At 50.2% G+C, this 283,196-nt stretch overlaps 6 protein-coding genes and 1 long non-coding RNA gene across 13 annotated transcripts; 2 read left to right on the top strand and 5 right to left on the bottom strand.

The window, feature by feature from the left end:
• The first annotated feature begins 24,494 nt into the window (after positions 1-24,494).
• Positions 24,495-28,594, top strand: NXPH3 (neurexophilin 3). Of its 2 annotated transcripts, none has more exons than XM_042966212.1 (2): positions 24,495-24,680; positions 27,178-28,594. In XM_042966212.1, the coding sequence occupies exons 1-2, from the start codon at positions 24,627-24,629 to the stop codon at positions 27,880-27,882; spliced, it is 759 nt and encodes a 252-aa protein (XP_042822146.1). In that variant the 5' UTR covers positions 24,495-24,626; the 3' UTR covers positions 27,883-28,594. The 2 variants fall into 2 exon arrangements, with proteins under 2 accessions (XP_042822146.1, XP_042822147.1); XM_042966213.1 differs by lacking the exon at positions 24,495-24,680 and adding an exon at positions 25,705-25,920.
• Positions 28,595-44,855: 16,261 nt separating this feature from the next.
• Positions 44,856-112,384, bottom strand: LOC102964824 (speckle type BTB/POZ protein). Of its 4 annotated transcripts, XM_007085707.2 has the most exons (11): positions 92,077-92,512; positions 65,168-65,312; positions 64,786-64,871; positions 64,380-64,501; positions 62,303-62,454; positions 62,047-62,174; positions 55,295-55,472; positions 52,232-52,287; positions 51,627-51,749; positions 47,444-47,586; positions 44,856-46,123 (listed from the first exon to the last, which is right to left on the bottom strand). In XM_007085707.2, the coding sequence occupies exons 4-11, from the start codon at positions 64,475-64,477 to the stop codon at positions 45,979-45,981; spliced, it is 1,023 nt and encodes a 340-aa protein (XP_007085769.1). In that variant the 5' UTR covers positions 64,478-64,501; positions 64,786-64,871; positions 65,168-65,312; positions 92,077-92,512; the 3' UTR covers positions 44,856-45,978. The 4 variants fall into 4 exon arrangements, with proteins under 4 accessions (XP_007085769.1, XP_042821420.1, XP_042821421.1 ...); XM_042965486.1 differs by lacking the exons at positions 64,786-64,871; positions 92,077-92,512 and adding an exon at positions 112,178-112,384; XM_042965487.1 differs by lacking the exon at positions 64,786-64,871.
• A 17,173-nt stretch (positions 112,385-129,557) lies between these two features.
• On the bottom strand, positions 129,558-135,898 carry SLC35B1 (solute carrier family 35 member B1). Of its 2 annotated transcripts, XM_007085836.3 has the most exons (9): positions 135,550-135,898; positions 134,783-134,886; positions 134,093-134,223; positions 133,793-133,823; positions 132,643-132,800; positions 131,531-131,657; positions 130,717-130,823; positions 130,400-130,553; positions 129,558-129,821 (listed from the first exon to the last, which is right to left on the bottom strand). In XM_007085836.3, the coding sequence occupies exons 1-9, from the start codon at positions 135,759-135,761 to the stop codon at positions 129,769-129,771; spliced, it is 1,077 nt and encodes a 358-aa protein (XP_007085898.2). In that variant the 5' UTR covers positions 135,762-135,898; the 3' UTR covers positions 129,558-129,768. The 2 variants fall into 2 exon arrangements, with proteins under 2 accessions (XP_007085898.2, XP_042823775.1); XM_042967841.1 differs by lacking the exon at positions 132,643-132,800.
• Positions 135,899-138,158: 2,260 nt separating this feature from the next.
• FAM117A (family with sequence similarity 117 member A) lies at positions 138,159-181,831 on the bottom strand. The gene is made up of 8 exons (XM_042967840.1): positions 181,621-181,831; positions 156,498-156,667; positions 148,047-148,142; positions 146,008-146,118; positions 145,379-145,513; positions 144,052-144,253; positions 142,457-142,607; positions 138,159-139,381 (listed from the first exon to the last, which is right to left on the bottom strand). The coding sequence occupies exons 1-8, from the start codon at positions 181,814-181,816 to the stop codon at positions 139,081-139,083; spliced, it is 1,362 nt and encodes a 453-aa protein (XP_042823774.1). The 5' UTR covers positions 181,817-181,831; the 3' UTR covers positions 138,159-139,080.
• Positions 181,832-200,082: 18,251 nt separating this feature from the next.
• On the bottom strand, positions 200,083-202,240 carry LOC122233491. Its single transcript, XR_006211032.1, has 3 exons — positions 201,569-202,240; positions 201,022-201,291; positions 200,083-200,700 (listed from the first exon to the last, which is right to left on the bottom strand). It is a non-coding gene; the product is annotated as an uncharacterized LOC122233491 (long non-coding RNA).
• Positions 202,241-202,242: 2 nt separating this feature from the next.
• KAT7 (lysine acetyltransferase 7) lies at positions 202,243-232,687 on the top strand. Of its 2 annotated transcripts, XM_007085704.3 has the most exons (15): positions 202,244-202,405; positions 204,846-204,993; positions 207,342-207,518; positions 209,128-209,367; positions 214,424-214,506; positions 217,553-217,642; positions 219,097-219,195; positions 221,876-221,986; positions 223,502-223,693; positions 226,529-226,618; positions 226,854-226,994; positions 228,080-228,173; positions 230,351-230,497; positions 231,112-231,218; positions 232,115-232,687. In XM_007085704.3, the coding sequence occupies exons 1-15, from the start codon at positions 202,391-202,393 to the stop codon at positions 232,214-232,216; spliced, it is 1,836 nt and encodes a 611-aa protein (XP_007085766.1). In that variant the 5' UTR covers positions 202,244-202,390; the 3' UTR covers positions 232,217-232,687. The 2 variants fall into 2 exon arrangements, with proteins under 2 accessions (XP_007085767.1, XP_007085766.1); XM_007085705.3 differs by lacking the exon at positions 217,553-217,642 and having other exon boundaries at positions 202,243-202,405.
• A 10,502-nt stretch (positions 232,688-243,189) lies between these two features.
• Positions 243,190-245,274, bottom strand: TAC4 (tachykinin precursor 4). Its single transcript, XM_007085703.3, has 3 exons — positions 244,885-245,274; positions 244,224-244,256; positions 243,190-243,260 (listed from the first exon to the last, which is right to left on the bottom strand). Exons 1-3 carry the CDS (start codon positions 245,177-245,179, stop codon positions 243,190-243,192), a joined length of 399 nt encoding a protein of 132 aa, XP_007085765.2. The 5' UTR covers positions 245,180-245,274.
• Positions 245,275-283,196: the final 37,922 nt, after the last annotated feature.

The raw sequence follows: 283,196 nt of genomic DNA, 5'->3' as shown, positions 1-283,196 counted from the left end.
CTTAGGCTGTAGCATTTTCTCAGACCTTCCTTGCATTGATGACCTTGACATTTTTGAGGAGTGCTGGTCAAGTATTTTGTAGAACGTCCCTCCATTGGGATTTCCCTGATTTTTTTTTTTTTTTTTTTTTTTATGATTAGACTAGGGCTATGGATTTGGAGGAAGAAGGGTCAGTTTTATCATATCATATCAAGGGTACATACTAATGACATTACTTATCACTGTTTATGTGAGCCTCGATCACTCAGCTGAGATCATATCGGTCAGATACTTCCCCTGTAGAAGTGCCTCTTTCCCTTCACCCCCACTTTCCATACCGGACTCTCTGGAAAGAGCCCACACTTAGAGAATGAGAAACAATTCTCCATCTTGAGTGGGCCATGTATATAAAGTATCTGGATTTCTTCTGCCTGGGATATTTGTCTCTTTTCCCCCATTTATGTACTTACTCAGTAATTTATTTCTCTCCGCGTGGACTCACGGACGTTTGCTTTATGCTTTGAGTTACAATTCAACCCCACTTTACTTACTTTGTTGCTCAAATTCTTCCAGCCTTGGCCACCGTAAGCGCTTTCAGTTAGGTGCTGATTTTCCTTTGACACACCGCAATCGTGAGGGTTTTTTTGTGTCTCTGTTTCTGTCCGTCTTGTTTGAGCACTTTCTTACCTGTGGCGGTACAAGATTCTCTAGGCCCATCTTGTGTCTTTCTTGCCCGGGTGCGAAACTCAGCCGTTGCCCCGGCCCCAGGAACCGCTGGTTCCTTTTGTTGGGAGAATGGGGTTAGAAAGTAACCTCTGGGCACCAAGCGTGCTCATTTCTAAGTTGGTGTGGTTACTTCCAGGGGGTTCCCCGTGGACAGAGTAGGCAAGTATATATGCACACTAACCCTTTATTTATATATATAGAAAATAAATATATATAACATATATATATTTATATATATATGTTATATATATTTATTTTATGTATTTATATATATTATATATAATATATTATATATATTATATATAATATATATAATATATTATATATATTATTATAATATATAATATTATATATATTTATATAAATGTATATATTTATATAAATGTATATATTTATATATATTTTATATATTTATATATATTTATTTATATATATTTATATATATAAATAAATATATATTATACATATAAATAAATATATACATATTTATAGACATATAGATATGTCTATAAATAGTTCTAGATGTGACCATTCTGTATCTCTGTGAACCTAAACGAAGAGCAATGTCTCCAACTCTAATGCATAAATCATTCTATCATTCTAACTTCCTCCCCTTGCTTACTGACACCACTACACAGGGGGAACCCTGGATCTTGCAATCTGCCACCCATTGACCTTGTTCAATTCCAACACACCGGCATCAGAATTGTTAACCTGTACCTCTGCAAGAAAGAAGCATCCACTAGAGTGCGGTGCTCACGTACGGTTTCTGTTGACTTTAGTCTCGCAGACGCTACTCATTTCCAGAGCCACTCAGAACAGCACCTTTCCTTCCCGTCTCCTTTTGGGGCGTTGCTTCCCACGTTTGTAACAGATTGTTTTGTTACGTGCTGCACTCTTTCCTCCCAGCCTCCTAAATGATTTTTCTTTTTTTTTTTTTAAATTTTTTTTTAACGTTTATTTATTTTTGAGACAGAGAGAGACAGAGCATGAACAGGGGAGGGGCAGAGAGAGAGGGAGACACAGAATCTGAAACAGGCTCCAGGCTCTGAGCTGTCAGCACAGAGCCCCACACGGGGCTCGAACTCACGGACCGCGAGATCGTGACCTGAGCCGAAGTTGACTGCTTAACTGACTGAGCCACCCAGGCGCCCCTCCTAAATGATTTTTGAAGCCTGCCACACGACGGTCCCCTCTCCGCGCTGTAAAGTTCTAGGCGGTTGACAAAACGCACACTGTCCTGGGTCCGCCCTCGCAGTGTCATACAGAATAGTTTCACCATCCTGAAACAAAATTCCCCGAGCATCAACCATTCAACCCTTCCTCCTTCCCCCAAACTCCTTGCAAACATTGACATTTTTCCCGTCACTGTAATTTTGCCTTTTCCAGAAACATATCATTGCCATCACATGTAGCCTTTTTAGACTGGTCTGTTCGACTTAGAAATATACATTTAAGACTCATCCATATCTTTTCTTTTCTCACTGAATAATATTCCTCCAGATAGATATATCCCGCTCGTTTACCCATTCACCCTTTGAAACATCTTGATCGTTTCCAGTTCGGGGCAGTTATAAAGCTGCGAAAACATGGGTGTGGACATAAAGTTTTCAAGTCAGTTGGGTGAATGCTTCGGAGTGCGACTGCTGGAGCACATATTTAGCTTTGTAGGAAACCGCCAAATTGTCTTCCGAAGTGGCTGTACCATTTTCATTCCCACCAGCCACGAGTGAGAGTTCCTGTTGCTCCCCGTCCTCCCCAGCAATTGCTGTTGTCGGTTTTTTAAGCTGGAGCCATTCTAATAGGCTGCCTTGTTTTTGCTTTAATTTGCAATTCCCTGATGACATATGAGGTCGAGTATCTTTTCGTATGTTTATTTGCCATCTGTGTATTTTCTTTGAGGGGGGGGGGGAGGCGTCTGTCCAGATTTTTCTGCCCATTTTTTAATTGGTTTGTTTGTTTTCTTATTGTTGAGCTTTAAGACTTCGTTTGTATACTTTGGATACAAGTCGTTTTTCAGAAACGTGTTTTGCAAATATTTTCTCCCAGTCTGTGGCCTGTCTTTTCATTCTCTTAACAGTGTCTTCAAAAAGAAGATTTTTATTTTGATGAAGCCCAATTTAGCCACTTGCTTTTTCGTGGATCCTGGGTTTGGGGTCATAGCTGAGAAATCTTTGCCTAACCCAAGGTTATGAAATAAATAAGATTTCAGGGCTCCTGGGTGGCTCAGTCGGTTAAGCGTCTGACTTCAGCTCGGGTCGTGATCTCGCAGTCTGTGAGTTTGAGTCCCGCATCGGGCTCTCTGGTGTCAGAACAGAGCCCGATTCAGATCCTCTGTCTCCCTCTCTCGCTGTCCCTCCCCTACTCACGCACACTCCCTCTCTCAAAAATAAACAAACATTACAAAAATAAAATAAACAATATGCTATTGATATTAACCCTTCACATTTTGTTAATAAAATTAAAAACACTTTCTCTTCTGTTTTCTCCTAGAAGTTGTGTCATTTTAAGTTTTACCTTAGGCCTATGACAAATTTGACTTTATTTTTGCATATGAAGTGATACATGGGCCAAAGTTTTTTTATTTTTCCTTTTTGTTTTTGTTTTTGTTTTACATACGATGTCTGCTTGTTCTGGCACCGTTTGTTGAAAAGACTGTCCTTTCCCCACTCAGTCACCTGGGTACCTTTGTCAAGAATCAGTGGCCCATGCATGTGTGGGTTATTTCTGGACTCTATTCTTTTTTTTTTTTTACTATTTAAAAAAAATTTTTTTTAATGTTTTATTTATTTTTGAGACAGAGAGAGACAGAGCATGAACAGGGGAGGGTCAGAGAGAGAGGGAGACACAGAATCTGAAGCAGGCTCCAGGCTCTGAGCTGTCAGCACAGAGCCCGACGCGGGGCTCGAGCTCATGGACTGTGAGATCATGACCTGAGCCGAAGTTGGACGCTTAACCGACTGAGCCACCCAGGCGCCCCTCTGGACTCTATTCTGTTCCATTGGTCTATTTGTCTATCTTTACACCAATACCATATTGCTTGGATTATGGTTTCCTCGCCCATGCGCGCTGATCGGTACTCAGCCTAACACTCAAGGGGTCCCCTCTGCAGGTCTGGGGATGCCCTCTGTGCAGACCTCTCCTCCTGTCAACTCTAGACGCCATGGACCTTCATTTCTGCCCCCAACTCTCACCTTTACCCCTCCTCTCTGGGAGAACCCCCCCCCTAAACACACACACATACACAATGCTGGGGTCCTGCCTCAGTCTCTCTCCCTGGGCCACAGTCCAGAAACCCTCTCTGGGCAGGAAGCTGGGGGTCTTAGGGCCCGGCTCCTTGTTGCCTATCCCTCGGGGATCACTGTCCTTCTTTGCCTGACCTTGTTTCACACATTCTGTCTGGCCATTTTGGTTGTTTTGAGAGGAAGGGCTAACACAGTCCCTGCGACTCCAACCCGGGCAGAAGCCAAGGGATTTTAAAGTCTCTTCCAGCTTTAAATCTTGTAGTTAACTAAGACTCCCGGCTGATCTCCCTGTGCCACATAGGTCTCCTTGCTAAGTCCAAGGCGACCCTCCCAGGGCGCAGGAGGGCAAGGTGGCTCGGACAGGGTGTTTGCGGGGACAGCAAGTAGGAAGTAGGAGAGGAGAGAACTCAGGGGAGAGAAAGTCATGTGCCTGGAGAAAGAAAAGAACAGATGATTGGGAGGTGGGACCCAGGGAGGGGCTGAGGCATGAGACCCGGGGTGGGGGGTGTCAGGGAGTCAGCCGGAGGCACAAGCAGGTGCAGGGTGAGGTCACGGCCGAACCTGCTTCTGTCTGACCCAGGAATTCAAACTCTGAACTGCTCGCAACCCTGCCTGCTCTGAGAGCCTACAAGAAAGATAGAGAAGGAAGAGAGGGTCTTTTATGGTGCCCAGGCCAAGCGACCCGGCCTGAGGCTCGCAGCCCTCCCGGAAGGAGCAGAAAGGGGGGTGGAACCAGGTTTTCCTGAGCCCAGAGATGCTGCTTCCCTCCAGGAGGCGGAGGGGAGCCCCCCGTTGTCTGAGACCTCACAGGAGTCCAGAGCGCCCACCCAGTGCCCCACGTGGTGCCGAGGGCTGGGGGACAGGGGGTGGCCCATGGTAGATACTTCTTTGTGCCCCTGAAGATTCTGAGGGTGGGGAGTGGTGTGGCCCCATAGCGTCAGCCTGGCAACTGGCCGACTGTGTACCCCACGGAGATTCAGATTCAGGGGGGCCGGACCTCTGAGCCCCAGGTGATTCCGTTGCAGCCGGTGGTCAGGGGTTCCATCTGGGGAAGCGCTGTTCCCTGCAGCGGGTATCTTCCACCCAAAAAAGTTGCGGAAAAGATGGCAGTCCTCATAATCTCAGTCCTCTGGGAGTCTCCCAGGCAGGGGTCCAACGGGGAGTTGAGGTCTGGGGAGAGCCCTGGCAGAGGTGGAGGGAAGGAGCCCAGGCAGGCAGAGGTAAGCCTGCCCGCATCCCTTTCAAGTCCCTTGAACCCTGGACTCCCTCCCATCCCAGATCTTATCTCTGGGTGCCTGTCCCTGGGTAGAGCTTTCTCTGGGGCACCTCGGGGATCCCCCGGGGCAGGAGAAGAAGGCAGATCAAAGGGCAGGCGCCCTGACAAGGGAATCTGAGAGGCTTTCTTTGTCTGTATCCTGGAGAGGCCCGGCCAGAGACAGGATGGGTGGGAGCCCCGGGCCAGGGGCTGGGGAGGGGGCTGCGAGTGGAGAAACCAAATCCTGGTGTATTCACTGTGGACAAAAGGAAGGGCTTGGAGAGGGGGTCAGGCTCCTCTCACCAGCTGCTCTGGCTGGAGGCTTCCGGCAACGTCTTGGGACATGTGGGTCGGGTTCTCCTCAGGGGCAGAAAAGACCCAAAGTGGGTGGCATTTGCATCCCTACTGGTTGGGGACCCAGGTTACTCACGGCCCGGAGGAGGCCTGGGAGCAGACCTGGGGAGGGGGCCGTGAAGTAGGGAAGAGACCCCTCCCAAACTCTCCAATCCCAGACGCCCCCCGACATCCCTGTCCCTCCTGGGAGAGCAGAACAGCCACTTGGGTGTAACCCTATCCCCGGGCTCTGGTCTCCCCCACATCTGGAGCCCCAGCTGCTGACCCACCATGGAGGCTGTGAACTCTCCAACCCCACCCCCACCCCCGAAGCCTGCCTGGTCCCAACGACGGCAGAATTGCTGAGGGGCGCAGCAGCTGTCTGGGCTGGGCTGTCTGGGTCACAGGCGGGCGCCGAGGCTCTGTGGGGGGGTGAGGGGGTGCTGGGGGGGGGGACGATCCGTGTTTCACCCGCCTCTATGGGAATTCGGGGCCTTCAGTTGGTGTTAGGGTGGGGGGCTGTGTTTGGGAACAGTCAACCTTACCCCAACTTTGAATTTATTCAAGGAAACCCAGAGACGAGGACCCTTAAACCACGTACCCCTCCCCCCCAAATCCTCCACTAAGCACTATTGGACTCCACGCAGGCTCACTGGACCACGTCCCGATAGTGCCAGGCTAGGTCTGGAGGTGGAAATGGGTGGGGGCGGGGTCATGGGTTCCCTCATACCCCATGAGCCCCCCCCCCTCACCCCCCCTTGGCCATCGCTCCCTGAGGTCGGTTATTCTCAAGCGCCCTGGGTTAGCTGCTGAGTAACACGGGACCACGAAATTAGCAGCCTATAAAAAAACACACATTTATCATTTCCTGGTTTCCACGGGTCACGGGTCCAGCTTCACTGGGCGCTCTGCTCAGGGTCTCCCAGTCAGGGTGATGGCCGGGCTGCATTGCTTCCTGAGTTCAGGATCCTCTTTCGAGATCCCGCTTTTCTTGGAAGAACTCAGTCCTGGGGCTCTGGGATTGGCTGCCTTCCGGAGGCTGCCCTCAGCTCCCTGCCACCAGGCCCTCTCTCCCAGGCCCTCTCACTACAGGGCAGGTTGCTTCCTTAAGGCCAACGAGAGGATCTCTCCCACCACCCCCCACTTTTAAGAGCTTTCACCTGCTTAAGCCAGACCCACCCAGAACCAGCTCCCTTCTGATAAGGCAGAAGTCATTTAGAACCTTAATTACATCTGCAAAACCCCTTCACCTTTGTCGTATTTCATCAGCTAGGGGCAAGTCACAGGTCTGTCCACACTCAAGGGAGGGGATTATATGGAGGCAGGACTCATTGGGCATCACCTTAGCCTTGCCTCTGCCACACCGTCCACTGAGTTCCTTTTCTTTTTTCCCCTGTAGAAGTAGGCCTCACGTCCAGCGCAGAGCCCGTCTTGGGGCTTGAACTCACGCCCCTGAGATCAAGGCCTGATGAGATCACCAGTCGGACGCTTAACCAACTGAGCCACTCAGGTACCTCTTCATCTCCCTCTCCTTCCACAGACCCCTCTGCCATTTCTGGGCCATGGGACGGGGACCGTGCCGGTAGCCTGGGCAGGTGGCCAGGTGTGGACCCTTTCTCTTTTTTTACTTCCATTCAGCAAAGGGCAGTTGAACGTGCACAAGGCGTGCGGCTTGGTGAGGCCATGACCCTGACCGCTGAGACCCCCATCCTCCAGGGGGAGGCCAACCCCACATAAAGAAGTCACCTTATACCTTTAGGGAAGTCCAGGAGAGCTTCTGAAAGGACAGATACCCTGGGCTGGCTCCGGTGGGATTTTGGAGGCGACCGAGGTTGGGAGTGAGCGAGGGAAGGGCTGTTCTGGCTCAGCGTCGGCTTGACAGAAGGCAATCTGGGGGGTAATGTGGCTGCTGGCCACAGGGCTTCGGATTGAAAGATCAGACTAGAAAGCCGAGAGGGAGGGCTGAGAATGGGCCAGCTGGGGAGGCAGCAGGGAGCCGTGACCATGAACTTCTGTGAGCAGGGGAAGGACATAATGATATCTTGTCATGCACACCCTCCCTCAGCGGCTGTGCTGCCCCTCCCGCACGGGCACAGAGACCACCCCCGGGCCAGAGGGGAGCACAGCTGTGCGTCCCCAGCTTCTGGGAGCCCCTCTGTGCCGCCACAGCAGCCCCAGGGGCCCTGCCTCACAGCCTCACAGCTCTGCACACCCAGCCCCAGATGTTCTCACGCCCCGTCGTCCCAGACACGGGCCCCAGACAGTTGCACAGCTGGCCGGCCGGCCTGGGGGACAGTGGGCCTGCCAATCGCCCCGGGGAAGGAGGGCAAAGAGGGGACACCTCAGACAAACAGAGCCGACTCCCTGAGCCAAAGCACACACCGGTCAAGGCCTGAGCAAGCAGGCTGGGGAGGGGGGCTGGGGAGGGTTGGGGGGCAGTTAACCCCATCTCTCCCAGCACGGCCCCCAAGGAGTCCCCCACAAACTCATTTCCGCCATTCCCCTGTCCCCACTCCTTAACCATCCCAGCCAGCTCGTCTGACTTCTCCAGCAAACAAATTCATTCATTCCCTCCTTTTTACAGAAGCAAGACACAGGTCTTGGCCCCAAGGAGGCCAGGGTCTGGAAGTTCCTTCCGTTGTCTGACCTTGCTCCCACGCTCTGACTTGGTCACAGCTGTCCCGGACTGCCTCCCCTGTCTCCAAGTGGAGAATCAGGAACCGGGGCTAGGGACAGAAGGAGACGGAGAGCCGGCAGTGTGGCGAGGGCCGGAGGAGGCCTCCGGGGCCTCCGCAACCCGAGGGCGTTGCCTTGCTCTGGAGGCAGCTCAGCACAGGACCGCGAGGCCTGGGCCCCCGTTACAGCCCTCCTGACCCGCTAGCAGCACGTCCCCAGACGGGTTGCTGAGGTCTCTGCTAAGGTGCCTCTCAGGTGGCATCCGCGCAGAGCCCCTAGACCCACGTCGCGCACGGTAACTGCTCAGGCAGCGTCACCGGCTGCCATTCCGACCACAGCAGGGCCCGCGGAGACAAAGTCGGAACCGTCTCGAATTCACGCTCTAGTGGCGGAGGCAGACGCTGACCATGGAAGCAATCAGGCAGCGAGGTCATCCCAGACTGTGACAGGTGAAAGGAAGGCATGAAGAGGACGGTGAGCAGAGCCCTGGATGGGGGGGGGGGGGGGGGGGGAGGGCGGGGGGCGCGGGGGGAGGGCTGGGCGTTTCCAGGGAGGCCATTCCCCTATCTCTCCAACTCTGTGTCCTGGCGTGTGGACAGAGAGTCACAGGGGACCAGGCACCGGGCCCTGTGCCCAAGACTTCCGGGTCCCGAAGCGTGCACTGCTCAACGAGCACCTGCAAGGGGGCCAGGTGCTGTGCTGTGCCCGAGACAGCCGTGAACGTGAACGAGCTGAGGGGGGATCTCTCAGAGAGCCCAGCCGGCAGTGGGGGGGGCGGGGGGGGGGGGGGAGACAGACGTTAAACAAACCGCACCGGGAAGGATGATGGAATAATTATTAAAGGAAAGTGGGGCGGGCCGTCTGCTCTTGACCTGGGCTCCCTGAGGGCAGGGGCTGTGTTTCCCCCTCACACTAGAGATGCCTGAGGTCAGGACGGTGATTTCCCCGTGAGACCCACCTACCTCAGGCACACCTCAGGGGTGTGGCCAGTCCTAGGGCCAGTCAGCTCCCCACAGTCCCCACTGGGGCTCAGCCCTGCGGCTCCCTGCCCTCCCCGCCGCTGTAAGGTCCCTCAGCTGCTCACGGCAGGGGTGAGTGCCAAACAGGGCACTGGGCTGACGCCATGGGTCCACAGTCACCTTTAGGAGGGGCCTGAGGGCAGGACCGGGCCTGGAAGAAGACCCAGGAGAAGTTGCTAGAACAAGGAGGGCCTAGGAACAACCTCTGGGAGACACGGCCTCCAGCCCCTGCCCGGAGTTCCTGTAGGCCCTGGGCAAGCCCTTTCTGTCCTGCTGGCCTGTTTTCCCGTGAGGTGATGGGCCTAGGATGGTCCTTGCGGGCCCTTCCGGTCTTCGCTTCTCCCCTTTTTTATGACAAAATGGACAATACATCTTGGGAAACCGCGAGGGCCGGGGACTTCACGTGAGCCCTCCATGAGGGGACACGCTACGGCATGAGAGGCTTGAGGCGGAGACTAAAAAGAACTTCCTGGAAGTGAGTCCCTGGATAGGTCCTGTGTTACCGCTTCCTAGGGCCCCGCCTGGCTGACTAGCAGGAGGGACCTTGGCCAAGGCAGCATCGGGGCGATACCTCCTGCCCTTCGCAGCCAGGATGGCAGGGTTTTGTCCTGGTCAGGCTGGGTCGCCCTTCCCGGCACTCTGAGGTTTGACCTTTGGCCTTTGGCTGAGTCACGCAGCAAGGCTGTTTGTCCCCTCACCCGCCCCATTAGGACTGTGCAGAGCTCAGTGCTGTTTCTGGGAGAGGCAGACAAACACCAAAGCTCCCCCCACCCCAGCTCTAGAGGCAGCTGGACCCCCAACTGTGTAGGAGTCTAAAACCGGATCGGGGAAGCCGAGACGGCAGCGTGCCCAGCAGTGAGTGCTGGGGGGCTGGTGGGGGCCAGGCAACCGTGCGCCCCTCTGCCCCCCGCCCGTCTGCAGACATGTGCATGGGCGGAAGGGAAGAGGGTGGGCAGGTGAAGGCCCTGCCTGGAGGCCGTGTGCACGTCTGTGAGCAGCTGTCCTGGGCTCAGGCCTGGGGGCTGGGTGTGCCCAGGCGAAGGGTTCCAGATGCTGGTCAGGAGGCCGCACACAGCGCCAGGTGGAGGGTCTGGGGTGCAGGTGCATGGGTCAGGATGTGAGCCCCGGTGACGTGGGGAGCCCGGGCCAGTCTGGGCCCCGTGAAGTCATGCTGGGTGTTCTGCACGCCCTCTCCAGGCCTGGGGCCCCCTGCGCACAGAGAGTGGGTCAGAGGGCTGTGTGAGGCTTCCCCAGCTCCAACTATCTGTGCTTAAGCTGCAGAGAAAGCCCCAGGGGCCCTGCACACCTCCCTCTAGGCCCTCTGTCTGCCCTTGATCCCTGTCCTGGTGCCCAGCAACTGCGCCTGACCATCGAATGCAGGCCGGGCCAGCTGTCACTGTGACATCCATTCTCCTCGGAGGTCCCCGGAGCGCCCACCCAGCTCCCAACCCCCCTCCCTCCCACCTTTCTCCCTTCCCCCTGCGCTCCCACAGCTGGGAATTAGGCTGCTGGTACCTGGAGGCCTCCCTTGGCCACGAAGGCTCTTGGGGTTCTGAGCCTTAATCCACGAGTTGGGAGGGACCCAGGTGACAAAGAGCTCTGCTCCCAGCACCCCCAGAGCCCCCCCTTTCCACTGCCCCTGCCCCCGAGGACTCCTGGGGCCTCAGCCCAGCCCGGGAAGAAGTCCGCTCATTTGCATATCACATACATCTGATTTACATGTGCCTCCCGGTTAGTCATTTCCAAGCGACTCCGGAATTCTGATCTCACAGGAAGCTGAGCCTTCTCTAGAGCCTTGCTTCGCTCCACTCCCTCCCCCCATCCAGATGCCTCCTAAGACACGCGCGTGCGCGCACACACACACACACACACACACACACACACAGTATACACCTGCCCCTGTACACATGCATCAGAATATACCAGCCCCCACTCACATGCAAATAAGCAGAGTCCTGGGTCCCATACCTGTGCACTCTTATCCACGCCTGGCGGGATTAGTGCTTGAACATTTAAGGCCCGAATTCTCATTTCATCAAACAGTACAGACTAATTTGGCTCCAAGGATTTCTGCTTACCCCTCTGTCTCCCCTAGAAGTTCCTTCAGAGCAAGGGCTATGTCTCTAGCTTCAAAACTGGGGATTATCGGGGTGCCTGGGTGGCTCAGTCGGTTAAGCGGCCGACTTCGGCTCAGGCCATGATCTCACGGTTTGTGGGTTCGAGCCCTGCGTCGGGCTCTGGGCTGCCGGCTCGGAGCCTGGAGCCTGCTTTGGATTCTGTGCCTTCCCCTCTCTCTGCCCCTCCCAGACTCATGCTCTGTGTCTCTCTCAAAAATAAACATTAAAGGGGCGCCTGGGTGGCGCAGTCAGCTAAGCGTCCGACTTCAGCCAGGTCACGATCTTGCGGTCCGTGAGTTCGAGCCCTGCGTCAGGCTCTGGGCTGATGGCTCAGAGCCTGGAGCCTGTTTCCGATTCTGTGTCTCCCTCTCTCTCTGCCCCTCCCCCGTTCATGCTCTGTCTCTCTCTGTGCCAAAAATAAATAAAAAACGTTGAAAAAAAAATAAACATTAAAGAAAAACTCTTTAAAAAAATGGGGATAATAATAGGACCAACCTCAGGTGTTTATAGCAAGGATTAAGTGAGTTAATTTGTGTAATGAGTATAGAAGAACTCCCGTTACGACTCAGAGTCTGCTAGGATGGTTATTATTACACACTCTACCATTTACTTCTAAAATTTTTTTTTAACGTTTTATTTATTTTTGAGACAGGGAGAGACAGAGCATGAACAGGGGAGGGTCAGAGAGAGGGAGGCACAGAATCCGAAACAGGCTCCAGGCTCTGAGCTGTCAGCACAGAGCCCGACGCGGGGCTCGAACTCACGGACCACGAGATCACGACCTGAGCCGAAGTCGGCCGCTTAACCGACTGAGCCACCCAGGTGCCCCTACCATTTACTTCTTACAGCAACCTGGTGTTGCTGAAATATTGTTAATCCTACTATCCCTACCTTACAGGTGGGGAAAGCGAGGCTAAGTATTTAGGGCTGTCCTTGCCCAGATTTGAACCTGGATTTGGCAAAGTCTTAACCACCGTGCCCTCCCGCCGCCCCATCGTGGCTCAGGACGTGACAGTTCCGGGCAAGCTGATCCAATGGCCAGCCCAGGACTTCCTGGTCCGGCTTATCTGCACACGTCCACATCCTTCACCGTGTCTCTCCAGCACGTAGCTGTGCACTCCATCTGGACTCGGGGACCGACGACAGCGTAGGAGTAGGACGATCCTGAAAAAGAGCTGCCCATTGGCCCGATCCCCGCAGCTAACTGAGGTTCATGAGTAGCATCCTGAGAAAAGAGTCCACGTGGAGAAGGGGACACAGGGGATGGGCTTGGGGTGTGGGGTCTTGGTCCACACCCTGGTCCAGGGTGCTGATCATTCAGTTTCTCCCCACACATTCATTCCACATCCCAGCCCCGAACTCCTGGAGAGACCCTGTCCACCGCCCATGTCATATGGTGAAGCTTGCCCTGGAATCTGTTTTCCTGCAGCCCCATCGGCCAGGCCTCGCTCACATCACCAGCCCGCCACAGACCCTGGACTGTCGGTTAACAGGGGCCTGGCTGTAACCGACAAGTCCTGCTGGGGAGCGATCCTGGGGGCCACAGACGGCTAGGGAGGCAAGGCCACATGGGTTTCCCTCCCTTCTGGTGGCTGGGCAACAGCCAAGCCAGAGAGCGATCCCTGTACCTCACACAGCAAGTCTGGGCCTGCCAGCCCCCCCCTTTTCTCTGGCTCTGCTGGGGACCTGGTCCACCTGTGTGTCCAGTCAGCTCCAGGGACAGTAGCCCGGATGGCCAGAATCCCAGGAGGGACAAATGAGGCATCTGAGCGGCTGCGGCACGTCTTCTGATCCTGCGACAACGCCCGCCCCAAAGCCTGCCAGGCCAGGGACGGGAGAGCCCATGAGGCATGAAATAGGGAAGGAGGAACTTTCTTGGGATGAGATGAATCGAGACACAGGAGGGCGAGCCTGCAGCCCGGGGCTGATCCTGCCCACAGATGTCAGCGCTGGGGTCCAGCCAGCTCTGGATTTGGGGCTGGCTGCAAGGAGGGAGGGGGAGGCAGGGGTATAGAAGGAATGACTTCTTGAGCCACTTCAGGCTCCGGATCCAGCCTGCCCTCTTCGGCCCAGGCCCAGAGAACCGGACACCCGAGCCCTGTGGACATTGGGGTGACCGGGGCAGCAGAGAGAAGGATCCGTGGACGGGGAGGCAGTGGACGCAGGGGCGCACCCAGGACCTCAGCCGGCAGCTATGGGCTCCGGGACCCGCGGAGCCGGGCAGGTGCGGTGGCGCCGCAGCGCCCTCTGCTGGCCGGAGGCGGAGGCGGCCCGTTGAGAGCTCTGTTGACGGGGGTGGGGGCGGCCAGGGCCGCTGCCGGCTCTGGCCCAGCGACGCCAAGTTCCCTGGGTCCCAGGAGTCAGCGCCCACCAAGGCGGCCATCCAAGCTGGGAGAACCTTGGTGACTCCTATGTCAATCCCTATGCCATCATTGGAAAAACTGAAGCCAAGAGAGGGGAGATGACTAGTCCCCAAAAGGGGCTTGGGTCAGGGGCCGGATCTGGGACAGGCAACGTCCCAGGGGCAGCACCAAGGGACGGCCGCGGATTCCCGAGTCACCCCCACCCCACCAACCATCCCAAATCCGCCCACATCCGAATGACTCTAGACAGGGCTCCCAGCCCCCAGCCCCCACCTCGGCCTCCCACTGCTCTACCCAGACCCTTTCTATAACAGTTCTAGAATCTCCTTGTCTCCCCACTAACCCCTCCTGCCACCCCACCTTCAGCTCACCCCCACCCCCAGCCTCAGGAGACTACCTGTGCTCCCCGACGCACCAGACCATCCCCCACAAGAAGCCTTCTGCTTTTTTCTCGCTTTGTCCCCCAGGAAATGAAAGTTTTAACTTCTTTTCTTTTTTGTTTTTATTAACTTTATTGGATTTTCTTTTTAATTATGAGCCATAGTACTACACGTTCTTTGTAACACCTTACACAAACCAGAGGGATCGAGACAGAACTTTTGAGAATCTCCTCTCTCCTTTCGCAGCCGCGCCTCTGAAGTCACCGACAGGGTTGAAGAAGTGTCGTCTTTCTTTGCTTCTCCAGGGCCATTTGCCCAACAAGTTGGAAGCAGTAAGACCCACTACGTGTCCACTGCCTACCCCTGTGAGAAGCCTGGGCTCCCCGGGCGAGTCGGACAGCAGCCGTGGTGCCCACTACGCTCACGGGGTTTCCATCCCAGTCGGGGAGGGGAGGCCATAGAGAGGAGATGAGAACATTTCAGATGGTGACACATTCTCTGGGGGTAATGGTGGGGGTGCTGGGCTGGGAGTGCTGGGCTCTGAGGCAGGAACCAGGCTGCTGGAGGGGACGCTTGCCCGCCAAGGGATCCTTAAGGAGGGGCATTACCAGTGGATCTCCACTGGAGGGCACTGGAGGCCACTGGGAGGGGGTTGAAAGCCACTGTCCGCAGGGCAGCATTGCACAAGGCTCAGAGAAAGCTTCCCTGTCTTCTGGGGAGTGGACGGAGGGGGGGATAACAAAGTGCAGAGTGCAAAGTCGGTGGGGACAGGTGACGCTGGGGGAACAGGGGCAGGAGAGGCGGCAATTCCATTTCAGGAAAGCTTCAAGAAGGAAATGATGCCTGAGCCAGGACGGCCGCACGGGTCAGAGGCGTTTGCAGGTGTTTGGGAGGTGGGGCCGAGGGAACAGTGTGCATAAAGGCACCAAGGCCAAATGGGGCACCCGGGTGGCTCAGTCGCTTAAGCGTCCAGCTCTGGATTGTGGCTCAGGTCATGGTCTCGAGGTTCATGAGATCCCGCCCCGTCTGGAGCCTGCTTGGGATTCTCTCCCTCTCTCTCTCTCTCTCTCTCTCTCTCTCTCTCTCTCACACACACACACACACACACACACACTAAATAAATAAACAAAAAAAGCCCAAACAAAGCCTGGTGTATCTGGGGAGCTGCATATGCAGTCCGAGGCCCCAGCAAGGGGCTGAGGGTAGGGAAGGGAAAGGGAGAGGCCAGCTGGCGAGGTAAGCAAGGGCCAGAGGACCCGGAAGCGAGCTGAAGAGACTGCACTGTCTCCTGAGCAGTAAGTAGAACGTTCTAGTGAGTACGCTGACACCCACTTTCTGTTTGTTTGAAATTTTTTTAACATTTATTTCAATTTTATTTTTGAGAGACAGACACAGAGTGTGAGCAGGGGGAGGGGCAGAGAGAGAGGAAGACACAGAATCCGAAACAGGCTCCAGGCTCTGAGCTGTCAGCCCAGAGCCCGACGCGGGGCTCGAACTCACGGACCGCGAGATCATGACCTGAGCCGAAGTCGGAAGCTCAACCGACTGAGCCACCCAGGCGCCCCGACACCCACTTTCCGTGTCCACATTCTGCCTGTGCTATTACACACTTAGTACCTTTCAACTGGCTACTTTTTTCCCCCTAAAATTAAATTCATTTTCAAGGGACATGTTGTTTGACCCCCACAAATGGGAAACCAGTAGCCCTTGCTATAAATAAAGGAAAATATAGAAGAAAAGCCTTAAAAAGAAACATTTCTGGGGCGCCTGGGTGGCTCAGTCGGTTGAGTGTCCGACTTCAGCTCAGGTCATGATCTCCGAGTTCGTGAGTTCTAGCCCCGCGTCGGGCTCTGTGCTGACAGCTCAGAGCCTGGAGCCTGCTTCACATTCTGTGTCTCCCTCTCTCTCTGCCCCTTCCCTGCTCATGCTCTGTCTCTCTCTGTCTCAAAAATAAATAGACATTAAAAAAAATTTTTTTTAAAGAATCTTAATTAAAGAACTATGGAATAAAGAGAAACCTTTAAAAAAAAAAAAGGAAACATTTCTATGAAAATCAAAATCGTTCATCGGCACTATTAAAAGAAAAAAAGGAATCTCCCACCCAACACAACAAATACCTCACCTCAGGACGCTCTGGTGCGGTGGGTAAAAGCATGGGCTCTAAAAGCCAGACCGCCTGGGTTCAAATCCCAGCTCTGAAGAGTATGAGTATGATCCGTGGGGGAAAGTCACCTCATCTCTAGCCGCTTTTGTGCTCTCGTCTGTAAAATGTGGCAATCATAGAAACTGGGTTAATCGCTGGGTAGTGCGATTAAGTGAGAGAGTTTGGGTAATGCTTAGAAAGTGGCTTGGCTAGTTTGGGGTTGTGGCAAAACTTGCAAGGATTTGAAACGGGAGAGGGACGCGATCCTGTTAGCATCTCAGAAACCGGTCTCCCTCTGGCTGGGCGGGGAGATGAGGAGTGGGGGCGGGGTGGGGGGGTGGAGAGACCATTCTGGGCCTGCTGTGGTCCAGTGAGTAATGGTGGAGTCACGAAGCCTGCATCGGGATGGAAAAGGATGCGATTGGGTATTGGGGAGAGAGGCCCAAGGCGAGGCGGGCACCGAGATTCCAAGGAATTGGAGGGTGGGGCCCTTCGTGGAGGGGTGGGGGGGGGGGAAACCCAGGAGGCCACGTGTCTGTGGGTCAGAATGTGATGAGCACGACTTTGCACACCCTGAGCTGGCATCGTTTGTGAAATCCCGGAGGTGGCTGACCTCAGGCCTGGCGTTCAGCAGTGAGTAGGCTATGCCTTTGGGCTGAGGTCGGCCCCGCCCACCTCGGGGGAGGGGGTGTGGGGCGGGCAGGAGAAGGCTGGTGCTGAGTTGGCCGGAAGTGGGTGCGGGCAGCCACACTCCCCTGGTGGTCCACGACACAACGGGGGTCAGGAAAGCATTTCCAGGTGGCATCCTTCCTGCTGCCTCTCCCGGTCGTCAGGCCTCCCGCGCTGCAGACGGAGGCCCCTTGCAGGCTGCGGCCATTCCCAGGCTTAGTCCCCACCCCGCCCCCGTGTCCTGCCCTGCACCGCTCCCATTGAAATCTTGGGGCACTGAGGCACCAGAGGGGCACGATGATGACCCCGAGTGGGGTGGACGGAGGAAGCTAGGGGAGTCTTCCTCTGGACTCTCCGGTGTCTCATCTGGCTACGAACCCCAGTCCCCCTCAGTGCCCCCACCACTCCCCCTGCCCCACAGCGGATCTGATTTGGACGAAAGACGCGAGATCCCATCTCCCTAACAGAAGCGCAGGCCCAGGCTGCCCTGGGAAGCTCTTCTAGCTCCTGGATCCCCCTGACGGCGCCTGCTCCCCAACCCCACCCCCCCAACTCCTACCCAGCGGTCCCCAGAAGAGCTTCTCAGTAGGGATTCCTCTGCGGAGCGGAGGTCGTGGTTGTCCCTCCCTCCGCCACCAGGCGTCACCACCGGCCTGGAAATGGAAGGCGCAGCCTGGTGCGTCCGGACGCCCTGGCGACAGATGGCGGGTGAGGGTGAGGGGCAGAAGCGCCCGGCCAGCCCTTTGCGGGTGGGCGGGGATGCTCCCGGACCTCCGGGGATGGCGCTCCGGAGATGGGGCCACGCGGTGCTCTGGCCCCAGTGTCTATTGGGCGGGGGGTGGTGGGGTGGGGGGTGGGGGAGGACGGGGTCCAGAGGGGCGATGTGGCCGGGATTCAGGAGGCCGACCCGAGGAGCAGGGGTGCGGGAGAACCTGCGGATGCCGGGGGTGCCCCGCCTCTTCGCCCACCCCGCGCCCCTGGCGTGAAAAGGAAGCAGGAACTTCCCACTGCCAATGCTATATTGACCCATTTCATAAATTAAAAGCCCGAGGCTCATTTCCGGGTACCAAGTTGTACGAACCCCCCTCCCAGCCCCAGCCCCTCCCTGCATTTGGAATTCTGGTTAAACGAGGCACCGAAGGCGAATGTAACAATAGCCAGCATTTATGGGGCACCTACTGTGTACACGCTGTTCTCAACAACCTTATAACGTGGATACTCTTATTGCCCCCACGAGGAAACTGGAGCACAGACAGGTGAAGTCATTTGCCCGAGACACGGCGGCCCCAGGACTGAGACCCAGGCGATCTGCCTCCAGGACTGGGGCGCGGAACGACGCCTCTGGGTAGCACAGGCCACAGGCCGTTTGAAGGGTCTCTAGGAGACCCCCGGGCGCAGGGCACCGGCGCGCGGAGGGGTGGGCGCACCAGCCGGAGCGCGGGGGTGGGGACGCTGCGGGCGGAGGGCAATCCGCAAAGCGCCTACAGGAGGCGCCCCCAAGCGCCCACCAGGTGGCGCGCTGACCCCACTCGCCTCGGACGCGACACGCCCGCGCAGTCTCTCCGTCGCCCCCTGCGGGAGTTGGTGTTGACCACAGCGACCCGGGTGCAGCCGACAGGTGGCGGACAGGTGACCTGGTGCCAGGTGTCGGCTCCGGGCCAGGTGGCCTGCAGTTTAGCGGCCCCGCTCAGGCCTTGTTTTCTCCCCGCCTGGTTCCTCGCCTTTGAAGATACTGAGAGGTAGCAGCGAGGAGTCGGGCCCAGAATCCCTTTCTTCAGCGCTTCTGTGTTTACAAAGCACTTGCCACAGGTTCGGTTCCGACAAAAGACCAGGGGTGGTACTAGGTGCCCAGCAGAGGGCCAGATGCTCTCACACCCGTCAGTCCCCCCACTCCCCATGAGGTGGGCACTATGATCCCCGCTGAGGCCCAAAGAAGAGAGGTTCACCCAAGATCGCCCAGACAGCAGATCTCAGAGATGCTCTCTCATCCGGGCCTGCCACGGGCTGGACTGTCCACGCTGCGAGAGCCCCCGTGGGAGCCTTGCCAGCCAGGAGAAGGTCCTTGTCCGCTGGTGAGATCCCGCGAGGGGCAGGGGCATGGACAAAATGACTTGGGATGTTCGTGGGCGGCTTCCCTCAGGGCCTTCGGGGCCAGAGGTCTCCCACCTGCCTCCCTGGCTCCCTTGTCCCTCGCCCTACGGGTTCCCTCCTCCCCCCTCCCTCCTGACTCCACCCCTGGCTCTGGTAGACCCCCCCCCCCCCCTTGCCATGCTCTGTTCTCTGCAAGCTCCTCGCGATCTCCCCTCCGATGATCCTCCGGGCTCCTGCACCTCCCAGTCTCGTCCCTCTAGTGGGTCCTGCACGCTGCCCCCCGCTACTCCCTGCCCCTGAGCACCCACCCCATGGCACCTTACACTCCTCCTGTTGAGGAGGGGGTGGGGGGCGCTGCATCTCTCCCCCCCACAAACCAGCTCTTTGCCCTGTCCTCCGGGCCAGAAAGCTGGGAGTCACCTTTGACTCCTCAACCGCGTGTCCGGCAGTCGAACTTCTCTCCGTTGCACCCCTTGAACGTCGCATCCTTCTCCCCGTGGCGTCTGTCCTCAGCCCACGGGCACCTCCCAGCCTCCACTTTTACCCCCTCCCCTCTCCACCCTCCGCACTGCTGTCCGAGTGACCTTTCTAGTGATCGTGGCGAGGGCAGCTCTGACCCCTGTTTAAAACTTGTAATAGACCCGAAACACCTTAATCACGGGATGAAACCCCAAATCTTTAACCAGACCCACAAAGCCCTGGGCCACCCGGCCCCGCCCACCTTGCCGGCACGCCCTCTCCCCGCTCTGTGGCCACACTCACTTCCTTCAAGTCTGTCCGAGGTGCTAACGCTTCCTCGTCCCAAGGTCCTAGCGTGTACTGTTCCCTCTGCCTGGAAGCCCCCTCCCCAGCTCTGCGGCGGGGCCAAGGCCTCCAGGTCATTACATCCCAGCTGAAATGTCCCATCTCGCAGAGTTTCCCCCCCGCCCCCGGGCCCCCGGCCCCTCCTAGTCTCCCCTCTCACTGGGGACTTGCTGGGTTCCACCTTTACACCACTGCCCACCATCTGGGAGCTTGTGTTGCCCTGTCTCGGCTGGCTAATCTCCATCTCTCTCTCGGAGCCCAAACCCCAAACTCTCTGTGCGCCCGAGAACTGCCCATCACAGCGGTGCCTCCACACCCAGCCCGGGACATGAAAGTCGGGGCCCGGCGACTCTGTGTGGGACAAGGCACCCTTTCATGTCGCCTTCATCAGAAACCCACCTCCACTGCTTTCATCTCCGGCCTTTTCAGGAGTTGCTTCCTCTTCCGGAAGGGTTCTTTCCTTCCCCTTCCACCGTCCGCCCCCCCCCCCCACCGGGGCCAGGCCGATCCTCATATCACAGGATCACAGGACTGAGTTCTCTGTGATTAGTCCTTGGCCCCCTCATTTGAATCAGGGCTTGTCTCGGGGCTCCCCCCAGTCCCCTGGATGTAGCATCCGTCGTAACACTTGATGCTGGAATTACTGCAAAGTGCAAACTGCCTGGTAAACATGAGAGATTATCGACAATCATGATGGGTGGCTGCCTCCACGCCCCCTCCTGCTACCCCAACCCCCCCTCCAGACCTCTTGGCTTTGGCTGGCTCAAGGGCATCCACTCTCTGCCTTTCAAAGCATCAGGAACCCCATTTCCCATTCATTCAATAAGCACCGACCTAACCTACCGGGCACCTACTGGGCTGTTTGCTTTCCCCGCAGCACTGCCCGCCCCACCCCTGCCCAGGAGGGGAGGATCCTTCCCAGGGGGAGGCAGAAGCCGGTGGGAGCAGAGGCGCTATAAGCAAATGCCAACTGCACCTGGCGGCGGGTGCACTGAGGAGGCTGGGGGCCGAGGGGTGGGCCCCCTGCACCGGGTGCTGCCCCCTTCCTGAGCTGCTGCTGTACGCAGGGCAGGGTGTGGGAGGGTTAGCCTGAATGGCAGACCTGGGTGGGGGGGGGTGGTGCTGCCTCCAGCACGGGGCCGTGCACCCAGCTCACAGAATCTGTGGTCTGTCTTCCCACCCGGGGGAGCAGCTAGAAGGACCAAGGTGGGGTGCGGTTGCCAGAACAATCAGCCAACCCCAGCGGTCGCTTTTCTGGCCACCCCTCCCCCTTCCCCGGCCACCGTGTTCCTTTGAGCCGCTGTTCGTTTCCCTCTTTCCTGACCCTCCTGACAGAGTTTATCAAAGTGAAGTCCAGAGGCAGCCCCCGTTGGCGTCACGTGGGACGGGGGCAGGGGCTTATAAGAATACATGGTGGGGGGCTCCTATCTCCTGAAAGGCTCCCGGGGGGGAGGCCCTCTTAGAATCTGCATGTGTTGCAAGAACCCCCACGCTGCGGGGCACACGACTGTGACAGCCCCACGGCGCCCCACTGCTTCCAGGACCAGCCTGCCTCCGTCCTTGCCCCTGCCTGCCAGCTCCTTACTGGGGTCCTTTGGGTGCCGCTCTTCCTCTGCCCATCCAAGCCCCTTGTTCCCCTTGTCATCCACACCTCCTGCACCCCGGGCTAGACTTTATTCCGCCCTCGGGGGGCCCGCAGCACCCAGGCTTGACATGACCAAAGCTGACCCCGCCATCCTTTCTCCAGAACCCACCTTCCTCCCCCACGCCTTTGGTGCTCACCTCAGCAAGCCCCTTTCCGCCTTCCTCTCTCATCTCAGCAAGAAACACATCCTGATTATTTTGCCTCCTACAAGATGTCCTCAGCATCCCCCTCTCCCCAGACCCTTGCCTTTATCACCTAACGGGTTCCCCCCGCCCCCCCCCCCCCCGCCCACCGCCCTCCCTCGCTCTAGTCTCTCTTCCTTCCAGGGAGTTCTCCAAAAGCTCTCCAAAATGCAAGCTGACTACAATCACCAGCGCCCCCCCCCCCGAAAACCCTTCAGAGGTCTTAACCCATGACCTGACGCGTGACAGCCTCCTGTTCCAGCCTCTCCTCCCCTCCCCTCTGCGCTCCAGTAACAGCACACCGCCTCTGCGCCCAGCCTCCTCCCTGTGACCAGTCAGTGCCCTCTGCCAGGAATGGCCCTTGCTGGCTGACCCCCTCCTCAAGGCCTCGGCATCCCCTCCTCCAGGAGGCCCTCCCCGAGCCTCCTGGACCCTGCCCGCACCATAGTCGGTGCATCCGTGATGCCTGTCACAGGGATCCCTTATCATCCATTCACCACACCGAATTAGAATCATCAGTTTCCACGTCTCGGTTGCACATTCGCCAGTGAGACCCTTGAGGGCAGGGACGTCCCGTTCGTCTCTGAATCCCAGACCCCGGCCCGGCACCTGGCACGGAGGACAGGCCCGACTAAGGGCTGGCGGACGAATGCAGAAGGGAAACTTGAAGGAAGTGAGAGCCAGAAATGGCCGAGAGGGCAGGGAGGGCAAGCCTGGCAGGAGGCGCCGCCAGAGCAAATGTGTGGGAAGTAGAAAAGCGAGAACTTCCCTTGATTGCACTCCCACGACTGCCCGCCAGCCATTGTGCATGAGCTTTGTTTGCACATTTTGTCTCTTTCAGTTCTTGCAACAACAGATCGGGGAAACGCATCAGAGAACCAAAGCAACCTGCCCAAGGTCACACAGCCGGGCCTGGAGTGGAATCCAGGATTGTCTGGCCTGAAAACCTGTGCCCTCTCTGCCGAGCCACACGGTTCTCCTGGGGATAGGACCTTCTGGGGACGGACCGGGAGTGGGCCCCACCACGCCTCTGCCTAGCTGAGCTCCAGAACCAGCTGCCCACGCTCAGGCCAACAGCTTCTTCCTCCCAGCCGGACCCGAGGCTCGGAGGCCAGACAAGGATCTGTCTGTTCCTTCTTCCCCGGACTTTGGGGGTCTCTGATAGACGTGCCCACACCCCCCCCCCCGCCACCACCACCAGGGAGGGGCTCCTATGCATCCTGGTACTGCCTAGGGCGCCTGGGGGAATGCAGGGGGCTCTGCGATGCTGTCTGGGTTCTGCAGAATCTGTCTCCCTCATCGCACTTGGCCCAGGCTGATATTAAGATTCATCTGCATTCCCCGCGCACCCGCCTGGCAGATGGTGGGGGAGGAGGCTGGGTGCGTGCTGGGGGCTGCAGCCAGAGACCAAGCTAGGCTCGGAGGGCCACAGAGCAGAGTGCCCACCCACCGTGCTCCCTCGGCCCAGCCCGGACTGGGACCACTCCAACCGCCGGGGTACCTCCTCACCCTCACAACCTCCAAGGGGTGCTAAGGACTTGACCTTTGCTTTTTCTAAGGACTGAAGGGGTCCTGGAGTTCCGGGAAGGAAACACAGATGTGCGTGGGACCACGGAGGATGGGCCCCACTTTGGGGAATTCCAAATAAGGGTCCTCCTTGCCCTGGGGGTTTGCAGAGGTCGGAGAAAAGCAAGGACCCCATGGGATAGGAGCACCCTGTCCTGGTGGCTCCCTGGGTCACAGGGAGGGGAAGTAGTGAAGAACGCAGGCACAGCTTTCAAGGAAACCTTGCCCGCCTCGCCCCTCAGCTTCTCAGGAGGCTGACGCCTGACCCCAGCCCCAGAATTCAGTCTGGCCCCCGGTGACCTTTTCAGCCCAGGGCTCTGGCCAAAGTTTCCCATCACATTAATTGGACGGCGCGGGGGGGTGGGGTGGGGTGGTGGTGATCCCAACCCCCCCCTCCCCCCCCCAAGTAAAGTAGAAGAGGAAAGAAACTGACGTTATAACACAAGGAGTACGGGCTAGACACCCAGAAGAACTTCCCTCGGCACAGAAGCAAGTCTGGCAGAGAGAAAGTCACTTTCAGCTTCGGGATAGGCTACTCATTACTGACGTTCTCTCTGGCTGTTGGCATGGGTTTGGAAAAAATAACCTTTCCAAAGTCCAGGTCTCCTGGGGTTCAGGACAGGGCAGCAGATTCCCAGTGCCCGCTGCGGGGGTGGGGGGGGGGTGGGGGGGGGGAACGGGCGCCCTGCCAGAGGGAGGGATGGAAAGGGTAGTGTCCCTATCCCCGGGCCACCACCCTCTCCCCTCCTCGCCCAGACTTCCTCCGCCCCCGCGTCCGGCCGCCTTCGTCCTAGGTCCCCCCGCTGCGGGCCGGCAGGGGAGGAGTTAACTCCGGAGGTACCGGCTGGGCTCACCGTACCTGCCGCCGCCGCCGCCGCCGCCGCCGCCGGTGGGAGGGACGAGGAAGCGCGAGCCGCCTGGGCGCCAGGAGCGCTCCAGTCTGGCGGGGTGCTGCGCGGGGAGCGGGCGGCGGGGCCCGGCGCGGCCAGGGGCGTCCGCCAGGGGGCGCGCCGCGACGGGGCGGGAGGGGCCGTCTGGTCTGGGGAATTAGCGCCAGGGACGGGCGCGCGCGCGGGTCCCCAGCACATCTGGGCGAGAGCGGCGCCGCTGGACCGCGGGGGGCGCCGAGCGCAGATCTGGAGCGGCAGAGGCACCGCGCGGCTGGGGCCCTTCGAGGCGCGCGGGGCGCCCATCTGGGACCTCGAGAGGGGGCCGCGCCGCGCGCAGCCGGGCCGGGGGAGGGGGCCGGCGGCGGCCGCACAGCTGGACCGGAGGGGGCGGGGTCGGTCCCGGGCGGCCGGCAGAGGGGAGGGCCGCGAGCCGCCGGGGACTGGAGCATGGGACGGCGCGCCTGAAGGAGCAGGGGCGAGGCAGGGGCCTGGGCGCCCGGCAGGAAAAGAGGAGAGACAGGGACCCGAGAGCAGAGGAGGAAGATGCAACTGACTCGCTGCTGCTTCGTGTTCCTAGTGCAGGGCAGCCTCTATCTGGTGAGTGGCCCGCGGGGAGCTGCGCGGAGGGGCGGGGGCCCGGAGGACGGGGGAGAGCCCGGAAACTTTCTCCCTTCCCCACCCCCCGACATCGCCGGGATGGAGGGGAAGCCCGGAGGCCGGGGGTGGGGGGTGGAGGGGGAGAGGGCGGGTCCGAGGACGGAGACTGGACCGCAAGGGTTAATAGGGGCGGGGAGAGGGTGCTCGGCTGGCCCACCCACTCGGCCGCTGGTGGCGGGAGGTGCGACCAGCACGAGGGAAAAGGCCAGCAGCGGGGCGCCGAGGGTTACTCGACCCCGTCCCGGCGCCCCGGGACGCGCGGAAGGGGAGTGGGGGTGGGTGGCGGAGCTGACGACCTGCCAGGTCTGGGGGCGTGGGCTCTCCTCCGACCTCGGGGACCCAGAAGGCCTGGGACCTGGGTCCCGCCAGCGCGCGGAGGCTGTCCAGGCGGGGGGGGGGGGCGCGGGGGGTGGCCCCCGCGGACCCCGCTCGCGCCTTCCCTCCCGCTCCCTCCCTCCCCGCCTGTTGTTTTCTTCTCCTCTCCCGGCTGCGCGCAGCCGGAGCCCCACAGGACCTGGGCAGGCGGCTCCCGCCCCGGGCGCCCGCGGCAGCTGAGCGGAGCGCCCAGAGCCCGCTCCGCGTGCACTCGCTCGCCGCGTCCCTGCGGCCCGGGACGCCCGGGACTCCCCCCCCACCCCCCGCTTCCCCCCTCCCCCCCTCCAGGGGCTTAACTCCTCTCCGACCGCCCCCACCCCAGTCCTGTCGTAGAGAAGCCTGGCCCCACATCTGGACCTGCCGGTTTCTTCAAAACAACCCCCCCCCCCCGCGCGCGCGTGCCACCTCCCCTTTGCCACTATGTACAAGCACCCTCCCCTTCTCGCATCCCCACCTGCGGCCCTTCTCCCCACCCTCCAGCCATTCAGCTTCGACCCCCAGGACCAAGTAAACACAGGTCTGCAGAACCGAGTCCAGCCCCCCCCCCCCCCCCCCCGCCCCGGAGCCTCCCCTCCTGGCTGTCCCTTCCCACTACCTTTGGGGCCTAGCAGGCAGGGCCACCCAAGCACACCTCTGCAGGCATGGCCGGGATCAGAACAGGGGGCGTGAAGACCCCAGGCCCCTTGGGAGCCCTCCAGAGCCCAGCCCTCTGGGGTCCCCCGTCCTCACCCCAGGGGTCACCAGCAACCCAAATGCTGCCCCACTCTGAGCTGGTGTCCCTAGGACTGGTAAGAAGACACAGAGGGTGAGTACTCTGTCCCGAAGCTGAGTAAGCACACACCGGGCGGTTGCCCTCAGGAAACCTTGCCTACTCCCTGCTGCCCTCCGGAGCTGTCCCGAGTCTGAGCTGGGTCACTCCGTCCTGCTGGCCCTCCCCCACAGCTCCTCCAGGAGGCCTTCCCAGGTGGTGCCTGTTGCCATAGCCCAGCCCGTCCAGCAGAGGCTGGCCGAGCCTTGGCTGTTTGGCAGAAGATTCCTGGTGGGGATGGGGCTTGGATTCAATCTCCATAAACGGACCTACCTGGTCCGAGGGGCTGGGAGTGTGTGGTAGAATGGGAGGGCCGACCCCGTGCGACCTGGCCTTGGAGGGACGTAACCTGGTGGCCTCATCTGTAGAAGGGGAATAAGAAAAACTGCCTCATAGAGCGATAGTGTCCTGCCATGGCACCCTCGGTGGTCCCCAGAGGTTTTGACTGGCCGCGGCTGGGCCATCCTGGGTGTGGAACTCACTCCAGGGCTCCCCCCTCCCCATTCCTCGTGCCCAATCCTGAGCTGCCTTTGTACCGGAGAGAGAAGGTCACTGGGCCCAGCTTTCTTATCCCATTGTCTGCTGGTTCTCTTAGTCTCAGAGGACAAAACTACCCCAGGGGAAGGGTGGTGGGGGTCTCATCTAAACAGCCTAGGAAGTGGCAAAAAGCAGGGGCCGCACCTGTCCTGTCAAACGGGGGGTGGGGCTCTCCCAGCGGAGGGATGGCGCATTTTGAGGGCCGTGACTGTGCCTCCATATCACCCTGGGACTTTTACAGAGGCGGGGGGATTTTCCTCTGTGAAATTGTAACCTCATAACCTCTCCTGTAAGACCGGGGGCTCTGTCAGCACGAGGTTATGCTTCTGACATCGGATGAGGACTCTCCCCAGATCGGGAGCTGGGCCTCCCCCGTCAGAATGGGGCCTCCTCAGGGGCAGGGGCTGTGTCCCTCTGGTGCCATGGCTCACTGGAGAGAATTCTCGACCATCCTTCCAGATGCTGAGCGGTAGCCAGAGACGGGACAGTGGGGTGAGGAGATGGGGGCGGCCCGAGTGTCAGAGGGCGAGATGGGACCACGACACAAGCTGGAGTATGCATCCAACCCCTAGAGTAGGACGGTTGAGACATCACTCGGCCTCAAGTCAGCGGAAGGGACAGGCAGGGAGTTGAGGCTGCTGGTGGGGGACACAGTGACCAGAACTCCTGGGTCCTCTGGGGACGGGGCTGTCAATGTCCTCCCAACTCCCTCCACAGGTCATCTACGGCCAGGATGACGGTCCTCCCGGCTCCGAGGACCCTGAGCGTGATGACCACGAGAGCCAGCCCCGGCCCCGGATGCCTCGGAAACGAGGCCACCTCTCACCCAAGTCCCGCCTCGTGGCCAACTCCACTCTCCTAGGGCTGCTGGCTCCCCCCGGGGAGGCATGGGGCGTCCTTGGCCAGCCCCCCAACCGCCCGAACCACAGCCCCCCACCGTCGGCCAAGGTGAAGAAAATCTTCGGCTGGGGTGACTTCTACTCCAACATCAAGACGGTGGCCCTGAACCTGCTCGTCACGGGGAAGATCGTGGACCACGGCAACGGGACCTTCAGCATCCACTTCCGACACAACGCCACCGGCCAGGGCAACATCTCCATCAGCCTCGTACCGCCCAGTAAAGCTGTAGAGTTCCACCAGGAGCGGCAGATCTTCATCGAAGCCAAGGCCTCCAAGATCTTCAACTGCCGAATGGAGTGGGAGAAGGTGGAACGGGGCCGCCGGACCTCGCTCTGCACCCACGACCCGGCCAAGACCTGCTCCCGAGACCACGCTCAGAGCTCAGCCACCTGGAGCTGCTCCCAGCCCTTCAAGGTCGTCTGCGTCTACATCGCCTTCTACAGCACGGACTACAGGCTGGTCCAGAAGGTGTGCCCAGATTACAACTACCACAGTGATACCCCCTACTACCCCTCCGGGTGACCCTGGGCAGGCCACAGAGGCCGGGCCGGGGCTGGAAGGACGGGCCCGCCCGCGGAGGAGGCCATCTGGCTGGATACTGGGCAGGGACACGGGGAGGGACCTCAGGCAGGGAAGGGGGGAGGGGTGGAGAGAAGGAGATGCCAGGTGGGGCCGGGGCCAAGTCTCACGTGGCGGTGGGGAAGGGGTCCCAAGTGCGGGGCCCCAGCCTGGGGTTGTGGAGCGGCCGGGGCATAGGAGCACTGGAGGAGGAGTGGGGTCTCTGGGCAGCCCCACGGGGCTCCCCTGCTGAGCGACAGGAAGGTGCTGGGCCCAGGAGACCGCTGGGGAAGGCAGACCAGTGTGGCCAGATGAGGTCACGGAGAAGAGCCCGAAGCCTCGGCTCCCTCCTGGCCATGCTGAGAAAGAAAAGCAACAAGGAGAGGGGTCTCTCATCAGCAAGGGCACTGAAGGATGGCAGAGACGAGACGGGGCTGCCCGGGAGCCAGCCCTGGGTGGGGGGAGGGGCGGGGCCGGAGGAACTCTTGAGCCCCGCTGAGTCAGACCCCCCCCCCCCACCAAGCCCATTGTCCTGGACTGTGGACTGAACTTGGCTTCAGGCTGAAGTGGTGACCCTTGGAGTCGTTTTGACGTCTTGACGAATAGACCGTCTGCTCCCCGCCAGGCCGTAACCTTTCCAAAGTTCCCTCTCCTGCCATTGCTGCTCCTCCCCTCCCCGCCCCCCCCCCCCCCCCCCCGTCCACCCTTGTGCCGATGGGTCACCCATCCTTCAGCTGCAACAGAGGGTGACTGTGGTTCTCCCACCTCCAAGGCCACAGATGGGAGCCCACCCTTGCGCTGTGTCCCCTCGCCACCCCACCCCCCTGCTGGCTCCTCTGGGAGCGTCCTCGTCCAGCCAGCAAGCCTTGCCAGTCAGCCTGGGACTCACCCGGATGGATACAGGGCCTTCAGCAGCTCGGGGCCGCGTGACGCCAGACTGACAAGGGCGCTGGACCTGTTCCGTGGTGTCTGTCTGTGGGTGGGGGAGGGGAGGGCGGGGTGTGCGATCCCCTGATTGTCAGCTTGTGTGCAGAGTCTTGTTCTGGAGCCGGGAATAAAGCTTTCCCAGGGCACTGCTTTCTGAACTGTCCAGGGAGGGAAAGGGCCCAGGGTGCCCCGCCGTCCAGCCAGCGCTGCTCAGCTAGATGGCGGCAAGATGTTCCCTGGAGACCAGAGCTGCGGGGCGACAACAGCTGTTGGGGCTGGTGCTCACGGAGGGCCTCAGGGCTTCCCTCCCCAGCCTCCTTTTCGGGACCTGTTGGGAAAGCTGGGCAGACACTGCTCGGTGGTCCCAGGGGGTGGGAGTGGCCCCTGCAAAGCAGCTTGGGGAGGAAGAGCTGGTGGGGGGGGGGGGAATGGGCCATTGTGTTCCTTGTCGTCTCCCTGGGTTGCCATCCGGGTGGGCCCCCGCGTGGGGTGGGGGGGGGCCCTCGCTCTGTCAGGGTTTGGCCCCGTGGCCTTGGACAAGTCCATTCTCCTCTCTGGGTCTCTTTCCGCTTCTTTGTAAAATGAAGAGTATGCCCAACCCAGAGCTTCTCCCGTGCGAGTGGGCATCGGACCCACCGGGAGCGTCGGTTAAAACATGGAGTTCTGGGTTCCAGACGATTTGCCCTTCTAGCGAGGAGCCAGGGAGATGCCGACGCTCCTGAGGGGACACCCTCTGAGGACCGCTCACGTGACCTCTCTGTTCCTTTCTGGCTCTGGCCCCCTAAGATGAAGAGACGCCTCTGAGGCTCCCTCCCGACTACCTTCCAGCTGCTTCTCCTAGGAAAATCTCCTGGAAGGGTCCTCTCAGAGAGGCAGGGTGTCGGGCTTTCCGTCTGATCATGTGTCAGTGCAGGAACAGGCTGGGTTGGGGGGGAGCGGGGACAGAAGGAGGCTTGAAAGCAGCCATCCTCCCCCCCGCCCCCCCCCCCCCAGCCGACAGGAGGGCCTTGGGATGGATTGTCAGCCGGTGACGCCTTGCCTGGGAGGGCCAGCCGGGCCCTTTGGGGCTCGGTGAGCGGGATGCTGAGCCCCGAGGACCAAGATCACAGGGCCCTCTCTAAGGTCATCCTAGAGCTGCTCGCTTGGGAGGGCAGCACTCAGGTCCCCTGGGTCCCTCTCGGCCATGCAGCCACAGTGAGGAAAGTCCTAGCATGAGAGGGGAAGACAACGGTCCTGCCGCCCGCAGCCTGTCTCCCCTGCCCGCCAGCACTCAGCACGGCCCAGTGCTCCTCTCGCTGCAGAGCAGAGCTGGACGAGGCCTTAGAAGCCACCTTGCTGTATGAAGTGACCCAGAAAGGGCACATGACTCAGGCTCACACTCCTATGCCAGCGTTCCCCTGCACCGTGCCTCCCGGGGCCACCTCTCCTGAGCAGAGATCTGAGACACGCACCCCTTCTTCCCCGCCCCCCCCCCCGCCCCTCCACCATATTTACACTCTCTCTTCCCACCCTGACAGGTGGGTGGGAAGGTGGCACAGGTCCTTAGAATTCAGACAGGCCCTGCCCTGGGGGGCTTGCCTCGGAGATCTGGTGGGTTCTCTCACCTGCGGATGCCTCCCAGAAGCAAGCACCGCCCACGGCCCTGTGGGCACTGGAGGGAGAGACGGAGGGGGGTGGTCCTGGGTCCCCCTCACCTGGCCCTGGCTGGACGATCAGCAGGACCGGGGGACACTCTGACCCACCCCCCTCCAGCTCCTCTTTTGTGGAGAGCCAGATGCTGCTGACAGCTGGAGGGCTGGCCCGCTTGGCACGCATACGGCCTGAGCAGGGGGGGGGGCGGGGGGGTTCATCTTAATAACTTCATTTCACCCACGCGCACACTCCGCTGCCTCATCCCTCCTTTTCTGCCCTTCCCCAGTAACCTGGCTGCTCTCCTCGGCTAGGATCTTGCTAATAGATTTTTCTCCCGGATTGTGATTCTTTTGCAATAGACCTCTGGGCCCTGATAGTCTTGCCACCACCAGGTATTTTCTACGCCCCCTTGGTCCTCGCGAAGGTAAGGGGTCTGTCCCACTGCCTCTGGTGACGAAGGTACCAACCTCTGCGCCCTTGGCGAGCCATGTCTGTGACCTCCCCCAAGGACTACAATAAGGGCTCGCCTGATCTTGCCGTTCGAGCACTCACGGGAGAGCAGATCCCTCTAGAAGGAGCCTGTCTCCTCTCCCAGAGAGAAGCTCCAGGTCCTACCCCCACCCCACCCCTTTGGCTCCCCCACCGCTGCCCGTTCGGTCCTGTGGCCCAGCTCCCCATCCGCTCAGCCTAGCTGGGGAGCTGCCCCAGGGCAGAGGCCTCGTCTCCTTCATCCGAGGGGAGCTTCTGGAACAAGCCTCCCAGACTGGATGCCCTTTGAGGTCACAGCCCGTATCTCCCTATGAGACTGAGGAAGCAGGGTCTGTCCCTCCACAACTGACTGAAGGGCCCTGTGAGGACAGCATCCGCCTCCCTCATCTGCCCGGAGTCCCCCTGAAGGCAGGAACCGCGATATGGACGCGGGGAAAGCCGGCCCTCAGGTCTGCCCTTCGGCTTTGTGCACCGTACTGCCTCGGCCTCGGTGTCCCCACCTCTGAAGGGGTGAACCTTCCCAGCAGTCTGTGGGGCTCATGAGGGGCTACATGTTGGGTCGAGTGGCAAGGGTCTAGGTCCCTCCTCTGTCCTCCTTCCCCCTCATGTTTCCTCCCTGGGATGAGTAAGCGGGGACTGAGTCACCCCCCCTTCCCCATCCTTGGCAGGGATGCTGGTGACCTTGCATGTGGCACTCTCCTGAGGCGAGGCCCATTGCTCAGAGATGCAGGAGGCAATGGGTGGGTAGGGAGGTGGGGGAAGGGTGTGTATGGGGGTGGAGGCGGCTGAAGGTCAGGGGGTGACCAGGGACCTGGATTATCCAGTCGAGTAGGTGTAGGGGGCTGTGTCTCTGTGTTGGGAAGCGATCCAATGCCACGGCTGGGAGTGGGAGAGAGAAATGTTACTTCCACAGACTCTGAGTCCTGCGGTCCTGCAAGGAGAACCGGGGGCTGGGGTGACAGGCGCAGAGAGGCGCCACCAGCCCCCCCCCCCCCGGGAGGAGGCAAGATCGGGCGGGGGTGGCACCTGCCAGTTATGCCAAAGCCCCGGAGCGGCAGCTGCCACCATCCTTGAGCACAAATGACAGAAGAGACCTGGTGCTCAGCCGTCGGGGGCTGGGCTCCCGTTACACGGGGGGACCCGGTTTCCGGTTGGCCCGGCGAGCTCAAAAGCCGACCGGAAAATCCAAGCGACGGAGGGCCACTTCGAAGCTTTCCGGTTCGTCCTCTCGGGGCCACCTGGCTAGATGGTCCCAAAGGGCGAGCTGGCACCTCCTGAACTTGCCACTGCACCGGCAACATGTGTGGTACAGGAGTTTGGATCTGCGCCGGTCCCGGGTCTGTCGTTCATTAGCTGGGTGGCTTCGGACAAAGAGCATCAATCATCTCCCAGATGCCCTTGGGTGAACACCTAGGGATCTACCCACCCTGGAGCATCGTTAGGAACAGTTAAACGATTCACTCGACAATATTCCTTCCTCCTTCCTGGGTTTTGGGGCGTGGGGTTTACGTTAGCTTCAGCCTTTCCCTGGGGGAGCTGGGCAAAATGGCCCTGGGCTGGAGCTGGGAGACCCGGGTTCCTGGCCTGGTTCTGTCCCGTAACACACGAGGCAGAGCCCGCTAACTGTCCTGTGATATACATTGCACCTTTGCCCATAGTAACGGAATCCTCCGTTTTTAGCTGGGCCGAGGGCTGCCTGAGATTAAACACTACATCTCTCTCTGCCTCTCTTGTGCCTAGATGTGGCCATGTGAGTGAGATCAGGCCAGGGAGGTGTAAGCCAAAGGTTATCTGGCAACTTCTAGAAAGACAGTTAAGACAGCTCTGGCGGCCATCTTAGACAATGGGCGTCAGAGTCACATCCTGGAAGGGTCAGAGCAGCGAGTGGCGGCGGGGAAGGCTTGGGTCCCAAACACCTGGTGCAAGAGCGTATTTTGTGCACCGGAAATACCATACGGGCTCCAGGCTGCCCACCTTCAGACTTTTACGTGAGAGAAAAATCAAACTTCTGCCTCATTTAAGCCGCTGTGCTTTGGCTCTCTAGCTCTTACAGGTAAATCTATCACCACCCGACTCAATGGATGTGTCTGAGCAGTTCCCGTCTGTGGACCCGTTTCCTCATCTGTAGCAATGAGAGAATGCGCACAGACCTTGCCGCGCACCGGAGACGTTTTAGGGGCTTGCAGGCGACAATGAACTTGGGAAAAGTTCTGGTCCCCCCCTCCCCCGACTGCCTGCCAGGCACGGAGACACGCAGTCTCCACTTGGGGAGGTGGAGCGTGTCGCTTTTGCATGGCGGGGAGCCCCTGGAGGGCTCAGAAGGATTCTCTACTCCCTCTGAAAGGCCTCCCGTCCCAAATCCAACCCCCGCACGTCTTGAGTCCCCATCCACATTCTGATGTTGGTGACACACAATCCTCGTTAAGGGCCTGGCTGATCCCAGCCAGATGGGATCCTAATTTAATTAAAACCCTTTAATTACCTGCAACAACACAGCTTTGGAAGTCCAGGGCAGGAGGGGCCCGGGGACGGGAGGGGAGAGGGCACGGCAGGGTGGTGGCTGCCCTCCCACCACTCAGTGAACCCCGGGCTTTCGGGATGCTTCTTCCACCCGGTGGACACAAACCGCACGGAACAGCCGGTGCGGCCTCTGCCTCTGGCTCGGTCTGCAGCCAAGCCGGGGAGCCGGGCCAACCAGGCCCCGGGTGGTGGTGGTGGCGGGGGAGAGGCGGGGACGGGCGGGCAGAGTGGCAGGCTCTTGAAACCCACGCTCTCAGTGCTGGTTTTGTGCTTGCACTGGGACCGGCACAGGCTGCCTGAGCCCAGGCCTGAGCTGCCGGAGACCCTGGCCCTGCCCAGGACGCTCTGGGTAAGAGCAGGCGTGGTTCTGTTACCTCCCCAAACGGCCCGGCTTCAGAAACAGGGGTACCTCCACGTCCACCAAAGGAGAGCCCATGCCCCTGAGAACAAGGGTCTTCCCTCGAGGTGTCATCCACCCCGGGGAGGGGAACGCGAGCGAGTGGCTCAGGTGGGCCGCAGAGGGCCACGTCGTTTCCCGGGCCCCAGAAAGGACCCCCGGGGCGCTGGGCCTCCACCGGGTCCTCCCTGGGAAGGCAGAAGGAAGGGGCCCAGGCCAGACCGGAGCCCGCCGAGCCTTGGCAGGGGCAGATTCTGAAACCCAGGCTCTGGGAGCCGCACGGTTCTTAAGCCTTGTGGACCTCATCCCCTAATACCCGTCTGTTCTCCCTTGGTACTCATTCATTCAACAAATATTGTTTGATAAAACCTCTGACGCCGAGCTGGGGAGGCTCTACCGGTAGTCGAACACGCTCCCCGGGATCCAGGCCTTTCTGCTCCCACCCTTCCCATCCTTTTCGCTTCCTTCCCGTGCTTGGCCTCGCTCTGTGCTCTGCCTCATGTCCTCTGCCATCCCGACACCCACCGCTTCCTCTGAGGCCCCTGCTCCTACCTCTGACTCAGGTTGAATCTGGAGTGCTGTGTCCCCGCCAACCTGGGGGCTGTGACAGTAGGAAATGTGGATGTCCCCCGTCCCAGACTAATGAGAGACTGGACAGGAGCTGTTGCTGCCGCAGAGTGGAGACTCCTTGAGGGGCACGGGCTGCGTGCCCCTGGCCTGGAGGCTCCCCAGAGGCAGAGGCCCTTCCTCCGAGGCCCGTCTAATGAACCGTCGGCACCCCAGCGTCCTGCACAGCAAACGCCCCACGCCGAGGCAGGACCGCAGCCTGGGAGAGGAAGTGATGACAGGAGGGCAAGCCGCTGTCCCCACCTGGCACGCCTGACCTCCTGGCTGGGAGAGAGGCACACCCCTCCTCCCACCTGTCCCCAGTATTGATTGTTGTCTTCTCTAGAAAGGTCTTCAGAGACCCAGGTTAGCTCCCGGGGCACAGGGTCTTGCCTTGAATCACCGAGCGTCACGGGAAAGGCCAGGGCCTTCTGGATCCTAACCTAGTACCTGTTCTTTCCATCAAAACAAGCTTCCCCAGAGCCCCTCCATGGCTTACGGGGTAGCCCCCACCCGGGGACAATGGTCTGCTCAGTCCCAGGGAGCCTGGGCTCCCCCATCTTGGGGCCAAAGCAAGGCCGTGTCCCAGTTATAATGTGTTTGAAGAGGGCTGGGTTTAGGTCTTAGTTGCCAGGTGATCATTACCCAGGCTCCCCTGGTTTCTCCGGGCCTTGGATGGCAGTTCTTTCCCCCACCCGCTCCTCTGGTTACTGTAAGGAACAAACTGTCCCTGTAAATGGTGTCGCCATGTCAGGGTACTGCCATCTAGCTCTGCCTGGCCCTCCCACCCACCTACTGGGGCCCACGGGCATCTCAGAGCCTCACAGGCGGGGGAAGAAAGCTGGCTTGTCTTGCTTTTGGGGAGGAGGCTGTGTAGCCCAGGGGTTGACAGCACAGATTCCGAAGCCGGGCTGCCAGTTCCTAACTGCGGACCTTGGGCAAATTACCGAACACCTTTGTGTCTTAACGTCCCCATCTGTAAAATGGGGATACTCTTCACCTGTCAGAGGGCTTTTGTGAGCTGCTCTGAGTCGAGTCCCACATTACAGCCCTCCCGATCTTGGCCAAGCCGGGCAGGGAGGGAGGGGGCGAGGGAGAAGAATGGCCTGCGGGCACACTCATTTCTCGCCGCAGAGAGAAGGTGCAGGAGAAAACCCCATAGGAGAGGTCAGAAGTCTGTCACCGTCTACAAGAGATGATGCCTACAAAGGAATCTACTTTTGTGTTCCTTGACTCTGGCTAAGAAACGCGGCCCTTGGTTGCATGACTACTGCTCCTTGGGCCCAGAATCCCACTTCTGCACTCCAGAAGCCCCTGTGGTTGCACTATGGAGGCTCATCTGTGTATTCCCCGCCCGGGCCCTCTGTTGGTAAACGTAACACGAGGCTCAGAGAATGCAGGTGGCCACAGGGTCTTTATTTAGAAGCACAGAATTATAGAGCAGCCAGCCAAGCGCACCGAGGCCGCCTGCCCAGGGCCCCTCCTGCCTTACCTCGTCCCTACCCCCGACCTTGCCTGTCTTCGTCACCTCCACCCGTCACCTCCATCTGTCACCCCCGCCCTACGGATCCGTTTCTCATCAGCCTGGATGGCCCGTGGTCCCTTGCTGGTACCCCTGGGACCTGGGCGTGTGAAACATGCCCACCTGGGACTGTACCCGTGAGGGCGGGTCCCCGAGGACCGGGCCTTGAGTGACCCACTTCTACACTTGGAGAAGCGCCAAGGGCCTGGGATAGGAGGGGCCCTGCCGCCGCTTACTCAGGCTCTGCCATCTGCCTCATTTCAGCAGAGATCAGCACTGGAGGGCTCGTTGTAGGCAGGGCTTTTTATTTTTTTTAATGCGGCAGGATCAGGCTCAAGATGTCACTCCAGCGAGCGGGACTGGAGACGGGGCGGGGGGGGGTGGGGGGAGAGAGAGAAATGTCTAGGAAAACGGGGGAAATAAATGGAAGCTTCCTTGCTCCGGGAGGAGGGAAGGGCACGGAGGAGAGAGGGAAGGAAAAAAGGAGAGAAGCCCGCGAAGCAAAAATGGTGTAGAGGAGACGGGCTGGGTTTAGCAGCTACGCATCGTCCATCTCCCCCCCTCCCCCGGCCCCCCAGAAGCCGGCGACAGCCCAAGAAACGGGGCTTCTGGGTCCCCGAGTTACGGCCACCCGCTCCCCAAGCCCCCTGCCCACATCTGCAGGCCCAAGGGCTTCTGCCCTGCCTCCTACCTCCTTCTCTGGAATGCCTAATGTCAAGCACTGCTCACTTTCGGAGACTGTGATAGTGGTGACAGGGGTGGTCATACCTGCGCTATCCCAGGTGACTGGAAGATCTGGCGCAGGCTGACTCCTTCCCAAGACCCCTGTGGACTCCCCGTCCTCCACACATGACAGCAGGGTAAGAGCTCAGAGCTCACAGGACGCCAGGCGAGCCGCCGTCTGCAGGTTCTCGCTCCACAGGTAACTCTGCTTCAGAAGATCCCCCGTGCGCCCAAAGGTGCCCGTTTCAGTGTCTCATCATAGATTTCTATTCCAAAGGGTATATACATATATATATAGCTTCGGCTGGAACCAACACGATACGTAGCGATCACATTAACATTAGCCTCAGTTTACCTCTCTGGAGCCCTCGTTCAACAGGCAGTCACTGTATTAAGGACTTAACATGTGTTGTCTCATTAAGTTCCCAAGAGAACCCTATGTGGTATACCCATTTTACAGAGGAGAAAGCTGAGGTTTACACCGGCAAGTACTTCGGCCAGGACCGTGAGTGGTGGTGGGAGGGCAGGGCCAGGCTCCCGAACTCCAGATGCTGTGCCACCAAACACGGGCCCCAGCTGGACCCTCGGTGCTGCCCTCTTACCAACTCTCTCCCCAGCCGCCAGTCCAGATCACTCCTCCACCCTGCCCCCCTCCCAGGAATTCCCAGCCATTGAGCTCATTCCCTACCTCACCCTGGAAGACATACAAGTCACCAGGTGCACAGTCATTTCAACTTCCCACCTTCCCACAAATGCACCTGTTTCTGCAGGACTCTCCTCACACCCAGGGAGGGCGTCCCTAAGCCCCCCAACCGCCTGCGTGCTCAGAACCTCAGGGCACGGATCATCCCCTCTCTCCTGGAGCTTTCCCATCAGCTTTAACCAAACAGGCTCCATCTTTCGGTAAACCCACCTCCCTCTACTCCTTTCCTGCCAGGAGCCCCTGCCAGGACCTTCTCTTTACAGCCATGCCTGAAACACGAGCCTGCTCTCGAGGCTCACTGCTCACCTCCCACCCGCTCCCCACCGCACCCCTCCTGGTCCCTTCCCTGAGTGTTCCTGCCTAAGGCCACCAATGACTTCCATGTTGCTACCTCCAGTGGGCGTTTAAAATTGAAAAAAGAATTTTTTTTAATGTTTGTTTATTTTTGAGAGAGAGAGAGAGAGAGAGACAGAGCATGAGTGGGGAAGGAGCAGAGAGGGAGGGAGACACAGAATCAGTAGCAGACTCCAGGCTACGAGCTGTCAGCACAGAGCCTGACAAGGGGCTCAAACTCATGAACTGTGAGATCATGGCTTGATCTGAAGCCAGGCGCCCCCCCCACCCCAGGGGGCATTTTAAAATTCTTTCTTATTCGACAGCATTTGACACTTTTAACTCTTTCGTGTTGGTACTCTTGACTTTGATTTTCTTCTTCCTCTCTCTCGCCACGTCTCCTGCGTGACTTACCCTCCTTTACCGGCGGCCTCCGTCCCCAGCCCCCTTCTTTCCTCACTCTGTACTCTTCCTTGGATCCAGCACACCCAGGGCTTCAGTTCCACCCATAGACCAGTATCTCCAGAACCTTCTCTCCGGTCCCCTTCTCCCCTCTGGGTGCTGGGTTCATACATTCAACAGCCTCCACGTGGATTTCTCAAGGCATCTCATGATCAACAAGGAAGAGGAAATCAATGATCCTATTTCCCTCGAGCCTGTTTATCTTCCCATCCGCCTCTATCTTGGCGAATCCAGCCTGCTCACCTCTTCATCTCTACTCTGTCCGACGCCATCATCGGGTTCTGCCAAACCTGCCCTCTAAATCTCGGATCGTCTAAGTCCGCCGCCTCCCTGTGCACGTTCTGTCAGCTCTTGCCTCCCACCGTCCCCACTGCCAGCATTAACTTTTCTGTACTCTCGCCAGGCATCTTATTAAAATGAAATCTTGTCACCCCCTTCCGCTTAAGACTCTCCCACGATTGCCCACCGTTCTCAATTAAGGGCCTAAATCCTAAATGTGACCTGGGGAAGGTCCTCCCTGCTCTGGCATCTTAACTCACTGCCACACTTGTCCACGCTCCGGCCCCCCAGCCTTCCGTGCTCCCGGAGCACATCGAGCTCCCTCCCGACTCAGGGCTTGATGTGTGCCGCTTCTTCGTGCCTTCGGTGCGGAATGTTGCCTCTCCCACCTCACCAGGCTCCAGCGCTCCATCCTTTGGCTTTCGCTTCAAAAGCTGCTTTGGGAAGCCTTCTGGATCTCTCAGATTAATTCCCCACTCACAGGCTCGCACGGTGCCCCACACGTTTCTTTCACAGCGCTCGGCATAGTTTGACAGCACGTTATCTGTGAGACTAGTAAGGACACTCTTTCCTCAGAGACTCTAAGCTCCACGGAGGGCAGGGAGCAGTTTGTGTAACCCACTGTCCACCCCTAGAAACCAGCGCAGTCCCTGGCACATCGTATGCGGAATGTATAAATGAATTACTGGCAAAGAAAACAGAAGAAAATTCATCCTTAAAGGCCAAACCAAGGCAAGGTTCTTAAACTTAGGTCACTGTGGGAAATCCTGGGGATCACCCATTGGTATGCTGACCGCTCTCAAAGGCCTTTTTCTCTCTTTAGCTTTGTTTGTTCAGACGTAATGGGGACAGGAAGGATCTTCAGTGGAGATCGCATCCCCTTGAATGATGGAAGATTATAAGAGATAATGTTGTCAGGGGACATGCCTATTTTTCATTAGTGTTTCAGTAAAATACTTACAATACTGACAAGAGGTAGAAAAAAAATGTTTATTTACCCAGAGAAATTCAAATGTGGCATATGACTATGGGTCCATGTATTAATGTCAATCTATCTATAGATTTTTTTTTTAAGTTTATTTATTCTGAGAGAGAGAGACAGACAGACAGACAGACAGCATGAGCAGGGGAGGGGCGGAGAGAAAGAACCGCAAGCAGGCTCCGTGCTGCCAGCGTAGAGCTCAACGAGGGGCTCAAACCCACGAACCAGAGGTCATGACCTGAGTTGAAGTCGAATGTTTAACCGACTGAGCCACCCAGGCGCCCCCTACCTATAGATTTCTTAACGACATGGGTTGGAACTGCGTGGGTCCCCTCATATGCAGATCTTTTTTTGATACAGTGCATTATATTTTCTCTTCCTTTAAAAAAAATTTTTAGTGTTTATTTTTGAAGGAGAGAGAGACAAGAGTGTGAGCGGGGGAGGGGCAGAGAGAGAGGGAGACACGGAATCGGAAGCAGGCTCCAGGCTCTGAGCTGTCAGCACAGAGCCCCACGCGGGGCTCAAACTCACAAACCGCGAGATCATGACCGGGGCTGAAGTCGGACGCTCAACTGACTGAGCCACCCAGGCGCCCCTATATTTTCTCTTATGATTTTCCTAATAATATTCTTTGCCCAAGCTTACTTTATTGTAAGAATACAGTATATAATACACATAGAAAACATGCTAATCAACTGTTGATGTTATTGGTAAGGCTTCTAGGCAACAGTAGGATATTAATCATTAAGTTTTGGGGGAGTCAAAAGTTATATGCAAGATTCTGACTACTACACAGGGTGCCTCTACATCCCTTGTTGTTCAAGGGTCAACCGCACTTCATTTTGCCATGAAGCGAAATGCCATTAAAGCATTTTCCAGTGCTATGGGGTACCAGGAAATGACGGGCCACACTGGAAACCACACCAGTGGTGTGCTGGAGCTGGTTCACACTGGCTCTCTAGGGCCAACCGTTGCATGTTCAGGAATTTTGAGACCTGGTTGTAAAAGAGCCAATTAACAATTAAGTTATACTAACGTGCAGTTAACAGCAAAGGTGACACTCAAAATTCATCTCTTCCTAGCTCTTTCGTGCTTTACCATGGCCTACGCTCTTGAGGTTCTAGACGTCCACCATATCTACATGGCGGAAATACGAGGCAGCGGTGAACTGCGTGCTTTCCAGCTCCGCGTCCGGTAACGTCACCTCAGACGTTTGAAATGGGCCACGGTGGGAGTCTTTAGGCCATGGAAACTGGCAAAGCTACCACGACATTTTGGGGAACCGAATGTTGTAACTTTGGGAAGCTCACCACTGAACCAAACTACTGGCTCCTTAAAACATCTGAAAGGTCTAGGGCGTGTGAAGCAAACTTTTACTTGCAAGACGGATACGTGGAAAAAGCATCGCAACGTATGTGTGTCTAAATTTAGGAAACCATCCTCAAAATTGCGTAAGGGCTGAAGGTGATTGTTTTCTTCTTCAACTTAAAACTGCAGTTATTCTGCATACATCTTATTACAAATATCAGTTACTAAAGTGTCATTTTATGGAACAACCTGTACACCGTGACTTCAAGACAAAAATAAACGTGTTGACTAAATTGAGACGGAAGTTCTTAAGAGTGGGTGGGAGAGATTCCTCTTCTCTCTCCCTGCCAAACTTCTGCAAAGAGGAGCTTATACTCATTCTATATTTGCTTACCTTCGCATCAGTCTTGGCTTCTGCCTCCTGCTTCCACCATTTGACAGAAGCTGCTCTAAGGTGACCAAAGGACTTCCTTACCGCCCAATTCTAGTCTGCTGTTCAGTCCTCAATGTCATGACCTCTCTGCGTTGTTTCTGAGGGCCCCTCCCCTGCCTCCTCCAGTAGACGGAGCATCCTCCACCCCAACCCTAGCCCAGCACAAGGCTTGGCACTTTCCAGGTGCCCGGCCCTTGTTTGCTGAATCACTGGCCTGAGTGTTCATCCCTGGGACCTTGGACGTGACTGTTCTTTACTTGGCTGGATGCCTGTTTGCTCAGACATCAAGAGAGGAAACCACGTGGGGGGCCCTTTTTTCCCTTTGGTTTGTCAAGAGCTCACCTGTAAGGGTTTAAGAAAGCTCTCCCCGTTTCCACTGGGCCTTATGAGCAGGTGTGTGTGCCCTTCACTGCCAGGCAGACTCTTGGATTTCCATTTCCTCTTTGGGCCCTGGGCCTAAGCCCCAAAGCTACTCCTTTGCCTTCTGTTGTTTCTTGGCTCAGAGTCAGGTTGAGTGACCTTGAGGAAGTCACAGTATCACCTCTGCAAGCTATACGATTGGGATGAAGGGGAACCGTGCAAGACAAGCTGGCAAGTGCTCAAAACTCCTGCGAGATCTGTAAACCGTGGGTCCCGATGCCACGTTGCCGTACTTGAGTTGTGCATATTTTATCTTCATAACGTGTTCCCCCTAGAGTTGATCCCCTTCAACTCCTTAATCATTTCTGTTGCTCGTGCTGAATTCCCTCAAGTCTAAAATTCTTTTCTCCTAGAGCTGCAGGAGTCGGAACCAAACAGCATTCCAGATGCCACTTTCCACTCCCAACATTACGGGATTTACAGAGGGGGAGTGATCATCTTGCTAATGGCTTAGCGGCATAAAGATCCCATCAGTCAACAACATTCAAGTTTCCGCTCTCATCTGGAGGTCAAAGCTTCTGGTTCTCCCAGCTCATTATCCCGAACACTGATCTTCCTCCATTGGCTTTCTCGCTCACTGCCTCCGTGAGGTGTCCCCCTGTTGGGTCAAAGGCCCCCACGTGGTGCGGTCACCTCTGAAATTAAAAGGGGGAACACACCTCCACCTTATGCAAACGCGTACACGGAGAGCAGCCCAACGATCCTCACCTGAATGTTAGATTAGTCAGCAGGCCATTAGAAATGAATCTAAATGATGTAGGGCAGAGTTCGGCGAGAAGTCATGAGATAAAGGAAACACACGGGGCCCAGGCTGATTAAAAAGATAATTGGTTGTGGAAAATAAGGTTGGGTTCCAGCCAAGACTTTGTCTTTGACGAAGATAAACCGACGGATCCAGTACAGTCGTGTTGGGGGATTCAGCTGCTGTGCTTTTGGAGGAGTCGAGGAGCTGGAACAAAGCAACAGTTTCAAAGTGCGGCCCCGACTCCCCCTCTGTTTGTTTTTCTGCTCATAAACATACAAGCTGTTTCCTTTCATCTGTACAGGCTCACACAAGACGGAGAACCCACAATAGGTTTCAATCAGATTTACAAATGGATGTGCAGGATGGGGAAGCCAGAGAGATCTTTTGGCCTAAGAAAGGGTCCCCATGTCCCCGGCTAGAATTAACAAAACAAACAACAACAACAACAAAGAGGAGTCTCTCTACGGACCTGAAAGGCCAGCCGACTTACCAGTGACAAAGAAAAGAGAGGCCTCTCTTACCTGAATTGTTAAAACCCATAAAGGTGTTGGAGAGGCCCCACGGCAACACACAGAGGTTTCATCTCCGCAGAGGGAATGGGAAAATTTTCCACGGATGGCGAGATACGGGGGGGCTGACAACAGGGAGGAGGAGGGGAGGTGGGGGGCGATGCCAGATACTCGATTTGGGCCTGAAACCATAACTCCAAAGGTTCTGTGAAACTATTTGCCTGAAATATTGTTTTGATAAATAAGCCTATACCCTTGTGGAATTGAAATCTCCAACTGTTCCACTGGCACGGACATCTCTGCGGTGACAGCACATGCCCCAGATTGTGGAGTTAACTTGAATTAAATTTCAGATGTGGGGGAGCTAAGGGAGGGGGGTGGCGGCAGTGGGAGGTTTATGAACAGTATGCTGGGGCTCTGATGTTGTCATAACCAGATGGCTTCAACTGTATCAGTTAAACAAAAACAAACACGTCCAGAAATAATATCATAAGGACAGAAGCGCTGAGCAGCCTCACCTGTACCCGAAATCCTAACAGCTGTGTACCCACAGTAAAGCCCACATTGGAAATTCCAAGGATATTGGGAAATCCCAAAGAGACCTTTGTCCTGACAGAAGCTCGGTGCCGGGACTGCCTCCTCCCCGAGGACATATTCCCTGAACCACTGGCCCCCAGCCCCCCGGCTTTCTACGAACCAGGAGGAAAGCAAATCTGAAACCGGGCCGGTCCTCCTGGACTCTCTGAAGAACAGGCCGGCAGAGGCCTCTTTCTAGAGCTTTGCTCTCGCTTTTCCCTAAGAAGGAAGCTTTCACTCAGATCTCGTACCTAAACTTTTCAGAAATGGAACTTCCTCCGGTTACTTACATAAGCTCTTGAGGGCACTACATCAGAAGAATTGTCGCTCATGCCAAGACACGCTCTGAGGCATGTCACTTGACTTCCCTGGGGGTCCACTCCTCTTTGCTATAGAACGGGGAGGTGCTATCATCACGTGGCGGTTGGGAAGTGAAATGCTGTACGTGAAGGTTCAGCGAGAACAGGAGAGCTGAGCGAGTGCAGTGGCCCGAGAGGCCATGTGGGTAGAGGTGTGCCGGACCCCTGGGCCCGTGCGCCGACCCGGAAAGTGAGGATGAGGCGGCACAGGGCAGTGGCCACAACACGGAGAACTGGGCACTGCCTCACGTGACGCTCAGGAGGAAGCTGAGTCGTACAACGGAGTGGCTTCTAACAAGCAGATCCTGTGCTCGGTTATACCGATACCAGAGCAAAGCCAGTCCACTCTCGGACTGGCAAGGTCAGTGGAGACTGGGACACCTGCAAGGGCCAAAGTCACTGGAGGGAAAGGGAGGGTGGGATATGTTGAGTCTCCCGTCTAAGGTCAAACAGCACACACCTCGGCCACATGGCCAATGCATTTTCCAGAGAATCCCACCGTCCTGGCCTGTCCGACACTGCTGTCAGAAAGGCAGAGGAGCCCCGGAGCGTTCTTGTGAGCGCACTGGGAATTCAGGCATTAACTCTTCTGGAAACACATCAAGGCAGTGACAGAACCAGTCAGCGATAATAACTTCCCTTTATTTCATCTCCACGTTCGTGTCCCCTTGATCTTTTTAGAATCACCCAGGAGAAGGGAGACTGGGACTCAGGTGTTAGAACACGTAGGGCGTAGCCCCCTCCCATTACTTGCCTCTGCAGAGGTGGGAGCCTGATCCCTGATTAGGAGGTGGACTGTGGGACAGATACTCAAGACGGACAAGACACCAGGAGATGCCGGGAGCTCAGAGAGGAAGCTCGAGATCAGGGAGACGCGACAAATCCCCATTGACGGACATTTCAAATATCTCTGCAAGTTAAGGATCAAACGAGGCCTTCGAAATCCCTTATGGAACTCAGACCCACGAAACCAGCCAGGTGAGTGGAACAAAAGACCAGAGATACCACACAGTACAAAATAGTAATTATTTATATTTTCAAAAAGAAAAAAATTAACATTTGGAAGTTGTCCCCTGTAGGAAAGGGGTGAAGTGGAAGGGACGGGACTGGCTCCTCTGCAGGTGGCAAGTCAGGTGCAAACAGCTGAGCAATCTGGGCTGGGATTCTTGTCACACGGCATTAATAATAAAATCTCCTTTTCTCTTCTTTTTGTTCTGTTTTTGTTTTGTGTTTTGTTTTTTTAGAAAAGGGGGGGAGGAGGGAGGAGAAATAAAATCAGAGAAAAAGGCCAAAAAACATTTTCCACAATATCTAAAAACCGAGAACCACGGTTCTTGTCAAGACAGTAGGAATTCTGGATGAATTGTTTTTTCCAGTTTTCAACACCAATAAAGGTTTTTTGCAAAAGCCACCACATCAGACACTCATCTTCCAGCTCAGATAACCTCCTTCCCCTTTCGCCTTCACTTGTTTTTCATGAAAGGATAAAAGGATGTATTCCGTTCTTGCAAACAGTAAGTGCTAACAACAAGAGGGCTCTGCTGATACTCGCACGGTGGTGAAGAGCTTTCACAAACATCCGAGTTTCCGCACAGTTGGATGGACTACGATTTCTCTCAACATAAATACTACTTGGGATCCACAAACTGATTTTTGAGAAATTCTGCAAAGATCCTTTCTTCTTGCCTTTTCTTTTCCCTTCTCTTAAAACTAAATGTCTTTTTTTTTTTTCTTTTTTTTTGTTTTTTTCCTTTTTGCTCCAGGCACCTGACGATTTGTTCTGCTCAGTCAGATGCAGACAGGTTTCTCCGAAGTGCCACCGCCGGGACGTCCTCAGGGTCGGCGCCTAAACTGAATCCCCACAGTGTCAAACTCGGCCGGGCCAAAGGGAACACAGTGACGCAGCAACAGGGTTTTCATTAGGTTGGACAGCCCCAGGCCCCGGGCCCTTCCCTCCCCCCGTTTCCCCCAAGGTTACTTAGTGCTGTTTTAAAAGTCTGGGGGCCACGATGCAGTCTTTCGCCCCCGCAACAGAGTAAAAGCTCCACAGATCGCGCTGTCTACCTGGTGGCCACCGGCAGCAACAGCGGCTGCTGCTTCAGGAAAATAAACGGAGTCTCACAACAGGCAGGATCTTAGGACTGCTTCAGGCGCTTGCGTGGGGGTCCCAGAAAAGGGCACTGTGCCGAAGCCAGAGAGCGGTACGCCTCAGCCACCAAGTGGGGATGTGACACCACCATCGACTTCCACCCAGAGGTCTCCAGGACATCCGAAGCGTGACTAGGAGGAACGTGGAGAGACGGGTTACCAAAGGCACGAGAGCAAGAGGAAGCAAACAGCCACCTGGGCGGTCTAACTTCCCGGCGGCCACCGCAAAGGCTGTCTCTGCCGAACGTTTAGGCAGAACCCTTAACGTACGCTGAGTTCGTCAGACAGCGGGCCGACGGGTGACCGGGCTGTGGCTGCTGCGACTCTGAAATCCTGGGTTTTGAGCCCCTCTGCTCTCAGATACAAAAGGTGAGATGTTCCTCAGGCTCTTCTCTGCTTTATCAATGCTCTTGAGACTGACTGGTGACGCTGCTAATACAGAGAAAGAGCAAGGACTCTCTCCGTCAGGCAGCTCTGAGCTTCTGAGCTTCCGTGTGGCTCTGCCGTTTTCTAGTCCCTGACCACAGAGCAGATCACGGCCTGGGGCCTGATGGCTCAAAAAGGAGGGGATCATAACCACACTCTACGGACTGGTTAACATCTAAAAAGCACCACGCCACGTGTCCAGCACAGAGCGAGCGGTCCCTAGAAGGAACATTTAAGGGTCTCTTCTCTCCCACTTTTGCCACGATTGGTCAACTCCTTTGAAACAATCTTATAAACAGACTTAGTGGAAGCGGATTCCTGTTTTGGGGCATTTTCTGTGCCGAGTAACGTTCACTCGTCTACCCGGCAACCTCTTAGACCCGCCAGAGCCCAGAACTGCTGCTTGTGAGGGTTTTTTAAGGCCTGCTTCCCCTCTTTGGGTTTTCCCTAACTTTTGTTCTCCAACGGGGAGAGAGCCAGGACATGCCCCACTGAGAATTACTGCAGAAAGTAATACGGCCAGGTCACTTATCGTTCGGGTGAAGGAACAGATGTACTGGAGCGAACACTTCTTTCTCCAAACGGTATTTAACAACCTCAACTACTGATTCCCCCTTCCCGTTTGTCCCCATTCCACAGTCAACTGTTGGATGCATTTTACTAACTCCTACAAAACATACTTGGGTTCTCCCAGAGATCTACATGCCCTCTATTCAAGCCTTGAGTGTGCAGCGAGGACACTGCTGTTTGGGGGACACAGCTTTTCCAGGCCAGCAACCTATCGTTTTCATCATTTCCCATCACCGCGAGGAAGTAAGATGCCTCAGTCACCGATCGCATTAGCCCCGGGAGAGCAAAACCATCTTCCAAACTGTCAAGCTGAAGGGAAAGATGAAAACCCTCTACTTACTACTAAAAGGGGTTAATGAAGCTACTTGCCCGTTTTCCTCACTAATTCAAAGTCTTTCTCGTCTCTCTAGCTACCCCAACTATCTTGAAAGAACATCTTTGAAGATGCCAACTCACTAGTTGATGAAATCCACTGCCTGAGTTTTCAACTGATCCGCGCTGTGGAGGTCAGCCAGGATGAGAATTTCTGCGGCGTTCTCCACGGAGAGGTTACTGCAGAGGGCATCCTCACACATGACCTTCAAACGCTCCAGGGCATACTGTAAAACACAAGCGCCGCGGCCGTCAGAGCGGGAACGGCTCCGGCGGCCGCTACTGAAGCCGTTTTCTTCAGCTGTACCGTCATGGATTCCTGAACAAAACCGCACGGCCCGTGAGAAGGCTACTACTGCAATTAGAAAACATAACCATGCCCCCAAGGCTGGAATGAAGACAGCTGAAATAATGTGCCTGGCTGCCATTCAAGTCCTCAAGTCTGCCTATTAGAAAGATGGCAATTACAGAGCAGACCCCCAACCTCAAGTTCACCCTGCCCCAAGTAGGATGCAAGTGTTCCTTAGACCACCACCACCCCACCCTCCCTTACCACGAGGCATAAAACTCTGCTTCAGGCCAACAGGACATCACATTTGGCATTTCTGCCATCCTTTATTCGGAGCCAAACTAGGGCGAGGCACAGCCCTTTCTAGGCGGGCACTGTCACCAGCCCGGCAGGGAAGCCCAACGGGCCCATGAGGCTGTGAAAAGGAGCCCTGCGGTGACTTTCAGCAGCATCGGCACCACTAGTTGGGCCTCGATGAGGGTCAACCCAAGGCCTCCTTTGAAAGAGAAAGGGATAAATGGGTCCTCTTCACTGGGGCTGAAGTTAAGATTCTCAGGGCAGAAGGACAAAGTAACAGAGACCCTGGATCCTGTTCCGATCTAAAAGCTTCCTATTTTCCAGAGTAAAGGGTATAAATGTCCCGGAAGTGAAGGTCTAGGTTAACACTGGGCACATCTGACCTAGCTGATCTGTTCTGATGCCGCTGGACTACGTGCTCTCAAATAGGAGATTATGAACATAACTAAGGAACTTCAGCAGCGAGGAGGAAGGGATAAAAGGAGGCACAAAATAAAGTGTAGTTAATCAGTTCACAGGAGAACGGTTTGCTTTACGGGCAGCCACAGTCTCCGTATAGGTCCCACCTTGAGGACCTCAGAACGCAATGACACAACACTCCTTGAGGCCGAGTCATGGCAGTCAGACCAAGACAATTTCATTTTTACGAATCCTGGGTGAGGAGGCATATCTGTTGGCACTGTGATCTCCTGCAGCCAAAAGAGAGTTTTATTGGTTTTGGTGCAGCTTTAATTTTTTACATTTGAGTAACTGGAAAACAGTTTCCATGGAAAACAGGAATGACACCAGACAAGCAAGAAATGAGGTGGCCGTTTTTGTTTTAAAAGGCTGCAAAAGGTTGAGTAGATGGTTCAGTCTTTATACAGTGCCGCACAGAACATTCCTCTCACCCTTTCTCGATGCCTTCTTTTAAAAAGGACTTTTACCGTGAACAATTCTGATCCCTGCTGCATAATTAGACAAAAGTAGCCATTCTTGTCCCTTAAGGGACAAAGTTTTTTTTTTTTTTTTTTCTTAATTATGCTTCTGAAAAACCTGCCTAATGGTTGTACTTACCCAAGAGATCGAAATTGTGTCTCCCAGGCCTGGCCGACGTGTTTTGTTTTGTTTTTGGTCTAATTACACATGTCCCCAGGAGACTGGAAAGGCTCAGAAGAAGCTGTTTCAGCCTCTTGGGTAAATTCTAGATGTTTAGATCCTTCCATGAAGGATTTCTTATTCTGTTTTCCTGAAGCTCACAACAAGGTGTAAAGGTAAAAATATTTTAAAATAAGCTTGGAGCAGAGACTGTCTAATGGGAAATTCTGAATGGAATTTGAAAATGCACCTTCGCTTACTTCTCATTCACAAATTTAAAGCACTGTTGCGATTCAATTACTTTATCTTTTAAAACTGTAAGTTAACGGCACTGTACTGAAAATACCGTCCACAGAAGGTCAATTCAGGCTGATCCCCGCGCTCCGTGCGCTCACAGGGGCTTCCCCGGTCGGCTCTCTGGCCGAGGAGCAGGAATGGACACCCCAGGAATGCCGCAGATGTCAAACCCTGGCTCTGAGAATATCCACCGCTGAGCCTTGGTATTTCCGTCTAAAAAGTGGGCCTTTTGATACTACTCGTCCTTAGGGGAGCTAGAAGACGAGAGGAATAAACAACCTGGTGCGTGTAAACTTCACCGAAAATCAGAGGGCGGGTGAGGCGCAATCATTATAAACTCATGTTTATAAAAAGCTGTGTCTTCTGCTTCCCCAGAGTTCACAGTGTGTATTTATTGCCTCCACTGAAAGCAAGATTCCTGTGGTCAGAGCTGAGCTGGCTAGACTGGGAGGGCATGGCATGTTCACAGTGCTTAACTGTATTAATAAAATCTCGAAAAGGTGATAAGAAGGATACAGCTATTATTCAATCGTTTTCATCAGTAGCACCGATGGGGTTTACATGCCTCATCCTCTACAAACACTCCGAAGAGCTGATCAATAAAGATAAAGCTTCCGGTGTAAAAACAAGTACTTCCTCTGTTCCCAAGGTGCAAAGCAAGGTGGAAGGAGACTATTCCTGTGGGCCAATCCCGGGAAGGCTCTAGTGCCCTTCGGTCTGAGCCAGCTTTGCCCTCGGATGGGTGCTGCAGCATTGTGGCAGGAAGCGGCAGCACTTCCGGCAGGGAACCGTCCTTCTCACAGGGTGTACTGCTGGCCAGGTTTAAGGCCTTCTAAGGAAAACTTTCACGGGATGAATAGCCACCCAACCCCCCAGCTTGTATTTCCTCAGACCACAGGGCCTTGGAGGACAGGTTACCGAGCTCTTTCTGATGTATCTACACAACGAAAGTCAGTCTCCCAAAGTGTGTTTTGGGGACCACTAATCCCCACCGGTCCCTGAAGGAAAGGATTCCAGGGTTAACTAAATTAGAGAAATGCTATCATATTCTTTTAGATAACTCACAGCGCACATTAACATAGTAAAGATTCTGAGAAATCCTGCAGTGAGACAGCAACACACAAAAACCTCAATTTGACTTGTTTAAACTCAGTGCTTCATTAACATTTCCCCCCAACCTTATTTTGAGAATCACTGGCCTGTTTTGGTCATCACCTTATTTCCTTGATTCGAAGATCCATATTTTAATTTTCACACTTTAATAATTCTCAAATTGAAGTGTATCTTACAATCGACACACACGTTTATTACAGTAGTATTTCTTTTTTCCCAAGGAGCGACCCATCATCTCGTAATTCTGAATATGGTATATTTCAATAAATACCTAGGTAAAAGTTGAAAATGCCAACCACGACCCTGAGCAAAAGATTATTCTCTTGTTGGCAAAGTTGCAAAGAAAGTTAAGGAACTCAGGGGAGGTAGGTGGGTGGAAGGATGAAACCGGTGACAGAGGTGAAAGAGTGTGCTTGTCATGATGGGCGCAGGATGACTTACGGGAGTGTTCAGTTATGGGACTGTACACACGAAACTAATATAACACTGTATGTTAACTAACTGGAATTAAAAGGAAAATAAAATCACTCACTGTTTAGAAAAAAAAAAGTTAACAAACTCCAGAACACTTCATAAATTATAAGGCCGAATCATAAATCCAAATGTTAGCGTTACCTAAAACTTCAGTATCACTGTGCTTATATGTAATCACAACAGTGAAGGCAAGAGAGGTAGACATCAGACTTATCCTTTTTTATAATCAGGGTGACCATGTAATTTCCTTCATTCAAAGCAGGACACTTTGAAAGATAAAAAGGGTTCTACCCATAATTGTGTTGGCACCCACGTGTAACGCAGGACTGTCCTGGCCACACTCAGACACAAGTTCATCTGATGTACTATGTAACGCAGCCGCCCAGTGATGAAACTCAAAAGGTCACAAAAAACTCCTCCTCTTGTGGTTATTTTTCTTGTCCTTTCCTTTCCTTTCTTTTGAGAGAGAGAGAGAGAGAGAGCGAGAGAGAGAGAGAGAGCATGCGCGCACATGTGTGCATGTGCTGGGGAGGGGCAGAGGGAAAGAGAGAATCTTAAGCAGGCTCCGTCCAGGCCCAGAGCGGAGCCTGACGAACGGCTCAATCCCATGACCATGGCTCAGTCTCATGGCCATGAGATCGTGACCTAAGCCAAAATCAAAAGTCGGACCCTTAAGCGACTGAGCTACCAGGCGCCCCTATTTTTCTATTCTTATCTCACCTTGTCAGCAGCTGCCAGCAAATCATCAGCCATTTTGTCGAGGTTCGGAGCCTTCCCCGTGTAAATGAAGCACATCATTTCCTTAAAAACTTCAGGCTCCACATCATTGATTTCAACCCGATTCTATGCCAGAAAAACTAAAAATGAGAAACATTCCAACAGAACAAAACCCCCAAACAATTTTCATGACTTTAAGCTCCGGTGGGAGTAAGGCGTGTATCATCTGAAACCTAACACGAATGGGCAATCTCTCTCTGCCCTACTTCATGAGAACAGCTTTTCCTCCTATCCTATGCACCACCTTTACCCTCTCAAATACAAGAGTTGTTTTTTGTTTTTTTTTTGTTTTTTTTTTTTTGTGGACTTTTTCTGAGTGGAAACACCTGTCTAAAACCTTCCCTCCAAACTGGATGATCTACCTGGGACACAGTGAGTTTGCTTTACTTAGAATGCTTCCGGACCACCTCTCTCTCCCTGCTCTGAGAAAGTGAGAATGCTACGCCATTTTAATAACACGACTGGAAAAATAAATCTGGTGTCAAATTAGGAAATCATCTGGATCTAGCCACCTAGCTACAAAGACATATCTTCATTCCGTCACATACCTTTTTGCTCTCCTCCATTTCATGTTCAAACATGGCACTAAAAACTGGAGAACGAGCTACAAAGTGAAAGGGGAACAGAGACAGATAAGGTTATCACACTGAAACCTCTTGGCTCTTCTGTTATGAAGAGACCACTCTGTTTCCTGTCCCATTCCTGCCCCCAAAGGGTCTTAGCCTCAAATTGTATCAGAATAAAATTCCTTTCTTCTTCTATTATACCAATAAGCAAATAATAATACAGAAGGGGGAAAAAAGAAACCAATACTTTCTTCTCTTTTTCTTTTTTAAATGTTTGTTTATTTGAGGGAGAGAGAAAGAGAGAGTGCACGATCACATGCACGCATGCAGAAAGGGCAGAGAGAGAGAATCCCAAGCAAGTCTCACACTATCAGCGCAGAGCCTTACATAGGACTTGGTCACACGAACTGTGAGATCATGAACTGAGCCGAATGCTCAACCGAGCCACCCACTCTTTTTTTTTTTTTTTTGCTTTTTAAAGATTTTATCTTTAACTAATTGCTACACCCAACATGGGGCTTGAACTCACAACACTGAGATCAAGAGTTATATGCTCTACTGACTGAGCCAACCGAGTGTCCTGAAATGACTTGCAAAATAATTTCTCATTAGCTCCATTCCAACCACTCATTTGAAGCAAATGACCTATGCTGGCTGACAACGATCTCCTCTGGGTAGACGTGGGGGTTCAAATGGAAGATCCTTCATGTTTTAATACCCGGATTTTTGCCTGAAACCACGACACTGACTTTCTCCAGTTCCAGGGATCACGCGGCAAGGAGGTCAAGAACAGGGCTCGAAGGCATCCATTAGCTAGAAGAAGTGCATGCTTGTGGATGGCAGGTTGTCTGTTCCTTCAAGCCATGCACTCACATTAGAGATGATAATGCCCCAAAGAGGCAAAAACAATCTTACAACCACTTGTGGCCCTTCAAAACTCAACACTTCCTGACAAAATCTTAATCTCTGGTATTTACTGTCTCCCATTAGGAATAATTTGATTTTTTTTTTCCCCTTGGAGGAATGGGGATAATGAAAAAAGGTGAGAAACGGTGTTCAAGGCCATGCCCACTGTAGTCTAATGAACGTGGACAAACAAGTCCACTTAATTTCAACCATGAAAGTGATAAAAGGCCTAAAAAACTCAAATTTTATCATGTTGCCCAATAAATCAGAGGTTTTGGCGAAAGCTGAGACTACCAATCTCCACCTGAGAGGAGGACCAGACGGAATATGTAGCAGAACTCTGAGCTAACAGGTTACTTGAACGTTGGCCTACAGTTTCTGTCCGCAAGAACTAATTTTGGATCTGTCATTTTCTAACCACATTATCTTGGGCAAACCACTCAACCCTCTGAGACTCAATATTTTAGTCTATTCCAAAGAGATATTCGTTCTCATTGCTTTTATTTCAGAAGGCTCATCAACTGTAAGGTACTAAAATACTTCACAGAAGTTGAAGATTAAAGGGTTGGTGCTTTTAGTAAAAAGGGAAGGGTCCGAGCAGCAACAGGCTTAGAGGGTCTCCGGTGGCTAGACAGAAACTGAGGCTATGCGAATAAATAAAATCACGTGGGGGGAAATAAGGAGAGGAAAAGAGACCTGAGGCGGACCCTTAGGGACACCAGTGTTGACAGGGATGCGTGAAGAAGAGGGAGGCCACATATCAGAAGTAGCCAGAGCACCAGGAGGAAAAACCAGGAGAAAGGAATCAAGTACTATATGAACTAAGGAATCCCTCAGATTTAGGAACTAGCAGGTCACAGAACTTTGGAAAACTGCTTTCGTGGCATGGAGGTGAACTGAGGATAAGTGGGAGGAAAGAAGTTGAGACAGTGAATGTGCTAACTCAAGAAGCTCAGCTCTATTTAAAGAGAGAGAGAGAGAGAGAATAAATGAATGAATAACTAGAAGGAGAAGCCCGAGCCTGTCTGTTTCCAGGCTGGGGGTAAACAGGCAATTGGAGAAAGAGAGACCCAGCAAGGGTATGACTGGCAGAGTGAGGCTTCTGAGAAGGCGGCCTGTGATATGAAACAGAAGTCGAAAAGATAGGCTGCTTTGGCCATAAGGAAGAACACCCCCCCACGGAGAGCGCAGGGAGAAGGCAGGTAAGGCGACAGACAAGAGCGGAGGGAGAAGGGCCTCAATATTTTCTCAGCAGCGGCAGCAGCAAGCATCTCTTTTAGGAGCTGGAGATCGAAGGAGACCAGTAAACAGTCTGAAGTATCTATTGTTATGAAAAAGAAAGGGAGCGGTGTATCTGCAGAAGAGCTTCTGACAGTGCCAAGAGCCTAGCCGAGCGTGGAGACGCTAACCTAAGAGTTAATGACTTCCTTTGGCAATACACGGTAACACCTAGTTGCGAGCAGGAACAGGAAGACGGCTGGATTGAGCCAGACTGAGTTTTTGCCAGGTGTGTGTTTTAGAATGATACTGCTGAGAGTCTTGGTAAGAAATTTGCTGCCTGAAAGTTCACGTGACTTCCTCTTATGGCTTATGGTCTGAACAGAAGTTTGTGGCTGACTGCTATGCCTTCGTGGGAGGTGAAGTCAGTGCTGCCTTATCGGGGGCCGTTCCGTGTCAGTCTTTCTGGTCTTAAGGACCAAGGGCCTCTTATGAGAGCAAGACCTGATCTTCCATGTCATTCTCATTCTCCTATAGCATAGTCTGTACTGCAGGGAGGGCTAACACTCCAGGGCTGGGGGACTTAGCCAGACGGTGGTTTGGTCCTGGGTCTAGAATCTTCTCCATTACATCCTAAGTCCCTATCTGGGGGCTAACACCTGCTCTTTACCGGTGTTTTGACATCTACCCTCTAGGTACAGAGGCATTCAATACACATCATCATCCACTGCTCGACAGTGGTGACCTAATATGGACAGTAGTCTTCTGGGTTATGACAACTCACGTCCCCATAAAAAAATACATCTAGTTGCAGTTTTTCTGCACCAGTTCGAAAAAGTGATGTTATTCAAAAGGTGATTATGCAGCCACGGTTTTTCTTTGTTTCACCCAAACTAAAGCTTCCCATGAATAAATACCAACCTGCCAAGATAGCTTTGTGAGCCTGGAACTCCTGGCCAGCAACGCACAGACAGCAGTCTGTGAACCGGGAGTTCTCCCACAGTCCTCCCAGCTCATCGGCCAGCCGGCACTCAGGGACCTTCACCATATTCATAGTGTTCTGGCCAGAAATGTTGACGGAATCTTGCACCACACTCACCTGTGAAAGACAAGGAAATCTAGTCCAAAGGTTCTGTCACCAGGAATTTTCTTCCCAGCAGGAAGAGAGATGACTTTTACCTCGATGCTGTAGTACATTCAGATACAAACGTTAGTCATGTTCTCTTGAAACCACCTCCACAAATGGAGGCTTTATCCTGTGGATCAAGTAATTTCCAATCTGCCGCGATCATACTTACTCTACACCATCCTAAGACGAGAAGCACAAAGCCCCACAAATCTCCTTCTCCTCCAACTGCTAATAAGCTCCACCTCCCCTGCCCTGAAAACCTGGGCAAAGCCACAGGGCGGCGGGGGGAAGGAGACACGGGGGAACGGGGACACTGACCTAAACACGTATTAAACCTCAAGTATTTACCTTATTCTGCCTTAAGCAAAAGGTCAAATACAAAGAACTCCTACAGAAACTACCACTTAAAACTCTCTAGAAGCAAGAATCTGATAAGCCTGAAAGCACTTAATTTTAATGAGGTCTGGACCACGAAAATAAAACGCAGCCTCTACTGGGCCTGGTAAATAATTGGCGCTTCCTCATAGAGGTTAGTCTAATAAACAGAACTGGGCTTGGGAAGGTCTTCCCTAGCAGTGATAGCTGGGTGGGTAGCCCACACCATTTACACGCTTTTACTCGGTCCTTTGTGACGATGACGTACAAGATGGCTGGCTCCAGCTAGACATGCACTTACTGCTCTGGAACAGAAGGAGGACCACAGATTTACGGAGGGATCCAACCCGCCACGACGACTTCAACAGCAGCGTGCTTTAACTAGTTGAATGAACTGTTCAGCCTAGATAAAAACCCAAGTAACTTCCAAATGGGTCAGTGAAACTCAGATAAATCTGTTAGGATACCAAGTACAAGGATCTATACATCATACAGCATCCCAAAATAAATGGAAGCTACCAAACTGAAGGTAAGACCGAGCAGATCAGTCTTCTGCCTAACAACCACTGCTATGCCTCATCTCCATCGTATGGGGTTAGGAATGTTAATATAAAGCCGAATTCACAAACCTTGAGGATCGGCTCCTCACTCTTGCTACTGCTATGAGTTAGATGAGAAAGACAGCTTAAGGAACATCCTAAATGACCCAAGCTTCTCTCACCCTTCAAGATGCAAGTTACCCCTTAAATGCAGTCACAAACCCAGAGGTAAAATGAACGCCCCATCCAGGTGACCCGTAGTCTCTTGCACAGGAGTGAGATACTTACTATCAGCTCAAGAAATTTAGTCATTTGTTTAAAACTAGCCATGGTGATCTCTAGCAATGAAGCAGCCAAGTTAATCAATTATGAATGTACTTAACGTTTGTAGCACATTTATCAGAGCCAGATTATAACATTATTTTAATAGCTCAGGACCCAGCACAAACTACCCCACAGAGATTCTCTCTTGCCCTAAGACCTCTAGTTTGGTCTAGCCACTTTCTCATACTAACATCAAAAGTAGAAGTTTCCTGTTTCTAGTCATAGCCTGGAAATACGGATTTAAAAAAAAAAAAAAAAAAGAAAAGAAAAGAAAGGAAAAGACCAATTAAATCCAACTTCCTCATTGGGAAAGGCTGGAACGTCTTGGGATGGTCAATGAAGGGAACGGAGAACGCTTCTGGCAGTGGGTTCCTAAGCTTAAATTAAACCAGGTTGACAGGAGCCCAGAGTCATTAACACTCGATGGTGATTTACTAGACTGGGTAAAATGAATTGGCAAGAGCTAAGCTGAATTCCGAGCTATGGTTACCGGCGGACCCTCTGCTGGTTGGATGTGCGCTCGGTAATGAGGGAGGCCCGAAGACTATGACTTGTCTCGCTGGGGCCATTCCTCTCTCCAGACACAGACAGAACACAGCAGGAAGGAGAATGTACCTTTACTGTCTGAGCCAGACTTGTGCTGTAGATATATGGATGCCTGGAGTCTCCAGAGCTCTGAATGTCTGGCACCTCTCACCAACATTAAATACGCTTAATTAAAAATAAATTTTAAATGGCATTCACAAATGAGTCTTCAGAGTGCAAACTTTCAACTCAGGAAGGGATTGTTTTCCTCTGCAAACGATGATGCTAAAATGAGACCATTTTGAGAAAAACTAAAGATTTTTTTTTTGTTAATGCCTGTGAAGTCGACTATGGAGACTCATTCAGAATTGCAGCTGTGAAGATGACGTGACGGTGACATTTATGTCGTCTTAGAAATGACTGCATGAAAATGTCTCAGGAAGGCTGTATACCCCTCTATGTTTCAAGTTGTAAACGGGCCTCACTTTTAAAGTCGATTCCTCTTCTTAGAGAAGAAAATTCCATAAAAGACTAAAGGCTGTGCCAATTCTTGTACATTTTATCTAAACATAAAAAGTCAAGGTGAGACCAATGGAAATGTATTTTGAAGCTTCTATATAATGATAACAATCAAGGAAACAATAGGCTGCCGCACAGAGATGGTCTGTAGCAGCAGCATTACTTCTAATCAAAAGACCGGCAACAATCTAGACACGCGCCAAGAAGAGCACGAATAAATAAACTGTTGCATATTCGTTCACACAGCACACTACTACAGAGCACTAAAAATGAAAGAACTCTAGTTATACCCGCCACATAAACACATTTTAGACACACGATGCAAAGAAAGCAACGTGACCTACGTGACCTGCGTACGTTCTGACACCATTTTTATCAAGGGCACAAACAAGCAAACCTGAACAGGTCGCTGTTCAGGCACACAAATGAACAAGGGGATGATAACGTACAATTTGAAACAGATCATCCTCTGAGTGGGGATGAGGCCCAGGGGAGAGGGGAGAAGCACACAGGCCAGTTCCGAGTTACTGGTGATGCTGCTGGGTCGGGTATTAGGTTTACAACATTATGTTTATACCCTGTAATAATGTTACATATTACATCATTTCGGTAGGTCAAGAGCACTCAATATTGGCGTTATCATACAGTTCAACCAATATCTCCAGACCATCCACTAATAAGATGATAAAAAAGAAAAACAGACCCACATAATTTAAAATTTGGTCAAAATACAAATTCCCGGGCCATGAGAGGATATTCTATGTTTGAGAAGGAAAGTGCTATTTTAAGACTCCACTAGGGTCTAGGTAGTTCATATTTGGTATTTCATTCATACGGTGTTTCACATTTCAACTTTAATTGCAACATTACAGACAGACACCGGAATCTTCTACCTGTCAGAGGCACACGCAGTGAGAGAGGGATATATGCATTTTTATGGTTTATAGCTATTCGTTTTCAATATAAACAGAAGAATCAATAGAAGCTGAAACACTTCATGGAGATTTTACTGTGAACCAAATTATTAAAGGGAAAATTAGGGGCGCCTGGGTGGCTCAGTCGGTTAAGCCTCCGACTTCAGCTCAGGTCACGATCTCACGGTCCGCGAGTTCGAGCCCCGCGTCGGGCTCTGGGCTGATGGCTCGGAGCCTGGAGCTCGCTTCCGATTCTGTGTCTCCCTCTCTCTCTGCCCCTCCCCCGTTCATGCTCTGTCTCTCTCTGTCTCAAAAATAAATAAACGTTAAAAAAAAAAATTTTAAAAATAAATAAATAAATAAATAAAGGGAAAATTAAAAGCGTACAGCCTCCACGAGCCTTTCATCGCCAAAGGAGACCATCTCTGTTAAGAAAACGTGGTAGAGCCCACGCTTCCTCGGCCGAACGGCATTCGGCTCCGCGTGGCGCCGCGTGGCGGACGAGGGGGGGGAACGCGCAGCTGCCACGGCCCGACACTAATTTGCTGTACAAGGTTAGGAAAAATTACCTGACCTCCCTAGGCACTGCTTCTCCCCCCAGTAACGTGAAATGAAGGTAAGAGAACTAATCCGGCTCCGAGGATTGTGATGAGAGACAATTCAGGGAATGCTTTGAAAATGCTGCCATAGCGACTTGCGAGAATCGTCCCATTTCCTAATAGACAAGAACGTCACTGAGAGGTGAACCCAGTGTGGCGCATTATAAACGAGACTGCTCGTGCAGCGATCTAGTTTCATTTAAATGTTCATTAACCGCTGAAAAAAAGCCCAAAGACAAACGTGATTCTCAGCCTTTCGCCTCAGGATTCCCTCGTGTGGCCTCTAGGAACAGCCAAAAGAATCCACGGAACAACCGTACTTTTGTTACCAAAATGCAATAAGCTCGTTTATAAATAATCCACTGACCGATAGGAGGGAAGTACCCAGGCCAAAGGCTGAGTGACGAACGGAGCGGTGGAAGACTCATAACCTAAATCTGTATGTGGACATCGACTGCATAAAAGCCTCTGAATAATAAAAAAATACTAACTAAACCAATGATACATAAAATAAAAATACGAACCAAATACCGGTTTATAAATAATCCACTGACAAAAGGGAGCGACAGGTCAAAAGGACAGAGTGTGCAGCAAAGAACGATCTAGCTTTGAAAAGCACTAAGAACTCAGATGAGCTGCAGACATTTTTAAAACCCACACATCCAACACACCCCCCCACGCAACCGTCTTGCAATGCTGAATGCTACTAAGTCCGCGGAGAGCCTGGGAACAGAAACGAGTCTCACTAGGCACAAGCCCAAGCATGAGAAGCAACACTCAGCACCTGTGGCCAACAGAGAAGTGTGAGCGGAACAGATGGCACACCTGGTTCGATGGGAAGAAACCGATGGCATCAGCAGAACTCAGCAGACGTTTCCCTGTTCAACATCTCCTCATTTCCAAAGTGTCATCTCACTTCCCTTCGAAGTCAGTAAGACGAATCTAAACTTAACCACAGGATTTCTCCTAAGAGAATTTCATATGGGGAAGTGAAGGGAGAGAATTTCATATGGGGAAGCAAAGCCTTGGACTTAACCACAGGGTAAGAGACTGCCAAAGCGAGGGCAGGCCAATTGGTTTCCAAATCGAGAATGGCGATACAGGGGTTGGAGTAGCTGGAAGGGATTTGGGGGGATGGGCTGGGAGGGGGAGCAAAGCAGAAGAGGCTGGACCGACTGTGGACTGGAAAATGTGGCGATAAAGGTTGAGGCTTTGCCTAGAACACCAGAGGCGAGATTTAGAGATTTCTCTTCTTTCAGAGAACAGTTCAAAGACTGGCTTTCGTTTCCAAAAGAAAATAGAATTTTCCACTATTTTAAAATCTTTCTGAAATATAGGTCTCTAAGAGAGGTAAGACTAAATTGATGGTCTTAACGTTTCATAACATCAAAGCTCATACAAAACCACCTAATTGTTCTCATTTTTTCACCAGGGCAACCGAGCACGATCTGTAAATAATAGGACTTACACAGAATACAAATTTCAAGTTCACAGACAAAAACAACTGCAACATTTTATGTATTTACAGAGAGGCCGTCACTCTAGTATTTCCTTCTTTCACTTAGCAATGAGAAAGGAGAGGAGGTAGCTATTATGCGACTATTTATGTATTTAGTGCAGTCCTTTAATAAACTACGCGTCCAAAGTTTTCTAATCCCCAGCAACTACTCTGCAGAAACACTCCGTGAGCTGTGACCGGGGAGAGAAGCTGGCGACTGCTGGCCAGGCCTCTTCCACAAAAGGGCAGGATTCCGAAGGGACACCCTGCCCCACTGCGCAGGTGGTGATAAGCCTTTGGACCTGTCGTTAACTCACGGTGTGAACCTACCATTATGACAGAGCACACTGGCAGTCGGGGAACTTGCCTGCACCCTCCCCGTGAAAACACAGCGGTCACTCTCAAGTGGTGCCGCTCAGCAAGGGGTTCTTGACCATACAACGCATAGGGAACACAAAGATCCCATCCGACTGGAGGCTTCATTCGTTGGTGACTCTGTGAGTTTGTGAGGATCTTAAATACACGGATAATGGCATGAAATGACTGACTAGTATATGCTTATTAAAGAAACCACTTTCTACCTCACTCTCACTTTGGGATTTTTACTTCAAGGCTTCTCCTGTAAACCCAGAAAGGCTCCTGGGTCACTGGTGAGAGAAGGACGCTCCTGGCTGACTACACGGAACTCGCCTAGCCACCCACGAGTTAGAGAGCTATAGCTACCCTTCACCCTGGAAAAAATGGTTCTCACCTTCCTAATTTCACAACCACTCCAGCAAGACAAAGCGATATACCCAACTCCTGGCAAGAGTCATCCAGTAGGGCAGAAAAGGAAAGTGATTTGGAGTCAAACACAAGTAGCCTTCCCACTTAAGAAGTCGGAAAGGGTAACGGGACAAATATACATATTGAGTTGCTGGCCCTTCTCCTCGGCTTGCAGCACCAGCCCTTCCAAATTCTATCTGCAAACATCCGCAATGAAAAAGCCAGAATCCTGACCCAAGCAAGTCAAAAATCACTCCTACCAAGATGGCGCACCATCTTTGTTTTTAAGAACGGCAACGAGCAGAAAGCTGAGGTGCCCAACAAGCCCGAAATCACGACAGTTTCAATCACAGAAGTAACACTTGGGTTGCGCCACACCACTTGGGGATTTTTCTCACTCTCCATCCCTGAAACAACATAATGAAGCCTACCGATTCCCAGCAGGTCTGGGAATTGCTCGTCGCACCGTGGGGTAAAAGGACTCACCTCACAGAAAAGGGTAAGCTTGTCATCAGGGAGAAGCCCGTTGGCCTCATCCAAGAGAAAATCTCTACGGATGAATTTTTTGAATCCCCAGTCTTTGCCTTGCACAAACCTATATGCCCGTTGACTCTCTGGAGTAGGAAAAAAAAAAAAAGTCATATTTAGGGTTACTCAGAACACAGATCAAATCTACAACTTGTCTGTGTATGAAGCTGCTTGATGTGAAAATAAAGAGTTGCATGAAGAGCAGAACATTTACCCATAGCTTTGGTTTCTTCTCCCTTGGCATTCAGGATGGAGAATTTGAATTTTGCCCGAACTTCACTCTTTGGACAGCTGACCAGTAACAGGTAAAGTGACAGGTAATCTTTGCTTTCTTCATCTAGCCCTTTTGGGTTTACTCGCAAACACCTGCCCAAAACAGACAGGGAAAAAAATATAGGTCAAAAGCATCCATGTTTGTAGGTTTTGTGATGTGACAGGAGATACAAAACATCTATTTCTTGAGAGAAGATGTTAAGAGAACCAATCCAGGCCCCATAGCGGGAGATTCTGATTCAGCAGAAGACTACTTTGGGAACCACTGTTTGGGAGCAACCTGAGTCACCTTCTAAGGAGTAAACAATAAAAATAGAAGGGCATTCTAGAATCTGACACCACATCCCTTACATCTCTGCCTCTTTCCTCACAATCTCCCAAATCACTCTTTTCTCCCCTGAAAACATTTGAAAATGGAGCCTACTTCCACTCTGTTCTAATCCTCAGTCTCAGGAAAGGCTGCCCCTTCTTTGGTCAGGACTATAGTGAAGCCATGAAAAACACAACGTTGTTGAGCCCTTTAATATCACCTTTGGAGAGAAAAAGTATTGCAAAGAAATGTGTGAACAGCACATAATCTTCTACGGACATTTTATCAATCTGGCAGTAATATTCTAAGACTGAAATAAAGAAGGCAGTATGGAGGAAGCACAGACAAAAGCAGACTCCCATTCCACAGGATAGAGTTCCAAGCTAGGCTTCCAAAGAGAGTCAGAGATGACAATCTGTTGCCACTGAATCAAAACAAATTTCAGACAGAATTTAATAGGTTCAACTGAGTTACGTTGTAAATGTCATTAGTTGATCTGCATGTGGTTCACACTGCTCCCACCACATACAATCCACAGGCCAGATGTATCCTTAGGCCTTGCCAGTGTTATGGCACCTCTCTCAAACAGGTGGCCCAATGCAGTGCCTCTCTAGGGTGTGCATATGCCGTATACATCACTGTATGTCGTGCTCAAGATGCAAATTTAAACACAATGCCTAAGAAGAAAGCGTTCTCTCAGTATCACCTAGTAATACACTGCTTAATGTAAACAGCCAACAAACAATGCACGGACGGAGAGTTGTTGAACTCTTCGCTGGGTTATCAGAGATCAAAACTGGTGGCTCGCACACGTGTTCCGGTCTTTGCAGCGAGCATACGGTTGCATCCTTAGCTGCCGGCTCCTCAAGGGGACACGTGATTTGGATGGGGCTGACCTCCACGCTTCCGATCATATTCCTCTTGCCACAAAGATTAATTGAGGGAACACAAACCTAAACCAGTCAGTGGATGTCTGCGTATTCTTGGCCACACAGTTAATTCAAAGAAAGTTCAAAGACTTTTGTCGAATGGCAGTGTGTTACACCCGTGGCCACTGCCACTCATCCTTCAGCCACAAGGGTGAAGCCAGACTTCAGATGTTCAATAGCGTGGACAGCAGAGAGAGAGGGGGTCCTTAAACTCACCGCTGGGCTGCTGGGTCCAACTACCTTCCAAACCATCCTACACCCTGGGCATTCTGATTGCCTTAGCAAATACATCTCCTCTATTGTTAAAAGCAGGCAATTTAAAACTTGAGATTTTTTTGCGCTAACATCTGAATTTCTTGCTTTTCTCGAATCAGAAAATATGTCAACGGTCGGCCCTTACTCCCACATAGCTATAGACAGCTGGAGCTGAGCGGCCACCACCCCTTTCAGAAGGACGCTCACTCATCCGCCAAGGGGTCAACACTCGTACCGTATCGTGTATGAGTATCACTTACAACACTGGCCCTCCTTACTCATTTATATTACCCTACAGCCATTTGAGTTTGCTGGTCCCTGACACGGTCATTGAACTAATTCAACAAATGTCCAGTGAACACCTATCATGGGCCCGGCACTGTCCTAGGCGCCGGGGAACACGTTAGGAACAAAACAAAGTCTCCACCTTCGAGGATCTCACATCCTAGCCAGGCTGTATCGTAAAACCGAGAAAATGGGCAACTTTTAGAAAAATTTTTATAGCTAGATATGTTCTTCCTCACCATTTCAGTTTATCATTGGCTCCTGATGAAAAGGTTGAACTTTTAATGACTTCACCCATTTCCTCCCGGCAAAAGCTAAAGTTATTGATGGTCCACATGTAGGAGAATTTCACTACCTTGATCTGTTGACAGAAAACCAAGAAGCGATTAAATAGGAAGGAGGCAACCTAAAACACAGGCTGAAGATCAAATAATCATTTCCCCTCCCTCCCTCTGCATGATTCCCATAGGAAGATAGCCCTGTCTGGCCAGCATGGAGGCTCAGCTTTTTCTGTCCCTCACCCACATCTTAAGAAATCTCACAGTGACCAACTGGTTTCATGACATTTCTCCACGTCTCAGAAACACTGGGTGGAAAGTGAGAAAAACATGGACAGGGGTGGGAAAGCAGATAATAAAGCCGTACCTAAAATGAGCCTTTGCTCAGAGCAGCGTTTGACAATTGAGATGCTGATGCCACTGCCTGGGGTTGCAAATCTCAAACCTGGTTTCCTGTGAGTTGCCCAAAGAGGAACACATTTCCATCAAGGTGGATAGAAGTGGATCTAGTTTCAAAGATTCCCCCCCACCCCTCTTTCAAGCTCCAGTGAAAAACACTATCCTAGGACATGGAGATTCCATGAGGAAAGCCAAGGAATGGAAAGCTGACAGGTACTTTTTCTGTCTGCTATTTGACAGTTCTGTCCTAGAGAAAGCAGGAAACCCAGTGAAGAAAAGAAATCTTATTCTTTTCATTCACCAAAATCCTCCCAAGGTACAAGATTTACAGAGTGAAAACATGAACCTACCTGTGTGTAGCACCAGCTTTCAGCTACGGGGCCACTCGACATTTCTGCCGGAGGTGGAGGACTTGGAACCCTTGACATCGCCAGTTTGAAGGTTAAACGAGATCTCCAAAGTCAGGGGACAAAGATTTCTGTTACTCTCTTCACCCTGGTTGACCCAAGAAGCATGAGGATTTTATTAGATTAATGGCATACTCTCCTATTTCCGTTTGACCTTGCAGACTGGAAACTCTGTCTCCTGCCTGGAATGCTCTACCTTATCATTCAAATGGCTCCTTGGCATTCAATGCTAACCTCAGAGAAGATCACCTAATCTACAGCAGCCTACTAGTCTCGATTCCGTCACTCTATTTTAATCTTCTGCCCAATCCCTAATATTATCTTACAAATGAGTTTACTCAAAGGGCACAGAAAATACATTCATGAAAAGGCAGCCAAAGAGCAGCCAGCACAGTGACCACCACATACGACTTTGCCACTGGCTCCTTCCCCAGAGGGCAAAAATACCGCATTCCTAAAAGACAATGACCTTGTTACCACTCTAACTACTATCGCATCTTCTACAGTTCGGTGCAAACTTATTAAGGGTAGTCTTCCGTTCTTCACCTCATTGCCAGCTGCTCTCTCAAAGGGCAACATTTACTTTCTTGGATGTGTTCCTTTCTCTGCAGCAGTAGAGAGCTCACATACATACTCCGTCAGTACCCAATTTTCCAAATTCTTCTCCTTGCTGTTTTCTGATCATTCCTCAATCTTTCTTATTAGATTCTCTTTCTCCAGTGCTATTCCCATGGCTTCATTCTCAAACATTTTCTCAATCTACATTCTCTTTCATTTTATCCATCCCCAGTGTCAAATTTCTGCCTTTATACAAATGATGCCCAAATCTAACTTTGACCCGTCTCCTAAGCCTCAGACCATTTTCAAGTAACTGCTATACATCTCAGGGTGTATACATCACAGGGTGTCCCCGGAGCAAATCAAATCTAAATCAAAATTCTCCCTTTGCAAGGCCTTTCAAAGCACAAAACCATTCGACCACTGGTGAATTTGGTTATTCATTTTTGAGAGAGAGACAGAGAGCATGAGTGGGTAAGAGGCAGAGAGGGGGGGACACAGAACCGGAAGCAGACTCCAGGCTCTGAGCTTTCAGCACAGGGCCCGACGTGGGGTTCGAACTCACGGAGCGTGAGATCATGACCTGAGCCGAAATTGGACACTCAACCAACTGAGCCACCTGGGAGTTCCTGTTCTTTAAGTACAATAAACAAAGCCAAAAAACAAACTGAAAAAAAAAGAGCTTGTAATGTGTGACAAAAGGATAATTTACGAATTGATATATACATTTTCGACAAAGTCCATAAGACAAAAGCCAACGACCCTATATAAAAATATTGTTCACAAAAAAGGAAATAAAACAGCTCTTAAATAGTTTTACATCTTTCAGACCAGCAAGAAAAAAAAATCAACCATATCACGTATGGGGATATGGGGACTCTCATACACTGCCAGTGAGGCTGTAAATTAGTATGTATATTTTAGATAGGAATTTGCTGTTTGCAATACTTTGAATATACATGCAACCTAAGACTTAGTAATTCTACTTTAACTGTATATGAGCTAGTGGAGGGGTTCTCAAACTTTAGTGCAGCAGAATCACCTGCTGGGCCCCATCCCCAGAATTTCTGATTCAGAGGTTTGAACTAGGCCCTAGAATTTGCATTTCTAACAAGTTCCCAAGTGATCCTGATATGCTGGTCCTGGAACCACATTTTAAGAACCACTGCCACTGCCCTAGAGAAACTCTGCCCGTGGGCAGAAGACGACACAGAGAAGGCTGTTCAGTGTGGCACTGCTTGTAACAGTGAAAAACTAGAACAAACTAAAAATCCATTAGGAGGGAAATAGAAAACTAAATTGGGTTATTTCCATATAATGGAAAACCATATTTCAGGATTTAAAATTAATGAACTAGATCTGCAGCACCACGGAGACGAGATCAAACACAACGCTAATGAAAAAAAAAAGCAAGTTTTGGAATGGCATGTGCAGTACCTTATTTATGCAAATTTAAGATTTATATATTATTTACAGATATATACATTCAGTCGAAGTTAAAAAGCCAAAAAGGAAAAAACAGTGACATGCTATCCATCAGATTCGCGATGGGAAAGCAGGAGAGAAGAATGAGGCCGGGACAAGGACAGAAGGCAGCTCAAGTTGCTCTCTCTGGTTTCTTCTCAAATGAGGATGATCTGAGGCAAATATGACAATACATATATCTGATGTTTGGGATGACAGCCACTTGAGTCTATACCATTCTTCCTACTGTTCTGCTTCATTTTTTAAAATATACTGTATTGTAAGAATACTATAAGGATGTACTCCATTATATCAAACACTGGTTTATAATATCGAAGGCAGACATTTCTTCCCTGGACACCTGGCTTATTTTCAGCTATGCACAATGTTGCCCTCTTTGCTTGGCTACTAGGAAGCTCGGAGACAAATGTGTAAGCCATCTCTCGACACTATAGGATCAGATCATATGCTCATCCTGCAATAGCTTTATTATTTTCTTAACACTGTGATTCACTTTGCTGTAATTGCCTCAACTGTTTACTCTTTTATATAGAAGTTAACTACTTCTGGAAACTGTCTCAAATCCTTTGTAGAAAGAGGGATAAATGAACAAAGAAATCACTCAACTCATACACATTCACTGGCCACTTAAGTAATATCATGGATTAATAAGATACAATTGTGGGGCGCCTGGGTGGCTCAGTCAGTTAAGCAACTGACTTCAGCTCAGGTCATGATCTCGCAGTTCATGAGTTTGAGCCCTGCATCGTTGGGCTCTGGGCTGACAGCTCAGAGCCTGGAGCCTGCTCTGAAATCTGTGTGTCCCTCTCTCTCTCTCTCTCTCTCTCTCTCTCTCTCTCTGCCTCTCCCCCATGGATGCTCTGTCTCTGTCTCTCTCTCAAAAATAAATAAACATTAAAAAAAAAAAAGATACAGCTGCATCCTGAGTAATACCATTGGTATTACCGGAGTCCCCACTGGTTTTAAACACTATCCTACAGCAATTCACAACTCAAGCATCCCATGTAATCACAGATGGAGTTACCAGTTTTATACACATGACATGCTATTTCACGTAAGCTAGCAAACTAAGCAATGCAGTGGTATTTTCGCCTCCCCGATTTGTGCAATTCATGATTCCATGATACACTCAAGAATCCAGATGCTACACTTGATCACCTATGATCAAAGTGGGCTTCCACTGGATGGAAAACATATTCTCAAGAACTGTTGGTCTAGTTCTCGTGATGAGTAAGTGCACCTTAGGCAATTTTACAAATCCCAATTATCATTATTGCCAGTAGGAGCCAGAATGAAATTTAGAAATCCCCACTTAAAACTATCTTTTGGGCAGACTGGCAACAAAGACGTGAATTCTGCATGTTAAGAGCATAAAATTTGGCTCTGGAGATGTGTGGTGCATCTCTACACTGAGGGAATCATGAAATATTAACAAGTTTATTTTGAAGTTTTAAAAAATACTTCAAATTTATCTAACAATTAATTTAAGAATTCTCTAAGCCTAAGAAAAAAGACAAGTTTAAAAACGAGTTTATTTTAATAGCTTAGTTGTTACTGGACCATGGTCCGTTATTACAACCAGAAAAAAAGTACTACTTTGGTCTTGACCATTTTTTTTTTTCTATCTTTTTTGCTTCTCATTTATTTTGTAGCCAAGTTTTTTTTTTTTTTTAAATAATATCACCTTTATTCCAATTTTAAAGAAATGTCCAACCCAGCAGCTAGTAAGATCAGCCTTAGACTCTGAGGAGCTCTAACCACACAACCTGCTGAGAGGGAAATTGACTAGGACAGCACCAGTCTAATTAATTTCACTCCTAGCAGGCATTGAGGGCAAAGTGTTCATCAGCAAAGTAGCCTGGTGTTACATGAACTCTCTAGCACTTCATGCCAACTGCTGCAGATGCCCAGCAGAAAAACAATTTGAGAAAAGAGGAGATCTATTTGAGGGTCATGGGTTGAGAACCTTTGTAGGAGACAACTAGCACCAAAATATAGCGTCCCTGGCTTCAAACAAGTTAGGACAAGACCATCCAAGTTCTCTAGTGAAAAATTTCTTTTCCAAAGCTTTGCAAACTTCCCAGTGTGCTAACTCTGAGGCTTAACGTATCTACTATATACCATCTATTTTCCCGTTCTTTCTATTAAGTCCTGAACCATGAGGTGACACTTCTGAGTCACACCAAAAAATATACTTTAAAATACTGGGGCATCTGGGTGGCTCAGTCGGTTAAGTGTCTTGACTCTGGATTTCTGCTCAGGTCATGATCTCATGGTTTATGGGATTGAGCCTCGCATCAGGCTCTGCACTGACAGCACAGATCCTGCTTGGGATTCTCTCCCTCTCTCTTTCAAAATAAATAAAGTTTTAAAAATCTGTCAACTGTAATACTGCTCAAATTCCAATGAAGGTAGTATCAAGTTAGCAACCAACAGCAATCACCAACAGACTGCATCTTAGCAAGTATTAGGAGACCATAAAGTTAATCATTTTTGACAAGAGATTCAAGTCAATCAATATAGTATGATTTCTCACTAGAACATTAAACAGAAGTAAAAAAGAAAATGTATTAATGCTGTCATGATGCACAAAGCTTTCAATCGAACGTACATGGTGCACTTCTTCTCTGCCTTCTTTTACACTTACAAACACTTCTGTTGCTGTCAGTAGACTTGAAGCTCTTTAAAAGGAACCTGCAACTCTTTTTTGTGTCCCCTTATCACCTAGCACAGCCTGCCTAAGACAAGACATTCAGCAAAAATACTTTGATGACTGAAACATTTGTCCAGTTGCATTCAAGTTCATTAACTTTTCTGCTTGTTTCTCTCACATATCTCTAAAAGAGCCCTTTGAACAGTGCTGAGTATATGAGATTTGCAATGTAATGAGAATCATTAATTTGTTCTTTTGGATGAGTTACACACAAAGCCAAAAACTCCTAGCCTGGCACTCTCAAGTATCAGTCCCGGTAAAAGTAAGGTTCTCCTCCATTAGCAAGTATATCTTCGCTCTACAAGGGGGAGAGAGACTGGATATAATTTCCTTCACTTTGAAAACAGGTTATCAGTAATCTGAACTAAACTCGTACATAATCAGGATTCTTTGAGGACAGAAGATGAATTCCCAGTACAATAAAGGGAAATGTCCCAATAGTTTAACCTGCAGTATATGCAGAGCAAGGCTAGAACACTCTCTGAAAAGTGTTGCAAAGAGAGCTTCTGGGGCGCCCGGGTGGCTCAGCTGGTTGAGCATCTGATTCTTGATTTCGGCTCAGGCCATGATCCCAGGGTCGTGGGACTGAGCCTCACATCAGGCTCTGTGCTAAGCGTGGAGCCTGCTTAAGATTCTCTCTCTCCCTCTGCCCTTCTCCCCAGCTCATGCTCTCTCTTTCTAAAAAAGAAAGAGAAAGAGACAGCTTCTGCAGTTTTTTTTTATCTTTCTTTTATTCCACGTAAGCATTCCTCCATCTTCAATCTAATCCAGTCATCCAGCGAATTAAAGAAAATCAGCAACCAACACAAGCATATCACATACATGGTATCTGTAAGTTAGCCATATATCCATCAGTCTTAAAATTATAGGAGTAAGATTGTGGCATAATAGACTGAACCATGAAACTGTTCTATAAGCCAAAAATAGTCAAAACGTCGGCAATTTCATGTGATTCAACATAATACACAAACATGCACGTGTTAGATGGCTGGGAACATCGCTCCTTAAAAGAATGGTTTGTTAGGGACTTTTTAAAAGCCTATCACTTTTTTTTTCTTTTGATTTAAAGCCTTGTACAGTTTCCAAGTAAGAAAAAATCCCAATGTCATAACTATTTTAAACCTGAGAGACGCTGCCTTCTCCAAAACAGAAGATGCCAAAAAGATTGTAGACCAAAAAAAAACCCCCAAAAAACAAAACAAAAAAACGATCACACACACACACTACCAGCAAAAAAAAAAAAAAAAAAAATCCACAAAACTACGGGAAGACTTGGATATATTCATTTCTTTGAGAAACTGATGTGATCTCAAGGTAATGTTTATATTTCTTGTTACAGAGTCCTCGATAATATACAGCCTGTGAGGTAACAACTTTTTTCTCATTACTCTAAGGATAGATTATTACAGGTCATACTGACTTCCTCTGTTGCAAGGTTTGAATGACTTTTGAAAATTTGTCATATGTAAACTTACTGCAATTCAATCTAGTCTAACAAAATACTAAATGTACCTTTTATTAAATTTAGAGATGCTTCTTAAAATGAAACTAAGGACAATCAAGAGAGGCCTCAGTAAACAAAGGAAAGACTGGGGTTTCTCTTATATCCCTTATCAGGTTCATGCTTTATAAAACGTACAAGGCAAAAAAGATGACTGCTTTTGTCTTTATTGAGATATAACAGACATACAAACACTATCTTTGTTTCTTTTCAAATTCTTTAACAAAAGGATTTAGTATTGAATGAATCTAAAGATCAAGAAGAAAAAGTCAACAGTCTAATGGAAAAATGGGTGAAGAACAACCAATGGTTTATGGAAATGTAAATACCAATGGTTCTGAAATATATGAAAACATGTTCGACTCTCATTCATAATAGGATAAATGCAAATTAAACCACATACTGATTCACCCAGTGAATTGGCAAAGATCAAAATGTTTGATAACACTTGCTCAGGCTAAGGAGAACATTTCTGATTAGAGTATAAATTGTTATACTTTCTATGAAAAGGAACGTATATCAGAATGGATAAGAAATATAGATCCCCTTTGATCGAGCAATTTTGCTTCTAGAAATGTACCCTACTACTGATATATTTAACATGATAAATATAAAAGGTTTTTTCACTGTGGCATTATTTGTAATCACAGAATGGAAATATTCTAAAAGTCCATCAACAAGGGCATGATTAATGAATTATGATACAAATAGACAATATAGTTAATAAACATCTGTTTAAAAAACGGGGAGGTTCTTTCTATTTAAAGAGGCAAAAATACCTATTTATTTTAACATACACATAATTTCTCTGTAAAACTATACAAGACCTTAGGGACACTGGTTACTTCCAAGGAAGGAAACAGGGATACCTGAATGGGAAGGAGAATTTCCATCATATTTCCCTTTCTGTACTTTTTGAATTTTAAACCATGTGAATATGTTACCTTTTCAAATAAAATTTAAAAAGAGAGAGAGAGAGGAGAGAGGAGAGAGGAGAGAGACAGAGAGAGAGAGAGACCCCACAAGTGGGGGAAGGGTAGAGAGAGAGGGAGAGAGAAAGAATCCCAAGCAGGCTCTGCACCGTCAGCGTGGGGCCTGATGTGGGGCTCAAGCTCATGACTGGTAAGATCATGACCTGAGCTGAAGTCAAGAGTCGGACCCTTCACTGACTGAGTCAACCAGGCACCCCTAAAACTTAAAAATTTTTAAAGAAATTAGCAGTCTTTCCAGTTAATTTTTCTAGGTTATGAGATGGCTTATAAATCAGACCCTTATGAGAGGTAAGATAGGAATTCTTCAGTGGCTTCCATTGCTATCCAAATAAAATCTACATTCTGTCATGACTGCCAAGATCTCAGTGTATGTCCCTGACCTCATCTAACACTTACCCTTCACAGTCACGGTGCTTTAGTCACTCAGGCCTTTAATTCTACTTAGTGAGCGTATCAGCCTCTTTCTTCAGCCTGGAAAACCTTCTTCCCCCACATCTTTTCATAGCTGCCTCCTTGTCATCTAAGTGTCCTATCAAGTAATATCTTCAGAGAGGCCTTCCCCGACCACCCGATGTGAAGTAGCCCTCACTTCTTGCCTGCTCGTTACATTACCCTACTTTATTTTCATCATTATCGCTACCTGAAATGATCTTGTTTTAAGTTCTTCACTAGTCTATTGTCTTCCCCACCGCAAGTTCAGCTCAATCAGAGAACAGCATCCCTCTGTGCCGAAAATGGTATCATAATAGGCACTGAGTAAATATTTGTTCAATGAAATTGTTGTTGATAACTAGACGGCTGCCTTTTGGGATCCTATTTTTCCTTAATGAGCTCTAGTTACAAGGCTAAAGTTTGGGAGTTATTGAATGAATAGGAACTACAGGAATCCAGGAACACTTTTAAAACAATAAAACCTTCTCAAAAAGAAAAGTACTGATTCATCTCACTCCGATTTTAAAGAACTCATTCAGTATGTCAAAACAAAACTATACCCTCCTCTGATTAAAAAAAAAAAAAAAAAAGAAAAGTCCAAGAAAACTTGGGAGAAAACATAAGTCTGTACAGCTAAATGGGGAGTTCCTAAATCCACAAAACAACAGTAATGTAAGCACATTCTTCAGAACAAGTCAATCCTGGTTACAGAAAATACCATTATAGCAGCCGCCAGGAACTCAGGCTAGACCTTGAAGAGAACGTTCTTTCAGGTTAAATTCTATGTAATAAAATCTCAATATATTGATAAAACTGAATCGGATCCTTAACATTTACTTAAGTTTGATCTTAAATTTGCATATCTGACATGAGGTTTGATTCCCTTAAAACGGGCATGTAGAGAAAAGATATTGAACATTAAATATATACACATATAAACACGTACATCTATAAATATAGAGAGACAGAGCTATCTCTGAAACATGTCTAGACACATAACTAAGTTTTTTCTGTGCCAGACTAATTTGTACAACGTATCTTGTGCCATAGCCAAATATTTGTTAAATTAAGAGTTGAATTATTCTTGCAACTATGTATTTAAGAAAAACTCAGAAACAAGTATACTAGTATGTATGCAGGTCAGTACCGTTAAGATTCCCTAGTTTACAGATATCTTAGGCAAGCAGAGACGCTGAAATGAATTTTAAGAGTTAGATACACTGTCGTAACATAAAAAGGCTATTTTGCCCTCTCATCCATCTAAGTGTTACAAGATCGAGATTTGCAGAAGTAGCCTGGCTGGTAAGGTTCATCCAGACAAAGCCACGATGAAGATAAACGAACAAGAAGGTACATGAAAGAATCTCAGGTCGCGGAAAGCAGTGGGATAACCAACAGACAGCTCCTACTGATTTCCAAACCTCGGTGTGTGGGGGCTGTTTACAGCCTTATAGCCCTTCTCTACAGGTTATAAATAACTGCAAAGTGTCCTTGTCCCCAAGGAGACCTTAGCAGCCAGCTCAAAGGTTAAAATATGGAATTATTCTCACTTTGGATGAAACTCTTCCACTTGGCAGAAAAAGAGCAAAAAAAAATTTATTGCCGATTTAACTTAAGGGCCAAGGAATTAATCCCTCTCCCTAAAAACTATCAATTGTGTAAGAGTTGTTGATATAGACATGTTAGCATAGTTCACGATCCCCAAACTATATCAGGGCGAATGCAACGCACGCTCTGTTCCAAACACAAAGGTCTGTCCTGGAAAGGGGCAGATGCCACTCACAGCCTTGTAGGACCGCATCCCTTCAGACCTTAAAGAAAGACTTCCTGCATTTTTTTTTTTTTAATTTAGGTAAAAATGACTACTGAGCTAACTGCATCTACATAGCAACATCTTGCCTCCACTTGGATAGGGATCCAGCACAACAAATCACGGCTGCCACAAGCATGTTTCTCAAGGTCTGGGCTAATACTGTCAGGTGATGTGCTGCTATTGTTAATTACTGAACCCTTGGTGGGGGTGGGGGTGGGGGGGACAATCACCACCAATTCCTCCAACTGCTTTAAAAAAAAAAAAAAAAAGGTGGGCTGCCTGGGTGGCTCAGTCAGTTGAGCGTCCAACTTCAACTCAGGTCATGAGCTTGCGGTTTGTGGGTTCGAGCCCTGCGTCGGGCTCTGTGCTGACAGCTCAGAGCCTGAAGCCTGCTTCCGATTCTGTGTCTCCCTCTCTCTCTGCCCCTCCCATGCTCATGGCTCTGTCTCTCTCTGTCTCTCGATAAATAAACGTTAAAAAAAAAATTAAAAAAAGAAAAAGGCAGATAGGGTTCATCAGATGAAACTTCTCCACACATCACTTTCAAAATCCATCATTTGGGAGAATGGAATGATACGAATCCAAATCAGCAAAAAAACCTGATTATAAAAGGACTATTTCACTTCAAAGTGGATCTCAGTTCTAAAGGAAAACACCTTTAGAAATGAAGTTATATAGACAGAACCAAATAATCAGCAGTTTCTCTCTTTTCGCAAATGATATTAATGTGATGATTCCACCGATGGTTTGGGCAAAAACCTCTAGGGCCACAAAGAGCAAATTTAGGAAAGATGAAGATTTTAACACATCCCACGTGTTATCAAAGATTTCTTCTCTAGGTTGAGAAAATTCATTCTAAAACAAGAGCCAGAACAGAATTTAAAAAAAGAAGGAGGAGGAGGAGGAAGAGGGGAAAAAACCTTATGGCTAAGAAGATATGTTTATTATATAATTATATTCCCAAAGCTGTTTCGAGATTTGGGAGGTTCTAGTTTTTCACCCTCTCCCCTCAACTACAAACTATGAAGAACCTTATAAAATTCAATAGTAAACAGACGAAAGGCTTGGCCCTAATACAATTTAAGTGTGTCCAATCTGCAAGGAATTCAAAAACAGAAGACTCGTTTCATGAAACAAACAGGCAGAGGTTGTGTAACCCCACAGAGTCCTCTGGCTATTCTAGAAGCCAAATTCAACATGCAGTTCTCTTTGGCCACCTATACTTTAGTCAAGCCATTTAAAAATATTTCTTGCTAACATAATTTGGCCACAGAAAGAGTACCAATACATACCAAATACATACCAATACATACCAAAGAACGTCCAAATGGGTCGTAGGGTATACTATTTGGAATACGTTCATTAACTTAGAAGCTGAAAAGGCCTATCCACCCCCAGGGGATTTGGTATACTACAAGGGCAACCAATTCTCTTCAGCACAGCATTAACTACTACTGTCCAGAAGTACAGAATTCAGTATTCTCTGGAGATACTGTTCCTTATGAGAGGCACTTGGACCTCCCTTCGACTATGAAAGAGAGACTGAGCTAAGGGGTTGGGAAGTGGCTGACTTTATTTCCTTTCCTCTGAAATAAAAGGAAAAGTATTTCTGGAAGAAGAAGAAGAAGAAGAAGGAGGAGGAGGAGGAGGAGGAGGAGGAGGAGGAGGAGAGGAGAGGAGAGGAGAAGAGGAAGAAGAAGAGGAAGAAGAAGAGAGACTGAAGTATATTCTTGCTTTAATCTCCTTTAACTGTGGTCTTAAATCTGTTGACTGTTCACATGGATCCACATCCATGTTCCTTACCTACAAACCATCTGCAGAACATAAATTCTCTCTTCTCCTAAAATTATTAAAAATAAGCCAATCCCTATGTTAACGTTAAGGTTCTAACTAAACTAAGCGGAACAAAGGAAAGGCAGGAAGTTCTCAGCTTTAAATAAATGTTCATTCCAAAATTCATGACACAAGGAAAAAGTAAAACCACACAGGCAGACAAAGCAGGGGAAAGTTAGACAGAATGTCTGTCTTAACAGAATTTCCTGGCTCCCAACAATGTGTGTCAGATTTTAAAAGACTAAAATGTAGTAATACCCATTTTACCCAATAAAACTCTGTAAAAACATGCATAAACATTTGAGGCATGAATCTCATACAAAAAAGTAAAAATTTTAAGATGCTAGCCAGAATGACAGAAGCATTTTTTAAGTTACCCATAGAGAGAGGAGCTCTGCACTCACACACAAAGGCAATCTGCTCAGAATCAAACGCCTTTAACAGAGTAAAATGAAACCCAAGACTTGCTTTAAGGTATTTCCTTTCATAAACTGTAATTTTAATCTCCCTGAAGATCTTTTCTAGGGAGAAAAATAATCTCACTCTAAGGTCTCCGTACCATGTGTTATCAACCACTGATTACAAATTTAAATCCAAACATCTTTTCTCCTTTCCACCATTAGTGTAAAGCCTTATATTATATGCTACCAGTCACCAGAGATCTGAACAAACAGCCATGGTTTACTCCAGGAAAGAATATTTAGAATAAAACTTTTTTTTAAATTTTTTTTTTTCAACGTTTATTTATTTTTGGGACAGAGAGAGACAGAGCATGAACGGGGGAGGGACAGAGAGAGAGGGAGACACAGAATCGGAAACAGGCTCCAGGCTCTGAGCCATCAGCCCAGAGCCTGACGCGGGGCTCGAACTCACGGACCGTGAGATCGTGACCTGGCTGAAGTCGGACGCTTAACCGACTGCGCCACCCAGGCGCCCCTAGAATAAAACTTCTTTTGAAGCCACCTGTGAAAAATGTTTTTTTTTTTTTTAAACACTGTAATGCTCATTATTAAAAAAAGAAAAAACAAAAAAACCCACAAAAAAACCTTACATGTTTACCTTATACAACTCCCAATTCATACCATTTGCACTGAAATGAAACAGTAGATTACACTCAAGACGTGCATTTTCTAAAGTCTTGGTAAATATTTCTGTGCATTTCATTCTGCTTTTTGCCTCATGTTGTTTAAAATAAAACTATGCGGGGCGCCTGGGTGGCTCAGTTGGTTAAGGGGCCGACTTCGGCTCAGGTCATGATCTCACGGTCCGTGAGTTCGAGCCCCGCGTCGGGCTCTGTGCTGACAGCTCAGAGCCTGGAGCCTGTTTCAGATTCTGTGTCTCCCTCTCTCTGACCCTCCCCTGTTCATGCTCTGTCTCTCCCTGTCTCAAAAATAAATAAAACGTTAAAAAAAAAATTTTTTTTTTAATAAAACTATGCAAAAACTCAACAAAGTTAAGTCAGTAGAAAAGAGTGTAACTTGTCTTGTCTAACAGGAAATCTCTGTTGGAAATAGAGATGATGAATCAGACTTAACCAGATTCTGAATCTCCTACAAGTCTTTACTTACTTTGGCTGTTCTGAAAGGGAAAATCTTATAAAAGCAGGTGATACATTTGCTAGGATTTACTAGTCAAAATTACCATTCTTCTATTTTATCCTAGTTCTGGCTATTCTATCTTTAAGTCATCTCTCAAAAAGATTATACTTAGATACAAAAGTCCAAAAAATCCAAACGAATTCTCCTCACCCACTGGCCTATGAGTGCAGCAAAAATGAGATAAGCGGCTTGCTCCGTGTCAGCGTGTACAAGGGAGGGTGGAGGGGGGTCACTGCCACTTTTGTTAGTACTCACAAACTGCTGAAAGACTTATTTTGTGTTCATGTAAAATACCCTTTATAAAAAGTGCTCTGTGGGTCAATTACACTAAAGCAAGATACACTTAAACAAAGCCACGTATCCTATGGTTTCAGCGAGTGGTGGCCGCAAGGTTCCTGCTGAAGACCGGGGAGATATCTTGGCTAACCACCACCACCCGAATACTCTATCACCGCCTACAAAGTAACTGAAAACAGAAACAGGGGTAAGAGTAGTTGCCAGGCTTCTAGGGGCCTAACATAAGCAGAAAATTCTAGCACTACCTCCCCCCTTTTGTGGGACACGAATACTGCCTACACTGCGGGTGATTCCTTGAAAACAGAAACTTTGCTTGAAAACGTAAACGCTAACTTTAACTGGGACCCCGGTACAAATAAGCTTCTCGTATTTTCCTAAACCAGTCTGGTTACTATCAATAATGGAAGGAGCCCTCACCAAAAACGGTCCTCCACTACTGACACTAGAACAGGCCCGTTTTGAACAGAAGATTTAAGAGTAAGCAAGTCAGGATGAATGCGTTTGATAAATATTTACTCAACACCAACTGTGAAAGGCACTCTTTCAGACACAATGGTAAAAAAAAGAAAAAAGAAAAAAAAAGACAGGGTTCCTGACCCCCTAAGGGTAGACAGACAAACACCTCCTAAGACTTCGTAAGTTCTCCTCGGCAGAAGATGGTAACCAACTCTAAGAAATGAAAATGCTCTGAGTATCGGTGACTCTTAAAAAAGAAACCAATACCTTTAGTACCTCTCTCTCTCTCTCTCTCTCTCTCTCTTTTTTAAAGTTTCAGGCTTTGGGGCACCTGGGTGGCTCAGCTGGTTAAGTGTCCAACTTTGGCTCAGGTCATGATCCCATGGTTCAGGAGTTCGAGCCTCGCATCAGGCTCTGTGCCGACAGTTAGAAGCCTGGAACCTGCTTCAGATTCTGGGTCTCCCTCTCTCTCTCTGCCCCTCCCCCACTCACACTTGGTCTCTCTGTCTCTCTCTGTCTCAAAAATAAGTAAAAACATTAAAAATATTGTTGTAAGTTTCAGGCTTTGGCTTCCCAGTTAATTTGCTACAGTGAACATTTTCGGGCCCAATGGATTGGCAAAATTTAAGGAGTCTGACAATGCTGGTGAGGACTGGGAAGAACAGGGACACCTCTCACCCTGTTGGTGGGAGGACAATTTAATACAAGCAGTCTTGAAAAACAGTTTATCGGGGCGCCTGGGTGGCTCAGTCGGTTAAGTGTCCGACTTCAGCTCAGGTCACGATCTCACGGTCCGCGAGTTTGAGCCCCGCGTCGGGCTCTGGGCTGATGGCTCAGAGCCTGGAGTCTGCTTCCGATTCTGTGCCTCCCTCTCTCTCTGCTCCTCCCCCGTTCATGCTCTGTCTCTCTCTGTCTCAAAAATAAATAAACGTTAAAAAAAAAAAAAAAAGAAAAGAAAAACAGTTTATCATCTAAAAAACTAAAGATCGAGCAATTCCACTCCCAAATACAGCCCAGAGAAATTCCTGCACATCCATCAGCACACATAAACAAGAATGTTCACAGCAGCGTAACAGGCAAACACGCTCTCAAGAGCCAAAAAACGTCAACAGTAGAAAGGACACACAAATAACAGTATATTCGTATGACAGAATGCTATATGGCAATGAAATTAAACTAGGGTTCTACATAACAGCATGAATGAAAGTTACAAAAGTATTGTTAGATTCTGAAAGAAGACACAAAAGAACACATATTGTATTAGTCCTTTTATATGAAGTTCAAAACCAGACAAAACCAAACCATAATGGTCTGCAAGGAATCCTAGGTGGTAAAATCATAAAGAAAATGATCATCACAAATGCCAGACTCTGCACAAGAGTATGGGTTATGATCTAGAAGGAACACACGATACAGCAAGCTTCTTCTGGGTGCCGGCAAGGATATATTTCAAGGTCTAGTTGGTGGTTATATAGGTGCTGTACCTGCTTTTGAGAATTCACCTTAATGTTTATTTATTTTTGAGAGAGACAGAGACTGAATGCAAGTGGGTTAGGGACAGAGAGGGAGACACAGAACCCGGAGCAGGCTCCAGGCTCCGCACTGTCAGCACAGAGCCCGACGCGGGGCTTGAATTCACGAGCTGTGAGATCATGACCTAAGCCGAAGTCGGATGCTCAACCAACTGAGCCACCCAGGCACCCCGAGAATTCATCTTTATACAGTTAAAGGGGCACCTGGGTGGCTCATTCAGTTAAGTGTCCAACTCTTGATTTCGGCTCAGGTCATGACCCCATGGTCATGAGATCAAGCCCCACATTGGGTTCCACACTGAGCGTGAAGCCTGCTTAAGAGTCTTTCTCCCCTCCCTCTGCCCCTCCCTTGCTCGCACTCTCACTTTAAAAATAAACTATATAGTTACATCTTATGTATTTTCTAAGTTTTATATTTCATAATAAAAATGCTCAACACATATATTAAAATTAATAGAGTAGCTATATATGTATATATATACATACATATACATGTATATATCTTCCTACATCTAAGGGTGACTACAATGTTTTCCACAGAATACACCCTTGATTTTTTTTTCTTTTAAAATTTAAAAAAAAATTTTTTTAACGTTTATTTATTTTTGAGACAGAGAGACAGAGCATGAACGGGGGAGGGTCAGAGAGAGGGAGACACAGAATCCGAAACAGGCTCCAGGCTCTGAGCCGTCAGCACAGAACCCAACGCGGGGCTCGAACTCACGGACCGTGAGATCATGACCTGAGCCAAAGTCGGCTGCCCAACCGATTGAGCCACCCAGGCGCCCCTTAAAAATTTTTTAAATGTTTATTTTTGAGGGGGGGGGGCAGAGAAAGAGGGAGACACAGAATCCGAAGCAGGCTCCAGGCTCTGAGCTACCAGCACTGAGCCCGATGCGGGGCTTGAACTCAAGAACCGTGAGATCATGACCTGAGAGGAAGGTGGACGCTTAACCTACTGGGCCACCCAGGCAGGTGTCCCTTGATTTTTTTTTTTCTGAAGACAATTCATAATGAGAACTCACTAAAAACACAGGGCCACCTAGGAATGAACACCTACAGACAGTCTTTTCTATTATACTTCCTTTTTTTGAATTTAAATGCAATACCTAAGATTTGTATTTCAGGGAAATTTGCAGTACTTACACAAATGTTTAAATCTATGTATGGCTACTCAGCAGCAGCCATTAGTTAAAACCCAAATTATTACAAGAAATAACCCAAAGCTTTTGAAAGCAAAGCCAAGATACAAGTATTTTTTTGGTATTCATGGAACCGGCAATGATTTCCCATCTCACTCTGGGTAAAAGCCAAAAATCCTTGTAATGGCTGAAAAGAGCCTGCACAATCTGGACCTCATTACCTCTCTGGCCTCACCTCCCGTTATGTTCTCCTGAGCTCACTATGTTCCAGCCAAACTGCCCTTCTTTGCTCTTGTTCCTGAGGCAGAACAGGCCTGTTCCTGCCGCAGGACTCTGTAGTTGCCTTTTTCTCTACCTGGGTAACTCTTCCCCTAGATGTTCTTCTGGTGCCCTCATCACCGTTGGGTCTTTCTGTAACAGTCCCCACCTCCATGAGGCCTTCCTGGACACCCTTAAAGATGTCATCCCCTCCCCCAAGCCCACAATCCTATTCCTCCTTCATTACTTCATTTTGTTCTTTAGCACAAAAAGTCACCTACCCTACTATATCTGGATGTATGAAGGCAGCCTCTTGTCTTGTTTCCACCCAGACCGTGTCTGGCACGAGGCAGGCCAGAAGTAAACACTTATTTAATAAATGGCTGAATTAATCTCTTTTTCTTTTGGATTTCTATTCTTGAAAGGTTAGACCGTAACTAGATACACTAAAAGAAGAAGGTGCCCCCCCCCCATGCCAAATTCAATAACAAAGTTCATTTCACTAATAAGTTTCAGGTTTACTGAGTCACAGATAAAACTTATAGACAGTTGATACAAACTAAGCTGTCGTTTTCCCTAACAAATGTGTAGTACCTGTTTTAATGACAGCAGTGCTGGGAGACCACGGAGAGACAAGAACTCTGTCATACTGCCGGTGCAATTGTACACTGGCATACCCGCATGGGAACTCCTTGACAAGACGGAGCATAGCATGAAGACCGATTGCTGCCTTTAGTTACGCTTGTTACGTCGTCTGGGTTTTTCTGAACGAGTATGTTTTATTCCTTCTAAGTGTATTCATTGTGAGAGAGACAGTGCAAGTGGGGGAGGAGCAGAGAGAGAGAGGGAGAGAGAGAATCCCAAGCAGGGTCCGCACTGCCAGCACAGGAGCTGGATGTGGGACTCGAACTCATGAAACTGTGAGATCGTGACGGGAGCCGAAACCAAGAGTCAGATGCTTAACCAACTGAGCCATCCGGGCGCCCTGAAAGTAAGGTGTTTTGAAAAAGAATTATGTAAACAAAATACAATTTCAAGAAGAAAGTTCTTTGTATTTTTACCCCCACAGAAACAGAAGACTTCTGTTATTATCCAGGTGAAATATCCCAAGAAGGTGACTACAGTTGGAGAGAAAAAAAAATTACTTTTGGTTTAGATACCAAAATATTTTATGGCAGAGTTTTCAAAGCGAAGGGGAAAACAAAACTCCATAGTGTTAGTGCATCGTGTAAGAACATAATTTTACTCTAAAGAAAGATTTTAAGCAAGAACACTTCTGCCCAGCATAAATTGTGGGACTGATGTGATAAAGAGCGGGGAAAGAACTCCATTCAAACTTAGTGATTACAGTGGCATACGGGAAATAATTCACTAAGCAAAACCGCCCATTGGGTGACATGACAGATACGTCTGAGCATGCAGACAGGAGCTTATACTTTTGATGGAATACTTCACCCAAGTTAAAGCTGGAGTAAATCTAGATCCAAAGGTTATTTTCTGAACACAGTACTTGGGACCTGAACCATACTGTAAGACATGAACAAATCTGAGAGAAGATACGCAGGCATCTGATATTCTATAGTTATACTTATTACTGAGGCTTCCACATTAAGGTCTTATCAATTGTTTAAAATAAATACTTTGCGGGCACCTGGGTGGCCCAGTCGGTTAAGCATCTGACTTCGGTTCAGGTCAGGATCTCACAGTTCGTGAGTGCGAGCCCCACGTCGGGCTTTCTGGGGTCAGTGCAGAGCCTGTTTCGGACCCTCTGCACCCCCCTCCCTGCCCCAAAAATAAATAAAAAGTTTTAAAAAATCCTTCGCACATAAATTCTTCTCAAATTCTTAAAGATAGTCCACATATTCGTGAGGTGAAAATATCATGACTGTCTATTCATATAGGAGGTGGCGGCCCAAATTAGTTGTCAAGCAAGGAAGTCCTACTCAAACACTTGCGGGAGGCAGAGTGTATTATTAGAGAAGAGTAACAGTTTTCGTTTGTAACACTTCAGCATTCCAAGTGCTCGAAGCTCTGAATAGCATCCACGTTTAAAGGGGGAAAGACATGGAACATAAAAATTAAAAATGTACTCAACCTCGCAATAATGAATAAAGTATAGTGGATTAAAGACTCCAGACCAAAAAACATTACAAATGAAAACCACTGATCATTGAAACATATGGTCCCTCAACAAAATTTATCGGTAATAATTCTAATATAAGGTGAAGGCTTATTATTTTTTAATGTTTAATTTGGCTGAGAATGCTCCAAGAAACTCTTCCATAAATATCAGCTATGTCTGGATCATGCTGAACTTAGAAACTAACACAAGAATTGCCTGAACTGGATTGGAGATCATTAAACAGTCCTACCCTTAGTAGGGAGGAAGAACTCCGTAAAAAAGTAGTAAAAGAGGAAGAGAGAAAAGGAAAAAGTGAGGAGTTACTGACGTTTATGGAAAACAGCCACTGGATATGAGACAATAAAAATACAAAATAATGAAATGCAAAAGTTGCCAAATTTATCAGATTCCAAAAAGAATCTATAGGAAAAGAAATTTTCAGAGCCTCCAACTCGAATAAAAGAAGTTGGCATTCCAAGTTATGAAAGGTTTTCCTCATCGCTCCCTCTCCCCCAAATGACTGTGAATACCAAAGAGGTATTCGCCAAGGGGGAGAATTCAAATAAGGTACTTAGGGGAAAAAAAGAATCAAACCACCAAAGCAGCCACAATAATGAGGAGGAGGACAAGGAAACCATGAGGGATACACGGGAGGCCACTGGAGTTTTGTCTGTAATGGCAAATAAATGGAAACAAGGTAAAGATCCATCAAAAGGTTTAGAAAAACTGAAATAGTCACAGTGAAATAAAAATTGAATGGCTAAAATGAGGGACCTAGATTTATATGTATCAAACGGATAGGCCTTGAAAAACAATAAGCAGCGAAAACACTACAACAGAATTTATATATTCTCTCTCACACACACATGTGCACACACGTGTGCACACACACACCGCACTGCAAGGATGCACACTGAATTTGTGGTAATAGGTTGTCTCTGGGGAGTGAGGGTGGGCAAAAGAACAGAGAAAATAAATAAAGAGGACTTCAGCTGGAGATGTTTGTCATAATCTATACTTTTTGCTTGCCTTTTTAAAAGACATTTCAAAAACAATGAATTCAGAAGGAAAAGTAAATTAGAAAAGATTTTTAAAAATCGACATTGGAGAAATATTTTAAGTAGACAATAATAATGTAGTCTGAATCCAGCCCAAAGAAGCCAATGAATTCAGTTCCGATCTTAATATTGAAAAATCGAGCTCTTGTTGGTAAAGTACTTTTCCCAGTTGATGGGAATTACATAGCACTGGGCCTATTTAAGCAGAGGATATAGGAAGCTGACTTCCTGACAGCAAGAAAGCACATTAAAAAAAAAAAAAAAATTAACATTTATTTACTACTGAGAGACAGAGACAAACAGAGCATGAGCATGGGAGGGGCAGAGAGAGGGGGAGACACAGAATTTGAAGCAGGCTCCAGCTCTGAGCTGTCAGCACAGAGCCCAATGTGGGACTCGAACTCCCAAACCGCGAGATCACAACCTGTGCCGAAGTCGGACGCTTTACTGACTCAGCCACCCAGGCGCCCCAAAAGCACATTTAAAAAAAAATTTAAGTATTTATTTTGAGAGAGAGGGACAGTGCGTGTGTGCGCACAAGTGGGGAAGGGGCAGACAGATAGGAAAGAGAGAGAGAATCCCAAGCAGGCTCCAAGCTGTCAGTGCAGAGCCTGACGTGGGGCTCGAAGTCACGAACCTCGAGATCATGACCTGAGCCAAAGTCAGACACTTAACCAAGCCACCCAGGTGCCCCAAGAAAGCACATTTTAAATACAACTGATACAGTAATCCAGACTATCTTCAGAGACTAAAGCCTTATTATATAAAAGGAATCGGGTGTCCACCGAGGACCTTCTCTCTCCTCCCCACCATCCTACCTGCCAACCTCCTGAACACTTCTCCTCCTCCTCCATCCTTCCCTAATTTTATTCCTTCCCCTCAAGGGACTAATCCAAACCCCTCTTCTTTAACCACCTCCAATTTTAGTGCCCGAACTCAAAGACAGATTCTTTAAAAGAAAACTTGAGACTTTAAGCTTTTTCTCCTCTTTCAATTACATTTTTTCCTCCCTCTTCATTTGCTTTTTTCCTTCCCCAACCCTTTTCCCCCCTTCCATTCTCTTGCTGACCAACAGTTGCTCTCAACTGCTAGCAAGCCTCTGGCATATTTTTACTTTTCACTTCTTAAGGAAAAGATACTCCAAGGTAAACCAAACAAAATCCCCCACGCCATCGTCCAAAGGTCAACTAAAGGGGAGAACACTTAAAAGTCAAAAATACGAACCATATTTTGCTGCCTTTCATTTTGGAACGAAGGCCAGGAATACGGTTTGAACTACCAAATAAGACAGCGAAACCAAACTTCCTTTTACACTTTGTCTTTATAGCACTGAAATATATCTGGGGTCGTCTGTTTCACAAGACACTTGGGTTAAGAATTCTAAGGCCACTCAATGAATCCACACAGTTAGGTACGACAACCTAGCGGAAACCACAGCCTCAAGATTCACAACAGAGGTACAACCCACACACCACTACCCCATCCCCCTGGTCTTCGTTATAAAGACCTCCAAGATCCTCCTGTGTTTAATGCTTTAAGCTACGGAACCATTGCCTCACAAACATGAGTCAGTGTGCTTCGGTCTCCAAAGTACTTGGACATTCCTGATCTTATTTGGGAGTTTTAACAGCCCTGTGAGGCATGCCCAGCGAGTAATCTTACAAATAAGGAAACACAAACTCAGAGGTTAGAATCTGTCATGGTCACGTGGCTATGAAGGGGTCTGAATTCAGAACTCAAGTCTTTCAACTCCTAATCCAAAACTTCGTAATTCCTGTGACTGGGTGATTCTTGGATCAGGTATGGTCTTTTATTCAACACGTAGGAACTGGAAAAATAACTGATAGAAGATATATTTATATACCCTAGCTTTCAATTCCCATTTCATTTTTTAGGTGGCAAACCTGTTGCAAAAGTATGCTCTTTTATCTAATGAATTCTGAGCACCATTAAGGGAGACCTGGGCTAATCGTTGATAGGCTCATGCCAACTTTCAAGGCCGGACCCTGGGAACAAATCATATGTCCTAATACTTTAAGAAAGACTTCCCAGGGGCACCTGGGTGGCTCAGTCAGTTGAGTGTCCGATTCTGGATTTCAGCTCAGGTCATGGTCCCAGGATCATGAAATCGAGCCCTGTGTCAGCCTCTGTGCTGAGCACGGAGCCTGTTTAAGAGTCTCTCTCTCCCTCTGCCCCTCTCCCACACCTGTCTCTCTCTAAAATAAAAAGTAAAAAAAAAAAAAAAAAAAAAAAAAAAGAATGACTTTCCATACTTTAGCACCTAATAATCATAATTCTGTTCTAAAAGTTTTTCTTAAATGTATTTACTTTTGAGAGAGTACAAGCAAGGGAGGGACAGAGAGAGACAGAGACACAAAACCCAAAGCAGGCCCCATCTAGGCTCTAAGCTGTCAGCACAGAGCCCGACACAGGGCTCGAACTCAAGAGCTGTGAGATCATGACCTGAACCGAAGTTGGACGCTCAACTGACTGAGCCACCCAGGCACCCCGTAATTTCTTTTTTTTAAATAAAGTGTCTCATGTTCTAACATGCCAGAGTAATTCTGTAGCCTGAATCCAAAAAAACTGTCCTCTCCTATAAGCTCAATGAATTAAAAAGCACAGCTTCAGGGTCCCCGGGTGGCTCAGTTGGCTAAGCGTCTGACTCTTGATTTCAGCTCAGGTCATGGTCTCATGGTTCGTGGGTTTGAGCCCCGCATCAGTCGCTGCACTGCCAGTGCAGAGCCTGCTTGGGATTCTCTGTCTCCCTCTCTCTCTGTCCCTCCCCTGCTTGCTCTCTCATTCTCTCTCAAAATAAATAAATGAAGTTTAAAAAAAAAAAAAAAAAAGAACAGGTAGGACATCCTACCTGTCTAAATAAATAAATAGCTAGCTAGCACAATTTCTTTCATTCCCTAATATTTATTTGAGATGTCTACCGTGACTAAAATCTGAAACAGCATCGTGTTCTACCCAATTGCTCAAGCCAAACCCCTCTTTTCCCGGCCCATCTATCAGCAGGTCCTGTCAAGTGGTCTTGCTTCCTAACACATTCCACATTCATCCATTTCTGTGCAGTTTTCTCTCACCTGAACTGGTGTTAACTGGTTTCTCACTGATCTCCATTATTAGAAAGGATCCTAGAAACAAACCAGGAAAGACACCTAACATTGACGTCCCCCGATCTAGCTTTCTAGTCTTACCTAATGTGACTGTTCAAATTAAATCAACTATCACACTATCCGATCCCACTGCTCAGTCTACATTCACAACAGGACTACAGTGGCTATACAGACTGTATTCCTCCCTAAGGATGTGGGGTTACAAAGATAAATTTGCACTCTATTTGTTCTTGGCCCTCTATGAACCTCTTCCCTTTCAATTCAACCAAACCTTTGCTGATTAAAACTGCACAGACATTATTTCACTCTGATCCTCCAGATGTTTTTAAAAGGCTCCTTTATTTCCCGAAAACCCTCTCCTTTGAAGAGAAGACTCATCTTATCAGCGTAATCAAATTATTATCAAACAGAGTGCCCATTTTGAGAGGCCTATGGATTATATTTTGGAAGAGTAACTTTTCCCACTTATACAAGCAAAGACAGATATTTATCCTAAATCCAATTACTAATCTTAACACTAATAAATATGTTGCTATTGCTGGAGTCCTAGAGTCAGTCAACCATAAAAAATGTTCACTGAATGCAGTTTGGACATCCGGTCCCACGGTGAACTTACCAACCAGCCTTAACACTACCAATTTCTTTGTTTGGTTGGAATAAAGAGAAAATGTTTCTGGCCTTGAGGAGCCAGGAAAAGACTCAGCTTATAGTTAAAAGAAGAACTGCACATATTCTCAGGAACTGAGAGCTTCTCCCCAGTATAGAAGTTTTCATCCTTTGAACAATTTTCCTGCCATCTTTTACAGTACACTCTGCCTTTAAATAGCAAGCCAAAAATTTTGAAGTCACAAAAATTATTTCTCCATTTATTCACCCCTAGATACCAGATGGAATGAAAACTCAGTGAAATCAATTTTAAGAATCTAGAAGTGTCAGCTAAGTATTCAAATCAAAAAGGGAAGCCTTCGGGGCGCCTGTGTAGCTCAGCTGGTTAAGTGTCCGATTCTTGGTTTCAGCCCAGGTCGTGATCTCACGGTCATGAGATTGAGCCCTGTGTCGGGCTCTGTGCTGAGTATGGCCTGCTTGAGATTCTCTCTCTCTCTCCCTCTCTCTCTAAATTAAAAAAAAAAAAAAAATTTTAAAAGGGAAATTTTGGACTCTAAACACCAATTCAATCAAATATTAAAAACTTACAGAATGTATAAATAAATTAACTTTTAAGGAATCGGGTCTCCAAAGTTACAAAATGTGGGTAAGCTACCACTACACTTTTTCTTTACTGCCAGAGGTAGTTATTTTAAGAACTATCTTACAAAGGTCAGCATTTTATTAGGGCTTCCAAAATCAATTCTTCACAATGAGAAATGGACATCAGTTAAATAAATAGAATAAGAATAGAACAAGTCAATATATTCATAAGCTTCTGCTGTCCTTGTGCAGGCTTTACACATGCTTCCCTAAATTTGTGTTTTCTCGTCCTTAAATTAAGGATGACTGTCCAAGGTTCCTTTAAAAAAATTTTTTTAACGTTCATTCATTTTTGAGAGACAGAGAGAGACAGAGCATGAGTGGGGAAGAGGCAGAGAAAGGGAGTCACAGAATCCGAAGCAGGCTCCAGGCTCCGAGCTGTCAGCACAGAGCCCGACGCGGGGCTCGAACTCACAGACTGCGAGATCATGACCTGAGCAGAAGCCGGACGCTCAACCGACTGAGCCACCCAGGCACCCCCCCAACCCAAGGTCCCTTTTAGAGTGCAGGTTCTATGCCCTTTGGAAATAATGTTAAAATGATATCTGCTTCTCTTCATATATGCTTTCTGAAAACTAAAAGATATACATATATGTGAAACAAATAATTCAGAAGCTGTAAGAAGCTATAGATGAAAAGTAAAAGTTTCCTTCCAAACACCCAATTTCCTTTTCCAAAGCCTAAAGACAACCATTGTTCTGTAGCTTTAGAAACAAAACCAAAAAAATGGACAAAACCAAAAAAAGGGCATGTACCAAACACACACACACACACACACACACACACACACACACACTCTCACACTCCCTGGAGGTACACATAGACCTATTCTTTCTAAAAGTTGCAAAGAATTCCAATGTACTCTGATGTGTGGTTTCCAGGTGTTTTCTGCAGCAAACCACCCAGCAAATAGGTGTATCTGAACATATGTGCAAGCAAACCCAAGAGCCTGTACACTGTTTATTTTGATAGACATTACCACCCTGCCCTACAAATATTTTACTCATATACACGCTCCCCGAGTGACTGCTGAATTGCTTGTACCTTTGAGCATCTACCCACTTGATACAAACAGAAAGACATAAACAAACCTTTAAGCAGAAGAGTCAGTGAGACTCAGACGAAAAAAAAAAAAAGGTCAGAAATATCTTTTATGAATTAAGTGGACAAACTTCAGCCAAAAACATAGCAAACATGATATGTGGTACTTGTTTGTTTATAAGATTTAAGTGCTATTTCCTTGAGATGCCTGGGTAAGAAGATACTGATAGAAAATAAATTTGGGGTAGGGAACAAAAGGAGAGTAGGTGAGCAACTCACACTACAGAGTCTATGAATCCCAAGGACACCCAGTTCTTAGACCAGGATGTGGATTTAATAACATGTGCGGCTAAATTCCTTCACATATAACCTGGCTACTTTCACCCAGAGAGGCTTATGAAAACAGCGAGATCAGTTTAGTTCCTTATCTTTGTCACTGGCAAAGAGTCCCTATGAATTAAATGGGATAGTATATGATTCCACAGGTGATAAAACTGCTAATAAAGCACATAGGAAGCAACTCTTGGTGTATTTTTAAAGTATTCACCCACTTTGAAAATCATCATCTGTAGTTTAATAGAAAGTATTTGCAAAGGACCACGTGGACACCAGGCAACTCTCGAAATGTGTGTGGGGGGGGAGGGAGGGCACCTAAGTTTCTAAAACAAAATAAATATATACAAAAGTTCTCATTTTACTTTCTTATAATTTGTTATCATAAGCATTACATCTTCAATTATGGTATGCTATCACATTTGGGGGGAAAAACAAAACATAGTTGGGGCACCTGGGTGGCTCAGTCAGTTAAGCGTCCAATTTCGGCTCAGGTCATGATCTCACAGTTCGTGACTTTGAGCTCACATTGGGCTCTGTGCTGTCAGTGTGGAGCCCATTTTGGATCCTCTGTTTCCTCTTCTCCGCCCCTCCCGTGCTCGCATTCTCTCCCTCTCCTCTCTCTCTCTCAAGAATAAAACCTTAAAAAAACCCACTGAAATGTGAAAAAAAAAAAACCCGTTTCTATTCTAGAATCAGGGAAATGTAGTATATCTAATGCAGTATGTCTTGTATTCAGCAGGAGCTCCCTCTACTTTTATAAGAAATCAGGGAAATACAATTTAGGAACACCTACTATGAGATAATTCTCAATACATTCTTTCCTCACCGAATAAAACCCCCACACCCAACACTGAATCTCTCAAGAAAATTGCCCCCAGTTTCTATACTTTCAGGGGAACACTAACGAGAACCACACAAAACTTTACCACCTTAAGCATCAATCGGAAGCACTCAAAATCAAGGCCAACCTTACATACACCCACACACAAAACTAACCAAGGCCAGCACCTCCTACGCTGAGGGCCAGAAGCATCCTTTTCAAAATGAGGGTTTAAAAAAAAAGAGGGTGGTTTTGTCAGCCCTTGCTCTGACTACACTACAAATGATCAGTGGGGCCCAACTCCAGACACTGGACTCGGAGCAGGTAGCTCCAGGTATCCCAACAAGGCATCAACCGGGAAAGGGAAGGGGAGCTGAACTAAATGGAACCACAAGGTCAAGTACAAGGGTTACCTGGCAAGGGTCCTGCCTATGATACTATCAGAAAATCCGGCGAGAGGTCCGCAAATTCTACTACTAATAAAGAAGCCCTTACCTGTGGGCCTGTGATTTGGGTAGGCCCTTTAAGACTGCAGCTGTAGAAAAATTAAAGTCTTCCAGGTGTTGGCAAATTCTACCTAATGGAGTTCAATGTCCCATCTACCAGACTGAAGTCCACAGATGAGGAGATAAAAATTATTTAAGGTTAAGAGCTTTCAAATAAAAACTGTAAACCAAACAAAAGCAAATATTCTAATCACATAATTAAAGAGGCAGATCTCATACTGAGACAAAATAATTACATCCTCCACTGCAATCTACTATTTCCAAGACACACAAGAATATGTTTCTTGGATTTGAGACTGGTATTAAGTGGCAATGAATCAAGGACAGAAAAACAAATGACTATTTGAAACTAATCCAAAAATCAAATCCAAAGACACTCAATTTAATACTGAGCTTGCACATACTGTCAAGAACAAACTGAAGCAGTATTTGGTTGAGTTGCTATGTTAAATGGCAAACTACTATGACATAAAAGAAAGCAATGGTTTATGACTGGCTACAGACAGTCTGGTAACCAAAGTACATATTTATTGGTTGCTGCCCATACTTGGCAGAAAAGTTTATCCAATCAGATCATGTAATGCAAATAACTCCCAAAAGTAAGCAGTCTGGGTTTTTTTTTCATTGTATCAGTTTTCAGTGGAGAAAGGGAGGTGTCTTAGGTTGCTCTTGGTGCATAATAAATTACCAAAATCTCATGTCCAATGTCCTTGAGACTTCCACATAATTTATAACTAACCCAATCACTTCTCTAAATGTCTCATATGTCTATACACTCTTAACTTTTCACAACTGATGTTAAGTTCGCTAATTCAAAATATCTTTGTTATAGTTGGCAATTAAGAGGATACTGTTCTCTTATTCTAGAATGAAATTATGACCTCTATTTCAATTCCTACAATGCTTGAAGGAGATGAATAAAACTTTCTTTTCTTCGAAAAGAAAAAACACTTTTAATTATTTTTTTTAAATACCACAGATATTTATAGTGAAATCATTCACAATGTATGGGGGCAGGGGAGACTGGAGTCAGTACCATGCTCACTATCCAGTTTGTAGACTCTTCAGATCCTTTCCTACCTCTCTCTGCCTTCAAGTAGTGATAGCCAAGTAAGAGGAGAATGAATAAATTTAAATCCACCCATCTTACTATTTGTGAGCTTGGTTAAGGCACTGGTGATAAAATTTGGGAAACTTGTTAAAATGAGGTTTTGGGATTATAAAAAGTTCTAACCAGATCCTTTTAAAAGGATCCAAACTCTGGATACACTTTTTTTTTGTTCATACTTTGTGAATTTTGACAAAATTCACATGTAAGCATCACTGCAATAAAAATACAAAACAGGTTTTGTATAAACTGTAAGACAACAACCATAAATAAAAGAGTTATTCAGAGCACTTACTTCAAAAGACAAGATTTCTACCAAGTCAAAAGCAGGCAAACCAGGACCTAAAAACTTAAATAAGGATTTACTGAAAATAGAGAAATACTGGCCCTTCTCCACTTTTGCTCTTGCCTTCTAGCCAATCCAGATCACCGTAACTGCCCCCAATTTATTAATTCCCATGGCTTCAGCCACCATGTATATGCATCTCTCTTCTCTACTGCAAACCAGCTTCCTGCTCCTAGACATCAGATGCCCATCTCATAGGCATCTCAAACTCAGCAAGTCCAAAACAGAAGCCCATCCTCCCCTCCAAAAACCTGATTGTCTTCAGTGATCCTACCATTCACCCAAGTACTCAAACTAGATATAGAGGAGTTAGCCTTAACTCCCCACTCTTTCTCACTACCCCCACCTCCACTCCCCACGCCCTAATTTAGTCAATCACCATGTCTTGTCAATTTTACCTCAGAAATATATTTCAAACTCATCTGTTTCTCTTAATCCCCACAACGAACAGCTGGATTAGTTCAAGACATAATTACCTTAATTAACGCAATGCTTTCTTGTTTCATTCCTGCGAAGTAAGCTTGTGTTTGGCACAACATCTTTGCATAGTGTTTCCTCTACCCATTCTGCCTTTACTTCACCTTTGTAACATCTATTCTAATCCCTCCAAGTAGGATTTAAACGCTCCTGTCTCTCAATGTGTAAATCTCTTGCTGCTGTAATTATCTGTCTTTCCCACCAAACTGGAGTCCCAGGAGGGTAGCACTTAACTGTTATATTCACCTTGATAAGCCTGGTGTCAAAGTAGTGCCCAGCAAACAGTAGGTGCTCAATAAACGTTCGAAAAAGGAAGGAGTGAATATATCATGATCCAGATAAAATGGCCCTCCCTCAAGGATTTTTACTTCCCTTTGCTAAGATTCTATGCTTACCAAGTGACCTTTTGCTTAGTACAACATAGTAGTTACCAATTGTATGATCTCAGGCGAGTTACTAAAAAAAAAAACAAAAACAAAAAACCCTTCTGTGCCCCAGACTCCTCACCTGTAAAATACAGGTAAGCATACTTCCTTCATAAGGTTATTATGAAGATCAGATGATTTACTTACATGTATAATGCTTGGAGCAGTGCCTGAGACATAATAAGCATGCAGTAAACATTAGTGATTATTAGTTTTTACTATTAATACCCTGACACTAGAAGGAGAATGGACTAAGCAGACACATGTTTTTCTAGGTCACAGAAAAAACCGCCCCTCAATGTACATTAATAAAATGGCATTCTGGTTTATGTGTCAGCCCCGTGTGAGATCATTTAGCCACTCCTCCCAGAGATCAATCAACTCTGGTGACACTGATCAGTTTACTTGCAAAACTGCAGAATGCATCCTGAATTCTGAAGGCTGCATCATGTTAAAAGCATCCTGAGAATGCTTGTCAGAAGAGCTATGTGGTCACCTTATGACAGTTTACCTTGAGTCTCTCTAAAAGACGTTTTGGTCCAAGGTAGCACAGCTTAGTGAAAAGAATGTGATGCTAGGTGGGAGACACTTAAAATATGCCACGAATCAGCTGTGAACCTCACTGTACGCTTTATTTTTAAGTTTTTGTTTAATTCCAGTTAGTTCATGTACAGTCATACTAGGTTCAGGTATACAATACAGTGATTCAACACTTCCATACATCAATCACCCTGTGATGATTGTGCACTTTACTTTTTTTTTTTTTTTTTTTTAAGTAGGCTCCATGCCCAGTGCAGAACCCAACGCGGGGCTTGAACTCATGACCCTGAGATCAAGAACTGAGCTGAGATCAAGAGTCGGATGTTTGACTGACTGAGCCACCCAGGCACCCCAATGATTGTGTACTTTAAACAGAAAGTCTCTGAGTTTAAAAAGTCCTAGTCAGTTCTCAATTATCCACACAAAAGGAGATAAAAAGTGGTATAAGAAATTCAAAACAGAGAGTAAAAAAGAAATCCTTAACATTTTACTTTGGAATGCATGATGTAATTTTTCCTATAGATTCATATCCAAAATTGTATCTGGTCTAAACTAATAATAAAATGTATTTACATAGCATAGCCATACATTTAAGTCATCATGGGAGTGAATTCAAAATAAAAGGAGGAAGCCAGCATGAAATAAATCCCTACGGATAATTTACAGGAAGATAATTTAAAACTATTACAATAATTCCTCTCAACCTCACAGCATCCTCTTGAAGCTCAATCTTAGCCATAAAATTCTTTCAAATGAAAATCTCTACATGTCATTTAGAAATAAAAAGTGAGAACAACTGAATTTCCAAAGGTGAATCATTCTAGACCTGGGAAGCCAGGAGACAATCATCCAATCAAAGACTTTTGCTCTCACAGATGTGGGGATGCATTATTGTGCCTAAGGAGCTAGAAGGTATCAGCCACACAGCAGGCCAATTTATTTCATAAAATCAAGGTATTCTTGAAAGGTTATATAGCAATCTCAGCACCAGAAAGTACTTCAGCGAGCACCTTGTCTAAAAACTCTGATTTTATAGGGGCGCCTGGGTGGCTCAGTTGGTTGAGCGTCCAACTTCGGCTCAGGTCATGATCTCACAGTCTGTGAGTTCGAGCCCTGCATCGGGCTCTGTGCTGATGGCTCAGAGCCTGGAGCCTGCTTCCGATTCTGTGTCTCCCTCTCTCTCTCTGCCCCTTCCCTGCTCATGTTCTATCTCTCTCTGTCTCAAAAATAAATAAAAACATTAAGGAAAAAAAATTAAAAAAAAAACAACTCTGATTTTATAGAAGAAACTGAGATCCACGAAAGTTGCCACACATCTGTGAAACTACATAATAAATATTTAAGTACTGGGAAGTTTGTTTATGATATAATTGACATGTAACATTGTATTAACTTTAGGTGTACAACCTAATGATTTTAATATATGTGTAATACTGCAAAATGATCACCACAATAAGGTTAGTTAACATCCATCATCACACACAGTTACAAAAACATTTTTTTATTATAAGAACTTTTAAGATCTATAGAAAGTTCATTATTTAAATAATTCACTTACATAAATAAATAACCTTCTCCTATGCTTCTTGTAAGAAAGAGAGTTTAGGGGTGCCTGGGTGGCTCAGTCAACTTCGGCTCAGGTCACGTTCTCATAGTTTGTGAGTTTCAGCCCCGCGCCAGGCTCTGTGCTTACAGCTCAGAGCCTGGAGCCTACTTCAGATTCTGTGGCTTGCTCTCTCTCTGCCCCTCCCCTGCTCGCACTCTGTCTCTCTCTCATACACAAAAATAAACATTAAAAAATTAAAATGAAAAAAAGAGAGACTTTAATGCATTCAAGTTGGGCCATATCTGTATATCTGCTTTATCTGACAGTTCCATACTGAGTAACTTCAGATGTGCTGAGAATAAAATTGGTCCTCTGGGATATAACTTAATTCCCATACAAGCCCCTCCACGACACCACAACATGAACGCTTCTCTCCAATTAGTCTATCAGTTAGACTGCAAGCCCATGTGTCAGCTCACACACACAATCGTGTGCCTTCCTCAAATCTGGTCATACTCTTCTGAAAGCCAGGAATGTTCTTCTACCTCCTATTTAAATATTACCCTTCTGGATCCAGGTCAAGTTCTGCCTTGCCTTTAAGCATTTCCTGATCACCTCAGCTCCCTCTGAATTCCTATCATACTTATTGTCGCTTTCTTGGCAGTTGAGGGGGGTTACTTAGAACCTGATAATTAATGTGGGATGCCAAGTATTTTAATTCTTCTACATGTATGTCCTTCCCTACCCCCAAATTCTCTTTAGGTAGGTCTAGCGAGACCTAAGAATAGGTAGTTACAACACAAAACAAAACAGCTTATCAGATGGAAAGGGGGAAATGGCTGACAGAATAATAAAATAGATTTAAAAAAAATTTTTTTTAATGTTTATTTATTATTGAGAGACAGAGACACAGAGCGTGAGCAGGGGAGGGGGAGAGAGAGAGCAAGTCACAGAATCCGAAGCAGGCTCCAGGCTCTGAGCCGTCAGCACAGAGCCCGACGCGGGGCTGGAACTCACAAACTGTGAGATCATGACCTGAGCCAAAGTCGGTCGCCTAGCCAACTGAGCCACCCAGGCGCCCCAATAAAATAGATTTTTAAATGTCCTCTAATATGTCTAAATATCTTTCCAACTAAAAATATCGAAAGACTAACTAGGAAAAAAGTGGAAGCTTGCATACCCTTTAGCACAGCAATTCTGCTTCCGCTTCCAGAATCCATCCTAACGAATCAATCTGATCAGTGTGTAAGTATTTATGTGTAGGGACGCTCATCATAGCATAATTTATAAGCAAAAGCTAGAGAACAAGGAAGTTCGTTAGCAGGGAATTGGCCAAATATGGTGCATTCATACAACAAAACTCTGTCTAGAAGAATTCTGCGGAGTTTTAAAAGATCACTTTTGGGGCTCTGGGTGGCTCAGCTAAGCATCCAACTCTGGACTTTGGCTCAGGTCACGATCTCACAGTCACGAGACTGTGCTCTGTGTCAGGCTCCGTGCTGAGCGTGGAGCCAGCTTAAGATTCTGTCTCTCCCTCTCTCTCTGCTCCTCCTCCCAGTCTTTTTCATTCTCTCAAAACAAAAAAAAACAAAAACAAATTTTAAAAGATTTTTAGCGACATGAAATTTTTAAAATTTTCTTTCTATTTTTTCTATTTTTCCCATTATTTTATAATCAGAAAAGGCAAAGCTTTTTATTCTAAATAAAAATACACTACAGGTTTTGAAATTACACACGCCTTTTTAAGGATTTGTGTGCGTGGTGCATGACTCACAGTTACTGCGATCACCACCACTTAAGGAGCGACACACCAGCTCATGAAGAGAAGCGGTCCCTAACAATGCATCCAAGTCGACACGCAATTAACTTCCCTGCTGTTTTCATGTTGTTTCTTCAAGCCAAAAGTTTCTGAAACAATTTACCAATAGCTTCCACTGGAGGAAGTTTCTCACCTATGCAGAGGGCATTTCTGTAAGCGGTGACGGGACGGCATGAGTCGAGTCAGCATCAGGTCAAGTTTATATTCCAAAGGTCAACCATCACCGCCACCACCACCACCACACCACCATCAGACCACCGAGGTGGAGGGAAGCTACCACTGGCTGAGCCTCAACCCAATTTGATTTGAGTGCGGGGGTACACTAAGACCAACATGAGACTCGGGGTCTTTGTGTCGACAGAATTTCAACTTCAATGGCTCCCACAGCCGTTCTACTTCAAATGCTCATCCGCACTCTCACACCTAGGCAAGGATCTCCTGGAATATTCTCTGCTCCCCAGATACCAACTTCTGAAGTTTTTTCTCTGAACTCTTATTCCCTCTACCAAGTGCAAAAGAAGAATCAAGATGAGAAAATGCAAAAGCCCTGAAGGAGGACTTAGCTGGAGATACTGGAAAAATACAAAGCAAGCCAGTGCAGCTTGATCACGGTAAACAAAGGAAAATACTATACAAGAAACAGGCAGGAACCGTATCACAGAGGACCTAACAGGTTATGATAAAGACTCTGGGTGTTTATTTTCATAAAGTTTGCCGCTCCCACGGTGAATCAATTTCATATAAATGAGACCTAGATGTATCTTTCAAACGTCACCTGCTCTTCGAAAACCCAGTGCAATAGATTCAACTGCCTGCCTGCTAGGCAGCCTCTTCTAAATGTCAATACATGCAAAGCCAAACACGATCTTTTTTTCCAAAGCAGCTCCTCCTGACTATTTTATATCTGCTAACAGACCGATCATTCATCCAGGCTTGATATCTCAAAGCTGTCTTGCATTCCTGGCCTACTGTCCACCCCCACTCCTCACAGGCTCCCAGGGCCTCAAATCTCCAACTTTCCCTTCTCTTCCCTTCACCACAATCCTAGTGCGCACGAGCACCAATCCCCGTTCAGATTGCTGGAACAGGCTAACCAGTTTCCACATCTCCAGTTCTTTTCATCAAATCTATCCTATATGATGTCATTTAGATACTTTTAAGACCGTCATAAGCAGATGATTTACAAATTTATTACCTCAAGTTCTGACTTCACTTCAGGCCCCACTCGTCTATCTGCCTACTTAACATATTTATACTTAGCCTCAATCGCATCTCAAATTTAACATGTCTAAAATTGAATTCCTGATTTCTGATCTTCCCTCCAAATCCCACACCTACCCCTCCCATTCTTATCTCCCACTCCCATCCCAGTTAAGTGGCACCTCTACACATCCAACTGCTTGAGCCAGAAAGCTGGGAGTCATTCTTGACACTCTTCTTCCTCAACCCCCACATTCAATCTATAATTAAATGGATTCTTTAACATACTTCTCAAATCCATCTACTTTTCTCCAGTGCCTCTGCCACCGAGTCCCGCCTGCAAAGATTCTTATTGAGGTGGTGCATGCTGCAGCCCGGGCACCAGGATTCTTACAAGCTCCTCAGGTAGTTCCAACATGCAGCTATGGGTGAGAACCACTGCTCTGCAGGTTCTGGGCTCCCACGAACCTCTGACTCCGTGTCTACCACTTTCTCCCTTGCTCACTTAACTCCAGCCACACTGGCCTTGCTGGTTTCTTGAACATGCCAGGCACATCATCCCTCAGGGCTTCTGCTTTTGCTATGCCCTCCGTCTGGCGCTCTGCTTCACTCCTTCACCTTCTACAGATAACGTGCTCAATTATTACCTTTGTAGTGCTTTAGTGAGACAGTCCATGGCCATTCCACCTAAAACTGTAACCCCCGTGCCCACCCCAGTATGCCGTATCTCCTTCTTGGGCTTTATTTCCCTCCTTGGGACGTACTGCCTTCTAACACACCCTATATTTCATCTTATTTACTGCTTGAATACGCACTTTGCGAGAGCCGGGACTTTTGTCTGTTTTGTTCCTTATATATCTGTATATCCCCAGTTCCTAAAACAGCATTTGGCAGAGGGGAGAGAGACTCGGTTAATAGTTAACTTCCTCAGCAAGGCCTTCCCAGATTCCTAACCTGAAGTACCCCATTATTTCTCAATAGCAATTTATTCCTTTCCTTCATTAACATTTACAGTAATTTGTAATTACATTTGTGTTTATTTGTTGAAGCTCCTTTCCTAGATGGGAAATTCCACGAGAATAGGGATTTTCTGTCTGGTTCACAGTGACATACACTGTTTTTCATGCTTAAGTGGCACAGAGGAACAATTTCAAAAAGTCAATGAATGAATTAATAAATGAATGAGGTTGAACACATTTTCTTTTTTTTTTAATTTTTTTTTTTTAACGTTTATTTATTTTTGAGACAGAGAGAGGCAGAGCATGAACAGGGGAGGGGCAGAGAGAGAGGGAGACACAGAATCCGAAACAGGCTCCAGGCTCTGAGCTGTCAGCACAGAGCCCGACGCGGGGCTCGAACTCACGGACTGTGAGATCATGACCTGAGCCGAAGTCGGACGCTTAAGCGACCAAGCCACCCAGGCGCCCCGAACACATTTTCTTAAAGTACACTCTGATTGTGTTATTATTCAATCAAAAACTTTCAAAGTCTCTCCATCGCTTACCACATTAACGCCTAACTGCCCAGACTTAGTAGAAGACCTTCTATGTTCTGAGCTAATTTCTTTCCTACCTTATCTATTATCTCAGTCCTCTTTTTTTGCTTCAGCTACACTGCACCGTTCATTATTGCCAGTACACACCCTATAACAACAAACACTGCATTTCCTCACCTCCGCACTTTTGCCCACGACCTTCCTTCTGCCCGAATTCCCTTCCCATCTCTGCCAATCAAAATTCCAGCCTTCAAAATACTGACCCTTCAAAACCCAGCTCAAAGGTAGGTAACCTTCCCAAAGACAGTCCTGACTCCCACCCCAACTTCCCCAAATGCATGACCCCTTCCTCTTCTAAACACCAAAATAGGTATACTGGTTCAATTCCTCACTCATTTCAGAACATACCCCTTTCCCACGTTTTATAAAAGCTTTTGTTTAGAGTCATTCAATAGTTGTGGAAATGAAGTCATTTAACACCAGTGTTCCCTTCTCTATCAAAAAACATATTTAAATGGGGGTGGGGGGGGAGGCGGGGGAGGGAGGTTTTCTTTAGCAAGATCTTTAATAACCAAAAGATATAAAGCTGGAATGGCAGATTCCCAGCCTTAACCTCCCCTTCTATGCCTTTTCTGAAAAGGCAAGATCTTCCCAAGTGCAATCTTTGGCTCTGAGATTTTTTAATGTATTCAACTGCTTGAAAAAAAAAATGTTAAGCTGCATGTGCTACTATAAGGACATAAATTCCATAAGCTACATTAAAACGGGTTACCCTCAGATTATCACATACTTGAAAGAATATCTGGCTGAAAATCTGAGTACCTTAAACTCTGCTGTTTGAAAATCGTAATTACTAGGGAAACATTTCTGTTCAGTAAGAAATCTAAAACTTTTTATGACCTTTTAAAGTATTCTATTCATTTCTGCACCATATTAAATGATAAGTAACAGCAGTAGCAATGCAGTAAAATTCTACCATGAAACACTCGTACTTTGAGCAACAGGCCTTCGTTTCCCTACGCACACGCTCTCATAAGGCTGTGGCTCCCAAAATGGAGTCCATGGATCCCTGGAGGTCCCTTTCAAGAAGTCCAGGAAATTGAAACTATTTTCATAATACTTAAGAAATTGTTTGCCTTTTTCACTGCACTGACATTTGCACTGGTGGTACAAAATCAACAATGGGCAAAACTACTGGTGCTTTAGCATAAATCAAGGTAAGGGCATCAAACTGCACTAGAGTCACGTGTCTTTCCCCATCACGTACTGCTGGGTTTTTTAAAGTCAATTTCACTTAAGAATGCTCTTGATGAAGCAACAAATTTTCTTGATGAAGTTCCGAGCTTTTACTCAAAAGTTAGAATTTTGGAAATCTTGTAGCTGCCGGACAGATTCCCAAGACTTACAGACTTTTCTAATGAGATGGGTGGTGATACTAAGTAACGTGTTTTTTTTTTTTAATACCGCATTATGAAATGTGTCATCTAGAAAACCCGCTGAACTCAGTGAATCAGTATTTCCCAAACAACCAATGCATATTATCAAATCATGAATGGGTAAAAAACCCATTCAAAGGGCAAGACAGACCAGTGGGCTTTAGTGTAACAGTAACATCAACGATTTCGGATTCCACACTACAACTTAACTGACAAGAAACTACCAATTGTCGAGTTTTGGTGTAGTATCAGAGAAGAATATACACAACCGTCTGCAAATACTCCTCCCTTTTCCAACTATTTATCCCCTGTGATTATATTTTCTTCAAATACTTCAATGAAAACTATCAATCATGGGGTACCTGGGTGGCTCAGTTGGTTAAGCGTCCGACTTCGGCTCAGCTCATGATCTCATGGTTCATGAATTTAAGCCCTACATGAGGCTCTCTGCTCTCAGCACACAGCCTAATTCAGATCCTCTGTCTCCCTCCTTCTCTGCCCCTCCCACATGTGTGCTCGTTCTCTCTCTCTCTCTCAAAAATAAACATTAAAAAAAATATCACATCAGATTGAAAATACACAAGTAGATATGAAAATCTATCTTCTGTTAAGGCAGTACTTAAGAGATTTGCAAAAGTGTAAAAAAAACCACTCCTCTAATTTTTTGAAGTCATTTTTCATAAAAATATATTATTGATGCTAACGTGAAATAGATTTTTTTAAGCAACTTTTTAAAAAAGTTTTTAACTTTAATTTCTAGTTTGGTAAATATCAATAGATATAAACCACATAAACAAAAGCTCTTGGGGTCCTCAGAAATTCTTTAAAGTATAGAACCTTGCAACTAAAAAGTTAGGCAAACACTGCTCTAAGAGAATCTGTCTCTGATTCCGGCCACCTCCAAAACTGCTGTTTGTACCAAATCTTCCCTCCCCGATCCTCAACCAGAGTCGAACCTGGGACAGGCATCTGGCCCAAGGAAACTCATGCCTTAGATTGACCAAATCAGACATCATTCAGGAATCTGAATTAAGCCTCATGGATACTGAGGTCTACTTACGGCAGAACACTAGAGTCCATTCATTCTTATTGCTGTAGTCCTTGGAACAGTTTTGGTTCCAGCCCCTTCTGAGGTCTGTGGTTCAGCTTTTCCTTGGATTCTACGACAACTATTTTCTTTGGTTAAGTCTTTCACTTGTTATTTTAAATAGGTTTCTTTTCCTTATGCTCAAGAAAGCCTTAACACCACAGAACTTCAGTACTGTTACCAAGAGTGTTTTACTTGGTGTTCTTATCTGAGACACCAAATTATAACCAGGTTCCCTCCATTTGAAAATCATGTGCTTTACAAAAATGAAAATCACTCCAACCAAACAAAAATTTGAATGGAAATTATAGGCTCATTCAGAACAAGAGACAGCTTAATGGTCACCTGCTAGATTAAGGATGGCTTGTGGTTTTTTTGTTTTTTGTTTTCTCTTTTTTTTTTTTTTTTTTTTTTTTGGAGAAGGCTATTATATATTATGTCAATGTATTTTAGACAGCAAATGGCTGCATTAAAATATACCAACCTGACAGGGTTTTTCAAGGAGGCTGATGAACAGAAAAAGAACAAGACAGGGAGACTAAATATGAACAATAAATCTTGTAGTGCAAGATATGCAAACAGACCGATGTTACAGAATAAGGAGTGCAGACACAAACCATCATATTATTAGAAGCACGGAAGTGGCATCACAAAGAAGTAAGGAGCAGACATGACTATTCAATAAATGATGCTAAGGTACTGGGTTATCCCCACGGAAAAAAAAGTTAAATCCCTCCTGCAGGGTTATCCATATGGAAAAAAAAAAAAATTAGATTCCCTACTTCACACCGAACATCAAAATAAATTCTGGGTGGATCAGAAACCTAAATGTGAAACTTTAAAACTTTTAGAAGAAAATACAGGATCTAAGTGTTGTCTCAGTAGAGGGGAGGATGCCTCCTTTAAGACACAAAAAACACACATGCTAAAGGAAAAACATAATAAATCTGACTCTGCTAAAATTTAAAACTTAGTTTCGATAAAGGATAAAATTAAGTTAAAAAAATGTAAACATACCCTTAGGACGGCTACGATCAAAAACACCCCAGAAGACAATAAGAGTTGGTGAGGATGTAGAGACATGGGAACCCTCTGTGCCCTGTTGGTAAGAATGCAAAATGGTGCGGCCCCTATATTAAGCAGTATGGCAGTTCCTCTAAGAAATTAAAAATAGAATTACCATACGACTCAGCAGCTCCATTTCTGGGTATATACCCAGAAGGACTGAAAGCAGAATCTCAGAGACACCCGGACACCCGTGTTTACAGCAGCACGATTCACAGTGGCCAAAAGGTGGAAGGAACGCAAGTGAACGCTGACAGATACATGAACGAACAAAATGTGGCATATGCGTACGACGGAGGATTATTCAGCCCTAAAGAGGAAGGAAATTCTCACACGTGCCACTACGTGGACGAACCTTGGAGCACACTATGCTAAGGGAAATAAGCCGATGCAAGAGGACAAATACTACATGATTCTACTCATCTGAAGCATCTAAAGTAGTCAAAATGACAGAAGCAGAAAGGAGTACCTGTCTCTAAATACCAAAAATTATGTAAATCTCAAATTAAGATGAATGATTACATATACTTTTTTTCAGGCAGACAGACAGGTGCAACAGACGAGAGGGATTAGAGGCTTTCAGAGAACTACTGCAAGCCCTTCTTTAATTTAGCTGGTGCCACAGCAGGAAGATCTGTGCCAAGCTCAGAAAGAGAGAGTCAAGGGACGCCTGGGTGGTTCAGTCGGTGAGGCAGGCATCCAACTCTTGATTTTGGCTCAAGTCATGATTTCGTAGTCTGTGAGATCGAGCCCCATGTCGGACTCTGCGCTGACAGCTCAAAGCCTGCTTGGGACTCTCCCTCCCTCGTCTCTCTCTGCCCCTCCCCTGCATGCACATGTGCACTCTCTCTCTCTCAAAATAAATAAACAAACATATAAAGAAAAAGGAAAGACAGCAACAGTCAGGAATAAAGGTCTTCCCGGGCAAGTAAGGGTTACCGTCTGAACATTTAACTCCCACTCTGAGGTCTGTCTGCATCCGGCTCTCCCAAAGCAGCATGACCAGCTCTGCCACACAGAGCAGCCGGGCAACTCTTGCCAATTCTATTAAAACATGACTACAGCTGTAAGAATGAAGGCCCAAGCGTTTCCTGAAGAGGCTATACTTTACAATCCTTTTTCCTATGACGGAAGCTTGTCAAAAACAAAAGGAAAAGAAGCCACTGGATCTTAGCAGCAAACGTGTCAGTGTAGCCTTTCAGAGTGATTCACCGTGCCCGAAAACAAACACAAGGAACAGGTGCGCTTCCCTGAGTACACGACCAGAATTTAATATGGGGCCAGTATTGTTACGAAACCAGGTTGAGAATAACCTTATTAAGTCTGGAAGTAAATACGACAAGATGGTTTTAAAAAAAAAAAAAAGGGAAAGGATTTCAGATAAATATCAGAATACTGTTATTGTCAGCCTCTGAGTGACTTGAAATCAGTAAGATGACTCAAAATACTGCCACATGGTAAGAGTCTAATAAAGCATTTTCTGCTAAGGCAGGAATTAGTCCAGCCCCTAAAACCGGCTTTAGAATGCAGCTCTACTGTATCTTTTGTTTGTATTAATCTTCATTAGGGTGATGGATTTTAAGAAAACACTGTGGATGTACAAACATTTCTCCTGAGTCTACACTACATGACAGAAATCCACAGGATTCAGTGCTGTTGCAGACCTTGAGTTAAAACAGCTAGATATCAGGGTTCATGGCCTAACTGAAAAATTTCCCTAATTAAGGACAATTTGTCTCATTCCTTTTTTTTACGATGAAAATCTAGTGATAATGAAAAAAAATATGCTATCACAGCATAATCTTACATAACGCTCCAACTGTGCAGAGGAACGTATAAATGAGGAAAAGGGAGGAAAGACAAACACATACTTGTGTATATCTACACAAAGATGCTTTTATGGGACACTCAAAACCCCACATCTCCAAGAAAGCTCGCAAGTACAAGTTCGGTCTCTAAATTCCATTTTGTGTACCTTTCATCTCAGGGGGAAAAAGCAAGGTTGCTCATCGGAGAAGAAATCCCCAGTCTCTGCTACAGCTAACCTTATACTGGGGAGGTGGGGAGAAGAAATGCGGTCTTCAGAGGTACTACCTGTTTTTCACGAAGTGCATTCAAGACAAAGGTCTAAGAGCCAGAATCCAGCAAAGTCAGTGGCACAGAAGTGATTCAAACACTAGGTGCATTGTATTAAAATAAAGGCATCTGCAGCTTTTAGATTTTGGCTTCAGAAGCTCTATAGGGAGATGAACAACATAATACAAGGGAAGAAAATGTGAGATACATATATCCTATATATGGGTGTGTATGTACACACACATACGTATATCACATAAACACGTGCGCGCACACGCACGCACACAGAAGATGAGGGCTCCACAACTGGGACAGGAAAAAACACAAAGTGAGGCAGGAACTTCTTGGACTAGAGGGCAAGGAGGCACTCATCCACCAAGCTTAAAAGGTTCCCACAGGGCGAATATGGAACATTTTGAGCTCCAAGAAATGTCTATAATTGTCAGTAACATGTAGAAATAAATTAAAGTCCATGCATTTATAATGATACTAGAGTAAAGAAAGCTAGAAAAAGAAACAAATCACTTGCCACCATTAGAGGTGATTATTATACCACCTTGTTACTCAGGAAATTGTTAAAGGGAAAATAAGAATTTACCTAACTTTTGGTAGAAACTAGAATTATTTCTAACTGCTGAGGGAAAGATTGAAGGCTAATCAATGTAAAAGGAATAGAATGAGAAAATCAGCATTTTGCAGCAACCAAAGAAATAACTGGTCCAAACAAGGATCATTATCATTAAGTGAAAGACTGCCGGAGAAGTGGAACAGTATGGCTCCAAAATATCACTCTACAGATGACTAACTACAAAGGGGAAAAAATGTCTACACTGGAGATCTGGTATTTATCATCTTAAAGAAATGATAAAATAAACTCAGCATCATTAATAATGCAATATTATGACATTATGTTTCTCTTATCATGACCTAATAGGAGGTACAGAGCAACACCTACGAAGAATTCTTACCCAAAGTGTTTAATATGCATCTAACCACGTCTTAGACTTCAATGCCAGTTTGTAGGAAATACATGATACAGGCGCAAATTAAATGAAACTGTGAGGAAACAATCCCAGGAAACGGCCTGGTCTCTTCACAAAGGCAATTTCTTGTAGCTTGTAAACAAACTATTGGAGATGTAAAAAGACTAAAGATACGTGTTTGCAGAAAAAAATACCAACAGCTAAAAAGTGTCATCTTCAAGACAACCAGGAAAATCTAAACATTAACTGGGTATTAGACGGTTTTAGGAAATTACCGTTAATTGCCTTATCTGTGACAATATATCTTAAGAACAATTAGGTAAACGGTCTCCTTAAGAAAATGCATCTAAAGCATTTAAAGTACAAAAGTATCAGGATGTCATGATATCTGCAAAATAAAAATTTATATATTATATATATAAAGGCACATGCACACACATACATAAAGCCAAAACAGCAAAATGAACTGTGGAATCTAGGGTATAATAAGTATAAAGGTGATCATTGTACTATTCTTTGACTTTTTCTGTACGTGTAAATTTTTTTACATAAACAGTTGTAAAAGGAGGGGAGGGAGAGGGCTCAAAATGCGCTTCCTCCAGGAAGGCCTCCCAAAGGAATTCTCCTCTAATCGCTCTTTTACAAAGTCCTCTCAACATGGAACACAGTGGGGGCGCCTGGGTGGCTCAGTCGCTTAAGCGGCCGACTTCGGCTCAGGTCATGATCTCGCGGTCCGTGAGTTCGAGCCCCGTGTCGGGCTCTGTGCTGACAGCTCAGAGCCTGGAGCCTGTTTCGGATTCTGTGTCTCCCTCTCGTTGACCCTCCCCTGTTCATGCTCTGTCTCTCTCTGTCTCAAAAATAAATAAAAACGTTAAAAAAAAAAATTTTAAAACATGGAACACAGTGTATTACTGTTCCCATTCTAACTGTTCCCTTACTATTTCACATACTTAGTAGATTTGATTTTCCAAGACCATGAGCTCCTTCAGGCACAGACATTTTTAAATTCGCTTCTATTTCCTCACAGCTCACAGTGAAGTATCTGCAATCAGCAGACTTTTAAAAAGTACCAGTACCCGGGGCGGCAGGGCAGCTCAGTCGGTTAAGCGTCCGACTCTGGGTTTCAGCTCACACCATGATCTCACGGTTTGGGAGTTTGAGCCCCGCGTCGGGCTCTGCGCTGACAGCAAGAAGCCTGCTTGAAATTCGCTCTCCCTCCTTCTCTGCCCCTTCCCCTCCCGCTTTCAAAAATAAATAAACCAACAGTTAAAAACAAAGTGTTAGTACCAGTATTTTGTGAAGGCACTTGGTAAAGTACCTTTAACTAACTGGGTTAGCTTTTCAACTCCTCAACACAATGGTAGTTCGCCTCTACAAACGATTTTGAGTCAAAGCTATCAAAAGATCATGGAACATCACTTATGGGCTTACAGAATTTTGCAAAAAGAAACCAGCACCTAAGAATGAAAGGAAGTAGAGGTTGTACACGTCTTCCAAGCGGTGTCATGGACATGCCGTGTTATCCAGGCACATGACTTTATTCTCATGACATGACTCTTCAGTCGAACAGTATCTTCCCCGGCCACTCCCATCTGCAAAAACGGCCACGGTTATGTATCCACAACTCCTGGGTGTAATAAGGCTTAACAAGCTACATGAGGAACTTGAAATCTTAGCTAAAAGACTGCACAAAGGAAAAAAAAAAAAAATGTTGATAACAGTGCTGGTGAGGAAAGAGGCAGACTCACTGCTGGCAGGAATATAAATTCGTACAACCTCTATGGTGAGTCATTCAGCAGTATCTAACAACATTAAAAATGCATATATCCTCTGATCCAGCACTTCTGCTAGGGATTCACCCAAAAGATACCCATGTACACAAAAAGCACATACAAAGACTTAACTGTAGCCCTGGAAACAGCCTAAGTATCCCACAATAAGAGCTGACTGAATGATGGTACATCTACACAAGGGACTATCTGTCATCTTTCAAAACGGAAGAGGTACTCTACTGCTCTATGGAATGATGGCCAAGATATACAAAGTAAAAAAAGCAAAATGCAGAATAATGGCTATAGTGTCTTACCATTTGTGTAAAACGGTAAATAAAATCAGGAACTTCAAACAGTACATAGTTGTGTATGCTTTTGAAGGCCATGACTATCTCTGGAAGGGTAAACAAGACACAGGTAACAACAGTTTCCTTGGGGGAGGGGTGGGGGTGAGTTTAACTAGACAGATGAAAAGAGGGCAGGAGAAGGAAGATTCTTCACCCTCTAGGTACCTTTTGAGTTTCGTTTCATGTGTACGTTACCCATTTTACATAGCATTTGGAAACACGGCTCTGCACCAATGCAAATTAATTAATGATGCTCCTCTTAATCCTAAGAGCAATCATGCCTTCGTTCCACAAAAATGTTAAACAGGGCTTCAGTAAATTCAACCAGATGAAATGTTTCCAGATAAACACAAAGCATCAGAGAGGACAGACGCCTCCTGAGGGATGGATACCTACCTACTACCCCCATAGTTTTGTTTCAAGGTTTTTACCAAAACCTGATGCAAGTCGGGACACAGACGACATCGAACATCTCCCAGTACACTAACCACTATGAAGAGCTCTGACGGAAGTCACCAAAGTGCCAATGCAAACAACCACCCTCACCCTAAGTGTGCAGCGATCACAAGAACTTATACCCCTCATTCTTCACACAAGAAATAGAAGATGAGTCTCCAGCTCTTTCCTGGAAACAGCATGAGTTATGCCCCCCAAATTCCTGTGCTTCCTCTGTGTCGTCCCTTGGGTCCCACTGTAACCATGGCAACAGAAAACAGCACAAAAGACAACTGAACCACGCAAAGGCCAGAGTTAAAAGGAGAAGTGAAAAAAATATATACACACTGAGGCCCCAAAACATAAGGTCCTGCAGTTAAGAATGGCAGCTGAAAAAAGCCTTGACAGAATACCAAAGAAAGAAAACAAAGGAACGAAAATAGAAAATAAGGCTTACTAACATACCCTATCCATCCCGTTATCCAGATAGGAAACAGGGTTGGCAAAGGTAACTGAGAAAACACAAAAAAGCCGCCCCCTCCCAACAAGTCAGCTATTCATTTCAATGCTACTCAGCAAACCTTCTACTTTTAAGAGTTTACCATTTCCTCGCCCTGTTCTGAGGGCAAAGGTAAGCAGCAGCAAAGTAGCCACGAGTGGCAACACGGCAGCAAATTAAGGACTGTGAATAATCTGCCAATCGAAAACCTAGGTCCTAGATCACTGAAATATTCCTGAGTTCCTTGTTTTATGTGGCTCTTTGTTTTTGCAAATGTGCAAGAACTATCACTCCCACTGCTTAAAGTTAAAACCTCTGCTGGGTAAGTTATCGTCCACTAGTAGGTTCCGATCACTTTTGTTTTCATGCGATGTTCACAGAGCATCAATAATGTACAGCTAAAACGAAAGCACTAAGGAAGATCCTTTTTTTTTTTTAAAGGAAGATCTTATACCAAAAAAAAAAAAAAAGAGGCAAATAGGTCACACGAACTGGGAGGGCTAGAGATGAGAGAACCCTGATGTCTTGATTTACAGTTATTGCTCCAACCCTTACATTGTGTTCTCTTTATCTCTATCTTTATCTAGTTCTATGCAGATAATTAAGAATTTTACTAAAAGGCAGTCACCCTTACTTTCTTTTCTGTGACCCTTAGTCCTCCTAAGAAAGGCTACCAAAATCCCCTGCCAGAATAACTGAATGGGTTGAGGCACCTACTCGTAAGTTTAGGGGATGTTTGTATTACAGGTACAACATGACGATGGTGGGGGCGGGGGGGGGGAAGCAATGCTGGAACTAGAAGTTGCAGTGACAGTTTCAAAAGAAAGGTCAGCGTGGGGCACGGTTGGCTCTGGAAGGCGTTTGTAGCCTGGGAGTCTCTAGGGCAACACCAGATGCGAATAGTGCTTTGTCAGTAAGTCCCTCGAATCATTTACACTCTCCCTTTCGGATAGGAGCAACAGGCTCACTATCTGGCAGCCCACTGCCTGGGAAAGAGGCGGGCGCATGGTCAAGGGGCTCTTTATCCCGCAGGTCCCTGCAACACAGCGATGCGCATGCGCCCCGGGGGCAGCGAGCAAGCACCCCTAGCTCGCTCACACTCGCGCATGCGCAGTCACCCATCTCGCCGCAGGCGACAGCTCACTATTTGGCAAGGGGGATGGGGCTGGGAAAATGATGGGGGGGGGGGGGGGCTGAAGGCAGGGGGCGCGTTTGTGTCTCCTGAATGCTTGGGATTGGGAGAAGGAACGGCTGATTAGGCTCTGGCATTCCCAGGCCACGTAACCCAGGATGTGGGATATGGGACAGAGAAGAGTGTATGTGTGGCGGGGGGGGGGGGGGGGGGGTAGTGGGGGGTCAGTCACCTCTTAAGGGAGGCGCCCCCCCCACTCCGACAGGACAACCCTCTCCCTTGACTCTCCTCCCCCCACTCACCTGAGAGCGGCGGCGACAGCTGCTGGTCCCCGTCCCCCTGCGCTCGCTTCATACTGTCCGCAACATCCGGGACCTGCGGGACCGCCGATACACAAATACACACACACTCGGAGCGCGCACACTCACACACACACACACACACCGACACACACCGGCCGGGGCGTCATGGCGTCAGCACGTCGACGCAGCGAGCGCGTACCCGCCGGGCCCCACCCCGCGCGGCCTCCGCCCCTCTTCTCCCCTCCCTGCGTTCTCCTGCCCCTCCTCCCTCTTCCTCAAGACTCCGCCTACCTCCCCTCTTGCGCATGCGTCCCGACGTCTCCCCAGGGCCGGGGGGGATCTGAGGAGAAGGAGGGGCCTGACAAGAAAGAGGCGGGAACTCGGAGGGGGTGACGTGCCCGGCGCGGCGGGCTGCGCGGAGGTGCGAGGACCAAATAGAGGCCTACCAACGGGGGATCAGGGTGGGCAGCGTAACAAGAAAGGCCCTTAACAATAGCGACGTGTATTTGCAACCAGTTTATGGATCAGCAACAAGCGTAACTTGCGTTCCCTCACTTTTTCCAACCAACTTTGTGTCAGTAAAATCGCCTTTGGACTTTATGACAATGCTGAAGACTTTTAAGTAGCTTTTTACATTTTGGCCTTTGGAAACGATCAAGAGGGACCATGCTTTTGGGGGAAGGCGGGCATATTAGGTGGCTTAACTGAAAGGAAGCAGATTCAATGACAGTTTGTTGTCTTGGACACCTGGGTCCCCAGTGGGCCCCACATCCTAGCTCCCAAGGGCCATCAACGACTCTTGAGTTGACTAAAAGAAAAAAAGCCTTGGGGCGCCTGGGTGGCTCAGTCGGTTGAGCATCCGGTTTCAGCTCAGGTCATGATCTCACGGTCTGTGGGTTCGAGCCCCGAGCCCCGGGCGGAGCCTGGAGCCTGCTTCCAATCCTGCGTCTCCCTCTCTCTCTGCCCCTCCCCCGCTCTCACTCTGTCTCTCAAAAATAAATATAAAAAAAAGAAAAGAAAAAAAGCCTCAGCCTCTTGGCCCTGGGAGAAAAAAAGTCCTCTCCACGTTAGAGTGGTAAGGTCCATGACGGGATATTTGTTATTGCCACAATTCTTTCCTTTAGCTTAAACTTTCAAAAATTGTTCTTCCTGAATCCAGCCAGGTAACCCGGAGCGGGGATTGTCTCTTTTCCACACTGAGATAGTACCATCACACACACACACACACACACACACACACACACACTCAAATGCCAGAGGCATTGAACCCAAAAGAGCGACCAGGTGAACCTGCAGGTCGTGGGGTGATAAGGCGTGGGCCCTGCCTTGGGAACAGCTTCCGGAAGCTTTGCTGCCGTGGGACTGTCTCCAGGAGACCGTGCTCGCTTGTTTCCTGCCACATGTGCCCCGGTGCCAGGTGGCTGGTGTGTCCATTCATTAGGGAAGGCTGGGAGCCCGTGAGCAGAGCTTTGGGGGGGGGGGGGGGTTGGAAAGAAACCCCTGACAGTTGCCAGGCTTTCCACTTTCAAGTACACAAGCACGCCCCACAGTCCCCCAGCTTCAACCGTCCTAGGAATCACCCACAAAGCACTCCAAGCTCCCAGAACTTGCTCCGACTGTATTTCAGACATGATCAAGAGACGGAGGTCCTCAATTCCGCAGGGCTGTGAGCCACTGGGCCTCCCTTGCTTGAAACAGAAAGAGCTTGTGTCACCTATTGGGCTGAGTTCACTCATCACCACCCTCAACAAACATTCATTCCTTCGGCTGAAGCCAGCAAGGTTTTTTGGTGCTGGTGAAAACTCAAGAGTGCCCCGCAGGTAACTCAGTAACCGGGTTCAAGGAACTGACTCCTGGGTGTCCCTGAGGCTGTTCCCTTCCTGTTCTCCTCAGGATTCACAGGCGGGCAAAGGAAGAAAGAAAATGGGTACTCCTCGGAGGGGGAGGCATAGAAGGGGGAAGGGGTGCAGAAAAAGGAAACTGAAGGCACCGACAGCCTCCTTTAGCTCCCTTACAGCTGGGGCTAATCAATGTCATATAGTCAGTTTCTGCCTGGGACCTGGGAGAGGACCCCGCGGGGCTAGTGAGTCTGTACTAGCAGCTTGTCCAGGCTGGCCCTGAGCCTCCCGAGATCTGGAAGGACATGAGTCCTATCCCCATCTGTAGCCTGGTGCAACGAGGCTCCCATTCTGCTGTGGGGACCACACCGCCCACCTGAGATGTGATCCACCAGCTTCTGTACAAAGGGCTTTGATTTGGTGTGGATCTGATTAAATGACTGTAGATGTCCTTGGAAACACCGTGTGGAAGAATTTTAAACAGCTTCTCCTTTTTAATATGCACTTCCTCTTCGGTTTTAATTATTTTGTTCCTACATTTTCCCTTTCAATTTACTAAAATCTAGAAATGTAATTAGAGCAGAGGCTGGGCTCAGAGAAAGCTGCCAGGATTTCTACAGCATGATTAAATATACTAGGCATCCCTTTAGTGTGGGACTGAAAAATAGGATTCTCATTATTATCTTTCCCTTATCCAGGAAAGAATCAGCACCACGTACAGATACAGATTTATTGAAAACGAAGCACTAATTAAAAACTCACCCAGCCCCTTGACGAGTTATGGGGGGGTGGGGTGGGGGGGGGGGAAGTGCGGTTATTTAATTATTTCCTCCATTTACTGTTTTGTTGTTATAACTGCTGACAAGCAAGAAGCACCCCCCCCCCCCGCAGCTCCTCTATCTTCAAAATAAAATTCTTTTCTTCTCTTGAGGGACTTAATGAGGGCTTTATCTATGCAACAACCATCAAGCTTACAATGGCACCGAATCAATTCGCTGCTCCTTGTGACGGTAGGAAACATGCCGAACTCAGTTTTCTTAATTCCAAGACACAAAGGACAGCGTATTCATTGGCCATCAGGAGCCAGGTCTGGGCAAGGGCTCTGCCTCAGAAGACTGCAAGACATCTTGTATTTATTCTGCCAAATGAAGATCTGCAGCTCCGTTTTATAGTCCAGTAAGCAAAGGCATGATTTCCCTTGAAGCTGTAAGGGAGGTGGGGGTAGGCAGGGCTGAACAGAAGAGGAGGACAAACTCGCATCTCACAGTGTTGTGAGCGCTGTGGCAAGAGGCAGTCCTTCTCTCCTCTGGATACAGTGATTCGGTTGGCCAGTCAACGGACCCCAGGCCGGTGGCCTGCCATGGCGGAGCCCCGCATGGACATCAGAGACGTGTGTTCAGGAAGGAATATCCTTAGTGGGGAGGCATGGCCCTGTGCTCTGGAGGCTCCCAGTCTAAAGGAACGGAGACAGATGATCACACTCTGGGACCCAGGGTTAAGACCACACGCAAGGAAGCATGCCGTCAAGAACACGTTGATGAGGTCGTGCTGGGGCCACAGTGGGGTTAATGGAAAATCGGCAGTGGAGAAAATATCGATTGATTGAGTAAATGTCACGGCAAGGGAGCTGTGGCTTAATGAATGAGCTCCAGCCTCCTTGTCTGGAGACCCCAGTTCACACCCAACACTAACACTTATTATAATACAAACCCCTGCCGGCCTCAGTTTATCCACCCAGTGGAGAAAATAATGTCCCCCATCTGAGGATTAACTGAAATACTATTTGAACATAGCAGAGTCCCTGGCATAGAGCAGATACACTCATTCATGGGTGTTACTGAATGTGGGTTTGGGGGGGTAAGTGTTCATATAGGTGCAAGTCTTCAAGCCCTGCTCTGACCCGTACACGACGCTCATTCCTCTTCTCCAACTCTTTCCAATTCTTTGGGAAAGCACGGAATCAAGTAAACAGCACCGATTTCTCAGCCAGAACATTGCTACTTGTTAGCTGGGGTCCCTGCACAAGCTCTTTGGCCTTCGAATCTGTTTCCTCACAGACGGGTCAGGGTCTCTGGTTGCCGGAACTGTACCAGCTCTGGCTGTGTCCACCCAAACTGGAAGTTACTGGAGAAATACCTCTGGCCTCCAGAACTGACAGGAGCTGAAGAATCAGATTTGGAAACCCGGCTGAAAACCAAAGGCTTGTGGAAGAAGAACAACTTTCCTCAGCAGGACACTGCGGCCAGAGGTCCCACGGCTGGGCACGGCCACAAAGTGCCACCGCCAGGCTTATGGCTTCTGCTGCTGCTTAAACTTCTTTCGTCTTCGTGCCTCCTGCTGCAAACCCAAAACCCAGGAGGTAGCCACCTTGTTGGCCGATCCTGGTCAACGTCCTGGGCCCTGATCACCATGGGGAGCCGTGAAGAAAGGCCTTGCTGTCGTGGCATCCATGGTGTTGTGGCTAGCACTCCTTCTCACCGACGTTATCCACAGCAGAAGGCTCATCTCAAACAGGAAGCTGGTCAGAGGCCGGACGGCCCCTTCTCCCGTCTCACCGGTGAAGCGGGACATTCATCACGGGTAATAAGTGGCATCAGACGACATGATATTTGTTCGAAAGTGCTTGGCATGTAAAAGGCCTTATGTTACTTTATGTCCCTCTTTAATAAAATGAAAGGCTTATCGTGGTGTAGTTATCCGAGGATGTGATCCATATGCTCACGGATGAATTGAAGTTCTGAGGTTTTAACCTGGAAACACGGCTGGGAAACCTGCTTCCGGAGGAGCCGAGTGCCAGGCAAAGACGCAGCCGCGGGGAAGAGAAGAGAGGAAGTGGCAAGTTTGAGCCCTAGCTTTTCTTTGAATGTGGCCTCGGGCTGGCAACACGGCCACCTCGTGCACCTTTAACTTGGTCTGAAAATACCCTGAAGTCGTTGCTTCGAAAGAAGTGTTAGAAGGTTAATATCTGTTTTCAACAAAGAGCATGTTAGCAAAGACAGATCATTCACTGTTATGATTTATCTTCAGTGATTTTTTTTTTTTTTTTGGTCCTATGGTGAACGGGATTGGACTGCCTGTTGGCATTTGCCCTAAAATAACGTATACCCAAATGTAGGTAATTAGTTTAGCAACAACACATTTTTTTCCCCTCTGCCTCAACTCAAGTAGAAATTAGTCTGGATTTTACAACTTTAGCTTATTCTTGCCATGGCTCTACTTTATCAAGGTGGGTTGGTTCAATTGAAAGTTTACTCTAGGTTAGAGTCCTAGTTTTAAAGAAGAGAATTTAGGGGCGCCTGGGTGGCTCAGTCGGTTAAGCGTCCGACTTCAACTCAGGTCACGATCTCGCGGTCCGTGAGTTCGAGCCCCGCGTCGGGCTCTGGGCTGATGGCTCAGAGCCTGGAGCCTGCTTCCGATTCTGTGTCTCCCTCTCTCTCTGCCGCTCCCCCGTTCATGCTCTGTCTCTCTCTGTCTCAAAAATAAATAAACGTTAAAAAAAAAAATTTAAAGAAGAGAATTTAATCTAAAATTAAATTATAGAAGGTCTCTGCCAAAATGAACAGTCAACTAGCACTTAATGAATGTTCCCTGGGTACAGAGCTCTACCAGTGTTAACTACAGGAGAAGTCAAAAGAAACAGAGATATTTTCCCTATTCACATAGAGTTCTCAGTTTAGAATTAAAAAAATTCCCAAACCGGAAGGGACCATGAAGCCTCTCCAACCCAGTGGTTTTCAGTTGGTACTTGCTTCTGAAGCCCTGGGCTTCGGAAGATTTGCTTCAGCCAAGCCAAGCCGGCCTGGTTCCCTTTCCACTCATTCAGGCCAGGAACCGGGCATCATTCCTCTTTTCCCCTCGTCCCTCTTATCGAATCCATCAGGAATTCCTGGGAGCTCTAGTTGCAAAGTATCCCTTGAATCTACCCGCTTTTCTCCATCTTCCCAGTCCCGCTCAAGACCCGGCCACCACCCTCTTTTTCCTGAACCGCAACGAGGAGATCCTCATTAGTCTTCCTAACATTTGGCTCGTCCCTCAATCCATTCTTTCACTCAGCAACGGGGGCAATCTAATTAAAACGTAAGTCAGATTGTGCTGCCCCCCTTGCTCGAAACCTTTGAATGTTTCTCGTTGTACCAAGAATAAAATCCAGACTTGGTCCCACCGCCTGCCATAGTCTATTCAACCACGTCTCGTGTCCCTTTTTCCCCCTGTCTCTGCTTCCGCCGTGCCGGCCATGCGTCAGTTCCTAGAACTGGTAAAGCCCATCAAGCTCTTCGCCTCCACAGGCATTTTCGGTTACTGTTCCCTCTGCGGGGAACACTTCCACCCTCGCTTCTCGCACGGCTGCTGCTTTCGGGTCTCAGTTTAATTTCACATCCGCCGACAGCCTCCTCTGACCACCCACCCTATCCCAAATACGGACCGTCCGTTACCCTCTGTCATGGCGCTTGGTTGACTTCCTTCGTAACCCCAACAACAATTTTTAATTCTTCGAGGATTTGCTTAGTATCGGTCTCCCCTAATCACCTGTCAGCTCCACAGCAGCCTGTTCTGCTCTCCATAATGTCCCAGCATTCGGCACAGTGCTGACACGTGGGTGGAAGGTGTTGAGTACACACTGAACAAATATGAATGAATGAATGGGTGTCAGGGAAGGCTTGAGCAGAGGTTGGTGGCATACATGGAAGATCAGTAGGCGAGGGGTGTGGAGAAGGCGAATGAGGAAGGAAAAGAGCCCAGAGACATGAAGGTTCTCAGGCCAGAGGGAACATGGAGTCTTTGTGAAACTCAAGGGAAATGAGCGTGGGTTGGGAACAGCAAGCAAGCGGTCGGGCTGTGGGAGGTGGGTCAGGAGGGTCAGGCAGAGCCAGCCAGCATTGCTCCCCTAGGATCCGGCCCCCAGGGCCCAGAACAGGGAGGGGTGAATTCTTGAAGGCAGGTCGGGCACTCTTGGCAGCAGAAGGAGGCCCACAGCAGAAGACCATTTTCCATCCTCTTTGGCTGTTCCTTCTGGGTCTCCTTTGGGGCCTCTGTCTTTGGCCATCCTTTTTAGATCCGTTTTCCTTAGATTCTGTTCAGTGCCTCTGTCTTCACTTGCCCCTGGCTCGCTCCCTCACTCTCTCTGCCCCCCCGCCACCCGTCTGCTAAAGAATCTTCCAAATCCGTCTTGAGGCAGGTGTTTCTCTGGAGCTTGCAACTCACACACCCAACCGGCCGTCTGACATCCTCGGGTGGGTGCCCCCTAGGCACCTAATGGTGGATCTAAAACGTGCTTCTCCTCCAGGGTTCTCTGTCTCACCACGCAGCTCAAGCCTGGGAACTGGGAACGGTCCCCGATTCCCCTGACACGTTCCCGATGCGACACCGCGTTCTGGCAATTTTGTACCTCGGTTGCGCCCGGCGCCGCCTACTTCAATCTTCACGGACGCTGCCCCGATTCTTCCCTGGATCATGGCAGTCTCCTCGCTGGCCTCCCAGCCTCTGGTCTCCCCCTTCCTGATCATTCTCTGCTCTGCAGCCTGAGTGAGCTTTCTAACATGCCAATCCGATGGACTCACTTCTTTGCGTGCCACTTTTCCACGGCTCTCCATCACCCTCAGGAGGATCAAGGCCGCGTACTCCCTGATAGGGCGAGAGGGTCTTTACCAGGGACCCTTGCCTTTGTCTCCAGGGGCTGTCTGGCCCTCCCTGCCCCACTTAGCAGCACCGCTAAGAACTACTTTCAATTCCCCCAAGGAAGCCAGGTTCTCTCTTTGGCACATGCCGTTACGTTACTCCCTACCAGAACAATCTTCCCCACGCCTTTCCCTGCCGCCACCCCCACCTTCCCTTGGCCAATTCTCTACTGATCCTCTAGGCTCTGGTTTACCCTCTGTTCCTCCAGGAAGCTGTGCGTGCCCCCCAACCCTGAGCTGGATCTCCCGTTCCCACTGCACTCGACCCCTGAATCGTGCTCGCCCGGCCCCTCTCTGTGTCCCTGGGTGGTAAGCTCCATGGGGGAAGGGATTTCCTTTTTCTTTGTCTCTATCGTGTCAAGTGCCAAGTGGCTTTTCTAGCCCACAGTAGGTGTTCAGATAAATGCTCGTATGATGAATGAAGGGATGGATGGGTGAGATAAACAGCTGTCTCAGGACCTTGGTTCCTACGGTTTCAGGCACCCACGCCTCCAGCAGCTTTTCCTTCCTTCCTCCACTGTTTGGCCACGGGCCGGTCAGCAGGCTGGTCATCGCTGGGCACCCACTCAGAGGCTCTTTGACTCACACCCTCCGCTTGGGAGTTCAGTCTTCCCTTAAAAGGCCACCTTATCGGAAAGTGCCTGTGATGGCATTTATGAGCTCTATTTTTATCTATGTTGGAAAAGCCTCCAAGTTGATTCCCAAGCCAAAGACATTCAACTCAGGAACGTGGATGAGCAAGGAAGCGTCTACGTGGTGCCTTTGAGTCACAGCTTTGTTTTCTGTGGCAAAGGCCTCCGGTCCACCCTGTCACTGGGCCCTTGTTTTGAAGGACCGTCTGTCTCTAAAAAAAAAAAAAACCTTTTGATCCCGCGTTGGTTAAGACTAGATCCTGCAGCCCTTCCTGTGCTGTGAAATGATGTCCTCTCCCCGAAGGTTCCCTGACCTCTTCTGGGGCCCTCGGAGTAGAAGGCAGATGGGATCGCCACACATTTCCCAGTTTGTTGCGAACGGTCTTCCACCCCCATCCCCAAGTGGAAGTGAATTATGGGTGATAGCAGCGGCGGCGGCAGGAAGGCAGGAGGCAGGGCGGCCAGAGGAGAGGGCTCCCAACGAGCCCGGCCAGAGGGATAATTGGATAGAAACCACAGAATGAGGAGCGTAACCCAGCAGGGCTGGCGAACAAGTTGAGGGCCTGTGCCAGGGAAAGGATTTGCTGTCAGAACCACCGGGAGAGAGATGGAGACGGAGACAGAGAGAGAGAGAGAAAGAAAGAGGAAGGGAGAGAGAGAGAGAAGTTAGGAGTACGGAGAGAGGAAAATGACAGCAAAAGGACCAAGGAAGGGAGGGGAGGGAGGGGAGAAGCAGGAAGCAGAGGTGGAAGGAATTGGGTAGTTCGTGGGGAAGGTCAGGAGGGGACAAGGAGAAGGGATCTCCTTTTCATCCAAGTGGGGTCATCTGGGGAAGGAGGATGTTGGAGAGTCCGAGAGATGGCCAGTCACCTCACCCCCGCCCCTATCATATTAGAAACGAGGGCCAGGGAACGTTCTCGTCCCCACATGCAAACTACTGGATTAGCCACCGTCCCTGCCGCCAGGGATGTAGGGAAAAAAGATAGAGCTCATCAAAGGGTGCTGGAACCCGGAGGACTCAAGCCACCGTTGGGTCCCCTCCCTCTTTCCCTTGGCAAAAGCCTGAACAACGTTCAGAGTCTGTGCCCCACTGTCTCTGCCCCGCGTTCCCCTCTTCCCAGCAGCTGCCGTGCAGCCCAGGGCCACAGTCCCTTAGGCACCCCTGCTTTGCTGGTTACGCTGGGACAGGGACCAGACTGAAAGCTTGGAGTCCGGGCTGAGTCAGCACCGCCCGTGGGAGACGTTGCTTCCTGGAAGCCTTGCTTCGAAGCTCCTGCCTGGCCAAGCCCTTGGTAGGGAGAAAGAGGCGCCATGCCCGGAGGCTGGCAGGTGACCTTGGTGTTCAAGATATGTCTCACCACAGAGAGAATCTTGGGGCCGAAATTCCCTTAGTCCTGCTTGAAGGCTGACTCCAGCGTTCTTCAGGCTGTCCCCAGGACTCTCCACACGCTCTGATTCAGAAAATCGCATTTTCCAGACCTCACGCGAGATTTTGGGGCCGAGACGGAGGCTCTGATTCCTGCACCATCTAGTTAACTTCTCCTGAAAATACACACAAAATATACTTTCTAAGCCCCGGGTGTCTATTTGCCAAAGACACGGCCTTTTTCGTCCGGGTTGGTTAGAATGCACACGAGATGCACCACAGGGTCCCAAGGCAATATCCGCTGTTGATTAAAAAAAAAAAGGACAGGGGCGCCTGGGTGGCTCAGTCGGTTGAGCGTCCGACTTCGGTTCAGGTCATGACCTCGCGGTTCGTGGGTTCGGGCCCCGCGTCGGGCTCTGTGCCGACAGCTCAGGGCCTGGAGCCTGCTTCCGATGCTGTGTTCCCCCCCCCCCCTCCTCCCCTGCTCACACTCTGTCTCTCTCTCAAAAATAAATAAAGCTTAAAAAAAAAAAAAAAAAGGACAGCATTCCATCAGCAGAAATCTGCAGACCTCTCCGGTGGCCAAGCTCCCGCTCTGTCCCCGAGGGGCTGCCGTGAGGAGTCTAAGCCACCCCTGTCCTCCTCACTGCCTTGCGTGTTTTGACTCCCTCCCCCCGCCCCCCCCCCCCCCCCCCCCCCCGTGCAGGGTGAAGGGTCATTTTGACGACCCTCCCTCCCCTCCCTCCCCTCCGCCAAGAATGGGGAGGGAGGGCTTGGGAGCCCAGCAAGAAAGGAGCTAATGGCCCTTAGGCACATTTTCCAGCTGTCACACCTGCCAACATGGGAACTCACACTCACGCACACACACTCGGCAATAAATTGGTTCAGGCTTCCTTGTTCCATCTGTCCCACGCCTAAAGCAGTGGTACCGAGAATTTCCATCAACAAACTGTGGTTCCCGGTTGGTGCCCCTCCTCCCTCCCTGCTTGCGGCCCTTCCCCGAACTGATTGATGGTTGACACCTACCGCCTACCCGTCACGGTGGGCAGGGGCTGATGACACAAAGACACGGTCTTGGGGGAGAAAAGGTACGTAAATATTACTCAGATGCGAGGCTGCGACACAGTGTTGCGACATGGTACGACATGGTACGCGGCAGACTAGTGGCCACAGGCCAGATCTACCCCGTGGGCATGTTTCGTTAAGCTTAGCAACACATTTTAAAAATTGAGGGGCGCCTGGGTGGCGCAGTCGGTTAAGCGGCCGACTTCGGCTCAGGTCACGATCCCGCGGTCCGTGAGTTCGAGCCCCGCGTCGGGCTCTGTGCTGACCGCTCGGAACCTGGTCCCAATTCTGTGTCTCCCTCTCTCTCTGACCCTCCCCTGTTCATGCTCGGTCTCTCCCTGTCTCAAAAAAATAAGTAAAAAAAACGTTAAAAAAAATTTAAAAATTGGGAGACAGGCGCCTGAGTGGTTCAGCTGGTTAAGCGTCTGACTTCGGGTCAGGTCACCATCTCACGGCTCATGGGTTTGAGCCCCGCAGTTGGGCTCTGTGCTGACAGCTCAGAGCCTGGAGCCTGCTTCACATTCTGTGTCTCCCTCTCTCTCTTACCCTCCCCTGCTCACGTTCTGTCTGTCTCTCTCTCTCAAAAAAAAACATTTAAAAAAAACTTTTTTTTTTGGCTGGGAGAGTTCACGTAAAAATGAGTACTTCTGCCTTTCTTTTTGAAATGACAGATTTGGCGACAATCGGAAAGAGGTGATAAGCCACTGTCCCCTCTGGATGGGACACACCCTCTAGGTCTGTGGCAGGCCACAGCTCGCCTCCCCACCTCTCCACCCCACCCCCTTCCCTCTTGACCTCTCCACCCCACCCCCTTCCCTCTTGACTTCAACCGGGCTCTGGCTTCATTCATTCGTGCCTTCCTGCCACAATGGTGCAGGTGTTCGACTCTGGGACCCTTCAAATGAAAAGCCATCAGAGGAACCGTCACTTCTGCTCGAAGACGTCAGACGGGTTAACCCCGGAACTGATTTTAAGGAGTTGGTTGATTCGATGCCCGGTGTATTGTTTCTCCCCTCCCCCTCATCGCGAGCTGCAGGGGGGAAGGACGGCGGTGGGCCGCCTCCTCCCCACGACCCCCGGCGCACAGCGGAGTGCCTGGGACCCGGGCCGGCTCAGGACACGCTTGCAAAATGTGTTGAATGAATGGAGACTCTAGAAGCACCCGGTGGGAAAGGGAATTCCGAGCAGAGGGAGGTGTGGGCACAAAGGCACGGCAGTAAATAGTGTACAGGGAAGCTCAAGTGTGAGGTGGGTGGGATCACGTAGGGGTGGGAGCACCTGGCAGGAGCTGAGGTGGGAAAAATAGACTCCAGGGGGAACCTGAAGCGCTTTTTATGAGGCCACGTCATGACGGTAACCACGGACCCCGAGAAGTGATTGAAGGATCACAATTCTTGTTTCGGAGAGAAGTCTGGCAAGGCGCGAGATGTGAAGTGAGCTCCAGAGGGAAGACAGGAACAGCAAATAGAACTCAATTCAATGCCCCACTTCCTCATTCTGAGGCCCCTGCAAGGCCACCGGGGGATCTATTTTGAGAAAATGGTGCCCCCTGCCGACTGAGTCTAGGCTTGCAGCTCCTCTGGGCCAAAGGGGAAATTACAAAACGTTTGGGCCTCGGGGCGCCTGGGTGGCTCAGTCGGTTAAGCGGCCGGCTTCGGCCCGGGGCGTGATCTTGCGGTTCGTGAGTTCGATTCCCGCGTCAGGCTCTGTGCTGATGCCTCGGAACCTGGAGCCTGCTTCGGAATCGGTGTCCCTCTCTCTCTCTCTGCCCTTCCCCTGCTCATGCTCTCTCTCTGCCTCTAAAAATTAAGAGGAAAATTTAAAAATAAATAAAATGTTAGGCTTCCTGAACGGAAGTACACAGGATTGCAAGGGGTGATGTATCTAAGAGAAGAAGAGCCCACGAGAACATGTGTACTCAGGACTAATGCCACAATCTTGTCGGATAAATACACAACACTGGCTAACTTGAATCTCAGATAAAAAACACATAGAAGTGTGCCTCAAATATCACACAAGTAATTTTTAATAGTAGTATGGATGAGACCTACTTAAACTAAAAAAATTACCTGTTGCTTATTTGCAATTCAAATTCAGCTGGGCATCCTGTGGGGTTTTTTTTTTTTTTTTTTTTTTTAATGTTTACTTATTTTTGAGACAGAGAGAGAGAGAGTATGAGCAGGGGAGGAGCAGAGAGAGAGGGAGACACAGAATCCGAAGCAGGCTCCGGGCTCCGAGCTGTCAGCACAGACAGCCCCCCGAGGCGGGGTTCGAACTCACGGAGTGTGAGATCGTGACCTGAGCTGAAGTCGGACACTCAACCAACTGAGCCACCCAGGCGCCCCCTGTGGGTTTTTTTTTAAATTTTTTTAAAATGTTGATGCATTTTTGAGAGAGAGAGATAGAGCGCAAGTGGGGCAAGGGCAGAGAGAGAGAGGGAGACACAGAATCCGAAGCAGGCTCCAGGCTCTGAGCTGTCAGTACAGAGCCCAATGGCGGGGCTTGAACTCATGAACCGTGAGATCATGACCCGAGCCGAAGTCTGATGGGGGCTGGAACTCCTGAGGCTGAAGTCGACGCTTAACTGACTGAGCCACCCAGGCGCCCCCATCCCGTGATTTTATTTGCTGAAGCTGACAGTCCCAGATAAAGGGCGCGGGAGGGGCCAGGAGAAAATCGGAAATGAACTTGGGTGGGTTACTCTCCTGGCGTATCTCTGCAACCTCCACTCCACCTCCGAGAAGAGCTGGAGTTTTGCGGTGATGCCTGCCCAGTTACACCGCTCTCTTTGGGAAAACCGTCTGTTGGGAAACCGTTTTTCATGAAACGAGCCCCCTGATTACGGTGGATCCTATGTGCGAACCCCTTTGAGAATCTGAAGAGAGCTGCGGGCTCGTTACAGAAAAGTGAACCCACTGGCTTGACTTGTGTGTGAGCACTGGTGTCATTATGCGTGCGCGCCCGCATGCGCATGCGCGCGCGCGCACACACACACACACACACACACACACACACACACTTTTATATACAATTTCAGGAAGTCCCAAACTTTCGCATGGGTGACACTTTCCTTCTAGAGCTGTGGTCTCTCAATGTGGTAGTTCTAGATCCCGAGTAGGAGGAAACGGTGTCCACCCCGAACCTCACTAAGACGCAGTGCTTTTGCTAGCTCTGGCCACCCACATACCATGACAACACACAGAAGTGGGCAGGAAGAAACATTCCGTCCCTCCCCTCCGCGCAGGCCTTGAACCTCTTCCCTCCTCCACCTCTCCCGGAAAGAACAGGGAATCCGGCATACTTGGACAGTGAACCCACCAGCCCTTGAGGACTGGCGCCTCAGCCGAGTGGAAGGCACTGAATGAGATCACTTCCTATTCCAAGACCCTCTCTGTTCCCCCTCCCACCCTCTTGCCGCGGCAGGCATAGCCTACCGGTTCCCAGCGTAAGGACTATGCCTGTCAGAAGTTGGCCTTCATCCGTAGGTGAAAACCTTCCAGAGTAAAACTCAGGGCGCTCTGGTCAAAGCCATGGCCGGAACATTTGGGGAGTGGATCTTGGAGCAGGATGCCGAGTCTCTCTCTTACAGCCCTTCCCGGAAAGCTCCCTGACCCCCACAGCCTGCTCCCCTCCTAAAAATTTCGGGAGTTAAAACGTCTTGTGATCAGCCATAATGGTTGATACTCGTTTTGTTTTTTTAATGTCCTCACTTGAAAAAAAATATGGAAACACCTCTGTCAGCAACCCCCCCCCCCCCCAAATCATTTGCAGTTCGGCTGGACCAGGATATCCAAACAGCCGGGAACCACTGGCTTCGCTTGCTGACCCGACCCGCGGGGAGTACAGGCTCGCTTCTGGGCCCCGTCTTCCCGCGGTCGTGGGTCTTCCGGTTGACGCGCCTGGGTGGGTTCCCGGCTCCCTATTCCAAATGTGGGGAGACTTGCCCTGCCCTAGCTTCTCCCCAGGAGTGTTGTCAGGGCAAATTTTGAGGAACTACAGAGCTTGGGGAAAGGAGTCCAATAAATCTATGAGATCGCGGCTCCTAAAGACAGCTGGCGTGTTCCCAGCGGGAGGGGTTGAATGATCGTGGAGAGACCCACGATGACTTCTCTGCCACGGCATCTGGAGAAAGCAACCAGCACGCCACCGACTCATAAAACGCGCAAACTGTCCCGCTGACCGGCGGGAGCGGACAGCAGAGGCAGCGGGCCTCCTGAGGGGCTTGGCTTCTCCCTATCTGAGGGCATAGGTCTAAGACGCGACTAGGGCCTGGGGGACTTGAGTTCTAGTTCTCTCTCTCTCTCTCAGGCACATACCCAAGGACCTACCACGGGTCATCCGGCCTTCCCTAATCTGCTTTTCCATCTCTGTAAGGGACAGGTGCTTGCTCGGTCCTCTTCGGAAGGGTGTGCGGGGCTGTGGGAAAACACACTATCCGTTCCTCAGTGCCTCGCCTGAAAAGATTGCCCGTTCTTGTCCCTTTCAAAACAACATAGAATCCTCCTCTTAATGTTTACTTCCGGAATAGCCTGCCCTAGGTTTTTACCCCCAGTCGCACGGGTGGGTCGCTCCCTTCGCACTAGGCTACGAGGCGTCCAGGAAGGAGACAAGCCGCTTTTGCCACCAGCCTGAGCATAAACAGCCGAGGAGGTCGACCTGATGGCTTGACCAAAATAGGCCTAAGTACAGCATACCCCAAACGAAAAACACAGTGTTTAGGGAAACGTGTGTGCGGGCTCCCTCCCTTCTGCACATAGCTGAGAATTAACTGCAGATGAAAGCCCTTTGATATGTAGCAACCTGAGGCATCAGGCCGCCCAGGGTTAGCGATCAACACTACTTTTGTCGGAACTTGTCTGGTATTTCACAGTCTCAGCCCTAACAGAATGTTGCCGACTTCGGTCTAACTTGGCGCGCTTGGCTCCCGCGATCCTGTAGGTAAGGATGCCCCGTCCAAAACACAATGGCAACTTACGCCACACCTTCACCTCTGTCCCATTTGAGCCGAGCGACGCGTCAGCGCGGTCACTGCTCCCACTTGGACTGAAGGCAGGAGGATGGCGGGGTCAGGGCGGCGGGGGGGGGGGGGGGGGGGGGGGGAGGCAGGGATTTTAAAACCCCAGTTCCCGCTTGGCTCCGTTCCCCCCTCCTTTCATCTTCCCACACTCGGGCTCAAGCCTCACCTTGCCCAGACACTTCGTTGTTAGCTCTGCGCGTCTGAGACGCAGTGATTTGTTTACCTGTCTCCCTAGTAGGCTGTGAACCCCCCCAGAGGGTAAGTACTGGTCCTCCTCAGCTTCCAACTCCCAGCAAGTTCACAGTAGGTGGCACAGTAGGGAGGGGCTAGCTGGACAGACGGGACTGAACAGATAGGCCAGCACCGTGCTCTTGGCGCACAGCACGTAGGACGTACTTGCCCTGGTGGCAGGTGAGAGCCACGCTGCCCGCTGAAGATTCTGTCTTGCTCTTGGTGCCTAGTATCAGGCATCTCTGGGAAGGGCAGCGGCTGGAGGCGGAGGGGATTGGTCCGAGGGTTGGAACAACAGGCCCACATGCGGATCGCCTACAGGTTCCCGGCCCCGGTCACATACATGCTCTAGCCACCTATCCGATCCACAGAAGACAGTCTGAAAGAACCATCAGTCCAAGGAGCTAACTGATGCAAACTTTGGGATGGGGGGGAAAAAAAAGAGAGAGGGAGAAGGGGTGGAGAAGGAAGGAAGTTCAGTCAGATGTACTTAAAACCTCTTCTCTCAAGGAGGAGTTCAGAATGAGAGGGGGCCTTTGGGGGCAGAACTGCAGCGACACCAGGGCCCCTAGAGAGCGACAGGAGCACAAACGAGGCTGGCTTGAAAGGCTGGGTAGGGGTGGCGAGGCAGCCGCTCAGGAAGGCGGCTGGGCTCCCATCTGGAGAGCCAAGGGGCTGGGGCTGCTGAACAGATGGAGTGAAAGTTGCAGCTGGTGGAAATGCACTTTCATGTGTAAAGTTCGGCCCGTGGAGGATTGCGGTTTCCAACTCTGAAGGCAGCAGTGGGCAGGTGGCTCTGCTCCACGCTCCGCCTTCTCCCCCCCCCCCCCCCCCACCACTGCCACCCAGGAAACTTGACAGAGGCTCTGTGCCAGGCCCCAGCCACCATGCCTTCCGCCAGCATCCCTTTCAACAGGCAGGAGCTGGCATGGGGACACCTTGGCACAGCCTCGGCGGCAGGAGGACCGCAATGCTTTAGCAGCTGACGGGGACAGGGGAATAGGATTAATCCGGCCTCCCCAGGAGGGGACCAGGTGGACCGAGAACAGACGCAGAGACGGAGGGAGGGAAGCGACCTTCCCAAGCTGTTCATGATACATACGCTGGGTCTCCACTCGGGGCTCGCGCGAGCTCTGGCCGAAGGGGAGGCCGCGGGGAAACGTGAAAACACGGCAGCCGCTGTGGCTCTGGACTCATTTCCCTCCCCCCCCGACTTCAAGAGAGGTTTCTTGAGGAAAGAAGAAATCTGGAGTTCTTAAAGACAGATTTGCCCAGCAGAGCTTGAGGAGAGGAAGTGATTTTCATATTCTCTGGCTCTACCGGCCAGCCCCCCCGTCCTGGCGTGTTTGGACCGTCACCTGTGGGAGCGGAGACCACAATCACAACTGCAAACCTATTAAAGTTCCTCCCGGCAAGGCTTGGGCGCTTGGGGGAATTAGCCACCCAATCAGGGCACCTACAGCCGGCAGGAAGCCTGGGCAAAGAGCGTCAGCTCTCGTCTCTGCCCTGGGCTGTGCTCCCGGTCAGCCAGAACAAAAACTGCCAACTCTGTCCTGTTAAAATCCAAGGGCTTCTTTCAGAATATGTGATTTTTGCTTCCTTTTCTTAAAAAAAAAACAAACAAAAAACAAGACAAAACCAAAAAACCCCAAACAGACTGGAACCCAGTCCTAGTCTTTTTTCCCTATTGTGTCCATTTGCCCAAGAGATGTCCGTATCTGAGATAATAACTTAAATATGCTTGAAGTGAAGGTAGTCTCTCTGTTCCTAGTGGGACGTCTTCTTGGCTCCTTTCCCAAACTTGGCATCGAGACCGAGACCTAAGGAAAGGGAAAAGATGGGCTTAGCTTTACGAGGAGAAATGCAACCTACCAATGATTTTGAGAGTAGGGGGAGGGGAGGGGACGGTCAGCCTTAGTCCCCCCCCAACACTGGGAGCTTTAAATAAAACTAACGTGCAAACACCGGTTTTAGTGGACTCCCTCGGAGGGGGAAAAAAAAAAAAAATCACCAAGATACAGGTAATTACATATATAGAATAAAATACGGTACAACGAAAAGAAAAGAACGTCAAGACTTCGTAGCTAGTTCTCTCAGCGCATCCACGGCAGCACCAATCAGTAGGGAGTAAGTATAATGATTTTATCCTGTTCGGTGCGTGGGGAAACTTAAGTCGCCGGAGGAACATCACTAAAATGAAACGTACGTTAGGAAGGGTGGATTAGGTGCGATGCTTCCTTTCCTCTTTTTTTTTTTTTTTTCCTTTCCTCTTTTAAAAACGTCTTCTCTAAAATAACGACATAAATTTCATGAGTATAACGTTTCAGGGGGGAAGAAAGTATCCCAAGCGCTGTCACCCTCCGTGTGCCCAGCGAGGCCAGCTCTGCCGGCAACTTACCCAAGAACACGAGCACGGTGCCCACCCACTGCAGGGGGCTGATGGGGTTGGCAAAGAGGATCACAGAGGCCAAAATGGTGAAGAACTTGCGAGTTGTCGTGATGATGGAGCAGGTCAGGGGGCCAAAATACACCACCGTCATGAAGATGAAACTCTAGGGAGACGGAGAGCGTGGCGGTCGGCCTGGCTCTCGGGGACCCGCCACCAGGTCTAAGGTCTGCGAGGGGCCGTCGGGGCTCGCTCGGCCCACCCTCTTCCCCCCAAGCCGGGTCAGTCTCTCTCAGGGAAGCCACGCCACCCCGTGGTGATGCGCTCACCTGCCCCAGGGCGCTGGTCAGACCAAAGAGCAGGATGTTGTAGATGATGGTAGGGTATCTTTCGGCAAAGCTCAAGAACTCCCAGAGCTCGCCAGTGAACAGGATTCCTAGGGAAAGACGTCTGGGGGTGAGTGGCGCACGTCCCATGCCTGTAACGGTGCGCGTGCCTGCGCACAACCCACTGGAGTACCCCACAGGGGAATGCGCGGAAGGAGTCTGTACTGTCCCGTCAGGCAGCCTCCTAGTCTTCCGATTAGAGAAACTAACTGAAGACTCTTCCGAGAGACGCTTGGGAATCGATTCGTCGCTTCTGCCAAAGCCACTGGAATCAGGGATCCTCGCGTGTTGGGGAGATACTGCCCCACGCATCGCCAGCTCAGTGGAGCCCCGAGCGCTGGTCACCTCCAGCCATCGGCAGCCTCCTCCGTGAAGCCCACCGGGCTGTACAAAAAATACTTCCCGCGTGTGTCCGGATTTGAAAAACAGGTTAGGAAGCGCTGATTTAAAAGCAAATGCGTCCACATTCGAACTATACTCGGTACACACCAAATACCAACATCTCATCTCTCTCCCTGGGTTCCCAAGGCACCCCCGTGACCCAGCCTTGACTGTGCAATGAGTAGCAAGCACAGCCTGCTGGGAAGCTTTCCCCAGGAAGGTTTCTCGGGGGGCTGGACAGAAGGGCCCCTTTGAGCCAAGAAAGACCCTTGGCCTGGGCAAAGTTAGCAACTGGCCTCTGCGCTGGGGGTCAACTGGCGGAGGGTGGTCTGGCCTCTGGTGACACAACGGAAAGAACAGCAAAACTGCTCCTTACCAGCTCCCAGCAGCAATGTCGACCAAAGGTTGATGTTCAACATCATGTGGTTGGAACCCGTTTGGTAGTGAGCCCGCATGTGGTCCTGGGAAACGCCTGTCAGTCCGTCCAGGGTCAGAGACAGTAACTGGAAAAGAGAGGGAGGGTGCAGCCGGCAGTGAGGCCACCAGGCCGCACCGCCACCCCCCGTCCCAGGACACGGTACTCTCAGTTTTCTGAGACCTCCTCACAAAGCCGCTGCCTTAGGACAGAGTCCCTCAGAACAAAATGCTGCCAAGCGGTCACGGGTGGGCAGTCAGGAGAGATCACGATAGCTCACTCCCCCCGCCCCCCAGACACTAGAACGACAGCCTATCTGAGCCCCAACAGTCATAATGTAATCAGAGTAGGACGGGACGCCTCCCACTTCCCAACACAACGCCATGAAGCTTCGTGTGCAGGGGCCAGAGGAACACATTGTGATGACGCGTGTATTTTGTTATAGCAAGGACAGGGAATCTAGTCCTGGCGTGTTGGCCTCCCGGCTTGGAGCAGTGCTCTGGACTGGCTTCTGCAGTCACACCGCCCAGATTGGAACCCCGGGCAAAGTTAGCCACGAACTCTGGCCACTTAATAGCTGTGTGACCACGGCAATGGACTTAACCTCTCTGTGTCTCACTTCCTTCGTATGGAAAACGAAGAGAACACCACATACGTTGTAAGGTTATCGTTGTAAAAAGTAACCAACGAATAGGTAAGCCACTGGGGGCAATGCCTAATACACAGCAAGCAACAGTTACTGTACTTTTCTTTTAAACTCTGGCTTCCAGGTTTCTCAGAAAAGCTACAGTGAGAGACACACTATTCCTTCCCTGTTTGCTCTGGCCTCACACCAGTGTTTAAATGCAGGCCTCGGAGTCGTCCCCTCCCCAGGAGGGCTGAGCTGTAGTTAAATATTTCAGGCCTCCCGCTACGGCCTTCGCAGAGCCAGGGGCCACACAGCAAGAGGCAAAGACCAGAAGTGGGGGGCATACGGAGCACCACGATCTCTCTCAAGACATATAACCCCAGGTGGGGATGCTCCTTGGTTGTGATTACTGGAAAAGGCTGCCTTTCCCACGAGGACCACGTACCAGAAGCAGCTCTCCGTAGCCAACTGTGTGGTCTTCTATCCCAACTACTTTCTTGGGTTTGTACATGAAAAGGGCCACTCCAGCCACAATTAGCAACACACACAGGTACTTGGCCATTGGGTACTTCTTCTTCAAGAGGGTAACTCCAAGGAGCATGACTACAGGGAAGAAAGAGTGGAAAATTCCGGTACCCACAGGCACTGATGAGCCCACCACTCTTCTCTGGAGGGCCAAGAAAAGACTCATGGGAGAAAACAATGTCTGAGAAGGAAGGCCTATAGACGGTAAGAGGAAGGTGTGCAAGGCTGGCTCCCAGACAGAGATGATTGGGCAACAGAGTGAACAAAGGGTATAAGGCAGGGAAAAGGGAGAGAACAAAGGTGAAAGGTCCAAGAAGGAACAAGGCAAGGGTGGGGATAAGGGAAAAGAGTGAGAGATTTAGAGAAAGAAATTGACGATCAAAATGGGATTGAGAGGGGGCGCGTGGGTGGCTCAGTCGGTTGAGCATCCAACTCTTGCTTTTGGCTTGGGTCATGACCAGGGTTGTGGGATCGAGCCCCGAGTCGGGCTCCACCCTGAGCATGAAATAGGATTTCAACAAATCCTATTTCAACAAAATAGGATTTAACAACAAAATAGGATTTAAATTTTTTTTAACGTTTTTTTATTTTTTTTTTAATTTTGAGACAGAGAGAGACAGAGCATGAACGGGGGAGGGTCAGAGAGAGAGGGAGACACAGAATCGGAAACAGGCTCCAGGCTCCGAGCTGTCAGCACAGAGCCCGACGCGGGGCTCGAACTCACGGACCGCAAGATCATGACCTGAGCCGAAGTCGGACGTTTAACCGACTGAGCCGCCCAGGCGCCCCCAAAATAGGATTTAGAGTGTCTAATGACCACGTAAACACACGGGACGCCAAAATGACCAGCACGAGAAGCAGACTAGGTCAGCCTCTAGCTCATGCACCCCCAACACCACAGGAAGTGATACGGATGACAGGATGGCAGCAGGAAGGGACGGAGGGACGACTCTCAAGATAGCGGAGATGGGATGACGAATCCGAAGGAATACACAGCTCTAGCAGAGGAGTAGAGGGCTTCCAACAGGAAGAGTGAGGACGGTAGATGGGGACCATCTTCTGCTGCTTACCTGGGATTGGCTTGCAGGATTTACCAAGGACCTGAAATTAAATTCAGCAAATAATATCTGAGCCATCGGTGACGTGCCAGGCCCCGTGCTACGTCAGGATGAGTAACTGTGGGGCCTGCAGCAGAAACCACAGCCTGTCATGGCCAACCCACCACCGCTAAACCTCAGCTCTCTAGTTCTTTGCCCTCTGCATTTCCCCAACCCATTCTCCTTTTATTTAAGCCACGGGCCCGAGCGAAGGAGCCTTCGTTCTTTTCCAACTACTGCTGAGCCGACCCTCCTCCCACCCTGAGGTTTCACCTGAGTCGGATAGTTGACAAACTGTAGTGCTGAGTTGCTGGAGACCATGGCACCCAGATAGGAGACCGAGCAGGCAGCATAGAGCCAGCTCCGAGTGCGATCCACCCTCGCGGTGTCAAAACACTGGATCACTGGGAGAAGACAAAAAAAACATGTTAAGAGAAACCTGGTGGGCCCAGGATGGACTACTGAGCAAAAGTCGGAAGCCACATGAAAGGAACCTGTCAAATAAGACGAGCAGCACAAGGTATTTCTGTCCTCTTAGCCTGGGAAGTCTCTGAAGATTACGCTCCCCAGTCTCACCTACGCCTAACCCAAGACCACATGCAGGGCAGGGATGGGGGCTCATTCAGTTCAAGGGACTAGTTAGCCCTGATGCAGCCCCCAGGGAACAAAGAGAGAAGCTCAAAACATGTTTGAAGCTGATGCATAAAGGAAAATCAAAGGGAAACAGAAAAGAAAAAAAAGTAAGGATTCTCCGTGGGGATCTGGAACACAGAAGGCCCATTCTCTGCACGTTTCTGACTCAGAAGTTGGTCTGATTTGAGGAAACAGGGTTGTACCCCGTTCCAAAGCCATTCGTTTGGTACACTGAACAGAGAGGCTGCGAAAGTGCTAAAGAGGGTGGAGGTCTTGGGAGCCGGGTGGGTAGGGAGAGAGCGCGCAACGCATTACTATACAGGTACTCACAGATCTTGGCAAACACAGCATTGATCACACATTGGATGAAGACCAGGGTTAAGGCAAAAGTGAATGTCTCCGGTTTGGCTCCCTCCCCATACTTTCCTCTTGTTCTAAGAACGAAAAGGGGGGGGGGGGGCGGGGAAGGAGAGGAATTAGTGTGTTTCCCTCAGGGTCATCTAGTATGTCCGGAACCACGAAAAGCTTTAAAATGATCTTGCTTCTCTGAACGAAGGGGCAGTCTGGTAAGGATCACTGGCCTCATTCGCAAGAGGGGCTGATTTTAATGGATCTAGAAACCAGACATCCCGGCCTGCGAATCCCGTAGACTAGGGGATGGAGCTAGAGGAAACGTGGCACATCAGACGGTGAAACGAGGTACCCCACGCAGCGGATGAAGGGGTACGGGCTACAGCAGCAGAGCCCAGGGCAAAAGAACCCGCGGTCTGCAAACATCTGGAAGGACCAAAGAGGAGCCGGCGGCACAGGCACGCAAACCTGTGTGGGGGTAGAATTCTCAGCCTGTAAAACGCAGGCCTTTCAGATCCAAAAGGAAGAAAAACAAGGGAAGAAAACTAACCAGGTCCCGAGAATTCGGAGACCAACTTTCGCGTTTTGGAAACCTGAGCAGGCACAGCGGCGGCCGCCAAGGGGTCGGGGTGCTGGGAGGGCGGGCACGAGGGGACACCCTGCTCAGGGGCGGGAGGCCCGCGAACGCGGCCACAGGGGCGAGACAGGGGGTCAAGCATGCGCTCCGGCCCCGGGGATCTGCTCACATCTTCTCCTGCAGGATCCCATAGTAGAAATAGCAGACAAAGACGCCGAGGAAGCAGAGCGGCAGGCGCAGCCGGTCGGGCACCAGGGAGCTGCTAGCGGCCATGAGACGCCCGGACGACCCGACCGGAGACCCGCTCACAGCCGGCAGCGGCAGCGGCGGCGACGGGGACAGCTCCAGCCGGACATCGCCGACCGGCGGCAGGGGCCTCATAGGAGCTGCATGCGACCGCTGCTCAGCAGGCCCCAGCAGCCACCGCCAGAGGTGCCAGTTCAGGGCCTCCGAGGGGGAAACGCCTCGGGACCCGGAAACCACTCCCAAGGAAAGGAGATCTACCCTGAAACCTTGGCTTCGACCCTGGTGGCCAAGAGAGCCAGCCGCCCCGAAGTTAATTCCTCGCCCTCGAGCTCTTCCGATCAGGCAAGTCCGAGGACAGCTGCGACCCGGAGCTCGACGGGATGGCCTACGAGCTAGGCGGGCGGGGAGTGATGACGTATGAGGATGTGGAGGTCAGCAATTGGCTGCGCTGTGCGAAGACAGACAGGTGAGTGGGAAGGAGGTTGCGGCCAGCTGGGCAAATCCCCCCGTCTCTTTCCCAGTCAGCGGTCAGGCTTCCGCTGGGTCCTAACGCCAGGAAAGTCTCAGTGGAACCTCAGCGCCCCCTAGCTGCTGCCACGCGTCAGCGCTTCGCCCTCTGCCCGAACACCAGGCGTTTGAGAGCGGTCCTCCTTCCAGAGCACATCTGTAGGCTTCCAAGGGTTAGGCTAACCTACGCGTGCTGTCTCCGTGCCAAGCGGCAGTTTTCCCGGCCTCAATTAGTATTAGTCACCTTGTCGCCTCTCGGCTGTTCTGAGGATCAAATGGGCCGAGGTTTGTGAAAAGCGTTTCGTAAACCGTGAAGTGCGCTGTGCGAGTTTAAGGCATTATTCGTCCTGACACTTTCTCAACTCTGATCGGATTTCCTCACCTCCTGGAAGTGGAAATGGAAGTGGCTTTTCTCCAGGGTCTTATGCATCCCCAGCAATGGGCCTGCCACCCTCCAGATTCTTTCCCATTAAAGGACCGCCTTTTTGGACCCCTCCCTCACCCAAGTGTTGGGCCTGCATCAAGAGCTAGGGCAAGACCCCAGGACTTTCCCCTACAACCCCCAAGTGCCACTTAATCAATGGACTCTGGGCTGCTATCTGGGTAGAGGCTCCTTCTCTGCTTCTAACAGCTCACTCCTTTGGCACAGCCTCAGGCAAAGGAAGGAAACTCAGGGCAGCACCACACCCATCACTCCGGGCCTGACTCACTAAGGCTTTGGGGGTAGGCCAAACATCTTTGGGGGGGGGGGGGAGTAAGAGAAAGAAGACAGGGTCTGTCTTCAAACCCCTGTCTCCTTTCTATTAATGAGGGGTGCCCCCCACCCCACACACAATTTGCTGTCTCGCCCTGTGGCTTATTCCACTGAATCAGCCTGTGATTCCAGGGCACCAAACAGTAGCTGGGGTGAGAGACCTAGGTTCCAGTCCCCGCCCTGCCTCTTCACCAGCTGGGACTTCAAACAGTTCTCTTGACCTCTGAGTCAAGTTTCCTCATCTGAAATTAATGGGAAAATACCAACAAGCAGGAGAGCGCTGTGGTCAGAAGCATGGGCACCGGATTCAAATGATCTGCTTCCCAATCTTAGCTCCCCCACTTTGTGCCTTTAGGGTGAGGCTATACAATCTTTCTGTCTTTCTCTCATTAGTACAGTGGGATTTATCCAGTTCTCTCGCTCTCTGTGTTGTTGCGATATTTCGGTAAGATTTTAGGTCAAGCACTTAACAGGGTTTCTGATGCTCACCGAGCCAATGCCTACAGGGATAGCCTGCCTTAGGAGCTCGTCTTGTGGTCTTACAAGACAGGTGCGATTGTAGTTATTACAACTGCTCTTGGGGTAGTCAACTTTCCGCCCCTCCAGTAGGGATCGGATGCCAGGTGATAATGTTTGTAAATCGCAAAGCGCCTTCGGAATGTTGGGGTGGCTGTTTCCGTTTCCCCTCAAAGCTGCTGAGCTCTTACAGGTGCAGCACAATAAAGCTGAGAGGCTGCAAACCCCTCTGTGTCGTGGGTACTCAGGAGATGGAAAGAATGCTCCAGAAACGCCAAAGCTTCCCTAAAACTGCGCCCAGAGTTTCAGCCTGCTTGCCATTCTCTCGTCTTGTTCCCCTGGCTGGTGCAAGGAGCACCCACGACGTCAAACTTGGTCCCCCCTCGCGTCCTCTCTGAAACCCACTCTCTCTAGGGAGCTTTTCCGGACTCATCCCCACTGACTTCCGGCTTCCCCACTGACTCCTTCACCCCACCTCCGCCACACCCTTCATCTGGACAGCCTTTCTTTGGACCTGCTGCTTAGATGTCCGTGTAAAGAATCCAAGCCTAGTGACCTGAGGACAGGAACACTGTCCATCCACACAACGCCCACATTCATGTAACGCCCGCATCCACATCCTTACGTGTTCAGTAAAGACCCCTCTTGAAGATAAGCAGGAAATGATCAATATAATACCTCCAATCTCTATCCCATTCCCTCCCCCCTCCCCCCCCCCCCCCCAAATCACGTCTAACAGAACCTCAGGCTGCTGGGAATACTTATTTATTTGGTCTATTAACACCAAGATCTGCAAAAAAAAACAACTTCTAAACACAGGATAAGAAAACTTGAACATTAACATTCTTCGATTTCGCGTAAGCTCTGCAGTACGGAAAATATACAAACTTCAAACAGCTGCAAAAATAGTGTCTTTGGGAGAAAATAGAGTTTCTACATCGATACAAGAAAAATAGGCATTTTTCTAATCCAACCCAGTCCTGGGGCAGGTGGAGGGTGTAGGGTCGCCACTTGCCACCTGGAGGAATGCCAGCTGTCCCTCTCCCCCACTGCCCACCTGGGGCTGGGCAAGCCGGGCTGCTGCTTAAGACAATCTTAGGGTGAAAGCGAGATGAAAATGCCACTTGGGAAAACGCTTGGTTCCCATCTCTGCCAGCAGCTGCATTGGTCAAGTGTTCTGGCCCTTGAGGGCTGCTTTGGTCGGCTCCTCCAATGAGAGGGAGGCATGGGGAGGGGGGTATATATCTTCACGTCTCCTCCTCCGTGTCCGGGGGGGGGGGCGGGGAGAGGGAAGGACATCTGTGGGGTCCCCTCTCCTTCGATCATGGGCAGATTGCTCCATGACAAGGTCAAGGGCGCCATATACAGCCCTTTGGACTCACACCCAGGGGTGGGGGACCCAAGACCTTCGGGGGTGAGTTTTCCACCAAGTGAGAGAGGCGGCAAGAACACAGGTGTGACTTGTGAGCTGCCCAGCTGCTAGTGGAGAAGGCAGGTCCCCTCACATTCGGAGGGGCCGGTGTCCGCCAGAAAGAGGACCCGGGGCTTTGACACGATAAATGAAAGTGCTCGAAGGCCGGAAGGGAAGGGCTCCTTCATCCCCCACCTCAGGGGAGCTAGGGAGGGGCCTGCCACCAAGGCACTGGTCTCCATGGCGAAGTGATGGGGTCAGGGCCCTCAGACCACCAGGGAACTCTGGAAAAGCACAGGCTCTTCTGATGGCGGGGTGCGCTGCCACGGCTCGAATGGCAGCGAGGAGGCTTTGGTGGCCTCTGGATCCTTCCGAGGCGGTGGCCTGGGGCTGGCAGGGGGAAGGGGGGACCCCGGGCTCGAGGGGCAGTTGCGGAAAATGAAGCCCATGCTGGGGAAGAGGGGCTTCATCAAGCTGACGGGGCAGAAGGCCGAGCCGGTCGGGTTGAAATGGACTTTGTTCTTGTCAGGACAGGAAGTCAGGAAGGCCAGGTCAGGGCCTGGGGACCTGGAGGACGGAGAGAGAAACACACATACACAGGGAGAGAAACAGCCAATGAGAAGGGACGGGGGCATCAGGGGAGCTGGGTCTCTGTTCAAACGGGAGAAAACTACAGGCTACTAAGCCAGTCTTTAGGCCCTCCGCTCTCCATTTATTAGGAATAGGGTTAAACCACAGGAAATCTACTTTATCTAGAAACAGGAGGGATTAAAGCTAGACCGGAAGGAGAACTTCCTCACGATGTGATTTTTGAAGAGGAAACCAAGGGATCTTTTCTAAAAAAATTTTTTCTAATATTTATTTTTGAGAGAGACAGAGACAGAATGCGAGTGGGTTAGGGGCAGAGAGAGAGGGAGACACAGAATCCAAAGCAGGCTCCAAGCTGTCAGCACAGAGCCTGATGCGGGGCTCGAACTCACGAGCCGTGAGATCATGACCTGAGCCGAAGTCAGACGCTCGACTGAGCCACCCAGGCGCCCCCCAAGGGATCTTTTAATTTGAGAGATTTTATCAGTAAGCAGTGTTTTGGGGGCAGGCCACTTGCCCAAAAGCAGAGACCCAGGCAAAGTGATTTTCTAAGACTTTTTATAGCCTAAAGCAGGGTTTCTCAGCAACAGCGCTATGGACATGTGGGGCTGGGTAATTCTTGGTGGCAGGGAGCTGTCCTGAGCCTTGTAGGATGCTTACCCGCATCCCTGGGCCCTACCCACCAGGTGCCAGGAGCACCTGTGCCCCCTTAGGCTGTGACAACCAAAAATGTTTCCTGACATTGCCAAATGTCCCCTGGCGGGGGGAGGGGGGGGAGGATGTCCCCCACTGAAATCTACTGACCTAAAGAATCTCATTTTTGAACACATTTGAAAGGTGTGATTTTTTTCAAAGCCCTTGCTGAGAGGCAAGGGTAACAACCGTCTGGAGAAGGCAGCCCGACCTTAATAGGAGCCCGACCTTAATAGGAAACAACCGTCCCCACCCTTTTGGTCATGTGGAGGAAACGGAAGGATAAAAGGAGTGAGGTCAGGGAGTTCTAGAGTAAGGAATGAGGATGGGGGTGCCCGGGTGGCTCAGTTGGTTGAGCGTCCAACTTCAGCTCAGGTCATGATCTTATGGGTCGTGAGCTCGAGCCCCGCGTCGGGCTTTCTGCCGTCAGTGCACAGCCTGCTTTGGATCCTCTGTCCCCTCTCTCTCTGCCCCTCTCCCTCTCCTTCTCTCTCTCTCTCTCTCTCTTCCTCTCTCTCTCTCTCTCTCTCTCTCTCTCTCTCAAAGACCCATGGGAAGGCCTGCGGTCCCTGGGGGGTCCACAGTGGCAAGGTATCCCCCCGACCAAGAAGGTTTGAAAAGAATCGGTGTGTGCACGCACACTTAGGGATGGCGACCCAGGAGACTGAGCACCCCTCAAAGGACATGAGGGCATGACCCTGAAGGGCTTGATTCCCCCTCTTCCCTGGGAAATCCAGGCCATCTTATAGGATCAGCAGCTAGGAAAAGGAGAACGTGGCAAAAGAATTGCTAAACACGGGGCCTTCCCAATGGGAAAGTTGATAACAATGAAAAGGCCGCAAGGAGCTGGGAATTTCTATCCCAGGGCATCCCGGAAAGCATTCAGTGGGTCACCACCTCTCTGAAAGGGTTAACGCAGGGGCAGGACGCCGCAGGACATGACTTTAAGACCTCTGCTGGCATCATGAGTCCATGGAAGGATCAGGACAGGCACCAGCCTTATTTCCACAAGCAACCCCAGCTCGGAGTTACTCAAGTATACTCAGCAGGCTGAAGCACCTGCTTCAGCCGCGAGGTGTGGCCCTCTTCCTCCGCACCACCCCTGGGGACCCAGGGTTCTTGGAGAGGTACCAAGGCAACAGTGATGCTGGGAGAAAAACCCTGGCGGGGGGGGGGGGGGCCTGTGATTTTCTCCATAACTCCCACTCCGGCTTATAGATGGGCCCCTGCTGCTACCATGGACTGTCCTCTCCTTTATCTGAAACGTGAATGGAGCTCTCAAGTCTCAAACCCTGTCCTAGCTACATCTTGGCTCACATGCCATAACTTAAATCTTCCTGAGAATCTGCCCCGCTGACGATGAAACTGGCAGGGGGAATGAAATGAGCTCTTAGGGCACCTGCTAAGGGGCATATGGAAAGGTTTGACCGTCTCTGCTAATGGGAGGGAGCAGAAGTCAATCAACATCAGAATGGGAAAGGGGGTGAAGAGGAGAGAGGGAAACAGACCACAAGAGACTCTTAAGGACAGAGAACAAACTGAGGGAGGTGGGTGGGGGGTGGGCTAGAAGGGGGATGGGAATTAAGGAGGGCACGTGTTGTGATGAGCACTGGGCGTTGTATGTAAGCGATGAATCGATGAATTCTACTCCTGAAACCAATACTGCACTGCGTGTTAACTAACTAGAATTTAAATTAAAAAAAAAAAAAATCAACACCAGAATGACTTCTGAGTTGTCCAACCTGGGTTGGGACAATTCCATAGTCCATCCTTGCAAGGACTGGACATTTCTGTCTGGGAGTTCATGACACTCGAACCACTGCAGCCACAGGGTGAAGACTTGACTCAGAAGCCATTAGGAGGCCGTTTGGGGGACTGTCACTGCGGTGGGGACAAGACACCTCGCCTCTCTGCCTGAGAGAACTGGTATGTTCTCTCTCTCTCTCTCTCTCTCTCTCTCTCTCTCTCCGATTACTGTCTAGCAAGCTCACGCCTTCCGCGGGGATGGAAAAAAAATAGAAGAAACAAAGGGTTTAGGTTTCAGATCTGTTTCCTTTCCAGCTCCTGCAGCACTTGTGGCTGGCATGTGGGCAGAGAGCAGGTTTCCATGGAGATAACGATAAGCAAAGATTGAAGGGCTCAGAGTAGGTAATGTCAACAAGTTTGATGGTGGAAAAAGTGCAATACCAATCATCTGAAGTTGACAACGTCCCCGGGACAGAGAGTCCAAGACCGAAGAAGAGCCAGTCGGGTGGGACGGTGCAGGGCTCCCCGCCTTCCCCACCCCGCCCCAGCCCGCCCCTGCCCGCCCCTGCCTGCCCCTGCCCGTCCCTGCCCGCCCTGTCCACAGCAGGTACTCACGTGGCCTCTTCAAACACACGTACTCTCTCGCAGCCTTCCGGGGGCTCCCGTTTAAAGACGTAGCTGTGATTGGGCCGAGGGGAGGCGGCAAAGGCAAGGACTGGAGATGGGCTGCTGTCTTCAAGGCAGGCTGGGTGGCCCGGAGAGGAGGCTGCAAACAGAGCAAGGCTGAGCCCAGTGGAGCCGAAGGAAAGGAAGGTCTCCGCTTCCCTGGGCTCAGGCCTCGGTGGAAAGAGGCGACCCTGGCGGACGCGGTCAGGGGGCCGGTGGCCGTTATGCTAATCCCGGCTGTCCGTCCGTCCTCTCCCTTAGAACATCTTTGGGGTGGCCTACCAAAGTCCGTATCTCTTTGTACGGGATTAAAAAAAGTACAGCTGAGTGGATGGAAAAACCAGGTCTGTTATCAATTGTGGATTCCCAGGAGGTAGCCTGCAACTGGGGCTCCAAGTCTGACTTTAAAGAATCCTAACTTCCATCTCCCCATGTTCCTCCAAGACTACCCTGCCCTGCTGCGAACGTGCCACAGCTGCTTCCTCACCATGGTCTGGAAAAGCTACCCCCTCTTCCAGGAAGAGCTCCTGTGCCGACTCAGAGAGGCCATCTTCACTCAACCCCGCTGGTGGGATAAGATTCCTCTCCCTTTCCACGTGGCGAATGTACTTTGCCTAGGCTGCAAACATTGACCTTATCTGTATTTATCTCACGTTTATTCCTTATTACCCTCTGCTCTGTTTACCTCTGTGTATTGTTAGGTCATGCCCTTGACCAGCCTCCCTCACGGGGTGCTGCGAGGACCCAACCCGGTGAGGCAGTTCCTCGGGGCTCTAGGACAGGACGATCATTATCGCAGGGAGGAAGGGGTTGGGTCTCGCCCTCCCGTAAAGGTTCCAGGACACAGGACCAAGTGGAGATCTGGAGTCAGAAAGCTTGGGTTTCAATCTGGGCCCGTGTGACCCTGGGGGCAAGAGACCACCTAAGCTTGTTTTAGATCTTTCGCAACCACCTTGAGACCTGTTGCTGGCGATGTGCACGGTGGACCCACGAACGGGCTCAGCATCCTGAGCCTTCGCCAAAAAATGAGGATGGGAGACACTGCTTGCCCGGGTCACAGTCAGAAGGAAATACAAGTGCAGGTGCGGAGACTTGATGTAAATTATAAATCAGAATCTGGGGGCGCATGGCTGGCTCAGTCGGTTAAGCATCCCACTTCGGTTTAGGTCGCGATCTCACGGTTCGTGGGTTCGAGCCCCGCGTCGGGCTCTGGGCTGACAGCTCAGAGCCTGGGGCCTGCTTCGGATTCTGTGTCTTCCTCTCTCTCCGCCCCTCCCCTGCTCATGCTCTGTGTCTCTCTCTCTCTCTCTCTCTCAAAAATAAATAAACGTTAAAAAAAATTTAAAAAACAATCAGAATCTGTGTGGAGGACCGTTATTACTACCGGTGTCACATATAGAGTAAAGATGGTACACGAAGATATTCTGGTCGGTTAGGAAGGAGACCTCCCAGGCGTTAAATTGATTAGAGGTAGAAAGGGCGTGGAGCCTCCCCCACCCCCCACACCTCACTTGGGCCCTTCTGCCCCAGCCTCCTCAGCTTACCTTTGTCGTTGGGGACGGACGCCAGCTCCTCGCCTGCACCCCGGTGTTCCTCACGGCTGGCCTGGCCCGAAGGCTGGGGGGATGCCAGGGGCACGGAGGGAGAGCTGGCAAGGTTGCCAGGCTCCAGGAGGAGGAGGGGGTGGTCACAGCTGCCGCTCTGGGGGGGAGCTGGGGCGCGGTGCCCATCAGGGATATCAAGGATCTGCGGGGGAAGAGGGTAGGAAAGGACCCTCAGGCCCCTGTCTTCAGGCCAACAGAGCTGCAGTGACCCTTCAGGCCCTCCCCTCGGTTGGTCTGCCCTCTATTCGTCACACACAGCGACAGCAGGACATGGTTTTCTTAAGCCACTAATTTAAGGGAAAGCCCTTGCTAGGTTCGAAAACAGCACTTGTGGCCCAATTTAGAATTACGCGTTTATTTGTATGGTTTCATCAAGGTGAGGCCCCCACCAGGCTCTAAGCCTCGAGGGCAGGGGCCTCCTCCGGATACACGAAGATGATGAACGTTCGGGAAGCGCGACCGGGGGCAGACCACCGGGCCACTGACCACGCAAGCCAGGGCAGGACAAGCACGCACGTTATGATCACGTAGAATATACCCCCTTGCTTTTTAACCATCAGTGGTACTTGGACCCGCAGCTCACCAAACTGTGTGTGTGTGTGTGTGTGTGTCTGGGTGGGTCTAAAATCCCACATACGCGTAAATTAAAAATCAACTAGCAAGTAACTCATAAACTGAGGTGTGTGCCCGTTAGAATTATATTAATACTGCCCAACTGGCATTCTCCGATTGCACTGTGTCAGTATAAAAATGTGCCTGAGACTGCAGAAAAGGTAGCAAATAATTCTGCCCGGGAGTGAGGGGGGGGGGCGGGGGGGGGGAGGATGGGGAGGCTGCACAGGGGCAACTAGGCATGAAGGATGAATGTGGGTCACCAGGTGGACGTGGGGGGAGAGGTGATGACACTCCTGAGGCACGGGTGGGGACAGTGATGGGATGGTGACGAGGGAGCAGGGAGCTGGTGCCATGGCTGAAGAGCGATGCCCAGCCCCTTCCCCCTGGCTGGGGAGCCCCCTCTCTCCACCCAGCCCGGCCCCTTCTCTTTCCACTCAGCCCCCCAAAGCCTGCCCCAGCCGCACCGCCCAGCTCCGCCGTCCTGAAGGCCAAGCCCATTTGAACGTAACAGACTCCATCTGTGTTCCTTGCGCAGGCTGGCGTTCGCACTGCTCTGTTGAGGTCTCCGTGGTCTGGAGCCCCTGGAGAGCAAAAGTCCGCCCCCCAACCCCGGGCCACTGGCTGTCCCGCGTCAAGGGTGTGCCCCACTCACCCGCAACAGCTCCTCTTCTCCCTGCTCCTTCACAAACACCTCCTCCAGCTCTTGGTTGAGCCCTTCCAGGCTCCGGTGCAGGCAGGGGCTGAGTCGCAGGACAGGTGACCCTGAGGGGAAGCTGGGAGGGGACGCCTGAGGAGGAGGCAGATGAAGGAATCACGGACCCCCCTCTCCCCCCACCCCCCACTCCCAAGCCCCGTACAGTTACTAGTTCTGATGGGGGTGTGGGGGTGGGGCAGGGGGTGAGGTCATGTCTACACAGCAGGACCAAGGGAATAAAGGAGGATCTGGGGACAGTCGCCAATTGCTACAGGAAAACTTGGTGGCCTTTTCCCCAGAAGTTTAGCGCTTCGAGAGGTCTAGAGTGAGCTTTTAGATAAGTCTGCAGGCTCACCACTGCCTCCATCGGAGACGGGCGCAGGGGTTGAGGGCAGAACCATTCCCAAGGGCAAGAAGCCCATCCGGCCTCACTCAGAGTTCAAGTTTTGGCTAAAACCACCTGGACAGCCACACGGCCACGGCACATGCAGGGTGGCAGTCTCTTGTCAACAGCTGTAAGACCCGAGAGGACGGCGACTGGGGGACGACAAGGGGCACGGGGCCCTGGGGAGGGGGCGGAAACATACCCTCAGTGCTCCCCGCACGGCGTGGTCCCCTTGGAGCGGGGAGCCCCGCTCCTTCTCCTTCCCACTGCGGCTCAGCTTTGTCCTCTGCAGTTGCTGCTTCAACTTGGTAATCTGGCAGCCCAGAGAGAGGGTGGGGGTGGGGCCGAGGCAGGTGAAGCAACGCTAAAGGACACCGGGTCCCCCCTCCCACGCGTGGCTCCTGCCCGAGCCCGTGAAAATACATAAAAGGAGGCTGGAAAACCTCTCGTGGTGTTGTTCACAACTGTGATAATACATTCGTTGGGCAAATTGGAGACCTTATTCACTAGATGTTTGTTTGTTTGTTTGTTTAAATTACCACGTACTGCATGGATCAGTTGGAAAGATGAATCGGATAGGTCGGTTTCCAAAAAATTAAAAATACGCAACGCCGAAAGCATTTTTGTCTCTCCCAGATTCCAAAGGCGTGGAAATACTACTCTATTAATAGAAATGGGAAATGAGGTTTTTGAATTCAGTCTTCCAAGGACATTCGCGGCCATCTCACAGGCCCCGGGACCAGGAAGGGTGGAAGGATTTCCCCCCAGGTTGAAAGCAGACGGCACTGAGCCAGGAGCGGGGGTCTCAAGAAGGAGTATCAGATTTTGTCCTGGCTTCCAGATCTTGTACCAATTACGCGTTATCATCAACGGTTTTGACTATTATCCCCGTCACGTCTCTAACCCTCCACCTCCTTGCCCTCAGCCGGTGAATGCTCTGGAAATGCAGATCTAGTTAAATACGGGCCCAAAGTAAAGAGCATTCGGAGAGTAGACCTGCCGCCCAGAGCCATACAAATTGTGACCCCTGCCAAGAAGAAAGTGGTTTTAGAGCTGCCATCAGACTCGGTTCATGCCGCGACTCCACGTTTAGGGCAAATAACTTGCTGACTCTGACAATTACAAACTCTACATACTTTGTATTTCCCACTAGTCTTTTTTTAATGTTTATTTTTTATTTATTTTTGAGAGAGAGAGAGAGAGAGAGAGGTAGAACATGAGCAGGAGAGGGGCAGAGAGAGAGGGAGAGAGAGAATCCCAAGCAGGCTCTGTGCCACCAGGGCAGAGCATGATGCAGGACTTGAATCCACGAACCGTGAGATCATGACCTGAGCCGAAATCAAGAGTCAGACATTTAAGTCGACTGAGCCACCCAGGCGTCTCTTTTCTCTTCTTTTAAAAACAAGGCTAGGGGCGCCTGGCTCAGTCGGTTAAGCCTCTGACCTCACTCAGCTCAGGTCATGATCTCACAGTTCGTCGGTTTGAGCCCCGCATCGGGCTCTGTGCTGACATCTCGGAGCCTGGAGCCTGCTTCAGATTCTGGGTCTCCCTCTCTCTCTGCCCCTCCCCCACTTGTGCTCTGTTTCTCTCTCTCTCAAAAATAAACAAACATTAAAAAGAAAAAAAAAAAAAAAAAAGCTAGGGTCGCCTGGGCGGCTCAGTCAGTTAAGCGTCTGACTTTGGCTCAGATCATAAGCTCACAATTCTTGAGTTCGAGCCCCGCGTCGGGCTCTGTGCTGACAACTCAGAGCCTGGAGCCTGCTTCCGATTCTGTGACTCCCTCTCTCTCTGCCCCTGCCCCACTTGCCCTGTCTCTCTCTCCAAAATAAACAAACATTTTAAAAAATTTAAGAAAAAAAAAATGAAACAAGGCTAGATGACTAGTTAAGTAAGAAGTGAGGTTGGGGGCTTCCGGTCCCCAGAAACTCACTCTCTTTCTCCAGCCTCTGACTGCCTTATCTGGACACAACCTCAAAGTAAAACGAGAACAACGGCGGCTCCCATCTTGCGTTTGGCTGCTGGAGGGCACCAGCAGTCGATGGCAAAGCCCCAGCTGGCAGAAGGGTCTGGACTCCTAAGCCGGGCCCCCCAGGCCACTGACAGCTTCGAAGGAGCCATCTCATTAGTAAAAGGCTAGACCAAGGCAGGGGGGACTGAAGATGTGAGGCCACGTTGGAGCAGACGTGCTGGGTGTGGACAGGACGTAGCTACCGTGGCCAGGGAGGCGGAGGGAGCAGTTACCTCTTTTCGGTGATCTGTGCTGCCCCAGGACGCCGAGCGCTTGTGTGTACAGGAGCTGGCCCGCTCACCTTCAAGCTCTTGCCAGGACAGGGGGGTCTGCAGGGAGAGAAACCCCCGTGAAACAGAACAGCTTCTCAGGCAGGCTCCGGGGAAGCAGCCACACCATTGCCTGGATGGAGGCGGTGGCTCTTGGAAGGCTTCTCTCTCGTCTGTTCGTCAGCCTCCACCTGCCCTGCCTCTCCCCCAATCCACGTCCTCCGGGAAGCCTTCCCTGATGTGCCAGGAAGGCCAACCGTCTCTTTATTCCCTTATGAAGTTTACACATGGATGTGTTCTGGGGGCTCCCCATGGCTGAGGACGAGTGCTGCCCCTCCCCATCCCAGCCAGCTTCGAAAGATCAGGGGCTTGGGGAACCACTGGCACCCTCGAGCCCTGGATCCTTTGTTGGTCTGGCACGGCGAAAATGTCAGCAGCGGTCCCCCGTCCTCCAACTCTGACCAAAGCAGAGACTTCTGGGTAGCCCGGTTTCTCAAGCTCGTTGCGTGATTTTCCCCTGTACACAGAATAAGTGTCGGGGGCCCCGAAGTCCTCCCGAATACACATGGGAGGGGACATTCTCAGCGAGGAGGAAGCCAGAATTCGGAACTCAGCCCCGACTCCTGACCCCTCTTGGCTTTATCACAACTCCTTCTCTTGGGCCCTGTTCTGCCTTTCGTGAGAACAGAGCTCTCAGTCGGCCCTATCCCTCCCCCCAACCCCTGGCCCTGGCTGCATAGAAGGCCAGGGGCCCAAGATCGAGACAGAGGGAGTTGGAGACCCACTTCCTGGGCCCCAACCTGAGGGAGGAAGCTGTTGGCTTAAGCATGAGGCCCAGGAGGACAAGATCACTTCCCACCACCAACACCCCTACTTCCATTCCAAGGGAGAGGCCCAAGGGGGAATGTTCCAGGGGAACCGGCTCTAACTTCTCTGCACAAGCTGCCAAACCATGAGGGCCTGGGAACCATCTCCTCCAACAGATCTGCTGACCTCCCCCGAGAGGCTGTTGCAAACAGAAAAGGGGGAGGATGGAAGGGGGGGGGAGAAAAAAACAAAACCCCTCCACCACTCACCATCCAACAGTTTTGAAGAACTGGGGGGTGAGAGGCAGACTGCCCTGCGTGACAGCTGTACGGTGGGGCCACAGGGGGCTGAGTCTCCCTGGCTCTTCCCTCTCCCAGCTGCTGACCAGGACCTTTCCTGGGCCAGGCGACACAGCGGGGAGGGGGGGACGGGGGAGAGGGGGAGACAGCGGCCCCACCCTCCCTCCCTGATGCTAGCGCCACAAGGAAGACCGTCCAGGGCTCCAGTCTCCACACCCCCCTCGTTCAGGGAGAGGGCACCCAGCACGTCCTGCGGGCCCGCGGCCCAAGCCCTCGAGGTAAACCTGGCCGTGACAGCAATACGGCCACCAAGCGGCTGGTCTGCTTCCAAACGCCCGTGTCTCTCTAAACTAGGGTGTCGGCGGACAGAGCCTCAGGAGAGCTGCCGCTCCTACTACAAAGTAAGGAGAAGGCGCCCCTCTCCAGGAGCCCCCTCGGCCCAGCGGATGCACGGATGCACCTCCCCTCCCGGGGGCTCCGAAACCAACCCTACCGATCGCTGGCTCTGCTCCTCAGAGGGACGGCAAAGGGGAGGGTGGAAATGCCCATTGCCCCTCGGCCACCGGGAAGATCCTGTGCTCACAAGGGGGGACGGGGGAGACCGGCCTAAAAGCAGCCCCCATCCAGGCTGCCGGCGGTTCCCCTAACATCTCTCGTAGACTCTTCGACTGCCTCCTTCCTTCTGAGGCGCGTGAGGGGGTGGAGGGAGGAAAGGTGGGCAGGCACGGGAGTTGAGAAAGGGTGTGAAAATTCACGCCCAACGGGGGTCATCTCCCTTGGTCACTGTACCCCAGCTCTCCCTGCTCGGCCACATCTTCCAGCAACCGCGGCCGCCTCTGCGTTGCCCCAGTGCCCGCCGATATCACTGTCTTACCGTCCATCCGTCCCACGGGCCCTCCGTACCCGCCACTCATCCCACTCAGGCAAGCCTAGCTCTGCCTCCTTTCTCCCCTTTTACCCTGGATCTCCACGCCTGGCCTCACCCTGGACCTCTACGCCCGGGGCTGTCCATCTAAGATGACCTGTCCTACCAACTCTTCCCAGCCTTTCCCTCGGGGAACTCTCTTAACTCGTCCACCTCGTGCTGGCTGCTCCTTTGTTCCGCGTCTGCTCTGGACAGGTGGGCCCAGAGTATATACATCATCCATACCCTCAACAGATAGTTACAGAACGTATACTGCGTGTCAGGTGCCGTTCCAGGCACCGGGAACACCACAAGGCACAAGACAACAAAAATCCTTGTCCCCTCTGAGTTGATGTTCTGCTTGGGGACATAAGAGAAAATCACAGCAAAAAAAGGGGAGAGGAATGCTGGGCAGGGGAACGTCATTTAAAAAAAGAATTTTTTTTTTTAATGTTTATTTATTTTTGAGAGAGAAAGAGAGAGAGAGAGCAGGGGAGGGGCGGAGAGAGGGAGACACAGAATCCGAAGCAGGCTCCAGGCTCTGAGCTGTCAGCCCAGAGCCCGACGCGGGGCTTGAACCCACGAACCACGAGATCATGATCTGAGCCAAAGTCAGACGCCTGACTGACTGAGCCACCAGGGGAACGTCATTGTAAAGGTCAGGGACGTCCTCGCTGAAAAAGGAATGTCTGAAGGAAGCGGTGAGTGAGCTGAGGGAGTGAGCCATGTGACTATCTGAGGTAAGAGTGGGCAAGATGGAGGGAACAGCAAGCACAAAGGCCCTGAGGCAGGAGCAAGCCTGGTGTGTTTGGAAATGATAAGGAGGCCAGCATGGCTGGAGCAGAGTGAGTGAGAGGCAAGGTAGTAGCAGATGAGGTCACTAGGTGTGACAGCCTGAAAAATGACCCTGCAAAGATACCAGGTCCCAATCCCTGGAACTTGTAAATGTTACCTTCTACGATAAAGTTTTTGCAAATGTGATTAAATTATGGATCTCAAGGTGGGAAGCTTATCCTGGGTTATCCAGACAAATAGGGCCATTACAAGTGTCCTTACAAGAGAGACAGAGGGCAACTGGACACCTAGGGAAGAAGATAAGGTGATGTGACCCCAGAGGCAGCTGCTGGAGTGATGTGGCCACAAGCCAAGGCTCGCAGGGAGCCTCCTCAGAGCGCGTGGCCCTGCCAGCACCTTGGAAGGTGAAACAGAATTCGACTTCTGGCCTCCAGATCTGCGAGAGAAGCAAGTGATGTTGTTTTAAGCCACTGAGTTTGAGGTAATTTGGTATAGCAGCCCCAGGAACTGAATTCAATAGGTCATCCCCTGTCTGAAGGTGTTTACGCGCTGGCTTGGGGTATCTGTCGGGCAAGCCCGTGCACGAGTATGGGTCTGGGCCCCTCCGACTGAACTCAGACTGTCAAGAGTGGGGACCACACCCTGCTCCTTGTTTCTAGCGCACGTGGATAGACAGGCCACTTCTCTGGGTCTCACCACGGAGGTCTGGGCCAAAGTCTCCACGGGGTACAGACAAGTCACAGCGAAGGAAGGCTACCCTTCAAAGAGCAACCGCTTATGGCACAACCGGGGTCAAGCCATGCCGCATGACGGCAATGGCAGCAGTCACTCCAGACGATCCTTTGGAAGCGGGATAGGGCTTGAGGTCAGCAGACCAAGATGTCGTGCTTGTCAAGGGGATTCATGCATCGGAACAGATTTATTTTAACACCCTGGCCCAAGGGGAGCAGCTGAGGGAGAAGCAGGGCTACTCACTCGCCGCGAGTGACATCAGCCAACTGTGCAGATGATGCCTGGATTGGGCAACACTGGATGTGGGTCAAACCAAGGAAGCCTTGCCTGGGCTTCTGGGCTCCCAGGCTCCCAGAGCTACATGTGGAAGGATGGCTGGGGGTGGGGGTGGGGGACAGCTTTCCAAAGAACGGCCTGGTAGAACAAGGCAGGGGTCCCGTGGAGCTGAAAAGCCTCCAAGCTGGAACTTCTTCCACTGTCCCCAACCCAACTCAGTTTCTACCTGGACTCCAAGGCAAGAGTCCTGGCCATGCTGGCTCCACCAGAGCCCTGGGAACATGGCTCAGTACGCCTATGTGGGCACGAAGAACGGCGTGGTGCCTGACCTGGTATAGACGGTCAGCAACCACATGTCGAACTGAAGATCAGCAGGGAATCAGCTCCTTGGGGACCCTGGCGAAATACCGGCAGGGAAAGGCTCTGAGGGTGGTCTGCCGGCCCACGCCAAGAGCCCGGGCTGCAGGTGGCCAAGGCCGCGGTCTCTGGCCCTCCAGTTGACGACGGAACTCTCAGGTTTTCCATCATGGACCCATTTGCAAATGCGCCGTGCTGTCGTCAGGCCATATGCTCGCCACTTTGGAAAACAGGCGCCGTGCCCAGGCCCCCCACACCCACAAGGAAAGCCTGTGACGGGCATGCGGAATTGTGTGTTATCACTTAAGTGCTAAGGTGCTGGCTTGGGAAGAAGAGCAGGGAACAGAAAGAGAACACAGGGAAAAGTCACAGAAGGGGAAGGCTTCCCAGACGAAGTATGCCACTCTGCCTCTGGCCTACAAGACACTCCGTGACTTAAGCCGGGTTTTTTTCCCCCAAGAGGTAAATCAAGCCTGAAGACAAAAAAGTCTACCATAGAGGCTTCCGCGCCTCACCCGGAGCATATGGAGGAAGCAGGGCTGGGATGCGTAGAACAGGGGGCCAGGCAGAGCAGGTGCCCAGGGTGCCGTCTGTCTGCAGGATGAGACCAACGAGATCACTTCCTCCCTCCAGAAGAGTGCCTGGGGACACTCGTGCTTTGCACAGCAAGAAGGGAGGGGTGACCACAACCACCGGCATGTGCGGCCATCACCCGTCCCCAGCCCCGCCACTAGGAGGGCCAGCCCAGAGCACTCGGTGGCCAACACTGGTTTACCAGCTGACCTGGGAAGAAGGTGGTCCAGAGAGGGGAGAACATTCCTATTGACCTGGAGAATCCTCACAAAGCCCTCTAGGACACCAAAGAACCTCCTCCAGATGATGGTGACCCCACACAGGGGTTGCCCGTCCTCCACGGGCGGGCCACTCTGTGCCCCACTCCCGCTGCACCCAAGCTCTCCCTTGGGCCTCACCAAGCTGGTCTCTGGGAGAGCTGGTCAGCTCTCTCCCATCGCTCTTCCTGGCTCCGAACGTGCAGAACTTCACAAAACAACCCACGCCCCCAAACAAGACCTATATCCCCCTCTCTTCCTCCCCTGCCCCAAAGGCTTGGGTAACCGTCTTCTGCCTCGCGAGGAAGACTCGAGAATGCAGCGTGCCTGGCTACCTAAGTGGCGGGTGCTCTGTGCTCGCTGCCCAGGTCAGAAACTTGCTTGGAACAGGCAGGGTTCTTGCTCGCTCTAGGAGGTTCAGAGCGGGGAGCCGCTCGGCCTGACTCTGGCTGCCGCCCTCACTACAAAGCATGTCCCAGGAACGCCAGAGCTGATGTGGTCTCCAAACCCACACACACACTCTAGCTTCTGGCTCTGGGGCGGGGGGCAAACAAGGAGGCAAAAGTGAGGGCCTGCCTGCCAGGTACAGTAGACGTGTTACGCCAGTGTGGCTGGAAGAGAAGGGGCAGAAGGCAGGGGTGGCGTCAAAGAAATTAGGAAAAGGTTCTGGCACCCATCTGTTTTTTAACAACACAAAAGCTTGCAAGGACTTTGGTAAATCCCGCCTCCCCACCCTCCCTCTACCCTGGTCCATGCTCCCTTGTCTCTCCCCAGTAAAGGCCCTCCCTCATCTCTAGTCCTTTCTGGGGACGTGCCCGTGCTCTGCAGACAAGGAACACCAATTACTTAGGGAGACGTCAGGAGAGCCTCAGAGCTTCCCAGTGTAACACCAGTGTTGAAGGAGGTGGCTTGTGCCAGGCCAGGGGGCTCAAGCAGGAATGTGAATGGAGCCCAAAACCTGGAAGCAGAAAATTCCCAGAAGGCCCAGGAATCAAAGACCGGCAGAGTGCATATTTTGGTTCGGATGCCTACGTTGATCAGAATTCTCCCACCTCTTGCCCACAGCCACAATATTGACAGGTTGCTAAGAGTTCCTCGAGGGCTGGAGCCCATCCCGGGAAAAGAGGAAAGCTGCACAGCTTGGCCTTGCCAGACCCACGGAGGCGCATCGCTGACCTCTGTCTTGCTGTGGCAAGAAGCCCAGACTTGTTATATAAAAGATCTGGCCTGCAGCTGGGGCCCGAGTGAAAACACACAGCCTAGAGCCCAGGCCTCTAAATCCGGCTAGGGAACATCTGAGGGCGGCCCGGCCTTGAGTTGACAAAGAGAACGCTCTCCGAGGAGCGGGGTGGAGGCTTCCTAGAAGGCTGGTGGCCGGAAGTGACAGAGACGGGGAGAGGTGGGCTACCCGGAAGCCTGCGCCTGTCAGAGGGGGATGCGCTCACAAGTTTGCACCCTCGAAGTCCTACCTGACCAGATAGGTTATTTGGATTAAACACTCCTCTGCGATGAGAAAGGGAGCGGGTGCTCCAGGCCCGGGAGGGCAAAGCGTAAAGCTATCTTACTCGGCCTTTCTAAAGAATGCTGGGGTTGGGGCGCCTGAGTGGCTCCGTCGGTTAAGCGTCCGACTTCGGCTCAGGTCATGATCTCACGGTCCGTGAGTTTGAGCCCCGCGTTGGGCTCTGTGCTGACAGCTCAGAGCCTGGAGCCTGTTTCAGATTCTGTGTCTCCCTCTCTCTGCCCTTCCCCTGCTCATGCTCTGTCTCTCTCTGTCTCAAAAATAAATAAACGTTAAAAAAAAAATTTTTTTTAAGAATGCCGGGAACAGCAGTGCCCAGGGCTCCAAAGAAGCGGGGCCCCCGCTGTCCTGTCCACCGCTGGAGCGTGTCCTCCCTTTGCATTCTGTTTGTGGATCTAAAGAGGCCCGCTGATCTGGGCTGCGGCAAACTGTTGTTGGTTCAAGGTGGGGCATTCCCACGAGAATTCCTCTCCTCTAAACTGTGCCAAACATTTGGTCTCATCTCATCCCTTGGCTGTCTGCTCACTGGCCTTCATGGAACGGGCACCCAGACTCACAGAGGCCAAATCTTGTTCTCATTTCCTCATTCTTCATTCCACAGGCCGAGAACAGTACTGGGCCTTCAAACGTTCGCCGGCAACATTTGAAAATGAATCTCATTTAAAAAAAAATAAACGAAAGAAAGGGACTGACGTGATGCGCACAACAGAGGAGGTAGGGGGACGGGAGGACACAGACACTTGCATGCGTGGCGGTCACCCCGCCTGTGAGCGAGCAGAAGAGGCGCACACTCCCAGCTAGCAAAGGGACAGTTGACTTGCCCGGGACCCCCCAGGATGCAGGCCTGCCTCAGCCCGTGTTCTTCCCACCCCGTTTCCTCTTTCCTGAGGAACTGCATCAAAATGGAAACGATTTGACTCCTAACGACTGCTAAGCACGGTGAAGTCCTGAATCAGGTTAAGAAGTATCTTTGTATACGGGCGCCTGGGTGGCTCAGTCGGTTAAGTGTCCGACTTCAGCTCAGGTCGTGATCTTGACGTTCCTGAGTTCGAGCCCCGCTTCGGGCGCTCTGCTGTCCGCACAGAGCCCGCTTTGGATCCTCTGTCCCCGTCGCTCTCTGCCCCTCATGCGCATGAGCTCTCTCTTTCTCTCTCTCTCAAAAATAAATAAACATTTTTAAAAGTGCAAAAAACAAAACTTAAAAAAAAAAAGAAATATCTTTGTATAACTTCACATAGGAGATGATTCCTTGCTCGGGTGAACACTATCTTATTCAAAAGCTGACAAGTAGACTGGGTGATCTGCACAGATTCGTTCCAAGTTAAGGATTCCTACTGAAAAGACTGTCAGGAAGACAATGACTGACAGAGGGGACCTGGGCTTCAAAGGACCTGAATGGGCCCACTGAAATCCCACCGGGCTGCTGGCGAGGGGTCAAGTCTTCATTATCTGAGAACTTTCCCCTCCTACTGCTCCAGTGGGATCTTTCCTAGCTCACCACACTTCTTGGCCACCTCTTCCAGTAGTCTGGGGAATGCAAACCCGGCTGAATGTTGGCCTGCTTAAGTTTAGAAAGGTAAATCTCATTTTTTAGAACGCAGAATAGAGTCCAAAGTCAACTCTTGCTTACCCACACACGAAGACTCACAGCCAAACTGGAAAACCCAGATTGACTTCTCTCTTCCACCGGCCAGGTGGAATGCAAACTTGATCTCACGCAAGTTCACGGAGAAAACCAACCTGGTAAATACCAGATGATGAACAGCTACGTGATGCATAGTCACAGCCAAACCCCAGGACAGATCATTCCAGTGACAGAGCTGGTGAGCAGACAAAAAGCCTCCTCAGCCAGCCCCCTCCCCCCATCCTTATCCCAGTAGGAGAGCGCGTCATTACCTGGGTGGCCTTGTCATTGGTACAGCAGGTGAAAGCCCCATCAGCATCTCGTGGCCACTGGCCCAGAAGGTAGGAGCTGAGGATGGTGTCCAGGGAGAATGTACGTCGGACCTGGGGTGGCTGAGGCCTACACACTGACTTTTCTGGGGCCACGGAGCACGGGACGCTGGCTGGAAGAGAGCACAGCCCGCACACCTTGACATGAGCACGGAGGAGGGAGACGTGGTAACCAAGCTTCTCTCTCCTAGGAAGCCTCACGTGACTGCCACGTCTTCACCTGTATCCACCTCCCTCCTACAAGAATATGGAGCGGCCCATAAAAGCAAATACAGTCTTGGGACGCCTGGGTGGCTCAGTCGGTCAAGCATCCGACTCCAGCTCAGGTCATGATCTCACGCTTCGAGGGTTCGAGCCCCGCGTTGGGCTCTGTGCTGACAGCTCGGAGCCTGGAGCCTGCTTGGGATTCTGTGTCTCCCTCTCTCTCTCTGCCCCTCCCCCACTCGCACTCTGTCTCTCTCACTCTCAAAAATGAATAAATGTTTAAAAAAAAAAAACTTAAAAAAAAAAAAAAAAAGCAAATACAGTCTGACCGGAACTTTCCTGACTTAACCAGCTGGACTTTATCACTGGAAACAATTTACATCCTTTTACTTTGGATGAGGGGTTACTTTATACATGTCTTCTATCTTTTTCCTGTTCCTCATGGACTATGAACGTGAACTCTGAAGTCTCCACAGGAGAGCAGGACTGTTTCCCATCATTAACAAGGGAACTCTAAGTGGCCAAAAAGCAATCTTTTATCCACTGCCCTGCCTCTCTCCGGCACCCACTACAGAGCTCCTAAGCACTGAACAAAATCAACCCAATTAACCGAAGGACTCTTTATAATTCCTTCAAGACTGGTTAGCTCAGCAAACCTAGGTAACAGAACAACAAAACTCCTTTCAACCACCCAGGATGGAGGAATCCAGCTAAGGAATCCAGCTTAGGAAAATCAGTCTCCAGGGCACCTGGGTGGCTCAGTCGGTTGGGTGTCCAACTTAGGCTCAGTTCATGATCTCGTGATTTGTGAGTTCGAGCCCCACATCGGTCTCTGTGCTGACAGCTCAGAGCCTGGAGCCTGCTTCGGATTCTGTGTCTCCCTCTCTCTCTCTCTGTCCCTCCCCCACTCACACTCTGTCTCTCTCTCAAAAATAAATAAACATTAAAAAAAAATTGAAAAAAGGAAAATCAGTCTTTGGGATCCCTCCACTGTCTCCAACTTCAGGTTAAATGGGACAAGCATAATAAAGCAATTATAAATCCATTCATTTAATTTTTACCTCCGTTAAGTTTGGGGAGAAGGTGAAAGTTGAAACCGTCATAAGATGTTAAGAGTTCTGGAATCATGTGTAAGTTTCAATCACCTGGGTTGACCCTGTTTTCCATGGGCACATTCAAAACATTCTACTATCTCAAGATCTGTAAAGGTTCTTTTCCTTTAAACAGAGCAAAACGCTTTCACATCTGCAGGAGTCCCTTGACAATTCATGTGTGCATTAAGCAGAGCAAAAGGAACCTGGTACTGTAGGTATAAATAAACTTGAAGAGCTTTATATTAAAAAGACACCAACTGGCTGGCAGTTCCTAAAAAGTTAAACGTGAAATCACCGTACAACCCAGCAATTCCGCTTCTAGGTAAATATACAAGAGAATCTATAGCAGGGTCTTGAGAAGATATATATGCACTCATGTTCACAGCGGTCCTATTCAACCACCAAAAAGTTGGAAGCCACCAAATGCCCATCAACGGATGAACTGGATAAAGAAAACGTGGTGTGGGCACGCAATGGATTATTAGTCCCAAAAAGAAACGAAATTGCGATACATGCTATGACACGATGAAACTTTGAAACATTATACTAAGTGAGGGGCGCCTGGGTGGCTCGTAAACGTTAAAAAAGAAAAAAAAAAAGACACTAACACCATGTATGTTATCCAGATCCATTTACACATTTACACACATTTTGACAGAGTTGTAATCAATATGAAACGCACATTGTGTTCTGCTTTGCTCTACCCATTTCACATACGCATCTCCAAGTATCGACAATCTACATATTTATCGCTTTCAATGACTACATATGTTCCACCAGGTTGGTATACGGTAGTTTGCTTAGCCACTCCCATATAATTGGACATTTGAGGGGTCTCCCTGCTCGCGATTCGCGTATCACAAATGTTACAACGCAGATAACTTTCAGTCTGTTTTTATTTAATCCCTGGCATATTTCTGAGTCCTCTCCCTCAGCTCTCATATGTGCTCACTTAAAACACACAAGAAATGGGGTGCCTGGGTGGCTCAGTCGGTTAAGCATCTGACTTCGGCTCAGGTCATGATCTCACGGTCATGAGTTCGAGCCCCGCGTCGGGCTCTGTGCTGACAGCTCGGAGCCTGGAGCCTGTTTCGGATTCTGTGTCTCCCTCTCTCTCTGACCCTCCCCCGTTCATGCTCTGTCTCTCTCTGTCTCAAAAATAAATAAACATTAAAAAAAAAAACACGAGAAATGACATGTTGCAATCGTAGTAAGTGAATTGTGGGAAAGTCGGGAAATAGACAAACAAAAAGAAAAACCTCGAACCTCAGCATCCAAAGAGAATCACAGGTAATACCATGATAGATATAACCACGTCAGCCTTATTGCTGTGTGTGTGTGTGCTTTAAAATAAAAAATGGGCTGGGGGGGAGGGGCGGGGAGTGCGCCTGACTCTTGATTTCAGCTCAGGTTATGATCTCACAGTCTGTTAAGTTAGAACCCCACACTGGGTCCTGTGCTGACAGTGGGGAGCCTGCTTGGGATTCTCTCTCTCTCCCTGTCTCTCTATTCCTCCCCCACTTGTGCTCTTTCTCTCTCAAAATAAATGATAAATAAATAAATAAATAAAATACAAATACAAAATAGGGGGCACCTGGCTGGCCTAGATCAGTGGAACATGTGACTCTTGATCTCAGAGTAGTGAGGTTAAGCCCCATGTTGGGTGTAGAGATTACTTAAAAAGTGAAAAAAATCTTGGGCGCCTGGGTGGCTTAGTTGGTTGAGCGTCTGGCTCTTGATTTCAGCTCAGGTCATAATCTCCCAGTTCGCGTGTCCAAGCCCTGCAGCGGGCATCTCTGCATCTCTCTCTCCCTCTCGCTACCCCTCCCTCCCTCCCTCTCTCTCTCTCTCTCAAAATAAATAAATAAACTGTAAAACAAAAAAATATTAAAAAATAAAAAAAATGTCAAAACACATAAAATTTAAAAATGGGATCATTTTTTACATGTTGTTTTCCAATACGTTTTCACCTTATACCATAAACACTTCTCCAAATAATACATATTGACCTACAAGCTATCCTTTTAAATGATTTTTTTTTTTAATTTTTTTTTTCAACATTTTTTATTTATTTTTGGGACAGAGAGAGACAGAGCATGAACGGGGGAGGGGCAGAGAGACAGGGAGACACAGAATCGGAAACAGGCTCCAGGCTCCGAGCCATCAGCCCAGAGCCTGACGCGGGGCTCGAACTCACGGACCGCGAGATCGTGACCTGGCTGAAGTCGGACGCTTAACCGACTGCACCACCCAGGCGCCCCTAAATGATCTTAACATTTCTGTCAAAACTCTTCAAAGGTTCGTTTTCAAAGGTGGTAGCCAAAGGCCTCATGTTCTCAGGTTCTGGTCCCAAGCCCTTACCTTTCCTGCGCACGTCCCTTCTCTCCAAAAGTTTCTACGTCCTGGACGAGCCATACTACTACCCACCATTTCCCACCCATGTCCGGAGCCTTCCCTCCTCTGAGGTTTTGCCCACGTGCCCAGGGTGGAAATCTGCCCCATGAATCAGGGCCGGCCTAACCACTCCACCTCCACGAAGCCTTCTGGATTTCCTGGAAGGAGTATCTCGGGATTTTCTGATTTTCCCCAGCACTCTGTGCCCTTCTAGTACTTAGCATCCTCTCTCTTGGATTACGATAGATAGCTACCTAGATAGATAGATACCTAGATAGATAGATAGATAGATAGATAGATAGATAGATACGATAGATACGATAGATAGATAGATACGATAGATAGATACCTAGATAATAAACAACCTGCAGCCAAGGACTGTCCCTAACTTATCTTCGTACCCCACACAGCGCCTAGGACACAGGGCTGGTGGTTGGGCAGTACCTAAGTCTTCGTGTAAAATCAAAACAGGTTACTACAAGCGGACGCCTCCTCTAATTAGACCACGGATTCAAAGTCTGTGCATCCATGCTCAACCCACTCCCCGTGAATAAAGCCCCCAGGCCTGCCTGTCTCTTCCTCTCCCCGGCTCAGGAAGGCCCGACCTCTCTCTTCTGCTCCCTGCGCCTTGTTATACCCAGTGAGGCAGCGACAGGCATGCTGGGTTCAAGCCCCAGCTTCATCTTCCACACAAGCCCGTCCACCACTCTTTTTCCTATCCTGGATTTAAGACCAAACGGTGGCAGTCCAGATATTTTGCGGAGGTTTTGACACAGGCTGGCAGGCAGGTCAGACATCACATTGCTGCCCTGTGGTCCGCTGAAAGTGCCCATGAGACCCCGGGGATGAGAAAACAAGTTTACAGGATGCCGTGACCGAGTAACAGAGAGGCAGGTGGGAAGCAGATGAGCAAGAGGTTGGCATAAAGGCCAGAATGCCATGATCTTGACAGCTGCTTCATCGCTGTGCAAAAGAGGGCTAGGGCTCCTGGGTGGGGGCAGGGGGTGGGAGGGTGAAGCGGCCAGGGGGAGAGATCTCTGGGAACTGCCTCGCCCAGCCCCTCGGCAGAAGCTGCAGCAAAAGCATCTTTGGGATTTTTCCTCTACGGGGACCACGAGGACTCGCTGGTATTTATATAGACCTTTCGAGTTTCACCCCATCTGCACGGTGTTTTAATGCAGGTCTTTACTCCCCTGTCAGCCCTGAAAGGGGCTGGGGGGACTGTAAAGGGAACTGAGGGCCAGAGGGGGCCAGGCTCGGGCTAGACTCGGTCACCCACAAGGTCCGAGGTGGTCCTAACACCTACACCCAAGACTCTTTCCTCCTCAATCACCCCACACAGGCTCCTGGCCCTTCGGCATCAGGAACATCCTGAGAGGTTGCACCTGCAGGAAGGACTGTCCTTTTAGCCCCTTTTTGGGGAAGGAAGCCATTCAAGGGCAGGCACTGCCCAGGTGTCTGGGCTGATTTTCTGTTTCCTGGGTTGGTTGGGTTATTTTTTAAAGTCTTTGAGACCTGGGGATTCTATGATCTCCTAGGGACCATTTAAACCACATCCATTTGGGGGCGCCTGGGTGGCTCAGTCGGCTGAGCGTCTGACTTCGGCTCAGGTCATGATCTCGCTGTTTGTGAGTTCGAGCCCCATGTAGGGCTCTGTGCTGACCGCTCAGAGCCCGGAGCCTGCCTCGGGTTCTGTGTCTCCCTCTCTCTCTGCCCCTCCCCTGCTCACACTCTGTCTCTCCCTCTCTCTCAAAAATAAATAAACATAAAAAAAATTTTTTAAACCACACCTATTTGGTATCCGTATGCATTACCCCTCATATCCCACCCCACTCATGAGCTCTGGTAGGAGTCTAACCTCAAGGACAACTATGAGGGATGGGACTGTCCTCCCAGGACTCCCAGGGCGAGGGGGGACCCAGAATCCTGGAGTCTGCTGTGAGAATCCAACCACCCACTTTGGTCAACTCTACATGCTTTTTGGCACCAAAGTTATTCATAAAGACTCTGAGGGCATCATGGGTCCTGATTTACTCCTCCAAGTACATAAAAATAACAATACCGAAAAGAAAGAAAGAAAGAAAGAAAGAAAGAAAGAAAGAAAGAAAGAAGAAAGAAAGAAAGAAAAAAGAAAGAAGAAAGAAAGAAGAACGAAAGAAAAAAGAAAGAAAGAAAAAAGAAAGAAAGAAAGAAAGAAAGAAAGAAAGAAAGAAGAAGAAAGAAAGAAAGAAAGGAAGAAAGAAAGAAAGAAAGAAAAAAGAAAACAAGGAGTGGGGCAGGGACAGGAATGGACAGGAAGCACCCCAATCCAGAACCAGCGGCCTCTGATGCCTGCCTCTCTGCCAGACTTGCAAGGATCTCATTGCATCAAAGTCAAACTGGAGGCCTTGCCTCAGTTTCTCTTCCTCCAAAGACAACAGGGCCTCAGCCATATTTCGACAGTGACCACATCCTAGTGCTGGCACAGCTCCTACCAGCCACAAGGTGACAGACTCCCCTTCTGTCTCAGAGACCTCAGCAAGGCCCCACTTCCCCTCCCTGACCCCCAGACTCTTGGCATGTCCCAATACCTCTGGAGAGAGTAAAATGCCACGTTTCCTTCAAGCTCGGAAAGAAGGGGAAGAGGGCACTTTGTGGAAAATTAGATTTTGATAGAAAAAGAAAATTTACCACTTACTTCAAAACCCTAAATGGTTTGGGGAGCACCTGCTAATCTGGGGCACCAAAACCAATAAAGGGCAAAACCAAGGTGTCAAGTTCTCCCCCCCCCCCGCCCCCGCCACTAAATGGAACACCATCCAAAGCTAGAATCAGACAGTGACATGTATTGTGCCACCCTCAAGGGGGCGACAGTCTGGAGCAACGTGGGCCCCGCAGATCCAGAAGCAGCTCTGACGTGAGGGAGCCAGTTAGTTGGGACCAAGGCTCTACCCACCTCGTGATGTGACTGCAGCCACTGCCACCCGATCTCACTGAGCCTGCTCTCCCATCTGGCAACCAGGAGGGCGAGCCCAGCCTACGTTCCCTCCTAGGGATGCTCTAAACAGCAGAAGATGAGAGGCAAAATTGCTTTAAAGTCTTCACCAGACAGATCAGGTTGAACCAGTTAACGTCACTTAATCCCTTCCTCTTCTACGATTCTTCAGGACAGAAGGTGGCGGTGGGGGGGAGGGGAAGGAGCCTAGGAAGAGAACGAGCTCTAGCCGCGTTATCCCTTGGGAATGTGCACTACTCCGGCGTCAAAGCCTCTGCTTTATTAATGCCAGTCTAAGCCAGTATGGGCACCACCCTGAATAAATGGAGAGGGACACACAGCCGCTTGGAGAAGCTGTGCTGCCCACGGAGACCTAGCTCAGGTGGGACCGTCCCCTGAGAAGTCCCCCGAGTGAGAGCATCGTCGAAACGGGGCTGAGCCCTCACGGACATACCGGAAAGATCTGGGGACTGGGGTCTGCGCGGCCACTGTGGGAGTAGAGCTAAAGCGGCAGCACTGAGAGGTCGCGACGGTTGCTTGTGGTTGGAAGATGAACTGGTTTCATTTCTGGAAAGTACCCCTCTCGGATTTGGGAAGCTGGGGGGGGAGGGAAACAAGACAATCGGCTCCCCTAGCTGAGAAGCAACGCCCGTATCACGATGGGGCCTGTGACAAAGCAGCAGGCCTTGGGGGGGGGGGGCGGATGAGGGGGGGACGGGCACCAGCTGGGTGCCTGCGGGAGGGTGGAGTGTCCTGTTTACAGCGCTGTGGGGTATTATCGGCCCATCGCATGTAGCAGCCTCCACAGCCCAACCACCTGGCGAAGCACCCTGGCACGGGGCCAGGCCATTTCACCATGCAGCTGAGCAGCGGCGGAGGCTTGGGTTCTTGGGCAACGGCAAATGGAAAAAACAAAACACAACAGCGCATGCCGGAGATAAGAAGCCTCAGGTGCTATCTTCCAGCGCCACTTGGTTCGGTTTCCCAACTGCTGCATTTGTATGGCTTCGGGGACAGGGGCTCCGAGTGGACAGGGCCAGCGGTCAGGTGTCTGTGCGTTGGGGGGAGGGTCCAGGGGGCGGAAAGCAAAGAGCAGACAGGACGCGGGACCGAGAGTGCCCAAGAGGGGCCTGGCGCACCACCACAGACCGGCGGACTCCTCCAGAGTGCCCACGACACGCCAGTCTATAAGCACCAGTGATAATGGGAAGCGGGCACGGGGACAAGGATGAAGGAGGACACTGTCTCTGCTGTTCCCTCCTATCCCCTGGCTGGAGATCAGCTCAGGCCTGACCATACCAGCAACCCCCCACCCCAGGAACCCAAAGAAGGATGACGGCTGAAGGGCAAGAGGGGGTCAGGGGAAGGAGGAAGGCAGCAGATGATGCAGGAAGTGAGGCTTTTGTGGCTGTCTTTCTCAACATGGCCAGAGATAGAGCGTGGGGTGGAGGTTTGGCAGCTTGCACGGAGAAACCAGCCGCTGACCAGAGGGTCCCGGCCGGGCATCTGGGCGGGGGGCGACTTCACTCATGTTGCTACCTTTGGAGCAACGCAGGAGAAGCTTGGGAAATAAGACAAGGCTCCTCTCCCTCATTCTCTGTTAACGTGAGACCTAGTGGTCCAAAATACCCCAGAAGGACTACAAAAGGGAGAAAGATGGCCAGCGAGGTCGCACACGTGGCCAAAACTCAACAACCAGCTGGTCTCACAAGTGAGCTGGGAGTCACTTTCTCATGTCGCTGGGCTTTGGAGCATTACCAGCACTAGCCTTCTCGCCTCCTCTCTTAAAGAGAGATCACACACTGTAACGGAAGCTGTACCTGCATTGGAGGAAATACGAAAATGCAGGTGAGCAGGAACTGAAAAATAAAAACGATGCGTGTCCCCACTCAGGAGATTGCCACCTGTACGCAACCCTTCCTGAGCTCTCTCCACGCACGTGTGTATGCATCTGTCTTTTTAATAAAAATGAGATCAGAGCATACGTGTTTTCCTACAATCTGCTTCTTGCCGGCAGGCATCTTCCTTCAGAAAGAGGAGCTGGCAGGGCGGGGCAGTCTGGGAAGCTGAGGCCGGGGGGCATAAAGCTGGCCATCAAGGGAGCAGGCCCTGCCCCGTCCCGCCCCCCCCTCCAGGCTGTGATGCGGCCCTTTTGTTGGGGGAGGAGGTGGGGGGGGGGGATGTGAATCTGGAGAGGAGCAAAGTGAAACAGGGAATCAGAATTTCTAAACACTTCCCCAGGAACAGATTGGCAGCCGGTAGGGGAAGTTCCTTCCAGCAGCTTTATAAGGATTCTTGTTCCATTTCAGTACGTGTGTTGGGATTAAACACTGCAGACAGATCTTCGGAGCAACCTGTATAGTCCAGTGCTGCCGAACTGCTTGCTTAACTCAGGGACATGTGGGTTTTGGAGGGAAGTTGTGGTCAAACTGAAATCCCCAACATGACTGTACAAGAGTTAGAAGCCCTCCTTGGAAAGCCCAAGGAGACCCCAACCATCCCAGCTGGGAAAATCAAACCTGGGGCTTTAAACAAAGCTTCTTTCGGCGCCGAGCAAAGAGCTCATTTTCAACCACGACATGGAGAAGCTACAGAAACCAGATCTAAAAAGAAAGAAGGAAACAAGAGTAACATCACATTTCCCTTACCGCGAAGGCTTACCTAAACAGAAAAGAGCGATGAAATTTGTATATGCATGAGAAACCACTCAGCCAGACCCTCAGTGAATTCCTAAGTCCATGGTTAAGTGTGCAGCACAAGTGAGAGCATTTCTGGCCGTGTCTGACTTCCCAGCACACAGACCACATCTATGGGAAGCGGGAGAGAAGGGCCGGGAGCAACCCATCTAGAGATGTCACTGTGGGGGGAAAAAATAAGGAAGAGGCTGACTCTTTGTAGCAGCAAGGAGGAAAAGGGTGATCTCAAGTGTGCGTGTATGCGTGTGTGTGCGCGTACAAAAAGAGTAGACAGCAGTTACTCAGTTATTCGATTCTCAAGAACCCGCAGTTGGAAGAAAAGGAAGTGGCGTGAACTTTTCACCTTTTATCTGAATTCTCTGAAGAGTTCTGCAGGATTTCAACATCCTTAACACAAAATACTAGCAGTTAGTGATTGGATCACGCTTTCCTTTGGGATCTACTTGGACTTTGCACGCGTAGCATAAATAGCACATAGCCTAGCCCTCTCTTACAAACAAAAAAATCCCCACCCACGGTTATTTGGGAGTGAGGAATCTCTGGGCGGCCTATAAACTCGGAGGGCGGGCACAAACCCCTCCATATTTTCACTTCTCGCAACAATCTGATTCCTATCAAGTCAAGAAGGAATCACAACATCCAGTCAGCTCCCAGGTAGTCTTGTAAGATCAACTGAGGGAAAGGCAGCATCAGAGACTGAGAAGGTTCGTCCACAACAAATCCTACAAGGGGACACCTGTGACTGAAACTCAGCGATTCCCGCTCTGAATGTGTGCACCCCATACTCTCGTGAACTCACCTACAGAACAGGTGGCAGTTTCTGGTGTGTTACAGGTGGGGGGCCTGTGACACACCCTTGTGTAAAGAGGCGAACTGATTTCTCCAGGGCCCCACAGACAATGGAGGGAGATGCGGATCTTTTTAATCCAGGAGAAGACTTTTGAGGGTATAATTCCCACCCCCGTCCTCCACTGTCCGGCTCCAGTCTCTGACTGGCTGGCTGCTTTGATTGAGGAACGGCTTCCACGGGTTAGAAGAATTCTAGTCCTTTCCCTCGCTAGGAACCAGGGTGATCATACCTGGGTCTCAGGAACACTGTTTTACCCACTGGGCATCTTGGGCGGGGCCAAGGGGAAGAAAAAGACAATTTAAAAAATGAAGAGATTCCTTTTCTGGTGAGGAGAATGCAAAGTGGGTGAAAGAAAGAAAAGAAATAAGAACTCCAAATCGTCAAAATAATGTCTGCTTTGTGAACAAACTAGGACTTAGTTTTAGTTCCATCCAGCTTGCCTTCTCCCTGATCTCAAGCAAACTGCTGGACAGCAATATCTGTGTAAGCAACTATTATTCAATTTAATATCAGCCCAACTCACGCAAAACACCTAGTCTTCGACGGAATTTGATTCACCCTGTTTTGTTGCCTCCCCCCACTCCCCACTGACGATTCCAAAACCCAAAAGAATTTTTATTTTTATTTTGGGGGTAGCTGAATGGCTCGGTTGGTTAAGCACCTGACTTTTGATTTTGGCTTAGGTCATGATCCCAGGGTCGTGAGATTGAGCCCCGCATTGGGCTCAATGCTCAATGCTCAGCATGGAGCCTGCTTGGGATGCTTGGGATATTCTCATTCTCTCTTTCTCTCTCTCTCTCCCGCAGAGATATCAATGATAATGTAGAAGAATGGCCTTATTCTCAGGAGCTGCCACTGAGGTTAAGGGTGAAGTGTCACGATATTTGTAATTTCCAAACAGTTCACAAAAAACAAACAAAACACACATACGGATGCACACGTAAGTCTAGACACACACATACCTAATACACAGAAGGAGAGAAGAGAGATTTGACAATTGTAGCAAAAAGTTATCGGTGCCTCTAGATGAAAGATAAACGGGTGTGCGTGGTGCTTACGATTTTTCTGTAGGTTGGAAATTCTCCGAAATAAAAGTTGTGGGGGAAAAAAAAGGACTGGCTTGATTTGGGAAGACGGAAATTCTGTCCCCTCCTCAGCAAGGATCTAAACCCTTTAACATTTCAATCTTGGCAGGTTGTAGTCAAATTCAATTGGGTCACTGCTCTGGACTTCTAATTTGGGGAAAGGGAAGGTGGGCGAGACGAAACGAAACAGCGAATGAGGCTTAATCTGAGGCAAGGAATTGAAAGATGTAAATCAGTACGAGGTAGAATAAAGATACCCAATGAAGGAGGTAACGTTAAATTAAGAAAGGTCACGTCATCCTGGGAGCAAGACCAAGACCATGGGCAGACTGAAGGGGCTTCTCCAGGTCCAGAGACACAATCGGAAGTGGATATAACCTCAGCGATGCCCAGCTAAGTTACCCCTGGGCATCCATTTGCCACAATTAGCTCTGTCACAGGAATGGAGAAACCAGTGAGATCTTGGAAACATAGGTAAAGTGGCTAAAGGAAAGGTAGCTTCTAAGGCCTTAGAATTCATCAGTCCTCGGTATGGGTGCAAAAGTGAAGGAAAGCAAACAGACTTTAGTTAGAATAGGAGAGAGTCTAGCTGGATAAAAGGAAGAACCTCCTGGCTCATCATAATTAGATGAGGAGGACTGCCCCCAAGCAGCTCTGGGGAGAGATAACTGTATGCCCCCAGATGTCTCAGGAGTCACCCCCAGAAGGCAGGGAGTGACAGCAGAGGAGTCTGAGCCTCCTCTAGTTCTAGAATTCCCCAGCTATTAAAGGGTAAATAAAAGATGGCCGGTGACCGATTCAGCTAAATGGAAAGCTCAGAGCCCACGCTATCATCTGGGGCAAGGTAAGGTAAGTCAAGGGGCAGGGGCGGGGCACAAGTTCACAGATTCAAAGGGAGATTTGGCCGATCAAGACAGCTGTGCTGTGGGCTCCCAGACCAAGCTGGAGCGTATAAACAGTGCTCAGTTTACCTGCAGCTAGCCACAGGCAGAAGGTCTGGTCACATGACCGGGCGAGCAGGCATCAGAGCTCAGAGGGCACATTTGCTTGCTGGCTACACCTCACTAGGTTGGAACCTGTCAGGCTCTCTGCTCTTAACACTGACTCAGGTTCATTTTGCTCGGGGTTGAGGGGTGGTGGGAGGGGGGGGGGCTTTAAGAAGCAATTGCTCAATTATTCAGGACCAGGAAGTTACGGTCATAGGATCTGCTTTGCCTCAGGGTCTAAAACCCTGTTAGGGTCCCTCTGCTCAGCCCTCGCAGCCTTGCAAAGCTGCGTGGACCATGCTGTCCCACTTGTGCAAAATCTTCTCTGGTTACAACCATCTCCTTCCGCCAGTTCTACTGTGTCCCCCGGCTGCAAAGAGGAGATACCCAAGAGACTGCTACATCCCACCTAGTGGTTCTCCACCCGGCCTCGGACATTCTGGAACTGACCTAGCCTAACCTCAAATCCCAGGCAAACTCCCAGGCTGTTGCCCTACCGGTGGAAAAACCCCAAAGTGTGCTGGGCAACATTCCAGGACAGCCCCTGCAATGCTGCCCTGATCTCTCCGGTTGTTCAGATGGGAGGCTCAAAGGTTATGCAGTGCCTCCCGGGTAAGCCTAGTCTGAAAAGCAAGATTAGATGGACCCTCCAGAAACAGCCTCGAAAGGTATGATGATTTTTTTCCTACCATCAGTGTATGCCCAAGACCACTGATGACTTCAGAGCAGAAGGACGCTTGCCAGGTCACCTCTCTACACGTGCTTGCACAGATGGAGGTGGACGGGGCAATACATGTCACTGGGGGATAAGTTACGCCACCTTCCCCGTACGCGATGGGCTTTGTGCCTGCTCTTAAATCAAGGGCTGTTAAATAGTATTGGTATCTTCTTTTATAAATCAGGCGAAGAAAAGGTTTAGCCGCCTGAAGCAAAGGAAAATTTGGTCCAGAGAAACCGTTTGGAAGGTTAATTACCAAGACGTCCTATCTGTACCTCTGAGAACTGGAACTGACAGGTGCCCGGGGGGCTCAGTCCATTAAGTGTCTGACCTCGGCTCAGGTCATGATCTCCAGGTTCGTGAGTTCGAGCTCTATGCTGGCTCTATGCTGTCAGCGCGGAACCCACTTCAGATTCTCTGTTCCCCTCTGCCCCTCCCCCACTTGTTCTCGCTAAATACACAAATAAATAAATACTTAAAAAAAAACAAAACAACTGGAACAACAAGGCTCCTTTGCCGCTGTCCCGTCTAAGTAGACCGCTTTTGGCCCCCTTTACACGACCCAACAGGAATTAGGGGGCGGTCTTCCCCCATCCTCCTGCATCTTGTTTTGACCCTGGATGTCATCCACCTGGCACTTTTTTAGGGGTAGGACAGAGCCGAGAAGAATCGGAGAATAGCGGGGATAGCCCTTATAACTTGATGACCGCCTTAAGGCAAGCAATCTGAGTCCACAGGAGCTGGGGTAATAATACAGCAAATGTTCATGGGTTTATTTCACATAACTGGCTGGAGCCCATGGGGAAAAAATCCTTTGATGCCCCACTTAACCAGTCTCATGGCTCTAGGGTGGCCACAGGAAGGCCCTGCAAATAAAGGACACGTGCTAAAACTAAATTTTTGCCAAAACTGTACTCTCTGTGTTAAGTAGAGGAAGACTTACTCGCTTACCCCAATTCTGGAAGCTGGGGGGGAGGGGGAATATCGGTTAAGCAACACTGTCAGGAATAATTCAAGGGGTTCAAGGAGCGCAGAGAGCTGTAAAACATGTGGTTTGGGGTTCGAGCAAAGGGGCCAGGAAACAAATGACAGCGTCTGAACTTCTCCCTCTGCTGGCTCAGCGGGATGGTCAGATGCACCCTCTTCGGGTCCTGTGGTTAGTAGGTTTTTGATGACTGAGAGCGAGCCCTCCCTTTGTGTACGAAGTTGTACCTCCTGGGCACTTGGGAAGACACGCCGCACCGAACTGCATAAATGTCCCCCCCACCCCACCCCAGGCTCCTGAGGGTCCACCGGCCACCTGGTGCTCAGTCGAGAAAGCGCTCTGGCCCAGGCCCGTACTCTGGCGTTGCTTTCTATACCAAACCCGACTGTTCTCACCCTCCGATCGCGGACGTAAAAACTCAAAATAGAATCACTCCACGGCTCTGGCGCAAGACAGGCCTCCGGTCTCCTGCACTTTAAGAAACGTAGAGAGCTGACTGAAGAGCAGAGTTAAAGAGTGTTTCTTAGAAGAAGGAAGCAGTTTTCCCCGAGGAGGTACCTGGACATCATGAGCGGACTCAGTGCACTTCGGCAGACCGCTGCAGTGCTGCTGACCCCCGGGCTGGGCCAGCGCGGGGCACGGACGGGGCTCAGGCACGCCACGGCAGGCACCCGATCGTTCTTGGACTCTGATGGCCCCCTTATCCCGCTCAGGGAGTAAGGACAAGCCGCAGTCTAGTCTCCTGAGGGGTGGCCTACTACAGGGGTCAATACGTGGACCCCAATCCTGCCTCGCCCCCGTGCGCTACGTGGTCACTTTACTTCTCTGGGCTTCAGTTTTGCTGTCTGTTAAATGGGGAGAATAAGAGATGTTATAAGATGGAGGGAAGAGAGCATATATTCTACAGAACTCCTGGTCCAGTCACACTAGTCAAGCGTGTACTCATGTTTTAAACTTTTTATTCGGAAATAATCTCGAGCTCACAGATGCCAGCACACGAACAGCATATGGGACCCCCACATAACCTTTACCCAGATTCACCTTCTGTCAGACCCTGGCCCCACCTGCTTTTGCCATTCGCTTTCTGTCACGTGCACTTTTTCACACGCACACACTTACTCGACACCTACGTGGTCACTCACGCTCCAGACACACACTCACGTTCAGATAAACACACATACCGTCCTTTGTTGGGTCTTTGGGTGGTGTTCTGTTTGAAAACAAGGACGTATCGGAGGGTGGAAGGTTCGAGATGAAATGGAAGCCAGGGGGCCCTTGCTACTTGGTGGTGGGTCCACTGCTCCTCTCCCTTCTCCCTGCCTCCAATGCAAACAGCTAGGGCTCAAGTGCCCCGGCTTAGGGATGAACTCATATATGGACAGGGACAAGAAAGAGTACCTGATACAGAAAATGGTCGGTTACTCGTTTCTTTAAACAACAAAAACCACAAAAAAACAACAACAAAGCAGTTATATGAACCATGGAAATAGTTTTATTATACACAATTGTTTTCGATAATATTTGTCATAATGGGATTCTCCCTTATGAAGTTGAGAACCACTGCAGGTCGGCATACGGCTATCGGAACATTCAAGAATTCTACACAAAATCTAATTTCGTGCGAGAGGTCAGGAGGGAAGAGCTGCCCGTCACCCTCTCGGGAGAGGCCAGGTGACCTCTGTGAAGCAGGCCAGGCAGTTCTCCGTGACACCAAGCCCCTAGATGATGGAGCTTTCTCCTGAGTTCCAGTCCCCGATATTCCCCTTTACTGCACGCATGCTGGTCTCATCAAGGCACTACCACATGTCACAGTGACTACTCCCATGTAACCTGAAGCTAGGAGGAGGAGACGCACTCAAATAGAGCGTGGCGGGGAGGGGGGTGGTTTGCACCAGGGATTCCCTCCCTGTAAGGAAGACTAAGCTGTCATCGTGGTACCATGCCACCCGCCCCTGCCCCCCACCGAAGGAACGCACCACCCGCACTTATTCCCAGGTGCTCTGTGGGGTTCCAAGTAGTCACATATAAGAAAGACGCCCTTTCCCACAGGCTCTACCTTAGGGGTCTCTCCCTGACATGGCCCCAAGCTCTCCAGGACTGTGACCCCACAAAGGCAGGAAAACCCTGCCTGCCTCCTGGGTCTATCTGTCCCTGGTTAGCTTCGCATTCCGCGCGGAAATGGTGCCACTATCCTATCACACATTTAATACACGAACCACCACCTCCCAATGGGCCACACCAAACGGACAGGCGCTGATGGGGTGCCCAAGGAACGACAGGCTTCTTTGCCGTCCCTTTTCCTTTCCAATTCTCTTCGGGTCAACCGAACGAACGAATTTCCACTCCTGGGCTCCAGGCATACACGCAGAAGGGAAACAAAGGCTGGGCGTGTGCAGGGCAGGCAGCAGAGGGTGCCAACCTGGGAGGAAATTCACAATGGGTTCTCCACACAGATGTGGGAAGAGCCCTGAGATCAGGAGCAACAGGGCTTTATTAGTCACGTGGTCTGGGGCAAGTCACTTCCTTTCTGGGCCTCGGTGACTTATCTGCGAAAACAAGTAAATGCCACCTGCACCTACAGGGCTGAAGGAAAAAAAAAAAAGGCTAGAGCTACTTATAAGCTCAACTTCCCTGAACAAGACAAAAACTTGTTGGGATTCACCGACTTTGCTTTCCGTGTGAAGTAGCTGCTTTCGTCTTCTCCTGTGAACGCAGAACCACCCAGGTCCGCGGTTCCAGCGAGAAAGAGCCCAGATGCTGCTCTCGGCAGTGAGAGGTGCACACGCCACACGGGTGCGCGGCTCATACCGCCTTCTTCACAATCTCTAAATCCAGACTGCGTAATGCCGTGAGAAAGCTCTCTGGTTGCATCCCCTCCGTCTCGCCAAAGGCCATCGAGCTCCACCCTCAACCCCAGTTGGTCTGTCATATCTGATGGGTATGAGTTACAAAGACAATCCCCAGACAGAGGCCGCGTGGCAGGTTTACAGCCAGCTCGCAGGTGTGGGGCAGGGAGCACACGTGTCATGGGCGCCCGTTCTCTCCAAGCCGTGTGGGCAATCAAACACGCACCGAGCACAGAAAACTCTTCAAGGGAAGGCAGTAGTGTGTGGGGTAGGGAGGAGGAGAAGGGAGGTCGAGGTAACAGAAGCTGTCTCTCCTTCCTCTCAATCACAATCTTACTCTGTCCAAAGTTACCCGCCCCCAGCCCCCAGCTGGGCAGGTGTATAAAACCATTTTGACTAAGCCGCCGGGCCCATGGTTGGCAACTTGAAAGGCAGAGGAACACAGTCTCCGTGGATGACGGTGCATGTGTCCAGGGCTCGGAGAAGGATGACGGGCATCTCTTTCGAGCATTTCCCCGCTTGCTGGGGGCCTGGGGGGCACAGGAGGAGCGGGATGGTGTCTGGCTTGGGAGAGGGGGACTCCCAGCCTGATCACACCTCTAGGTGAAGCCTGAACCCCGCCCCACCCCCACCCCGGGCCCACAGCCAGTTCTGCTCCCTAGCCTAGAAAGGCCAGCGATTCACACTTTGTTTTTCTGCTTCCCTTTGCTATACATTAGAACACTACTAGGAATGTGGTGTAAATCCACCTGGAATGAAAGGGTACCCAGTATTCATCTTGGTTTCCTTGGCCTGTCACCCATAGCCACTTCTAAGCCTAAATAAAGCCAGGTAGTCTGGCTTTTTTTTTTTTTTTTTCACGGAATCATAACAAAATCCTAAACGTTGGCTGTTTTCATGGATCGACCTGGTAACTAATTGCCCAAGCTCACCCTCTGGCTTTAAGTACGAAGGGAAGGGAACCTACAGGCCTAGCAATGACATCCATGGAAATGCCACGTCTTTGCCACCAGCTGGGCTTCAAGCCCAATGACCAGGATGAATAGGAGACCAGTGATTTAAAGAGAGAGAGAACACTAACACTTCGGGGAGGTGGGGGGGGGGGGGTTGCCTTGGAAGTAGCTGCAGAGAGGTATTATAAAGGGGGCACAGTGTGTGGGGACCAGAAGTGGGAAAAACCATTTCAAATGAGCCTGGGGGAAGTGTGGCTCACTCTCCCCACCCCTGCTGCCTTTCCAGCAACTCAATCCAACAAGTATTTATTGAACACGACACTCCCCATCTGCCCTGGCCCTCCCTCTGCAAAAACACTCAAATCTGTTCAAGCTGCAGGGTGAGTTCCATTGCACTTGAACTTGAAACATGAGGTGCCTACCTTTTAAAAAGGCAGGCACACAATTTGCAGCACGGGCTGAAGGGCCTAAAGAGGTCTGAAAAAGTGAAGAAACACAGCTGACCAGACAGGGCCACACCAATGCCACTTTTGAAAGGGAAGGGAAGAGAGGAGAGTAAACGCTTAATTCAACCTTAGGGAGAATAACGCATTGGCCAATTAAAAAAAAAAAAAAAAAAAACAACTTACTAGAAATATCCCAGTAATTCTCTAATTAACCCTACCTAACACTAAATATTCCTTTATTCTATTCCTCCTCCTGCCTGGCTTTGTATTTTATTCACTTGTGGACATGTTAGTAATTTGCTCTTGGAGTCTTATGGTTAATCCTACCTTTGCCTCTTAAGGAGGTGAGACCACAAGGCTCTCGCGCATGTTTTCATTTAGGATCAGATGACAGGGGATTCAGGTAACAGAGCTGGGGTAGACTGGGCCTGCGCTGATTAACATAGTTCCCTCCACCTCCAAAAGCCACCCTCCACTTGCAAGATAGGGAGTTCAGGGCCCGAGAAGAGGCACCCCAAACTTATAACTCTGCCCTGCCAAATATTGCCCATTCTCTAAGAAGCCACATTCGGGCAGCCACACAGAAGATTCCACTGCCCCTGATCACAGGCCTGCTGCTTCGGATCAACCAAAGCCCCCAGAGGAATCTTCCCAGGCCTCCCCCAGCCTCCCACCCTTTTTATTAGGGAGCCGGAAGTAACAATTGTTCATGCGCAGGCAATGCTGAGCTCAAGGCACTCCATCTAGGGCTCGTGAGCAGGGCAGGGTAAGTGTCTGTCTGCACAGAGCCCAGACTTCAGTTCCAGGTTCCTGGAGCTAAAAGATTCCCTATCATGAGACACTTTGATAGCATTCTTCTCAGTTCGTTAAATCCACCCTTGATTGGCTGTAGCCTTCTGACACAGTGAAAGTGAACCGAGGCTCATTCGGGCCTGAGGACAAACATTTAAAAGACTCCGAGCTGAGCACGCAGCTTTGTAGTGACCCTGAGGAAGAGGTGTGGAGGAGAGAAGCAAAGCGCCGGGAAGAGTTTTCAAAACCAGGAGGTTTGGTGGGGACCATGAGCTGGAGGCCTGAGTGCGGGCAGCCGGCGGTAGAGAAACTCCCTCCATACAGCTGTTCCCAAGAACAACGAGCCCTTCACAAGCGCCACACCGCTGGAGAGGAATTGGAGCACGGATAATTTATAACTTCAAATATAATCCAAAACTCTTTTCTCTCAGAGATCAGGATTTGGTTTTGACCTAACAATGTGAATAGATTCGGCTCGTGTTTGGTTAATTCATAACCCTGCAAACCAAATAATGGAGCCCTCTGTGAAGATTCAACTCAGGCAGGGGGAAAAGTGGCCCAAGTCTCCCACTCATCTTTTGGCGGCTTCCACTCCTCCCGGCTCCTGTTCTAGCCACCTCAAAGTCGGGTAAAACTTACTAACAACCCAAGAAGGGATTGTCCACTCTCACTCAACCAACGTGCTGGTAGGTACCCACCTTCTCTCTAGATTGGGAAGGAGACACAGGTTTTCCCCTTGCAGCCCCTTGAGAGGGCTCCAAACTGCCTGTAGAATAAGGGTAAGCCCAGGTATGACTAGGAAAGCATTTGAGCAGGTGTCAAACAGCACTTGATAAATGGGATTGTGTCAGCCAGATTGAAACAGCAGACCTGCCCCCACAACATATCACACTTTGAAGTGTGAATCCTTATAGCACAAAGGCTCTATGTGAGAAGCGTACAAACCCAGAGGAGGATGCTTGCTTTGTTTTCCTTTTTTAAAAAGTAATCTCTACACCCAACGTGGGGCTCGATTTCACAGCCCAGAGATCAAGAGTCACACGCTCCACCAACTGAGCCAGCCAGGAGCCCCGAGGATGCCTGATTTCTAACACTTCCATTAAGACCAGGGAATACACTGAGTGATGTATAGAATGGGTGAACCATCTTGTACAGCTGAAACTAATATAACGCTGTATGTTAATTACACTTTCATGAGAAAAAGAGTAAGATCAAGGAAGAGCGTGGCCGTGGTGCCCATGACACCGTTCGATATAACGTAGCCAAAAATACGGGTAAAGTGTTCTCTGCTATTAAAGCCCCCCAACTACTTTGGCAAAACTCATGTGGCCACCGCAACTGGAAGTTTTCCGGTCCCACCCCAAATTTTCTGGAGATCTGGCTGCACTTGGAACCAGAGAGAATCATGTCCTCTTACCATCACACCCCACTTTTGTTCTCACCCCTCCTCCACTGACCTCAGATGGTTTAAAGTATCCTAGCTCTACATTACGTGAGCGGGGAACTTCCCATATACATAATCCTTCGCGATCCAAAACACCAAAGAGCACTTGGACCCACACTCCTTTGCGTACCAGAGGGATAAAGCAGTGAGGCAACCGTGGCCCCCAAATTTCAAGGATGCCGTCACCGGTGATATCATTTAAGAGAGACTTCTAGCAGTGCGTTTTGCTGACCGTGTGCCTGGTGTGGGCAAAGCTGTCAAAAGCAAGTAAGCAGCATCAGGCTAAGCGGTGTTTAACGCTTCCCAGACAGAAGCTGCCTCCATCACAGAGTTTTCAAGAACAGCTGGAGCTCTTGAAGGATTTAAAAGTGCACCCCCAGGCTTCATTATAGCAAGGTGGTTCCTTGGCATAGAAGAATTGGGATTGCTTCTGGTACCAGGGTCCAGAAGGACCAGGAATTGATGAGGGCTGTCTCTCAAGGTCCCTAATAAGGGACCTCCTTTATGTGGTTCCAGACCTATCTAAACACCCATCCCCCAAGGACTAAGTTTCCAAAGCACTGCAAGGAAAGGAGTTTAATAATTACCGATAGCATTGCTAATAACAATGCGGCCTTATATTCACTGAAACGGCCATCCAGGAGAACCAAGTGGACATTTGAAGTAAACCCATCCTACGTCCCCATGGGGAAGCCAGCATTTTAGGGCGGCCATGACTACCGCCGGCTGTCAGCGGTCTGTTCAGAAAGAGAAAAGGTGTGGAGAAAAATCCCAAACAGGAGATAAACCTCAAGTAATTTCCAATGGAGTTGAAATGCGTTCACTGCAGTTGTTTCCGATGGGGGTACGAAGGGAGGGGGTACACATTTGCCTAACAGTCAAGCTTTTATGTAAATCCAAATTAGTTTATGTCCACTGAACACATGCCACCTGAAGACAGCGGCGGGGCAGGTGGGCAGTGGAGGGTAGATAGCCTCCATTCACACGTGCTGATCTCCCACAAAGACTGAGAACTGACTAGAGGCAGATGACCCCCCCCTTTTCTTTTCGCCTAAAATAGGAGTGGGAATATAGGCTTGTTACCTTTCTTTACCCTCTTAGAATTTTCTGAGAAAGTATACGCTACACGTATTGAAATTGATCTTTATACAGGAATAATGGTAAGGAACATTGTCTAAGACAAAGGTATCCCAACTTTTCCTACAAAGTGCTATGATAGTAAATATTTTAAGCTTTGTGAGCCTTATGGTCTCGATCACAACTAGTCAACTCTGTCACCATGGTGCAAAAACAGCCACAGACAACACTAAAGAAAGGAGCATGGCTGTGTTCCAATAAAACTTTATTTACAAAAACAGGCAGAGGCCTGGATCTGGCTGCAGGCCATAATTGCCAACCCTTGGTTGAAGAAGGTTCTGATGGGCACAGGAGGTACACAGGCAACACTTGGCTCCCCCAGCACCTAGCTGGCCCCAGTAATTCTTCTCCACTAGAGAAGAATTTGCAAAGCTGGATTAAACATTATCTTCATTCTAGAGATATGAAGACAGAGACACTAAGCAGGATAGGGAAGACTGAAACCCAGAACAATTCACCTCCTAGTCCCGTTTGGTCCATCAGTGGTCCTGGAAGAACATAAAAGTTAGCAGCCTCCAGTTGACATGAGAAGCAAACGAGAATTTAATTAGAGGGGGAACTGCCATAAGAAATGTATCTTGGGTTGCTATTCCCCACTGGTTGATCTTAGCTTTCTTAGAGTTGACCTTCATTTTCCTCAGGGCTTTCTTTTGCCTTCCGCGCTGCTAGCCCAGGCTCAGAAAAGAATGAAGCCGTTCCTCACTTTATGAAGACATTCCTTATGGATGAATGGCCACAGAAGGTAAATCCGTTCTTTACACCGTCACCCTGTGTTACAAGGTCTAACGTATCTCGTCAGGAACACAACGGGGTGTGTGGGAGAGAGATAACTGCACAGCCCTGAACGCTACGTCGCCTCGAGATGGGAAACAAACAGTGATGACACCTGACTATCCCTGAAACCCAGTCCCAGCTCACGGGCCCGTTTTCAACAGTTGGGTTCCAGAGCCCTGTTTAGAAAGCTCATTTTAAAAGATGAGGGAATACAAGTGCAGGAGGAGGCCCTGAAATTCTGAAACCTGCAGTACTGGTTCCAGACCAATATAGGTTTGCTCTTTGAAGCCTGAAAGGCAATGGGTTTTGGCCAACACTGCTCTCACCTTGGCTAGGTGGAGAGAAGGGTGACGATCAGCAGCGGCAAACACGGATGGCACCTTCTGCTAGTAAATGGCAGAGCCCGGATCGTAAATGCAGGAATTCTGGCACCCAAAGCCAGGAGGATTCTCTTAAGGGTTTATGAATGCAAGGCGTTTCCTCCTATCACACATACCCTACTGGCCTAGAGGAAACCATTCCTGCCACTTCTCAAGCGCAAGATATGGAAACAATCTGAATGCACATAGACGGTAAAGTTAACACGTAGAAGACCTAATGTGCTCCTAAACCAAAGGCCATACACGTTTCCCTTAACGTCTACTCACAAAGAAGTCCACAGGCCCAGACCGCTCCTTCCTTCTACCTTTCCTCTGTCCTGCCTCGCTGAAAATCTATCCATAATCCCACTAGATACCAGATAATTGCCTCATGAATGCCTCTGGGGTACGAACAGGTGCAGAATTTACCCATCAGCCCAAATCCATACACAAGAAGCCACTCAACGCGCCCGAAACCACGCAAAAAGTTATGCAGAACTCTAGCTTCCTATGGTTTTTACCAGGATCTTAGGGCCCGTGGCCTTATAGAAAGAGGCCATGTAAAGAACCCAGGTATCCAAACCTACACTCTTCTTTCCACAGCATCCACCAGTGCTTGTGCCTTCAGTGTTAGTTCTGTGGTAGACACAAAATGACCGCTCTTAAAATACGATCGCTACCAGATTTCCAGCTACTGCATAGGCAGGCTTTCTGTTGATTTCTACTAAAAGCGACTAAGGCTCTGGTGCTCGCTGTTCTACTAACTTCCCTGGACTCCAGGGAAGTCCAAACAAAACCAACAGGTTTGTAACCTTGTGGTTTGCTTTATGGCTCAAGATAGGCATGAGTTTGGGCATTGCCCTGCTCTACGCTACCAGATTCTAGGCATACTTTTTACTAGTTGGTCGCCATCTTGCTGCCCGATTTGCCCAAGTTTTCTGTGTTCCAAGATGCAGTGTTAACATTCACACTGCCCATCCAAAGAGACTTGGACTTTCAACTTCAGAGACCCTCTTAATCCCGTTCCTATCTAGAAAGGCACTGTAGCAACTATAATTTCAGGAGGGGGGAGTGTGGCGATGAGGCTTAGTAATCACAAAAAGCTCAAGAAACTCTGGTGTAGAGAATGTCATTAACCATTAGATGGCAGAGACCATGACTCCTGTACGTTTGGTAGACTCTGAGGCTTTGGAAGTGTGCAGTGATCTTTTTCACATCTGGTGTGAATCAAGTGCAAGCCTCACTTTCCACTTATTGCCAACCTCCTCATGTCAGTGGGTTCCTTTCCCCATTCCTAACTGCCTGCCTTTGTGGGGGATCCATCACAGCTTTGAGTGTGAAAGCAAGGTTAATCTTGCTCCTCCCTAGCTTCCCCACACCCACCACACCAAGCTGCTCTTAAGACACCGTCTCAGTGCTGTTCAGAAAATGGGGGTATTTGCCACAGTGTACTTGACTGTAGCCCTCACCCCACTGCCACGTTGGCTGGCAATGCCTGGGACAAAAACAGCCTTGGTGGGGGTAGGAGGGAATGGCAGGGGGCAAACTGCCCAGGCTCTACACACACACACACACACACACACACACACACACACACACACACACACGATGCTTGGAATGAGACAGCCATATTAAGCAGGTCAATGATCTGGGAGCATACAACTTGTGGGCCACACCAAGAGGAATGTAGGGAAATCGGAGCGGAGCGTTTGTACCGTAGTGAACGCCGTTAAACTAACTTATTCCAACGGCTCGGATGAAATCAGCTCCGGGAGGTGGCATAAAGGGAAGTGCACGTGAAGGGCTGGGGAAAGGAACTCCAGAGCTGTGGAGCGGGATGCCGGGGCCAAACTCAAGTTGGAGAAGTAACACATGGCTCCACGGGGCTCTCCTCCATGCCCCTCCCCCTCCCGGTGCAGACGTCCAGCGCCCACCGGCTCCTCGCTCCAGCGCCAGCCTGCACAGGGCGCCCCCTTCACGCGCCACTCATTCCTTCCTCACACCTCGCTGCCACCCCTGCGTCTTCCACTCACCCCCACACGACACCTCTGCCCACTTTTCGGTTACGCCCCCAAAGCCAGCCTCCGTCTGCCATGTCCCTCCCCTTACCTCCCGGCCCCGACTCCCCGCACACTCTGTCCCAGCGGTGGACCCAGCGTTCACCGCTCCTCGCTCTCGCCGCCCTCGCAGACTTTGCGCGACCCCCTTTCTCTCCCCTCGCCCCCGTCCACTTCCCCCTCACGCTTCTCCCCACACCCCTCCCCCCCGTCACGCGCCCCCCCTCCCCCAACGACTCCTCCCCCCGGTACCCGCTCCAGGCCCGGCTCACCTGCGCGGCCACCCCCGTCCCGGCGCTGGTGCGGCTGCTGCAGCTGGAAGGGGACCGTGGCCCTGAGCGGCTGCAGCCCAGCCCGGGGGGAGCCGACGGGGGCTGGGGGAGAGCAACCCCGCCGGAGCCCCCCGGCCCCTCCGCGCCCCGGCCCCCAGGGACCTCCGCCTCTGCCGCCCGCTGCGGCCCCCGCCATCGCCCGCCCGACAGCCTGCCTGCCTCGGCCCCACAGCGAGCCCCACACAGCCCCCCAACCCCCGCTGCGGCCGCTTATCTGCCCTGCGGGGCGGAGACCGGCCCCCTCAGCCCAGAGCTCTCATTGGCCCGCATACCCCCAGACCCCTCCTCCCAACCAATTCGCGGCTTGTTCTTCCCTTTCTAGTGGATGACTGGTCGATATGCCTAGCGATCCAACCCTAGACCCCACCCTCATCCCACCCCCTCCCGCTTTCCTCTGCCCGAGGGGCCGCTGATTGGTCCATCCGGAAGAGGGCTGGTTCTCCAGTGCCACCAATGAGAAGACGCAGAAAAGGGGAGCGTCACACCCAGTCCCAGGTAGTATGCAAATACTCTGTCACGTGACGTCAGGCTAAGCGGGGGCGGGGCCGGGTGTAAGATGGAATCAAATACTAGTAAAATCATTATGGGGGGTAGGGAGGAGTGTCAAACTTCCAGCAATTGAGCCCGGCAAGCACCAAGAAAGCGATAAGTTCAAAAAGCATTACTTTTGATTTAACCTAAAAATGTGAGTTTTGAGTCCTCATAGGATCTCAGTGCTGCTTGCAAGCTCCAAAGTAAGATTCTACACATTAATACAAAGTTTGCATATATTTGCGTGCGATTTGCATTATCTTCGTGCACTTAATGGCTACCGTGCCTCATGTGACACCCACATTTGTCTTTCTCCACGTTTCCAAGTCCCTAGCTGGTGTGGGTCCAACCCCCAAAAAAAAAAAAAAAAAAAAGCAGCTGCTAGCCTGTAAATTATATTGAGACTGAAAAGGAGCTGGGAATTTCCCTTCAGAGCCGTCCATTCCAAGTCTAACTCAGCAGAGTGGAAGGAACAAAGTGAGAAACTTGCCCAAATTTGCACAGTGACTCCATTAGCAAATCCTGGTCTTCCCAGTTTTATGCTCTCTGACCTACAAGTCAAAATGAGATGAGACGGTCCCCGAAGAGGATGCATGCTTTTGTAAAAATCAATGCTATAATATATATGAGGATATTTGGGAAGGAAACAGCACTTAAGTAAGTTACTATTAAAAACTATTACTCTTCAAAAGAAAAAAATATTACACTTGGTATTTATTAACTGTTTTGTTCTATATATGGAAAAAGCAAAAGGCAATGAACCCTGGATTGTCTGCGATAAGGGACCACACAAATAATTGGATAATTCCCTCCAGATTTATATTTAGCTATGAATTCTATTTTTGATCTTGCTACAGATTTATCTTTCTATTTCTGTTTTTGCCCACTTTAATGTTAAAATGAAGGTATTCCCTGAAGCCATACTAGCTAATCAGAGAAAAGGAGGTAATCTGGGAGCATCCTGCAAGGCAAGGAGAGGTCATTCTGTGATTATGTATTGAAAACAGATAATACCCAAAGTGGAAATTCAAGAGTTGGTTGAATACTAAAATCAGTTTACATACACAAAACAAACTGAGGCAGTGGAACATCCTGAAGAATGGTTTTCTTTGCAAAAAGTATACTCTAGCGGAGTTGAAGGGTATACTTCAAGATCTGGCATTTGAAATCTTTTTTATTGGCTGGGAAACGCTGTAATCCTTTTCCATGAAGAAGACAACTTTAACACAGGCAGATAGAAATGAACAAAAACTGATGAAGTGATAAAAAAAATCAGAGTCTTTATAAACTTAACTCAGTTTCTTAAAAAGTGTCTTGCAACCTATAATATTCCTCAGGTGCAATTAGTTCAAAGTCTTCATATTCTTTTTATCATTTTTTTTTTTTTTTTTTTTTTACATTCTCATGACAATCTGGAAGAAGAAAACCATAGATTTTTATTAGGGAGCGAGTAAGGAAACTAAGGGCCAAAAAGGTGAGTCCTTTGGATTTCTAGCTCAGATTTTTATCAGATCTTATGGAACCGCCCTGTCCCACATCTCCATTAACAAAATCAGTAATGGTAGCAGCTAACATTCACTGAGTTTCCTTCTCTATGTCAGGTACATGTTAAGGACTGTGTGTTCATTCTCTCATTTAATGCTTGTTATCACCCCTGTGAGATGGGTATCATCTCTGATTCAATGAAGTTTCAGAAAGAAATAGCATGCCCAAGGTTACTCAGGCAGCCTGACTCTGGAGTTGAACTATTCTTGTAAAACTGTCTCATGAACACAGATGGATTACTACTTATCTTTTACATAAAGCGTCTCCAAAGATGCAAATTTGGTTGAGACGTTCAAATCAACATTTTCCTACTACTTTATAGCTTTCACATACATCATCTCATTTAATTTTCACCACACCCCTGTAAAGCGGGAAAAAAATGCAGACATTTTGTCCCTATTTGACAGGGACGAACCTGAACCTGATTCTCGGTAGCAGTTGTTCAGAGAATAGAGCGCTCTTGATATTCCTTGGTACCTGGGGGACTAACTCTGAGTTTCCAGGTAAATGTCTAAGTCACAGGTATTAGATGACTTGTTCAAGAGCATTCACTCAGTAAATGGCAGACCTGGGACTTACATCACAGGTCGTTTGGCTCCAAATTCAAGCACTTTCCCAACCAACTCAACTTCTAGACCACTGGCTGACCTAACAGCCAAAGGATGGTAAGAACCAAAGGATGGCTAGTTGGTCTCTTGAAATCTGTTCTCGCCTGACAACATATCCCATTTCTGGACCCCTCAACAAGTAAATTCTCAGACAATTTTAGGAGATGATGAGTGATTTTTATTGGTTGAGCCATACAGGATGGGTTAGAGGTTAAAGCCCTGGGATGAGGAAGCTTGAAATACTTTGGGCAGGTGGCTTCCTTTCTCTATGCAAGCATCACCTCTGCTCCATTAACCTCGAAGAGTTGTTCTAAAGATAAAATGGCACAGTATTGGAAGATGCACTCTTCCCTTGGAGAGAAGGGTAATGTGGGCAGTCTCAAGGACGTGGTGTTTAACTTTTGTTCTAAAGCCGAGGTACCAGAAAATGAGGGCCCGGACAGTGGAAGAAGAGCTAGCGGAGACAGTGTAGCTGGAGAATTGGATCTGCTGAGGCCAGAGAGTCATGGTCCTTCTTGATAAGTTGTTGGCAGACGACATTCAAGCTGACCTAGCTGAAGGAGTGAGAAGGCAGGCATAGGAGATCCCCGTCCGCTCCTTACTCAGGTATCACACCCAAGCAGCTGTCTCTTATTCCCTTTTCTATCACAGATAGCTTCTCCTGGCACGGGCTTGATGGTGAGGATAAAGACCTCATCTGAAGATAAACTCTTGTCTTTTTCCTCCACTGAGAGAAACTGTGGCTTTGGGGAGGCTGGGTGATGCTACGCATATCTTGCAGATGCCTTACAAAGCGTCTTCCAGCTTGCAAAAACAAAACAAAACAAAACCTTTGCGACTGTCCCCCCATCATCCTTGTCCACGTGATGGTCATTCATTAATTTACTCATCACGAATGTATTCAGACAACGACTCCGTGCCAGACACAGAGCTTGGCACTAAGGAATGACCGTGATATTCGGAGACACGCTCCCTACCCTGGAACTCACAACCCAGCAGGCCTTGAAGCCTGTATGCCGAAATGGTCCCGGGCTAGACGCTATTCCTATTGAGACATGATGTGGCTCCTGCTTTCAGGGCCTTTCGGTCAGAGGCAGGCACTCAAAAACAGCAAGAGTGGAAGATTGCTTACGCAAAGCAGATCAATAAATTGTTTCTCCTCTGTAGGAGACTTAGTTGCCTCAGAGGGCTGCAACAGCAAATGCTCGGTTCCTTGATCCCAACCTACTTTGGGGATGTCCACAGTTGTCACAAACAAACGAGGACTCAAAGAATGGGAGTCACTTTTCCTACAGGAGTGAGTCAGAGGTACAGCCACTCTCCGAGCAGTCCCCCTAGGGCCTGGAGTCTTAAAAGTTGCAGGAGTCTGAGGGAGTACCGCGGGCAAAAGGCTGTGGGGAATTCTGGCCGATCCGAGGATCAGCAGGGAGGTGTTGTCCTGCTGATTCCTGAATTAGGAGAAGGCTGGCGTCCTCAGAGCCAAGAGAAGCGTTCTAGTTTTGAAGGTGCTGTCCAGCCCTAGTTCCAGGACACCTTGACCCTCACCCTGAGCGTTTTTGCCACGGTTACCAACAAGAATGGGAACTCCAGATCGCCGTTTTTACCCTCCCGAACCTGATTCTCAGTAACAGTTGTTCAGAGAATAGACGGCTCTTCGTATTCCTTGGTATCTGGGGGACTGTCTCTGAATTTCCAGGTAAATGTCTAAGTGCTTCCGTCTCTGGCCTTTGGGTTCCAAAATGATAAAACAGAAAATCAGATGACGCAGACACACAGTGTCTCTTTCCGACCTACCTCCTTTCCTCAGCCTCTGTCTGAAATGTCAGGCCCGGCTCCTCAGGGAACGAGATCCTGAGGAAATGGGGTCAGAACTGAAGGAGCAGAGCGGCTGGAAAGGGGTTGGGAAGGAGGGTTGAGGGAATGAATGAGGTTATGGGAACGAGAGCAGGGAGGGGATCCCAGGCCTCCACACCTCTCCCACTCTGGTGGCCTCTCTCTCTCTCTCTCTATCCCTTCCCTCTTACTCCCAAGGTAACTAGATGGCCTGGATTTTGACCTTCGGTACCGTGTCTGACACATTTCATCAGACATGCTGCGGCCCACCGCTTCCTGTCTTCTGGCTTACTTCTCTCGCTTGCTCGCTCTCCTTCTTTCGGACCGGATGACATTGACTCCTCCGTTCTTCGTTCCCCAATCTGGGAATCAGGTTTGCCTCCGAAACGGCAGGTTTTTTCAAAATGAAGATTCCTCATCCTTAACAACATAGGATATGGTGGAAGTCTTCAAACAGGGAGAGGGTAAATAAATGTGGGATCAGAGACATCGACATTTTGGAATGCTGGTCCTAGGGGCACTCCATGGAAAATACAGAGTAGATTTTTTTTCACTTTACGGATGGAGAAACGGATGCCCAAGACAAGTGGTCAGAGGCCACTCAGAAAATCAGACACAGGGTAGGAGACCAGGGCTCCTGCATCCTGTTTAGTGTTGTCTGAAGACATAAATGACTTTTGAGGGAATTTAGATAGAATACTATTCAGCAATAAAAATGAACGACCTAGTGATATGTGCCGCAGCATGCATAGACCTCAAACACATCATGCTAAGTGAAAGCAGCCAGATGCAAAAGACTACATAGTATGGGATTCCATTTACAAGAAATGCCCAGAAAAGGCAAACTTATAGAGACAGAAAGCAGATCAGTGGTTGCCTGGGACTGGGAAGGGAGCAAGGGTTGCCTGAAAATGAGCACGGTAAAACTTTTTGGTGTGATAAAATGACCTAAAACTGGAATGTGGTGACGGTTGCACGAGTCTATAAATTTGCTAAAAATCACATGATGATACATATATAATAAGTGAATTTGATGGTATGTAATTTATGCCTCAATCAAGCTGTCTCCAAAGAAAGGAGTTAGATATGTTTAAGAGTGAGGGATCTCTGATATGTGCCAGCTCTGCTAAACCTTTTTTAAAAAATTTTTAATGTTTATTCATATTTGAGAGAGGGAGAGAGAGAGAGAGACAGAGCGTGAGGGGGGAAAGGGCAGAGAGAGAGGGAGACATAGAATCCCAAGCAGGCTCCGGGCTCTGAGCTGTCAGCACAGAGCGTGACGTGGGGCTCGAACTCATGAGCTGTGAGATCATGACCTGGGCTGAAGTTGGACACTTACCTGCCTGAGCCACCCAGGTGCCCCAAACCCTGCTAATCTTTTAAGGGAATGTCTCGGGAACCAGCACTACCCCCACGATCTCCCTAAAAGGTCACTATGAGAGACATAAGATTTGGCTCTTTGGCCTATGGAACACCCAGGCTGGCATTTTTCATTTTTTACAAATGTCCTCCTCTCTAAAATAGAGAAGTTTCCTAAAGAGAACAGGTGCGTCTCACTCATCACTCTTATGGCCTCACCAGCACTGTGACCAGCATGCAGGTCGTGCCTGTCAAAAAATGAAATGAATTCATTCATCCAGAGGCACCTGGATGGCTCAGTTAGTGGGGCGCCCAGCTTTGGCCCAGGCCACGGTCTCTCAGTTCATGAGTTTGAGCCCCACATCAGGCTGTCTGTTGTCAGCGCAGAGGCCGCTTCGGATCCTCTGTCCTCTGCCCCTCCCCAACTTGCACTCACTCGAAAATAAATAAACATTTAAAAAAAGGAATTCAAATGAACTCTACTTCTGCCGCGTGCTGCTGTGTCACGTGACCATGGGCGCCTTGGGGTACCGTTTGGTTTCTAGAGCAGCACCTTGGTGGCAACAGGTTGCTTCCCTCACACCTGGACCTCCTCAGAGATCAAAGCCTTTGGAGAAGACAGGTTGGGTTACGTACACTCCCAGGAGACTGTGGAGTCTCAGCTCTCTTTATTTTTTTTAAAGATTTTTATTTTTTTAAAAGTAATTGCTATGCCTAACATGGGGCTCGAACTCACAACCCTGAGATCGAGCATCACGTGCTCGCTCTACTGACTGAGCCAGCCAGGCGCCCCTTAACCCCCTTTAGATTTCCCTCTTCTCTTCCCATGTACCTTCTTCAAGTTGGCCTCAAAAATACAATCACCCCAGGGGCGCCTGGGTGGCTCGGTCGGTTAAGCATCTGACTTCGGCTCAGGTCATGATCTCACGGTCCGTGGGTTCGAGCCCCGCGTCGGGCTCTGTGCTGACCGCTCAGGGCCTGGAGCCTGTTTGGGATTCTGTGTCTCCCTCTCTCTCTGCCCCTCCCCCGTTCATGCTGTGTCTTTCTCTGTCTCAAAAATAAATAAAAAACGTTAAAAAAAAATTAAAAAAAAATACAATCACCCCAGGGCAAATAAGCTACAAAACCCTAAACATTCTCCATCTGATTGCACATCCAATCCCTCTCCCTGCCCCTCACACCATGCTCCACATCAGGCATCAAGTGTCATGAAATCCAAGTGAAAGGTATGCTAAATATAACGGAAGGAAGGAGTGATTGGAAAGTCGGTCTGTAGTCTGATTTCCTTCTCCCCAGTTCTGAGCAAAGGGAAACATTTGCTCTGGTATTTCTTGCCGGCAACTACCGTGAGCCACTGCAGCCAGCAGTGGTGAAACAGCCTTGGCTGTTTAAGCGATGGATTATTTCTCCAAATGACCCCTCTTGAGTGTTTCTGATCACTCTTGAAATTCAGTTGGGGCTCAACGTCCTGTAGACCGAAAGGAGTGAAGCCTCCAGGTTTTGTGAGGCCTTGATGCTTGTCATTGGGGCGTTCCTCTTTCGGTTACAGAGTAAAGACATTAGAGAACCAGGCACAAGGCCCTAGAAGGTTCTGTACAAATGAGGGGCTCTGACTCTTAAAGTTTCGTTAGCTTCATGGTAAACCTGCGTCTGACTCAGAGAGTGAAGTCCGGTTATATCCCGTCCAATTCTTCAAGCCCTGACTGAATTAGGTATCTATTCCTGGTTTTTCCTGTGGATATCCTGTACCCAACACACGTATTCCACAAGATGGCTCTGGCTCAACAAAATGGCTTTGGCAGCTGAGTCTATCTAATGAAAAACTTCCAAAGGGCTGGATGGACACTCCTTCCATTTAGTGACTCATGGCACTTAGAATCGCCCTCTGTTCAGAGTAGATGGTTTCTCCTGCTGTGCATCATGGAGGGTGAGGAACTTGTGCTCAATTCTGGAAGCCCCTGATGGCTCCAAGCCTCGAGGATTTGTGTTGTTGTGCAGCGGAAGGGCCTGGAATGTTCCAGTACATTCCACCAGTGGCCTTTGTGACCCCTGCTTCCAATCAACTTGGGCAAAGGCCTGGTAGTCTACAAAGTATCCTGTATTCTGCTGGGGTAGGAAGCAGCTCGGCCTTGCTTCTTCCATGCCACTCTGATAATATCACACAAGTTGGCACCTTCCTTGGAAGTCCCACCCAGGAGCTCTTTCCAATTCTTTGATCTCCTGGGTGTTGGCCTAGAATGTCAAGCCAGGGTTTAGAACCCAACCCTGCCGATTTCTCGGCCCCTGTACACTCAACTCTGAATTCTTCCGAGGACAGATTGAAAATCCTGGGATCCCTGAACCAGTGGTGGGCCTGCATTCCTCAAAATGCCCAAGAAGCCTGTACCACCTGTGGAGACAGTAACATCAGGACCCCTGGAAGGAAGGGATATATAATCAGGATGCTAAAGGCCATGTGACCCTGCTACACAGCATGGAAGAAATCATCCACCTACTGGGTGCTTCCTGTAGGCTAGGTAATCTGTACACATAATCTCATTTAATTCTCAGCATTATTATACCCTATACAGTAGGTATAATCACCCCCATCTCACAGGGAGGAAAACTGAGGCTCCGAGAGGTTAGGAAATGGGTTGAAAGTTATATAGATAAAAGTGACAGGCCCACCTGCTTTTAAGGACTGTGTGTATAACCTGCTACTGGGCACTGGGAGGGTGGGGGTCAGAGGGATACAGACCTATAGGTCCATCCCTTCCCCAGAGGCTGAAGGTCAGAGTTAGGAAAACAGGCCGGACCAGCCATGCCACCCATCAGACCACCTACTACCCTGCCTCCCTGTCACTTCCCCAGCCTTAAACTCTTTCAAATTCTGCCTCTGTTTATATCACAGGAAGCTGTGCTCAGAAATGATGGAGGTGAATCTGGCAGGTTCCAGCTGTTCCTGGTGTGGGAGTCGAACATTTTTTGGAACTTCTCCTTGGCAAAAGCGTGTCTTTCCTTCAGCGGACTAGCCTAGGATCAAATCCATTTGCTTCCTCCGAGCTTCCCAGCTTGGAGGAGGGGAGAGAGATGGGGAAGCTGGGGGGTTTCCATTTGGAGAAATGGGAGAAAATGAAAGGGGGTAGAAGGGCAGCATTGCTCTCTGATCAAGGCCTCCAGAGCTCCAGAGCCAAGACTCTTAAGAAATTTCTGTAGTGTGGCAGGTAAAGTGAGAAAGCTCTTTGTGGGGTCAAAAGAGAGGCGACAAGAGGAGGCCCTATGGAAGCCTCACCAGAGGAGGGTGGGAAGGAGGTCCTGGTAATTGATCCGGGACCCGGATGCCTGCGTGGCTCTGATGGTTAAGAGTGGACTCTTGGTTTCGGCTCAGGTCATGATCTCACTGTGCGTGAGTTTGAGCCCCACGTTGGGCTCCATGCTGACAATGCAGAGCCTGCTTGGGATTCTCTCTCCCTCCTTCTCTCTCTGCCCCTTCCCCACTCCCGTGCTCTGTCCCTGTCTCTCTCTCTTCAAAATAAATAAAGTAAAAGAAAGAAAAAAAAAAAAAGAATTGATCCAGGACCAAAAAAGTGTGCTTGAATTCTGAAACCACCGTAATCAAAAACGAAAGGGACTCGCCCCTGGGACTCTGTCTCCCCATCTCTGGGGTGGGGGAACAAAATAAATTGCACCCTTGCTGGATTGTGCTCTCCACGGCCACAACACACCGGCTACACTGCTTGCCCGGCCTGTCCGACAGCTCGGTGGGGAAGCGTGTGTTTGGCTGATAAATGATGAGCACCGTTGCCCGTTGCCCATTTTCTTTTCTCCCTGCTTAGTTTGCTGTAAACTTCTGCCTGGCAGGGAGCCCCCGAGAGAGGTGGGGTAAAAAGGGTCCTCTGGACAGTATTTAATACTCAGTGATTTATGGGCTGCTGGAAGGTGGGCAGGGGGTGGGGTGCAGAGAGGGGAAGCCCCCGGGACTAGTTGCCACCGTGACGCGTCAGCACACCATTGACAAGAGTCAAAAGTATTTACCTGATATATGTGCCTTCGGTTTCAAGATACCCCTCCTGGGCCCTAAGACTCGGGTACCATCTGGGATGAGACGCGTGCAACTGGCTGGAATGAGTCTAATGGACATACGTCCAACGCTTTAGCCTTTCCTGTAAGCCTCCCACTGCTGGGCGAGGGAAGAAATAAGTGAGGCAGAGCAGCTCAATGGCTGTTTTGGGAGGATTTATTTTTTTTAATGCATAAGAATTCTTTTGAACCCTCCACGGCTCCAAGAAAAACTATTTGAAATGTCCCTGCTTAAGGGGCCAGGGGGTTAAGTGCCAGGGATGGAAGGCTAAATGCCAGAGATGCTGGTCGCAGGGATTCTTGGGACAGGGGCTAATGGCCTCCCTGCTGTGGGCTCAGGAATACCAGGCCCAGGCTTTGGTTGCCCTGAGAGATGCAGCCATTTTTACTTCTGACTGAAGGGCACCACCTTCTGGGATTTTCCCTTCGCTGGCGAAACACCAGAGTAGAATATGCCCAGGGGACCAACAGGGCATGTGCCCAAGAGTCTGGAGGGCACTGAAGGAGATAACAACGTGAGGTAGGGTGAGGCCCGCGCTTTCTATAGTTTAGAGTTTGGCCCTTGCTGGTGGAAAGAAGATGCATTTTGTGAGAGCGCCTGGTAAATTACCCTTCATAAGTATGATCTCAAAAGGTCAAGGGATGGGCCTTGAATAGCCCTAATGTCCCTGAAACAGTCTATTGTATAGCTATTGTCTATACATGTAAAGGAACCCTTCTTGGCCCTATTCATACTTCTCTTTCTTTCTTTCATTCTTTCATTCGGCCTTTGGGGTTTCCCAAGTGAATGACTGCCTACTACCTTATCCCCTGACCCAAGACTACCCGCCTTTAAGCTTTAACAACAAAATAGCTCAACAGGCGTTTTCTTGAGCTCCTACTATGTGCCAGGCATCCCACTAGGTGCTAGGGATATAGAGATGAACAACACACACGGTTCGTTTCTCTGGGGGAGTCCACAGTCTAGTTTTCAAGAGGTTTTCCTTTGTGCTGACCTTTGGGGATTTGGTAATCAAACTGGCATCTGACCCCTTTCCGTTTTCGTACGCATGGCTCAGACCCTCAGCCTCCGTCTTTCCAGTCTTTTAAAGTTTGTTTCAGGGGCGCCTGGATGGCGCAGTCGGTTAAGCGTCCGACTTCAGCCAGGTCACGATCACGCGGTCCGTGAGTTCGAGCCCCGCGTCAGGCTCTGGGCTGATGGCTCGGAGCCTGGAGCCTGTTTCCGATTCTGTGTCTCCCTCTCTCTCTGCCCCTCCCCCGTTCATGCTCTGTCTCTCTCTGTCCCAAAAATAAATAAAAAACGTTGAAAAAAAAATTAAAAAAAAAAAAAAGTTTGTTTCATACTTAAAGTTTGTCTCCACTTTTCCGTTGCTAATTTGCGTGACTTTCTCTGGACTCTGACAGGTCTTCCTTGGGAGATGAGTGACCAGAATCAGGCACTGTCCTTTGTAGACAAATGCTATACGAATGTGTGCACGCGAGCAACACTACGTTTTCTGACTTCCTTCATTGGTCTGTTTGCCATTCTTTCAAACCTCCAGGAGTCACTGAGTGCCCACTAAGCACTAAGTAGGTACTGTGCTAGGAACTGAGGTTGCAATGGTAGGTAAAACGGACACTCCCCTCACGGAGCCTTAAGTCTGGGGTGTGTGTTATGGGGATAGAAGATAAAGAATCCGAAAGGCACCGAAATAAACACACAATTACAAACTTGAGACCGAGGGCCGCGAAGAAATGTACAGGGTGCCTCAGAATGTCGAAATGGGGGCCTGGATCTAGTCTGGAAAGGGTTCCCTGAGGAAACGACATTTGAGCCGAGATCTGAAGGAGTATGGAGGTAGGTAGAAGGGTATGAGGGAGAACATTGCGAGTAAAGTGCAAAGGTCCTGAGGTTGAAGGGACCAGCGTGCTCCAGTGGAACTGTAGGCAGGCCAGTGAGGCTACATACAGCACAGAGAATGAGGTTGTGTGGGATAAATGGAAGAAAGACCGTGCAGGACACTACGGGCTAGGTAAGGATGCCAGTCGTTAATTCTAGAGCAGCACATGAGACAAAAATCTCCGGAAGGGTGGCTCTTTTCCCCAGCTTACTAATGCTGCTTCTACTTGTCTTGAAGGAGAACAGTAACGATGGTCTGAACTCCTAAGAACATTCCCGGTGTCCTGGCATGGTGTGGCTATGTTTGCCTGGCACTGGGGAGGCGCAGGACTGATAAGCCAGCCCCAGCCTGGCAGCCCTCAGGCAAGGGATGGCCCCTGCTCCTATGGACAGAGGAGCAGGGGTGGAGGGTGGGTGGAGTGCTTTGCCTGAGCTATCAGCTGCACAGTGAGGCTTGGAACAGCCCCAAGACTATGGCTCTTGTTCCTAGATAACTCTATCAGGTATACATACCCCCATTTAAATGGCCTGCTCACCCCGCCACCCTTCCTGTACAGCTGTTCTCCCCACCTGATCTGGGGAAGGCCCCTGGATAAGAACTCTGACTGCCTAGAACCTGGGGTCTTGACCTGCTGAGTTCAGGCATCTGTACTGTCTGGAACCGTGTATATTTACACATCCTTGATAGTTCTCCACGGGAAGTTTTCCTCCTGGAAGTCATGGGAGAAGAGGGTCATGGTGATTGGACTTAGCCTTTCTGAAGGCCTCTCCTTCCTTCCTTCTTGTCCTTTATTCGGAGAATGTGGTTTGGTGTAGTGACATCTACTGGCAAGGCTAGGCAGGTAAGCAAATGACCAGATGCCCACTCATCCTCAAGCAATTTCTGGTCTAGGAAGACAAATCATCCTAAGCCTCTGATATTGGTTAGAGCAAGACACGTTGGACCATGTACGTGCTGGTTTGCCTTAAATGCAGAAATGTTCTTTCTAGTCGCGGTTTCCATCCCTCGCTTCGGCCAGCTGATTCACATTTGGGTACAGTTAGTCACAAGGGAGGCTGGGTAAGCATGTGTAAATGACTCAGAGGGACCCATTCCGAGCCCCCATTCCTGGGAAAGCATCTCCCAACAAAATAAAACGACCCACAGTTTACGCATGGCAAAATTCAGGGTCAGTTTTCATCCTCCTGAAGTTTGACTGGTTTGGGAAATGTTTTTCCCTGGGACTCAGTTTCTCCTAAGTCACTGGGAAAATGTCGTCTACAGAACCGTCTTCAAGGTTCCTGTAGTTGGCTAAGAGGGACTGTAGTTTTAAAGTGGCTCCTTGACTCTTGCTGAGATAAAACAGAGTCTGCCTCCTCACTGCTTTAACTCCTGTCACCTGCATACTCTGTTCACCGTGTCATTCTCTCTCAACAGCACGCATACTTGACTAAGAGTTGGCCCCTAGAGGTAACTGGGAAGCCAGAGCAGAGCAGGAGAAAGTACTGGATCAAGGATTACGAAGCGAACGGTCTGCGTTCTTGACACAACTGACTCTGTAACCGGATGTGGCTCGCACGAGGCATCTGTCTGTCTACCTGTCTATACCTCGTTCGGACTTAAAAAGAAAGTCATCAAGGGGCGCCTGGGTGGCTCAGTCGGTTAAGCGCCCGACTCTTGATTTCGGCTCAGGTCGTGATCTCGTGATCTGTGGGACCGAGCCCTGCCCTGGGCTCTGCACTGACAGTGTGGAGCCTGCTTGGGATTCTCTCTCTCCCTCTCTCTGCCCCTCCCCGCTTTGTGCTCTCGCTCACTGCCTCTCTCCCTGTCTCAAAAGTAAATAAAATAAACATTAAAAAAAGAAAGAAAAAATCATCAAGGCCTCAGTAGGGAAATGAGTAATGAGTGGGATTTCATGGAAGAGGAAACAGAACTGGTAAAGGGACACATGGAAGACTGACGTATATCCTAACCAGAAATAAAAATCAAAAGCACATTGGAGGGGCGCCTGGGTGGCTCAGCCAGTCTGGCTCTTGATTTCCGCTCAGGGTTGTGGGATTGAGCCCCGTGTCAGGCTTCACGTTGAACGTGGAGCCTGCTTAAGATTCTCTCTCTCTCTCTCTCTCTCTCTCTCTCTCTCTCTCTCTCTCCCCCTCCCCCCCCCGTCCCCTCCCCTGCTAGTGCAGGTGCGCATGCTCTCTCTCTCTCTCAAAAAAAAAAAACTAAATAGGGGCGCCCAGGTGGCTCAGTCAGTTAAGCGTCTGACTTCAGCTCAGGTCATGATCTCACAGTTAATGAGTTCAAGACCCGCATGGGGCTCTGTGCTGACAGCTCAAAGCCTGGAGCCTGCTTCAGTTTCTGTGCCCCCCGCCCCGCTCCTCCCCCACTTATTCTCTCTCTCTCTCTCAAAAATTAACATTTTTAAAATAAATAAACATTTAGGGGCGCCTGGGTGGCTCAGTTGGTTGAGCGTCCGACTTCAGCTCAGGTCATGATCTCATGCTCCGTGAGTTCAAGCCCCACGTCGGGCTCTGTGCCGACAGCTCAGAGCCTGGATCCTGCTTCGGATTCTGTGTCTCCCCCTCTCTCTGCCCCTCCCCTGATCAGGCTCTGTCTCTCTCTGTCTCAAAAATAAATTAAAATAAAATTTAAATAAATAAACATTTAAAAACATTAAAAAAATTAATTTTAAAAAGCACATTGGAGGCACAGTTTTCGTTCTGACGAAATAACACGATCTTAAAAAAAAATTGCAAGATCTTATTAAATGGTAACACTTAATCACTTCTGGGAACAATGTCTTAAAATTGGCACCCTCACACAATGATGGTGACACTTTAAATTTGGGCAAGTGTTTCCCCAGTTTGCGGAAAGAAATAAAGCAATATATAAAGGGTAGACATAGTAACAGGACAGACCTATGGAGGCATGCAGACGCTCGCTACAGCGTTATCTGAAAAAAGACCCTCAATAATCTCGAATAGAGGAATGAGCACATTTTTTATTTTTTAATTTGAGGTAGAGAGAGTGAGAGGGGGCGGGCGCGCAGTAGGGAGGGGCAGAAGGAGAGAGAAAATCTCAAGCAGGCTCCACGCTCAGCTCAGAGCCCAACATGGGGCTCGATCCCACAACCCTGGGATCACGACCTGAGCCGAAATCAAGAATCGGACGCTCAACCAAGCCCCCCCCCCAGGCGCCTCAGAATGAGCACTTGATGTCACAGTACCAGAGCGACATCACCCAGCAATTATAATTACAGTTATGAAGGCCATAGAGACACATGGCGAATGTTGAGAATACGTAAGAAAATGTGAAATTTCATGTAAACGCTGAGCGCATCTATGAAAAAAATGTGCACAGTAATAAAGCGTGCGCCTGTGGAGAGAAACTGAACCGCACCCTGCCAAAAGAAAAATAAATAAATAAAAGCAGCTTGGGGGCAGCAGTGAGGTTAAGATGTCTTATTCTCGAAAGTCATACTCTCCCAGCCCCCTCTATACGCACTTGTCCTGCATTGTCTGCTCTGGGAGGGGAAGGACCATGTCCGTTTATCCACAGTGTGCACTCAGCTCCCAGTCCGAGCCCAGCACTTATCAGATGCTCAGTAAATATTGGTTGAATGGGTACGCGAAAATGCCTGCAGTCCAAAAAGTCTCAACCCAGGATCGCTGGGTATGTTCCATCCTGGGGAATAAACAGGAACTTGGTTTCGCTCGAATAAAAAAATGAAGGCGGGGCGCCGGGCTGGCTCAGTCAGTAGGGCATGTGACTCCTGATCTCCAGGTTGTGAGTTCAAGCCCTCAAGGTGGGCGGAGCTTACTCAAAAAAAAAAAAAAAAAAAGAAGTCCTATCCATTATGACAATTCCCTGGTCTTCTTGATAAGTGAATTTGGGCACGGAGAACCCAAGGAGAGACAGTCTGTTAGAGCAAACCCAATTACCACCCAGGAACATATGTTGCCCTGAGGCCTCCGCTGCCATAACAACACCTTGTAACTATAACTACACCCCTGGAGGGCTTTGGCCTTGTCAAATGTGGAAAAGGATGTCTTTATCACAGGCAGGCTTTGTGGGCAGATGGACTTCCCGAGGGAGATTGGATCAGGGAAGGGAGGTAGATAAGTAGAGAAGGCGGGTGATGAAGGGCAAGGGCGGGAGAAGTACCATGGAATCAAGATTAGGGTGATTTTTTTTTTTAAAGCCATTTTCAAAATGTGGTTATTTGACTGTTTAGTTTTGGTGGTTATTTATAACCCCAGCTGCAGAGGCGGGGAGCTATGCCTGAGCCTGCTGGGATCTGTCCAATACCTTCCCCCAGGGTGGGGTTGGGGAGGGGTGGTGGCTAAGGGGGATACAAGAACCAAATTCCCAAGTGGCCAAGAAGGTAAGAGAAGTTCCAGGCCACCTCCAAGAAGAGTAAGAAAGACATGACCATTCGTGACTGCGCTGACTCCATTTTTAAGGCAGCTGTACACAAAAATATTTTAATATGAATTATGGTCACATCAGCAGCCTCTGAGCTTCTCCCAAAGGGATAGAGACTAAGCCAATACCTCTACTTAGAAGTTACGAGACTGGCCTGGCTACCCTCGCTGCTAAAATGGCCAAGGCATGCTTCTCCACCTTGCAGGTCAGCTTTCTGCACGCAGAGGACACCGCTGTTTCTAACCCTTCCTAGACCCATCACTGGTCAAAAAGCAGGTTTAAGAGGAGAGAGGGTGTCTGGTTCCTGACTGAGCCAACACTTGGCAGTCGCCACTGCATTTACTGGGCCCTTTAAGATGTCAGGCAGCAAGGGAGAAGCTGGAGACGGTGTAGCCAGCCAGGCAAGGCTCCCAACCTCCAGGAGCTCCCAGGCCTTGGAAGGAGACAACCACCAACCACACTTTGCATCTGAAATATGGTACCTATCATTTTACTGACAAGGGAGCATTTTAAAGGAAGTTGAGGGATTTTTTTTTTAACATTTTATTTTACTTTTTGAGAGACAGAGACAGAGCACAAGCAGGGGAGGGTCAGAGAGAGAAAGAGAGAGAGAGGGAGGCACAGAATCCCAAGCAGGCTCCAGGCTCCGAGCTGTCAGTACAGAGCCCGATAGGGGGCTCGAACCCACGAATGCGAGATCTTGACCTGAGCCGAAGTCAGATGCTCAACCGACTGAGCCACCCAGGTGCCCCAAGGAAGTTGAGGAATCTTTTAAAGAGCTTACAAATGTGACTGAGACAAGATACAGACACAAGAAAGAAAATGCACAAGAACATACACAAAAGACTACCCCCACTTCTGACCTTGCTCTGTTCCTCTTCAACTCAGGGTAAGTTATCATAGAGTCTGATGTTTAACCAACTGAGCCACCCAAGCACCCCAACACAGATGTGAGAGACAGAGAACCTTTTTTTTTTTTTTAGTTTTTTTACGTTTATTTAGGTTTTTAAAAAAATTTTTTAATGTTTATTATTGAGAGGCAGAGATACACAGAGCATGAGCAGGGGAGGGGCAGAGAGAGGGGAGACACAGAATCTAAAGCAGGCTCCAGGCTCTGAGCTGTCAGCACAGAGCCCGATGCAGGGCTCAAACTCAAGAACTGTGAGATCGTGACCTGAGCTGAAGTCGGTCGCCCAACCGAGCCACCCAGGCGCCCCTACATTTATTTATTCTTTGAGAGACAGAGCATCAGCAGGGGAGGGGCAGAGAGAGAGAGAGAGAGAGAGAGAGAGAGAGAGAGAGGGAGTCACAGATTCCAAAGCAGGCTCTGGGCTCTGAGCTGTCAGTACAGAGCCCGACGCGGGGCTCGAACTCCAACCACAAGATCATGACCTGGGCAGAAGTCGGACGCTCAACTGACTGAGCCACCCAGGTGCCCCCCCGCCCCCCACTCTGTGTTCCTTGAGCTGAAGTGAGGTTGAACAGACATAAGCAATCATTAGACCATGCCCACATTCACAAACATTAGGATGCCAGCCATGACTAGGGTGACTGGAATTATAAATGTCAGTAACAATGGCCATTTATTGAGCACTTACTCTGGTCAGGAACTTTGCTAAGCGCTTTACCACAATCACCTCTTTTGAGCCTTACAACAGCCTTGTGGGGGCGGCTATTGGCATCTCCATTTCACAGATAAGAAAACCGAGGCACAAATTCGAAAACTTGTCCGAGAGCACCCCAGCGAGAAAGTGGCAGGGCTGAAATTCAAAGCCAGATCTGACATCAGAGCCCTGTGCTGGACACTAGGAGAGCTGATGAGCGAAATAAATAGGAGTTATGTTCCTATTATCTGTTTGGAAAGGAGAAAGGGGAACAGGACATCTACCAAGTTGTATAAGGAAAAGTGTAAATATAGCAGTAAGTGCAAAATACCATATCACGGTGCCTTACTACCTTAGAATGAATAAATCAGGAAAGACTTTCTGAAGAAAGTAAATTTTTTAATGTTTATTTGTTTTTGAGAGAGAGAGACACACACATACGGAGCATGAGCGGGGGAAGGACAGAGAGGGGAAGACACAGAATCCGAAGCAGGCTCCAGGCTCTGAGCTGTCAGCACGGAGCCCGACACGGGGCTCGAACTCACAAACTGTGAGATCATGACCTGAGCTGAAGCCGGACGCTTAACCTACTGAGCCAGCCGGGCACCCCGGAAGAAATAAGTTTTAAAGAAAGTTGGGAGAGGCATCCAGGCAGGAGGAAAAGCCTGTGTAAAGGCAGGAAAACCAGTGGAGCTACCTACGTTAAGTCTGGTGGATGAGGATGGGCAGGGGGCAACTTAGTCAAGAGACTCTGAAACCCAACATCAGTCCCTGCTTCAAAAGCCAATTGTGCCACGATGAAAAATGACCCTCAAAGTAAAGATTATATTTAATTCAGAAAAAGAAAGGAAGAAAAAAAAGCTTTAGGGTTCTCCCTTCCCCCTTCTAAATACGCCTACCCATTCCGCTTTAAGTATACATTTTCCTTAGGACCATCTGTCTATCCTATTGATGTTAGTTTTTTTTCACCTTTTTTCCAGAGTGCACATTTTCCAAGGATAAGAACCATGTCTAAATGAAACTGTACATTCTTTCGTGTCAGCCGCAGTGTTGGAGAATCCAGCGTAAGAGATTAATGTTGAACATTCGTAATGCTGGTGTTCGTATGACGAGTGGTTACGTCAGGATAAGATCTTCTAAAGTGCTAATTTCCAGGGAGGGATATTTCACCATCTTTGAGGGCTATCCATTCAGAGACTGTGAAAGGGTAAACATGATTTGATTGACTAGCAAGCATTTCCTGTGCATAGAGGACCGTTTGGGCACTATTAGGGATGACACACAAAACTGAGATGTGCTTTTAGCATTAAGAGCTCCAACAAGTTCTTATGTCCAGTTCAACCTAAAGCAGGTTATTCAGAGGTATTTATACTAAACACTAGAAGCTAGATACTAAATACTGAAAGCTGCCTGTATTACCACCGGCCCAGAATGCCGCCCCCCAGGAGAGTGCTGGCTAAGGGTCTGGAACTTTAACTCTTCCTAGTTCTCTGTTTAGCGCATCAGTCAGATGTTTACCTTCGGCTGCTTTGTTCTTTAGCTCTGCTCCAGGGGGAAAACTCCGTCTTACTTGGCCTCAGGTGAAACTGGGGTCCAGGAGCCTAACTTAATGACTGAGTATGCCTGGATTCCACCCGGTCGCTCTTCGCCAATCTTTGGTCCTCTCAAAGCATTTCCTCCAGAGAGATTACATCCTCAAAGCCTGCTCTCCATTTGCCAGCCTTTTTAAATTGCTCTTCTCCTAGCCTTACATCCTTGACCAACTCTTCCTTCCTCTCAAGACAGGCCCTATTATTATTATTATTATTATTATTATTATTATTTAAATATCCATGCCTTTTTTTTTTTTTTTTTGTTAAGCTCCAGCTTTACTAAAAATATTCCTTCCTCTTCTTCCCTCCTCCAACTCCTGGCTCAAGCATCTAGATTTCCAGAGTTAACTTGGGCTAAGTGGGGATCACTGCTTCTCCGACTCTCGCTACCGCACCAGCACCCGCCCCCACCCCCGCGAGCCACCCAGGGCTCTCAAACCCGCACAGAATGGGGGAAGGAGATGGGCGCTCACCATAGAGCGAATGTGGGAATTCTCTGGAGCTACAGCCTCTGGAGAATGGTTCTGCCTCTTTCCGCGACCTGAACGACTAACTAACTTACTTGCTGTTCGCTACGGGCAAGGACAATGTCTCCTCTACCAGACAACAAACTTCCTGATGATGGACGCTACCCTTCAGTTCCTTTTACAAGCCCCCGTTCCCATCACTTTGAGACACAGGATGGCTTTTAAGATGCAATTTCTTGGGCAAAATATCCCTTCCCAACGTTGAGTTTAAAGGATAAACGGAAACGTCCTTTGGTCAACCAGGCAACCAAGGGGTTAAACCTCAGCCACCTGATGGATTCTGGGGGTTTCCTTCCTCTACTTCAGAAATTAAAACGAACGGGAAGGGAAATTTTGCCCAAGGTAAAGATGAGAACCGTTAACTTCAATTGTCAGGCTTCAGCCCCAAACAAGAATGGCTGCCCACGTCCACAAAAGGTGCCAAGCCCCTGACTAAACATGGCCGGCCCGGGTTTCTACCGCCGTGCTACTTTCTGCCCAACTCTAAAATGGCGCTCACTAGCCTCACCAGAAGGAGCGAACCTCCCAGCACCCTCTCTGGCCCGTAACGTCAGGTGACGCGAGCCCCAGCCGGAAGTGAAGGAAAAAGCGCCTCAGCCCGCGGCGCCTGCGCAGAAGGGTCTAGACGCTGTGAAGGAGGAGGCACTTGGGATCGTCCGCAGGATTGGGACTGCTACAGAGGCCGCCACGGAGCCCGCCGGAGCCACCGTTCCTGCTGCTGCTGCCGCCGCTGCCCGAATCGGAACTGTCGGGCCGCAGCCGCCGGCAATGCCGCGAAGGAAGGTGAGAGGAACAGGACAGAGGGATGGCGGGTGTCTAAGGACAGTCGACTGGGCAACGTGACGCAGTTGGCCACGCCTCACGGTGGTTGGGTGCCAACTTCCCGCTTCCCCCAATCTAGCTCAGCAACCCTCTCTTCTGTCCATACCCGACAGAAAAATGTGGGCCCGATCCTGGCCTCGGCCTATGCTTGCAACTATTCCCGCCCTCTGCTTGCCTGGCTCGGAGGCGTTCTTCTCGGTAATTGGTCGCTGAAACGCCTGGAAGCATATTGATTGGCTGGTGACACCGCCCATTTGGGTCCAACGGTCACCTCCCCGCGTGCGGGGGCGGTGTCGGGGCCTGGCCCTACAGCTCTCCGACTGGCTGTAGAGAACGATCCCTCCTCTCTTGATTGGCTAGACTTGGCAGTCTGTCCCGTGGGGGCGCGGCGTAGCCGTAGCGCGATTGGGGGGCACGAATCCCCGCCCTTCCGGCCGGGGATGCTGATAGGTGCATGGGCGGGGTTTTGGAGCATCCTTCCTCTCCAGGCGGGGGGCACAACAAAGCAGAAGACTGGGTGGTAGAGAACCAGCGCCCACTCCCTAGGGATCCCGCTCAGGCCCTTTTGCATCTAAGACGTATTTTTTTCCTTAGCTGCTCATTTGGACAGCGGCCAGAAAATGCAGTTCGTAAAGTCAAAAACTTTCCACAATTACATAGGATTTATAAGGTCACCTAGGGACACCCCCATCCCTTTTCTTTGCAGCTGAACAAACAGAGGCCTAATGGAGTGCCCTAAGCCACTCCCATTAGGCAATAGCAGAGCCTGGACTACAGAACAAATCTAATTCAACAAATGCTTATTGACTGCTTGCTACTGTGCTAGTTGCTGGGGATTCACAAATTAATCAGACATGATCCCTGGCTTAAGGAGATCACAGTCTGATGGGGAAAACGGACATATAAAATAAGTGTAGAAGGAGCTAGTAAATTCTCTACGTGGAGGTATATACAAAGTATTATGGGAGGGAAGTAAGAGAGCGATTAAGTCTGCTCTAGGGTAAGATGGGAAGGAGGTTGGTGAAAGCCAGAGAGAAGAGCTAAATTCCAGGGTCAAACCCGGAAGGGATGGTCAGGGATTCAAATAACAGATAACTGGACTAGATGACCTGTAAGACTCCCCCTTCATCTTATGACTCTGAAGTCTCTGCTCATTTCTGGGCAGTTTACCCTTGAAATATTTGGAAAGCTGCATGGTGTTCTTGCTTATTTCTGCAGAAATCTTTTTTTTCACAGAGGTTTTCAAGTAAAACATCTGAACCTTTTATTTTCTCCTAAAATGGCCTACATTGGTAGGTGGTATTTATTTATATGAAGGCTAACCAAGTGCAGGAATAGTGTCGGTGCCTTGGAATAGGCCCACAGTCCCTTTTCTGCAGGTCCCAAATACAAAGAGCTTTTGAAAATGTAAGTGTTTTTAGTAACTTATTTGGTGGCAAAACCTGTCCTCAACTATCCTGAGGCTACTTACAGGTTTTGTGTGTCTGATTTGGTGCGATTGTTTCTATATTCTGCTGTAGAAATATTAGTGTGTTTGATTATGGAGTGTTACTTGAGGGATATATGCAAAGTATTCCCTTTCCAAAAAGCCAAAAAGTTAGGAATTTGAAGCACAACTGGCCCTAAGGGTTTTGGATAAAAAATAGAGGACTTGTGGTTTGAGGCTTTGTATTGTTTTCTAAGCAAATGCTCTTTCCTTCCTGGCTTAGTAAAGGGTGTAGCGGTAATGCTCAACCGATAAAAGTTATCTTTATGGCTAATCATCTTCAGGAGGCTAAAAATTGACAAATGATTATTGAAAAGATGATAAAATCTCTGTTCTTAGATATTAAGTCTTCACATGCAAGCCGCTTTTTTTTTTTTTTAAAACCGCTTTCAGCATTCACGTGGAGAAACTTCGTAGATAGATAACATAAGAAGAACTTTAGTCTTTTCCTTTAAGTTCTCTTGGGATCAGAGTTGTGGACCCTGGTATTTTGAATTAGTATATGGTTTAAAAAAAAAATGTGATGGCTGTTCATGGAGACTTTGAACAAAAGCTACTCCAAAGTTAAAAGGGGTCTAGCGCTGACATTTTTCTCCCCACCATGGACTCGAAGTACGTAGTTATGTCAGCCAGACCATTTCGAATTAGGTACTTTTATTTCCAGTTTGTGGTACTGACCTCTAAATGTACTTGTTTCAGAATTAGTGACAATAAAGTAAGAATTAATTCTCTTTTTTATTTAACCAAGGTGCATTACCTGCAGGTTGTTCCATTTAAATGCCTTAAATAAAGGGAATTTGGCGGTGGAATACTTTCTTAGTGTTTTCAGTATCATAATTCATTTTATTTCCAGTGTTAAGACAAACCCACAGAGTAAATGCTTCTGTGCTAATGTCTGGATCTATGGTGTTACAGAGGAATGCAGGCAGTAGTTCAGATGGAACCGAAGATTCCGATTTTTCTACAGATCTCGAGCACACAGACAGTTCAGAGAGTGACGGCACGTCCCGGCGATCTGCCCGAGTCACCCGCTCCTCAGCCCGGCTGAGCCAGAGTTCCCAAGGTATAAGAATTCATTCTTCCTGATGTGCCTCATAGCCACCTCGCTGGTCATCATATTCTTGTGTGAATGTGGAAACTGGTCCTTTGGCTTGGTGTAGATGACAAAATCTGGTAAAATGCAGGGTCAATGCCTGCAGAAGTATCAGGTTCTTAAAAATGGTTCTGTTGGGGGTTGTCCAGTTTGTAGACCCAAAAGAACTATATCTGATACAATGACTGTGTGGCGCGTATATGTCTTAAGTCATTTAACTTTTGTTTAGAATAATAGTTTTTCCATGAGTAAAATGGGGAGACCATATTTTTACTTTCTGTTAGAATGGCTTAGACTTAGGCATTTGAAATAGTCTCTTGAACTTGTTTTTGGAGGAGGTTCAATACTTCTAAATACTTCCATAACTTATATGTAATTCTGTAACGTGGTCAGACATGATTCATAGACATAAGTAGTTGCATCCAACTACTTTACAGTTGTAAATACCCAGAAGTTGGCTTTGGTAGTAAAGAATAGAGGACCTCCGTGTTGGAAGGCAGTTTGAAGGTTCTCTAGTGCGATTAGCCATCTGGGCTTTGATTTAGAAGGTGCCCCTCATCCCTCCTGGTTCTGCTCTGGGATTCATTCCCTGGGGAGGAAAGAAAGTTGCGGTTAATACAAAAAGCTAATGATCAGTAGCTGATGAGAGATTAAGGGGGAAAATTTTGTAATATGCTTCAAGCACTTAAATAGTGCAGGTCTAGTTACTGCTTTAGGAGCACGATGCAAAATGAGAGAAAAACCTCAGTTTTTCAAGGGAGAAAACGAGAACATTCTCAACAACTGTTCCTAACTTTATTTTTGTATTTAACATTTCAGCCAAAGTATAGCTGTTGTCTTTTTGTAAGTTTGTAAGTTTTGTAAGATTCTCAATTTGTAAGTTTTTATTTTTTTAGCATACTGGGAATACCGATAAAAAACTACTGTAATTCAGATACTATGTTATGTATTGGAATGTCATGATAGAAAAATCATAATTCCTGCCCGTAAGGAGCTCACAGTTCAGTGCGAAATATAGTATGCCAGCTGATCGTAGTAATGCATGTGGTTAAGAGCTCTGAGACGTTTGTATAGCATATTATGGAAGTTCAGAGCTGAGGCCGGTCTCCAAGATGGAAATCTTAAAGGATCTGCTAGGAATTTACAAACTGAAAGGTGGGAAAACATCATTCTAGGAAGAGAGAACAGTGTATGCAAAGGAAAGGGAGTGATATTCTCACAAAGCATAATTGACTGTGCCCTGGCCACCTGAAAGTTGAAAATATTCCAAACAGCTAGGAAATAACTGGGTCCTGGGTCACTTCTTAGTTGTTCTACTTCATAACTATGGAGTTGGACGACGCCTAGGGGCATCATTCACAATGTAGTCTGTGTAAGGTGGCTCTCTCTAAAGCAAGATATAGACCCTATTATGAATCGGCTGAATCCCCTGGAGGCGTGCAAGCTGATAACCTAGCTGTGTGCTTTTTTTTTTTTTAACCCAAAAGTTTGAGAATTTCAATTTTCTTCTTTGCAGAATAAGATGTACATATCCTCTTAGGATCTTTCGTTGTTTAAAACACGCTTTAGTTTCAGCTTTGAATCTTTTTCTAATTCTTTTTTCAGTGTCATCAAATTAGAGATGTGAAAAGGCTGCTGGGTGATTCAGAATAGTTTTGTTATCCAAAAGAATTTCAAAAGCTGTGTTCTTGCCTTACCCTTCATGAATCCATTCTGACTTTGCTTCAGAGTATCAGACAGGGTAATCAGGAAGAACACAAGAGATGCCTGAAGAAAGGAAATACGTGTATTGTTCTACCTTTAGAAGTAGAGTACCTGTTTGATGGTGGGTTGGAATCAGGAAAGAAAGAGACGTTGTAGCTAATACTTAGAAAGCTATAGATCTAGGTACCAGGGATTACGTTAAACGTTTTTATGAATTATCTTACTTACTTCTCACAACAAAGGTGAGGAATTTACAAATAATTTACTTTTTTTTTTTTTTTTTTTTTTTTAATAGTTCAGGGAAACAGGCCTGGAGAGATGAACTTGCCCAAGATGTTATAGCTAGTTGGTACGGTGCAGGGGGATTGAATGGGAGTCAGTTTTGATTCCAGAACCTAAAACTATTAATTCTGTACTATATTGGATTTCTATGCCTGATCTAGTCTCTTTAGCTTCCTTTTTATTTAATAAAATAGACATTTTAATGATTTGTTGGATTTTGTGAAATACGAAGAGGAGGGCGCAGGTGGTAATAAGTCATATGGATGAGAAATAAAACAAATTTCCTTCTTTTCTCTTTAATTATTTTATTATCTTTTAAAATTGGGGATCAGATTCCAGCCCGGTTCGAAATTTGCAATCTTTTGGCACTGAGGAGCCTGCTTATTCTACCAGAAGAGTGACCCGTAGTCAGCAGCAGCCTACCCCAGTGACTCCAAAAAAGTACCCCCTTCGGCAGACTCGTTCGTCTGGCTCAGAAACTGAGCAGGTGGTTGACTTTTCAGATAGAGGTGAGTGAGTATAGTATGAATTGGTCAGTTACAGAGAAGATCTGGTCAGTTTCCTCTTAAGGAAGGCTTGGGGCCACTGCAGGTAGATGCCTGGTACTGACGAAATTCAGCTAGGTAAATGCTGTTTGCCGGATTCCTTTCTTGAATGTCTTGCTGAGGACAGTTTTGCTCTAGAGTACTCTTGAAGTTTACAGTCTCTGGAGTATATTGGGTTGGACCTATAACAGGCAAAAGGGACTGTGGCCCTCTTACCCACAGATGAGGAAGGCCTAAACCAGATTTTCTTACATTCATGCTTGTCTGTCCATTTATCTCTGAAATTCTGGGGAGAGGTGACCTTCGGTAATGGGGGATGGCGAGCTGCTGTGATCGTGATTCACCAGCCCAAATCAGAGGCCTTAGCGCATGGCTTATAGACTGGGGAGCGTCTAGTCTGCCAACACGCTCAGTTGGTTTGCTTGCACAGGGTTCCCATTTTTATTTTTTATTTTTTCAAAGTTTGCTTTGAGAGAAAGAGAGCACAAGCAGGGGAGGGGCAGAGAGAGAGAGAGAGAGGGGCTCTTAAGCAGGCTTCACGCCGTCAGTGTGTGGAACCTGATGTAGGGCTTGAACCCACGAACTGCGAGATCGTGACCTGAGCTGAAATCAAGAGTCAGACACTTAATCGACTGAGCCAGCCAGGTGCCCCACTGTGTTAACACTTTTAAAAGTTTGTTGCCAGCATTTGAAAATACAGAGATTTCATATAAAAACCTGAGTTACTAGTTTCCTTTAAAAAATGCAAATCTCCGGGAACATGAATGAGGTAACCCATTCACTCACAGTATTGACTAGAGCGGAATAGTAGTTGTCTCCTTGAGATGGACAATTGGGTCTCTGTTTGGCCTTGCCCAGCTCCTATAGGCATTTGGTTTACAGCCCGTGATTTGTAATCTACGTTGTTAGATTACTCACAAGCTATCTCGAGAGCCAAGTTCATTCACACTCACACACCTAGCCTGTCATCCATTTCTCTTCATCCTGTGTGTCTCCTAGGAGTGGAATGGGTTATTTTATTTTATTTTATTTTATTTATTTCATTGCATTTTTATTTTTGCTTTTTGAGAGAGGGGGAGAGAGAATGAGAGTGCATGCGTGTGTGTGCTGTCCAGCGTGGGAGGGTCAGATGGAGAGGGAGAGAAAGAATCCCAGGCAGCCTCCATGCCCAGTGAGGAGCCTGAGGCGGGGCTTGATCCCATGACCCTGGGATCATGACATGAGCCAAAGTCAACATTTGGACACTCAACCGACAGCCAGCCAGGCGCCCCTGGATGGTAATTTTAAAGAAAAGTTTGCCTCCATCTAGTTTTGATTATCCATGGTTGGGGGTTTGTGAGGAACACAGATAAGTGAAATGTATTGGGGAAACTCCAAACTTAATTGTAGTCAGAGTGTAAAGTTGCACAAAGGAATGATGTTAGTTTCTCTTCATTTTCATTTATAGCAGATAAGTGGTTAGAAGTTACTGGTTAAACGATAGAGGATCTGGAAAGTCCATAAACTCTTCTGAATAGTAAACCTCCAACAAATGAACTTCATTCATGAGCTGTACCAATTACTTTTGCTTTAGAAACTAAAAATACAGCCGATCATGATGAGTCTCCACCTCGAACTCCAACTGGAAACGCACCTTCTTCTGAGTCTGACATCGACATCTCCAGCCCTAATGTGTCTCACGATGAGAGCATGGCCAAGGACATGTCCCTGAAGGACTCAGGCAGCGACCTCTCTCATCGCCCCAAGCGTCGTCGCTTCCACGAAAGCTACAATTTCAATATGAAATGTCCTACTCCAGGCTGTAACTCTCTAGGTGAGTGCGCCCAGCTTCACGATGCCTGTGTTCTGTGCTTCTCGCCCTCTGGACTTAGGCTCCTGAAGAAATGTTCTGTGTTCCCTTGTGACCTAGCTCCTTAGGTTCTTCAGTGGTGCTCAGAGTATCACTGGGTTGCCCACTTGAATATTTTTGCTTCTTGGCCTGTTGTCCGTCCATAATAACAGATCCGATTGCAAGGAAATTAAGTGGGATGCACCGTTCTGCTTATCGAGAGCTTCCCCCCCGTGAAAAATTTCCTCCTTTTTCCTGCAAAAAACAAAACAGAGGACCATTTACCTTCAGACAACTCATTGTATGGCGCGTAGTTCAAACTCAATGAGTGTAAGCTAATGTACAACCCCGGTTGTGTGGCCACAGCTGCTAAGGAAGTGAGAAAAACAGATTTCTTGTTGCGTGGCTTTGAAACTAAAAGGGCACAGAGGAGACCCCGGCCTTTTGTGACTTCAGTGGTTTTAGGTCTTGTGTGCTTAATCAATACAAACCAGACAAGTATTTCTTCTCAGATAAATGAGTATGTCTTTGTTTTCTTATGACCTTGACTCCTGACTGACAGATTCTTATAGTGGTTTAAACCTTATCAATTCTCCTTAGGTGAGCTTCAGTGCACATGTTGGGCGTAAGTTTTTGTCTAGAGTTGGAAGGTGCTGACTTTGAGATCACAGGCATTTCTCCACCGGGTCTGCTTCTCGAATTTGTGAACTTGTGAATGTGGCCATCAGGTTCAGAAAAGGTAGAACAGAGTAAGCTGCTGCTTTGTGGGCCCACAGTATGTTTTCCCTAGTATTTAATTTATTTGGATCTTTTCCGGGTCTTGGCACTGGTTTCTCAGATAATTTGAACTCAGAATGCACAGGGCATAAATTCCCCTGAATGTCATACCAGCCTTCGCTCAAAGAAGCTAATTGGTTCAGGCCTAAATCTGTTTCCTTGCGCAAATAATGAAAAAGTAAGACTAGACCTCATCATATAAACACCAGTGTTTAAGAGCTAGCCAACATGCTCTAAGAGGGTAAGCGGATCAACTTGCCGCACAGCAAGGAAAGGGACTCCAGCACTGCTGGTCACTGTCCGTGCATCCCTAAGTTGTTCCCTTTATGTCGTATGCTTAATTGGCTATTCAGTACATAGTTATTGAATGTTTGCTATGTAGCGGATACTGTTTTAGGTTCTGGGGATGTAGCTATGAACATGTCAGAGTTCCTACCCTCACGGAGCTTATGGGAAGGTCAAAACAGGTAGGTGTACAATAGGTCAACTAGAGACCATTCTCTGAAGGAAGATAAGGTAGTGTTGAGAGGGCAAGTAAGGTGTTGTGCATATGTACGGCCATGCACACCCACACACACACCAGTGCAAAGGGTATGGGACGGGAGAATGCTTAGGCCGTTGGAGGCACACTTAGGGGCCACTATGCCTAGGGCGGAGCAGCCACAGTGGACAGGAGGAGGTGAGGTCAGAGTCGGGCCTGACCGTGTGTTATCTTTGCTCAGTACTTAACCCCCTTAATGGAGTAGATGAGCGGATAAATACAAATCTGTTGCATCAGAGAAAGTTCACTTTGAATTTTGGTGTTCATCTGCTGGCAAAGTTTGAAAAGTGTGAACCTGAGCTTCCAAAATTATTTTTGATAAGGCGGCACCCGGCTGGCTCGGTCAGTAGACCATGTGGTTCTTGATCTTGGTCGTGAGTTCAAGCCCCACATTGGGCAGAGATTACTTAATAAAAAAAAAAAATCCGTTGCCAAAATTACTTTTGATCCTGTTCCACTCTTTATGTTTGGGAAAATAATGTTGTTAATTTGTGTGTGTGTGTGTGTGTATAATTTTGGTATAAAAGTATTATGTGCTTGTACAAACTTACAAGCCCTGAAATGAATAAGTAAAAGTTCTCCTTCACTCATATCCTCAGATATAAAACTATTCTTGGTAGTTTTTTATGAATGCTTCTAGTAAGTTTGTGTGTTTGTATGTACGTACACATGTATATGTACATATATTTCCTTTTTGTTATTCACAAAAGGGAAAATACAGTGGTTGGTTTGGCATCTTGGGTATTTTACTTACTTAGGGTTCCATCTATTTAAAAGAATACAGAGCATTCCATTATATTGAAAGCTTATAAATTAAAATAAACATTTTTTTTAATGTTTATTTATTTTTGAGAGAGAGAGAGAGAGACAGAACATGAGTGGGAAGGGGCAGAGAGAGAGGGAGACACAGAATCGGAAGCAGGCTCCGGGCTCTGAGTTGTCAGCCCAGAGCCTGACGCAGGGCTTGAACCCATAAGCCGCGAGATCATGACCTTGAGCCGAAGTCGGACGCTTAACCGACTGAGCCACCCAGGCACCCCTAAAGCTTATAAATTTTTTAAATTGTACAGTATAAGTTGACATTTAGATTTCTCATTTTTAGCTACTTTGAATATTACTATAGTGGATAGTCTTGTACGTATGTAGTTTGATGTCTGGCTAGAAAACCTGTGGAATAAATTTGTAACAATAGAATTGCTAGATCAATAGATTAGCTATCCTATTTATAAAACTTTTAATATAGACTCATTTGATTGGTTTTAGTTTATTTATTGTAAACTAAGACATTTGAATAATTTACTCAGAAGATATAGATGAATAATATCTTAGAAATATCTACAGAAATATTTTTTGGAAATAATCTACAGAAAGAAGACTTTCTAAAACATGGATGCTTTACATTTTGTACACGGTGTTTGATCACTGAGGTTAGTTTTTTGTGTGCAAGATAAATTGAACAGATCTCTAAAATCACATTTTTTTTTTTTTTTTTTTTTTTTTTTTTTAATGTTTATTTATTTTTGAGACAGAGAGAGACAGAGCATGAACAGGGGAGGGTCAGAGAGAGAGGGAGACACAGAATCTGAAACAGGCTCCGGGCTCCGAGCTGTCAGCACAGAGCCCGACGCGGGGCTCGAACTCACGGAACGCGAGATCATGACCCGGGCTGAAGTCGGACGCTCAACCGACTGAGCCACCCAGGCGCCCCGTCTAAAATCACATTTTTAATAACACAATCCTGGGGAAATGGCAGTCCGCATAACATGTATTAATTCCTGTCTCTCCCAATACGTGAACTATTGTTCTTTAAAGCTTACTTTATAAATCATATATGATTTTTAAAATCCCATTGTCTCTATTACCCGAAGGTTTTATAAGCTTTTTGGTTAAAGAGACGTATAAAAAGGAAGTAATGTTCAGTTCCCTGTGTGTTTCCCAAAACCACATGAAAAATTAAAAAGTGAAGAGATACCCCTTTAAAGTGAGCTTTTTGTATTGTTAACTCCTCACGTTATCCCCTCATAAGAAGGAGCTTTGTGCTAACTTGTGCCTGTTTATTTGTGTTACAGTGGTATATTAGTTTCAGGTGTATGATATAGTGACCCAGCAATTCTATACATTACCCAGTACTCATGAAGCTAAGTGTACTCTTGAACCCGTTTATCTGTTTCACCCCTTTTTCCACGTGCCTTCCGTCTTTGGCGTCACCACTTTGTTCTCTGTATTTAAGAGCCTGGTGTTTGTTTGTTTGTTTGTCTCTTTTTTTTCTTCATTTGTTACTCTGAAACAATTCCACTTATGAGTAAAATCATATGGTATTGGTCTTTCTCTGACTCACTTATTTCACTTAGCATTATGCCGTCCATATTGTTTAAAATTTTTTTTTGAGTTTTTTTGTCTTGAGAGAGAGAAAGCACAAGTGAGGGAGGGGCAGAGAGAGAGGGAGAGAGAGAATCCCAAGCAGGTTCCGTGCTGTCAGCGTGGAGCCCGATGTGGGGCTTGAACCCACGAGCTGCGAGATCATGACCCAAGCTGAAGTCAGACACTCAACCTACTGAGCCACCCAGGTGCCCCTATACCATCCATATTGTAAATGGCAAGATCTCATTCTTTTTTATGGCTGAGTAATATCCCATTATTAAAAATACCATCTATTAAAAAGTCTGATTACAGAAGCCTAAATCTTTAAGCAAAATCAGCCCCCTTCCAAAAAAATGAATATATTTAACCTGATTCAAAATTGTCAACATATGTTTATTTGCAGAATAGAAGAGTCCATTTTCTTTTTCATTTTCCACAAGTTTCTTTTGATTATTGAAAGGAGTTCAATTTGGATTGGGTAGCATTGCATAATAGAAAGGAAGGAGCACCTTTATACATATAACTTGATAATTTAGCAACGGAAAGTTAAGTTTCACCAAAAGAAAATGTTTCTGTTTGTAATTTTGTTCCTTTTTATAAATATATGGCTTTATGATTTTTTAGAATTTGAGAAATACATTATCAGAACAGAAGGAACTGGGGTGCCTGGATGGTTCAGTCAGTTAAGCGTCCAGCTCTTGACTTCGGCTCAGGTCATGATCTCACAGTACCTGGGTTCGAGCCCCGCATCCGGCTCTGTGCTGTTAGCACAGATTCTGTCTCCCTCTCTGTCTCTGCCCCTCCCCTGCTTGCTCTCTATCTCTCTCTCAAAATAAGTAAAAATAAACTTTAAAAAAAAAAAAAGAACAGAAGGAGCTACAGTTTATATTAAACATACACAAGTATGTTCAAAGATTGCCAGATCCCTCCTGTGGCAAAAAAGAATTCATCAGTGGGTGCAAGTTATGGCCCTGGCAGCACTTACTTTTGGTGGATTCAATCTGTGATCAGATACATATTGGATAGAAATGATACAGCCAAATTACACAGTTGTCCTATAGAAAACTTATCACTTTGGGGCGCCTGGGTGACTCGGTTGAGCATCCGACTTCAGCTCGGGTCATGGTCTCATGGCCTGTGGGTTCGAGCCCCACGTCGGGCTCTGTGCTTGACAGCTCAGAGCCCAGAGCCTGCTTCCGACTCTGTGTCTCCCTCTCTCTCTGCCCCTCACCTGCTTGCTCTCTGTCTCTCCCTCAAAAATAATAAACATTAAACAAATTTTTTTCACACACAAAAAAACCCACGTCACTTTATGAGCTTAAATCTTCTGTCTCGAGATTAAGTTTTTTCCTCTTTTAACAGGACATCTTACAGGAAAACATGAGAGACATTTCTCCATCTCAGGATGCCCGCTCTATCATAACCTGTCCGCTGATGAGTGCAAGGTAATTGTATTCATTATTTGACTCTATACTTAATCTAGTGAGTGCTTTTCCGTTGCCAGGCACTTGGCTAAACACTGGGGATACAATGTGAACAAAATAGGCAAGGTCCTTTTTCTTATCTTCCAGTGGAGGAAACAATAAAAATACAGCTGGGTTTTTTAAAGAAAGATTTAAACAGATAAATAAAAGAATTACAGTATGTAATGACTGCTTCGAAAGAAATTAATAGGGAGATCTGGAACATTTGGAATATCATCCTGTGTGCATTGATATTTTCCATCGAAAATTGACTTCGACGAGGCAGGGACCTTTTCCACGAGGAATTAATTTGCCTAAATATGTGATCTCAGCATTTATGCATTAAGTTCTCTTCTTGTGAATCTGTGAAGACATTTTGCTCTTTAAATTTTTGCATGATTATTTTCCTTTGGCTCTCTTTCCGCAGAATACGTTTCCTTTTTGTTACTCTCAGTCACACCCACTCTTGGCCAATTTTTGTCTTAAATTCTTGAAAGATACAGTCCTACGTAACTTGGGATTTGGGGGTGATGGATTTAGGAGAGCCTAAGATCCTATTTTGTGGGCTCCTGTATAGGCTGCTGTTGCCAAGGATGAAACTAATAATGGGGAAGCAGGAGTTGCAAACACGCTTAATTAAATGCATTGCGTGGGTAGTGTTGGGACAGGTTATCCAAGCTCATGACATCAAAGCATTAACTGTTCCTGTGGTTGTTATTTTCTGACAACGCCAAGGTCACAGATTTATTCCCGTCTGAGCCAGTTTCATCCTAAGAAAAGTTAGAATCCCTAACTAACACTAGTTCTTTCCGATTCAGAAATTTGTCCTCATTTTCTTAACGAGACCACGCGATGGGAAGTTTCTTTGCATGTTTAGTCTTTCGGCAAAGTAGTAGACTTTGAAAGCTTACACGGATTTCAAGGTTGAAGACACTGTCATTTTTCTTTATTCCAAATCTCTTGTGTAAGCAGGCTCATTTCTTCTGCTCTGTGTAAGAGTGAGTGGTTGGTCTGCCCATTATCTTCCTGTTAGTCTGAGACCAGATCCCAACAGGAGCAGCTCTGCCGGTATCTGCAGCAGAAGCCGACAAGGCTTTGGGTCTTTCGTTCTCTGAAAATAACCGTGATCTCTTTTTTGGGAGTTGTCCTCTACCTCTTGACTTTAAATATCGTGATCCGATACTAAGCGTGGTCTCGCGTTGACGTCTTCCTCGGGTACAACTTTCAAAAATTGTTGGCTTGTAGCAATGTGAACGAGTTACCTTAAGCAATTTATTTTCAAAAAAGAAAAAGAAAAATGCCAGTTTGGGGAGGAAAGTTACGAAGAAAAGGAAAGCATTTCCTGAATTTTTCCTCTGTCGTGTTTTCTTCTTTGCGAGAGAAATCAGGCTCAGCATAATCCATCTTGACTACTGGAACTTGGACGATCCAGAGGATTTCGGAAAGATACAGGTTTTTATTATATTTAGAATGCCAAGTGGAAGAATTATAGACTAACTCCTCACCTAAATTGAAAGCTCTGTCATTTTTAAAGTACTTGCCTATATGTGGTCACTCTGAGTGTCCCAGTGGACAATTGCAATCAGCGTTAGGACCAAATTTATTCAGTTCCAGATTGCTGTGCCAAACACCGTGACAGATATCTGTGGGTCCTGTGAATGCAGTAAAAGACTGCGTTCGAGGAGCTAACGTTCTCGCAGGGGGAGGCAAAACACATACAAACTAATAAGGGAAGAAGAATTTCAAGCGGTGATAAATGCTGCGAGGAACCAAAAACTACAAACACAGAGAGTGGCTGTTTGGGGGTGACGGGGATACGGCACTGCTTCCGCTTGGGTTGTTCAGGAAGACCTCCTGGAGGAGTTGGCATCTGACCTGAGACGTGGCTGATGGGCAAGGAGACGGTTGTGTCTGCATCTAGGAGGAGAGACGTTAAGTGGAAGGACGAGCAAACACAGAGGCTGAGAGGTGGGGGTAAACGCCTGGGTTTGAGGGACCAAGAGTAGGCCAGCGTGGCTGGAACATGATCGGGAACGCGGAAGCCGGATCCAGATCGTGAAGGACCTGTTAAGGCCTTGGCGTTGGAAGCGCGTCTTTACTGTGATGGCGGCGGGACGCATTTGGAGGGCTTTAGCAGAGGTGTGATAGAATTTTCACGAGCACTTTCTAAAAGTCACGGCTGGTTCGTGGTGTGGAGAACGGACTGGAGGGGGCAGGCGCTGACCCGGGTAGACTAGTTGGCAGACCGCTCTGGGCTCAGGCAGGAGCTAGTGGCCCGGACTGGCGTTGTACCAGTGGAGATAGTAAGAACTGATTGGACTCGGGATATGTTTTGGAGGGGAGCAGCCTGATAGACTTGCTGATGGATTTTGTGATGCGAGGTGTGAGACAAAGAGAAGCAACGAGGGCGACCTTCTCGTTTCTGACGTGGTGAGTGGCTTAGAAAGCGTTGCCGTCGATAGACGGAATGTTTGGGAGGAGCCGATCTGTGGGAAGATGTCAGTCATTGTGTTTTGACCTGCCGAGTCCTAGCGTGAAGTTGAACAGGCGGTGGGATACGAGCCCTCTCCTTCCGGGAGATGGTCCTGAAACGGTTGGGAGAGCTGATGTGATCCGTCTTAGGATCACCCGACTCCAGAGGTCAGTTTCCCTGTAGACTTGACCCCGGGTGTCTGCCCTTTCCCTCGCACTTCTTTGCCCTGTGTTTGCACTTCCTCACGGTTTCTTGTTTCTTACCCACTGTACGGTGGGAAGGGTCCAGGCTCAGAGTCCTCAGACTGAATTAAAATCTTAGCCTTACCACCGGTCAGCGGTCTTGGTTTCACTTCTCTGACTCTAGTTCGTGGCTGAGGCGACAGACTGTGACGCCTGCCTCGCCTGTTCTTGGAGAGATTGTGCTAATAAACGCGAAGACCCTTTGAAGGTGAAAGTGCAACGTAAATTCAAGGGGTGACCATTGTATTCTTATGCTTTCAGTAAACTTAGTCTTAGAAGCAGGTGGATTTATTGACGTTGTTGATGGTTGCAGGTGAGAGCACAGAGCCGGGATAAGCAGATAGAAGAAAGGATGCTGTCCCACAGGCAAGATGACAACAACAGGCATGCAACCAGGCACCAGGTATGGGCCTTGTTAAACTCTGGCCGCTCACAGTCTGAGAGCCAAGTCTGGGATCTCCTCTGCCCCGTTAACGGTCTTTAGGTCTATCTGTGCCTCTCGTTCCCTGTGGTATTTCTAAATAACTGGTCTTCAGTCATAAACTCAGAAGCGTTTTTGTTTTGTTTTGTTTTTCCAAAGAGTAAAATTTCGTGAAGCAAACACCTCTGCCTCATAAATGAAGGACCCGTGCTATTTATGATAATGATAGTAATAGTGATAAAAGATAATCCTCATTCTTTGAAAGATACACTTGCTGCTCTGTTTCCTCACTTTGCATCTACTGTTTAGCCCTTTGTTACTTTCAAACCCCTTCGCTCTGCTGGCATGTTTCCGAGGTCACCGGTGACTTTTCCTTAGCATTTGACACTTGTTGGTCATGCCATTTCTCTTCCATTTCTCTCTTCCCTTGGATTCTTAGATGCTGCTTTGCCCTAATTTGTCTACCTCTTTGAACGTTCGTGCTTGTTGATTACGCTTAAATTCCTAGTTCTTCCACGAATGCCTTTGGTCTTGGGTCTTGCTGTTTTTCTGCCTAACTCTGTGCCTATACCAAGAAGAAATTCTGCTTATCCTTCAAGGCCTTCAGCACCTCTCAGCCGTGGTAGGAATTCTTCCCAGATCTCCTATCAAGAATGAATTTCTTCCTCATCTGTTCCATTGTAATGTTCTCAGAAGGCCGGTTTAGCCTTTATCACAGTTCATCATACGGATGTCTGTTTTTGTGGTTAGATTGTAGGTGGATAGCAGAGGAAGGCATGGTGAGGAGGAAGAAGTTTGGGTTTGGAGCCAGACAGATCTGGATTTGAATACTGTGATTCTGTGACTCTACCTGTGTGGTCTTGGGCCGGTCAGCTAACCTCCCTAAACTTTCTGTCCTTGTAACACACCTGGCATTTTTTTGTTAATAAAAACGAGTGAAGAAGAATACCTACCTGGTAGGGTCGTCAGCTAACAAAATGCCTATCCCCAGTGCTTGGCAGGTAATACGCACTCTGTAAGTGGTAGCTCTCCTTTTTTTCATTGTCTGTCTTGGGTTCTAATCTTTCTCAGTGTAAAAATTGTATTCCTTGTCGTATCAGTACTTGGAAAACAGTAAACGTTCAATAAATGCTTACTGAATTGAAATCATCTTTATTTTATTCGTGTTGCTCTGGTGGAGACGTCCCTCCTTAATATGTGTTCTTTTGGGCTTAATATTTAAAATAAATATGAACTGCCTGTAACCACGGTGGTCTGGGAACCCAATTTGGAATTTTAAAATTGCCGTCATAGGCATAGGGTGGTCTTCACACGTCTGGCGTTTTTTTCTTCCCTGCCATGTTTTGTTTTGTTTCGTTTCATTTTGTTCTTCATTTTGAAACGTACTGACATAATGAGTTTTCTGGCTAGCTTCTCAGTTTTCTCTTTCCTTTCAGGCACCAACAGAGAGGCAGCTGCGGTATAAGGAAAAGGTGGCCGAACTCAGGAAGAAAAGGAATTCTGGGCTGAGCAAAGAGCAGAAAGAGAAATACATGGTGAGAAAACGTTGACCATTGGCATGAACTCTTGTAATTGCATGTGATTGCTTTTGGGTTTCTAAACTCTGCTTTTCAGATTTGCTGTAAACGGTTAAATTTAGCCCCTTGAACAAATACCGAGATATTGGAGATGTCTGTATAAGGAAAAGTATTCCAACTGAGTGAGAGTCTGTGTATTTTTAATGGGAAAGCAAAATTCCTACATGATAAAGAGTATTAATTGGGGGATGTATTCTATATAATAAGATTTCTTTGGTAGTATTTTAATTTTTTTCTAGTTTTAAAAGTAATGCACATTTGTAATAGGGAATACAGACCAATTAAGAAAAGTACAGGGAAATAGGGACGCCTGGTTGGCTCAGTCAGAAAAGCATCGGACTCTTGATCTTGGGGTTGTGAGTTTGAGCCCCACATTGGGTGTAGTGGTTACTTAAAAGTAACCACAGTTAGCGTCTGGGGGGAGAGCCTCCTGACCTTTTCTGACCTTTTACATAATGCCTTCTTCATGTCATTTGGATATTACTGTAAGTACAGCTTTGAATTTTTGTGTTTTCACTTAAATGGTTTGAACTAATTTCCTCAAGTTCATGAAAAATTCTTCAAAACACTTTTTGCATAAAATGTAAATAAAGACTTCTTTTAAATGTGATATGTGAATATATGTAATTGATAAAGATTTATAAACGTGTTCATAAATGCTTACTATTGAAAATACCAAAGGGCACCTGGGTGGCTCAGTTGGTGAAGCATCCGACTTTGCCTCAGGTCATGATCTCGCAGTTCATGGGTTCGAGCCTGCCTGAGGCTCTGAGCTACCCGCCTGGAGCCTGGAGCCTGCTTCAGATCTTGTGTCTCCCTCTCTCTCTCTGCCCTTCCCCCACTCGCACTCTGTCTCTCAAAAATGAATAAACGTTAAAGAAAAGAAAGAAAGAAAATACCAAAAATACAGAGAATAAAAATCACCCTCTGAGATGTAACCCCCTGGGTGTTTCGGTGTGTGATCCTGGGTCTTTTTCTGATGTTTATTTTTTCATGGAATTGGAATTTTGGCTTCTTGAGTCATCAGACTAGATGGGTTGTGAGTGCTTAGACAGTCAGCGTGGCTTCACTAAGGCCAAAACGTGCCAAACTACGTATTTACTTTATTTGGTGGTCCTCCCTGCCCTGAGAATGAGAATCTTACGAATAAATGGCAACAGCCAGTAGGAGATGGATGGTGGGCTAATTTGTAGCTAAACACCTACACCAGACTGTTCGGTTTGTAGAGGGAGGGCTCTAGTATGAGGCTGACTGCTGCTTCCCGGGCTTTTATTCACATGTTGGGTAGATGGGGCATAAATAATACGGTGATAGCATTTATCGAGTGCTTGTGTGTTAGGTGTTATGGTTATGTTGTTCCCATCATTTCTAGGACAGCCCTCTATGACGGATGGCATCTCACCTATTTCGTAGATAAGAATGGAGAGGTTTAGAGAGGTAATTTGCCCAGAAATCATATGAGTATAAGGAGTGTCCGAAGGAAAAGCTCCTGAAGTTTATCTTACAAACATCTACTTTGCAATAATTTGAGCTAGGTGATGGGGACCCAACCTTCCTGTTAAAAATGCTGGGTAGGGTATGTTTTTTAACTTAAAAAAAGATGTGTATGAAACTAGAAGAAATACTTTTAATACTGAGAACCTAAATCGTAGATAACAGAGTCCAAATTCAAAATACACTGGTCAGATGGGCCCAGAAGAACCTGAAGAAATTGTAATAGCTTCAAGATATTGGTGAATGGTTTTTTCACATGCTAATATGCGTGTGAACTCTATAATGGTCTCCCTAGGATGAGCCATCCACTCCACTTAACAACCATTATCTCCTATTCTCTGGGTGGGAGGTGGAGTCTAGGATCAAGTGGGAAGGGCTAGAATCGGAGGTTTAAAAGGGAAGTTTCCCCCGTGCCCTTCCTTTCCTGCGCAAGGATACTTTTCTCTACTATCATGGTGAGATTTGATACTAATTAAGAACTGGGTTATTTTTATGCTTCGGATTTTCTATGAATATTGCCTCTTTCTTCTTGCTTAATATTTAGTAAAATGCTTTTTAAAGAGGCCATCCTCTTTTGCCTGTGCACTTGGGCTGGAGATCTGAGTCGGGAGCTTTGGGCCTTTGGCACACCGCAGTGGGTGCAGCGACTCGGGACAGAATTTACCAAGGACTCCTTAGCGCAGCTAACCCCTCCCCTTTGCAGCTTTCCCTTTCAGTCTAAACTCTCAGACTCTGAGTGTCAGAGATTTGGTTTTTTTGTTTTTTGTTTTGTCTAGGAATGTGTAGTGCCTTTGGGTTTGTTATATTTTTATTTATTTGTACTGTCATGCACATTTTCAGATGAAGAAATGGAGGCATAGAATTCTGATCCTCGAGGTGCTCATTTAGAGATAGAAGAATGAAGCTCCTTTTTGAAGGTGTAGGAGCATTTTCTTTCTAGATTCATTAGGGTGGATAGTGGTGGTTTTTGGCATTAACCTGATAGTGCGTCTTACGCTCAATTCCTGGTGCCGAGTATAATGCCTGGCATATAGTAGGCACTAAGTAAATAGCTTATAGTTGTGCTTGGCCCTCTGGTTGGCATCAGTTGAAATAGATGAAGTTCTTAGAAGCAGAGAGAATCACGCTCTGGCTATTTTCCTAGGAACACAGACAGACCTATGGGAATACTCGGGAACCTCTCTTGGAAAACCTGACTAGCGAATATGACTTGGATCTTTTCCGAAGAGCGCAAGCCCGGGCTTCAGAGGATTTGGTGAGTATGAAAACCTTCAAGCTCTGGACCACTTGGGAAGGGCATGTGGGACTGCCAAGAAGAATGATCAGCCATCAGTTGGCCAGGAATTAAACGTACTTTGCCGCTTGAATCTCTTTCCCCTTCCCCCAGCTATCCAGCTTCGAGGTGATCCACCCCATTCATAGTTAAAATTAATTACCCCTCCTCCCTTCTCTTTCCTTTGCCTGATGGGTTTTCTCTCTCCCTTTCACCTCCCGGAAGGACCAGTTCCGGGTGTGGAGGTATTGAGGCTGGTAAAGACAATAGGTGCCCCTGGGTCTCAGTTGGGTAATTTGCAATTCTGAGAGCCTCTGGACTGGTTGATGCGCCTCTCCGTTCTCTTAACCCCCTCCAGGAACTTGGCTTAGGCTTAGCAGTTTCTTCAGCCCTTCCAGGCTAGCTCTAAAAGAATAGTGAAGAGGAATAATGGAAAAGACTGTAGGTGGATATTTTAGAAAATTCAGCGTTGACCTAGCCAAGTTTCATACATGAAGCTGGTTTTGTGTTCTGCTTTTTATTTACAGTTAGTTTTACACATAGTTTTGATACCCTAGGCAGAATTTTCAACAACTTTGCTTTTAAAAACTGTGGTACCTCTGATTTAACAGATTAAATGTGTTGAGGGAAACTTAGCTTAAAACCTGAACATCCCGTTAAACCTTTTTTTTTTTTTAATTTTATCAAACACTTAATTTACAAATCCTCCTATAGACTTATTGGAAACTTAGAGGAGGCAGGGTTTGATAGCTGCCCTGGGCTGGGCTGGGTTGGGCTGCTGTGCTATGGCTGGCTTTCTCTGTTCTGCTCCGGAACAGAGCATTCCCCAGGTTAGTCTGCTTCACTGCTCTCCGCCTGGTTATGCTGACAAATTCTAGCGACTGAGTAGAGATAGATCCCCAAAAGTATTTTCTACTTTATCTGGAGTTTAGATTACAGAATTAAAGCACCCGTCCATGTTTCAGGAATGTTTTTTTTTCTCAGGGACCGAGGTTGAGAGGATGGCCCCCTATCCCAGTAGATTTCTGTCCCAACGATCCATAAGCTTTAGAAGCAGATCTCAAAGCACATTCTAGATACTCTCTTCTGTTTCATTTTAGAAGTGTCCAGTAAGGGTGGGGCATTTGCATTCTTGGTAGATTGCTTTAAAATTTCGTTTGGTGCAGGCTGGTTAAAAACAAAATTTTACCAAGGACTTGTTCTGAGGTTCAAGAGACAAGGCCTGGAGCATGGTAGGGGGGAGCAGAGAGAAGCCGCTTGCTGTCTGTTGAGACCTGTGCCAGGCAGTGTGTAGGCAGGAGTTTTCTAGAAGCCTTCCTGATTATCCATGCCCAGGTAGGTAGCCCTCCATAGTGCAGATTTCTCGTGAGTTAGAAGCCAGTTCTATTTTTCTCATAGCCTAGGGTGGTAGTATGCATAGTAAGCTAACTACGGGTTTTTTAATAACACAGATGATCAATTCTAATCTTCTGACTTTGGATTTCTTCTCCACACTAGGAGAAGTTACGGCTGCAAGGCCAAATCACAGAGGGGAGCAACATGATTAAAACAATTGCTTTTGGTCGTTATGAGCTCGATACTTGGTACCATTCTCCCTATCCTGAAGAGTATGCACGATTGGGACGTCTCTACATGTGCGAATTCTGTTTAAAATACATGAAGAGCCAAACGATACTCCGCCGGCACATGGTAAGTTGTCCGGGTCTGGGGTTCTGCAATCATGATGGTGATGAGCTTTGGAGCTCCAGATATTGCTGTCTGTCTGGATGGCCTTTATCCATGCATCTCTCCGTGGTCCATAGCAATGAGATGAAGGCATAGGAAATTGAAAGCCACATCTCAGGGTTGGGGGATTCAGCCTGTGGCAAGGTGTGCTGTGTGGCACCTGAAACAACTGATGTCCCTTAACCACATCCTGTCATACACATTGCCTGCTCCTTTCTGTTTCTCCTTGGGTTATAAATGACCTGCCTGCAGTTTTTATGTGTCCCAAGCTAGATGAAAACAAATAGACTTCATTAGATTAGACTTCATTAGACAGAGCAAGGACAACGTTGACTCACCTTTGTATATCCCTAGCAACCAGTGTGGGCAGTAAATGCCCAGTGACTGTTGAATGAATGCTTATTTAAAGGAGGCAAGTTATGAAATTTACAAAATGGGTCCTTTGGTGCCTTCTCAAGTTTAGTGCTTTCTGGTTCCTGAACATTGTCCTTCTGATTTAAATAGGAATAAAGACATGACACTCACTTTATTGGTTACTAGATATTTTGTAGCATGAAGCCATTTTTCTTTCCCTAGTTGTGGGGTGAAAAGTCTTGTCTGAAACATGGGAATTTCTGGGAGCAGAGATGGGGAAAGACTGGAGCGTTTCCGGCAGGGAACCTTCCTTTCCCTGTTTCTGCAGTCACAGCATATTTGGCTCTAAAACCTTTCAGGGTGTCTTTTCTTCTGTTCCCTCCCCCCTTATTTTCCAGGATTTCCATATGGCCAGCATCTACAACCCAGGGTTTCTGTCTTTCCACTCTTCTCCCTAGTTGGGTTGGGGGATAACTGCATTTTTGTGTTCCCGTCGCTGAACACGTGGTCTGCAGTGTTGTGGCCCAGAACCGCCCCAGTGAATTAAGCCATTCAGACCCCTGCATGCTTGACTTCGGGTAGAGAGGGACTGCTGGAGAGATGGGCAGGACTGGTGGAGACACCAGTGTGGGGAGAGGGTGGGGAGCGGTACCAGAAGGCCTGGTCTCCAACCGTTGTAGACCATGAGGGGAAGCTAAAATACCGTGCTGCTGCGTGAAAGTAAGGCTGGTATTTTTATGGATGTGAACTTCTCACCATTTAAGTCTTTCTTCTTCCTTTTTGTTTCTGGTTATTTAGTGGCATTAACCAATGAAGTAGTCAAAAAGGGCAGGAAATAGTAGTAGAAGGGTAAAAAAAGGGTTTGGATAAATCTGAAGGCCAGGTAAACATTATGTGTATTTGAGGACCTCCTGCATTAAGTGAGGTGCAAGAATCGAATTTCCGGAAATGAAAACCTGTTTTCGTCCACGCCTCCTCTGATTCCCATTGCTTTAGGAGTAATCACTGATGTGGGCCTTCTTTGGCCTTTTGGCCAAGAGTTTGGCTTCTGTTTCTAAACAAGTGAGTGTCACACTAATTAGGTTATTGGAAAGAGCCAGCATGAATAAGGAGGTGGATAAAGGAACAGACTGGGTGGAGCTTTCTTGAAGTAATTCCAGTTAATACTTGGATTTACATGTGACCAATTGGGCCATGATTCTTGAGTTGACCAAAAGTCACAATAAAACTTGGTAGAAAATGTTCCACGTACATGCGCTTCTTAAATGATATTTTAAAATGTATTCAGGGGCGCCTGGGTGGCTCAGTCGGTTGAGCGTCCGACTTCAGCTCAGGTCACGATCTCACGGTCTGTGAGTCCGTGAGTTCGAGCCCCGCGTCGAGCTCTGGGCTGATGGCTCAGAGCCTGGAGCCTGCTTCCGATTCTGTGTCTCCCTCTCTCTCTGCCCCTCCCCCGTTCATGCTCTGTCTCTCTCTGTCTCAAAAATGAAAAAAAAAATGTATTCACATAAAACTTTTGAAAAGAATTCATCCATGTACAGCAATGGCTGACAGCCTGCATTAAATCGGTTAAGAGGGCACCTGAGTGGCTTAGTCCATTAAGCGACTGACTTCAGCCCAGGTCATGATCTCAAGGTTCGTGAGTTCGAGCCCTGTGTCTGTGCTTACAGCTCAGAGCCTGGAATCTGCTTCAGATTCCGTGTCCCTCTCTCTCTGCCCCTCCCCTGCTTGTGCTGTCTCTGTCTTAAACCTTAAAAAAAAAATTAGATCTGTTAGCCATTGAAGGTGAGGAAAGGGGGGGGTACATTGTGCCCCCTTGTGGCCGGGTGCCCATTTACCCCTGCAGTTTCTTGTTGCTTGACTTTTTTTTTCCTTTTTTTTTTTTTTTTTTTTTTTTAAAGCCACAGAAAGGACTTGCTCCTCCTATTCCTTATATACCAAAGGGAACACTTTGGTGGGGGTAGTTTTTATTACAGGCCTATTTTCTGATCTGAAAACCAAGACTAATGGCTAGGTGGTAGCAAAGTGTACTGGTAAAGGTGAACGTCAAGTATTGTTGCCCTTACTTAGCAACTCTAAGCTGCTGGAAATAAGCTGCTTAAGAATTTCCTGTTGGCACAAGGCGTTTTATAATAAGGGTATTTTTTATTTATCTGTCTTTTACGTAGTAGATGATTTTAATCTCCTGGGTTGAAGCAGGGCCAGAATACCATCTAGAAATCTTGTTCTAAACTGCTATAAAAATACCATAAAAATATTACTATGGTTTTAGAAGACTTTAATTGTTTTACTGAAACAAACTCTCTCTTGCTGTACCTTCTCAAGTGTGTCAGCTGTCTGTCATCTCCGCTAACTAAAGTTTGACCTGTGATTCATTTTCCCTCTTGAGCGGTAGTCTTGTTGGGGAAAGCTTGTTTCCCTGATATGAATTCCATTCTCCTGCAGGCTAAATGTGTGTGGAAACACCCACCCGGCGACGAGATCTATCGCAAAGGCTCCGTCTCTGTGTTTGAAGTAGATGGCAAGAAGAACAAGGTAAACAGTGGCAGGAGGGGTGGCTGCGTCGGCGGTGGTGGTGGTGGTGCATATTCACAGGCTTCAGAAGGCGTGTGTTTGGTCTCCATCTCGCCCTGTAAAGAAGATAAAGTTCAACTATTGACCAAAGTACACTTGCCGTTTCATCAGCAATAATGATCTTTAATTTTAGGCCTTTATCTGATAAGTGTAGGAGTCGCTGGCCCACACATGAATTCTGTTTCTCGGTTTCCAGATCTACTGCCAAAACCTGTGCCTGTTGGCCAAGCTTTTTCTGGACCACAAGACATTATATTACGATGTGGAACCCTTCCTGTTTTATGTTATGACTGAAGCGGACAACACCGGCTGTCACCTGATTGGATATTTTTCCAAGGTCAGCAGGATCTGGAGATTAAGAAGCTAATGGCCACAGCAGGGGTGATTGATGTTGGCATATGGGGACCCAAATCACTGACAAGGAAGAGGCAGTACCCTGGACAGTGATGATCGCCCTTCCCTTGCAGGGGCGGGGGCTCGGGGCTCGGAAATCCATGTATCAAAGGCTGTTTAATGAAAATGTGCAATTCTTTATTGAAAGCTTCTGGTTTATTCATTTCTGGACTTGTGGGCTGGAGCTGCCTATTAATTATTGGCCAAGGCCCTGCCTGCTAACCCTTAAAACCCACATTTTGTAGTCAAGCCAACCCTCCTGGCTCTGCCCTCTGTTATTAGCCTAAAACCAGGAATATATTCCTTTTGCCTGGCTTTCTAGCTGGGCTCTTTTCAGTGATAACCCCACTGTGCCTTTGAAGACCGAAGGCCAGATTTTGCTTAGGACTTTTTAATATAAACTTTATTGAAGTGTAATCCACATACCATACGAGTCACTCATTCAGAGTGCATACTTAAGTGGTTTTTACTAGAGTTGTGCGGCAACGACACAGGCCCCACTGTTTTCGTTACCCTGGCGAGAAACCCCTAAGCAACATTCCACATTTCCACCCAACCCCTCCCAGCCCTCTATCTCTAGAAGTGTGCCTCTTGTGAACATTTGACATAAGCGGAATCCTCCAGAATGTGGTTTGCTTGTTGACCAACCCCTTCCAAACTGGGGGCTTACTCTTTTGGGGTCTCCCTCCTTTCCAGTGGGCAACCCCCTTTTAAAAGAATAGCATTTACAGAGGGTTGCCCGACACCAACTCAGCAGTCGAAACCTCAGACCTCCTTGCCTTGCGCTGTGACTATAAAGAACTCTGAGTCCGCCCCCTGAAAATGAGACTGATCCCAAGAGCTAGGGAAACCCTGGGATTAATGGCTTTGGCCATACCTAGTAGGTGTGGACGTTAACAGCTGTGAGCCACTCCCCGGGACTGGTTAGCCAGATATTTGCCGGTGCCTAATTCTGAATCTGTGGGACTGCGGACCCCTCTGGTTCCAAACCCTCGTGACCTGCTTCCATCTGTTTGCTCTTGATTTCAGGAAAAGAATTCATTCCTCAACTACAATGTGTCCTGTATCCTTACCATGCCTCAGTACATGAGACAGGGCTATGGCAAGATGCTCATTGATTTCAGTAAGTGACACTGCTAAGGCCCACGCTCCACAAGGGGCAGGGGCTATGGGAACATTGTCATCTTTCTGTCCTGTGGTCCCTGTAGTTCCGGGCAGGCGTGTAGCAAGTGAATGAATATGTGGAGAAAAATCTGAGCAATTCCGGCCAGCCTGGTATACAATGAACCTTCGTTGGACCAACCCGGAGTTGGTACCTGAGAGTAGGAGAAAGAGGATAGTGAAGTAAGCTTTTGAGGATTATCCCCGTTTGAGGCTTAGGAACAGCATATACGTGCATAAGGCTTCAAATCTGCTCCCGGATTAGGGATTTCGGTTTTGTAAGGCCTTGTCTAGAGGCAGTCCCTATATATATACCTGGTGGAGGCTTCGGGCCGCATCAATAGTGTATTCTGTATTTAGGAATTTATTTTTAAACCCCAAGTCAATACTCTCGGCACTTTGCCGTCACTTGTAGACACGCACACAGCAGCAAAAAGTCACTGCATTTTCTCAGCTCCAAACAAGCAGGTGCCTTGTTTCAGCATTCATGGTGTAAACAGATGTTTGTTTCACGATCCGTCAGTGCTACATTTTTCATATTTTTGTGCTTTTTGTTGCTGGTTGTATTTGTTGTAAATTTAACACTTATTTTTGAGAGAGAGAGAGAGACAGCAAGACAGCATAAATGGAGGAGGGGCAGAGAGGGAAACAGAATCTGAAGCCGGCTCCAGGCTCTGCGCTGTCCACACAGAGCCCGACGCGGGGCTCGAACCCACAAACCGCGAGATCATGACCTGAGCTGAAGTTGGACGCTCAACCGACTGAGCCACCCAGGTGCCCCTGTTGGTGATTTTAAATTGCCCCTGAGTGTAGTGCTGAAATGCCATCCAGAAAGGCTGTGGGGTGCCTCGCAGAGAAAATACCTGAGTTAGGCAGGCTGCATTCAGGCGTAGGTTGTGGTGCTATTGGCCGGAAGCTGGATGCTAAGGAGTCAACAATGTATGTTAAATAAGTTGTGAAACAGAAACACTTACAACAAGGTTACATAATGGTGGGTTGATGAAAATATGACAGAAGGCTCATAGAAACCGAACCCGGTATTTCCCCTAGGAGCGGTGGTGCGGTATTTGCCGTGACTTCAGACAACATTTAACTTCTTGTAAATGATAATCAACTGTATTCTATGCAGGGTTCACTGTTCTATGACATGTTTTGGTCAAAATTAGAATTCTTAGAGTTAGCTTTCCAGCTTTTCCATGTTTAAACCACCTGGGAAGAGATGAAATCAGGAACAGTCCCACTACCGGGGTGGGGGTGTGTGTGTGCCTGTAACTCTGAAGAGGTGACACCTATCTTATAAACTTGTCTTCATGGAAAATTTCAAACATCCGTAAAAGTAGAATCATTGCCTAAAACCCTCTGTAATGAATGATTAGCATTTTCTGGCCAGTCTTGTTTTACCTCTGTTTCTACCCTCAATTACTTGGTTGTCTCTAAAAGAAAAGATCTATTTCAGGTTAAAACATACACAAAACCAAACCTCCCCAAATCCCTTAATAACCTAAGTTAGAGTATTCAGATTTCCTTAATTTTATGATTCTGTTCCTTTAAAAAGCACGCGTAATTATTTTTACTTCATTCCAAAGAGAATTGACATATTGGCATTGATAGATGTGGCTTGTAAGTCACTTGCAGTCTGAAAGTTCCCACTCCATCTGTTTCTTGTTTTTCTTTGCTATTTATTTGTCGAAAGCAGGTTAGTTTCCCACTAAGGTTTCTCAGAGTGGAGTTTGTGGACTGCATCCCCATAACGAGATGTAGGTACTGAGATAATAATCTATTTGAAAAATTTTTAAATCTCCAAAAACACACAAAGTGACATAATGAAATGGCTTCCCGTCTCTGTGCCCACTCCCCTGTTCCCAACACACACCTACAGGTAACCATTGTTCTAAAGTTTCTACGTGTGAAACCTTCTCGAGTTTTCTTCCTGTCTCCTACAAGTAAATATTAACATAACGTTCTTTCTTTTGGTTTATCCCGAGGTGGCATACCATACAGCAGCCACACTGTATTTTGTTGAATGTCTGAATCCTAACGTACCGCACAGCAGACGGTTCTCGTTAGGCCTGCCACGTTGGCACAATGTCGTTTGCCGTTCGGATGAAATAACAGTGTGTGTGTTCCATTCCCTGGCAGGTTATTTGCTTTCCAAAGTGGAAGAAAAAGTTGGCTCCCCGGAACGCCCGCTCTCCGACCTGGGACTCATAAGCTATCGCAGTTACTGGAAAGAAGTGCTTCTCCGTTACCTGCATAATTTCCAAGGCAAAGAGATTTCTATCAAAGGTTGGTGTTTTGACTCTTGAAGATGGTTGGTACCCAAGATGTTAATGCCACTGGATAGTCCAGCTTTTCCACTGGCCCCGCTGTGCGTGTAACCTGCAAAGAGAATGCCTCATTCTGTGTCTCATCTGAATATGAGAATAGAAGGCCCACTGAATACGGGGCACTGCAGAGACTCTCCCTAAAGGTGCCTTCGGGTTCCAGAGCGTTTGGCCCCTTGGGAATGGTTATCGATTTGGTTTCACAAACCTGGGGTTGGTAACAAAAGTCCAGAAAGAAGAAAAACGTTTATTTTCCATCAGGTCTTTTGGCACACACAGGAGCTGGTAAGACATCCCTGTATATTTACGCCAGGGTGGAAGAATTTAATCAGGTCTGTCTTTGACCTTGATTTCCATAGGGGCCGGAGTGATTTCCTGCTGTACTATTCCTCTTTTGTAGTTATTAGAACCGGTCAAATGAATGTTTTGTAAACTTTTTCTGAACAGGTTGGGTTGAGTATCAAAGATTCCAACCATTTGGATTTCCTCTAAGGGGGGGGGTGGCGGTAGGGAGGCTCAGTTGGGGGTTTGAGGGTTTGTACTTTGGCCAGGTTCTCAATAGTGCTTCTATTTCAGAAATTAGCCAGGAGACAGCTGTGAATCCTGTGGACATTGTCAGCACTCTGCAAGCCCTTCAGATGCTCAAGTACTGGAAAGGAAAACATCTAGTTTTAAAGAGACAGGTAAAGTTTTTGTCAGCTGCTGGCTCATGGCTAAATGTCTCTTAAGGCTTAACAGCGAAGTGGGGGCTTAACACCCAAAAGGCAGCCCTCTCTTTTTTTCCTTTTTTTTAATGTTTAGTGTTTTGGAGAGAGAGAGACAGTGAGTGGAGGGGCAGAGAGAGGGAGACACAGAATCCAAAACAGGCTCTGAGCTGTCAGCACAGAGCCTGACTCGGGGCTCGAACTCACGAACCATGAGATCACAACCTGAGCCGAAGTCGGACGCTTAACCGACTGAGCCACCCAGGTGCCCCCCGCCTTCTCTTCTTAAAGGAGGAGTGTGCTTATATACACCTTTCACTGGGTCTCTCTCTCTCTCTCTTTTTTTTTCCATAGGCAGCAATGTCTGTTAGGCTTGTCTCCCTCCTATCTTCCCCTCAGAAACTTTGGGTAAGCTCCTGTCTCAGATTCGGATGACACAAGTGAAGCCGCTCAGTTAGGCAGCTTTGTGTCCCACAGTACTCGTGTCGTTGCATGATTTTCTTCGATTGGAAAAAATTGCCCATCTGTAGAGGGGAATCTTCGTAGACCGTAGGGCTCGTGCAAGTGCTTTTAAATTCCTTTAACAGATTCCATCTCAAGTCATGGCCACTTTTAATTTGATTTGGTTGACTCCTGTATAAGAGGGGAAGATGAATAATTTTCACTTCTTACGGAGGACACAGTAGGAAGAAACGGATTCTGCGGGAAAGCATTTTGTAAATCCGGAGATATTTTTATACCTCTTTCGCACCTTAGCATATCATTAAACTTGGGGCGATTCCTTCCTGACTGACCAGCATTTTGGAATCTGTATGTAGAAAGACATTTTCGTTGAACGCGTATAATAATTTTTCCTGTTGTTCTCCCTCCCCCAGGACCTGATTGATGAGTGGATAGCCAAGGAGGCCAAAAGATCCAACTCCAATAAAACCATGGATCCGAGCTGTTTAAAATGGACCCCTCCCAAGGGCACTTAAAGTGACCTGTTACTCTGAGCCAGCGAACCCCAGCAGTAGGAATCCGTACCCTAGGGATCTGTCTGTCATTTCTGTTGCTCTTGTGATTGGCAAGTACAGTATCCTCTGGGAAGGCCATGCCCCTCAGGACTGTCCTGGCTCCGAGCCTCACGTACTCTGCAGACGCTGGTTCTGAGGAACTGTTGTTTCGGCCTCAGTGAGGTTGCCTGGATGGGATCTCGAGTAGACTTGAGCACAGATCCCTCGTAGCACTGACCCAAGGTGTTCTGTTTGGTACTGTACCTGTCCAGTCACTGGTTCCCCTCGTGCCCTCTAGCCCCTTCAGGTTGTATTGTGTCTCCCGAACTTTGTAATAGTGCATCTTGCTGCCCCGGTCACCAGACTTCCAAATAACGGTTGTCGCCACCAGGACCTTTCTAGTTCCTCCTTAACGTGTATTTTTTTTTTTTTTTTTTTTTTTTTTTTTTTTTTTTTTTTTTTTGGAAGAGCAGGAAAGAGGGAACGCTTGTGAGTGTGTGCCCACTCGGAGGGGTCCATTCCCTTTGGATTTTTATCTCCCTTGCAGTTTTTTCCCCCCCACCATTTCTATTGAAAGGTCTGGTTTTGATCAGCGTCCAGCTGACCGGAGACCTGTAGTTTTTAACTTGGTAACAGTATGTAATTTATCCGAATGAAATGGAGAAGGAGGGTCGAGAGGTGGTGATTCTGTCCCTGGCGTTCACCTGCAGTGAACTTGCAGTGTCTCGGGGGAAGCCAATGAGTGCTCCTTGCCTCCCCGGGAAGTGCCCAGTCCTGAATGTATTCTCCTCCCCTAACTCCCCGCCCCGTTTTATGTACGTCTGCAGGTGCCAAAATAATGTCCAGGTCGCACGCTCCCTGGGTCGTTAGGCTGCACGGACCTTTCCCCAGGACCCGCCAGTCCGATCTGGCACACACCCTTACTTCTGTCCCAGTCGCGGTGATTTTTTTTTTTTTTTTTTTTTTTTTGCCCGGACATCCCTGGAGAAGTAGGAAGTGACCGCGAGGGACTTCCGGATCTCCTCTCAGCCCATGACTCAGCAGGGCAGAGTGGCCACCCCCCGCCAACGTTGGCTCCTCTTCGACAGTGCCTCACCCTCCCCTCTTGAACTGAAGCACTCCTGCCCTTCCAAGAACTCCTCCTCCATTTCCTTTTTTGGGATCTGCCACCGTCCCTTCCCAACCTCCCCCCCCCCCCCCGCCCCGCCCATTCTCTGGTCTCCTATTTTTGGTTTCAAGCAAAGGAAGAGATGCTCCCTCTAATTTCTGTCCGGCCCATTATAACCTGCTATCTTGGGGCAGCTTTTGATGTAGGACCCGCCACCCTTCCCAACTTGGTCGCCTCCAACACCGCTGTCTTCGTGTGGAGCCCTCCCCACAATCCCGACTCTGGTCATTTGTGCCTTTCTCCTGTCATCTCTGTACACTACTTATACTCACTGTGGGTTGGGGGGAGCTAATTTTAAGCATGTTCAGTGGCAGCTCCCTGCCAGTTTCAGTGTCACTGTTAAAAGTTTATCCAAAAGCAACTTCACTGGGGGTTTTCTTAAGGGGTAAAGGCCTTTTATCGAAGCTAACCCTTCCCCACATGTGGTAGAATGTGCTGTTCTATATCTACTCCTCAATAAAGCATGTTCTCTGCTCAAGCCCGTTTTGCGCAGGAGCCTTTCTTTGTCTGGACGGGGTGCCGAGGACCCGGCGCTCCTAGTGCGCGCGCTTGGGGTTTATCTTCCCCGGCAGTAAGCTGACTGTTGAGGGATGTGGTTTGTGGCTGTGGAATTTTTTTGTTGTCTTCTCTGATGCAGGCTATCTATAGAGGGAGTGATGGCTCCGAACTCTTCTCGGTGGGACGGCTTCTCTCTGCCTCACTCAGTTGCCGCTAATAGGTATGCATAGCAGTGATGGGTCGGTATTCCTTTTTTTTTTTTTTTTTTTTTTAAAGTAAGCTGTATGCTCAACGTGGGGCTCGAACTCCTAAATCCGAGATCGAGAGTCACCTGTGCTACAAACTGAGCCAGCCTGGTGCCTCATTATTATTAGTGCATTTTCCTGTGATTCCAAGTGCAAAGGAACCAGCAGGAAGTTGGATAGCCGGGGTACAGTGGCTACTTGGAGTGGAGTGGGGACAGGTTTCCCTCTCTTCACTAAGCTCCTTTGTTAATAGCATTATCTCCTGCCAGTCGCTGACGCCCAAGTTGAGAGGCTTTCTGAAAGGAGCTCATTTGCCCTGGAACGTTTACCCAGTGCAGGAAAAGGAAGGCTGGCACAGTTGAGTGGCCGACTCTTGATTTTGGCTCACGTCATAGTCTTGCGGTTTCCAGAACAAGCCCCTGGTCGGGCTCCACGCTCACAGCACGGAGCCTACTTGGGATTCTCTCCCTCTCGGTCCCTCCCCCTCTTGCTTACTCTCAAAATATATAAATTCTTAAAGAAGAAACAAAGACCCTTCTTAAACTCTTAGAATGATGTATACCCAAATCTCCCTATTCTAGATATTTGTATCAAAGGGAAATTCTGCTCACTCGCATTTCTTTTCTTTTTTTCTTTTTTTTAATGTTTTTATTTATTTTTGAGACAGACTGAGCATGAGCAGGGGAGGGGCAGAGAGAGAGAGGGAGACATAGAATCTGAAGCAGGCTCCAGGCTCAGAGCTGTCATCACGGAGCCCGACGTGGGGGCTCGAACCCACTGACTGAGATCACGACCTGAGCTGAAGTCGGACGCTTCACCGACTGAGCCACCCAGGCGCCCCTGCTCGCTCACATTTCTAAAACATTGGAATGCGTCATGTGAGCCATGAGCCTGGAATGTTGAGGTCAGGGCACTAGAAGTTTTCTCGCGCACAGTCCGGATCCCAAGACTCAGCTGATTGCCACCCAACGTGCCTTACGGAAAAGTAAAAGATTTCTCTGGTTTAAATCCCCTACAGGTATGGGAACAGAGTGTTCACTTCCTGGGCGATTTTGTGTAAGACTGACCCCTCTGACTCTTTTTACCTGCACAAAAGCAACTCGGCTGCTTACGCTCTTTTCTAGCAGAACAAGTCTGGAATTATTCCTGGATCCAGCTCCTGAAACCCTCTAAGTGGAAGCGCCTACTCTATTTCCGGAGGAGAAGGGAGCCCTGGCGTGTGCTGGCTACTTCCTGTATATGCTTGGCACTGCTATGAGCCTTCCCACTGCCTCTGACCCTCACGTCGGCCCCACGCAGGAGTAATTCACACTGGTTCTGCAGGACGCCTGGAGCCTAAGGTGACAAACAATGAAGGCAGAACATTCATTTTGTAGTCTGTCCAGCGTGAGAACCTAACACCCTACCCTCTATCTTTCTCCACGTTTTTGGTTCCATGATAATCAGTCATCCCCCCCACCCCTCCACTTAAAAAAAAAAAAAAAAAAAAATTAATGTTTATTTTGGAGAGAGCGTGAACAGGATGAGGAGCAGAGAGAGAGTGAGACACAGAATCCAAAGCAGGCTCCAGGCTCCGAGCTGTCCGCACGGAGCCCGACGCGGGGCTCGAACTCACCAACCGCAAGATCATGCCCTGAGCCAAAATCAGACGCTCCACTGACTGAGCCATCCATCCATGCACCCCAGTCATCCTCCCCCTTTGGGATTTCCTTGCTTCAGCCACGGGCGTCCATACTTCCAGTGGTTTCCGTTGCAAGAAAAATAAACGTGGAAACTTTCAGATGAAGGAAAGGACTTCAGTTGACCCTATAAGCAGCAGCTGGGGGCCAGAGACCTGAACCAGGAAGCAGAAGCCTTGCCCTGTTCTGGTGCTGCTGAGTTTAGGATTGAGCTATTCAGTAAGCATCCTCCCTTCCTGAGGTTTCCTTCCCTCCTCATACCTCGCTCTTCTTCATGGGAAAATTGGAGGCTCAGAGTTCTTGCTGCTGGATTATAGAAACCAAGTCCTGATTCCCTCTGATTCCAGACCCGTTAACGATGCCGTCATGAGCCCCGTGATCCCTCTGCCTGTTATTCCCATTTCTCCCAAGGAAGTAGAGGGAGTCAAGTGATTTTTTTTTTTTAAACAATATGGTTTACCCTGTATAGGCCAAGATGACGCTTGTGATTGTCAGCTTTGTTTTTGTCCCTGTAGTTCTGGGCAGATGGCCTGCCTAGGGTTGGGAATGGTCTTGCATGGAGTTGATGCGAAAAGTAGTTGGTTCGAATGGAGGTTGGGGCTACGTATGAAAGGCCAGTAGGAAAACAGACCACAGCTTACGGTACACATTTCTGGAATATGGAATGGGATGGAAAGCGTCGACTTACGGTGTATTAGTAACTTCACCTTCCTGCCTTTTCATCCAAAGAGCCACTGATAGGCCAAATGGCATCCAGGAAGTGCAGGTTGTGTGACCGGTGCCGGGGTCCCGCGTCGTAGCTCTCTGCAGAGACTATCATTTTTTTTCTTCTGACCTTTTGAGAAAAACTAGCCTTGGATCTTCTGGAATGCACGCGATGCTGATACGCACACATTTGTCTACAGTTCAGGAGACCCCGCCTTCGAAGTCCATTCCTGCATTGAGGTTCAGAAATAAGAAACTTGGTTTGTGAAAGCTTCTGTGAGCAAGTGTGAACCCCGCCTTCACACCCCCCCCCCCAGAGCCCTCAGCTGGTTTGTGTGTGCAGGCTCAAATGACCGGTCCCACGGAGTAAGGTAAAGTGACCGCTGAGGGAGCGGGCCTGGCTCGCTGTGGCTCTCCACTTCCTCCCGTGGCCTCCCAAGCGTGCATATACACAAAACACGGCACGGGGTTCTGCGTGTTAGGATAAAGTGAAAACTTGGTTAACTATGTGGGGTGTGCTAGGAGTTGTAGACACGATCTTCTTTTTTTTTTTTTTTTTTTTTTTTTAACGTTTATTTATTTTTGAGACAGAGACAGAGCATGAACGGGGGAGGGTCAGAGAGAGGGAGACACAGAACCTGAAACAGGCTCCAGGCTCTGAGCGGTCAGCACAGAGCCCGACGCGGGGCTCGAACTCACGGACCGCGACATCATGACCTGAGCTGAAGTCGGCCGCTTAACCGACTGAGCCACCCAGGCGTCCCGTAGACACGATCTTTGGTCTTCAGCTGGGTCATGGAATTCTAAGCACTAGACGTGCCGGATTTGCCCCGGCACTTTCTGCTCCAAACTTGTATGACTGCCTCTCCCAGACTGTCTCCTGCCGAGGGGGGCAGTGTAATTGCCCACTTCCTTTGTGGTGTCTTCCAACCAAATGCCAGTGTCACCGAGGAGGAAACAAAGGACCGCCTGGTGGTGACAAATGCCCCTGGTGCTGAAATACCAGTTTGTCTCCTCGGCCTTGTGCAAGACCTTAGAGATGCCGGTCATGTGGCCGCCATTTGCGAGTTTGGGGGCTTGTTTATTTGTGCCAAGAGTGGAGAAAAATAACCTGTGCTGTTGCACAACACAGGCTCCGTTGCTCGCCCCAGACGGTCTCTGAGATATAAACACCTTTATCCTTGACCCGTCACGTTCATTCCAAGCAGCCTTCCCTTCTTCACTGGGGGTTCGTTTCTGGGAACAGCTCACCTTCTATTTATTCCAGAGTTATTAGAAACCTACTCTTTCTCTCTCTCTCTCTCTCTCTCTCACACACACACACACACACACACACGTGGTAGATCATCTCCAGAGCTGGCCACCAGCAGTCTCTGCCATTTCTGGCTATGTGTTCTGTTCCTCCCAGCAAGAGCCATCCTTTTCCTTCTGGAGAGTGGGCTGGACTCTTCACTTGTTTTGACCCCTTGAATGAGGCAGAAGTGATAGGCTGGCGGCTTCCGCTTTTGCTGTGGGAAACCAGCTGAGATGTTTCCACACCCGAAGCTTGAGCGAAAGTGAAGAGTGAGGGCCGTGCGAAGAGAGACCGGGCGTGGGAGGAGGTGCAGAAGTGGAATACAGAGATCCCAGGCCTCCCTCCTGAATGCGGCCTCGGCAGTGACCCCTGCTGGCACCGCTTGAAACTAAAACGCAAGGGTGAAATACCGTTTGAAGCCCTTCCTTGCAGATGATTTTGACACACAGCGTTGGGCAAGGGCAGAAGAGAACTTTCGAAATGCGAGGACAGGAATTGAGTTTGGCCTGTAGGTTGCCTCAGCTGGTTGCCTGTGACTGGAAACCAGGTGTGCCTGGCAAAGGGCCACCCCCTGTGTAACTCCAGGGGCACTATTCCTAGGCCATACTACGGCAGCCTGGGAGCCACTTCGAGCCCGGTGTGGCCATTCAGCTTGTTTCAGCTGTCAAGTTGCTTCTGAGGTCCCTGCCTGGCCTTGGAATCTCAGCTCCCTCCTTATGGAAGCGGGTCAGGAAGAGTGGAGAATATCCTGCTGTCCAGACGTGGCTCGTCGCCTCCCTGCTCATCCACCGGGCTTCCCAATGCTTGTTGGATTAAGGTCACATTCATCCTGGCTTTCAAGTCTTTCCATAAGCTGGCTCAGCTCACATGGCCTTGGTGGTTCCCCTACACACAGCCTCAGAGTGCAGCTGGCTTAGTCTCTACCCCCTCTCCTCTTTTTTCTGGATAATCCTCCCCTAAGTGTGTTCCACTGAACCCTATAGTATGGGCAAAAAGGATACTGTAGCCACACAAGCTAGGAAATCAACTCAGTTAAAAAGTAGCAGTATGTTTCTTGACTTCACAGCTTCCCAAAACCTCCCTCTTGGGCTTTTCCTAGAGGAAAACACAGTAACATTTCCTAAAACGATCCAATCTGGAAGGAGACTCCTGCAAGACTGGTATGCTGGGGGGGGGGGGGGGGGTAGACATCTGGAAGTTTCTTCCCCACCAATTGAAATGGCCCAGCTAAAAAGGAGTTCCTTGTGAAGCCTTAATTCTGCCTGGGACTTGTCTGTACGGTTATAGGCGTAGACCAAGCGAGTGGAGGGGTTTGGGTGTTTGGAGCGAAGGCACCTTGGCTCAAATCCTGGGTCTGCCATTTCCCGTGTAACTTCAAGCGTGTGGCTTATTGTCACCTGCAGAGTGAGGATAGTAACTATGAAGGGAAATTGTCTTGCAGAATGCCTGGCTTATACACAGATGTTCATTTGTCCAAAAAAAAAAAAAAAAAAAAAAAAGGCCTTGCAGTCTCCTGGAGGAGGCAGATATGAATACATATGATTTCTAATTGTGATCAGTGCTGCGAAGGGAAAAGGACCGGGGGTGGGAGCAGCAGTGGAGGCCGCTGGTTGAGCTTGGTTATCAAGGAATCCCTGAGAAGACCCTTTATCTTGAACAATGAGTTGGCCAGGGGTGGGGAGTGGAGGGATGGGGGCAGCTCTCCCAAGGCAGAGAGCCTGGGTATGTAGCCGGGTGTAGGTGAGCCCTGGTGTGTGTGAGGGCCTGAGAGAAAGCCCGGCTGTGGGGGAAGGAACAGAGCACAGGGACTTGGAGGCCTTGACTGTCGGGTTTATCCCTGGAAGCTGGACTGCGGCCAGCAGGGGCTGGCGGGATCCGATTTCCCATTTTAAAAGGTCATGCTCTGGGTGGCGCATAGATGGGGGTGGGTCTGGCAGTCAGGTGGGAAAGCAAGGAAGTAGGGGGGGTGTCGCCCTCCTGGCAAGGGAAGACCTCGGTTTGCACAAAGGGTGGTCGTGGAGGGGGCAGGAATTTGAGATGGATTTTGGAGAAGCCAAGAACTGGGGGACGTATTCGATGTGAGGCACGAGGAGTAGAGAGAGGGTGGCTCCCAGGTTTCTACCGGGCACGCAGAGGTGCCATTTGTGGAGATGCCCACCACGGTGGGTGGGGGGGCGGGAGGGGGGAGGAGTGCCTTTGGGGCGGTCGGTGAAGAGTTCAGCGTTAGCACCTGCTGAGGTTGAGAACCACACGGTATGTGTGTGATAAGCTGTGGCTGCGATTATTTATCTCAGGTACCTGTATTAAGTTTGGCTGCCTCATGGCTCTCTAGAGACAGAGACTCCCCGAGGACAGGAAGTGTGAGCCCTTCTGTCAAAACACTCTCCAAGGACCTCTTAGGCGCCAAGCCCTACTTTGGCTCTGGGATAAAGACGCATGGGATGTGGTCCGCGTGCTTGAGAAACCCTGCTGACGGGACGTGTGAGCTAGAAGATCCTATATTGAGTGATGTCATGGAAGTATGTGCAAGGTGCTTTGGAAACTCAGAGGCGGGAGTGAATGAGTAGTTCCCAGCTCGGGAAAGCTTTTCAGAGACATTGACCTCTAAGTAAGAATTCCCCAGCATGGTAGGTGCGGGAACCAGAAGTTGAGGGAACGTGGTGGGGGGTGAGATCAGGATCAATGGAGAGCAGGGAGTGGCCTTTGCACATCTCAATCCCCCCTGTAAGGCTCGTTAGATCTTCAAGGACAAATCTGTGTCCCCCTTCTTCCGTCTGAGTTCCTGGCCCAGTGCCGGCACGGAGAGGCAGCTCACTAAATATTTGGTGACTCCAGCTTCTCTTAAATGTCCCAAATTTCAGTCCTCTTTGCCACTCCTTCAAGTTGGGCTATGACAGTGACCCGCCTCTTGGGACCACGGCACTGGGTGGGGGGACGGGGGATAGGAGTTCAGGAGTGGATGGAGTAAGGGGTGCATTAACTGGGGAATTCTGCAGGGGTGTCTGGAGAGGGCTTGCACCGCCCCCACTCCCATCTGGCTCACTGGCTGAGGTGGGAGAAGGAAGAACGGGGAGACCTGAGGTTGATTCAGGGCTCATGATGAACAGGATGGAGGCTATTTTATTACAGGTCAAATAGAGGGATCTATCTTAACTGGTTGTGCTGACCCCATCTGGCTGCCCCTTACTGGTCTCTGCTTTCACTGAAACCTTCCCCGGCACCCAGATGAAGGGCCTTCCCTCTCCTCCAGTGCCTTCTTCCCCTCCCTTTAAAAACAGCCTGGGGGCGCCTGGGTGGCTCAGTCGGTTAAGCGTCTGACTTTGGCTCAGGTCATGATCTCACACGTCGTGAGTTCAAGCAAGCCCCACGTCGGGCTCTGTGCTGACAGCTCAGAGCCTGGAGCCTGTTTCGGATTCTGTGTCTCCCTCTCTCTCTCTGACCACCCCCCTTCATGCCCTGTCTCTCTGTCTCAAAAATAAATATTAAAAAAAAATTTTTAAATAATAAAAACAGCCTGGCCACCCCACTCCCAAAAGATCAGATGTACCCCTCCCAAAAAACCTCTAGCCCGTTTCCTCCTTTGTGGAGAGAGGGACACAGAAACTAAATGTTATGTACCCTAGGGAATTAATGAATTGTCTTCTGCTGAGCCCACACAACTCCTTACTCGTTCCTTTACATAGCCCCTCCACGCTTACTCCCTAGCTTTGCCCTCCGTGGTTTCATTCTGGTTGGCGGGCCTATTTCTAAGCATCCCAGAGTCCTCTGTGCCCTGCCTGCCTATTAACCCCTGGGGCTGCGACAGTGGTCTCCCCATCAGACTGGGGGCTCCCTAAGGGTAGGAAGTGTTTCGTTGCTCCGGAGCTCTCCCCAGTGCTCAGCATGAACTAGCTGCCTGTGTCCCAAAAGCAAAGCAGTTACTTGAAGAGCCCCTTTTTATACATGAGAATTGATGAAGGAGGACCTGGGATCCAATTCCTCTCCAGGTCAGTGGACCCATGGATTCGGGTCGTTGAGATGATGACCTGTGAGTAGGGAAAAGGGTGTCTGCTTTCAGGCTGGGGCTGTCCTGCTTACCTGTGTCCCAAAGGTGGGGACCAGGGCTGTTTAGAATTTCCCTTTGCGGTTCTGGAAAAGACCTCGCCTGCTGCCCTGCCGGGCCCCTGGGCATTCCTGCCGTCTACCCTGTGCCAGAGAAGAAACTGCTCACTGTTTGTCCGTTTATTGAGCCCCTACTGTGTTCCAGGCACAGGAGACGTGGAAGCAGGTAGCACTCGACCCTTGCTTAGTCGCCAGATGGGGGCTGAGTGCCGAGGGAGGGCAGGGTCAGCCCCAGCTCGCGACTGAGACAACAGTGCCTTTATGCGTCACCATTGCCTAACACTGAAGAGTCCTGGAAGGAACCGCAGTGAGTTCAGTGAGCCGGCTGGGACACGGCTGCGTCGGGGCGTGGGAGACGCACGGAGAAGCGCGTTGGCCTGGCCGCTGTCAGCTGTAACGTCCAGGTAAGGAGACGGGGTTTCGGCCCCTGGGAAGTGTGCGGTGGGCGCTCTCACTCTGACCCGTGGTCCTTGTCCTCTCTGCCTGGGAAGGGTTCTGTGCATGACGGCGGCGGTTAGAAGAACCTTGTCTGTCCCACCCCACCCCCCACCCCTGGAGGGCTTCCCCAGTCACTCCCCTCTGGGCCCTCCACTTCCCTACCCCCAGGCTGTACATATGTTGGACAAATGACAAGTTCATCTGTCGGGTATTGTATCTTCCCGGATTCAATCGTAAGCGCCTCCAGAGCACGGATGGGCCAGCCCTCAGCTATTCTGTCTAAAAGAAGGGCAGTGCTAATCCAGTATTTGAAAGGCCAGAGGCCCTCCTGGAGATGTATAAGGTGCAGCGGACTAGGCAGCAGGAGACCCAGCGTTCGTCCCTGCTGTCCTCAGCTCACTGTGTGACTTTGGGCAAGTTGCTTCCCATCCCTGCAAAATGACGATCCCTGCCCCACACTCTGCATGGAGGGACACTGATCCCGTGTTGGTACTGAGGTGACTTCCATGGCCCTTCAGATGGAATCGCCCAGACATTTAGAAAAGAGTCTTGGGGTGGGGGTGGGGTGGGGGGAAACAGAGGACTTGCCATCTGGATGGAGAGGGTCCAGCTTCAGGACTACAGCTGTCTCGGGCCTGGATCACCAAAGGGACCGCCTCCCTGCACTTCAGCTGCGTTCTTCTATGGGACATCTGCCTAATGGCTGGTGGGGACCCTGCTCTGTTTGTCCAGCTGCTGGGCAGCTCCCACCGTGGAGACGCAGTGAGGCGTCTGGTCGCTTTCTCCTGATGCCCTTGCAATCCGCTGGAGGCTCTCACCTACCTTCTCTAGAGGGTCCTGCCCTGCCCAGGAGGCCCCACGCTCTTTGTGCCTGCTGGTGGGTGCCCTGGGGGTGGAGCTAGAAGAGACAGAAAAGAAGGAGAGCAGCACAGTAAGGCCGTCCTGGGACCCAAGAAGGGCAGGGCAGGGCAGGGCCAGCCCTGGGGCCTTGTAAATGCAGTCGTTCCTCAAGCATCCTGGGAGTTGAGGAAGAACCGTGGATTGGTTCATTTCGCTCACTGATTTCATTCATTGATTTCCGCCTCTTTCTCCTTCACCGTCCCTCCCTTTGTCGTTCTTTCCACAGACACCTAGGGGGCCCCTCTCACTGATGGAAACTCGCGTTGTGGGTACAGAGGAGACAGCAGACCTGCTCCTGCCCGAGGTGGGAGGGGCGCCACTCTGGGGACACCAGTCACGTGACCCAGCAAGGCAGGGCAGGGCAATGTGCCAAGGACAGCACGGCGCCCAGGGTAGGGCAGGCAGTGGGGGAAGGAGAGGTGGGGCTTGGAGTCAAGCCCGTGAGAGCAGCCCGGAGGATGTGGTGAGTCGTCAGAGCATTGGACTTGATCCTGAGTCCCGAGGGTGTGGTGGGTCAAGGTTGGTCGGTTTTCTTTTGATTTTTTTTCCCCCTCTTTTCACCAGGGATTTGGGGCAGGGTACCGGCTGCTCAGATTTGCACTTTTCAGATCCTTCTAGGCTCAGTGTGGGCAATGGATTGGTTAGTTTTTCCAATTCCAGGCTTTAGACCCAAAGTGATTTTGAAACCTTTGGGCAGAACTGGCTGTATCCTGTCTCTTCCTTATCCCTGCAACTATTCCCCACCCCCCGCCGCCCCCAACCCCACACGCACAGACCACCTCTCTAAGGAAACAGCCAGGAAGCCTAGTGTGTGGCCAAACCAGGCTGGCCCCACCCTCTCCGATGCCAGCCTGGCATGCCCCTGGCCAGAATATGTCCCCCACCTCCGGCTTGTTAGTGGCTGGGACAACTCCGCCCTCCCCAGGGAGCAGGCTGAGAGGAAAACCTAGACAACACTTACCTGTTCTTCTCTCTGGCTGGATAGGAGGTATTTCTGGGGGGAAGAGGAAGAAGGAGTGAGAGTCACACTGCTTCCCTGGGGGCTTGGCGAGGCAGGAAGGGTTGGTGGCTCTTTGGGGCTCAGTGCCTTTTTTTTTTTTTTTTAATGTGCATATATTTTTTTTTATTACAAAAGCAGCCTTTGAATACATGCCCACTATAAAAAGAGTCAAGTAATGAGAGGTTTGTGGAGTCAAAATTAAAGTCCCTTTCACCCTCTTCCCCTCACCTCCACTTCCCAGCCTCGATGTAACCACTGTTGACAGTTTGATGTCTATCCTTCTAGAAATTTCCGTATCTGTTTGCATATATATGTAAGTATGTAGTTGTTAAAAAAGAAAACAAAACAAAACGGGCGCCTGGGTGGCTCAGTCGGTTGAGCATCTGACTTTCGATGCCCTCACCCTTAGGGGTGGCTGCACCCCCAAATGCCAGAGGCAGCCCCTGTTTTCACACCTGTAGCCTGGCCTAATGATCTCTCCACAAAGCGTCGCTATTTGACGATCATTTATACGGACACCCTATGGCACGGGTGACCCCTACTGGCCTGGTGCCTGGGCTTGGTTTCACAGAACCCGCTCAGAACCACCCCTGTCTGGACAGCGCCCATCTTTGTCACTCACCTTCCACCCGCTTCCCCATCAGCCCAAAGAACTGGCTCGTTTTGCCCCTTTTCACCTCCTGAAGCGTGAGCTGAATGTGGGGGACGACACCGTCCTGGGGAAGCAAAGAGTTCATCGTTAGAGGCTGGAGACGAGACCGGGAGGGCAGCCTGAACAACGGCAACGTCATGACCCTTGCTCCGTGCAGGCATGCGGCTCTGGCGCATTCTTTACCCAATACTGTGCCTACTAGAGGCAATAGATAGCTAAAATTCTGCCTGTTACGTTCCTCACACGGTTCCCGGTGCTTCTGCATATGAACTCATTTCATCCCCGCTGAAGCCACACCAACTAAGAACCGGTATGGTTACCAGGTTACAGGCAAAGACACCGAGGCACAGAGAGATTGGTTTGTCCAGAGATGGAGCCAGAACTTGAATCTGGGTCACCTGGCTCAAAGGCCAAAATCTCGTTTACTCTTCACAAACACCATATGAAGTAGTGACTGTGGTTTATCCCCACTCTGCAGATGGGGAAACTAAGACTTATGGGGGGGGGGTGTAAATGACTTGTCCAAGGTCACACAGGAAGTGGTGGAGGCAGGATTTGAACCCAAGGAGTCTGCCTCCAGGGCCTGGGTTCTGCTCTATCTTAGAAATGTCTCCAAGCATAGACAAGGGGCGGGGGGCAGCTGATGATGTAACTCATGGTGGGCACCTGGTAGGCAAGGCGGGAGATCTCCCCCTGCACCCTCACTCCCACTGCTTCTCCCCTGACTTCCCCCCACGTGTGCCCTACCCAACAGCCTGGGTCTCCCATATGGAACATGGCATGAGGCCTGGGGTGGAGGCCATGACCCTGGGCAAAGGCATTTTCTTTTCTTTTCTTTTCTTTTCTTTTCTTTTCTTTTCTTTTCTTTTCTTTCTTTTTTTAGTTTTTTTTAATGTTTATTTTTGAGAGAGAGAGAGAGAGAGACAGAACATGAGCAGGGGAGGGGCAGAGAGAGAGGGAGAGAGAGAGAGGGAGACGCAGAATCTGAAGCAGGCTCCAGGCTCTGAGATGTCAGCACAGAGCCCGACGCGGGGCTCGAACTCACGAACCGTGACCTGAGCCGAAGTCAGACGCTCAACCGACTGAGCCTCCCAGGTGCCCCCAAAGACCTTTTCATCCTTGAGCTGCTGGGGTGAAAGTTCTGGGCCGAGGGCTATGGGTTGAAGTTCTCATTTTTCCATCAGCCTTCGTGATGTGGGCCAATGTCATCTCACTTTCTGGCCTTAACCCCGAAGGGCTTGCTCAGCTCTGCCGAGAGGGAGCAATGCTTGCTAGTGGAGAGAGTGACAATGGGTGACAGTCGTTAGACCATCTTCACATCTCTGTGCGCCCAGTACCTGGCGCAGAGCCTAGAACACAGCAGGTGTGGGATACAGAATGCCGAAGAGGGGCCCTTTCTCTGGCAGTCTGGGAAGAGGGAGGAGGATGGGGTCTCCTTTCCCAGGAAGGCTGAAGACAGGCAGCTAAAGCCCTCAAGTAACACAAGCCACCTGGCTGGAGTCGCCTGGCCTGGCCTGGAACCGGAAAAGCCTCCTTGGAGATCTGGACCCATTTCTGAAAAGCTCATGAAAACCACTTTGGGTAAAAGGCGGCCGTCAAAGGCAAGCTGGAGAGAGAATTGATGCTTATGAATTAAACAAGACTCACCTCTCTCCCACCCTCCTGGGTGGCTGGACACTGGTCCCCATTTACCCAGGACAGACTCCTCCCCCTGCCTGAAGCCCTCCTCATGCATTTAACCCAAATCCCCAGCTCCAGGGATAGCTGCACGTGGGGGATCCCTCAGAGCGGGGGAGGTGACAAGCCATGCTGACACTGCCTTGTTCCTTCCTTCCGTCACCTCCCTCGTGGAAATGGTTCCTCCCAGCCCTGCGTGTCCGGAAACAGAATACTCATGAGACCCAGCTGCAGGGGTTGGCGCCCGGGGCTGGGAAGCCCAGCAGACCGGGTGAGGTGCTGTTTCTCGCATGGCTGCGTAGAGAGCTCCCCGTCACGCGGCTCGGTGTCCCCGGGCCTGGGCCAGGTCCCGTGATGTTTGGCACAGATGCTGCAAAGCATGTCACAGCTTGCAAAGAGTCTCGGGGATCATCTTCCCTCGCCTCCCGTTTTACAGGTGAGGACACTCATGGCCAGAGAGCAGCCGTGACCTTCCCAAGGCCGCACAGCGTCAGTGGAGAAGCGGAGACTTGAACCCAGGACTGCCCACCCTGCTGTCTCCTCGACCACACTCGGGGACAAAGCAGGGGTTCCTGGAAATCCACCACAAGTGGCTGTTCCTTCGATGGCTCTCCCAGTGACCCCAGGGTCCTGACCATCCCGGGACTGGGAGAGCCAGGCTCAGGCTTGCCCCGTCTGCCCTCCTAAAACCCTTCACGGAACACTGGTCCTGTTTGCTCTGCTGGCCTCACTCCCCTGTCTGGGAGCTGCCCAAGGTCAGGGTCTTTGTCTTCCCAATCAGATGGAGTTGGGGCACAGATGCTGTATGCCTGATTTTTGGGTTTCTCCCCAGTTTAGTAGAAGATACTGGCAATCAAACTCTTATCAGGAAATAAGAGTTTCTATACAGATGAAACCGTGGCCCCGCCCCAAGTTGGCCCCCCCTTTGAAAGGAAATTCTGGGGGGGTGGGTGGTGCCTGGGGGGCTCAGTCGGTTGAGCGTCAGGCTTCAGCTCAGGTCATGATCTCGCAGTTTGTGAGTTCGAGCCCCGCGTCCGGCTCTGTGCGGACAACTCAGAGCCTGGAGCCTGCTTCGGATTCTGTGTCTCCTTCTCCCTCCACCCCTCCCTCACTTGTACTCTGTCTCTCTCTGTCTCTCAAAAGTAAATAAATGTAAAAAATAAAAGAAGGAAGGAAACTCTGGAAAATGTCCTCTGATGGACGGATACACCAAATCTGACCTTGTCCTGCTGAATCTGCATAACCTTGCACAGACTGTTTGACCTTTCTGTGCCTCGGTTTCCTTATCTGTGAGATGGGGATAGTAATGATATCGTTTCCACAAGGCTGATAGGAGGATTAAACTGGTGAATATTTATGAAGCATTTAGGCCAGTGCCAGGAACATAGTATATGTTAAGACACAAACACACACTCACACACCCATGCTCACCCCCCACACACGCACACACACCCACTGTTCCATGTACATGTGCCCCTTCGGAGGTGTGCCAGGCCACGGGCCACGGCCCTGAACCTACCCACAGAGGGGAGTCGGACAACACGGCTAACAATGTACAACCTACTCTCCTGACACCGGCAGAAGGGGTCTTCTAACCCCTCCACCACGGACCAGCCCCTGCCTCACCCCAAAGGTACCTCCTCCAGGGTCACGGTTACCCAGGACCCTGCTTCAGCTGCTAGTGCCAGTTTCTCGTCAACTGCCCCGGTGCATGCAGGCAGCCCCATCAGGAGAAGCAGGGGGAGGCAGGGCAGCATGGTCAGTAGTGTTCGGTCCCGGGACCCTCTGGGAGCCCCTCTCGGCCTGTAGATGCTGCCCCCAGGTCTGGGTCCTCTCTCTGGCTCCTTTCGTGTGTGTGTGTGTGTGTGTGTGTGTGTGTGTGTGAAGCTCCACCTATGCTCGGTCCTTCCAGCTACCCTGCTTTTCCTTCGGCTTATCTGACCCCTGAGGCCACTTCCTGTGACTCCCACCCCTCCCTCCCCTGCTGGAAAGGCCAATGATACCAAAGGAGGGACCAGACCTCTTCCATTGGTGCCCCAGCACTTGATCCCCGGGCTCAGCGCTCTGATGCAACACCCGCCTCGCCTTTGGCTGCATTCCCTTGGTGGCAGGTGCACAATGGGGCACTGTGTGGGGCCTGGCTACAAGCCCGAGGGGGCCTTGTCACCCTGGAAATGGTGGGTGACAAGGGAGGGGGACTGTGTGGCTCCTCCCTGCCTGGTGCACTGTTCCCCTGTGAGAGAGGCCTCTCCCCAGATCCTACCGCTTGTCTCCCCATTGCTGAGCACCCCCCCTTCCTGCTGTTCCCCTCTGTTGAGTCCCAGGGTGTGTATAGAAACGCACGTCCCACCCTGAGAGAAGGAACATGGTGCTTGAAGGAGTGGAACTTCTTGAGAGGGAGAATTGGAATTCGCCAGAAGAATGGCCTCCTGCTGAGGTGTCATCAGGGCTAAACTACTTCCCACTGCTGTCAGAGTGATTTTTCTAGACCCCTAACCTGACCTGTCCTCCCTGCTCACAGCCTTCCAGTGTCTCCCCCATGGCTCCTGGCATAATAATGTTGGAGCTCCCCCAGCATGGCATCCAAGGCCTTTCTCCACGTAGTTCCTCCCTGTCTCCCATCCATCCATCCATCCACCTACCCACCCCCAGCCCCCCAATCCCCCCATCTATCCATCCATCCATCCATCCATCCATCCATCCATCTTTCTGTCCATCTGTCAGTGTAGGGCAAGGGCCCTGCGGTCAGAGACCTGAATTCCAATCCTAGCTCCACCACTAAATAGTTATGTGATCTTGACACATTACTTAACCCCTCTAAACCTTAGAATCCTCATCTGTAAGATGAGATTAACAACAGCACTTATTTCCAAAGTTGTTGGAGGATCAAATGAGATCATGAACGTGAAGCACTTAGCACGGGCGTGACGATAAATCTTTCACACCTTGAGCTATTATTCCTGTCACTATTATCGATTGGGTGAGGCACTGGGCCACAGGGGATGAATGAGACCCCAACCCTGTCCTCCAGAATCTCTCAGTCCAGAAGAGGAGACCTCTGACTGGCAGGTAAGCTCTGTTCAGTTTGGTAGGTGGCCGCATAGAGACTGGAGCCAGAGAAGGGCATATCCCCTCCCCAGTCTGCCCGGAAGCCATTCCCTGGTCCCAGACACGCTGGGGAGTGCAGGGTGTGGCCTGCATGGAGTGGCAGTTGATGGAGAGAGCGGATGCGAAACCCAGCCCTCCCTCTGTTCACCGAGCTGCACAGTCTGGCTTGAGGCTTTGCACCCCTGGAGGAAGGCACTTTGCTCCCTTTCTCCCAGAGGGGACAGCCGGGCTGAGGATAGCCCTGCTGGTCTGCCATGTTATGCCACGAGCTCTCTGAGAGCGGGGCTGGGATATACATGTGCTTGGCACACAGTGGGTCCTTAAGAAAAGTGCAGTCAAGGGGCTCCTGGGCGGCTCAGTCAGTTAAGTGTACGACTTCGACCCAGGTCATGATCTCGCGGTTCGTGGGTTCCAGCTCCACATGTGGGCACATGAGGGCTCTGTGCTGTCAGGGCAGAGCCTGCTTCAGATCTTTTGTTCCTCTCTCTCTGCCCCTCCCTGCCCCCCTCTCAAAAATAAACATAAAAATAAAAAAAGAAATGAAGAGAGAAAGAAAGGAAGGAAGGAAGGAAAGAAGGAAGAAAGAAAGAAAAAGGAAAAAAAGAAGGGAAGGAAGGAAAGAAGGAAGGAAGGAAAGAAAAGGAAAGAAAGAAGAAAGAAAGAAAGGAAAGGAAGGAAGGAAGAAATGAAAGAAAGAAGGTAAGAAAGGAAGGAAGAAAGAAAGAAAAGAAGGAAGAAAGAAAAAAAAGGAAAAAAGAAGGGAAGGAAGGAAAGAAGGAAGGAAGGAAAGAAAAAAGGAAAGAAAGAAGAAAGAAAGGAAAGGAAGGAAGGAAGAAACGAAAGAAGGTAAGAAAGAAGGAAGGAAGAAAGAAGAAAGAAAGAAAGGAAGGAAAGAAGGAAGGAAGGAAGGAAAGAAAGGAGAAAGACAGGAAGGAAAGAAGGAAGGAAGAAAAGAAAGAAGGTAAGAAAAGAAGGAAGGGGAAAGAAAAAGAAGGAAAGAAAGGAAGGAAGGAAGAAAAGAAAGAAAGAAGGAAAGAAAGAAGAAAGGAAGGAAGGAAGAAAAGAAAGGAAGGGAGGAAGAAAAGAAGGAAGAAAGAAAGAAAAAAGAAAGAAGGGAAGGAAGGAAAGAAAGAAAAAGGAGAAAAAAGAAGGAAAGAAAGACAGGAAGGAAGGAAGAAAAGAAAGAAGGTAAGAAAGGAAGGAAGGAAGGGGAAAGAAAAAAGAAAGAAGGAAAGAAAGGAAGGAAGGAAGAAAAGAAAGAAAGAAGGTAAGGAAGGAAGGAAAGAAAGAAGGTAAGAAAGAAAGAAAGAAAGAAAAAGAAAGAAAACAAAACAAAAAAGAAAAGAAAAGAAAAGAAAGAAGTGTAGTCATTCTGAGTCCAGGCCAAGTTAGGCAGCCATGGATAAGGGCAAGTGTGGGGGTTGGGGGAGGACACCCCGAGCCACCACCTCCACCTCCCCTCCAGGAATCTTTTTGATGGATCCTGATGGCTTGCGAATCCCTGCCTGTGCTAAAACAGACTCCCTAGCTCCGCCCTATTCTGCAACCAGCCCCCCTCCAACCCCCCCCCCCCCCCCCCCCCCCCCCCCCCCGTCTCGGGTTGGTCTCAGATGAGGAAACTGAGGTCGGTTGGGTTTGCTCTAGGTTAGGGAAAGAACCGGGGGGGCCGACTAGCATCCCAGACCCCAGTCAGCTGCTTCCCGCCTCCCACTGGGGCCTCAGCCTGTAAGGGCAAGCAACACAAGACTGGTGGCAGCGTGACAGCATGGACCACTGCATGTAACAGATGGCTTCCCATTTCGCAGGTCCAAACTGGGTGACCTTGGGACTTAAGGAGCTTCCCTGGGCCCCAGCTTCTCCATCTGCAAACCGGAGCTGCTACTCCTTGGGTGGTGGTCAAGATTCCAGGATTTCCCCGCTTGTAAAGAGCTCAGAGCTGTGCCTGGCCGGCACATAGTATGAGCTCAATTAATCCTAACAGGTTCGGCGGGGGGATTATTCGACCTCTGGAACCCTGGGCCTCGGCGTGGACTCCCGGCCCCGCCAGCGGAGAAGCCACCCCGCGTGGGACAGGATGTGGCGGGTGCCCAGCAGGGAGGAGGCGGGGCGGGGGGGGGGCACGGGGCAGAGGAGAGGGCGGCGGGAAGAAGGGAGAGAAAATCCCAAAGGTCCGGAAGGCCGGGAGGAAGGCAGGGCACGGGCTGGAAACCGCGGCTATTTGCAGCGTTGCCTTCGGGCTGCGGTCGGGCTGGCGCTCGCGGCCCTGGGGGCCGAGCCCGCCGCCCCGCCCGGTGCCCTCGGCCACCCGGGCACGGCCCCGGGCCGCGCGCCCCGCCGGACCCCGGTCCTCGCGGCCCCGGCGGCCGGAGGGCTGGGGCGCGGCGGCCGGGAGCCGGGACGAGGCCGACGGCGCGGAGCCGGGCGCGACCCCGGAGGGCTGCGTGGAGGCGGGTGCCGGCCGGTCGCGCGGGGCCGGGGCGGGCGCGGGTGGCCGTGTGCCCGCGGGGCGGGTCGCGGCCGTGGCGAGGCTCCCGGGGCGCCGGGTGGGCGCGCAGGATTGCTAAAGGCTGCGGTTTGGCAAAGCCCGCGGAGCCGAGAAGAGAAAGGGCGCAGGAGGGAGGGAGTTTTTTAAAGCTGAGGGCGAGCAGCGAGGAGGGAAACACGAGAGGAGGGCGGGATGCGGACAGGAAGCTGACGTTTCCCGAGCGCCCACTCTGGCCCCAGGAGGAGGGAGGATGGGCCCCGCGGGGCCGGCCGGCTCCAGGAGGCCGCCCCGGGATTCGAACCTGGAGGGCCTGCCACCGCGTGCTCTGTCACCTTGACTGAGAACGCAGACGCGAGCCCGAGGGGAGCGGCGGGGCCCGGAGCGAGGAAGAAGGGAGGCTGGGAGGGGAGACTGGGGGTGGGGGGCTCCAGGGAGGGGTCGCGGCTGCCCCGAGGGGACACTTGCGGGGAGAGGGGCGGCCGTCAGGCTGCCGAGCTGGTTCCACCACCCCAGATGACGCCACAGGGGCCCTGCTTCAGTCTTTCCCACGCCCTTTCAGCGCCCCCATGTGGAAGCTTCTCCTGAAGCCTGGTCTCCCCTCCTAGGTCTCGGAGTGGGCGGATCCAGGTAGGGCAAGAGCTGGGTGCCGGTCCCCCTGGCCTGTCCTCTGGATAGAGGGACAGGAGGTGAAGGAGGGGCTGGGCCGCCAGAGCGGGGCGAGCCTTCTCAGCGGCAGCGTGGTCCTTCTAAGGGAGGGCGATGGATAAGAGTAGCCGGGGCGTGCTGATCGGGCACAACCCTCTGAAAAAGGCAACTCCCCCGCATCTCAGAGGTTACACTCGAGCAGGCATTGATTCTGGATTGACTGAGCACCTTGCAGCATGGGAGTTGTTCCGGAACAGAGATGCAGGAAACAGGCAAGCATCGATAACAATTTAACCCAGTGTGGAAAGCGCCATGGAAAGGGCATCTGGGGAGAAACGAAGATTCCCGGACCCCCTTTACCCGCATTTATGGTGCAGGCACACTCCAGACACTTGTCCTAGACAGGACACCATGGGTTTGGAAAAGTGAGCGTCTACACTCGGAGCGCAGAGGAAGCAGACAAAGCCGTGGCCCTCTGCGCCCAGAGCCCAGAGGTCGTGTGGGCGGATATCTCCGCCCAGAGTCATGGCAGACATTTGGGCCCAAGCCTGCCTTGTTTTTCACATCTAGCCCCTCAGTTGTGCCCCGAATATCTCCGGAAAGGCCTGGGGTTACTGCTCAGTTTCAGAAAGAAAATTCTCCGAGTCCCGAGATTGATTCAGAACAGCCCCTGACCTCACTCACCCTTATCGGCAGGCACCTCCCCCCACCGTAAAAAGCACATCCTGGCCCTGGGAACTTCCCACCCTGTCTCCTCACCTTTCTCCATAGGGCCTTGGCACCCACTTACCTCTTTTCTTTTTGCAACCAGGCTCTGTAAGGAAAGACAAACGAGCAGAGTTGGGGGGGGGGAGCGGTATTTGTCCCCAAGAAGGATTTAAGTGACGAGTAGAAGCAAACCATGGTTAAGAATAAGACTCCGGGTTCAAATTCTGACCCCATCACTTGCCATCTGTGTGACTGCAGGCAAGTGATTTAACCTTTCTGAACTTCACTTAGCTTATCGATAAGGTGGGGGTAATAAGATAGTCACTTCAAAAGGTTGCTGAGATGTTTAAATGAGATAATGCATAGGAGAACTTCACGCAGCACCTGGCACATTGTAAGCCTTAATACATGGTAGCAGTTTATTGCCATTAATCATGTAATTGAACAATTAACACTCATCCATGTTTTACGGGAAAGCCCAGATTAAGGAAAGTGATTTCAGGCATTTCCTGATATTTTGCCATCGGACTGAGAGTTTCCTAAGGACGGGGACTGGGTCTGACCTGTCAGACTAGGAGTTCTCTTGTGGCCAGGTCTCTTTAGACAAGGTTCTGTGAGCCAGGTTTTAAAGGTAGAGTTCAGGGGTGCCTGACTTCGGCTCAGGTCACAATCTCATGGTTCATGGGTTCGAGCCCTGCATCGGGCTCGGTACTGACAACGCACAGCTTGGAGCCTGCTTCAGATGCTGTGTCTCCCTCTCTCTCTCTGCCCTTCCCCCGCTCACACTCTGGCTCTCAAAAATAAATTTAAAAAAAAGGTAAAAAATAATAATAAATAAATAAAGGTAGAGTTCAGAAGCTTCAGGCCTGAGAGCCGAGGGAGGCGGGTGAAACCCCCCTTGTTGGTAGATGTGGGTTCAGGTCCCGCCCCGCCTCGACTGTGGGGTGGGAAGAAGTCTCTCTTCTGTCTGCTTCTCCCAGAGCCCATGAGCAATACAGGCATCCAGAGTCTGACCCCATTAGTGGGAGAGGCGAAGCTCATGATGTAAATCAGCTCTTTTTTCCTGGATCTTGGTTAGCGAGTGTGGGAGAAAAGTGAACAGCTAATTGAAAATATAATTATAATGCTGTCCTTTGTCTACCGAGTGGAGCCTCCAGACCCCACTGTCTGCGGAACAGTTTGTTTCTCAAGTCCAGGAGGACCCTGGAGCCAGCCACCCAGAGACAGCACCCACGGGTTGGGTAACTTGGCAGGTTGTGGCAAGAGGCTCGGGACTGAACCTCTGTCCTGCTCTCCCTGACCACTGTCTGGAACACCTGAGCCCACGGAGCTCTCAGAAGAATGCTGAGTTCAGGAAACCCTGAGCAGGCTTCCCTGGGAAGCCGGGAGGAGGGAAGGCTGGGGAGGGCAAATTTCACCCAGCAGACACTGACTGGGGAGTCACTGAAAGCTGGAGAACAAAGGATTTGTATGGGATTTTGTTGTTGTTGGTTTTCTCCCCCCCTTCATGGGTTCCCAAAGCCGCCTCCTCTCCATGGGGTGACCAAGAGAAGGGGCTGAAAGTGGGGAGGAGTTGGAGACAGGAAAGTCTGTTAGGAGGTAATCAGGATCGGCTAAGGAGACAGGGGCTGGAGGAGGGGCTGGCTCAGAGCATTGCAGGGGGGCGTCAACAGGTCTGAGCTCCGGAGGGACAGAGGGGGGGGGGCACTGGGATGACGAAGAGGAAGGAGAACAGGCTCCGGGAGTGCGGGGGAGGAGCTGGTGGGTGTCAGTTTGGACGGTGACAGTTTGAAGTATCTGTGGATGGACCCGGGGTGGACCAGGAAGGGTTGGGGGCTTAGGGGCCAAGGTCATAGAGCTTCAGGAGGTCAGCGTACCACGATGGTGAAGCGAGGGGACGACCCAGGGAAATCTCAAATAAAAGGGCTGAAGCTGGACATCTGAGCAGCCTCAGTACTTAAGAGGCAGGTGGGGGACAGGGCGTGGGGAAGAGACTACACGGGAGAAATTAGAAGGGTGGGCGCGTGGGAGAGAGGAGAGGCACAGACATACAGGCGAGAGATGCTTATGAAATACACGTATGGATGTCAACAAACGTGTATGTTAATGCCTAGAAAAAACAGTGCAGAACACGTGTGGTTTGGCGGTGGTACTTTTGGGACGGGCGGCAGGTAATGGGGTTTCCATGGTCTGTTCGATATCCTAACATTGTCTGAATATGTTACAGTGAGATACGTGCATGCGTTACTTTCACAATGTAAAACAAGATAGGAGCGGGGCCTGGGCGGCTCAGTCAGTGAAGAAATGTCCGACTCTGGATTTTGGCTCCGGTCTCGATCTCACGGTTTGTGAGTTCGAACCCCGAGTCAGGGCTCCGCACCGTCAGTGGGGAGCTCGCTTGGGATTCTCGCTCTCTCCCTTTCTTTCTGCCCCTCCACTGCTCGCGCTCTCTCTGTCTCTCCCTCTCTCAAAATAAATAATAAATAACCTTAAAAAAAAAAAAGATTCTCTCTCTCTCTCTCTCTCCCTCCCTCTGCACCCCTCCCCAGCTGGCGCAGGCGCTCTGTCTCTCAAATAAAAAGAAGTAAATAAATGAAACAAGATAGGAAGTCCTCAAACTGTCCATTAACAGGAGAAGGGATTAGTCAGTTGTGGCCACGGAATACTATACAGCAGTGGAAATGAATCAGTTAGAATGTGGATATCAACTCGGATATCAAGTGTTAAGCAAGAAAAGCAAGTTGCAGCCTACCTATTGTATGATTCAATCTGTGTAGAATTTAAAAACATAGATCCATATTATAAATGGATACATAAACGTGTAGTGTGTGTGTGTATGTGTGTGTGTGTGTATATATATGTATATATATGTATATATATATATATATATATATATATAATATGGACACAGAAAAGACTCGCGAGAATATGTGATATGTTCAGAAGAGAGCTTGCCTATGGGAGGGGGAGGGCAATTGGGGGACACAGGTGGCTTCGGTTTTCTCTGTAATGACTCATTCAGTAAGCTGGGTACTGAGTATTCATGTGTGCTGTCCTATTATCTGTACATTAAAAAAAATTTTTTTTAACGTTTATTTATTTTTGAGACAGAGAGAGACAGAGCATGAACGGGGCAGGGGCAGAGAGAGAGCGAGACACAGAATCGGAAGCAGGCTCCAGGCTCCGAGCCATCAGCCCAGAGCCCGACGCGGGGCTCGAACTCACGGACCGCGAGATCGTGACCTGAGCTGAAGTCAGACGCCCAACCGACTGAGCCACCCAGCCGCCCCTATTATCTGTACATTTTTATGTGCTGGGTATTATTAATACATTTTGAAAAACCAGAAGGGAAATATGAAAAACCATGGGGGAGAAGGGTTTTATGAAAGAGGGGCAGGGTGGACAGTATGAAAAGTAAATTAGGGGCGGCAGGTGGAGCCTGGGTTGCCCTGGGGTAGGGGGGGTGCCCACCAGCGTTTCCGGCCCATAGGCAGACGGTCTGCTTTCAGCGTTCCTGCTAAGACCCCTGGCCAGAGGGTTTTGAGACCCCACTCTCAGCCAGTGGTCCAGCTGGGGCCCCCACCGCCTCTGGGACACACGCGGGGACACTGAGGCTCTTGGATGTTGCTGATGATGACGCAGGGAATCTGTCCTCCTTTGTCACCAAAGAGGAAATGCAGTTATCACCCTGGGAGAGACTCCTTGAGGATCAGAGGGGTGACAGCAGCCCTGCGGGAGGCGTAGATTGGCCCCGAGGCAGGGGGATGACCATGCTTCGGCAGGAGTCAGCGAGTCTCTGGCGCCCAGGGGGCGGGTGGGCGAGGACAGTGTTGAGGCTTGAAGGTTTGAGGAGGCAAAAGCCAAATCCTGGTGCCCAGGCATGGAGAGTGGGCGATGCCCGGGCTTGGCAGACAGCGGGCTGAAAGATGCAATGCCAAGCTGGGGAGAGGGGTTGCCAGGGCCGGAGATCAGAGGAGTGGATGGGGGAGGGCCCAGACACTGTCAGGGCTTGAAGCAGGAGGCCGCCGGGGGCAGGGTTGGCGGGGGGGGGGGGGGGGGGGGGGGGGAGAGGGAGCCCTAGAGCTCACCCTTTCCCCTCCGTCTCATTCAGTTTTGTGACAAAAACAGATGCCTCTTGTTGATGAGCTATAAAGCCTCTGTTGGTGAGTTTCAGAGTCCACAGGGCCCTCTGGGGCCATCTTTTCCAATCCCGCCTTTGTACAGATGGGGACAGCGATGCTCGCAGTGGGGCGCTGGCCTTTCCGGGGCCACACAGTGAGAGTAGCCACAGGACCCGGACCCAGCCCGCCTGTGTGTCCTTGTCTGTATACCTGTGGGGGTACTGGGTCCGGGGTAGGAGTTGGGGGTGGGGGGGTGGGTGTGCCCGGAGTGAAGGGCTCCAGTCTTGGCCAAGGGAGCCAGGGGTCTTGGTGGGGAGGCAGGCAAAACACATGCAAACCCAGCCAGCTGTGGAATGGTCGCCTGCACCCCTGGGGAAATGTTCTGGGGCAACAGCGAAGTGTACCTCCTGTGAGCTGGGACCTTTGGGAGAGGGGGACCTATGGAAGCTATAGCTTCGGCAGAGCTAAAAAAAAAAAAAAAAAAAAAAAAAAATGCAGAGGCACTAAATCCATTAAGAATTAATTTTCAGTGGCAGCCAAATGGCCTACAGTACCAGAAAAGACTTTGCAAGACAAAAGTACATCACGAAGGTGGGATTATTACTGGCTGTCTGGAGCTGACCTTGGTTGACCCAGGGGGTCAGGGTGTGGGTCTTCTGATCAGCAGATGATCCTGAGGCCTGTAGGTTTACTGGGGGACACAGCGAAGTTTTCTCTTAATTTTCCTCCACTGCAGGCCCAGGAACATGTACTGCCAGCCAAGGAGGAGGGTCAGCTGGGAAGTGGCCTTGAAGAACATTGATCCCCCTCTTCATTAAAAAAAAAAAATGTGGGGCGCCTGGGTGGCTCGGTCGGTTGAGCATCTGACTCTTGGTTTTGGCTCAGGTCATGATCTTGCAGTTCGTGGGGTCAAGGGCCCGCGTCGGGCTCTGTGCTGACAGCTCAGAGCCTGGACCCTGCTGCGGATTCTGTGTCTCCCTCTCTCTCTGTCCTTGCCCTGCGCATGCTCTGTCTCTCAAAAATAAACAACAAAAAAAAGTTTATTTCCTTATTTTTGAGAGAGAGAGAGCACGCGCAGGGGAAGGGCAGAGAGTGAGGGAGACAGAGAACCCCAAGCAGGCTCCCTGCTGTCAGCGGCAGATCCTGACCCGGGGCTCGAACTCACGAACCGTGAGATCACGACCCCGGGGCCGAAATCAAGAGTCCGAGACGCTTAACCGATGGAGCCACCCAGGTGGCCCTCTCCCTCCTCATTTTACAAAGGAGCAGATTGAGGCCCGGGGAGCAGTAACATAAATCTGCAATACGACCATTTTTTTCAACATTTCGTTTATTTCTAAGATGTGTCTGAGGCCTTGCATGGGAGCGAAGGCGTGCTTGGCATTCTGGGAGGGCGTTGGCCTGAGCTGAGACGTCCCAGAGGGTAAAGAACGCCCCTAGACGGATGCTCAGTGGCGTGGGCCTGGCTGGGCAGAGACGGAGGGGTGGGGATCTGCCCTGTTGTCCTCTGCTCAGGAAAGGGGACCACTTTCAGCCTCCACTTCAGGACCCTCCCCCACGGCTCATTTGCCTGGGAGGGCCTGCTTTGGAAGGGCGGCCCACCTTTGGGGAAGGGTGGGGTGTCCAGCAGCTCCCAGGGGCTGCGGGATGGGACCCATTTAGCTTCCATAGTCATCTGACCCCCATGACTCAGGCCTGGCTGGCCCTGCCCATGGAGGGCAATGGGCCAGTCTGAGCTCATCACCACTGCCTGGAGCAGAAGTGGTAAACAAATTCACCCTCTGCCTCCCTGCCCCGTGAGAGGAAGCAGGGAAGAGGGTGAGGTGGGGAGCCCTCGAACATTCCACCTGGCCCAAGCCATCTGCGTAACACAGGTGCACGCGATAAGCGTCCGTGGGGCCCGTGCTGGGCTATTGCAGGTGGGCGACGTGTGCAGAAGTGTGTTTGCCTTCACACACGTCCTTAGGGGAGCTGTGGCCAGATTTTTCCAGGGGCCAAGTTGGCCAGGACTCATGGGGACCATCTCATCCCATCCCTGGTGTCTGGGGCCACCAGCTGAAGGCTCATGAGGCTGGACCTGGTCTGAACGGCTGGATCTCGGCCTCCCAGCTTTCAGGTCTCATGGCTCAGACCCGTGTGCTGGGGGGTCTCTGTGGCCTCTGGGAGCCTCTCAGAGGCTGCAGACAAAGGTTCTGGGGTTACTGCTTTGGCCTGCCTGGGCCCGCGGCAGCAGGTGAGAGGGCCCCGGCTTCAGCATATCCTCTCCCCCGCCCCGTCTTGCTGTGGGCCTCTGGCTCCTTCTCCTGTCCTGCCATCTCACTCTCTCTCCTTCTGTCCTTCTCCGCTCCCTCCTTCCCTCCCTCCTTCAGGCCTTTCTGTCTTCCTCCTTTTCTTCGATACCCACTCCCCCCATCTTTTCTCCATCTCTTCGCTCAACCCGGTCACCAGCATTGCTACTGGTGGCCACCAGATGGCAGCAGCGCATCGCGGGTCCCATCCTCGCCGGGGGCTCCTTCCCTTCCCCCTCCACCCCCACCTGCCCCTGCTGCCACACCAGGATGATTAACCACCCCTAACCCTTCACAACACCCACACCCTGCCCAGTGCTTTGCTGGGACTTTAGACATGGAGGAAAAGAGTAGCAAAATACAGGCAAGGGCCTGGGTGGGGGCCGGGAGCTCCCTGGAGACGCTCTACTATCCCTGCAGGGTAACACCTCGCAAAGGGTGTTTGCACACATTGAGGCACTTACTCCTGGAAACTGGGAAGTCCTGGAAAGCATCCCCACTTTACACACGAAGAAGACAAGACCCAAAGAAATGAAGTCACTTGTCCAAGTTGGGACAAGTTTCTGTCTTCTCCTTTGTTCTCTCTATGCATCTTGAAGCTGTCTCTTCTAAGGAGGCTGAAATGTACAAGAGCCAGCCCCTCTCTGCCCTGGGAACCCCCAGGCTGACGCGGAGGCACAGCCCTGTCCCAGGAGCCACAGAATGGCGGAGACAGAGGTACAGCCTTCCTGGAGCCTCTACTGGTGTTGAGCTGGAGCTAGGTGAAGGTCATCAGGGCAGGCCTCCTGGAGGAGGCAGGGGCCAAGACTAGGGGAAGGTAGGCTGAGTAAAGGAATGCCTTCCGTGGCAGCTATCAGGCCAGGAGCTGCTCAGCGATCTTCATGTATGGGGAGTAGATGGGGTGGGCTCGCTGCAGCCCTGGAGGCAGGGGAGGGGACCATGGCGGCCCTACCTTGGGCCATGCTCCTTTCCTGGCCCACTGCCCTGCCCCACCCCCTCACTCCCTGTCCCACTGGGAGACCAGCAGTGGGCTGGGGACAGGAGGCCCAGGGTGGGGTCCCTTCCCCAGGGCCTGAGCAGGATCCTGAGCCGGCTGTGGCAGTGCCCAGGAGCCAGAGAGGAGCCGCCCCCCCCTCACCCCCTTGGGCCCCTCTGTAATTAGGGCTATTTTTAGGCCCCTCTTCCTTCCTATTTCAGGCCTCTGGACTGGGCCGGAGAGTGGGGCTGTCCTGGGGCCGAGGGCTGGAGCCGCTAAACTGGGCCCTGGCGTGGGAGCTGCAGCCACAGCGCAGACCACAGCGGGGGCGGAGTCCTGGCGGGGGAGGGGAACCAGGACGTGGCCAGGCCCCGGGGCCGGGCCGGGTGGGGGCGTATCTTGGCTCATCTGAGCCCTCCCCTGTCCCCTCACTGGCCCAGCCCTCTGTCCTGCTGCCCCCCAGCCCTGCCGGTGTGAGGCGGTGAGCCTTGGGCCCGCATCCCGGCGCATGTCCCAGATCGCACAACCCCAGCACCTTCAGGAGAGTGTCACCCTAGGAGGGGTGCTCAGGATGCCCATAATAACCACCAGCATTTACTGAGTGCTTACTGTGTTGTTAGTACTTCACCTGGATTAATTCATGTACTGTCTACAACGACCCTGGGAGGTCAGTGCTACCTTATCCCCATTTTACAGAGAGGAAACCCGAGGCTCAGAAGTAGCCTGTTTGTCATGCCCCGGGCTTGGCCTCATGTGGCTTGCTTTTAGAGGGCATGCCTGTCTCTTTGATGGGGCTCAAAGAGAGGGGCCCCCGAGAGACGTGGCTTTCGTCTTCACATACTTCCGGGCTCCACTCTGAGGATCCCGGTGCTCGGTCAGGCACGGCTCCTGCTGACGATCGGCCTGTCCGTCAGCCGACCGTCCGTGGCCTGTCCTGCCGGCGGAAGGGTGGGTCTTGCCCAGCTGGTTCCAGTTAGGCACAAGAAAGCTGGCGAGGGGTATATTTAGCCCTGGTTTCTGGAGCAGCCAGAGGTCTCTCATTCTTGGAGGCGCTGGCCACAGTGGGGCTCAGCCTGCCAACAGTGGGCTCATGGGCCGGAGGGCAGGCAGGCCTCAGGGCAGGGAGTGGGGTCACGGAGGAGAAGGGGCCGATGTGACCCTGCCCATCTCTGCAGCAGGGAGGAGAGTGGCAATGCCAGTCAGGGCACTGACTGCCACGCTCAGGATGGGTTTGTAGGCTTGAGGGCTTCTGCAGGAGGTGTGGGAGGTCTGGGAGGGGAGGGCAGGCCTGGGGTAGATCAGGCCCGGCCGAGACCCAGCGTGTCCATGGCATGGAGCTCATCTGGGGGGCTTTGCCCTCATCTAGGGATGTGGGGGTCAGGAGGCGGGGGCAGGGGGCAGAGCACGAGAAATAGGAAGGGGGGGGTGGCTTTTCTGTGCTCTCGAAAGAGACTGACCTGCTTGGGCGTCAAGGTTCGGAGAAAGTGGGACGCTTGGGGAGGGGGCAGGTACACATGCGCGAGAGCAGAAGAAACAGGCACACAGAGCGGCAACCCCGTGGTGCCCGCCGGGCTGGGCCCGTGTCGCTGTGTGTGACTGTGGCTGGGTTTGGGGGGGTGGGCAGGGGTGAGATGACCCGCGGGTGACCGTGGCGTGGCTCCGCTGCAGGGGACCAGCACAGCCTGTCGTGATGCTTCGGGGTGGGGGGCAGCCTATCAGTGCGGTGGCAGATGAGGGGCTAGAGCTGTGTGATTTTGTGGGGCCGGGTAATTATCCCCCTGGATGCTGGTCTCTGTGTGTGAGACTGCATAAACACACGTGTGGGGGCAGTTTGGGGCTCTGGCTCCATGCGTGCGCGTGCGCGTGCGCGTGCGTGCGCGCGCGCGCGCGTGTGTGTGTGTGTGTGTGTGTGTAGATTGTCATCCTGGGTGTGACTGGGTATGTGAATGTGTGCCACTTTAGCAACCACCAGCCTGTTCTCCACTGCAAACGAGGCCTGCTCCCGCTGGGGGTCATGCCCTGCTGTCCTTCCGGGGACCCCCACCCCAAAGCCACAGGCCCTCTGGGCCCGGGGGAGGGAACCCTACAAGTTTGTAAGCATCTGTCTCTCCCCTAATCCCCTCACCCCACTCCCTCCGACCATCCCCACAGACGGCAGGTAGAAGCCTGCCTGCCCCAGGGCGGGAGGCAGGGGAGAGAGAGAGGAGCCTGCCCGCCTGCCCGCCGCCCCTCTGTGTCTCTGCGCTCAGACAAAGAGCTCACCCTGGTCTCTGTGGGCGTCTGGGAGACGCTGGGGGGATTAGCTGCCCGCGCCGCCCTCTCCCCACCTCGTGCCAGCCCACCCGGCTGGCACCAACACCTCGGAACCCAGGGGCGGTGCCCTCACCGCAACCTCTCCGGCTTGGAGTGTGTGTGTGTGTGTGTGTGTGTGTGTGTGTGTGTCTCCTCCCCCAGAACCACGGCAGAAGCAGAGATGCAGCCCATGGAGAAGCGGGTCCTGGGCTCCCATCTTCCACTGCGGGTCGGGGCTGGGTCCCCCGTTGGTTTCTACTTTCCCGTCAGCCAAGCACATGCCTACCGAGCCCACGTCCTTGTCGGCACCTCTGTGTCTTTGAATATCATTCCTGGACCTTGCACTCCTCCCCCACCGCTGACTGCTGCTCAGACCTTCCAGTTCTTTCCCTTGGCTTTCCCGCGGGGAGGGGCTAATGGGGCCGGGGAGCCTCAGAGCAAGGGAGAAGGAGTGGGCGCCCCTGCTGTGTCAGCACTGGGTCAGGAGGGATGGGCTCAGTGGAGGAGACTTGGGCGTGACCTTGGGTCTGGGTCGTTTACCGTGGGTCTGGAGAGCGCCCTGTGGCTTCTCCTCCATCAGGAAGAATGGCAAGCACGGTTAGAGTCACTGCCTCATGACTTCGAGTGTAGCCCTTGTTTTGGGCTGTGCAAAGCCTGACACGGTCCTCAAAGTCTTTCGCGTGAGCTCTCATTGGGTTTTCTCAACAGAGAGGGCGGGTATTGTTTCTTTTCCCATTTTGGAGATGTTTAGGCTGAGGCTCTGAGAAGTTAAAGGGTTTACCTGAAGTGAGCAATAGAGCCAGGCTGGACCCCAGGGTCTTGTTCCGTAAGCGTCAGGAGACAACTTCCTGTGGCCTCCTCGGCACCCTGTCCCTGCCTCTCCTGAAGAGTCTGCTGTCTTGGGAAACCAGGGAATGGAACGGGCCAGTGGGAGCTGGGGGAGATGACCCGGCCCCTCTCTGAATCACACCCCACCCTTAAGCAATAGGGCTCCATTCCCCAGACAGTCCTTGTCATCCCTCCTGTGCTTCTGGGGCTGTTTGTGGAAACTCCCTTCCTCCTCCTGCCAACTGGATTGGGATCTACTTTGTCCTAAAGACCTCTCCACGTGAATGTTTTCTATGACAGTGTTGTTCTGTAGGTTTAGCCTCCTCCTGCTGCATGCGAGGCCTGTCTCCTTCTGTTCAGTTCCATGGGAGTATGCTGCCAAGATGGAAACTGGGATTTCCCACTGACTGGAGGAGGCCTTGGAGGTTGGGAGCTGGCTCGGTGCTTTGAAAATAAAACATGACCCATATGTGTGGATGGACGTATAGTGGTGAGTGGATGGATAAATATATAGAGGAGGGCGAATGCACAGGTGAGTGGGTGGGAGGTGCCTAGGTGGGTTGGTGGGTGAGTGGCTAGATGGCTAAGTGAGCAGATGGCGTGGGTGCAGGGGTGAGTGGGTGGTGTTTGAATGGATGGGTGAGTGAGTATTTAGGTACATGGATATATGGGTGAATGGTTGAATGGATACATTAGAAGATGGATGGAGGATGGATGGATAGAAAAATGGATGGATGGATGGGTGGATGGATGGATTGATGGATAGAAGAGTGGATGGATGGTTGGATGGATGCATGGACGGATGGATAGAAGAGTGGAAGGAAGGATGGATGGATGGATGGATGGATGGATGGATGGATGAAGAGTGGATGGATGGATGGATGGATGCATGGATAGAAGAGTGGATGGATGGATGGATGGATGGATTGATGGATGGATGGGTGGATGGATGGATTGATGGATAGAAGAGTGGATGGATGGATGGATGGATGGATGGTTAGAAGAGTGGATGGATGGATGGATGGATGGATGGATGGATGGATAGAAGAGTGGATGGATGGATGGATGGATGGATAGAAGGATGGATGGATGGATGGATGGATGGATGGAAGAGTGGATGGATGGATGGATGGATGGATGGATAGAAGAGTGGATGGATGGATGGATGGATGGATGGATAGAAGAGTGGATGGATGGATGGATGGATGGATGGATGGATAGAAGGATGGATGGATGGATGGATGGATGGATGGATGGAAGAGTGGATGGATGGATGGATGGATGGATAGAAGAGTAGATGGATGGATGGATGCATGGAAGGATGGATAGATGGAAGGAAGGAAGGATGGAGATGTATGGGACAGTGGTGGATAGGTGTATGAGTAGATTTGTGGCCGAAATTTGGGAGCCTGGAGGTGACTTTAGAAGACCGGCCATACATGGGGAATGAATTTTCCACAACTACCTTGGCTTTGGTCAGCCGTCAATCATCTGGACTGATGGAGAGAAACCATGTCATGGAAGAATCTAGAAGATGCTGACTGGTCACAACCCGATTTATGTCATATTCATGGGTAGAGGGCAATCAGCTCTCACCTATGAAGTCCGAGGGTCTGAGCATCTGTGACATGTCAGTCGGGCACAGATGTGGCTCCTCTTGGGATTCCAGCTCTGACTTTCCTCTTGCTCTGCTGTTCTCTTCCTTCCTCCCATGTTGGGAAGGACAGCATCCCCTCACAGATGGATACAGAATGCCGACAGCACTGGTGTGATTCTCCTGCATCTCTCTGGTGGGCTTCCTCCTCCCCTATGGTCAGGGAAAAGTGACTGGACTCTCAGAGGGTCCAGTGCCTTCTTCGGGTTTCCCTGAGATTAGCCAGCATGGAGAGGCTCAGAATCGTGGAGATTAGCCTGGCATCTGCCAAGCAGGGTGACGCTGTCAGGAGGGTGACAGCAGCAATGCTGTCCTGACAACAGAAGCTCCCTGAGCTGATCCCCTGAATGAGAGGAGGCGCCTGGAAACTGTAACAAGACACGTAGCTTGGGGATGGGGTGTGGGCATGGGGTGGGCTGTGGAACCCTTTCTCTGTACTGTCCCAGGTGCCAGGCCTCTTCTTGGATTCCAGAAGACTCTCTTTTGCCCTTCTCTTGGGGGAAGATCTTCCCTGGGCAGTGGGGGGGGGGGGGTCCCTGGTTGGAGCCCTGCTTTCCATGACAATGAAAGGAGCCTCAGCCAGAGTACCTGCTAGATACATTCTCACAGTATCCTTTCCAGGCAGGGAGCGTTTCCCTCCATTTTACAGATGAGGAAACTGGCTCAGAGGGATTAAAGAACGTGCCCAGGACTACTTGTCTGGTCATCACATCAAGATTCCCATTTAACTTGGCTTGGCTTCTTTGCCTCATGCAAGCTCTCATTTCTGAGACCCTCACCCCCCTCCTGGAGTCTCAGGTCCAGCTGGGGGGAACGGGTCCAAGGACCAGCAGCTTGAAGGACACATCAGAGAGACACAGGGGAGGCCTCCAGAAGGAGGACCTTCTGGCCTACAAGGTGTAGAACTCTGCAATGGCCAAAAGAGGAAAGGTGTAAAGACATATTCTTTAGAGAAGGTGACCTGTGGTGGTTCCAACCCAGCTGCATTGCTGGCCGGAGGCGGGGTGGCCAGAGGCCATCAGGAGACACCCCCTTGCAGCCAAAAGGGGGTAGAATCTCCTGCCTGGGTGGGACTTGGGAGTCTTGAGAGGGAACTTTTCTAGATCCGAGGAAAGGAAAATCACGAGAACTGGTGCTGGACTGAAGCTGGGTGGTTCGGAGCCCATCTCCGGATGCCAAAAGTAGGTCTTGGGGGCGGGGGGATGCCGGGACATATTTTCTGGGAGACGGACAGGATAATGGTAGTTGCAGGAACCGTGAGGGAAGCCTGCCCCCTTCCCAAGCTGGGCAGTCCCGGAGGCCAGAAGCCTGCCATGCCCCTGGGGATGCTGAGAGGGCAGTGGGGCCTCTGGCTGAGGACCAGGTGGCCCGGACCCCTGGCCTGTCATCGTCGTTGAGCCACTGGGTGGAGGAGTGCCGGGGGCTGGGGCAGGGGTAGGTGGAGATGGGAGGTCCAGGTGGGCCTGAGCAGAGGGCGGCCCCTCCTGTGTCTCCCCTTGTCCCGTTGGCCTCCCTCCTCTCTCTTTGATGCTTCTCACCACAGACTTCAAACAGACTGCCCTGTGTCTCCACCGCCATCCATAATTAGAGCCTCTCAGGCTGCCTCTCGCTCTCTCCCTTCCCTGCTCTGATCCAATCTGGTTCTGACTCTCCTGTCGCTTTTCTCTCTCCACCTTCTCCCCTCTCCCTGCTCATGCTTCTCTGGCTCTCTGAGCCTCTCCCATCAGGGACAGGGTCCAGACCGGTCCCCTGGCCGCCCCAGGCTGCGGTCTCCCCCACTCTCCCCTTCCCTCCTTTTCCGTCTCTTCTCTCAGTCTGACGGCCCACTTGGCTTTTCTGTCTTCATTGTTGTGTCTTTCCCCCATGTCACCAAGCTCTGCCTGTGTCTCCTTTTCCTCCTTCCTTCCTTTTGACATGATCTGCACCCCCTTCCCACACTGAAGGCTGCGCTCGTCTGTGCCTTCCTGGGTTGAGACTGGCTCTAGGACAGACAGGCCCACAGGCTGTCTGCCTCTCCACTGGTCGGAGCCCTCTGGGCCCTCAGCACAGCCCCAGGGCCTCCCACCCCTCCCTGGACTTCCTTCGGGCCCTTCCCAGGTCTGGTTTTTCTGGCCAGGCTGACCTCCCACTTAGTGGCTCCCTTCATGGCCTTATGGCAGAAGGTGCCTTGTCCTCCTCTTTCCCAAGAGAAGACGCAGTGTCTTTCCAGAACCTTCTCAAGGCCTGGGAAATAGGGGATGAAGAACCATACAAACCTTCACACACACTCCCCCCCTCGCCCCGTGTCCCATCCCCAGGGCATCTGGTGCCCCAGATCCAGGCCCTCTTGGAGAGACTGACCCCGAGGGGCAAACGTTAGGTGGTGAGTGGTCTGGATGTGGATAGACCCCCAAGGGCTGAAGAAGCCAGGTTTGAGCCCTCTCTTAATGCTGTAATTCTGGACTGGCCCTGTCCTCCCTGGGCCTGGTCCTAAGGATGCCATGAGGGGGTGATAATAAGAAGGACATGACTAACCCTTAGGTTGGACACGATGTTTTCCAGCTAACAGTGCCCTTCCCTGGTCACATGGACCTCATGACCTTCAACGTGGGTGGGGAATGAAATGAACACATCCTTTTGACAGATGACGGCTTAGAGGCTCAGCTATGCCCCAGGTGCCCCTCCTAGAGGGGGAGGGCAAGCTGACTGGGTTGGGGGCTCAGCCCCGTGGGAGTCCAGGCTCCAGATCATGGGGGACAGGCAGGACATATGGGTGGTTCCGGCTGGTTCTAGGCTCTAGGCAAAGATGGGTGCCCAGTGGGTAGATGGGAGCTCAGGAATTGAGGGGCGATACAGGCACCCCAATATTGGGCCTTTCTGGACAGGCCCCGGGAAGGACTACGCCTGGCGTGTGTGCTCAGGGGATCAGGAACGTGATGGGCTGGGGGAGCATCCCCTCGAAATTGGCCAGACCTTGGGCAGAGGGGGGCTTGGCCTGGCAGCCCAAGAAAGTGGGAGTGTGTTTGCGCGCACGATGGTGAGGGAGCAGGCGAGAGTGTGTACCCCAGCAAGAGCGAGTGTGTGTGCACTCAGCGTACGCGGGACTGTGTAGGTGGGTGTGCGAGCGGGCGTGCCTGTGTGAGTGCGTACAGATGTGGGAGCTTGTTTCTGAATGAGAATAGCCCCGGGTGTCCATGGCTGTGCGTGTGCGCGAATTGCCTCGGCGCTCGGCGCTCCGGGGGTGACAGAATGCCCACAGGCACCAACATCCGGAGCAGGAGGGAGCGAACAGGTGTGAGAGGCTGTGCGCGTGTGCGTGTGTGTGTGTGTGTGTGCGCGCGCGCGTGTGCACGTGCGCGCATACGCTGGGGCTTCCCCCCCCTCCCCGCCCCCAAGCTTTTGAATAAGCAGCACCACCGGGCCATCCCCTCCCTCCCGCCTGCTATCCTTCCTCCTCATTCCTCCCCTTCCTTCTTCTTCCTCCCCTCCCTGCTCAGCCACCCTTTGAGGACCAAGTGCCAGGACCACTCCCCAATTCCAGAAGCACCCTGGCGACACTCTTTTCTCCCTTTGCTGGTGAGAAGGATGTCCTCAGAGCCCAGGTTGGGGTGGTCGGTTCAGGAAGGAGGGGCACGCGGCCCCTATCTCTGAGGCCTGGGTGCAGAGGAGAGGAGGGGGAGGAAAAATAGTGGCCTCCTGGCCTCCTTCTTCCCCACCACCCCAAGGCCCAGTGTGGGAATGGGAACAAGAGAGACCTTTCAGCACCGGGCGTCTCAGTCCTGGGTCTGTGTGACCATGTGACCGTGGCGGGTCAGGGAGGTGGCTCCAGCCTCACTGGCCCTGCCTCTCCGGGCCTCGGCTCCTCACCTGTGAAGCCTTCTCCTCCTGGTTCCAGCCTCTGCCTCCCTGGGTCTCACCCTCTCCCCCACCCCAAGAACTCTGACCTGTTTTCTCAGCTCTGCCAACTTGGCAGGGCCTCCGGTCTGAGGTTCTTGGCTGGAGAGAAGCCTGGAAGAGTGAGGGAGGTTTGATTTTTTTTTTCTTTTTGCCTTTAGAAATTGGGGATTTGGGCTAAGGCTGGCATGCTCACCCCAGACAGACTTGTCTGAGCACAAGGCGGCTGCAGGGAGGGACGGGTTCTTCTGCCACCATGCCCTGGGGGGTGGCCGGCTAGGCAGAAGCCAGCCCTTGCTCTGGGGAGCCCCTTTCTGAGCGGGGAGGAGCAGCCCTGACCCAGGGACCCCTCAGCTTGATGGGAGAAACTGGGGGGGGGGGCAGCGCCTGGGTGGCTCAGTGGGTTAAGCGTCATGATCTCGCAGTTTGTGGGTTTGAGCCCCGTGTCGGGCTCTGTGCTGACAGCTCCCAGCCTGGAGCCTGCTTCAGATTCTGTGTCTCCCTCCCTCTCTTCCCCTCCTCCGCTCACACCCTGTCTCTCTCTGTCTCTCAAAGATGAATAAATGTTAAAAAAAAATTTTGATGGGAGCGATTGGACACACAGCCAGAGAGCTGGCTCCCCGCGGTGAAATAAGGACACAATGACTGGCCAGACAGAACCTTGAGATCCACGGCCCTTCCCAAGGGCTGGGCTGAATGGAGCCACCCAATTCTTTGGATAAATGAAAGAAAGAGAAAGAAAGAAAGAAAGAAAGAAAGAAAGAAAGAAAGAGAAGGAAGGAATGAAAGAAAGAAAGAAAGAAAGAAAGAAAAGAAAGACAGAAAGAAAGAAAGAAAGGAAGGAAAGAAGGAAAATAGGAAGGAAGGGAGGACGCCAGAGTTGGAGGAGACAGGGGACAGGTGGAATTGAGCTGTGAGGCCCTGGGCAGCTTTCTGAAGGCCACCGGGCTGCAGGGACAACTGTCTTCACCCTGAAACTCTGCATGCTTGTGGCTTCTGGCATAGTGTGACCATCGGGGCCTCACCAGGGCCCTGGAACCAACCCCTTGGGACTGACCCTTCTTCATTGTCTCTTTCTCTTTCTCTTTCTGCCTCAGTCTCCCACGAATATTTTGGGGAGACTGCCTACTCAGAGGGCTGTGAAGGGGCTCCCTGCCTGCCCCTCCTTGGAGAGATCACTCAGCTTTTGGGGAGGAAGCAGGGTCCTCAGCACTGAGGGATGGGATGGGAGGGCAGCCTGGAACCCCCACCTTTTCAGCTTCTGGCTCACTTCCCCCTGCCCCCCAACTCCTCCCCAGATCCAGGAGATCCTGGCCTGTCTCTTGGGGCACTCGGCTGGAGGAAGAGGGCAAGGGGGTGGTGAGAGTGCAAAAGGCCACCACTGGCTCATCCCTGTGGGGGGAGGGGGGAGGGGGAGAGCGCCATGGGGAGCTCTGGAGAATGGAGCCTCTGGGGGTATCTGGGACCCACCCATTCCCAGGTAGCCTGCTTGACCGCAGCCTCGAAAACCAGGCTCAGAGAACCCCAGAGGTGAGTGACTGCGTGGGTAGAACAAGGTCCAGGCCACCCCATTCTGGATGGTTCCAGTACTGTCAACCCGCTCTGCCTTCCTGTGCCCTGTTCTCTGCCTGGGGAATCAGGTACGGGGGCGGCGGGTGGGTCCCGAGATTGGTTTTTCCCCCAACTGAGGGGCTCTTGGGAGCAGGGAACACGTGTCCCCATAGAACTGTTTCCAGCTTCAAGCGAAAGGGAAGTGGTGGGTGTGACCAAGGATAGAAGGGTCTAGAATTAAATCCTCATGGTAGATGGGCCCCTTTTCTTCTCGCAAGAAAGTCAAGGTTCTAAAGGGCTGAGAGCGGGCTGGCCTTTTGCCGGGTGTTAAAAGCTCCATCTGGGGGCGCCTGGGTGGCTCAGTCGGTTGAGCGTCCCACTTCGGCTCAGGTTACGATCTCACAGTCCGTGAGTTCGAGCCCTGCGTTGGGCTCTGTGCCGACGGCTCAGAGCCTGGAGCCTGCTTCAGATTCTGTGTCTCCCTCTCTCTCTGCTCCTCCCCTGCTCATGCTCTCTCTCCGTCTCAAAAATAAATAAAAACATTAAAAAAAAACTTTTTTAAAAGCTCCATCCGACCCAAATTGGCATGTGTAGCAATGGCTCAAATAGCTATATTTATAATCGATTGCCACGAACACATCTCAGATAGGAGCTGCTGGAGTTTGTGAGCACTTTACGCGGAGCCCAGGCAGTCCTGAGACACAGGCGGGAGAGGGCTGGTTTCCCTCCCATTGTAGGTGAGGAAGCCGAGGTCGAGCGACACCCATAGTTCAGGACGAGGGCCGGATTCTGGGCTCAGGGGGCCCCTCTTTCCCACGTTCAGGAGATCAGTTTGGTCCTTGGAGCCAGGAAAGCCTGGGGTCCCTCGTAGGCGGGCAGTGAGTCTGCTTCAGACCAGGGGGAGTGGAAAGGCTTGCCTTAGGCTGAGTCCAGACGGCTCCCCACCCTGACACAGCCGTCGCCCCCCAAGTGCTGAGCCCCCTCAACCTGGGCGCTCAGGCTCCCTTCTGCGGAAGTAACGCCTTCTGTCTCGAGGCTGAGCCTGGCAACCCCAGCCAGCATCTTGCAGCTCTGGGGCTCGCTGGGGGCTGGCGGGAGGCACAGGGTCCCCGTGCGTGGGTGGGAGATGTGAGTGGGAGCCCCCTGATCTGGTGCCATGGTACCCAGAGCTGATGCCAAGGCAGCCCCCCTGCTGGCAGCTGGCCAGGCCACTCTAGAGCACATTTTTCTCTGGGTGACATCCCCCTCCCCACATGGGCTCCCGGCCTCCCCACCACGCCCACCCAACGAGCCAGACCTCTCCAAGGACCATCTCAGAACCCTCTGTCTTCCCCCTTCCTGCTCTGGGCTCCCGCCCGAGCCGGGCATCTGCTAGGTACTTCACCCAGCTGACCTCACTGAATCTGCCTGAGAATAGGGTGTCCCTAGGCCGCATTTTAGGAATGAGGAGCTGCGGCCCAGGCAGGTAGAGTGACTCATTCAAGGTCACGCAGCTAGGCAGCTGCCAGAGGCGGGGTTCAGCCTATCTATCAGGCTCCAAGGAGGGTAGAGGCAGAGGGAATGCTATAGGGGGAGCTCAGAGCTCGGCAAGGGCTTTGAATGCCTCCCTCAGGAGCCTCAACTTGATTTTGTAAGTGTAGATGTTCCTGTGTTATAACAGGAAGGTTACACAACAAGAGCAGAGAGCCCGGCTGCCCGGGTGCAAGCCCTGCTCTGAACGCCGAGCTGTGTGACCTTGGGCAAGTTGCTTAACCTCTCTGGGCCTCATGTCTTCATCCGCACAAAGGGCGTGGCAATAGTGCCTATGCTTGCTGTGGAGGTTAAAGGGGTTAATGAGCCTACGGTGCTTTGGGGGAGACAGCAGTGCAAACACTTTATATTTGCATTCGTCCTGGGGGCTTCCAAGGGGACCCCTCCCTTCTCCCTTTCTTGCCGCCTCCTCCCCGCTCCTTCACCATCCCGTCTTTGAAGAATGAGAGACGCCACCTTGAGTAAGGAACCGAGCCTGTGACCCGCCACCGGCAGAGGCCCCCAGGTGCCCTGCAGGCTGCTCGAAGCCCCTCCTCATCTCTAGGTGTGGCAGGTGGAGGGCGGGGGGCGATGCTGGTGGCCAGGAGGCGGAAGGGGGGCAACATGGAAAAGTCTGAAGTGATCTGAAATAGCCTTCCTCATGACCAGACGTGGCTCAGGTCGAAGAGGCACGAAGGGGATGCCTCCTTGTCCAGGCTGTGGGGGTGGAGAGGGTCCTGGGGTGCTGGGTGAGGAGGAGTTGGGGCTGGCTTCTGCCATAGGGAATGGGTGGGAGGTTGAGGGCAGGCCTCCAGGCAGAGGAGGCCCGCCAGACAGATAGGTGGAGACGGCAGCCGCCGCCCAGGTGGGGAGATAAATGTCTGGAGAGGCTCCCAAGCCACCCACAGGCTTGGTGTCCCCTAATCCCTGCCCCCTCCTCCAGAGGCTGTGGCCTCCTCCCCAGAGCTCCTTGACTCCCAGTCTCCCCCTTCTTGTCTCTCAGGACCCCACCCCTTCACCCCCAGCTGGAGCCAGGAGTGGGGCTGTGGACGAAGGGGCAGACAGAGCCGGCAGAGCACAGGATGGTCCCTTGGGTTGACCCGGCTGACGGGGGTGGAGGAGGAGAGGGGTGTCCCAAGGCCTGAGAGGCACATGACCTTTCCTGATGGTGGCAGGAGACAGTAGAGTGAGGGGGGCAGGATGAGACCCCAGCTGTAGGCCAAGGGCTTTCTCCTAGGGGGGATTAATAGGAAAGCGACTTGGTCCTTTCCTCCCCTCTTCCCCTCTCTCCTTCCCTTTTATTCTTTTCTAGCACTGAATGCACTGCCTGACACATAGTAGGTGTTCAATAAATATTTTTTTTAACGTTTATTTATTATTGAGAGACAGAGAGACACAGAGCGTGAGCAGGGGAGGGGCAGAGAGAGAGGGAGACACAGAAGCAGAAGCAGGCTCCAGGCTCTGAGCTGTCCACCCAGAGCCTGACGCGGGGCTCGAACCCACAAACCGCGAGATCATGACCTGAGCCAAAGTCGGACGCTTAACCGACTGAGCCACCCGGGCGCCCCAATGTTCACTAAATATTTGAATTTGTAAACAGAACTAGGGGTTACGGAGCCTATGGTTTGGCTAAGGCCAGGATCCAGCACCTTGGGCTGTGAGGACGAAAACTGGGGCAGGAATGGCGATGGGGTTGGCGGAGGGGGGTGGTCAGTGAGACAAGATGTAGGGGTGAACTCCAGCATGAGACCCAACAGGGTTGGGTCAGTAGCCTGGAGCTTCTCTCATCAGCTGGGATTGGGCCGAGGAAAGTGGGGAAAATGCGTGAAGGACTGGAATATGGCTGGAGACGTGAACGACCACATTCTTTCCTTTTCAAATGCATCTTCACAATTAAAACCGATAAAGAATTAGACACAGAGCTCCGATTATGTCCCTTGAACTCAGAGCTACCCACGCTTCAGCTGTGGGGACCCAACCATCCCAATTTCTGCCGCGTGAGATCTCTAAACTTGACTGATTCGTCCTCCACCCACCTCTTAAGCCTGGCTCTTTTACCACTTCTGGCTGTGTGACTTGGGCAAGTCCCTTGACCTCTCTGTGCTTCTGTTTCCTCATCCGTGAAGTGGGTGTAATAATAGTAACCCCCTCATCGGGTTATTGGGAGGGTTGCGTTGGTATTTGGAGAGTGGCTAGAAGTGGGCTCGATGCGTGGAAAGTGCCGCGTAAGCGTTTGTTAAATAGAATAAGTAAATAAACACTTCTGCACAGCGACATCTGTGGACTTGTGGCTTGGCGCACCGGTTGTATTTTCTCGCACATGTTAAAACAGTGAACTATTAACTATTACTCTGCCTGAAATCCTTCCACGCCACCAACAGGAAGTCGGCCCAGACGAAGCCTCCCCTGCTGCTGTCTGCGCCCAGGTATATTTTACATGTTTTTTTAAAATTTTTTTTTCACGTTTATTCATTTTTTGATAGAGACAGAGCATGAGTGACGGAGGGGCAGAGAGAGAGGGAGACACGGAATCCAAAGCAGGCTTCAGGCTCCGAGCCATCAGCACAGAGCCCGACGCGGGGCTCGAACTCACGGACCGCGAGATCCTGACCTGAGCTGAAGTCGGGCGCTCAACCGACTGAGCCACCCAGGCGCCCCTGTTTTACGTGTTTTAATCCCGTGCTAGCCTTAGCTCATGACCTCTTCCTGTGGGTACCACCGCGGCGTCCTTATCGGCCTCACGGTCACTGTGGCCTGGCCCAGGCTGCTGTGCAGTGGGATGTCAGGCCTGCTTGTATCCCGCGTCCTGCTGATGGCAGTGACCCTGCTCCGCGGGGCGTCACCGTTCCCAAGAGGCACTGACGCAGGGGGACAACTGTGCCGGGAATCTTCCCCAGGAGTGTCTCGTCCCGAATCCCAGAGATTCCCTGCTCTGCCCCAACCGAGCCCCTGGAGTTTTAGCCTTTCGCCCTTCCTGAACCTGGGAGGAGAGGAGAGGGAACCCCGGGGAAGTCAGAACGTAACAGGAGATTTCCGAGACCCGGGCACGTTGCCTTCGATGTACCCTCTGGGCGCCTCCTATTTGATCCGGCTGCAGGACTTTAATTTGCCTGTCGTTTGAGGTTAACCGCCTTCCTTAATGAGGCTGGGGATGGCCAGGGCAGGTGGGGAGAGAAACCCCTGAAGGTTCGAGGGGTGTGATGGCTTCCCTTGGAGGCCCCCGGGGTGGGTATGTGGGGCGGTGCACCACCCCGTCCTGTCCTGCCCGGAAGGATCCAGGGGAGGGCATCACAGTTGCCATGGGATGGGGAGGGGAGAAGGCCCTCACGCCCTTCCGTCTACCGGCCGGTTCTGCCCAGGCGCAGGGTTTCGAGACAGAGGGCTGGAATCCCAGCCGGAAGGTTCAAGGGCAGACCCCAGGGAAGCCCTCCCACCAGCCCCAGAGAGGGTGGAGGGGCTGGTGGAGGACTCTGAGGGTGTGGGAAGAGCTGTGTGGGTCAGACTAGGGGCTCCCATAGCAACATTGTATCTCCGCCATAAACTGGGGGCTCCCTGAGGGCAGGGGCAGCGCCTCTCAAGGCAGAGGGCACTCACTCTGCTCACTGCAGGCCTCTGGGCCCTGAGCCCCTCCACCCCACCTCACCCCACCCCCTTGGCCTTCTGTGTTCTCTCTCTGCCCACTCTCCCTCCCTCCCTCCTGTGCACACGCACCACCAGGAGACTCTCTTTGAAGTCTTGCTGAGTCGTGTTGTTCTTATGACAGAGTAAACAGGAATGGCAGAGCCCTGGTAATGAGGCTTTTCCGGGGGAGGGGGCCTGCGCGGGGCTCCCATCAGATAAGACAGTCTTTTGCTGCCTCTCTATTTGCTATTCTAATGAGGGACGCAGCTGAGAGACAGGTGGGTCCCTGCCTGGCTAGGCGTGGGGCACCTGCCTGTCCACCCTGCCCGAGACGGGCCATGTGGCCAGTGACTTCCAGGGTCCCGTGAAGCCCTGCATCCAAGAAGGCTTTTGGACCATCCCTGTACTTCCAGCTGAAGGCGGGGGCCTTGGTTGCAGCTTTCACCCCGAGGAGAGCCTTCGCTGAGCTGTTAGAGAAAGGATTTGGGTCGGACTCCAGGAGGAACTCCCCAGGTCATAGGAGTGCATGACATTAACTGTGCCGGATCCGGACCGGCAGGGGGGCAGAGTTAGGGGATGAATCAGTCCAGCCCTCGAGGGGCCAGCCCGCTGGTGTGGCGCTGGGGATATGGGGAGGTGGGCGGGCAGTGGGCAGGAGAGGGAAGAAGGATGCTCAAAGGGTGAGCATGGGAGAGGCTTGAGGCTCATATATACACAACAGGAATACGACTGGTCCTTTTCTGGCTCATTTTCCTCTTCCAGGCATAATCCTCGGGTCGTACGAAAATGCTGGGGAGACAAAGGCCAGCAGCGTGGTCAGCTCCGGTGACGATGGGGAGGGGGGCACGGTCCATCTGCGGGTGAGTTGTAAACTTAAGGGAAACCTGTAGGCCATGACATCAGTCCTTCAGGAGGGGGTCACCGGCCATCCCGGGCCTGCCCCCGCCTCCAGACTGACCTCTCCCTTGTCGTGCCAGGAGTCACATGCCCTGGCTTTGACTCCTGGCATCTCCACTGCCTTTCTGGCTGGTCTTGGACAAAGGCACTCACTCTGCTCAGAGCAGGCCTCAGTTTCCCCATCTTTGACATGAAGATAAGAATTACAGTGTCGCTCTCATTGGGAGAAGGGAGGACATAATTCCTGTAAAGCCCTTAACAGAGTCTGGCACTCACTGGGCTCCGGTGATTCCTCCAAAGGCCGCTTGCAAATGCTCATTTTCACACCTCTCCTTCTGGAAGTTCTTTCTGCTGTCTGCCCCCCATCCCTCCTCTGATCCTAACAAAGCATCGCCCAGTGCAGCCTCCGTGCGGAGCAGGGTGTGTTGGTCCTGTCTGGCCTCAGTTTCTCCCTTCTTAAGTGCTGCCTCCCCACTTCTCCCCCCGCCCCCCGCCGCACCCCCTCCAACCCTGCACGGTGAGATAATGTCTAAGAGATACTTGGAGTTACTTGGAGGAAGAGGCCAGACAGTGAGTGACCAGAGGTGATTATCTGGCGTGACTAAAGCAGTGGTTTCCCTCCCCCCAACCCGGGCAGAAGGGAGGGGGACATCTGAGGTCATGCTCCAGGAGGAACTTCCCCAGAAGGGCTAGGCCTGGGGAAAGCCTAACTTGGGGTGGGGGACAGGGGCAGGAAGGAGGCTGGGAACTCTGCTTCAGGTGGCTTTTCCCAGGGAAAAAAGAAAAAAGCTACCACCAACAATAAGGCATCCTTGTTAGGAGGGGCTTCGAGGCAGGGGGCTGGCCAAAATGGCCTTCCCCTCCTCCCCCTGCCCGTCTCCAGCTCAGCCTGCCTCTTCTGTGGACACTGTTGTCTACCCTTGCCCTTGCCCTTTGTCCTTCTTCCCTCCCGCTCTGATAAACCTAGCTCCTTCTTCTTCGCCCTATCTCCCCATCCCACCCCTTCCCTGGGGTCCCCGACAGCAGAAGCCCAGGTCCCGACGTCCCTTGGGCTAGGGGGCTCCCTGCGGGCGGAGGGCCCACTCTCTGCCTCTCTCTCTGCCCTCCCTCCGCAGGTCCCCTGCCCACCCTGCCCCCAGAGTCCTGCAGAGGGGCCGAGGAGCTGCCCGCCTTGGAGGTGGGGGGGACCGCGCAGCCGGACTCTCCTCCTCCGGCTCCCCTCCTGGGACAGAGCCCGTTTGGGGAAAGCGTGCAGTTCCCGCTGAGGCCTCTGGGTGCTGCCCGACAGCTATGCTTGGTCCCTCCCCTGAAGGGCCCTGGTACCTGACAGGTATTTCACCTTAGCTCCAGCCATCTTCCTGCCTCCCCCAAAGGGGCCGCCTGCATTTGGAAAAGAGAAGCAGCCACTGATACGAAATAGTTTCACTAACATCACTACGGGGAAAGCAAGGCAGAGAGAGGCCACAGCTCTCATGGAGGGGGAGGAATCCTGACAGACTTACGGAGACAAGAAGGAGCCTATGGAGCTGGGGTTAGCTCAGTGCCTGTGCGTGGGAAGCAGACACTCAGGCTCGTTCTGGTCTCTGGGTACCGGAGGAGGACAGTGCAAGACGAGGACCCACCACAGGGGACAGAGTCTGAGGGTGGTGCCCAAGGTCAGCCTTGGAGTCCAGCCTTGGCTGTGGTCTTGTGTTGAGCTCCGGCGAGGCCTTTCAACTCTTCCCTTGTATCAGACTTCCGGTGTGCTGGGAAAAACTCCTTCAGGGACATTTGGACAGTTAAGGGTGGTGGTGGGCGAGCGACCTTTGCTCCCTGAGCTCAGGGGCAGGGTCTCTGAAGGTCCCATGCAGGCAGGGCCTGTCCTGGGGCTGGGTGAGGGAGGAAGGGACAGAGAAGGAAATAGATGGGGGGGGGGGAGCTGATCTGTGGGGAGGTGCCTCCCCATTTGACCTCCCCCTCCCGCCCCCCATGCAAGCCCCAGCACCGTCTGAGCTGGACTTGAGGAGGTGACGGCAACTTTGAAGGTGGGGCTGAGAGTGCACGACACGGTCTGATGTCAGCATGAGCGGGCCCCAGTTTGCGGAGCTGAAAAGCTGTAGGTTTGAGTGTGTGAGTGTGTGAGTGTGTGAGTGTGCATGCATCCAAGCCCAGCTGAAGTTCTTTCCAGGCCTTCTTTACTCTAGGAAGGCCCCTACCCGCCCCGCACACTCCCCTGTGTGTGTCTGACCCTGTGGTCAGACCTGTTGCGTTGCACAGGGGACCACCGAGGCCTGGCCTCCCTCACGGTACCGGAGCCCCTGGGGCAAAGATCAGGCTCCTTCTCTAAACCCTGTGCCTGGGCTGGAGCAGGTGATCTGGGAGTATTCAGTGGAGCTCAGGCTCAGAATGGTAGGGGCAGGCCTCTCCCTGGTGTGAGGAGGGTGTCTCCGGAAGTCATCACCTCTACTGCATTGCCTGAAGGGCAGACAAGACCCCCTGCCCTGCCTCCCCACCCCCCACAAAAGGTATGCTTATTTAAAAAAAAAAAATGTTGCATCTAAGAAATCGCGAAAGTGCTACAGGCTTGTTGTAAAATTTAAACAATGCAGAAGTCTGTAGAATAGAAGAGCTGCTCCATAAGCCCAACCCCCCATCAGGTTAACTGTGGTTAATGTTGGTGTGCTTCCTTTCAGAACTTTCTAAACACTAAAACCTTTTCTTTCCCCCCCCCCGACATAAATGGGGCGTTACTAACAAATAGTGATAACGAATAGTTCTTCAACAACTTGTTTTTTAACGTTCCCTACCTGCATACACAATGTTTTTAAAAAAATTTTTTTAATGTTTATTTTTGAGAGAGACAGAGCACGAGCAGGGGAGGGGCAGAGAGAGAGGGAGACACGGAATCCGAAGCAGGCTCCAGGCTCCGAGCTGTCGGCACAGAGCCTGACGCGGGGCTCGAACCCACAGACGGCGAGATCATGACCTGAGCTGAAGTCGGACGCTTCACCCGACGGAGCCACCCAGGCGCCCCAGAGCCATCTCACGTTTAAGGGCCACGGAGGAGCCCCTGTGTGGAGTCAGTCTAACCTCTCTTATTAGGGGCATCTAGACGGAATCTGACTTTTCGTCCTCGCCGTAACGCCGAACCAAGATGCTTGTCCAGATGCCTCACTGCTGGTGGCTGCGTGCTTCTTTCTGTAGAACTGACCCCCTCAGACACACAACAGTGGTACCAGTGGGTGTGTGACAAGCAGTCTGACAGACACCTGCCCAAGTGAGTGATGCATTCGGCACCACCTCTAGAGGGGGGCATCCTGCCTCACCCCCCCCCCCCCCCACCGCTCCTTGGCGGTACAATCTTGGGGTGGGTCAGACCATTTGGGAAGTCCTTCCTCAACTCTGACCCAAATCCCCTCTGGTTTGTTTTGAACCCTCCCCAGATCCCCCCACCCCGGGAAAGGGTGGCGGTCCGCTGGCTGGGTGGGCTGGGGAAGGCTGCTGTCCCACTGTAGAGTGATGCGTGCCTCTTGGGGGGAAGGGGAGCATTCCTCTCCTCTCATTGGGAGCTTCTTGCAGAAAAGAGGAGAAAGTTCTCCTGCGAGGACCACAGAAGCCCTGGATAATCATCGCTGGATGGATTGTGGCCCAGATGAGAGCTGGTGCAGGTCCCAGAGGGCACCTTCCTGCCTCCCGGGTCTTAGTCTCTGGGAAGTGCTTGGATGTCCCCTCAAGGCTAGAAATTTCAAAGCACTTCCCAGATACCGAGAAAAGCTTCTCTAGGGAGGGGAGCAGGGGGCTGTCCCTTTCATAATGGGAAGTCAGGTGAAGGTAGAGCTTGGGAGCAGCCAGTCCTCCTCTCCTCGGTTGCCTCTGGCATTAGCTCCAGGCCCGCCCCCCAGCCCCGCCCCCTTCGGGTCAGCCTGGAAGACGGAGGGGGGGGTAGTGTCCACCTGATCCGCAGAGCGGTGGGTTCTCAGCCAAAAACCAGCCAGTGGTTCAGTCGCAGGCGGAACCTTCAGAGCAACACCCAGTTCCTTCCAGAGGCCGTTGCTGATTTCGCCCTTCATCTCTGCCCTCACACGGCAAAGCCTTACTGCGCGGCCAGGTCCTGAGACCCACAGTGGCTCGTCTGCTGTGCGTGTGCCCCCCCCCCCCCCCCGCCCCGAGCAGACAGGAGACACAGCCCACACAGTGTGAGAAGTGCTTTGATTGGAGAAGCAGCAGCAGGGGAAGCATGGTGAGGGACTCACTCACTGATGTGGTTACCTCAATTACCCCTAACTGACACTGCTCTTGGCGATCTAACCAGCCAGGGGAAGTCCCCGGCACACGGGCACACGAGGCACAGCCCTAGGTGGTTTTCACCAGGAGCCAGAAGGCTGGGTTCGAACTCGGGGCTGTGGCTGCAGAGCCCTGCCCCCTGCCCCCTCACCACCCTGCAGGGGTCTATCGCAGACAACAGCGCTGGCTGGAGAGGGTCAGGCCAAGGACACTTGGTACATGGATGAGCAAATGAGCGAATGAATGAGGGAACCATCGGGAAGTTCCACGTTAGTCGTGCTTTCATGATGGGCCATTTGCAGTGCGGCGAGGAGGCAGAGAGCAGCTTGGCTCTTCCTGAGAGCTGGAGGGGGGAAGGCTGGGCAGGGATGCCTCTGGGTCCCCAGGGAACCTTGAGAGGTCATTGTGGCCCTCCTCTGGACTCCATGACAGCCCTCACCCCTCCTTGGCCCCTCAGGCAGGTGGGCAGGGCCTCTTTTGAAATGACCAGCCGCTAGGGCAGAGCCTGGCACTTAGTGGGTTTGCAATAAACATCAGTAAGCAGATGTCATGTGCAAAGAACAGAGACACTGGGAAAGGGTCTTGGTGATGCAGGCCACTTGTCACTGGGGCCGTTTCCCCTCCAGTCCCACTGTTCTCCCTGGGGCTACAGAAGGCTTAAAGGCTCCTGTCCAGCTGGTTTCAGCTTCCCAAACAACATCCACTAGGAGCTGCTCATTGGGCTGGTCTTTGCCAAAATTCTTAAACTTCTGAGAATCTCTGGTGGCCTTGGGGGTGGGGACTTTGGCAGGAAAGCAGTATAAAATGCAGGTTCCTGGGTCCAGTGAATTTCAATGCAGAGACTGTGGGAATCTGCATTTTGGACAAGTGCTCCCCTGATTCTGAGGCAAGTGGGTGATCCGTATGTTGCCCTTTATTTTGATTTTGAATTTTTTTTAAATGTTTATTATTTATTTTTGAGAGAGAGAGAGAGACAGACAGCACATGAGCAGGGGAGGGGCAGAGAGAGAGGGAGACACAGAATCCGAAGCAGGCTCCAGGCTCTGAGCTGTTGGCACAGAGCCCGATGCGGGGCTCGAACTCACAACCGTGAGATCATGACCTGAGCCAAAGTCGGACGCTTAACTGACTGAGCCACCCAGGCGCCCCAAGACAAGTTTTAAAAAAATGTTTATTTTCAAGAGGTGGTGGGAAGAGGCAGAGAGAGAGGGAGACACAGAATCTGGAGCAGGCTCCAGGCTCTGAGCTGTCAGCACAGAGCCCAACGCGGGGCTCGAACCCACAAACCGCGAGATGGTGACCTGAGCCGAAGTCAGACGCTTAACCCACTGAGCCACCCAGGCGCCCTTCACATGCGACACTTTAAAAAATGAAAGCGTGCTGCCTATCTCCCTGAAGGCTGGGAAGTGACCTTGAGCAGAAACCTGGTCTTTTTCTCTCCAAGAGGAGCCGGGTTTTGTTTCTAGGGAAGATCTGTGGAGCTATGGAAACTGCAGGGGCTTGGGCTTGGTCCCTTAGAGCCCCTCCCACACCTGCTGAGACCTAGTCTCTACCGGCACCACGGCGGGTCCAGGACAGATGGGTGCGGGGCTCACAGTGCAGAGAGGTGATGGGGACCCGGGTAACAGAGTGAGCCCATTCTGAGCAGTGAGCTGGGCTTGACATGTCCCTTGGGCCGCTTTTGGGACTTAAGAAGCACACCTCTGGCCACCAGGGCTCCTTCTTCTAAATCTCTCTTGCTGCAAAGCATATTCTTATAGAGACAGTGCTAGGGGCTGGCCCTAGG

Source organism: Panthera tigris, chromosome E1 (genome assembly GCF_018350195.1).
Source record: "Panthera tigris isolate Pti1 chromosome E1, P.tigris_Pti1_mat1.1, whole genome shotgun sequence".
Taxonomy (NCBI): Eukaryota; Metazoa; Chordata; class Mammalia; order Carnivora; family Felidae; genus Panthera; species Panthera tigris.
The sequence above is the reverse complement of the archived record's forward strand: the minus strand, read 5'-3'. Positions and strand labels throughout refer to the sequence as shown.

Excerpts from the sequence above, each read along its gene's own strand:
- NXPH3 (XM_042966212.1), top strand. The coding sequence starts at position 24,627 with ATGCAACTGACTCGCTGCTGCTTCGTGTTCCTAGTGCAGGGCAGCCTC. Across the intron at positions 24,681-27,177 it reads TGCAGGGCAGCCTCTATCTG|GTCATCTACGGCCAGGATGA; the intron begins GTGAGTGGCCCG and ends CTCCCTCCACAG.
- LOC102964824 (XM_042965486.1), bottom strand. The coding sequence starts at position 65,245 with ATGTCAAGGGTTCCAAGTCCTCCACCTCCGGCAGAAATGTCGAGTGGC. Across the intron at positions 62,175-62,302 it reads AGAAGAAACCAAAGCTATGG|AGAGTCAACGGGCATATAGG; the intron begins GTAAATGTTCTG and ends TTCCTACTCCAG. Across the intron at positions 47,587-51,626 it reads TGCTGGCAGCTGCTGACAAG|TATGCCCTGGAGCGTTTGAA; the intron begins GTGAGATAAGAA and ends TGTGTTTTACAG.
- SLC35B1 (XM_007085836.3), bottom strand. The coding sequence starts at position 135,761 with ATGAGGCCCCTGCCGCCGGTCGGCGATGTCCGGCTGGAGCTGTCCCCG. Across the intron at positions 134,224-134,782 it reads TGCTGTGTTTGCCAAGATCT|TGATCCAGTGTTTTGACACC; the intron begins GTGAGTACCTGT and ends GTCTTCTCCCAG. Across the intron at positions 132,801-133,792 it reads ATCCTGCAAGCCAATCCCAG|TCATGCTCCTTGGAGTTACC; the intron begins GTAAGCAGCAGA and ends TCTTCCCTGTAG.
- FAM117A (XM_042967840.1), bottom strand. The coding sequence starts at position 181,816 with ATGGCGGGGGCCGCAGCGGGCGGCAGAGGCGGAGGTCCCTGGGGGCCG. Across the intron at positions 145,514-146,007 it reads CCGTGCGGGGAGCACTGAGG|GCGTCCCCTCCCAGCTTCCC; the intron begins GTATGTTTCCGC and ends CCTCCTCCTCAG. Across the intron at positions 142,608-144,051 it reads GTCCGTCCCCAACGACAAAG|CCTCCTCTCCGGGCCACCCA; the intron begins GTAAGCTGAGGA and ends CTCTGTTTGCAG.
- KAT7 (XM_007085704.3), top strand. Across the intron at positions 214,507-217,552 it reads TGTCCGCTGATGAGTGCAAG|GTGAGAGCACAGAGCCGGGA; the intron begins GTAATTGTATTC and ends TGATGGTTGCAG. Across the intron at positions 231,219-232,114 it reads ATCTAGTTTTAAAGAGACAG|GACCTGATTGATGAGTGGAT; the intron begins GTAAAGTTTTTG and ends TCCCTCCCCCAG.
- TAC4 (XM_007085703.3), bottom strand. The coding sequence starts at position 245,179 with ATGCAGAAGCACCGGGAACCGTGTGAGGAACGTAACAGGCAGAATTTT. Across the intron at positions 244,257-244,884 it reads GATGGGGAAGCGGGTGGAAG|AAATACCTCCTATCCAGCCA; the intron begins GTGAGTGACAAA and ends TCTTCCCCCCAG. Across the intron at positions 243,261-244,223 it reads CCAGCCAGAGAGAAGAACAG|CTCCACCCCCAGGGCACCCA; the intron begins GTAAGTGTTGTC and ends TGTCTCTTCTAG.